Genomic DNA, 270,214 nt, shown 5'->3' with positions numbered 1-270,214 from the left:
ATGTGACTTGCCCATGTGACTCCAAATTCCATTTTGTGGTAATTTTCCACAGTAAAAACAAAGAGGTGTTCTTACACCTGGAAGAGACTATAAAAGGCAGCTACCTCATCTCCATCTTGTCTTCAATCCTGCTTCATACCTCTGGAGGGGCTTTGAAATAAACTGAAGCTCTAAACCAATAACTGAATGACCCATCCCAGCTGTGGATGTACTCCAGAGACTTGATTTGAATCTGCAGTTTATTTCATCACTACAACAAGCCTGAACCAAGAACTTTGCCATTACTATATGTAATAGATTCCCTTTAACCAATTCTAGCTCTCATCTATATGTTTTTCCTTTTGAATAAACCTTTAGATTTTAGATTCCAAAGGATTGGCAACAGCTTGATTTGTGGGTAAGATCTGATTTGTATATTGACCTGGATCGGAGGCTTGGTCCTTTGGGATTGAGAGAACCTCTTTTCTTTTACTGGGGTATTGGTATTCATAACCATTTGTCCCCATAACGAGTGGCACTGGTGGTGATACTGGGAAACTGGAGTGTCTAAGGGAATTGCTTGTATGACTTATGGTTAGCCAGTGGGGTAAAACCAAAGTCTTCTCTGTTTGGCTGGGTTGGTTTGCCTTGGTGTGCACAGAAACCCCAGCCTTGGGCTGTAACTGCCCAGCTTTAAGCAATTGGTCCTGAATTGGCACTCTCAGTTAGGTCCCGCCAGAACCAGCATCATTACAGTGGCGTAGTCGTGCTAGGATCCATAGAACCAGGTCAGTTAAGCTTTGGGTCAGAACCCCACACGATCCAAATTTAAATTTGGTATTGAGAGCTTGGTTGGTTAAAGAGCAGTTGCAATGGGTGAGCAAAGAGCATATGAGGGCCTTGGCGAAAAACCCCTGGAAGATTTGTGTTCAGAAAAGGGGATAAGCTTTAGAAAGAAAGCTACAAATCAAGAACTGAGAGATCTGTTAATGGCCAGTGATCAGAAGGCAGGAGCACAGCCCTTACCTGATACTACAGAAGCTGCAGAAGAAATTAAAATGCAAAAGGCAGCAAATAAATTGCAACTGGAGCATGAACAGAAACTAGCAGACATTCGATTGCTGGAAAAGATGGCCCAGCTAGAGAAAGAAGTGAAGGAAAAGAAGTTATTGGAAAAAGAAGCTGCTGAAAGAGAGGAAAGGGCTTGTAGAAGGCAAATGGAACAACTGGCTGCTGAGGAGAGGGTTGCCAGACTTCAGTTCCAAGTCAAAAAAGCAATGGAAGAACAGCAGAAATTGTATCCTCTGGAAAGTGCAGATTATAACAATGTTGGTATGTTGTTTAACTCTGAGCAGTTGTTTGGATGTAACCAAATGTACCCCAACACTGCCACCTTTTATGTAAATGCTGTTACTGTGAGTTCAGTAGAAAGTGACCCCATAAATTATGCCAATGCTATGTATGGAAGTGCTCATGAAAAATTCATAGAGAGCGTAAAAGTCAATGGTAAAAGCTGTTTAGGGCAAATTATAGCTTCTAACATCACTCTTCTTAAAGCAGATCTTGTCAAAGAGGAAGATTACTTACCAAATCAGCGTGTAAATGTTGTAGTCCTCTATGAGTTTACTGTTAACGTGCCTTTAGCCAGAATCCACCTTGAATGGAATGGTACTAAGCATGAAGTTATAGCTGGTGTAAGGAAGTTATTGCCTAAGGATCTTTTGATTGGGAAAAATATTAAAACTTTGTTCAGTCCAGGTAACCAGCCACAGGAAAGAAATAATCTTAAAGCTGTGTCTATTATGGGCAACGATTTGCTTGGGGAGGGTTTCTCCAAATGTTTCTCTGAGGAAAAAAGCAGTTTGTCTTGAATGAAGTTTCTGAATGTCTGTCTAATGTCCCAGAAGTGAATCTGGAATAAGATAAAGAGCAGAAAGATTTCATTGGTCAGGAAAATGTTTCTCAGGAGCAGATTAAAGTGGATGGTCAGGTTGAAGCCCTAACTGAGGAAGGAAAGGGTATATTTTTGATGGATAATGGATTGTTGGCTAGTACAGCTTTGTCCCTATAATGAGTGGCACTGGTGGTGATACTGGAAAACTGGAGTGTCTAAGGGAATTGCTTGTATGACTTATGGTTAGCCAGTGGGGTAAAACCGAAGTCTTCTCTGTTTGGCTGGTTTGGTTTGCCTTGGTGTGCATGGAAAGCCCAGCCTTGGGCTGTAACTGCCCTGCTTTAAGCAGTTTGACCTGAATTGGCACTCTCGGTTGGGTCCCACCAAAGCCAGCATCGTTACAGGATGGTATACAGATGTTCATAAGGTCTTGATCTTGAGTAGACGGCAGAGCTTTTGAACATTTGGGACATAAAGTTTGGTCCTTGATCTGTCAAGATCTCCCAGGGCACCCTGACTCAGGCGAAGATGTTCATAAGTTCCGTCGCCACCTGCTTGGCATTCATGGAGTGTAACGGCATTGCTTCAGGGTACTGGGTTGCATAGTCCACCACCACAAGGATGAACTGGTGTCCGGCGGCGCTCTTCTCAAGAGGGCCAACTATGTCGACTCCAATCCACTCAAAGGGTACACCTACAAGCGGGAGGGGGATCAATGGGGCTCTCTCGGTTGTCCACGGTGCAGTGAGCTGACACTCTGGGCATGAGGCACAGAAATCGGCCATGTCTTGGTAGATCCCTTGCCAAAAGAACCGGCCTAAAATCCTGGCCAGCGTCTTTTCCCTTCCAAGGTGCCCAGCCATGGTTATGGCATGGGTGAGCCGCATAACTTAATTCCAGTAAAGCTGGGGCACCAAGAGCTGATGTCAAACCTCTTTGGTTGGTTGATCTTTCTCTATTCAGTACAGTCACCTTGAATCTCAAAGCATGGGAATCGTCCTGCTTGGCGGGGTTCGACAGTCTCCCCATTCACCACTGCTACTTGGGCATATGCCCAGCTCAGGGTGGTGTTAGCCCATTGCTCCTCAACAAAGTCAGAGAGGTGAATCAGGATCTCCGACTTGGGTAATGAGGTGAGCTCCCCTCATGGCTGGGAGGAGGCCTGATGTGCCTGAGTTGGCGCTGAGGCCTGTGATGCCCCTTCACCAGGGTCAACAATCTCCCCCATGCCCACAAGGCTTGCCGCTTCAGGCTGGCTGGTGGCAGGAGGTAGGGGTCCTTGACCATTGGACGGGGGCCCCACCAGTTCCGCTAACAAGTCCCCAAAATAGTCCCAGTCCTGACCTAAAATAACCCGGTAGGCCAGTGTTGGGGCCAGACCACCCATCAGGGGCTTTCTGTGTTTCCCTATTGTTAAAGTCACTTCAGTGCAGGGTTAGACCCTCACGTGCACGCACTGCAGCATGATGGTGTCCTAAGATGAGCCAGGATTAGGCACTACTGTGCTTCATACCAGGGTTTGGGCACACCCTGAATCTCTGAGTCCCATAACTTCTTTCCCATTTACCTGCAGCGGGATGGTCAGCTTTGCTGGGTCCCTGGGGCACGCTCGTGCCTGCAGAGTCCAGATCTTCCCAAAGCTACATTCCATGCACAGGCAGTCTCTGGACCAATGCCCAGAACAGCCACACGTAAAACACTCGTCCTGCTCTTGGGTGGCACATGGGGTTGCCTGCCTGGGTACCCGGTTGGTCAGGTCGCGGCGGGCCTCCCTGAGTTCTGGGCCGAGCAAGGGCCCTGGCCGGGCCGCTGATGGGGCTGTGGTCTCCTGAACTGCGGGGCGGATAACCAGCTCTGGGCCTCTGGATTGGAGGGCCCTGGCACCTCTGGATCCTCTAGCCCTCTGGAGTTCTGGTGGCGGGGGGCGTGGAGGGCAACATTCCTCAGGATCCAGGGGTCCCTGGGTGGTTTCATCCTTTAGGGACAAGGGACTCTTGATTCCAGCCAACCCTGAAGGAGTTGTCATTCCGGGGGACTTGGCAGCTAGGTAGTTCTCCATGAGCTGAATGGCCTCTGTCATGGTGTCAGGGTGCAACACCCATTCTCTTCCCCAAAGGGGCAAGACTGGACAAACTGCTCTAGTAGGACCCATTCAGCGACCTGCACCCCTGTCTTTGCTTCTGGTTTGAGGCATCTCCAACACGAGTCACGCAGCTTCTGGGCAAACAGGCAGGGGTGGGGCCCTGGTGGGTACTGCTCCCCCCAGAAGCATTGCCAGAACGTTTCCTCTGAGATATCTAGGGCATCGAGGATCACTGCCTTGACTTGGGCATAGTCCTGGGCAGCGGAGGGGTCTAAAGCATGGTATGTGGTTTCTGCTACTTCAGTTAAGTATGGGGCCAGCACTGCAGCCCATTGGTCTCAGACCATGGCCACCTGCTCAAAAGTTGCTAAGAAAGCCTCAGGATCATCGTCAGGCCCTGTGACATTGCACTCCATATGTTTATGGAAATGTGCTTATGAATGTAAATATAATATAACTGAAATATGCTTTATACAAAAGGTCTCTTGTAAGGTATCATTACAAAGCTTATAATCTACTGAGTATGTTCATCCTATTTGTATGAATGTATCATTCTTGTATCTGAAGCTAGAAATAGGAAGTATTACTCTGAAGTCCTATTGTAACTATGCAAAGGGCAGGCCATTAATGGTGGTTTAGAATCTTGATGGCTCCCATTAACTAGGACAATTGGTTGTAAATGGCTCTGTTTACTTGTAAGCCTTCTTGCGTTTGTGTAAGTCAGGCAGGAAAGAATGGAGGCTTGGGGTCTCACAGGACATGTGACCATGTCACCTGGTACTGGAATCCATCTTAAACCTGGTGCTTTTCCATTTAGATGTAGGGGTGGGGACCCAGAGAGACAAAAGATTCCCGCCTTGTGCCAAAGCCATAAAAGGGGGTGGAACAGAACAAAGGGGGCTGCCAGTCATGAGAAATCCCCTATTTACCACCTGAGCTGGAACTAACAAGAACTGTTCCAGGGGAAAGGATTGGGCCCAGACTAGGAAGGAGTCTAGTCTGTGAAAGAAGCTCCTTGGAACATCTCTGAGGGTGAGATTTACCTGTACTCAGTTTCTTAATGTATTAGGCTTAGACTTGTGGCTTTTGTTTTATTTTGCTTGGTAGCTTACTTTGTTCTGTCTGTTATTACTTGAAACCACTTACATCCTACTCTTTATACTTAATAAAATCACTTTTGTTTATGAATTAACCCAGAGCAGGTGATTAATACCTGGGGAGCAAAGAGCTGTGCATATCTCTCTATCAGTGTTAGAGAGGGCGGACAATTTATGAATTTACCCTGTATAAGCTTTATACAGAGTAAAACAGATTTATTTGGGGTTTGGATCTCCTTGGGAGCCAGGTGTCTGGGTGCTGGAGATAGGTGACAGATTGCTGAGCAGTTTTTAGTTAGTCTGCAGCTTTGGGGGCATGGACCAGACCAGGGTGTGTGTTGCAGCAGGCTTATGTGTCTGGCTCAACAAGGCAGGGTTCTGGAGTCCAAAGCTGGCAGTGGAAAACAGGCTCAGAGGTAATCTCAGCATGTCAGGTGACAGTCCCAAGGGGGTTGCTGTGACCAAACCCATCACAGGCCCCATTTTGGCAAGCCGGATAGGGGTGGGGATAGCAGTTCTGCTGGGGCAGCAGGTTGCACAATGGAGGCCACCTGTTTGACCAGATGTTGCTGCTGCTGCTGGGCTGCCAATTTGCGAATTAGCTGCTGCTGCACGTCCATCTGCTGCAGGAGTTGCTGTTGCTGATGGTGGGTGTTTTGCTCGCCATCCATTTCAGCAGCTGTTCCATCTCCATTCCAGGGCTTGGCCTGGGGCTTCTTCTCCCTCTCTCTCTTTTGTTTTGTCTTTCTTCAGCAGGGAGTGGGGTCGATGCCCATATTCTCCACCATTTGTGATAGGGCCTTTAGTGGCCGGGCAGCCTAGTGGCTAGATCGTTGGTTAGGAGCTGGGGGGTGGGGAACTGCCCTCCTTTCCCTCAGGTCCTGGCTCAGAGTCCTGGGCCACTCACACCCCTAAACAGGGGAGATGGATCTTGGTCCCAGCCATGAGCGGGGGGCTCAGGACCTGTTATCTGAGCTGCTCCTTATGTAAGTCCTTTAGTTTGGGGCGTGGCCCTGCTTGTCCAGTTTCTCCACAGTTGGAGCTTGGTGGTAGATTCCCCTTGGCAGGGGAAGACTTACATGCTTCCAGTGGCTGTGTTGGCATGCAGGTTGCAACTGTGCCTTCAAGTAGACACACAGAGAGCTCCTGCCTCTTCGCCAGTCAGACCCTGACTGAGCCAGGCTCCCTTCTTTTCTCCCCCTTCCAGGGTTGGCATTGGCTGCAGGTATAACAGGGCAGGGCTAGCTGAACCCATAGATTTTCTTTAACCGCTGTTCTGCCTGGCAGCCGTCTCTCTGCTCCTTTACACTTGTCAATAGCTGTGCTTGCACAGCTTCTTCTCCCTGCAGGCTCAGGAGATCCCATATCTCCTGCCTACTCCAGGCAGGAGTGCCTCTACTGGGTGGATCCAGCCTGGTTGATTGGATAGTTGCACACAACAAGGGCAAGCTGCTGGGTGTGCTCACTAAGGTCGGCCCTCAGCAAAAGGCATTTCAAACCCACGTGGGGAGTATTAAAGGGGTAGGTGGCTTCCAATCTCTGTTACCCCTGGACAGTAAAGTTTAAAATTTTGAGCAGAGCAGTCACTGTTGCAGGGACAGGAGCATTGTGGGACAGCTACTGGAGGATTGTTAGGATTGACACAGGTCACAACTTGACAACACTCACCCTGTTTCAACCTCAGTAGGTTGAACATGGCTCCACATTGGCTGAAGACAAATTTGAGTGTAGACGCATCCACAAATAGGTCAACACAAGATGACTTACATTGACCCAATTTTGTAGCATAGACCAGTCCTAACTCTCCCCATGCATTGTGGTGGGAGCCTGGGGGCTGAGACGTCCACTAGATGGAAGGACTCCTGGGGATAGGCATTGCAACACCTAAGTAAGTAAGTAAGTGTGTGTGTGTGGGGGGGGGGTCAGGCTTACTGGTTACTGCTGAGATCTGCCCACCAGGAATGGGGAGGTGTCAGGCTGGAGGAAACGCAAGGCCAGGACCCATAAGCAAGAGCTCGGGTCACAGTGAGGCCAGGGTTGGAGACCGGAGATCAGAGGTGGTGCTAGGGTAGAATCGAGAGGCAGGAATCAGAGTCAGGCTGGAGTCAGAAACAGGGAAGTCTGGTGTTGCAGTGTCTAATCCTGTGCTCCAACGTGCTTGGTGTCATCTGCAAATGTTATAAGCATACACCCCACTCCATTTCCAAATCATTAGTGAAAATACTGAATAAGTACCAGAGCCTGGACGGATCCCTGCCAGACCCACTAGGTACACCCTCTTAGTTGGACAGCCAAACTTGGAGAAGGACTCTTTGAATATGCTTTTCCAAACAAACGGTTGTGCACCCACATTATACTAATTGCATCCAGACCACATTTCCCTAGTTTGCTTGTGAGAATGTCCTATGGGACACTGTCGAAAGCCTTATTAAAACCAAGATATATCACATCTGCTGTTTACCCACCTCCACTAGGGCTGAAGTCTGTGTGGTTGCCCAGCCAACTTCCTTGGTCAATCCCTGGGGTTATGTAGGAGCACTTGGCCAATCAGAGGGCTAGAAGGTACGGGCATACTAGGTCTCTTGGGTGGTAGTTCCTGCAGTGCCTGTGTTCCACAGTGCTCCCTGGCTGTGCCTCTGCATAGCCTCCCAGTGCCACTGTGAGAGTATCAGCCACCCCGAGGCTCTGCAGACCCAGGTTCTAGTCCCTGGGTCCTTATGCTGTGCTTCAGATTCCCATTGGTGAACAGAAAAGAAATAGGTGCATAATTGTACCCTCCTGCCCCACGGGAGGGATTGTAAGGATCTACGATAGACAGGACATGAGCTCCCTGTGCGATGGTGTGGCAAAAAGGGCTGATGCGATCTCTGGACTGTCTGAGCAGGGAGGTGATTTTACTTCTGTATACAGCGTTGGTGAGACTGATACTGGAATACTGCATCCAGTTCTAGTGCCCACATTTTAAAAAGGATGTTGAACAATTAGAGATGGTGCAGAAAAGGGCCACAAAAATGACTTAAAGAGCTGTTGTTGTAATTGGCACTGTGTCAGGGTCATAAGAACATAACGGTCATACTGGGTAAGATTGGCCTGGGGAGACCTCTGCCTGTCCCATGTCTCTCTCCTCCCTCCAGCTACCAGGGGACATGTCTCACTGACCACAACCCTCTCCACCACAGCTGCTTTGCAGCAGTGCGGCTCGTGTATTCTGCCCTCTCTGCTGTGCAGTGAGACACGGGTGGTGGATGGTTTGCAGGAATATGAGTTGCTGGGCCTCATCCTACACCCACCAGGAGTGGGGTTAGGGGAGAGAGAGCCTGTTAGCAGGGACCTCCCTGCCCTACCCACACCAGCTGATGATCCACGACTCCTAATGGGGACCTTTCTCCTCCATGATCTGGAGCTCCCCACCATGGGGTGTTTGTCACACACCAGCCGGGTCTCCTCCACAGACACCCACACCAGCTCCAGGGCTCAGGCCTGAATGGAGGATAGTGGGGACCCACCCATTGTCCAAATCACCCACGACTGCTACTCAAGCAGGGTCAGGAACTGGGACAGTGCCAGTAGCGGGAGGAGACCTGGTTGGTGTGTGACAAAACCCCCATCTTGGGGGGTCCCAGATCATGGAAGAGAATCCACCCATTAGGAGTGGTGGATCTTCAGGGAACCTCTGCAGGGGGTCAGGTGCTGGGAAGGGGCAGGACAACCTTGGTTCCAGCCCAGCTGGGGAACTTTTGTACCTTTTCTCTGCCCTGGAGCTGCTCTTGGATGTCCTTGAGAGAAGCCTCCTCTGTGGCCACGTCCACCCATTCCTCCTCCTCATCCTTTGAGTCCCTGGGGATCCCTGCACCAGGGAGAGAAGGGGACAGGGTGACTCCTGCTGCCACTCGGGGGAAGGACAGGGGCATGGTGGGGAGAACAGGGTTAATGTCCCCCCTTCCTACTTTAGGGACCCAGGGCATATCAGGCCCTACACTCCCCCCTCTCAGGTATGCCCCTTCAGCCCCCAACAGCTTCAGGAGCTCTTAGCAAAGAGCCCCCCCCCCCACTATGCTGGACTCCCTGGGAGGTGCCTTCCCCCCCCAGAGCATCAGGGACCAAAGTGGCAGCAGCTCCTGCTGCTCCCCCCGCCCCCCCCGTTCCCCTTGCTGCAGGGGCAGCTGTGTGACTGCTGCTGGTATCAGTGGGGTTCGTGTGGCTCAGGCCAGACACCTGAGATGGGGACCTGTCCCCCATAGCACTGGTAGAGTACCTGGCAGGGTGATGCCTCCTGCTGGGAATCAGGGCTGGGCTCCTGGGGCCGGTGCTTCCCATACAAGAAGCCCCAGAGCCACCCTGCCCAGCTCCCGTGCTGGACTGGGTTCCGCCTGCCCAACTGCATCCTGGGCCAGCTCCATTTGGGCCTGGCCGGTGCCTTGCCCATCTTGGTGCCTGCGCTGGGAGTGAGTTTCCTCTGCCAGAAGGCTGGGCACTTCCTCCTCCTCGCCTCTCCGAGAGCTTCTTCCCTGCCAGCAGGGACGGAGGGGTTGCTCTGCTCCTGGGGAAGATGGCAGCTGCTTCCCTCAGGCTCTGGGGCCACCTGCAGAGCCTTCTTCCTGAACATCCTCAGGAGCCTGGCCATCCTGGAACCGAGCGGGGAAGAGGCGTGAGTCTGGGGTCAAAGCAGCCTCTCACTAACCAGCCTTTTTGGTCCCTCCCCATCCCTGCCCTAGCCAGAGCAGCTCCTCCTCCCGCCACAGGGGTGCAGGGAGTGTAAGCTACACACACTGGCAGGAGTTCACTGCATGATCTGCTCCCAACGTTCCCCCTTGTCATCTCTGGTTCTGCAATACCCAGGGGGTCTCCTCCTTTTCGAGCACTGGGGTCGTCACAAAGACCATCAGTCACTTTGGACAAGCAGCCCCCTTCTCCCATCCTAGGCCACACTCCCACCCAGGCTAGAGAAGGAACAGAACCCAGGAGTCCAGACTTCTCCCAGGAAACCATTCCCCACTTCAAATTCACAAAGTCCGGAGGCATAGGAAGCCCAGGGCCCCTTCATTTCCCATTGATTTCCATGCTCAGAAGTTCACTGGGTCTGGCCCAGCTCTGAGACTCTCAGGCTGGAGAACAGTCTCCCACAAGGGGAGGGCTGGGTGCCCCATTGCTGGGATGTTTCCAAAGACACTGGAGACGGCTGTGGAGAAGCCCCTGCCCAGTCTGAGAGCAAGGGGATCCTGGGGGCTGTTTGCAAATCCAATCTCCTTTGGGAGAGATTCTCTCCCCCTCTTTCTGCCTCTCCCCAGACAGACAGGGGAAGCCACAGAGGAACCCTAATGCCACTCACTTGCTCTAGGTGATGAAGTGATGGATGGCGGATGTTCAGGGATGCCAGCTGTCCCTTGCCCTCCTCCTCACTCTCCAAGCCCAAGGCAGGCTGGAGAGGATGGTGACCTGAGGAGTTACCCTGCCCAGCCAGCAGGCAGGGTGATGACACTGGGCAATCAACTGGCTGAAAACTGGTGAAAACAAGAGTCTGTCTTATTGCCAAGGGATGGAAAACTCAGCCAGCAGCAGGGGGTCCAGAACACTGCCCTAGTGCAGGGGGTGCCAGCAACTCCTAGCTCCTGACATCCCTGCACTTTACACATCTTCATGGAGCTTCCCAACCCCCCTGGGCTGTATTGATGGGACCCCAACTCTATTGATGGGAAACAGGCCTAGGGAGGAGAAGCTACTGGCTCAGGGTCACACCAAGTGTCAGAGCCATGGATGGGACACAGCAGTCCTTATTTTCCGGCCCCTTCACTAACCATTGCTGCACACTCCCTCCCACATCTGGCAATTACAACCAGGCCCTCATGTCCGGTGTCTCTGCCTTTGAGAGGGAGTGTGCTCTGCTGTAGTGACTGGACCACGGGATTGGGAGGCTGGACTCCTGGGTTCCATTGCTGGTTTTTCTGTTGACCTGTGGGACTTCGGGCAAATTGCTCCCCCTCTCTATGGCTCTGTTCCTAGCAGTCAAATGGGGATTGAATACTTTCCCATTATTGTAAAGTGCTGGGAGAGTCCCCCCAGGAAAAGCTGCTCTGTCAGTGCTTAGCAGCATCTGACCACTAATGGTCAGAGCACACTGCCCAGGAGGAGGCGTGTTTAGTTCTGAGGTTTCAGTTCAGCCCAGTCTATAGAGAGGGGCCCAGCCTGGAGTTTGGCTCAAGGAGACCAATTCTCCAATTTGTTAAGGGCATTTTGAATTCTAATCCTGTGCTCCAACGTGCTTGGTGTCATCTGCAAATGTTATAAGCATACTCCCCACTCCATTTCCAAATCATTAGTGAAAATACTGAATAAGTACCGGAGCCTGGACGGATCCCTGCCAGACCCACTACACCCTCTTAGTTGGACAGCCAAACTTGGAGAAGGACTCTTTGAATATGCTTTTCCAAACAAACGGTTGTGCACCCACATTATACTAATTGCATCCAGACCACATTTCCCTAGTTTGCTTGTGAGAATGTCCTATGGGACACTGTCAAAAGCCTTATTAAAACCAAGATATATCACATCTTCTGTTTACCCACCTCCACTAGGCCAGTAACCCTGTCAAAGAAGGAAATAGAATTGGTTTGGAACAATTTGTTCTTGACAAATCCATGCTCACTAGTCCTGATAACCCAATTATCCTGTAGATGCTGACAAACTGATTGTTTAATAATTTATTCCAGTATCTTTCCAGGTATGGAAGTGAAGCTGGCTAGTCTGTAAGTCCTGGGGTCCATTTCTTCTTTCCACAGACTAGCCATTTTAACAACGTTTAGAATTCCTTGGCACTCAACACCTTGAAACACCCCTTTCTCCTTTGCAGAGGGCTTGACGCCCCATCTCACCCAGGCTCACCCCTGCCTGGAGATAGAGAATTGTCCCTGTTCCCATTGGACAGATGAGAATCCTGAGGTACAGAGAAGGGAAGCGACATACCCAAGGTCCAACACAGCAAGGTGGTGGCAGAGCCAGAAAGAGAAGCCAACAGTCCTGACTCCTGTTCTAACTAACAGACAAGAAACCCCACAGAGGCAGGGATAGAGCCCAGGAATCCAGAGGGTGGGAAAATTTTCACGGAAACCGTTTTCTGTCAGAAAATACCATTCAGACTAAACCAGTTTGTTTCTTGAAATCATAACAAGTGGGATGAAAATTCTTTGCAAAAATATTTGTGTGCAAAACAAAGGCATCTCCTGTTTGTCACAGTGTGTTAAATTGTCTCACAGTACACAAAGAGGAGACACTGTTGATCTAGACAATTAGATGAGATGCTTCAGTCTGAGCTAAGTAGTTGCTGCTCTTAATTTCAAAAGAATAAAATACAAATAAAATAGACTCTTTCAGCTATCATATTATGTCATAATCTGGTACAATTCAACATGATGGGACAGCTCATTCTGCACTGCTACTAGCGACACTCTCCAATGGATCCTCAACCTCCACCCACCATGAGGTAGGTAGAAGAGGATTGTTATCTCTACTTGACAGAGGGAGAAACTAAGGCTGATAAAGGAGAAGTGACTTGTCTTAGGTCACACAGCCGGTCAGTGGCAGAGTTGGGAATAGGAGCCAGGAGTCCTGACTTTCAAACTAACCATCACATCTTGAATTTCATACACTGAATGATCAGAATAAAGTGCTCTCCGATGAGCTATAGATCAACAATTGTTCATAGTAATTATGCAGCAAGTATTTTAGAAGAACTGGAATGTTAGAGAAAATCATGAACTTTTGAAAGACAATTCATGCAAAGAAGCAGCAAAATTAGTCAAACATATAATTGGTTATGACTTATTTGCTTGGTCTTAAAAGAGAACAAGGACCTGAGTCTCCTCCCTATTGATAGCCCCCTGCTCAGCCAATCAGGGTACAGACTGAGGGGCGGGAGACTGAGCGTTCTCACCAAAGAGCTCAAAGGATGGCCCAGGTCACCTCAGGAGGGGTTCACTGTAGATGTAAATATTCCAGCCCCGGATGAGAGCTGCAGTGCACTCACCTGGGTCCCCGGCTCCTGGTGGTGGGACAGAAGCAGGGAAAAGGACAAAAGAAACAAAAGAAGAGAAAGGAGGGAGGGACGGAGGAAAAGGGAAACCAAAAAGGAGAAACCTCAATGTCCCCAGTGATTCTAAGGGCAAAGTTTTAGGTGGGGAATAAAATTCTGCCATCTTAACCTAGTGTTTTCCGTGCCTAGAATTCAGCCAGCACCAGGTGGATCAGACTGAACAGGTTCCAAACCCCTCGGAGGCTCTTACCTTCTAAACAGGGACATCTGTTTTCTACTAAAATCAGTAAAAGGAAAGGAGAAAACTCGAAAGAGGTTCCTCCTCGTGCTCACGTACGTGAACCAGAATTCTCTCTCAGTCCTCAAGGAGAGACCTCAAGAAGGAGACTTGCTGCAGCAAATCCACAGGGGTCTCTGAAGTGGTCCCAGCCCTGTGCCCCTGTCCTGCCTAGATGATGTCAGCATCTCTCTGTGAGGTTACCACTTTCCCCACCACCTTTGATCAATAGGCTGAGGTCCTGCCAAAGGCCCTTGTGATGTCACTGCCACTGCCACACCCACTCTCCCCTGGCCAGCCCCTTTGGATGTTTGAGCTGCTCCCTGTGGATCACTCCACTCAATGACTGATGATTCTAGGGATCCATCAGGCTACACATTAAAACATTAGAGGCTGCTCCCAATGCTACACTCAGTTTTTCATAAATTAGTAGACTTTCAGGCCAGAAGGGACCATTAGAGCATCTAATCTGACCCTTTGCATATCACTGGCATATCATAGAAGCTAGTTTTTGATCAAACACAAACACATTCTAGAAAGGCATTGTAGGGAATACTGGGCATGGCCACTAGGTAACTCGAGGGGATGGAAGACCATGAGTGTCGATGAAGCCCCCTCGCACTAGGCCCAAGTGTCCTTGGCCCCCCCAGCCTGGAGGCACTCGCAGCAGTTATGCTGAGGATCTGCAACAATATGTTGCAGAGTCAGACTGCCTGAAACTAAACAAGGCCAAACAGGGCAGATATGGAAGAACAATGCTGAATAAAGCAGCTTTATGTATGGTTTAACAGATGGTACAGAGAACAAGGGAACTAGCTGGTAACTGGATTGGCTGGCTATTTGGATACTTAGGGCAGCTTGCTATTGGATAAGTATGCTGAAGAAAGGATGTATAAAAGCCTGTGTAACTTCCTGCTCTGTGTGCAGGATTTGAGATTCTAATCTCCCTGTACCTTGTTTGCAGCTGCAAATAAACTTTTCTCCTTCTCCACCCCGTTGTGATTATTGGGTGACGCACACCGGGCAACGAACCCCTTGCTGTTGTTCGCCTCTGGCACTGGGTGCTGGCAACAGCTTTTGGCGTCCGTGGGTGGGCGATGAGGCTGCTATTTAGCCTTGTCCGGACCTCTCCTGGAGGTCGAGGATTGCGGCGAGAACCGATGCCCAGCGTGCACCGGTGAGTTCATCGTGGGCCTCGGAGGAGATGCGATTTGATCGACCCCGGAGGGCACAACGGTGCAACGCACTCACATAGTGGAGAAGCAGCTGTGGGCGACGGTGAGGAACCGGTCCCTTGGACATAGGGGAGGAGCAGCTGCGGGCGACGATGGGGAACCAGTCCCTTGGATAAGGTAGGAACCTTTTGAAATCCGGATTATATGCTCTGTTGGAACCTGGAGACGCCCAGAGTTACCCTGTAGGTATGGAACAGGGACAGAGCTCGGGGGTTAGGGCACAGTGTATGCCCCTAGAATGCATTCTAGCAAACTGGAAAGTGTTTGGATCAGATCCAAAGACAAAAAGCAAATTGAAAAGGTTTTGTACAGTAGACTGGCCTCAATATCGGCTAGAGGACCAGGAGTGGTGGCCACCAGGAGGGTCAATCAATTATAATACGATCCTCCAATTAGTTTTGTTTTGTCAGTGAATGGGTAAATGGAATGAACATCTGTATGCACAGGCGTTTATGGCTTTAAGAGATAGAACAGAGCTGTAATTCTGCAGAGCTGTAATTTGACTCTGACTGGTTCGGTAGCAGCTAATGTTAGTCTCCAGACCCGCACCCCCACTGTAATGGCAGAGCCGGTGTCCCCTTCGGCCCCCACACCTCCACCTTATAAGGGTAGGATGCCTCGGGTTACAGAGATTGCCCCCTCGGTGGGACTCTGTCCTTTGCTTACCGAGACTGTTGTGGCTCGCCCGGGGCAGACGGACGTCAGGCTACCACTATGCAAGTTTACACCCATGTGCCATTCAATCCCATAGACCTAGCAGCTTCTAAAACACAGGCTGGGGAATTCTCAATGAACCCAAGCCGGTTTATTTCAGTCTTTGAGGGGTGCCTCAGTAGTCACAAGCCGGATTGGGACAACTGTAATATCCTCCTGAGAACCCTGTTGTCTGAGGTGAGGCGGAATCAGGTTACAGCTAAGGCAAGGGGAGCGTCAGCTTTCAAGCGAAAGAAAGGAAGCTATCTGTCAAGTCCCTACCCCAAGCACTCGTAAACAGCTCAGAGCTTTTCTGGGTATGGCAGGCTTTTGCAAGATCTGGATCCCAGAGTTTGAACTATGGGCTAAACCGTTATATGACTGTGTCAAGGGAACGGATCACAACCCCTTTCACTGGTCCCCAGAAGCCGACAGGGCATTTAAAATCCTAAAAAGGAAGCTGATGGAAGCTCCAGTCCTGGGTCTGCCGGATCTCTAACAAAAAGGGGTGGCCCTGGAAGTGCTAACCCAGTTGTTGGGGACCTGGAAACGTCCCGTGGCTTATTTTTCTAAGCAACTGGATCAGGTTGCAAAGGGTTGGCCGGCATGTTTACGGGCGGTCGCAGATACTGCCCTAGTGCTTGAGGAAGCTGAGAAGCTATCATTGGGAGGTGATATGCAAATCTATACTCCCCATATGGTCCGAGCCCTGCTAGACACCAAGGGTGGGCTCTGGCTCACCCAGTCTCGGATTGCTCGGTATCAGGCTAAGCTGTTAGAGAACTCTGACGTCACCTTACAGCCTTGCCCCTCCCTTAACCCAGCTACCCTCTTGCCAGAAACAGAGGAACAAAAACGTGACTGTTTAGAGATCACAGATGCCCAGTACTCCAGCCGTCTGGATTTAAAGGATGTACCCCTCCCAAATGCAGAATATGAGTGGTACACTGATGGTAGCAGTACTGTAATAGATGGGCAAAGGAGGGTGGGTTATGCTGTTGTGACCCTCCATGACACTGTGGAAGCTGAAGGTTTGCCTGCTGGGACCTCTGCCCAGTTTGCCGAACTAATAGCCCTGACCAGTGCACTTGAACTGTCAAAAGGAAAGTGGGTCAACATTTTTACTGATTCAAAATATGCTTTTGGTGTGCTACATGCTCATGCTGGCCTATGGAAGCAGAGGGGAATGCTGACAGCCCAAGGCTCCCCAGTCAAGTACGGGCCCCAAATCCTCCAGCTTCTAGAAGCCGTACAACTTCCCTCGGAAGTGGCGGTGGTACACTGTAAAACCCATCAAAGGGAAGATCAAGATGTGGCCAGAGGTAACGCCCGGGCAGATAGAGAGGAGAAGCGTGCTGCCACCCTGACTTCCCCCCAGACTGAGAATGCCCATATGCATGCCCTTATCCCATCAGTAGGGGAGCTTTGAACCCCACAGTACTCTGGGGAGGAGAGACAGTTAACTGAAAAACTCGGTCTCTGGGAAAAGGAGGGATGGCTCCATTCCCCGGAAGGGAAGGTCCTCCTACCAAAGGGCCTGATCCAGCCGGTGCTGCAGAAACTACATCAAACCACTCATGCTGGCAGGGAAGCACTTATCCAACTAATGGGAAAATACTTTATCACATCCAGACTCTGACCCCTGGCTGCCCAGGTACAAGCGGACTGCTTAGTCTGCCAAAAGAATAACCCCCGACCGGGACATCCTGTGCCACCAGCTGCCCTAGAACCCACTCCAGGCCCCGGACAGGTGTGGCAAATAGACTTCACTGAGTTTCCCCGGACCCAAGGGTTCAAATATCTCCTCGTCTTAGTGGATCGGTTCAGCGGATGGTCAGAAGCCTTCCCTGCCATAATTGCACTGCCAGAACAGTGGCCCTCAAGTTTGATAAAGAGATCATTCCTCGCTTTGGACTCCCCAAGTGGGTGGAATCCGACAACGGGACACACTTCACGTCAAAAATCATCCAAAGCATCTCACATGCCTTACAGATCCCCTGGAAACTCCATAAACCCTGGAGACCGCAAGCCATTGGTGTGGTGGAGCATACCAATCAGACCCTTAAACGGCATCTCTCAAAAGTGTGCCAAGAAGCCTCACTGCGATGGCCTGATGCTTTGCCCCTCGTCCTACTCCATATCCACATTCTCCCTAAGGGTAGATTAGGGCTTAGTCCCTTTGAAATTATGTTTGGAAGGGCATGGCCTATGAATGGCACCCCGGTTCTGTCAGGGGAATGGGAGTTGGGTAATGGTTTTTTGTCACAGTATATGTGTTCCCTGTCTGCTGTTCTCTTGTCTCTTCACAGGTATACCAAGGATTCCCAGCCTCTCCCCTTGGACTGTCTCGTCCACGCCTTACAGCCCGGTGACTCCGTGCTTGTTCGTACCTGGAAAGACGAGCCTCTCCAGGAAAAGTGGAAAGGACTCCATACCGTCCTGCTGATCTCCCATACAGCAGCAGAGGTCGAGGGACACAAGAACTGGATCCATCACTCTCGTCTGAAGGCAATGCCCGCCCCCTCGTCAGCAGAACAGTGGACCACCCAACCTGCTGACTCTTCATCTAGTGACAATCTCGGGCTAAACCTACTGTTTAAGAGACACAAATAGCGAGCACCTTAACGCCAAAATGGGCCCACCCAGGTACTGGAGACCCTGGGTTGGGAAGACTCTGGTAATAATTAATTGGGTAACATTGTTATTCTCTGTATTGTTATTTCCAAACTGTGCATATCGGGAGCATAACTCCTTTGTTTTACTTGCTACTTTAACAAACCGGACTGATTGCTGGGTATGTGCTCCAACTCCACTGTCCCCCAAAACGGGAATGCCCCTTGACATGCTGCCCCTGACCCTAGCAGAATTAGCCGCCACCAAAGAGCAGGAAAGAATGGACTCGCTGTTCTGGAACAAGACCTCTTTACAGCAAGCCATCTATCAGGACCAGGAGTATTCAGTTCCGTAGTCACTGAGGGAGTATTTTGTTTCACCCAAAACCAAACTGATCACTATGGGCGTCCTGTGGGAAAGAGCTCCTGTGTTATTACACAGTGGGCTGATGGGTACTGGATAAAGAGCAAGAGGGGAGGCCAGCAGTGTGGGTGTAATAGTTCCTCCCCTTTTAGGAAAACGCTTACGAATAATCTTACCACAAAAGAAGGGTTTGGAAATATAACTTGCCGTCCAGTTAATATCTCCAATGTAGCAAGCCAATGGTGGGTTTGTAGTGGTCCCTATGGCAAGTGTAATTTAAATGGTACAATTAAAAACACCCCCACTTGTACCCAATCAGGAGGATGGGATGCCCCCTTAGGGGCATATGAACTGTTTGGAAACGCAGCCAAAGCAGCCTTAAATATCCCAGGAATCCCCTTAAGAAACAGTCCTTACTGGGCCCTACAGGGTCACTATTTTGTATGTGGCCGAAAGGCTTACAAGGTGCTGCCAGCCAACTGGACAGGTAGCTGTTATATAGCTCATGGAGTTCCTCATCTGTTAATAACTACCACACTGCCCAAAGGAAAGATTAGAAATGCCCGAGATACCTCTGTTGAGTCACAAGAAAAGACCCTGCGGCAACTGACTACGGCACTGGAGAGCAATATAAAGAATTCCCTCACAACCGAGAAGCATGTAAGGGTGCTCTGTACTGGGAATAGCGCCACTGTTTACTGGGCCAGCCATGGCATGCATAGGCTGCTATACTGTGAGGCTGCAAATGGTACTTGAGAAAGTTGCCTTAGAGTTAGAGGACTTGATTGGCGTTTTAGGGTCAGCAGTAAAAACATTGAATAAAGAGGTACAGCAGCTCAGGACGTTTTCCCTCCAAAACAGGCTGGCTTTGAACTATCTCTTGGCATCCCAAGGAGGGGTTTGTGCCCTCGTCGGGCCCCGATGTTGTGTATATGTAAATGATAGCAGTTATGAGATCTATGAAAAGGTGGTACAGGCTGAGGCCCATGCCCGAGCCGGAGCACAGGTTGCCTATACTGCCCCCGAGAGCGATTGGTGGCAAACCTTGTTTTCAGGCTGGGGTTTGTCGTTTTGGCTTGGTGGTTTATTTATCCTGTTATTAAAACTTCTCTTTCCTGTATTGCTTGTATTAATGGTATTATGCTGTGCAGTATCATGTGCCAGGACCCTTTTGCAAAAGTTAATAAGTCATTCTCTTCAGGGCTATCACAAAGTGCTTATGCAAAGTCCTATTGTAAATAAATAAGTAGTCCAAGTCAGAAAACTCAGTGCCAAGGCTGTTGAGTGTTCTCAAAGGAGGGAGTGGTTGGGGACACTGGGCATGGCCACTAGGTAACTCGAGGGGATGGAAGATCACGAGTGTTGATGAAGCCCCCTCGCACTAGGCCCAAGTGTCCTTGGCCCCGCCGCCTGGAGACACTCGCAGCAGTTATGCTGAGGATCTGCAACAATATGTTGCAAAGTCAGACTGCCTGAAACTAAACAAGGCTAAACTGTTCAGCATTGTTCTGCCATATCTTTCCTAAGCAGCTTTATGTATGGTTTAACAGATGGTACAAAGCAAAAGGGAACTAGCTGGTAACTGGATTGGCTGGCTATATGGATCCTTAGGGCAGCTTGCTATTGGATAAGTATGCTGAAAAAAGGATGCATAAAAGCCTGTGTAACTTCCTGCTCTGTGTGCAGGATTTGAGATTCTATTCTCCCTGTACCCTCTTTGAAGCTTCAAATAAACTTTTCTGCTTCTCCACCCCGTTGTGATTATTGGGTGACGCACACTGGGCAATGAACCCCTTGCTGTTGCTTGCCTCTGGCACTGGGTGCCGGCAACAGTTACATGCACAAAATTCTCTGTTACTCACACACTCTAGGGGCACCCAACTTTACCCAGTTCCTATGGCTCAAGGTGTAACCCTCTTAATTTAGGCAGCCCCACCCTTTCCCAGTTTGTAGGTGTGGGGGGGAGGTCTTTCGTAAGTCAGACAGGCTGGACACAGTGTCCTGGTTCCCCAAGAACACAGAGCTGATAGGTAACAAGTGATCCGTTCATCTTTCTACACCACAATGAGGCCCAGAATAGTCACCCCTAGTTGGGTCCAAAACTGTGTGTTAGAAAAGTATCTATACTTTTTTAAAATCTCCAAGGATGATTTACTACTGGCTACATGAGACCTTCCCTGTCTGTCTCCCAATAGGGAGTGCCCCATGAGAACCCAATTGTCTTCCCACAAGTCACAGACAGGTGCTAAAGGAAAAACTGAACCTACTGTCTGGTTTGGAGTCAATGAACTGTACCAGCCCCCAACTGGTTCCCCTGCTGGCTGCGTTAGTTAACAGATTGATCCCTGTCCATTTGAGGTCCTGGAGTTCTCTATAACCAAGAACTTTAAACAGGTAATGATGTTGTGACATTACATTCCATATTCTTTATGGAAATATGCTTATGATATGGAAATAACAGATGCAAGATCGGTCTTGTAAGGTATTGTTTGAAAGGTTATGATTTACTGAATGTGATTATCCAATTTGTATGCCTGTATCATTTCTGTATCTGAAGTTAGGAATATTGACTATGTATCTGTATTTCAAATGGGCTACTATGGGTGTCACCCCCAACTAGCCCTTGAAGTACAACAATGAGAAAGCCAGACAGTGCTAATGGCCCATTAACAAAGACAATGGACTGTGGACACTCGAGACAGCCTACGAGCAATGGCTGCCATAGCCATGCAGAGACATGGGTTTGAGTCACCTGGTACTGGATACCCCTACTCCCCTTTTGGAATGCCAGTGTTTTTCCACTGGAATATAAAGGGTTCCCACCTTACACAAAAGCTATATAAGGCAGGGGAGTGACATCATCGAGGTTCTCCTCTGCCTCCTCACCCAAAGAAACCCTGAAAAACACCTGGAAGCAAGAACTGAACTGGGGGCAGAAGGGTCGAGCCCAAGCTGGAAGGGCGTCTAGCCTGTGAGTAATAATACCTGAGATCTCAAGCTGGAGACCAGTATAGCTGCCTTTCAAGACTTTCTGTAATCTGCCTGCAACAATATCTAGGGTGAGAAATTACTATTTGTAACCAATTTCTTTAGTGAAACAAGCTTAGTTTGAGTGTTTTGTTTTATTTGCTTAGTAATCTGCTTTGTTCCTTTGCTTTCTCTTTAACCACTTAAAATTCACCTTTTGTAGTTAATAAATGTATTTCTTGTTTATAATATAACCCCATTTGTGCAATTCATAATGGGGGGGGGGGGAGATGAGGGGAGAGAGGCTGTGCATACCTTCCTCCACATTGAGGGAGGAGATGGATTTCATAATATACCAAGGGAGGTGGACACCGGAGTGCTGGGGCAAGTCCCTTAAACTGAGTCTTCCCAGAACTGATCTCAGTATCTGTGTTGTTCTGCAGTTGGGTATGGCCCTGTCTGTGTGTGTGCTGGAGGAGGCTTAATAGCCTGGTTCAGCAAGACAGGGTTAAAGGGTGCCCAGGCTGTCAGAACAGGTGGGTTCAGTGGTATCTCAGCACATCAAGTGGCATCTTAAAGGGGGGCAACCCATCATGGTGGCGTAGTTGGCAGGATAGTGCGAACAGCTTATTGATCTTAGACACTGGTGGTGATTTTAAGTGAATTTTAAGTGTGTTGGCTAGAGAACAGACAAAGTGGTTACTGATTTGTTATTTTCTGTTTGCTTATTTTGGGCAAGAGAAGTAGGGACAGGAAAAAAACAGTAAAGTGAGTGAAAGTGAAGTTATCAAAAAGTTGGAGCTGCACAGATTGCAAGCAGAAAAAATGAAAGGATGCATAAGAGACAGATGGAATTTAAACACATGGAAATTGAAGCAGAAGCAGCCAGACAGAAAGCTGACCATGAGAGAGCCATGGAACTGAGGCAGCTAGAGGTTGACAAAGAAATGGCAGCGGAAGCAGCCAGGCAGACGTTATCCCTGGAACTGAAAAACAAAGAAAGGAAGCATGAACTGGCTGCAATGAAGTGGAGGAGATAGAATCCACCACCAGGGGGCTCTACCTTTCCAAAAATTCACAAGTGGGAGCAGTTGTGTCCAGCATATAGTGCATCTGGGGACATTACTGAATACTTCTTCACCTTTGAGAGGCTGTGTATGCACCATGCAATTCCTTATGATCAAAAGCTGACCACTTTGGTTGCAAAATTGACTGGGAGAGCTCTGGACATATTCAATAAGATGCCAGTGGGTGATGCTTCCAACTATAGTAAATTTAAGGAATTGGTTTTAAAACAGTTTCAGATTACACCTGAAACATACAGAGTAAAATTTAGAAGCCTTAAGATAGGGGCTGGATTAAGTAATGTGGCTTATGTGAACCAAATGAGAGATTTACTGGATAAAGGGGTGAGGGGAAAAGGTATTACAAGCTTTGAAGGAATGTGTGATTTGGTTGTTCTGGAACAGTTCCTGAATATGTCTAGTGATGATGTAAAACAATGTTTATGGGATAAAAAGGTAGAAATGGTCAATGAACTTGCAGCTTTTGCAGATAAATTTGAGCAATCCCAAGCACCTAGTAGGAATAAATGACAGGCAGAGGGGTTAAAGTTTGGTGGGAAGTAAGGTCTCCCTTTTACACATGGGAAGAAGGAGGGTGGATAGGAGGCTGGACACTCACCTCCCCAAGTTCACTCCTCCAGTCCTCATCCCAAATCTCCTATAAAAGCAGATGGGCCCAGGAGGTGCTATTATTGTAATTTCACTGAGCACCTGAGGAATAAATGCCCTGTGCTGAATAGGAACAGGCATCAGGCAACTCATGAAAATGCTGCTACCCAGAGCACAGAGGCACCTCAGGCAGGTGCCACTTATCACAAAGGTTTTGTAAAGGTTGCCACTGCACAGCCAGGCAGTAAGCACATGAAGGCTGTCAGAATAAATGACAAGGAGCTCCCTGCATGGAGAGATACTGGTGCAGAAATTTCTGTGGTCAGGAGAGACCTGGTTCAGGAGAAAGACATAATGCCAGGACAGATGGCAGAGCTTTCGTTAGTAGGGGGTTACAAAATCCTTGTGTCTTTGGCTAAACTGCACAGGGAAGCTGGGCATTTGCAAGCTGAGTTGACCGTGTCAGCAGTCCCTCAGAATCCTACATAAATTCTTCTGGGAAATGACTTTTTTTTTTTTTTTTTTAAATGTGGCTAGGGCTGTCCAAGGGTCTTTCAGCAGCAAGGAGGAATCTTGTGCTGAAGTCCCAGTGAGAAGGAGCAAAGCTATATAAACTGCTGAGGAAATGGAAGAGTGCATCTTTAATTCCTCTACAGCAGTGGAGCACTGTTGGTTACCAAAGGTGGGGGTGAATAAAACCAGTTCCTATCTGGTGGCTATCCCCTCAGGGGATGGGAGTGTTTTGCCTGATGGTAGGGAGTCTGTCCAGGTTGCTGGCTGCCAGGAAGTAGCAGTTAAGCAAGAAACAGAACTCACTCTAAAATGCATAGGAAAATGTGTCCTAAAAGAAAGCCTAGAGAAAGGGGGTGGAATCCTGGGACTGCTGCAGTCATCAAGGATTCCATGGGCTGTTACTGGAGGCAAACCAAATTCACAGAGAGAGGAGGGTGTAAAGCTTACCAGTGAAGGGTCTGTTCTGGCTGTTAAATGTGAGCCCACAGCTGAACAGGGGGCAGATTCCACTCTAAAGAACACAGGGGCATGTGCCTTAGAGGGGACCCAGAGAAAGAAGTTAAGAAGGAATGTGGTGGAGTTCAGGAGCGTCTCCCCACTTATTACAGGGAAGGGTTTGCACAGGAGAAATTTGCTGGATCTTCATCTTCACTCCCAGGCAACTCACCTGTGGCTCAGCTTTTAAGAGGGAATTGTGTAACTGGCCTCCTTGAGGGGAGCAGCAATACAGCTGATCTCTGGGAGTACCCCAAGAGTACCCCATTCCATATCCCACTGCTGCAAAATGTTTTTCCTGTTGTACTTGTGAAAACTAACTCTGTCCCTTTAAGGTATGGGAGGGTTTCTTCCAAGCATTCTGGTGTCAGTGAATATGCTAGTGAACCATCTGATGAAGGGGAGGAGACCGACATGTCTCAGGCAGGTAAACCCTTTGTAGCGATGCGAGACTCACCCCTGCAGCACCTCCTGCTGGTGAGTCCGGAAATTAGCTGTTCACCAGCTCCAGAGCACCTCCTGGTGGCTGGTGTCTCACCTCTTGCTGGCCCCCCTGTCCCTCCCAGACTGCAGTGCCCCTTTTCCTGGTGTTCTGCCCCCTGGCAGTTTCCCCACACTCTGGGTCTCCCCTCCCTGGGGAACCCCCAACTCTCTATCCCCTCCTTGTTTCAGCAGCTACTGCCACTCACCATCGAGCCCCCACTCACTGGGGCAGACTGCAGTCTGTAACTCACTCATCATCAGCAAGGAGGGTTTGGACCTGCTGCCTTTGCCTAACTTTGGGCTGCCCCTCTGCAACCCCAGTACCTGCTCTAGGCCTTCAGCAAGGCCTGCAGGCTGGGGGTTTTCCAGCCTGGAGCTCCCCAGCTCCTCTGGCCTTTCCCCAGCCCTGCTCCACTCTGGGTACCCTGCTGAACTCCCAAGCAGCCCAGCCAAGCCCATCTCTCACCACCACTAAAGAGAGACTGCCTGAGCGCCTGGCTCACAGCCTTTTATAGGGCCTGTTGTGGCCTGATTGGGGTGTGGTCCCAGCTGTGGCTGCCTTCCCCATCAGCCTAGCTTTTGGCTCTCAGCCCCATCCCTCTCCCAGGGCTGACTGTAACCCTTTCAGGCCCAGAGCGGGTGACCACCCTGCTACACCCCTCCAAACAGCGAAGTATCAAACACTGAGTGATGGGGGTGAGCAACTGAAAGGAATCCCGTGTGTGTGTGTGTGAATTCCTCTCATGGACTTGACACTGGAGAGGAACTGCAACTCCACAGGGGGTAGGCCATTAACGTACAAGGTCCCCATACACCCTTTCCTTGCCAAAACCCCAAAGACATACCTAAACTAAGAACCTTTACTGAGGGGATGAGAAATAAAATAAATGCTGAACAGACTGATCTGTTTAGACAGAAGGCATGTGTGATGTTATTGACATGAACTGTGACCATTGTGACAAAGCTCTGTCCTTGTCTCCATGGGTCCCGATTTTTCTGGTGGATTTCACTAGCCTCAGAGGCTCACTGTGACCCTCCACGTAGCCCTTCTCTCTCTAGAGGCAAGAGCCACAGCCTACTGAGCCATTTTCATCATAAGCCAGCAAGGGAGGTGAGGAGAAGCTACCCTTCCTTGCACAGTCTTTGTGGTCTCCCAGGGTATGTCTATACTATGAAATTAGGTCAAATTTATAGAAGTCGATTTTTTAGAAAGCGATTTTATACAGTCGATTGTGTGTGTCCCCACTAAGCACATTAAGTCAGCGGAGTGCATCCACAGTACTGAGGCTAGCATCAACTTTCAGAGCGTTGCACTGTGAGCAGCTATCCCACAGTTCCCGCAGTCTCCGCCACCCATTGGAATTCTGGATTGAGCTCCCAATGCCTGATGGGGCAAAAACATTGTCGTGGGTGGTTTTGAGTACATGTCGTCAGTCGCCCCTCCCTCCGTGAAAGCAACAGCAGACAATCATTTCACACCTTTTTTCCATGCGGGCGCCATACTGCTTTTAGCAGACGGTGCAGTAGGTCTGCAAACCTCTGTCATCATCCACCGCTTCCACTGCAACTCTGCTCTCCTGCTCTTTTGATGCTATGAATCCACCTCGCAGGTCCTCTATATGACCATCATCATTCACTGCTTCTGCGGCCACTCTGCTCTCCTGCTCTCCTGGTGGTCTTGAAGGACCGCTTCAACTGCAACTCTGCTCGGCTGCTCTTGTCTCACCATACCACAGCAAGCGTGCAGCCCACTCAGCTGTTGTGTCCTGGCAGCAGACGGTGCAGTAGGTCTGCAAAACTGGTCATCCAACCACCGCTTCCCCTGCAACTCTGCTCTCCTGCTCTCCTGCAGATGCCATACCATGGCAAGCATGGAGCCTGCTCAGATCACTGTGGCAGTTATGAGCATTGCAAACACCTTGCTCATTATCATGCAGTATATGCAGAACCAGAACCTGCAAAAGCAGGCTAGGAGGCGATGGCAGAGCGGTGACAAGAGTGATGAGGACATGGACACAGACTTCTCTTAAAGCATGGGCCCCGGCAATTTGGCCATCCTGGTGGCAATGGGGCAGGCTCATGCTGTGGAATGCCGATTCTGGGCCCGGGAAACAAGCACAGACTTGTGGGACCACATAGTGTTGCGGGTCTGGGATGATTCCCAGTTGCTGAGAAACTTTTGCATGAGTAAGGGCACTTTCATGGAACTTTGTGACTTGCTTTTCTCTGCCCTGAAGCGCAAGAATACCAAGATGAGAGCAGCCCTCACAGTTCACAAGCGAGTGGCGATAGCCCTCTGGAAGCTTGCAACTCCAGACAGCTACCAGTCAGTTGGGAATCAATTTGGAGTGGGCAAATCTACTGTGGGGGTTGCTGTGATCCAAGTAGCCAACGCGATCACTGAGCTGCTGCTATCAAGGGTAGTGACTCTGGGAAATGTGCAGGTCATAGTGGATGGCTTTGCTGCAATGGGACTCCCTAACTGTGGTGGGGCGATAGACAAAACGCATATCCCTATCTTGGGACCGGATCACCAAGGCAGCCAGTACACAAACCAAAAGGGGTACTTTTCAATGGTGCTGCAAGCACTGGCAGATCACAAGCGACATTTCACCAACATCAAAGTGGGATGGCCAGGAAAGGTACATGATGCTCGCATCTTCAGGAACTCTGGTCTGTATGAACAGCTGCAGCAAGGGACTTACTTTCCAGACCAGAAAATAACTGTTGGTGATGTTGAAATGCCTATAGTTATCCTTGGGGACCCAGCCTACCCCTTAATGCCATGGCTCATGAAGCCTTACACAGGCATCCTGGACGGTAGTAAGGAGCTGTTCAACTATAGGCTAAGCAAGCGTAGAATGGTGGTAGAATGTTCATTTGGACATTTAAAAGCACGCTCGCGCAGTTTACTGACTCGGTCAGATCTCAGCGAAACCAATATTCCCATTGTTATTACTGCTTGCTGTGTGCTCCACAATATCTGTGAGAGTAAGGGGGAGACGTTTATGGCGGGATGGGAAGTTGAGGCAAATTGCCTGGCCGCTGATTACGCGCAGCCAGACACCTGGGCGGTTAGAAGAGCACAGCAGGGGATGCTGAGCATCAGAGAAGCTTTGAAAACTAGTTTCATGGCTGACCAGGCTACAGTGTGACCATTCTGTTTGTTCCTCCTTGATGAAAACCTGCCCCCATGGTTCACTCTACTTCCCTGTAAGCAAACCGCCCTCCCCGCCCCCCTTCGATCATCACTTGCAGAGGCAATAAAGTCATTGCTGTTTCAAATTCATGCATTCTTTATTAATTCGTCATGGAAGCTGGCGAATCCAGAGTGATACCGGTCAGTTGCAAATCAATTTGGAGTGGGGAAGTCCACTGTTGGGGCTGTATTACTCCAAGTGCGCAGGGCAATAAATCGCATCCTGCTGCGGAGGACCGTGACTCTGGGAAATGTGCATGAAATAGTGGATGGCTTTGCAGAGAAGGGTTTCCCTTACTGTGGCGGGGCGATTGATGGCACACACATTCCAATTTTAGCACCTGACCACCTTGCCTCAGAATACATCAGTAGGAAGGGATATTTTTCCATGGTGTTGTAGGTGGATCACCGGGGGCATTTTATGGACATCAGTGCAGGCATCTTCAGGATCAGTGGCCTGTACAGAAAGCTGCAGGTGGGGACTTTCTTTCCAGACCACAAGATCACAGTGTGGGATGTAGAAATGCCCATAGTAATCCTGGGAGACCCGGCTTACCCCTTACAGACCTGGCTCATTAAACCTTAAAAAGGGCACCTGGACAGCAGCAAGGAGCATTTTAACAACAGGCTTAGCAGGTGCCGCATGGTAGTTGAATGTGCCTTTGGCCATTTGAGACACCTCCAGCAAGCTTTCAATGGCAGGCTAGACCTTACCGAATATAATATTCCTGTGGTCATAGCCACGTGCTGCACTTTGCATAATCTGTGTGAATCTAAGGGTGAAATGTTTGCTCAGGTGTGAAGCACTGAGACAGAGTGCTTGGCTGCACAGTTTGAACAGCCAGATGCTAGGGCTGTCAGAGGACCCAGAGGGCTGCTATTAACATCAGAGAGGCTTTGAGGAACCACATTGACAATGAGGGGCAGTAACACATGTCTGCTTTGGAGTTGCTTCCCTGGTGCATCCATGTACAATTTTGGGGCCCAAGCTCTATGCAACAAAATGCTTTAAGCCTGTTTCCGAGAGTGAATTGATTGATATACACTTTTGTAGAACACAGAATAAAAATGCTGTACCATTAAATACCGTAGCCTTTATTTATTGTTAAAAAGAGTAAAACCTCACAACTGTGTGTAGCTCCAGCTATCATTGTGCAAGCTGTGAGCGGGGGTGGAGTGATGCGGAAACTCAGGAGGGCTGTGAAGGGAAAAGGAACGTCTGGGCATAGAGGGGGGTGGGGTTGGCAAAGAATTGTACATGTGCTGCAGTGGAGGTCAACCACGGATCTGCTCAGTCTGCAGCTGTATCAAAGACTTGAGCATCTCTGTCTGATCCTCCATCACTTTTATCATCCGCTCTGTCGCTTGCAAATGCTGCATCGGCTTCCCAGCACTCTTCACTTTCCCTGGTCTGTCTCTCATCGCGCTGCAGCACCTCCCGGAACATGTCTTTTTTGCTGTGTCTCAGCTTCTTCCTTATCTGCCGAAGCTGGTTGGCAGGGGTGCGTGGTGTGTTCCTCAAGGTCTTGGCTGCTGTGGATAATGCACAGAAGAGGGATTGTTACATTCCAGCAAACGATTGAAACATTATAGTAACAAGGGCCTTTTGCAAAGTAACAATCACTTTCTCACTGACTCTAGGCAGGCACACAGCTCCGCGAGCACCCCAATCATGGTGAGTGTCGGGAGTGGGGGGAAGGCGGTTGTGCATAAGGACAAAATGGTCACGGCTTGCAGTGCAGCTTTGCAGGGAACTCAGTCTAAAATTATCACACACTTTTTCACAGGCAGCCAACCTGTTGGCTGACATCTCGCTGCTGTGGGTGAGCAGGGAAACTAGGGCACAACTACTGCATGCTTGTGGCTTTCACCCCGGTCTATATGCAGCTCAGCTATGTGTTGCTTTGGTCCCAGCTCCAGTGATTGCTAAATGGCATGGTACAGTTTCCTACAATGGGGGAACTAACAAGGCTGCAATCCCTTGGAATCTGTGGCAGAGGATTAACAAATACCCCTAGGAAACTTTCCAGAGCCTCTCTCTGGAGGATTCTCTGCAGGTCTTGATATCCATCGACACCCTGCTTGGCCATGCAGATTAGCTACACAGGGCAATGTCCAGCTCACATAAAACACTACCTGCCTCCCACTTTTTGATTCCCAACACAAGCCACAGCAATTTACCCAGTGTCTCATCTGCTTCCTGCTCCCCACCGAGCACTTCTGGAGTGGAGAAAAGTTCCTGGCTGCCTGCCCCACAGGGCGACGCCGCTGGGAGCTCTACATCCTCTTCTAGCTCCACTTCTTCATCCAGAATTTCAGCCTCCAGCTTACCCTCTCTTTCTGCTGCCTCCAAAGTATCCAGGGGACTATTGGTGATGGAGATGGAGTCACCACTGAGGATAGCATTCAGCTTCTCATAGAAACGGAAGGTCTTAGGTGCACCACTGGAGCGATGGTTTGCCTCTCGCGCCTTATGGTATGGCTGCCTCAGCTCCTTTATCTTCTCTCTGCACTGCTGCATGTCCTGATCGTAGCCCTTTTCACACAAGCCTCGAGAAATTTGCCCATATGTGTCCCAATTCCTATGGGTTAATCGCAGCTGCGACTGAACAGACTCCTCTCCCTATATACTGATCAGATCCAACAGTTCAGCGGTGGTCCAAATGGGAGCGCGTTTGGTGCAATAGCCAGCCATGCTTATCTGGGAAGCTCACATGGGAAGCCAGCAAGCAGGAAATGAGATTTAAAATTCCCGGGGCTTGCAAGGGGGAGGGGCAGGTTGGCTGCAGGGCAGGGGAGTTCAAATCGCTGACCAGAGCAGCAGCATGGGCATTGTGGGACACTTTCTGGAGGCCAATAAAATAAAATTTAAAAAAAGTGCAGTATTTACACTGACTGTCTGTCGACAATCAAGGGAGGGGAAAAGACAAAAGTCTCTCAGAGGGGTGGAAGTTTTTTGTCACCAAAACTGGGTGTTTTTTTCGACAAAAGTCCCATTGCAGTGTGTATGCTACTGCTGTTTTGATGTTTTTGGCTACAAAACTTGCCAGTGTAGACAAGCCCATAGTTAATAAACTTATTTCTTGTTTATAATATAACCCCTTTTGTGGAATTCATAATTGCGGGGTGGTGGGGAGAGGCTGTGCATACCTTCCTCCTCATTGAGGGAAGAGGTGGATTTCATAATATACCTTTGGGTCTGCACTCCAAGGGCGGTGGACACCTGAGTGCTGGGGCAAGTCCCTTAAACTGAGTCTTCCCAGAAGTGATCTCAGGGCACGTCTACACAGACAAAGTTACAGCACGGGCAATTACAGCGCCACTCAGAGAGCGCTGAAGGGAAAGCGCTGTTGTGTGTTCACACTGTCAGCTGCCTGCGCAATAGCGTGTTCACACTTGCAGCACTTGCAGCACTTGCAGCGCTATTCGAAGCAGTGCACTCTGGGCAGCTATCCCACAGAGCACCTCTTCCTCTTCTGCCGCTAAGACTTGTGGGAAGGCGGATGGGGTCACGGGGCATCCTGGGTCCTGTCCCAATGCCCCGTGATGCATTGCTTTGCATCCCAGCAATCCCTGTGCTTCCGTCTGCATTTGGCGCCATCTTTCAATGGTTTGTGTACTGCATGCCCTGCCCTGCCTCTTCGGGATGCAGGAATGGATCCCGAACTGCTGACCAGTATGCTGCTTGCTCTCACTAACACATCACAAGTGGCAACTACAAACAACTTGCCTTTAAACTACAAAGGCAAGAGGAGTGCGACATTGATCTCGCCACACATAGTAGCTGCGACACGAGATTGCTTCTGTCATTCATGGAGATGCTGACCACAGTGGAACGCCACTTTTGGGCTCGGGAAACAAGCACTGAGTGGTGGGATCACATCGTGATGCACATCTGAGATGACGAGCAGTGGCTGCAGAACTTTTGGATGAGGAAAGTCACATTCATGGGACAGTGTGATAAGCTCGCCCCAGTCCTGCGGTGCAAGGACACGAGAATGAGAGCTGCTCTGCCATTGGAGAAGCATGTGGTGATTGCACTGTGGAAGCTGGCTACTCCAGACTGCTACCAATCGGTCACTAATCAGTTCGGAGTGGGAAGGTCGATGGTTGGACTTGTGTTGATGGAAGTGTTCAGGGCCATTAATTGCATCCAGCTCCGAAAGACCGTGACTCTGGGCAACATGCGTGACATTGTGGATGGCTTTGCACAAATGGGCTTCCCTAATTGCAGAGGGGCGATCGATGGCACGCATATTCCAATTCTGGCACCAGACCACCTAGCCACCAAGTACATTAATCAGAAGGGGTATTTCTCAGTGGTTCTCCAGGTGCTTGTGGATCACCATGGGTGTTTCACAGACATTAACACAGGCTGGTCCAGAAAGATGCATGACCCACACATCTTTTGGAACACTGTACTGTTCAGGAAGCTGCAAGCAGGGACTTTCTTCCTGGACCAGATCACCATATGGAAAGTCAAAATGCCCATTGTGATCCTGGGAGACCCTGCCTACCCCTTAATGCCGTGGCTTATGAAGCCATACACGGGGCAACTTGACAGCAGCAAGGAGCAGTTCAACAACAGCCTGAGCAAGTGCAGAATGACGGTTGAGTGAGCTTTTGGCTATTTAAAAGCCCGCTGGTGCTGCCTTTGTGGGAAGCTGGACCTGGCCAATGGCAATATTCCTATGCTTATAGCCGCGTGCTGTACGCTCCATAATATTTGTGAAGGGAAGGGTGAAAGCTTCACTCAGGGCTGGACCACAAAGGTTCAGCGCCTGGAGGCTGAGTTTGAACAGCCAGAGACCAGAGCTATTAGAGGGGCACAGCCAGGGCCATAAGGATCAGGGATGCCTTGAGGCAGCAATATGAAGCTGAAAGCCACTAATATTTGTTGCTATACTCAGGTTTGGGGTGCTTGTAATGCTAGGAGGTGACTGGTGCACATGATGCAATAAGAAGGTTTGACATAATTGTATGTTGCTTTGCAGGGCTCTTTTTGCTTTCAATTAATAGAATAAAGATTGCTTTCAAACAACAATCAAAGGAGAGAGTCAAATTAAAAAATACATCAGCAGGGAGGGAGATGGGGGAAGGGAAGGTCTCAGGAAGAGAAGGGGTCCTGGGACGGCTACAGTTTTGTGTATGTCCAGGGATCATATCCAATCTTCTCCTTTGGAGTACAATGCAGCAGGTACTGTACTTCAGCAGAGCCAAACTGCAGAGGGATGGGTTTTGAGTGCAGTGAGTAGTGGGAGTCCTCAGTGCTGGACTGTAAGTAGGGAGGAGTGGAATGCTGTGGGTAGAGACTGGAGCCGGGAGGTTGATAAGAGTGTGTTGGCAGTATCTGAGGGGCGCATGGGAGAGTTTTGCAATAGCAGCTGCAGGGGAAGGCGGGCGCAGAGCTGCTCAGTTTGAAGAGCTAGTATTGTCTGGAGCGTGTCTGCTTGGCACTCCATAACTTTTAAGAGCCGATCTATGGCTTCATTCTGGCTTGTCGAGTTCTCTTTTCGGTCCCTCTTCTCGCTGTCCCACCACTCCTTCAATTCCTGTTTCTCAGTGGCAGAGTGCATCATAACCTCAAACAGAAAGTCCTCCTTAGTTCTTCTTGGCAGCTTTCTAATTCTGTGCAGCCGTTCTGCCGCCGATAACAAAGAGGGAGGCTGGTCTCCTAAGATCATCTCTGTGAAGTTTAAACGCAACATTTTACAGAAGCAGTATTGTTTGGAACACAGACTACACTGCTTCAGTGCTTTCAAACAGCCAATATTCACACACCTGTCACTAACTGGCTGACCCCATGCAAGCACACATGGGGCAGAGTAAATCAGCCACAGGGGCAGAATAAATCACTCTTCCTGGACTCTGCTATACACTGGGCACGTGGCTCTTGGGGAGAGCCAGCACTGTAGGGGGGGCCTGATAATCATTCCTGTCCCCACACTTTCCACAGGATATGATCCTTATGGAAGATATCTCGCTGCTGAGGGTGAGCAGGGAGGAATCAAGGGAGGGTCTTCTCCAAGTCTGCGGCTTCCGCCCTGGCCCCTATGCGACTCGCCTGTGTGCAGCAATGGTGTCCCTCCCCCACCCCCGTAATGGCACAGAGGCACAGGAAAGTTACCATTAATGGGGCAAGAAACAAAGCAGCTCTGCCGAAGAACCTGCTGCAGTGGATTGCCCGGTATCTCCACGAGAGTTTTCTGAGATTTCTGGAGATCTCTGAGGGAGATTCCCGTGAAGTGAGGGAGTCAATCAACAGCCTGTTCCGCCGCTCAGACTAGGCACGCGGCGGGGGACAAGCCTGCTTTCTGCAGCCCTCCTGGCCCCAACAACTCGCGTCAGCGATTCCCAAAATCAGATCCACTTACCAGGGGCCTCCTCTCCTGTTTGCAATTCGCCAAGATCCAACAGCTGTGACTGGCTAGGCTCCTCCGGGGAGAAAAGAGCTCCTGGCTGCATGTATCTCTGGCCTCTGAGTCAGCCTCTGCCTCTGGGTCTTGTAGACTGTTCATGCTCAGTAACACTGCTGAAGCCAGCTGCTCTCACCCTGCCCTCCTCTCCCCACTATTGGCAGGCATAGGTCATCTCTGGTTATCTGTAAGTCAGGGAGAGACTCCAACCCACATGTCATGTTCTTCTCTCCATTGGAAGGTGCCATGGGAGAAAGATAATGTGTCCCCATGGCCGCGGCAGCATGCTCTCCAGGAACCCTCAAGCCTTCCATAGCAACTCTGAAGCATCAGAACAGCAGAGCTTGCATTGGAGCAAGGGAAACACCTGTTTTCCACAGAATGCTTCCCTCAGGGCTGGAGTATTTAGAGCAGAAATCCCTGTGGGAGTTAATGTTGCTCTAAACAGAGCTGCCAAGGGGTGTGCAGCTTCTTGACATACCATGTAAAGTGATCGGTTTGTAGAGAGGCATAAAGCCCTACTCTGATTGCTCTGAGAGGATTCCCCTGAGCAGCTGGGGGAGGCAGGACCTTATTCCTTACCTCTCTTGACAGGGCTGTCTGAGAGTTTGTAAAGAGCCAGAGGCAGCTTTCTAGATGGTTAATTCAAAAATTCCTCATGGAACCTAGGGGCTGCAGCCTACGTCAGGAAGGAGCCAGGTGGTTGTTGGAGTGACTCTAGGAGGAATGCTATGGGATGGTTCTCTGATCATCTCTTCACTCTGCTTCTTCCCACACCCACCTTTGGGGTAAGTCCATCACCTCCTCCTTAGCCCTCAGCTGCTGTGTGTGGGCTGGGAATCAGATAGAGCAGTAGAGAGGTTGCCTACTCAGCCTGTGAATAGGACTCAAGATCTCCTGCTTCTCAACGCCCAGAGGAATGCATGACACTCAGACTGGACTCTGTGACTGCATTAGTCTCCCACATGTGAGTGTGGCAGGAGAGCACACTTGTCTGCAAACAGCTTCTTCTGGACTGCGAGGGTGGAGGGAGAGAGGTCAGATGCCATCTGGCTCCTTAGAAGCTCTGAGGTAGCTCGGGGATCTGGAGAGAGGTCTCTGGATCCTCAGGATGCACAGGTTAGGAGACACGTGGCTCCTGCCTAGTCCACACAGGGGTGCCAGTTAGAGGGGGTAGGGGAGGGCTCCTGCCCCCTGCTGTGTTTCGGGTCTGCTCACAGCCCATGCCCTACCGCCAGAGGGAGCCCCTAACTGCAGAGTAGCTTGAGTGTGGAATGTGATAAGTTCTGTGCTGCTCTCAGCTTCCACCTTTGAGCCAGGGAGTATTTATGACCAGAGGCAGGGTGGTTAAGATAACAAAAGTCTTGTCATTAGATCACATTAATGATCGTTAGATTATCCTGAAAGCATTGCCAGGCATTCCAGTGAAAAGATAGGAAACAAAGGGTAGGAATAAATAGTCAGTTTTCAGAAGGGAGAGAGGTAAATAGTGGTGTCCCACAGGGGTCTGTACTGGGAGCAGTGCTGTTCAACATATTCCTCAGTGATCTGGAAAAAGGGATAAAGAGTGACGTGGCAAAATTTGCAGATGATATAAAATTACTCAAGATAGTTAAGTTCAAAGCTGACTGCAAAGGGTTACAAAAAGATCTCACAAATGGGAGTGACTGGGCAACACAATGGCAAATGAAATTCACTGTTGATAGATTAGCTGCTACCCATCAAGAAAGAGATCTTGGAGTCATTGTGGATAGTTCTCTGTACACATCTGCTCAATGTGCAGCAAACAGAATGTTGGAAATCACAAGAAAAGGGATAGATAATAAGACAGAAAATATCATATTGCCTCTATATAAATCCATAGTATGCCCACATCTTGAAAACTGTGCAGATCTGGTCACCCCATCTGAAAAAAGATATACTGTATTGGATTTGGAAAAGGTTCAGAGAAGGGCAACAGAAATTATTAGGGTGATGGAACAGCTTCTGTATGAGGAGAGATGAAAAAAGACAGGGACTTTTCAGCTTAGAAAAGAGATGACTAAAGCGGGATATGATAGAGGTCTATACATTCAGGACTGGTATGGAGGAAGTAAGTAAGGAAGTGTTATTTACACCTTCATATAACACAAGAACTAGGGGTCACCCAATGAAATTAATAGGCAGCAGATTTAAAACAAACAAAAGAAAATATTTCTTCACAATCAACCCACAGAACTCTTTGCCAGGGGATGTTGTGAAGGTCAAAATTATAACAGGGTCCAAAGAGGAACTAGATAAGTTTATGGTGAATAGGTCCATCAATGGCTATTAGTCAGGATGGGCAGGGATGCAACACCATATTCTGCATGTCCCTAGCCTCTGTTTTCCAGAAGCTGGGAATGGGTGACATGGGATGGATCACTTGAGGTTACCTGTTCTGTTCATTTCCTCTGAAGCACCTGGTATTGGCCACTGTTGGAAGACAGGATACTGGGCTAGATCGTCCATTGGTCTGACCATATGGTCATTCTGATGTTCTGATATATAACCCAGATGTATCTGTCCCCAGTTGTAACCCACTAGACCCTACTCCCCCCTCCCCCCCCCCCCGAGTTGGGATAAAACCCAGGAGTCCTGATGGGGGTCTCTCTCTCTGCAGAGTTAGTAACAAAGTAAGAATATACATTAAAATTTTAACCAGTGTCCCTTAAGTGACTTGCCACAAGATGTCAGAACACGTTATTATTAAAGCTCATTGGGTCTAATATTTATTTAATTTTCTTTATTTTATATAGGAATTAGATACAGCACTCCTGTCAGCTAATTGCTAAGTTATCTGCCAAAAAACTAGAGTTTTCAGGTACCTAAATAGCCCTGGAATCATGGATAAATTGCCTCTCCCTCCCCCACCAAAAGTTGAAATGGTGCCCCTGTTTCTGACAGTGGCCTATGCCAGGTGCTTCAGAGGGAATGAACAGAACAGGGCCATTATCAAGCAATTCATCTGGTAGTCAGAGGCTTAGGGACACCCAGTGCAGGGGACTGCATTCCTGACTATCTTGGTTAATAGCCATTGATGGACCTATCCTCCCTGAACTTACCTAATTTTTTTAACCCAGTTATACTTTTAGCCTTCACAACATCCTCAGGCAAGAAGTCCCACAGGTTGACTGTGCGTTGTGTAAAGAAGTACTTCCTTAGGTTTGTTTTAAACCTGCTGCCTATTAATTTCACTGAGTGACCCCTCATTCTAGTGTTATGTGAAGGAGTAAATAACACTTTCTTAGGCACTTTCTCCACACCATTCATGATTTTACAGAACTCTAGCATATCCCCCCGTTAATCATCTCTTTTCCAAGTTGAACAGTCCAAGTCTTTTTAATCTCTCCTCATATGGAAACTGCTCCTTACTCTTAATCATTTTTGTTGCCCTTCTCTGTACCTTTTCCATTTCTCACATATCTTTTTGGAGATGGGGTGACCAGAACTGAATACAGTATTCAAGATGTCGGTGTATATAATAGTAGTATGAGATTTAATGTTTTATTATCTACCCCTTTCCTAATGGTTCCTAACACTCTATTAGGTTTTTTAACTGCTGCTGCATATTGAGTGGATATTTTCAGAGTTCTAGTCACAATGACTCCAAGATCTTTTTTGAGTGGTATCAAGTAATTTAGACCCCATCATTTTGTATGTGTAGTTGGGATTATTTTTTCCAATATGCATTACTCTGCATTTATCAACATTGACTTTCATCTGCCATTTTCTTGCCCAATCACCCAGTTTTGTGAAATCCCTTTGTAATTCTTCACAATCTGTTTTGAATTTAACTATCTTGAGAAATTTTGTATTATCTGCAAACTTTGCCACTTCACTCTTTACCCCTTTTTCCAGATCATTTATGAATATGTTGAACAGCACTAGTCCCAGTACAGCTCCCTGGGGAACCCCATTATTCTGAAATTCTCCATTGTGAAAACTGATGATTTATTCCTACCCTTTGTTTCCTGTCTTTTAACTAGTCACTGATCCATGAGAGAATCTTCCCTCTTATCCCATGATTGCTTACTTTGCTTAAGAGCCTTTGGTGAGGGACTTTGTCAAAGGCTTTCTGGAAGTCCAAGTACACTCTGTCCACTAGTTGACACTTGTCCACATGTAAGTTTGACCCCTTCAAAGAATTCTAAGAGATGGGTGTGGCATGATTTCCCTTTTCAAAATGTTGAATCTTCCCCAACAGATCATGTTCATCTATGTGTCTGATAATTCTGTACTAGCATTTCTCACTATAGTTTCAATCAATTTGCCTGACACTGAAGTTAGGCTTACAGGCCTGTAATTGCCAGGATTGTCTCTGGAGCCCGTTTTAAAAACGGGCATCACATTAGCTATCCTCCAGTCATCTGGTACAGAAGCTGATTTAAGTGATAGGTTGCATACCAAACTTAGTAGTTCTACAATTTCATAGTTGAGTTCTTTCAGAACTCTTGGGTGAATACCACCTGGTCCTGGTGACTTCTTTTACTGTTTAATTTATCAATTTGTTCCAAATCCTCCTATTGACACCTCAATCTGGGACAGTTCCTCAGATTTGTCACCTAAAAAGAAAGGCTCAGGTGTGGGAATCTCCCTCACATCCTCTGTAGTGAACACTGATGCAAAGAATTCATTTAGTTTCTCCACAATGGCCTGGTCTTCCTTGAGTGCTCCTTTAGCACCTCGATGGTCCAGTGGCCCCACTGATGGTTTGGCTGGCTTCCTACTTTTGATGGACTTAAACATTTTTTAGCTATTGGTTTTTGAGTCTTTTGCTAGTTGCTCTTCAAATTCTTTTTTGGCCTGCCTAATTATACTTTTACACTTGACTTGCCAGAGTATATGTTCCTTTTTGTTTTCCTGAGTAGGACTTGACTTCCAATTTTTAAAGGACACCTCTAAAAGCCTCTTTTACTCTATTTAGCCAGGGTGGCATTTTTCTTATCCTCTAACTATTTTTTAAATTTGATGGATACATTTAATTTGATCCTGTATTATAGTGTTTTTTAAAAGTTTCCATACAGTTTGTAGGCATTTCACTCTTGTGCCTGTTCCTTTTAATTTCCAGTTAACTAACTTCCTCATTTTCGTGTAGTTTCTCTTTCTGAAGTTAAATGCTACTATGATAGACATTTTTGGTATTTTCCTCCCCACAAGAATGTTAAATTTAATTATATTATGGTCACTATTACCAAGCGGTGCAGCTATATGCATCTCTTGGACCACAGCTTGTGTCCCACTTAGGACTAAATCAAGAATTGCCTCTCCCCTTGCAGGTTGCAGGACTAACTGTTCTAAGGAGCATTCTGCCTCCACAGCACCTCCTAGTGGCCTACCATGGCACCACTCGCCCTGCCTCAGTTTCACTTGCACCAGACTGAAGAGAGAACACCACTTAAAATGTCTGTGCCATGGCTGCTCCCCCTGCTGCCCAGCCATCCTTCCACCACTTTCTGCATTATCCCTCACCCAGGCAGAATTATCACATAGTGCCCGGCTGAAGGGAACTATACGAAGGAGGGAACTTTCTCTCTAGCTGGGTTTCTGTTCTGAGACTGAGGCAGTTCACCACTAGCTCCTTTGAACAAACGCACATCACAAGGCAGCCTGGGGCCAGAATAATCTTCAGCAAACACTAACTGATTCTCAGTAAACATAAGGAATCATGAGTCAATAGAATGAATTACTTTACAACATATGCCAGTAATTAACATGTCCCCATCTTTGCTGTAGTGAGGGGCCCAAAACTGGATGCAATACTCCAGATGTGACCTCACCAGCGCCGAATAGAGGGAAATAATCACTTCCTTCGATCTGCTGGCAATGCTCCTATTAATGCAGCCCAATATGCTGTTAGCCTTCTTGGCAACAAGGGCACACTGCTGAATCATATCCAGCTTCTCATCCACTATAATCCCCAGGGCTTTTTCTGCAGAACTGCCGCTTAGTCGGTCAGGCAAGTGTTGGGACTCCCTATTGCGAACTCCTCCCTTCCGTAAAGAACATTTAATCATTTTAAATGACTGTTATAAAAAAAAAAAAACCTGTACAACTAGCATTTGGGGCCCAGGTTTCATATTGCCAAGGAAACTGTTACCCAACATAATCACGCTGGTATCTTTGCATTCCAAGGTCTCCTGGCTATCTGCAGAGACAGCTTGGCACTACGGTATGGAAAACAGTCTGGGGGCACATTAGCAGATCAATTTCTTTTTTCCCAGTAAATGTCCCAGGGATTAAAGGTTAGAGCTGTTGCTTCTGATATCAGGCTAATATTGTCACTGCTACACACACACACTGTTTTGGCCCTCATTTGGAGTTACTACTATGAAACTACTGCTATGATACAGACTAACACGGCTGCTACTCTGAAACCTGCTATGAAACTGATTTTCATAGGCCAATCCCCTACATGGCAAGAAAATACCTTCATTACCCACCTCAGAGATTTCATTCCATCTGGAAGGCCAGGCCCACCCAGAGTGTGAGGTGCTTTTATTAAATCAGTGCCATGCCACGTAGGCATGTTTCACAAGCACATTCCCTTGAACTGGTGCATGTGCAGCAGTGCAGGCTCTTGCTATCGGCTTAATTTTGTTGCTATTTGTGAGCCACTATGCAGCCTCCAAGCTGATCCCCTTGTGGTGTAGCATGCCACTGCAGTCCCCTGCCTCAGTTCCCCTTCAGCTTCCTGCAAATAGATGCTAAATGTGAGTGAACCGTGTAACACAGTTGCAAAAAAGGGATGTATAAGCAAGAGTGTTGTAAGCAAGACACGAGAAGTAATTCTTCCACTCTATTCTGCGCTGATTAGGCCTCAACTGGAGTGTTGTGTCCAGTTCTGGGTGCCACATTTCAGGAAAGATGGGGACAAATTAGAGAAAGTCCAGAGAAGAGCAACAAATATGATGAAAGGTCTAGAAAACATGACCTATGAGGGAAGATTGAAAAAAATTGGGTTTGTTTAGTCTGGAGAAGAGACTACTGAGGCGGGACATGATAACAGTTTTCAAGTACATAAAAGGTTGTTACAAGGAGGAGGGAGAAAAAATTGTTTTCCTTAACCCCTGAGGATAGGACAAGAAGCAATGGGCTTAAATTGCAGCAAGGGCGATTGAGGTTGGACATTAAGAAAAACTTCCTAACTGACAGGGTTTTTAAGCACTGAAATAAATTGCCTAGGGAGGTTGTGGAATCTCCATCATTGGAGATTTTTAAGAGCAGGTTGGGCAAACACCTGTCAGGGATAGTCTAGATAATACATAGTCCTGCCATGAGTGCAGGGGACAGGTCTAGATGAGCTCTTGAAGTTCCTTCCAGTCCTACAATTCTATGATAAATCATCCACTCACCACTAAGCTCTTTGAAAAAATATTCCCCCTTTCCTGGGCTCTAATTTACTGAATCTCATGCAGCTCTCAGAAAAGACACCTCCCTTTCCACACCCCCCCTCAGGTTTAGGTTCATACCCCTCATTTCAAAGGCTCATCATAGAACACCAACTCAGATTTAAAGTCTCAGCCTGAATCACCAGTGCCAGCCGTCCACACAAGTTTTGTACTGATTTAACTATTTCAGCTAGGGGTGTGATTTTTTTTTAAATCAAAGTAGTTTAATCAGTGCAAGCCCTGGTGTGGGCACAGTTGTACTTCTATAAAAGTGCCTTAATAATCAGGCATAATTTATACTAATATAAGCCCCTTTATTGCAGCATAACTGCACCCACACTAGGGGCTGTACCAGTATAGCTATATTGTTTTCAAACCAACAAAGTTAATGTGATACAAAAACTCGGTGTAGACCAGCCCCAGCACTCACCAGGCACTGGCCCCAGACATCTAAGGAGACACCTCAACCCTAGTTCTCCCCACTTCTTTCACTAAACACAGCCCTACAGCCGTGACAAAACCCAGCAAGAGAGAAGAGAGATGGTAGCCAAGGAGAAAGAGGTGAAGGTAAGAGGGAGCAGGGAGGGAGGAGTAGGACAGAAAGGCATGGGGAAAACAGGGGAAAGAAGAAAAAAATACTAAATGAAAGTAAAATAGCCTCGCCCAGCTAAGTAAGGGGTAGGGAAGGTGTCATAAATATAAAGGGAAGGGTAAACCCCTTTAAAATCCCTCCTGGCCAGAGGAAAACTCCTCTCACCTGTAAAGGGTTAAGAAGCTAAAGGTAACCTCGCTGGCACCTGACCAAAATGACCAACGAGGAGACAAGATACTTTCAAAAGCTGGGAGGAGGGAGAGAAACAAAGGGTCTGTGTCTGTCTGTATGCTGCTTTTGCTGGGGATAGACCAGGAATGGAGTCTTAGAACTTTAGTAAGTAATCTAGCTAGGTATGTGTTAGATTATGATTTCTTTAAATGGCTGAGAAAAGAACTGTGCTGAATAGAATGACTATTCCTGTCTGTGTGTCTTTTTTGTAACTTAAGGTTTTGCCTAGAGGGATTCTCTATGTTTTGAATCTAATTACCCTGTAAGATATCTACCACCCTGATTTTACAGAGGTGATTTCTTTACTTCTATTAAAAGTCTTCTTGTAAGAAAACTGAATGCTTTTTCATTGTTCTCAGATCCAAGGGTTTGGGTCTGTGGTCACCTAATCAAATTGGTGAGGATTTTTACCAAACCTTCCCCAGGAAGTGGGGTGCAAGGGTTAGGAGGATTCTGGGGGGAAAGACGTGTCCAAACTACATTTCCCAGTAAACCCAGTTAGAGTTTGATGGTGGCAGTGGAGATCCAGGGACAAAGGATAAAATTAATTTGTACCTTGGGGAAGTTTTAACCTAAGCTGGTGAAAGTAAGCTTAGGAGGTTTTCATGCAGGTCCCCACATCTGTACCCTAGAGTTCAGAGTGGGGGAGGAACCTTGACAACTGCATTACATGACCAAGAATGGGGTTCTTTTGCATAGTCTCTTGCACTAAACGAATGAAAAAAATTTCACTAAACTTTCCACCCTGATGAAGACTTTGCACCACTAGCTCTGTTCTACCAGGGACAATTTAATTGTACACTTGAATGCCTGGTGTATTCATTCAATTCTACACTTGCAATGGGAGTTCTCTTTGGCTTGTCTCAGCTGTAGGACAGCACCGGTGATGAAAACACAGGTAACAGTGATTACCACCATCCCCTGCCTGGCCATATTTAATATTCTCTTTGCTTTTCCACACTTTTGTTTTGCCATTAATGAGACATTCGTTATTCCAAATTTTGCTTTAAACAGCAACCCATATGTAAACTTTAATCTCTGCCTGAAGCTCTTACAAAAAAATATTGTTTTGCAAAGCAGTGGCTGGTGAAAGAGTATATGGCACAGAACAGAAAACATATGAAAGAGAAGCATATAAAAAAAGGCAATTTTCAAGGATACGCTTCAAAACAGAAAGAGTCAGGAGTGCTAATAAAGTAGAAACAGTAGGGGGGACATTTTTGTTTTTAAGTGCCTTAAATATTTAAATAGATTTCTTATTTTTGAAAATGTCCAGTTTCAAATTAATTTTGTGTGTAATTATCTAAGGGCTTTTTTTAAAAAGGGCAGTTATAGAGTGCATATCATTTCTCTATAGTGTGCTCCATGAATTTCCAGTTTCTCCTGTATACAAATTTAGAGGAACCTGGTCACCACTGACTGCTGCTTACCTTGGTCTCTCCCTCCAGTGCATCCCTTGTGTCAGGAACAGCGGAATCTCCCTGAAACTGGGGGGGCCACTAGTGCCTGAATCGTGGCCCCGCCTCCCTGCACCACCCTTTCTCCCCAAGACCCAGCCCTTGCACTGCCCCTTCTCCCCAAGCCCCACCCTCGCATCGCCCATCCCCCTGAGGCCTCATCCTCACACTGCTCCTTCTCCCCAAGCCTCTGCCCCTACACACAGCCCATTCCTCCTGAGGTCCCACCCCACCTCTTCCCCTGAGGCCCTGCCCCCCGCTTGCTCCTCTCCACCTCCTCTCCTCCGTCACTTCCCCTTATGGCCATTAAAAAGTGACGGGGCCATGGCCCTCTGGCTCCCCCTGTTCCGGCACCCCTGTCTTGTGTATTCAATTACACATTTGCATGCCTGACATTCCACAAAATAGCTTCCTCCATATGGTGTGTGTGGGGTCATGCTGTTCAGAGGACATCATTTTAAAATGGCATCCTCTATGCTCATTCAGGGGCTGGATGGAATCTGCCCACGGGCCCCCTGTTTTTTTTGCAGCATGGGTTGCATGCACAGATGGCATGCCCCCTCTGAGAATATGTTCCTAAAATATATGTTGGAGGTGGAATTGATTAACAAGTTTGCCCTAGGCAAAGGAATGTGGACTTACCTGTCTGCCTTGGAAACTGTTGTGCATCAAACATCATCAAACCAGCACAAAGGATGCTTCATTTGCATTTTAGGTCAACAGAAGAACAAGGTATCAGGAGGATGAACAAACAACATGGCGTCAGCTTCCTGAAGCACAAACAGCAGGGGAGAAAAACCTTATTTGTGGATGCACTTCAAAATATATTTTTTCATTATATTACTGGACTTATAAGCAGAAGGGGAGAGAATCCCTTAGTGACCCATCACTTAAGGGACAAAGGGGCCAGAGCTCCTGGAATCTGTGAAAGGTGGATCCCTCAGCCATGTGGGTTAGGGACAACTGAGAACTGACAGCAGGTGAGAAATTGCCTGAGACCAGGATTGTCATTTGCTAAGTTTTAGAAACTAGAAAGCAGGTTTTATTTTGTTTCATTTGTGACCACTTCCTGTTTCTATTATCCTTGCTTAGAATCACTTCCAGCTCTGTTCTTGATTAATAAACTTATTTTTGGTTTTGCCATAAAATTATCTTAGTGCTCCGTATTAAAGTAATGTGTGGGTCTTCAGCTGAACGGATAAGCTGGTGTCTGCACTGTCTTTTTGGAGACAGTGGATGTGGTATTTCTGTGGGCATCCAGTGAGGGGGCTGGATGCTGCAGGGAATGCACTTCCAGGGGGGTTGGGAACTGGGATGCACCGACTGTTACCTGCAAGGCAAAGTTAAGACTGGCAGAGTCTCGAGGCGTGTACTGGGGAGGTGGACAGACTGGTGTGGCAGGGAGTTGACAGGCAGTTTAAGCTCCAGCAGAACTGTTTCTGGCTGAGGCAGAGGGGTAAGACTGTGGCTCCTGGTTCTGAGAAAGCATCCCACAGGGATAGATGGGGCTGAATCAGCAGGGTTACGGTGGTGTTGCATGTTTGAATTTAATAATGATTCAAGTCTGGCAAATAGGCTCCAGTGGAATTATTTAATCAAAGATTGTCAATCAGAGATCAGTACAGCACTATACGGAATACAAAAGGAATAGATACATTACCAGCTTTGGTATCAGGTAAAGAGCTGGCCTCTATGTCTCTCACAGTTTTCACTCCCCAACCTAATTTTCACACCTTTTGTCTTTTATAGGGTGTGACACAGAGAAACTCCTTTTTGGAGGGAAAATTGTTTCTCATGATTAATTTCACCATGTGTTCTGTTTTTGAAATTACTGATGGAATTTCTTTTATGGTGCTCAGTTTGCCTGACTGATGAATAAAAAGGAATCTCTAATCTGGTTTCTAACACTGTAGAAACTGGCTGTTTTTAATGACTTAGAAACATTTTTCAATGGGTCATTATTTCATCCATTACAGAAAACATCTGATAATTATCCGTTATCAATCACACAGTTTTGTTTATTACATACTTCTGTAGACTCTTTTAGTAGTTTGAGGATGTCTTTTCCCTGGACACCTAGATTCCCATGGACCTGAAAATGCTGAGGATAATTAGACACAGCTCAGATCCATAAAGATTTTTTGGAGAATTATTACTATGTGAATGAATTTAACATACAAAAAGGAAAAGGGGACTAAGAGAGTTAATATTTACTAACAATGGTGTTTCACAGGGCAAGGTGGAAGGGACAAGGCTACCCACTAAGATTCTTGGGTCTGAGCTTTATCTTCCTGTGTTTACTGATAGCCACAATCATTAGGAGTTTAGCTGGAGGAGTGTGCAGTGAGGCGTAGACATGTATGGTACCCAATAACCTTGGAAGACAGAGTCCAATTCCTTAGACTCTTCTGTTAATTGATAACCTGCTTCCTTGTCAGCCTGTGGCACAAAGAAATGGAAAGGAGATTTCTGTGAGCACAAGAGAGCCAGGGAATTGGTATTCAACCCTCACAAGAAGGACCAGGTGTCTGTGGTGAGTCACTCGCTAATGAGGTCTGCATGGGGCTGGAGCCGATGGTGAATGGGGCCACCAGAGCTGAGGATCATGGGGCAGGGCTCTAGCGCTGCTAGAGGAATGGGGAGGAAAATGGGAGAGAGAAGCGAATGGGAAGGGTGAGGATTAGAGCAGATGGCCAGGCTGAAGGCACAATAGGAAAGGTCAGCACCAGGGCGGGGGACAGAGGATGTGGAGGCTCTGGGTTGGTGGTATTGTGAGGACAGGGCTTGGTTTGAATTTAGTGGACTCTTATGGTTTAGGCTGACAGTACAGAATGTGCCATTCTCTGGGTTTGCCTACATTTCAAAGGAATTTTGGATGAACTTGAGGTTTTTCAGGACAAACAGCACTGATAAACTTCAGGAAGAACCCAAATTTTCTTAATTATCTGGCGTCTCATTCCATATGGACACCACGCCTTTGGAAGCTCATTCACTCAAATTCAGAAGGTGTCATTATGCAGTGGGGTAGGCAAGGCTGCATCTTCTGTGCATGGTGGCATTGGAACAGCCTGCAGGAGAAGGCAAAAAGCTGGGTTCAGAGATTGGGCTCTATTCCTCTTTCCCCCCGTATGACCCTGGGACAGGCCCTTTGTCATGCTGTTCTATGCAGTGGCAGGGCCGCCCGTGGGGGGAGGCGCAAGTGGGGCAATTTGCCCCAGGCCCCGCAGACAGGGCGGGGGCAATTTCGGCGGCAATTCAGCAGCGGGTCTTTCAGTCCCTGTCTTCCTCGGCGGTGGCACTTCGGCGGCAGCTCAATCGCTCCGCTTCAGTCTTCTGCGGCAATTCGGTGGCAGGTTCTCCTGTCCTCTTCTTTCTTCGGTGGCACGACTTGGGGTTTTTCTTTTTTTTTTCTTCATCGCTTGGGGAGGCAAAACTAACTTTTTTTTATGGAAGGGGCCCCCGAAATTGCTTTGCCCCAGGCCCCCTGAATCCTCTGGGCGGCACTGTGCAGTGGGGATAAAGGCACTTAGCAGTGTGTCAGGGGCTGCACACATTGTGTCTGGCAAGGCTCTGGGCAGCCCAGGGGACAGAATCACCAGGCAAAGTGTAATTACCGGGCAAAGTGTAAGGGAGTGCACATGTGCATTAGTCAGCAGGGTTGCTAGCTTTTGCCATTTCATGGATTCCAAGGCCACAAGGGACAATAGTAATCATCTGGTCTAGTGGTGTGCAAACTTTTCCAGTCATGCCCACCCCCTACCAGTAACAGAATTTGTCTGCGCTCCTCCTCCAATACTGCACAGCCAAGGGTTCCTCAGCGGCGGAGCTGGGGGCGGAACTGGGGATGGGGGAGGAGCTGGGGCTAGAGGCAGAGTGGGGCTGAGAGCAGAGAGGGAATGAGGGCAGAGCTGGGCTGGGGGTGGAGCAGGGGGTAGGGTGGAGCTGGAGGCAGATCTGGCCTGAAGGCGGACCAGGACTGGGGGCTGAACAGGGTTGATGGTTGAGGGGTGGAGCTGGTCTGGGCGAGGAGCACGGCTGGAAATGTGGTGCTCCCTCCCCACCCCCCGTGCGGGCTGCTCTGGGCCCCAGTGTGCACCCCCCCAAACATTCCTCCATGACATCCTAGCGGGGCGCACACACAGTTTGGGGACCACTAATCTAGCCTGAGCTCCTGTATAACACAAGCCAGAGAACTTCCTCAAAATAATTCCTAGAGCGGAGCTTTTAGGAAAAGCCCAGTCTTGATTTAAAAATTGCCAGTGATGGAGAATGCACAACGACCCTTGGCAAGTTGATCCAGTGGTTAATTACCCTCACTGTTAAAAATATACATCTTATTTACAGTCTGAATTGGTCTATCTTCAACTTCAAGTCATTGGATGGTTTTAGATCTTTCATTTCTATACTGAAGATCCCATCAGTAACTATTTGTTCCCCATGTAGGTACTTATAGCCTGTAATCTAGTCACCCCTTAACCTTCTCTTTGTTAAATTAAATAGATTGGGCTCTTTTAGTTTATAACTATAGGGTAGGCTTTCTGATCCATTAAGCATTCTTGTGGCTCTTCTCTGAACCCTCTTCATTTAATCAACATCCTTCTTGAACTGTGGGCACCAGAACTGGACACAGGATTCCAACAGTGGTCCCACCAGTGCCAAAGAGAGGCACAATAACCTCTCTCCTCCTACTCGAGATTCCCCTGTTTATGCATCCCAGAAGCACATTAGCTCTTTTGGCCACAGCGTCACACGAGGAGCTCATGTTCAGCTGATTATCTACCACAAGTCCAGATCTTTTTCAGAGTCCCTGCTTTCCAGGATAGAGTCCCCCATCCTGTAAGTGTTGCCTGTATTCTTTGTTCCTAGGTGTATACACTTACATGTAACTGTATTAAAACACGTATTATTTGCCTGTGCCCAATTTACCAAGTGATCCAGATTGCTCTGTATCGTTGACCTGTCCTCTTCATTATTTACCACTCCCCCAGTTTGTGATAATTTTGTTTTCTTCCAAGTCATTGATAAAAATGTTACATAGCATAGGGCCAGGAACTGATCCCTGCAGGACCTCACTGGAAACACATATGCTCAATGAGGATTCCCCATTTAAATTACATGTTGAGGCTATCAGTTAGCCAGTTTTTTATCCATTTTATGTGTGCCATCTTAATTTTATATTGTCCTAGTTTTTTAATCAAAATACCATGCAGTCAAATGCCTGGCAGAAGTCTATTACATCCACACTATCATCCTTAGCTACCAAACTTGTAATCTCATGAAAAAAAGATATCACGTTAGTTTGGCAGGCCCTATCTTCCATAAACCCATGTTGATTTGCATTAACTACATTACCCTCCTTTACGTCATTATTAACTGAGTCCCATAACAGCCACTCCCTAATCTTGCTGGGGATCAACGTCCAGCTGACATGGCACTCTTGATATAGAGTGTGTACTAGTCATTCTGCTCCCTGCTTCCCCTCCCCTCCTGTGAGCCATGGGTCAGTCTGCTTCATGCTGTCTCCCACTCCTCTTCCTGGCTGCAGCACCCAGGATGGGGGAGGAGCTGCCCCTGTGGTCTGCCAGGGAGAGAGAAGAGGATCCTGCTACAAGTTCCCCCTCCCTGGATCTTGTGGTGGGGGATGAAGATCACTGGGAGATTCAGGGGGGCACAATGGGTGGCTGTGTGGGGAGGGGGCAGGTGTGGGGCTGGGCAAGGTGGGTCAGGGATGGGGTGGCAATGGATGGCTGTGGGAAGGGGTTGGGATGGGGTGGCAATGGATGGGTGAGTAGGGAGGGACAGAGCTGGGACTGACAATGGATGGCAGGGGGCGGGGCTGGGTTCCACAAAGTATGAGTTGTTTCCAAGGCTGGGCTTGGGAAGCTGGAGGCTCAGCCAGGGCCCATGCAGCGGGGTCAGATCCCTCTATCTGTATGTTAGGCCTGTTGGTGCACTGCAGCTGCCCCACATGCACTAGGTTGGGAGGGGGCACAGGGGGAGGTCAGTAATCTAAAGCAGACCAAGCCATGTTATAACCTGGTAGAAAAATCTCACTGTTTGGGGGCTAGTTCTAGGACTGTTGGACCTGACTGATGACACCTGAGCTTTTGGGGTTGGCTGCACTGTGTGAGTGCTGCGGGGGTGGGGGGAAGGCACCTGCCCCCAGCCCATTGTGTGGGCCCTGGTCACCATTGAGCCCCTGGCTAACAACGCCAATGTCAGAGCCCTAGGAAGATGACTCATTTTCCAGGGGGCGGAGCTATTCAAATTTAATCTAATCTGGGACCACAAATTCTGTTCTGCACCACTCATAACGGAGTTGTTACAGCATGGAGTCACTACAGGGCAGAATTATGGATGTCTGGGAGCCTTAGCTATGTGTTTCCACACTGTCACATGCTTGGGTTTCTTCTAAGTGCAACCTTGGCTCTGAATTTCTGGGGTTTGCTATGCTTGTTTTGGGGATTAGCCCGGCACTTATTTTTATTCTCAACCAGTTGATTATCGTTTTTATCGGGGGGTAGGGCCCAGGAAATGAGCTCAGGAAAGGGGCTGAACGTACTTTATAAACAGTGACTGTCTGTTTGCCTCCTGGTCCCCTGTGAGGAAGTTCTGGGGCAGGCAGGAATGTGGGGCTTTACCCCACTCCAGTTGGAAACAAGAAGACTGCTCAGGGCTCCCCCCTTGTCAGGGGGAGAGAGGCGAGGAAGAGAGCTCTTAGGCAAAGAAGAGGAAGAGAGCAAATGAGCCAGCCTTGCAACTCTGAGCTCACTGGCAGCTCTTCCATTAACTTTATTGGTGGAGGAACAAACTCAGTGCTTCTCTTGACAGGAGAGAAATTCAGGACGACTCCTCTCTCAGGCCTAGAATAACAAAGCTGCTCCTGGCGTCTCCTGGAGCCTGATACAGAACCAGGAAAGAGATCCCAGCTTCCCCTCTGTAACACACTGGGATTCAATCCAGACCAGTGTGAGCTTGTGTCACCCCCTCCCCTGTAACCCCGAGTGCCGTAAATGCTCTGCCACTGTGGCTCACAGCCCGGACACCAACAGCCAGCAGACAAGCATGTGCTGTGTCCCTGACTGTCCATGTGCTGTGCCTCCCTTGTTCAGTGCTCTGACCCAGCAGCCTGCCTAGAACACAACAGTCCCTCCCTGGTCTCCTTTAACTGGAGTGAACAATCATTTCAATTCAAACACAGCACGGAGTTGGATTACAGTCAAAATAGAGCAAGTTTATTAACAAAAGGACATAGGTTAAATGATACCATGCAGGAGGGACTGAAGGTAGAAAGGGTTACAATCAAAGACAAGTAAAAATACACTTTCTGATGACTAAGACCTAACTTAACAAGCAACAGATTTTGCTCTAGGTAATTTTCTCACCATCGGTCTTTGTCTAGCATGGCGGATCAGACCCTCTGGCCAGGACCCCATACACGGAGCACAAAGTGCCTGGTTCCTTTGTCTCCTCAGGTGGAGGCTAAAGATAGATCTCTGTCCCTTATATCCCCAAAGGAATTGTCTTTGTCCTAAAAGGCAGGAAGGTCTCCTGGGGATTCAGTCTCCTGTGTCTCTGTGGGGTGCAGGAGCCATATTAATTCTCTGTCTCTTGACTTCAGACTCAGAATAGCCCCACTGGTTTAGCTTGATGTCTTTGTTTACTGCTAAAATATACATTAGGGTAAACCCACATTCTTTTGTCTAGGATAAACCTGTTTATTCCCTTTACCTAGGCTAGGCTATCTGGCTTTAGATATGTTCCAGTTACATCACACTGAAAGAATTTATAACTTCACATATAGAACCATAGGGTTAGAAGGGACTACAAGGGTCATGTAGTCTAATCCCCTCCAAGATGCAAGATTTGTTGTGTCTAAATGTTGTTACATATACTTTACAATGATATTATTCACCAGTACATTAATAGTTTTCAAATGATAGCTCAAAAGGCATATTTTATACAGTTATAATTACACTAGTGTGTAGGGTGTGAATAAAGGGGTGCATAGGGTCACACTTTCCCAGCTCAGGAACCAGATGGATAAATATAAATGGACACACCTAGGGACAAAGAATACAGGCCATACGTACAGGATGGGGACTTTATCCTGGGAAGCAGAGACCCTGAAAAAGATTTGGGGTCATAGTGGATAATCAGCTGAACATGAGCTCCTAGTGTGATGATATTGCCAAAAGAGCCAATGGGATCTTAGGGTGCATAAACAGGGGAATGTCAAGTAGTAGATTATTTTGCCTCTGTTTTTGGTACTGGTGCTACTTGTGCTGGGATCCTGTGTCCAGGTCTGGTGCCCACAATTCCAGGAGGAGGTGGATAAAATGGAGAGGGGTTCAGAGATGAGCCACAAGAATGATTAAATGATTGGAAAACCTGCCTTCTAGTGATAGACTCAAAGAGGTCAATCTATTTAGCTTAACAAAGAGAAGGTTAAGGGGTGAGTTGATCAAAGTCCATAAGTACCTACATGGGGAACAAATATTTAATAATCAGCTCTTCAGTTCAGCAGACAAAGGTCAAACATGAGCCAATGGCTGGAAGCTGAAGCTAGACAAATTCAGATGGAAATACAGTGTACATTTTAAGAGTGAGAGTCATTAACCATTGGAACAACTTACCAAGGGTCATGGTGGATTCTCCATCACTGACAATTTTTAACTCAAGATGGGATGTTTTTCAAAAAGATTGATCTAGGAATTATTTCAGGAAGTTCTCCGGCCCGTGCTATACAGGAGGTCAGACTAGATGATCAAAATGGTCCCTTCTGGCCTTAAATCTATGAGCTCTGGGCTTCTCTCCCTTGGGTCCAAAACAAGGAAGCAGCTCAGGGTTTCCCCACTCTTGGGAAGCAAACGGCTATTGCCTCCCAGCTTGGGAACCAGATGGTGCTCATGGCATCATTCCTTCACAAGATGCACTGTTGCGGGGCCATCCAGCTAATTCTTGAGTTTGTGTTGTAGCGGGAGCATATCTAGATATGGAGGATGTCAGAATTTCACTTGGTGACCTGGAGAAGGGCTTGGAGAACACGGCTTTCGACTCCATGGTAAATCTTCCCTTCTCTTCTGCACTGGCCTTTGGACCTGCTCTGAGAACACTGACTAACAGGAAGTTTTACAGGAAGAAGAGGGACTCCCTGAGGGAGCACAGAATCCACCTCCTGAGAACAGAGAGGAGAGAGCTGAACGCCCCACCTTCTGGAGGTATAGTAACCCCGGGAAGCGTCACTGCTCCCCACACAGATCCCATTAACCAAAACACACACACCACAAACACAACAGTAAACCAGAGATTAGCACACAACCACTTTGGGTATGTCTACACTGCAAGGTAAGGCCAGGCTCAGACTCAGGCTCTAACTCTAACCCCTTTTCCATCTACACACAAATCTCTCAGCCTCAGGGCCATGGTCCTATGACCCCATGAAGATGGAAGGTCTGAGCCGGAGTCAAGGTGGGGCCCAGAGTTCAAGGCCTGTCGTTTTGCAGTGTAGATGCAACACTCCTTGGACACGGGTTCTTGGAGTCCACCAAAAGTATCCCACAATGCTATGGGCAGACTTCCTTTGTCCTCTCTCTCCCAAGAATCATTAGTCGACTCCAGGGAAACGGAAGCACCTCCCCTTGTTCTAGTACAGCCGCTTTGTGGTTAACCCTTTTGTTTTATTCTGACGGCCAAGCTGCAAATACACCTTAGGAGAGCACAGAGCAGTCTGTGTTTGCAACGGATACCAACCAGAAAGTGCACTGCATCATGGTTGCAGGAGACAGCCAGAGCCAGATCTTGGTTAGTCTCTGGTGCTAGGAAATGAAAACAACTGATTTTCGTAAGAGTACTGGAATGCCCACGTATACCAACAAATAGCAAAGAAGCTGGTAGTGTTGGAAATTTACCGACCAGCGACCAGTGTGACGAACAGATGAAGGGGCTCAAGAATGAGTACCAGAAAACCAGGACTACAGCTGCACCTCTGGCAACTCACCAGCATCACGCCCTTCCTATGATGAGTTTGAGTATGATGAGGACTGTGTTGAGCAGTGAGCCACCAGTGGTGCTCAATGACCTGGTCAGCTGGGAGGAGGCCCCGATGGCCTCAGAAGCCAGCATGGGAATTGTTGAATGAGGCAAATGAAGTGACTCTGCTGATGAAACTGGTCCTAGAGGAGGCTTTGCCACAGGAACAGCTGCAGCGCATACTGGGGCCATACTCAGAGGAGATTTTTGGTGCCCTCTGGAGGAACAACCCACCGTGGAGCTGGCAGCAGAAACAGATGAGGGATAGCTGCCCCAGAGTCTGGTAAGTTTCTGGGTTCATTTTTCTGTTCATTAATATGAGAATGGGAGAGATTTCCACTCCATGAACCAATGCCAAAAGTTATAAGCCCTGGATAGCAGCATGTAGCTGCTAGTAGCTCACTGTTCCTGCCCCCAACAATGGAATTCCAAATGGAGACCAGGAAATGCCAGCAGTAAAACAGGTAAGTCAAAAGGAATCTCTCCTGGGAAGGTGCCCATTTTTGCTAGTATTTTCTATTTTGTTGAAATAAGAACCGTATATTACCTTTCCCATATGTACACCACTCAGTACCAACCCCATGGTATAATGAGCTGCCTGAAAAGACTGAATTGTATGGCTGGAGAGAGGGGGAAGTGATTCAAATGTCTGTTTTCATACGTAGTCCATTTCTGTTAAATGTAGTCCATGCATTCCATGGGTGACGAAATCATTAATCCCAAATACGACGAGGCGTTTGAAGTCAGTTCAGAAATTTGCCAGGGGGAGAAGGGGGATGGCTGTGGAGTTCCATTCCAGGTGTTTGCACGCCATCCTACCAGGCTGCATCAGAAGCCGTGGGGAGACGCTAAGCCATGTGGATGCTAATGCAGCACCCTCTTGATTCGTTCATGAATTCTGACTCAATCCTGGGGGTTGATAGCTGCAAACTTTTCATGTAGCTGGAACTCTATGTCTGTAGTCACATTTCCGGGAAGGGTGTATTTTTCAGGGCTACCTTGGTAGCTCACCAGCCCACTCCACTCATAGATGTGCTGTTCACTCACCATACATTTGAACACTTTAGAGGCATACACACCTGGTTTCCCACCAACAGCCTGGCCACCAACCTCCTCCCAAATTCCATTTTTTTGAATTTATTTTTTAATGTTGTGATTTTTAACTTACCATTCTCTCAGCATAAGAACACGGGAGGGGGAGGAATAGCTCAGTGGTTTGAGCTTTAGCCTGCTAAACCCAGGGTTGTGAGTTCAATCCTTGAGGGGGCCATTTAGGGATATGGGGCAAAAATTGGGGATTGGTCCTGCTTTGAGCAGGGGGCTGGACTAGATGACCTCCTGAGGTCCCTTCCAACCCTGATTTTCTATGCTTCTATAAGAAAGGCCCTACTGGGTCAGACCAAAGATCCATCTAGCCCAGTATCCTGTCTTCTGACAGTGGCCAGTGCCAGGTGCCCTGGCACTGGCCACTCTCGGGAATGAACAGAACAGTAATCATCAAGTGATCCAACCCCTGTCGCTCATTCCCAACCACTCCTTGCACTGAGAATAACTGGGCTGTGTCTAGGGAGCTTCTGTGGGCTGAAGCAGCCTTCTGTCAATATACTGAAGTTCAGTTTCAAAAAGTAACATGTTCTGTCCTTGAAATTCCAAAATGAGTTTTTGTTCTCCTGCACCAAGCTATCGGAGACAGTAACCCTTTGTGTCTTGTCCTATTCCAGGCCCCTCAACCTTGACAAACTGCAGTATTTCCACAGCTCGCCCATGCTGCAGAAGCTAAAGAGCCATCTCTCTTTGTTCTGGGAGCAGCAGCACTCATAGATCTCTAAATGTGGTCTACCAGCAACAGGTTGATGCCTGTCACAGAAGCAGATGATTTGGCATGTTCCTTCCAAGGGGCTGTATGGCAAAGCTGCTGGGACTTTGTTCTTTTAGGGAGCTCTGCCTGCAGTGGCCTTGTACAGGTGCCCAGTTATCTTATGAGGAACACAGATAGATGATAGCTGTCCCTCACCCACTGTACAAGGGCTTGGCTCACCATAAGGGATGTGAAGGGCTATATTAACCGCAGTCAGGGGAAGAGCTCTGCTGAGCTTGCAGTCAAGGGCACTATAGGCACCGACTTTCATTTTTCTGGGTGGGTGCTCCACCCTGAGGCCCCGCCCCCACTCCGCCCCTTCCCCCAAGGTCCCACCCTCGCTCCGCCTCTTCCTGCCTCCTCTCTACCCCCCCTCCACATGCCACCGAACAGCTGATCGGCACGACCTGCTGAAGTAACAGCTGATCAGCGGGTGGCTGGTGGGTGCTGAACACCCACTATTTGTCTGTGGGTGCTCCAGCCCCAGAGCCCCCATGGAGTCGGTGCCTCTGGAGGGCACTGTTCCCTGGACTGCAGGGCAGTAGTGGGGAGGCATCTTTCCCCAAATCCCAGGAAGGCTGGAGGTGTTTGTGTGACTGTCCACAGCTGGGAGGCCAGTTAGGATACATGGGTGTGAATAGGCTGCACCGGATCCTGCAGTTCCTGCTGGGCACAAGTGGCTCCTGAATCAGGGGAGCTTTGCTCGGCAAGCACCCTGCATGTGTGTTGGTGTCTCTGTTTGCATCTCCCCAGGCGTGCAGCACGGCCCGTGTCGCGGGCCAGAAGTGTGTGTAAGGCTCACAGCAAGGTGCTCTGGAAGGTTTTCCTGGGCCTCTTGTGTGCAGGTGAGACTGTCAGGCCCTCTCACAACATGTGGGAGATCCTTCTTGGGAATCAGAGACACTAGAACCAAGAGGCCCTCCTCAGCCAAGTGGGCTCACCCCCTCAGCATGTTCTCCAGGCCTTGGGCTAGTCTGGATTTCCATGTCCCAAGCAAGGGGGGATCCACCCCTTGTGACGAAGGTTGCATCTGAGCCCAGTTCATCTCATATCTTTCCAGCTACAGTGGGCCTGTGTCATTCTGACCCCGTTGCTCCTGGTCAGACCTTCTCCTCACGGGGGGTTCAGGCATCTCTAGCCCTGGAACAGCATGACCCTGTTCCCCCCTTACCCCACCTGGTGAACATGCAGAGATCTCTACTTCTGCCTTCCTGTCAGTCCCTCCAGCCACCAGGAATGGCTGGTCACTATAAGCTCATGAGCTAGCTCACTTGACTGCTGTGGGATTGCTCTGCAGTGGTAGAGGTTGTGTGGTGAGGGATGGGGGAGGAATAGCTGGAGGCCAAGGAGGGTTTGTGAGAGCTGAGTCTGCCCACAGGCCCCTGAAGCCGCTCACTGCCTCTGCCCTGCTTTTCCTCAGCTTACTTGGCCTATTTCATCACGGCCTGTTGGCTGGACTTCCAGCGAGCCATTGCCTTGGTCGTTATCACTGGTCTGGTCATCTTCTTCGTGGGCTGGGGCTTCATTCAGAAACACTGTGGAGCCAAGCTGATGAAGCTTCTGAGCCCCTGTCGGAAATGCTTTCTAAAGTCCTGGCCATGGCTAAAATGGTGAGTCTGGCAATAAACACATTATCCACCGGAAAGCAACTTTCCTCTGGGCTGCATGTTTCACCAGGTGCATTGGGTCTCCGTCACGTCAGTGCACACACACACGCCTGATGGGCATGGGAGAGCTGGGCTGGTGTGCACACACGGAGCATGTACTAACTGGGCCTGCGCTAGACTCCAGGGCTGGGGCCTGTGCTGAAGCTGGCAGACACATGCTGGCACACATTCCCAGACAGACGTGGCCCTAGAGGCCTCTCCGGGGAGGGATCTGACAGCCACTGCAGGTGTGCTAAATAGGATTGTGATAACATGAACTGTGCCTCTCCATACTGATCGGAAGGGCTGCAGTTTGGTTGTCTCTTCAAACGATCCCCATCTCTTCCTTGATGGAAGCTGATCTCCACTATGGGGTATTCGCTCAAAGAGAAAACATCTCACCTTGGTCCATGTGCTCGGGGCGGTATGGGTAATCCCTGGACTTTCCTGCCTTGCTGTGCAACCCTCGCTCACACAAGTGGCCCTGATGCACCCCAGTGGTCCCACTGGCTTTGGTCAGGCTACTTGTCCCCATGTAGGCACTTACTGACTGTGATCAAGTCAGTGTTTTCTCCAGGAATTGAAATTAGGGGGGGTTCAAATTTATAGCGGGGCAGGGTCAGGGCTGATGAGGGGTGAGACCGTGAAGGGTGAAGGCTGTATGGCACCATAGTAAAAACTGAAAAATGTTTCATGACCATTTGATTTGATTTTAAAATCATCACACAAATTAAAGTTGGCTACTCAAGCCTTCTATGAAGCACTACATCTACATCCTTCTTGGTTTCTTGTTATAATTTTGCACAACTCTGTTAATGAACTTCTTGAATGCAATGCATTCATCTTTGGTGGCTTCTCGTGTGTCCAGTACTTCCATTCCTTCAATTGATATGCTCATTAGTTCATTCACATGATCAGGCAGAAGGCGACTTCTTTCAGAACACAAAATTCTATTCAATGATGAAAAAGAATGCTCAGCTGTAGCTGTTGTGACTGGGAGTAGCAAGAGATTCCTACTTCTTTTAGCCCAGGAAACATAACACAAAGATCAGGTCAAGCCACTAGTGATGGTAAAAAAGATGTTGAAGTCAAATCTTCATTCATTTGTCGTATGATATTCCACTCTGTGTTCAAATTCTCTATTCTGTCCTGAGCACATGGCAGCCCCATTGCTGGTAGTGCCTCACTCCACTCAACTGTCGGTGTTTTATAGGACAGGGATCTGTAAAAGCTACATAGAGGTTGAGTAGAATCTAGAAGTCGCTGTTGTAGGTTTTTAAGACTCAAGTCTGTGTACTTTTTCAGTTGTCTTAACAAACACTTCTTGTCCCCTTCACTTAAGGATTCAATATAAATGCCTTCATTAGTCAACTTCTGGACTGAAGTCTTTGCTTCTTCCGGTACTTTTTCAATGGATAACTCTCTGATTGATCCAAATGTAGCTTCTATTGCTGGACAAAGATCTACTACTGTTGTAGCAGATGCCTGGATGGCATTGTTTAATGACCCAGGTGGTTTCAACAGTAGACTTACAAGAGAGAGAATGGTAATAGTCTTCTCTGAACGTAGTAACAAAAGTAATCCACCAGCCTCACTACTTAGATCCATCCCATCTTGGTAGATACTTTCCAAAGCCAGTAATAATGGCTGGAGTAATTTTAAGACAACAGCCAAGGATTGCTCATGAGAAAGCCAGAGGGTTTCCCAGGTTGGACTAATTTGAACTTCAGTCCCAGTGTATCTTCTATATTTTCCAAGATAGTCAGTCTTTTTGGACTCTTGCTGAAAAAAGAATATAATGAAGACATTAAATTTATAGCTTTTTAAATGTCTTTTGAAGAGTCTGCAGGTTGTACTAGCGCTAGTTGGAGTAGATGGCCTCTGCAGTATGTGTAGGAGAGATTAGGGTTACACTTTTCGTTGAGCAAAGCTTGTGCTCCACCATGTCTTCCAGAGAAGTTTGCAGCTCCATCAAATGCACAAGCAGCCCTCTGTTTGGGATCCCATTGACAAGCGTTTAACTCTTCTAAGATGAGGGTTGTCACAGATGCAGCCAATCTGTCTTCTGTGACTTGAACATCTAGAAATGCATCTCCTGGCCTACCACTGACATCAAGATAACGTACACAATGACCTAATACTTGATGACCATTTGCATTGGTGCATTCATCAGCGATGTATGCAAATTTTTTGAATGGGGTGGGAGAGTTCTTCACTTTTTCAGCTGTTGAGTCTTTCACTGTTGCACCACATGCGTCTACCAGTCAGTTGAGTTTCTTGCAGAAAGATAATGAGCATTTACTGGTCTTGTTCGGAACCAGTGTTTAACTTCAGGATGAACAAGTGACAATGCACTTAACATTGGCCTCCAGTTTGTAGTGTGTGGTATCTCTTGCTTAAATAGAAAGTATGATGCCACGGCCATGCTTGTTCACATGAACTGTGTTGTGTCTCCAGCATTCTTAACAGCCTCATTAACACTCACCGGTGTTGTCCTTGGTCAGTGGAGACTCAGAGTTCAGAGGTGCTTTCGCATGAGTTCATCTCCCAGGTGGGGGGCAAGAAGGCACCTTGCTCGTTCCTCCAGCTGCTCACTGTTTGTTCTGGCCACTGTTGTTCGTTGTGCTGCCGTTCACTCCATTGCTCTGTTGCCAATGGCCCTGTGCTGCCACCTTCTGCTGCCACCTGCCACTGTGATCTCTGCGAGTTGGTCTCTTAAGATTCCACCAGCTCTCAGTGATTTTAGCTGAGCTCTCAGTGGGGGAACCTCGCTGCTACTGCAGACTGGGCCGTCTCTTCCACAGAAACATTGTCCCACAGGAGGTCTAAGCACTTAGACCTGATCATCAGTGATTTCAGCTGTAGTGATCACTTAACAAAACAAAGACTATGGAGCTCTGTCTTTAAACAGTGGAGAGGGGCAGGTCTAATAGTACTTGTGACTCAGGCAGACCATCAAGCAAAACACGTGTCCCCACCCTCTCTCTCAATGCCCTCCACCACCACAGGCTAAGTACAGTTCTACTGCCCTTTACTCGTACAATAAGAACAACAACATTTCATTACACCTCCCCCCCCGCCCCCCCCGCATTCAAGTGATTTGTAACCCAACCCCAGCCAAAATCTATCACTTGGGCAACTCAGCTCTGTTTGCTGGATACCTAGGTAGATTAGGTGTGAATGTAAATACAATCTGGTCCTGAAGCCTTTCCCCCCCAGCCCCCAGGTCATCACTGGCTGTCAGGGAGAGCTCATTTAGACTTTGCTTACAAATCATAATTTGAAATTATTAGGTTGTCCAACATCACCAAAATGAATGCACTGACATTGTCATAAACAGCTGTACAAGGAAGCTAGTCGATGTTCATACTTTTCAAATCTATGATACTTTTTCAGATACACATATTTTATCCTACACTGTATATGCTTTTAAAGTGTGTATTAATGTTTCAATTTTAATTCAAATTTCCAAACAATCACTAAATTGGCAACACTGCATGTAAGTAGTTCACAAAACTTGTGATTTCATCAAAAATGATGACTAGTTTGTTTGACCAGATCTATTATCCATAAAGACATGTTGACTGGTATTAAAATAGAGGGAAGATATGAGAACTTATTTAGCACAGAATCAAGATGTTGAGAACAAAATTAGTCAAGGATCAAAGAATATGAAGAGAAGACATTCTTAGATTACCTAAATACCAGTGCTAGGAGTCTGGGTAACTAACAAGAAGAATTGGAATTGCTCATTTATGAACATAAATTTGATTTTGTTGGTATTGCTCAAACCTAGTGGGATAATTCCCATGATTGGAATGTGAAAAGCAAAATAGGCAAAAGGGGAGGGTGAGTGGCCCTCTATGTCAAAAATGAGATTACCTATTTCCAAGTCACTGATAACTCAGAAGAAAATTATTTTGAATATGTATGGATCAATGTCCTAATAGATAAAGCACAAATGGTGTATTAGTTGGTGTCTGCTACAGACTACTAAATGACTAGGGAACAGAATGACCATCTCTTTACCCACCTATCTTCAATATGTAGGAAGAAAAGCCATGTGATCATGCAGACTTCAGTTTGAGTGAAATATGCTGGAGGTCTCATGCTGTCAGTACTAAAACACCTTTGGAATTTCTAAACATTATACATGCCAGTTTCCTAACTCAAAAAGTGTTGCAGCCAACACGGGGGAATTCTTTATTTGACCTTGTCTTGACAGGTAAAGAGGAACTGATCACAGAACTGAAAATTAATGGTACTTTAGACAAGTGATTATGACTTGATCACATTTATATTGTGCAAGCAGAATAAAGTCCAAACAAGTAATATATATATACCTGGTGCTTTAAAAGGGCCAATTTCACAACACTGATGAAACAATTATGAGCCAAACCAGTTGGGAGAAATTTAAATGTAACCAGAAAAAGGTGAATGCTTATTGGGAATTGTTTAAAACCACCTTACTAGAGACCCAAAAATCCACAATCCCATCACTGAAGAAGGCCATACTGGTTAAAAAACTGACATAGTTTAGAAGGGTAATGAAGGCAGCTAAAAAAATAATATAGATAGATAAATAAATGGAAGAAAGGGGAAGTTGATGGTAATAAATATAAATCAGAAGCTAGGAAATGTAGAAAATTGATAAGGGAAGCCAAGAGACAAAAGGAAAAATCTATGGCCAGAAGAGTTAAGGACAATAAGAAAGTGGTTGTTTTAAAACAATACTCGGAACAAAAAGAATCCTGACAATGATATTGGTCCATTACTAGATGGAAATGGTAGAATTATCAATAATAATGCAGAAAAGGCTGAGGTGTTCAATAAATATTTCTGTTTTGTATCTGGAGGAAAACATGATATAGTCTCATCATGTGGTGGTGAGAACACTCTTTCCACTCCAGTAGAATCAAAGGGACACCAGGTAAAATCTATGGTCAGCAGAATTAAGGATAATGAGGAGTTTTTAAAGTATATCAGGAACAAAAAGAATCCCAACAATGGTATTGGTCCATTACCATGTGGAAATGCAGCAATATTGATAATAATGCAGAAAAGGCCGAAGCGTTCAAGAGATATTTCTGTTCTGTATTTGGGAAAAAACAGATGTGATACGTCTAACATTGATGATGATTATGATGATAACACTCTTTCCAATCCACTGCTATTTGAGGAGGATGTCAAACAGCAGCACTAAAGTTAGACATTTTTAAATCAGCAGGTCCAGATAACTTGTATCTATAGTTTGAAAAGAGCTGGCTGAGGCGCTCGTTGAACCACTAATGTTGATTTTCAATAAGTCTTGGAATACCGGGGAAGTGCAAGAAGACTGGAAGAACGCTCATTCTGTGCCCATATTTTAAAAGGTTAAACAGGACGATTCCCATAATGATAGGCCTGTCAGCCTTTGCATTGATCCTGGGCAAGATAATGGAGTAGCTGAAACGAGACTTGATGAATGAAGAATTAAAGGAGGGTGATGTAATTAATGCCAGTCGACATGGGCTTATGGAAAATAGATCCTGTCAAACTAACTTGATTTCTTTTTTTTTTTTTCTGAGATTACAAGTTTGGTTGACAAAGGTAATAGTGTTGATGCAATATAATTAGACTTTTTTAAGGCATTTGAGTTGGTACCACATGACACTTTGATTAAAAAACCTAGAAAGACAAAATTAATATGGCACTCATTAAATGGATTAAAAGCTGGCTAACTGTTAGGTCTCAATGTAAATGTAAATAGAGAATGACATGGAAGTGAACATAAAATTATCACTGATAAAGTTGGCAGATGATACAAAAATTGGGGGAGTGGTAAATAGCAAAGAGGACAGGTCACTAATACAAGATCGATCTGGATTGCTTGGTAAACTGGACACAAGCAAACAATGTGTGTTTTAATATGGTCAAATGTAAATGAATACATCTAGGAATAAAGAATGTAGGCCACACTTACAGCATGGAAGACTCTATCCTGGGAAACAGGGACTCTGAAAAAGATCAGGGAGGTGTGATGGATAATCCGCTGAACATGAGCTCCCAGTGCGACACTGTGGCCAAAAGGGCTAATGTCATCCCGGGATGCATAAACAGAGGAACCTTGAGTAGGAGAAAAGAGACTATTTTACCTTTGTCTTTGTCACTGGTGTGACTACTGCTACAATACCGGTTCTGGTGTCCACAATTCAAGAACGATTTTGATAAATTGGAGAGAATTCAGAGAAGATTCATGACACTTGTTAAAAGATTAGAAAGCCTGCCCTATATTGAGAGACTCAAGGAGCTCAGTCTATTTAGCTTATCAAAGAGAAGGTTAAGGGATGACTTGATCACAATCTATAAGTACCTACCCGGGAACAAATATTTAATAATGGGCTCATCAATCTAGCACAGAAAGGTCTAACACCATCCAATGGCTGGAAGTTGAAGCTAGACAAATTCAGACTGAAAATAAGCTGTAAATTTTTAACGACAGTAATTAATCTTTGGAACAACTTACCAAGGGTCGTGGTGGATTCTCCATCATTAACATGTTTTAACTCAAGACGGGATGTTTTTCTAAGAGATCTGCTCTAGGGATTATTTTGGGGAAGTTCTCTGGAACTGTGCTGTACCGGAGGTCAGACTAGATGAGCTCTGGTCCCTTCTGCCCTTGGAATCTGTGAATCTATGAATTAATTATGCTGCCACCCTTAACTTTTTTACTGAGTGCATCCCATATCAACCTCTCCGTGATTTTGCCTAAAGTCTGAGTCACGCTAACCAGCTGATAGGTACCTGAACCAGTGTTGGAGTCCTAAAAATACAAGTGCTGGAACACAAGTCAGTGGGAGGCCCCGGTAGGGAGCAGAAGATGGATGGTAGTGGGGGAGCTGGGCAGAGCAGGGGATAAGGACAGTGCAGGGTGCTGGGAGAAGCCCAAGGGAGCAGGGTGACTCCTCACAGAGCCCATCCCATCCTGCATCCCCCCTACCTTTGTGGGGCTCCTGATCCCTGTGAGGGGTTCTGCTGTCCAGGTGTCCCCACTACCCAGCTCCCAATATTGGTCAGCACCACAGTGAACTGCCAGGTCCTGGCTGCAGCATCCTGGCTCCCTCTGTGCTGACCCGCCACCCAGCAGTCTCCACCTGGGCCTGGCACCCGCACCTGACAGCTTGGAGGATGCTCTGCAGCCATGGAGGGAAAGGAGACACTTAGACCAGGTCCAGCAGAAGTATCACAATGCTGTTCGGAATCTTAAGAAAGTGCCAGGACAGCGTTCCGGCACGGCTCAATGCTGACCGGAGCAGGATCTTATATTGCTGAGGCCAAGTCATCACCTGCCAGGTTGGGAAGGAGTCTCATTAACAGCCATGAATGGTAGAAAGTGTCACCCACGGATGCTGCTGTGAGAGCTTAGTGATAGCAAGGCACCCCGGAGCCTTCTGCACTGCAGACTGCCCTGACCAACTGGGGGTCTTTTTCTCCAACCAGAGGAGATGGCAGGCTCCTGTAGGAATATTCCTCAGCCATTCAGCATGACCTCCCTCCTCCTTGGGGCTAACTTCAACCAGCTGCTGCCATTGGGCCAGGTTGGGGACAGGATGTGATCATGTGTGGTGAGGGACAAGAAGAGTGTCAGTGGCATATTGCTGGCACTGAGCCCTTGTCATCTCACTGGAGGGGAAGAAGTGATCCTCATGCTCCCGGGAGTTCCTGCAGCCACATCACTTGGCCAACTTGCTGTCTGGTTCTTCCCCTGCAGGGTGTTCTGGCTGGCCGTTCTGGTTGGTCTGGTCACATGGCTGATTCTGGACACCTCCAAAAGGCCAGAGCAACTGATTTCATTTGCTGGCCTCTGCGCATTTGTTCTGTTCCTCTTTCTCTGCTCCAAACACCATGCTGCAGTAAGTGGATGTGTTTCCTTTGGGTTCTGCACTTCCATGAAGGAAGGACTGGCTTGGGCCAATGCTGCAGATGCTGCTTCTCCATGGGAAGCTCTCCCTGACCAGCTCAGCTCTGGCTTGTCCTAGGGGCTGAAGGCAGAGGTTGTCTCTGGGAGCATGCACCCTCTTGTACTGTTTGCATTTGTTATCTCCTGGTGCCCCATAGAAGAAGCCTCTGGTGCACCAGCGGAAAAGGGGGAGGGCGCCCAGCCAGCGGAGCTCACTGGTAGAGATCAGAGCGGCAGCATGGCCAGAGAACAGAGCATAGGCCACCCACTCCTGAGCCCAGATTCTGGCTCTCCGGGTGACACGCCTCTAAGCTTGGGCAATAAATTCCCCATCGCCCTCCACCTGCAGTGGGGACAGAAATACTGACCTCAGGCCAGAGTTACAAGGGGGTCAGGCACCCTTAGATGCAGATAGGCACCTAGTGGGGTTTACAAAGCACCTAAGTGAGTTCAGCGCCCAACTCCTATTGACTTTTAACCTCACCTGTTTAGGTAATCTTGAAAATCCCACTGCAACATTCCTAGCTGCAACATTAGGTGCCTAAATACCTTTGTAATTCTGCTTCCCCCCCAGCCTGTTTCTTGTTCAGTAGGGTCAGGCTCTGATCTGGGTCACAGTGGTGCAGGGCCATTGACAGGAAAGCTCCTCTGAGAGTGAGCCTGGCATGTGTGCAAAGGGTGATATGTCCTTACATGGAGGAATTGTTCCCCTGGCACTCATTCCCTGATTTGCATCATCTCGTTGCCTGTCTCCCTGGTCCCTTCCTCTGCTCTCTCTCTGTCTGCCCCTTGGTTTCCTCCCATTCCACCTCCTTAGCCCGCTTTTTCAGAGTGCACTAGAGCCCATGGGATATTCAGAAAGCCCTGCCTCTCACTGGGCGGGGCCTGGTCAGCCAAACAGAGGTGGGAGCTCACTCTGGACTGGAGGGACCCCTTCAGAGAAGAGGGGAAAGTGCATCTTGCAAGAGGCTCCCTCAGCCCAGCATGGTGGGGTCAATGCTCACATCCCTCACCTTGTCCTACCTGCTGTCTGTTCAGAGGTTTCTATGGCACCCATCACCATGGCAGCTAAGTGCCTGCTGACTCTTCCCTTGAAATGACAGTGGGGCTTGGAGTCTGATATGACTAACAGATGCTAGAGTGGAAAGATGATGGGACTTAAAACATAGGGCACTGCTTTGGTCTTGGTCCCAGGTGTCCTGGAGAGCTGTCTTCTGGGGCCTTGGCTTGGAGTTTGTTCTTGGCATCTTTATAATCAGAACGGATCCTGGATTCGAAGCATTCCAGTGGCTTGGCAATCAGGTCCAGGTACTGAGTGCTCTGCTGCCAGATGGTGGGGGAGGTTTGAGGTGGAGCGGGGAGAGGGCATGGAGGTGAGGTAGGATGGGCGTGTTTGGAGTCGATGGAGATGCGTGTGGAGGTGGGAATGGGGTGGGTGGGGATGGGGGTGAGGCTGGGGTGAGGTTTCGTATGGAGGTGGGGAGGGAAGGGGAAGGGTGGAAGATCAAGGTAAGGCTGGGGCTGGAGTGGAGGATGGGGGTAGGGTGGAGGTGGGGCCAGGTGAGCAGGCATGGGGCTAGATTCTAACTATTCTTTATTGCTCAGGAGATGGAAGCTTAAGCTGGTGTTGGCCAATAGCCTGAAGGGAGCTGGCGAGGCCGTCACGGGGACCTGGCATGACTAGTTGTTCCCTTAACTGTAGCAGGAAGCCGGGCAAGGAGTGGGCCTGTCTCTGGGCAGGAGTGGTGCAGGGAAGCAGAGGGAGGCTGAACAGTTCTAGGGCTAGGACTAGTAAAGTTCCTTGTTCAGTGTTAGCAGAAAGCGGCTCCCTCTGTCCTGGGGCCCCACGGGCGCTGGCCCTTCTCTCATGTTGGTTCCCATAAGCTTGTCAGTAAGTGGGGGCTCCCCAACTCCCGTGGCCCTCATTGTCCTGGCACCCAGGAGGCAGCCTCCCACCCTGTTCCCTTTATCTGGGCCTGACTCCTTGCCACAGAGACCCCAACTCCGACACTGCCATGAAGTCCCTGGTGGCTGCTGGAGCCCTTGCCTCCAGATCATTTGTCAGGCCACTGACACTTCCCTTACACTCCTGGCTCTCCTCCAGTACCCCCTCCTCCACTCTGTCCAGGGCAGAGGCTCTAGAGGCTTCCCCATGCCATGCAGTGCACACTGGGGCAGGATGGATTGTTGCTGTGATCCCCAGGCAGGGCTAGAGCACTGTGTGGGGGAGGGGGCTTGTGGGGTTTCCCTGTAACGGTCACGGCTGAGGAGGCCTTGTGGCATATTCTCCTGGGCATTGCTCCCCAACATATACCATCTCCCCACACAGACCTTCCTGAGTTACACCACTGCTGGCTCCAGCTTCATCTTTGGAGACACACTGATCAAGGAGGCCTTTGCCTTTCAGGTCAGCACGTGGGTCATGGGGAGGACAGTGGGTGTTAGGAACTAGATTTCCTCTGGCCTGGATCACCCTGCCAGGCCTACGGGGAGAGGCCATTGGCACCGCCCAGGAGAGGGGAGCATTAGGTGCAGAGCAACCCTGGCTCTCATTCTGCCACTCTGTGCCTGTAGTGAGAGCTGGTGCTGTGAGATCCCCCTTCTACCTGGCATGCAGCCCTAGCACTGCCGGACCTCTGGGCTCATGGGCCATCCTGTGGACTATTCTGTGCTCTGCGATTCTGCACCACGCCATGCCCAGCTGCAGGCACTGGGGCGAGATGTGGGGCTTCAGCCTATGCTCTGCCACGGGCTCCCAGCAAGCCCTGCTGGGCCCCTGTGCTGACCCTGTGCGCTGGTGTTCTGCCCACAGGCTTTACCAATTGTCGTGTTCTTCAGCTGTGTGATGTCCATTCTCTACTACGTTGGCCTCATGCAGTGGCTCATCCTGAAGGTAAGACCAAGCCCTGGGTCTCGGGGGATTGCAGCTCTGGTAAAAGGGGGGATTGATGGTAGGGCCTGCTCCTCCCACCTGTTGCATGAGGCTGTACAGGTCTTGGTGCCCCAGTGTTCATGTCACTAACCAGCCTGTCCCCCTGTTCCCCCTTGAAATAACCTAGACTTTGGTGGGTGAAGCCCCTGCCAGGGCTACGTCTGAGAGGGTACCCGGTTTAGCCAGCTTGCTAGGAGCCCCAGCTCGTCGTGCGGCGCCCACCCATGTCCCAGGAGCTCCTGGCACTGGCAGGCTGGGGCAGCAGGACTGCTTATGAAAGGGGAACAAGTGGCTGGAAGCTTTATATTAACATAGGACTCAGCCCCAGAGTGGCTGCCCCCGAGCTCTCGGGAGCTCCTGTGGGGCTGTGCAAAGCCCTGGTACCAGAGCACTCATTCCTGTATCTCTGCCTCAGCCACACGTCTTGGATCTAGGCCCACAGCCGGGCAGGGTCTGGCCACGAGGGGCAAAGCCTTTGTGAAATGTCCTGGATTTGTCCTGAGGCTGAGCCCTGCCTGCTTCCCTGCAGATCTCCTGGCTGCTGCAAATCACCATGGGTACTACGCCCACTGAGACCCTCAGCGTGGCAGGAAACATCTTTGTAGGACAGGTAAGAGCTGCTGGGAAGCAACTCAGCATCCCTCAGGCTGGGCAGCATCAGGACATGACCACCAAACACCTCACACCCCCCCGCGAGGGGCAGAGTGCCCCCTCCCTCCCTGCCTGTGGCCTCTAGGTCCCTCCCAGTCCCTTTGGAGGTACGTGTCTCAGCCCCATGATGGAAGCCAGGCCCCATGTCCCATTTCCCCTGTCAGAGGGCAGGCTCCTGGGAGGCCCTGCTGCAGTGTGTGCTATGGACCACTCTAGCCTGCTCACGGCTCCAGAGGATGCGCTCAGACATCCCCCAGATCCCTGGGGAGACATGAGCCCCTGGGGTAACACTGTGGGGTGAACCCCCTCTGCCCAGGGCACAGCTGGCCAGGGAAGCATCTCTTGTTCTGCAAATCAGCTGGAGCTTCATTGCCTTTTCCTGTGGTGCAGACAGAGGCCCCACTGCTGGTCCTCCCCTACCTGGCGGACATGACGCTCTCAGAAGTTCATGCAGTGATGACCGGGGGCTTCGCCACCATTGCCGGTAGCGTGATGGGAGCCTACATGTCCTTTGGGGTAAGTGCAGCAGTCAGCACCCAGACTCCCCTCCCTCAGTGCAGGCAGCGATATCTGGGCAGGGCTGCCACCCAGACAAGCCGGTTTTTGGCTTCTGTGTCCGGGCACCATTTAGGGTGGCCAGGTGCCTGGTAAATGGCACCTGAACCAAAAGTCTGGTTACCATGGGGTGGAGAGAGGCGCCGGATCATCCTGCACCAGCCCCTGCTCAGCTGCAGCCACCTCCTACCTGCAGGCAGGCTCCTTGAGACAATCCAGCGAACAATGGGGGCGGGGCCTTGGGGGCAAGAGGTGGAGAAGTTGGCGGGGCCTGGGGAAGAAGCAGAGAAGGGGCGAGGCCTTGGGGCAAGAGGTGGGGCCTTCGGAGTCAGGTTACCAGCAATTAGAAAGGTGGCAATGCAGTATCTGGGCCTAGGCTTCTCGCAGCATGTATGCCATAGGGTCTGCGCTGGGGTCTTAGCACGTAGAGGGACTGGCAAAAGAATTGCCATGGGGAGGCAAAGGGGCTGGGGGGCAGGTAGGAGACAGACCTGCCCTCAGCCAGTGTTAGCCGATGGCCAGGGATGTTTGGTGAGGTGCCAGCTATGCCCGTTTTATACCATCCGTGACTTTAACCGCTAGGACGCACTGTCCCTTCGCGGCGGGCAGCCCGGGCTAGGCTGACGGATGCCCCAAGGTCCTAACCACCCGTGACTTTAACTGCTAGAGCTCAGAGCTCCTTCGCAGCGGGCAGTCAACACTGACTGACAGGTGCCCCAATGGCAGCACTAAGAGCCTCTCCACACCCGTGACTTTAACTGCTAGAGCTCAGAGCTCCTTCGCAGCGGGCAGCCAGGATTGACTGACAGGTGCCCCAAGAGTTTGCCCCGTGGAGGCAGCACAACTCAACGCTAGGCTCTTAGTACTCTCACCTAATGGCCAGGCTTTATAGCCAAAACGGCTGAGGTTCTTTAATTGTGTTGGCTGCTTTACAGTAAACCAGAGAAACAAGTCAGGCTTATGCACAATGGTTACCAAAATTTATTAAACTAGATTCTAATCATGTGGTTACAAAATTGCTAGTGCCTACTTATTTAAATGTAGAGATGTTACACACACAAACAAGTTACAAAACTGAAGCCACCATCCCAAAGAAAGAAAACAAAGTATAGAGCTCTATTTCAAAATACGTGTACACTAAAGATAGGAGATCAGGTGTGGGTGCTTCTTACCCTCCTTGCATCTCTCGATTCCAGCGGTGCCAAGCCAGGATCGGTCACTCAATTCCGCGGAAAGACGAATAAGGGACAAGGCTTAGGGACCCTCTTAGCTGCAGAAGCCTTGGGAGGCTGTCACTTATCTGACCAGCAGATAGATAGTGAAAAGCACTCAAAAATCATGGTGCTGTAGGTCCCCTACTTATATCTCTGTACTCCTTTATTCTCTTTCTCCTTTCTATGCTAAATTGGGGCTGGTCTGTCGGGGTGACGCCAGCTCTCGCAAGAGTAGTTCACACTTGCAAGGGAGAAACAATAAGTTTCGACTACTGGACACTTCTTTTATCAGGGTAAATATTTTCCCACCTAGGATGTTGGTGTGTGTGCATCATGCTGTTTTAGTAAGGGCTAAGAGCCATGTCTGTCACAGGGCCTCTGCCTGCTGTGAGCCTAATCGTTGTATATGTTCCCAGAGGCACATTGTCACAGCACACCTGTGCTTCTCACAGCTTCAAAGGCTGTGCTGGAATTTATGTTGAGTGCCCTGTTGTTTTGGCTCCCGTGTGTTTCCAGCAATGCTGGTCTGAGGGGGGGGGGCTGGCTGTCTGGCTACAGCCAGATGTAAAGTTTCCCAGGATGAACCTAAACGGCACCCGAACGGCACCCATCCACAGCCCTGCCTGCGCTGCCATGACAGCCAGCAAGCCCATCCCATGGGGGCACTCCATGGATTTCTTTGGCTTCTCTCAGTGTGGGCTCAGCCCTGAGGATGGGACAGAGGCTGCACTGAGCAAGGCCAAGGTGGCATAGAGTCTGAGGCCAGCCCATCTAGGCTGTCCGTTATCACAGGCCACTTCCTTGTGAAACTCAGCAACCGGAATTAGACCAAAGTATTACAGCCTTCAAGGGTACATTTACTCTGCAATTAGACCCCCGCGGCAAGCCTGTGCCAGCTGACTCAGGCTTGCGGGGCTGGTTAATGGCGGTGTAGACGTCTGGACTCAGGCTGAAGCCTGGGTTCTAGGACCCTGAGGGTGGCAGAGCCTGATGTGTACACTGCAATTACATAGCCCTTTAGCTGAAGCCCTGGAAGCCCAAAGCCAGCCGCGGGTCTCTCATTATAGTGTAGACATACCCCAAAAGACTAAACTATTGTGTGCCACAGTCTGTGTCTGTGCTGGCAGGTATGGTACAGAGCTCCCCTTGCTCTGACCTGTGAGGGCAGAATATCTGATCTCTGTGTTTGGGAACTGCATGTGCCAGGGCTAGGAGACTGTGTCACCTGGATTCCTGTAGTGTAGATGGGCCCTGGAGACGCACAGCTAGGGTCAGAGCTCAGATCTAGGGGGCTCACCCAAGCCTGGCTCTTACCAAGAGCCATGCTAGCCAGGTCCCCGCTTGAAGCTGACTGGAGATCCAGAATGGGGTCTCTTGGATGCCCATCTTGAAGCCTGTAAGCACAGCTGCTGCCATTCTAGTCCTGGGGGCAGCTGAGCTGAGGCTGGGGGTGGGACATGTGCAGTCAGGCCCTAGGAATGGGCTGAGCAATTGGGCACACAGTGTGTGGTGGAATCATCTAGCCGACAGCTCCCTTCCTAGCCATGGTGAGAACTAGGGGTGTCCATGGTTCTCCTGTCACTGTTCGCCTGCCGCTCACACCAGGGTCCCTGCAGTATTAGTGTGCTCCGCGCTCTCTGAGCTGGGGGCACGTGCATCCTGCTGGCAGGCACTCCTGCACACGCTTCGCCAGGGCTGACCACTGGGAACGTCCCCGCCGTGTGTGCTGCAGATTGACCCTTCCTCGCTGATCGCTGCCTCTGTGATGGCTGCGCCCTGTGCTCTCGCCATGGCCAAGCTGGTCTATCCGGAAGTGGAAGAGTCCAAATTCAAGAGCAAGGAAGGCGTGAAGCTCAGTAGAGGGTGAGTGATGCGGTGCTCGGGGCAGGGGGTGCTAACACCCAGCCGGCTCAGGCGAGACTCCCTTGCTCTAGGGGCAGGTGGCAACAAGGTGACTCACAGTTCTGGGAGCCCTGAGAAGTGTCACAGCCCCACAATGCACTGCCTGACCCTGTCCCCACCCCCCAGCCTGACCTTGCCCCCAGCCCTTCCCTGTCCTGTCCCGCCCCACACCGCCCTTCCCTGCTCTGCCTGGCCCTGCCCCACCTAGCCTGGCTCTGCCACACCCTGCCTTTCTCTGCCCTGACCCACCCCACCCTTCCCTGCGCTCCCTGCCCCCCCGGCCCTGCCCCACCCCTCTATTCCCTGCTCAGCCTGGACCTGCCCTTCACTGCACTGCTTTGTCCTGTTCTGCCCAACCCTTCCCTGTGCTGCCTACCCTGCCCCATATTGCCTGCCCCACTCTGCGCTGCTTGCCATATCCTGAACCCGGCCATGCCCTACTTTGCCTTGCCCCGAACCTACCCTACCCTGGCACAACTGTCCTTGACCAACCCGGCCAGCCTGGCTCCGTGCACCTTGCAGACATGCCACTCCCATGCTGTGCTTAGCCCTGCCTCAAGACCTGCAGCATGTCTCCCGAACAATGCTCCCTCCCAACACACCAGATAACCACCTCATCTGCCCATTCCTCCTGCACTGTGCCGTGAACACTGGGTTCCGACTCAAACATTCTCCTCTGGGCTACACCAGCCCTGCCTTCACCCTGCAGGTTGACAATCGATGCACCCCAGCCCCCAAGTCCTTTTAAAGTGTCCCCCTGTGGTGTCCAGCCCCTGATCACTGGATACCCACAGAAATCCCAGACCCTCTGGTCCCAAAGGAGCAGTGTCCCCTAGTCAGCCTACCAGTCCTATACCACACACAGCACTTGAGGAAAATTATAGTAAAAAAAAGGAAATGTATCTAAGAGAGAATAGAGAGTCAAACAGAAACAAGTGTGAGTGATGGAAACTAGTGGTTACAAACAACAAAATCATAATTGCGACCTTGGACCTACATTTGCAATGGGTTCCCATCCCTAGCTTCTCACCCCAAAGTTCGGTCTTCTGCAGCACTTGCTGGCCCCAAGGAGGCAGGGCTCAGTACAGGAAGCATCCCGCTCATCAAGGTACTGCCTCAGTGAATGGATGCAGTCTTTCCCCACCCTGTAATACACTGACTCAGTCCTTTGTCTCTGTTCCCAGACAGGCCCAGCCCCTCGCTGCCCTGTCGTTCCTGGTCACTGCCTTGTGGTTGCGAGGTTTATAGTTTGATGGTTTTCCATTGACTTGCCTGGGTTGTTTCAGCAGTGCATAGCTGAGACATAAACAAGCTGATGTAATCAGCTAGCCAGGGAAAGGCCATCTCAAGAAATATGAGTCCTTCGTGACTCTCTTTCACTGCAAGACCACAGGGATGTAATTTTCAGTATAGTTACATTAGTCCTTCTCTATTACCTGTCCATGCATCTCATAGTGATCTAGAGTGCCAAGAAGTGACCTCACATGCTGCTCTTTATGGATCAGTCCCATGATAACAGTGTATTATTAGGTTTCAGAGTAGCAGCCGTGTTAGTCTGTATTCACAAAAAGAAAAGGAGGACTTGTGGCACCTTAGAGACTAACAAATTTGAGCATAAGCTTTCGTGAGCTACAGCTCACTTCATCGGATGCGTTCAGTGGAAATTCCACTGAATGTATCCGATGAAGCGAGCTGTAGCTCACGAAAGCTTATGCTCAAATAAATTTGTTAGTCTCTAAGGTGCCACAAGTCCTCCTTTTCTTTTAGTGTATTATTAGGTATAGTGAGTTTATCAGGTCTGACATGAGCTGCTTTTAAAGAACAGTGAGCTCTCTGCCAGTTGGCACCACAGGGGTCCCTCGCACTGACCGCTCTCCTTGTACCACCAGGGCTGAGCAGAATATCCTGGAAGCTGCCAGCAATGGTGCCGCCGCCTCCGTGGGGCTGGTCGCTAACATTGCGGCCAACCTGATCGCCTTCCTGGCTGTGCTGAAGTTCATCAATGCTGCCCTGTCCTGGTTCGGGGAGCTGGTGAACATCAAGGAGCTCTCGTTCCAGGTACTGCCACGCCAAGCACCTGGAGGCAGCCCCACACTCGCAGGGACTCGCCCCATTCTGCGATCCTCATTCCGCCCTCTCCCTTGCCCACTGCAGTGCTTCCCCTGCACCACAGCCACCATGCCCCTTTCTCCCATGGCCTTCACCTTCTCCTGAAAGCACTCTGCCCGCACTCTGCATGCCGCCCCGCCCCCAGCTCAAAGCAGAGCAAGAAGCTGCCCCTCCTCCCGCCTAGGGTTGCCAACTTTCTAATTGCACAAAACCGAACACCCTTGCCCTACCCCTTCTCTGAGGCTCCACCCCCGCTCACTCCACCCCCCCCCCATCACTTGCTCTCCCCCACCCTCACTCACTCATTTTTACTGGGCTGGGGCAAAGAGTTGGGGTGCAGGAGGGGTTTGGGCTCCAGGGTGGGGCCAGAAATGAGGGCTTCAGGGTGCAGGAAGAGGCTCCAGACTGGGGCATGGGTGTGGTCTCTGGAGTGGGGCTGGACATGAGGAGTTTGTGGTGCAGGTGGGGGCTCCAGAATGGGGGGTTTGGAGTGTGAGGGGGCTCCCGGCTGAGGCAGGGGTTTGGGGTATGGGAGTGGGTATGGGCTCTGGGCTGGGGGTGCTGGTTTGGGGATAGGGCCACTCAGTCTGCCCTGGCTCCCCTCCACCTCCGTACTAAGGACTCACATTTCCACCTCCTCACCAGCCTGGCTCCCCCAGACCCACATCTGGGCCCGTCTCCCAAGCCCCTCCTGCTGCCTCAATCCTGAGCTCCTGGCTGAGAATGTCTGCCGGGGGGGGACTTTGTACTGTGTCCAATATCTCCCTTCTCCCACCCAGTCCATCTGCCTGAGCCCAGATCAGAGGCTCTGTCCTTTGAAAACCTACATACCCCCCAAGAATGGCCCACTCCCCCCAGACACATGCCCCAACCCAGCCTCCCGGCAATGCCAGATCTCACTGCACTGTGACCTCCACACAGCCAGACAGCTCCCATCCAGTGAGCTGGAGCTTGTCTTATGCCACATGCAGCTGCTGGACATGGGATGGCCCTGCCTTCCCACTCTCCAGGGAGGGTCTGAGTCCTGCTAGTGCCAGGCAGCCTGAGAGCGCCTACCACCTTGTCCACCCTGCCCATTTCAAAACAGGCCTCAGAACGGCTCCAGGCCCAGCAGAAAAGGTGCCAGATTTGTGACAGCTGTGTTCTCCCACTGGGCACTCAGGGGCAAATTGCCCCAGGTCAGCTGTTGGGGGGCTCTGGCCAAAGAGGCAGAGCAGGGTGCAGAGCAAAGATGGGGTTAGGAACCTGAGCCTTCCCCAGTCCTGCCTAGGGTTGCCAACTTTCTAATTGCAGAAGACCAAACACCCTTGCCCCGCCCCTGCCATGCCCCTTCCCTGAGGCCCCACCCTTGCTCCCCCCTTCTCCAAGGCCCCACTTTTGCTTACTTTCATCGGGCTGGGGGAGGGATATGGGTTGTGGAAGGGGATGAAGGCTCCGGCTGGGGGTGCAGGCTCTGGGGTGGGGCTGGGGATGCGGGGTTTGGGGTGCAGGAGGGGACTCCAGGCTGGGGGGGGGGGGGCTGAGGGGTTTGGAGTGTGTGAGGGGGCTCTGGGCTGATGCAGGAGGTTGGGGTGTGGGAGGGGGCACAGGCTCGGGGCTGGGGGTATGGGCTCCAGGGTGGGCACTGAAATTAGGGGTTCAGGGTTTGGAAGGGGGCTCTGGGCTGGGGCAGGGGGTTGGGATACAGAGTGCAGGAGGGGCTCAGGGCTGGGGTAGGGGGTTGGGTCACAGGAGGGGTGTTGGCTCCAGGCGGCGCTTACCTCAGGCGGCTCCTGGGAAGTGGCCACATGTATCTTTGCCTCTTTGGCTCCTAGGTGGAGGCACAGCCAGGAGGCTCTGTGTGCCCACAAATGCTGCCCCCACAGCTCCCATTGAATCATAGAATCATAGGCCACGGAATCTCACCCACCCACTCCTGTAACAAACCCCTAACTTATGTCTGAGCTATTGAAGTCCTCAAATTGTGATTTAAAGACTTCAAAGTGCAGAGAATCCTCCAGCAAGTGACCTGTGCCCCACACTGCAAAGGAAGGCAAAAAACCCCCAGGGCCTCTGCCAATCTGCCCTGGAAGAAAATTCCTTCCCGAACCCAAATATGGCAATCAGCTAAACCCTGAGTATGTGAGCAAGACTCACCAGCCAGAAACCCAGGAAAGAATTCTCTGTAGTAACTCAGATCCCACCCCATTGGCTGCAGTTCCTGGTGGCGCTCGGGGCAGGAGCAGTGTGCGGAGCCCTCCCGGTTGTGCCTCCGTCTAGGAGCCGGAGAGACATGTGGCTGCTTCCCAGGAGCCGGGTACAGAGCTTGCCTATGCCACCAACCATACTTTTAATGGCTTGGTCAGCGGTGCTGACCAGAGCCACCAAAGCCCCTATTCAACCAGGTGTTCCGGTTGTAAACTGGATGGACACCTGGCAAGCCTAGTCCTGCCATGTGAGCACAGAGAGGCTGTTACCCCCTAAGCCATGAGTTGCCTAAGATAGAGCCAAACAGGGGTGATGCTTTCTCCTGCCCCCATTAGGGGTCTGCTGCAGCACAGCACCACCAGGAGCCCAGCGCAGGCTGGTGCTGGGCAGGAGGGTGGTATGCAATGGAGCAGCTGGGGGCAGGTTGTGGGTCAAACACACATCGTTGTTAACCATCTCCGGGGGGCTCTGTCCCAGATAATCTGCTCCTACATCCTGATGCCTGTGGCCTTCCTCATGGGGGCAGACTGGGCAGACTCACCTCTGGTGGCTGAGCTGCTAGGTATCAAAATCTTCCTGAACGAGTTTGTGGCATATGAGCAGCTGGCAACGTACAAGAAGAACCGGCTATCGGGGCTGGAGGAGTGGAGTGGAGGTCGCAAGCAGTGGATTTCGGTGAGAGCCATGAGCTGCCACGCTGGGGAATGGGCTGAGCAACTCGGGGGGACTCTGTGTCTGGGCAGAGGGAAATAACAATCTGCCAAGCATCTCAGACTTCCTTGCCCAGACAGGGCTAGCCTGGCCCTGCATCAGGCTTGAGGCAGAACGAGAGCCATGGCTGCCCGGCAAGGGCTGCAGGCTCCCTGGGAGTGCCAGCTGCCAGCAAGCAGGGACAGGTGTCTCTGATTGCTCCCAACACGAATCCCCATACTCCGTCTCGGCAGGTCCAGGGGCCACACAGACAGCGCAAAGGCTGCCCCCGCACTCGCTGAGCTGCACTTGCCTTGGCAGACAGGTCAGGGCCTGAAAGGCCAGGGAGAGCAAGCCCCTGGCCCAGGGTAGGTGCTGCCATGCACTGTGCTGTTCCTCTGTGCTCAAAGGAGAGGGAAGGGCCATTCAGCACTATGGGATTGCTCAGGGTCAGCTCCGGGGCCTTGGCTTTTCTGTGCTATTGCCCTGTGAGGGGCTGTTGACTGGTGCACACAGGCTGAGGCCAGCAGGATCAGTGGGGGGGGGAATCACTGGGGGTGGCTCCCCTGGGGACACATCTCCACAGTGCCTCTGACCTGCTGTTGTGCTGTTTAGATGCGAGCTGAAACCATCACAACCTTTGCCCTCTGTGGATTCGCCAATCTCAGCTCCATTGGGATCATGCTGGGAGGACTGAGTGAGTTTGGAGCACGACGGGATGGGGAATTGAGAGCAGGGGTGAAGCCTGCAGTGGTATTGCTGGGGGAAGATCCCCTGACCGAGATCAGGGCCCCATTGTGTCAGGTGCTGCACAGACCCCGACTGAGACTGGGGGGCCCTGTCTTTCTGGTGCGGCACAGATACAGTGAGTTCCTACTTCAAAGAGCTCACAATCTGCATGGACAAGACAGACTGGTGGGAGGAGAAAGAGATGCCAAGAGGGGCAGTGGCTGGCCTAAGGTCACCCAGCTGCAGAGCTGGAATTTACCAAAGTCTCCTGATGCCCTGTGCCCAGGCCCCATTCCTCCCCTTTGTGATTATACTGGACAGTGCCTTTCCGTCCTGCTGGGGGAACTCTGCATCCCAGCCCAGTGGGGGTGAGGGTGGAAAGGGCAAGGTTTAGATTGTTGAGCACCAAGTAATTGTATCCTAAAATCACTAAAACCATCTAATTGAGAGAAACAAGAAACGGGAGGCCAGCCCTTTCCCATTGTTCTCACGGCCAGTCCAGGGCTCTGACTCCTACAACCTAATCCCGGGGGCTCTTTTACATACTTAGATGATACCACAGTTAAAACAAAGCACAAACATCCCACTTGTTAACCAGGGTCATTCTATTATTAAAGAAAGGAAAAGAAAACATTAAACAGTGCAAAACAGAACACAAATGATCATGCTAGTGCCTGCTACGCACTCCAGACACGCTCCGGCTTGGAGGAGACAGGAGATACTGGGTCTCCTGGGTCTGTGGGGAGAAGAGGCTGTGCAGGCACTGCTACAGAAATGATCGACACCTACAAGCATCCTTGGCGGATACCCCACCACCACCCACAACAGCACCGTTGATACCTCTGAGGAGCCTGAGTTACAGGTCCCTGCTGTGAACAGTGAGGACAGGAGGTGGTGGATGAAGAAGAGGAGGAGGAGGAGTATGCGGCACAGGCGGCCGGGAGATCCAACTGCACAGCAAGCCAGGACCTGATTTGACTCCACTACAGTCCAGCCAGTCCCACCAGTCGAGCACGGGCAAGTCCAATGCAGGAGAAGGAACCACAGGTAAGCACCCCATGTAGATAAATTTTGAATTACAGGGATGCCTCCCAAAATAGCAGGACACCATCTTTTGTCTTTTCATTAATTTACTTGTACTAGAAGAGGCCATGGTACAGCAGAGAGGTAGAGTAGCTAACTGCTTTTCAGTCCTCTCTAGAGTTAGGCAGGGCGGCCATGTGGAGCTGTTTATTTATGTACACAGGGATGTCCCTTGAATCTTTCTGGGATCTCGATGACATTTCCATGGAGGTCCTCTGCAATCCTCTGCCGAAGGTTTCTAGGGAGGGCTGCCTTATTTCTTCCTCCGTGGTAGGACACTTTCCCATGCCACTCAGCAATAACTTCAGCAAGCACCATTGCAGTATGCAAGTTAGCAGCATACAAACCCGGGTGGCTTCAGGATGCCAGAGCAGCTGTGAGCTTTATGCTTTTGTTATCCTCAGGAGTGAGATATCAACTAAAATCACCCCCGCCTGTGGAAAACGGTGCCAGTATTCAGTGCAGTTGCCCTGCACTACTAGAATCATGCGTCCAAGCAATTCTCTCCTCGTGTCCCAACTCCCAGCATGCCATACTTACTGTGGCTGGTGCTGTGACAGGTGCCATGTGCAAGCCATCCCAAGCTGAAGTAAGAATGTAGTGCTCACAACTTTTAGGGACCAAGGAGAGTGAGGTCTGCATCTTAAGTTTTGCTTTTTGTAGTGAATATGCTGACAATGGTACCTGTGTGTGTTATATCTGCAGCTGCTGCTCTTGCAGCCTTCAGGGTCACGCCCTCCACTCCCACAAAACAACTGAGCCCAGATAAGAAGGAGAAAGAAGATGACTCGGGATGATACATTCCAGAAAATCCTGTAAGCCAGTGCTGCATCAGACCATGAGCACAGGGCCTGGAGGATGAACATTGTGGACAGCCTGGAGAAGGAGAAAGGAGAGAGGAGAAAAGCCCAGGCGTCCCAGCCAGAAAAGGAGAGGGAGATACACCAAGATACAGTGTGGCTTCTCAGGCAAAAAAGACAGATGCTGCGGACTCTGGTGGACCTGCAGTTTCAACCATCCCATAGCTGCCTCCTTCTGCAGCTCATTGAGAACTCTATATTGAAACCTCCCTATACCCCTCTCAACATTCCACGTAGCACAAAGGGTCACTGCACTATCCCTACCATTCCAACCTGGGGACATTAAAGACAATCACAGCTTCTCATATGCTGACCTATGAAAGCCACGGTAGGCGTATGTGTAGCTGAAATGGACATGAATGTTCTTTTCCCTTCATCAGTTCTGGTCTCTTAATTTATTTATTATGCTTTCATTGAGATTTGTTTTAAAATTGAATGTGTGTGACGGGATCAAGACTCACCACCGCTGGCACCTCCAGCTGGATGTTCCAGGAATTAGCTCTGTCTGCTGCGGGGCTTCCTCAGCGTGTGGGGTCTTGCCCATTGTCCGTTCGGCTGCCCTGGGACCCGCATTGCTCCCTGCTCAGAGGTGTCCACTTCAGGACACTGCCCTTCGGCAGTGCCCACTATTCCAGACTCACCCCCTTCCGTGTGGGGGTTAACAGCAGTCTTTGGGACTTGTACCTGCCTCAGTGGCCAACCACAACCCAACCCCACAACCCTTAGTTCAGGGGCAAGTTGCAGTCTGTATTGGCCATCATCTTCTGTGGCCAGGTGCAGTCTAAGGGTGGAAGGGGTGAGGGGAACCCAGGCCCACCTGCTACTCTGGGTCCCAACCCAGGGACTCTTTAGCGGCAGCCTCTTTCTGCCCTCCTTCATTCCCCTCTTGTCTGCCTATTCTTCCTTGGGCCACTTCCCCTTTGGCCCTGTGCACCTTCTTGGCCCTTTGTATCAGGGTCTGCAACTTGGCAGGTAATGGGGCTGGAGCTCTCTCCTGCTCCCCCAAGCCTGCCCAGCACTGCTCTGTCCAAGGTCCTTGCTTCAGGAGCCTGTCCTTCTCCCTCACTAATCAGGGAGGGACTGCCTTCTTTTCTGCTAGGCAGCCTTTATATAGGGCCTCACCTGGCCCTGATTGGCTGCCTCTTCCTTTCCCTGATTGGCCCTCCACAGGCCTTTATTGATTGACTGCTGGTCTGCACAGCCTCAGAAGGCCTGTTCCAGCCCTTTTCTCAGGGGGTGGGATGGTCGCCCCACCACAATGTGGTTTTCTTTTTGCACTGATTTTGTTACAGAGTAAAATTCTATTACTTGGAACATAATTCATCTCTGTTAGTTCACAACATATACTGCTGACTGCTCAGCGGTTCTGAAAGCACCCAATTACTTGTTACTGTGTAGTGTCATACAACTCACTCAGAAACAAAATTAATAGGTGTGTTGACAGTGTTATATTCCTATATGTTCAGCAATCACCACATGATTCTTACCAGGCCAAAAAAGAGCAGGGCCAGGTAGAGCACATTACAACCCCACAGCACTTCTCTGGCTCACTGTTAAAATGGCTTTTCAAAGCCTCCCTGAGCTGTATAGCTCTGCGCTAAGCTCTTGTAATAGCCTTTGTATCTGGCTGTTCAAATTCAGCAGAGAGCTGCTCCACCTCCACCCCCAGCCAAAACTTTTCCCCCTTTGCTTCACAGATATTATGCAGGACACAGCAGGCAGCTATAACAATTGGGGTATTTTTCTCACTAAGGTCCAATCTTGTGAGTAAACAACGCCAGCAACCCTTCAAATGACCAAGAGCACATTCGACTGTCATTCTGCACCTGATGAGCCAGTAGTTGAATCATTCCTTGGTGCTGTCAGGTGGCCAGTGTATGACTTTATGAGCTGGGAAGCAAGGGGTAGGATCGCTATTCACATTTCAACATTCCCAATGGTAATCTGTCAGTCAGGAAAGAAAGTCCTGGCTTGCAGCTTTCCAAACAGTCCTGTGTTCTTACAGATGCGAGTATCATGCACCTTCCCTGACCAGTTCACACTGAAGTTGGTGAAGCATCCCTGGTGATCCACCAGCGTTTGCATAACCATAGAAAAGTAGCCCTTTCTGTTGATGTACTCCGTGGCAAGGTGGTTTGGTGCTAAAGTAGGGATATGCGTGCCATCTATCACACCACCGCAGTTTGGGAACCCCATTGCTGCAAATCAGTCCATGGGCTATGTCCTGCACATAGCCCAGAGTCACAGTCCTGCCCAGCAGGAGGCAATTAATGGCCCTGCACATTTGCATCACAATGACCCCTGCAGTGGTTTTCCCAACTCCAAATTGATTTCTGACTAACCGATAGCAATCTGGTGGTGCAGATTTCCACAGTGCGATTGCCACTCGCTTCTCCACGGTCAGTGCAGCTCTGTTTGGTGTCCCTGCACTGGAGGGCTGGGGCAAGATCCAGGAATGTGGCCTTGTGCATCCAGAAGTTCTGCAGCTGCTGCTCGTCATCCCAAACCTGCATTGTGATGCGATCCCACCAGTTAGTGCTTGTTTCTCGGGCCCAGAACTGGTGCTTCACTATCTGCAGCTGCTCCATGATCACAGCCAACAACCTTGAATTGGTTCTCGCTATGTCACACAGCAATCTGTCCTCCAAGGAATCGTCACGTTCCCCATCCATTCAGTTCTTCTTACAGCTCTTCAAATACTCCAGGATCGCGTGCCCTGTGCTTACAATGTTCACAACAATGCAGATGTATGCAGCCTCCAGGCTTCTGTCACAGGCGGCAGACAGCGAGGAAGGCCACGTGGGTTTGTGGGATTTTGAAAAAAGCGGCGAAAATTATGGAATAGAGATAACAGTACGGGATGGAGACAGTTGCAAACTGGGCAGTTGACCCCATGCTCCCAGTCCCCCCTGCGCAACTCGTTTTGGCTCCATCGTGCACTGCCAGATCTTCCCAAAAGACAGCGTGCTGGATGGTGGTGAGATGGTGGGATGCCTATCCATGGTGCACTGCACTCTGCATCGATGCAAGCACTCCTGGTGAGTACATGCATCGTGGACACAAGGAGCCAAGTATACATGTGCACAAGCGATATACTAACTGCAGCCACTGCATGCCAATGTAACATGAGTCAACATAAGTTTGTGGTGTAGACATGGCCTCTCTCCTTTCCAGGATCATGTGGTCTTACTATTTGGTGATTAACAGGAGAGACTGTGAACTTTGTAAATTACTGCAGCATTTCCATATCCCAGTAAAATCATTTACCGGAAAGTTTAACTCTAACCCCTTGGCAAGACTTTTGGCTACTTCCATCTCATCATGTTGAAGTCTTGGTTGTCATCAGACTGGTGCCTTCTTGAGTCTTCCCTGTTCTTAGCTGTCTTTTTCAGCTGCAGTTTTTTTGCTGTTCTGAGTGTGTGTTCGAAGGTGAGAGCAGAGAGTTTGGTACCCTTTTCCTCTCATAATTTTACAGGAATGTTAAGACACACCTTCTTAGGGCTGGATTGGCTTTTAATATTCTCTGCTGTCCTTGCACTGGTTCAGCGCTTTGTGGGTTGCTTTTGGTGATTCTGTCGGCTCCTGAATATGTGTCTGTTTAATGAATATACAATGCAAGTCTAGCTGCCTTTGTTCTTTTGTGGCAGGAAAGTCTCACGTAACCTTAAGGCCTGGTCTACACTAGAAAATGAGGTCTACACTGGAAAATCCACACCCCTGAGCAGCGTAGTGAAGCCAACCTAAGTCCCTGTGTAGACAGTGCTAGGTCAACAGAAGAATCCTTCCATCAGCCTAGCTACCGCCTCTCAGGGAGGTGGATTACCTACACCCACAGGCACAGGTGCTGACTTTCCAATGTGCTGGGGGGTGCTTGACCCCCCCGGCTCTGCCCCAGGCCCCACTCCCACTCCACCCCTCCCCCTAAGGCTCCACCCCTGCTCTGCCTCTTCCTGCCCCTTCTCTCAAGCCCCCACCCCACCTCTTCCCACCCGTGCTCCGCCGTGCCTCTTCCCACCCCATTCTGCCCCCTCCCCTGAGCGTGCAGCGCCTTCACTCCTCCCCCTTTCTCCCCAAGCGTCCTGCATGCTGCGAAACAGCTGATCACGGCGGGAAGGAGGCGCGGGGAGAGAGGGGGAAGCGCTGATTGGCGGAGCCCTCTGGCCAATGTTCCCTCTAATTTTTGACAGGCCGCGTGGGCAAAAAATTTCTTCTGTGCAAATTTTTGACAGGCCATGTGCGCAAAAAATTTCTTCTGTGCAAATTGTTGTGCTTTTGTGTAAATTTTTGTGCACGGGGTGTTTCGCCATGTGTGCGGTGTTTAGGATCTGTGTGCGCGTGCACACGCGCACAGCTTAGAGGGAACAGTGCTGCTGGCAGGCGGGAGGCACTGGGAGGAAGAGAGGAGCTGATGGGGGGTTGCTGGTGGATGCTCAGCATCCACCACTTTTCCCTGTGGGTGCTTCAGCCCCAGAGCACCCATGGAGTCGGTGCCTATGCCCGCAGGTGAGCCCCTCCTGTTGGCATAGGTATTGTCCAAACTTGAAATGCTACAGTTCTCCTTCACATTTGAAGAATGAAGATTTTAGAGTGTTTATAAAAGAAACTCACCTTACTCCTTGTTTATGGTTCTGACAAGACATGTCTACACATGACATCCCTTTTTGGTCTCAACACCCCTTTGATGTCAGGACCTAAATAGCTGCACGATCTGTTGTTTCAGAATAAACTATATTTTTACAGTTTGCATTCCGAGGTGCCTGTGGAATGCTCCACAGAATGCATCAGTCACCACTAGACCCCCAGCCCCATCCTGCAGATAGCTGGCCAACAGCAAATCACATCGAATATCAAGCTGCATTCCAAGGGTCATAAACATGATGCTCTCTCTCGACACTTGGCTTGTCTCTGTGGGGCAGAAAGCAGGTGCCTCCTGGAATTCCTTTGATTGGGTTGAATATCTCACAACATAATGAACTAACAACATAAGCATGTAGTGTAATAATTAGGGCTGTCAAGCAATTAAAAAAATTAATTGCTTAATCACACTGTTAATAATAGAAGACTGAGTGGACTTGTAGGCTCTAAAGTTTTACATTGTTTTATTTTTGAATGCAGTTTTTTTGTGCATAATTCTACATTTGTACGTTCAACTTTCATGATAAAGAGATTGCACTACAGTACTTGTATGAGGTGAATTGAAAAATACTATTTTTTTTTACAGTGCAAACATTTGTAATAAAAAATAACTATAAAGTAAGCACTGTACACTTTGAATTCTGTGTTGTAATTGAAATCAATATTGAAAATGTAAAAAAAATCCAAAAATATTTAGTAAATTTCAATTGGTATTCTATTGTTATAAGTGCGATTAATCGCGATTAATTTTTTTAAATCGTGATTAATTTTTTTTTAGTTAATCGCATGAGTTAACTGCAATTAATTGACAGCCCTAGTAATAATAATTTAATTCTACCCATTTTTGCATCAATCTTGACGTTTCTCCCCCATGGAGGGCAGAAGCTGGAGGAGCAGCACCCCCGCTCCTTGCCACAGCCATACTGTCCCACTTACATTTCGAGATTTCTCCCTGGCAGGAACTACTTTCCATGGCCCAAGGAAATATTTTTTGCAGGGACTTTCTGCTTCCAACATGTTTTAGTAGATTTTAGAGACACCATAACACTGAGAATTAGTTCCACCAGCTGTGCATCCTGGGTTACATGGGAGATGGGAGGGCATGCCTGGCACCAGGCTGAGGGGCCATCCCGGGCTAGTGCTGGGCAGGGGTTAGAAGTCCCTTGGCAGCTGCCTGCCACCTGCACAACCCCGTCCAGGGCACAACAGGCAGGTGAGCCTTTGCCTCTCTGAGCACAGAGCCTTTCTCACCACCCTCTGTCCTCTGCTCCCTGCAGCGTCCATGGTTCCTCAGCGGAAGAGTGAGTTTGCTAGCATCGTGCTGCGAGCACTGCTCACCGGGGCCTGCGTCTCCATGCTCAACGCTTGTGTCTCAGGTACGGCCCCAGCTACATTTCACTGTCCCGGGTGCCTGCTGGGACGGGCCCCTGACGGGCGGTGGGGACGAGGGGAGTCTGGAGCTCTGAGAGAGCAGGGGGAGACGGCTGCTGAGTAGACTGGGTCTTTGGGAAAGTGAATTGAGAAACTGCCATTGATGGGGACAGATAATCTGTTTGAGACCCCAGCTCAGTCCCTGAATATAATGCGGGAAAGAGATGGCAGTTAGGCGCACAGTACTGTAGGCTCTCCACTGGCTGATGCCCCTCCCTGGGCATCTTCAACAAGGACTAGGCCGAGACCCATCAAACTCATTTTCACTAGTGACCAAAGCCTAGGGTTGCCGGGTGTCTGGTTTTTCGACCGGAAATTCCAGTCGAAAAGGCGACCTGGCAGTGTCCGGTCAGATGTACTGAGCGGATACCAAAAGTCCGGTTACCACAGGTCGGGGTGGGAGGTGCCAGGCCATTAACCCCTGCCAGCCCCTGCTCCGCTGCGCTGCCTCCTACCTGCATCTCAAGGGCAGGCTGCAGCTCCTGTCCCAGCCCCAGAGCAGAGGGAGCCCAGCTGTGGTAGGGGAGGTGGAGAGGATTGAGCGAGGAGGAGGGAGGGGAGAGAACAGCAAGTGATGGGTGGGGGGAAGAGGAGTGACAGGGCCTTGAGGGAAGAGCTGGGGTGTGGGCGCAGCCTGGGGAAGAGACATAGCAAGGGCAGGACCTTTGGGGGAAAAGACGAGGTGGGGGCAGGGCCTCAGGGGGAAGAGGTGGGGCAGGGAGGGTCTGGTTTTTAGAAATTAGAAAGTTGGAGCCAGGATTTGTCCCTCTGTCAACAGAACAGAAAGGCCCACGTGCTAACCCACTGCGATTGGCCTCTGACCTCAGACCAAAGCTTGCCTGTGCTAGGCAGAGTGACAACGGGGTCAGCCCGAGGCGCAGCCGCACCAGTGCCGACCAGCGCCCCAGCTTGACCACGAAGTGCTCCCTGGTGGGCTCTGTGCTGGCTGCCGGCCTGCCCAGGAGTGTGGCTGGCTGGCCGTGGCTCAGCACAGGCAGATTCAGTGTCTGCCCTCTCCTCCCTTTCCAGATCCACGGCTGTGCTCAGAGTCAGGCCCTGCTCTGGGCTGCTTTTTGTCTGGCTCCTGCCCCTGAGGACCCAGGGAATGGTGCTGCCTGGCCTGGGGCTGGAGGATTAAGCCCTTCCGTTAGAGGCTCTGCAGTCTCTCTGCAGCATGCATTCTGCCCAGACCCAAGCAGTGTGGGGCAGGAGGAGAAATGAAGCCTGCTCCTGGACCCCTGCCTCTCACCAGCCTTCCCCACCCCTCCAGTGGGCGATATGACACCCAGCATCCCCTCCTCATACAGCAGCAGGAGAGGCAGCTCAGGGCACAGCCTGGGGTGACATCCTGGCAGAGGCCTATGCAAAGGGTCAGTCAGAGAGTCCTGATTGGGTTGGAACATCTGTGCCCTGCGCAGGAGCAGCAAGGGCAGATGGCCCAGCTGCTTGGCTCGGCCACCCCATAGAGGGATGTGAGGCAGTCCCAGCCCCGCGGCTGCAGCAGGACACTCAGTTCCCTTGTGTAACTGGCCCCTGCTCTCAGAGAAGAGCCCTTATCCATTATGCCACTCACAGGCCTCAGCCCTGCTGGCCACGGAGAGGGGCCAGCAGGCCCATAGGTGGCTGGGCATTGTGAGTGCCCAGTGTAAGGGGATGGGCCCTGTCACTGTGTGAGTGGGGCTGTGCCAATTGCCAAGCATGCTCACGGAACGGGTATGGAGAGGCCTGGGGCAGGGGCAGGCTGAGCTGGATGCTCTGGGCGGTCCTTGCACAGAGAGGGGTTGTGCTGGGGCCAAAATAGCCTGGCCCAGGGCCCACTGGAGCACCCCTCGCTGCAGCCATGGGGAATAGCCCACATCTGCCCCCCATACTCCCTGTGTGCTTCCACCCTGCCCTGTGCACGTGGTGACTCCCAGCCCACTTCCTCACACACTCCCTAAAGCGCCAACCACCCACCCAAAGACTCACTCACCACTAGAGCCCTGTGGTGGTGGGAGGTACAGTCCCTGCTTTCCAGCTCCCTTGGATGGTGCTGGACTCCCAGGAGGGCCTGCGCCATACGCAACTTTATGTCACCTTGGCTCCTCTGCGGCTGGTTCTGGGCAAGTGTCATGCTGGTGCTGGCTCTGCTCTGGCTGAGCAGCACTGCCCCACAGACACAGGCTCTCCCATCCGCCTGCTGTCCAGCAGACTCTCCTGGGCACCTAGCACATTTGGGGTGGGGCCCAGAGCCTGGCTGGCCCATAACACCTGCTTGCAGAGCTGCCGTTGTTGGCTTGTGCAGCCTCCTGGGATGAACCTCGGGGCGTTTCATGTGACCATTTCAAAGACCAGTCCAGGGGTGTCTCTCTGCCTCCCGCACGGGCCACGTCGCTGAGGCACCGTGTGCATCGGCAGAGCACACCCAGGACATCCCAAACGCAAGGAAGTCAAGCGAGTCACGTATGGCTGGCACTGACTCAAAGCCACGGCAGGGGTCCCGGCTGCTGCAGGTCCTGCAGGCTTGGAGAGGCTCCCTTAGAAGGTATTATGCTACTTCCCACTCCAGGCTGCTGGATCGCGGGCGTGAACACAAGGCACTCCTAGCAAATACTGGCTGTTTCTGAGACCAGTAACACCCCGTGTAACAAACTCCTTCTCCTTGCCGCCAGGCATCCTGTACGTGCCCCGAGGGGAAGTGGCCGACTGCTCTGCATTCCTGAGCACGGCAACCTTTAACACCACCAGCTACGACATCTACATGTGCTGCCGGCAGCTGTTTGCTAAGTGAGTTTTTTGTCCTTAACCAAGCACGAGGGGCCTGGCCACACTAGCTGGGTGTGGTTGTTGCCTGGCCTGGGTCTGCGTCTATGTCAGGGGGGGCAGCTGGCCCTTTGGGAGCTAATGGGGCTCAGACCCACCCACACCGGTGCAGCGTGGCATGGTGAGGTACTCCCTTCTGCCACTGGGGGCTCGACCCTCACCTAAAGGGCGCAGGCCAAAAAGCAGGGCCGCCATCAGTGTCCCAAACAAGGGCCAGCGGCTCCGGTTGGCAGGGCTCAGAACGGGCCCAGCTTGAGGGGCTGCAGTGGCGTGTGTTGAACTAGTTCTCCGAAGGCCCTTTGGACTGTAGCCTGGCCTGAGAGCCCAGGTGGGGCAAAGGGGAGATTTTGAAACAATTCCAGGCATTGGCGTCACAGCGATCACTGACCGTTTCGCAGGCCAGCACCAGTGCGGTGACGGTTCCTCCTGAAACTTTTTGGTTTTGGGAAAAAAGGCTGCTGGTTTTGAATGGAAAAAAATGTGTAAAAAATGTCCCCTGGCCGTAGACAAAAAATGCAGCAGCAAGAGGTCTGTTGCAGGGAATGCAGGGGTAGGGGCTAGGCACCCACAACGGCGGGCAGGGCCTGACCCTGGTAGTGGGTGTCTGCAGGGGAGGGGGCTGATCATGAGTGGGAGAGGGCTTTGAGTAGAGGGAAGTGCTGAGCTGTGGAGAGACTGTATAGGCTGCGGAGGGGTTCTCAGCTTGGGGAAGTGGTGGGACAGGTGAGGGTTGGGTGCAAGAGGCTGTGGTGTGTGTTGGGCATGTGGGGAGTGGCGGGGTAGAGCTGGATGGACATGGGAGAGGTTGGGACTAGAAGACAGTGTCACCAATCCCAGTCATTCAAAAATCATGACTCAGGCCCCGAACTACCATGAGTTTGGCTAAAAAATCATGAGATTTTTCAACTAATGCAGCTGGGTCTGAGTTTGCCTTCTCCTGGCAGAGCCATTGGGATCACAACTGGGAGGGCTAGACACTGCCTTTTTCCCAGTGAAATCTGAGAATCTCCTGTAATCACCTGACTCCAGGAGCTGGGGCTGTAAGGAAAACCCCCACTATCACTGGGCAAGTGATTAAACTCTCTTGGCTGGGCAGCACTGAGGTGGGGGAGGGCATTAAAGGGAGATAAGCCATCCCAGACAGACAGGCGGAGGATTCGAGGCTCTGGGCCGTGGGGAGAGGAGACCCTGTGGAAGTGGGTGGGTCGGTGGGACTGGGGAGGGGGTGCTGTGCTGCAGTCAGTGTCAGGCCATGGCGTTGGTGTTGATTCCATGGCAAGGTGTCTGTCTGGTGCAACTGACCCTGACTGCACTCTCCCTTCCAGCACTGTGCTCAGCAACAACGGGACCCTGTCCTTCACCGGCAGCTGGGTGGGACTCGAGCTCAGCATGGCCTCTCTGACACAGTGCTGCGGGCACTATAACAACACAGTCTGCGCTGGGCTGCCCTAGAGGAGATGGGCAGCCACCCAAACCAGCACTCGCCCACGGCGCCGGCTCCCAAAGCCCAGTTACAGACTGTGTGAGAGCAGGGCATTGGCCAAGCACTGCTGGTCCATGGCTAACCGTCTCTGGAGCAGGATGGGTACAGCCCCATCAGCCTTTCCTCCTCTATTCCCTTTGGCTGCACTGCCCAGGAGCTGGGAGATGCTGTATTTTGGGCTCGACTCTCTTCCTCCCTCTAGCCCCATGAACCTCTCAGATGACACAGGACAGAAAGCAGCCAGAAGGCCCCAGATGGGGATTTCCTCTGCCAGTCCCCTGGATCTGTGCCCACCAGTGCAGATTACAGCAACCACCCTGGGGCTGGCCCCAGAACCAAGGAACACCGGAAGGCTCCTGGGTGGCTCCCCAGGCTGGGCCCTATTGACAATCCAGGCCTTATCTGACAGGTCCCTGTGGTTCCGGTATATGCCACGGTGGTTAATGCCCTGCAGACCCTTCCTGCTTGTGGACTGGGTCCCTTCCTGCCCAGCTGCTGGGCTGGGGGCCTTGTCCCTCACACTCAAGGAGGCTTTGTGTATGTTAATACTACCTACTAATAAAACCATGGAGAGCCCCGGGTGCCTCACAGCTCCTTGCGGTGCTCCTGGCCCAGCCCTCCTGGTTGGACTGTGCAGCTGCCACTCATCCAGACAGGGGGACTCCTCCCCAGGTGAGAGGCCACCCAGCCTTGCCCTGAGCATTTAAGCCAAATTTTCAGAAGGGCTCAGTGCTCATCACCCACAATTGGGGCCTGATTTTCAAACGCGCTCATCCCCCCATCCCCCAATCTCCCTGTGTGAACAGGGGAGCTGGGCTCTTTAGACAGTCTGGCTCAAGCTGTGGGGCAGGGGGCACTGAGCTCTTCTGGAAACCCCAGACTTCATTTTGTCCTTTTGCTTGGATCCACTGTCAACTCTTTCCCACCATGCACCGCTCTGGTGCTCCACCTCTCCCTGCCAGCCCCCATCAGTCCAGCCATCACTATTCCTGTCACACTGTGCTTAGGCCTGTACAAACGGGAAGACAGACAAGATCTCTCCCTGCTCTGTCAGGGTGGGTACTTTTGGTTCTTATCCCCAGCTGAGTCCCTCACCATCTTTGTGCTACTGATCCTCACAAGACCCGATGAGGTAGGGCTGCTGCTGTCCCCATTTCACAGGTGGGGAACTAAGGTATGGCAAGACAAAGGCCCAGATTTTCACTGGTACTTGGTGTAACTCTATATAGCTTTGCAAGGCCCAGGTGACTGCTGGCTGAGTCCCATTTCAAAAGGGACTTAGGGATAGCTCCACAAAGGGACTAGATTCAGGGTTGCAGCGCCGAATGCAGGGTGGAGGCGGGTCCTGTCATCAGAAATACTTAACTAGTCATTGAGATGGGGGGGCGTAGCTTCAATCCCTGCTCCAATAAGGAGACATAATGGAACAGCTTCAACAAGCAAGGTGGCCAAAGCCTCACCCTGGAGTACACCCTAACCTGGGGGACAGGGCACTGGCCTGGAACATCAGGGACTCTGCATCACGCAGAGTGGGGATTTGAACTTGGGTCTCTTGTCCTGGGTGAGTGCTCTCTTCATGGGGCTATTTGGTATAAGGGAGGCACCTCCACCTCCTGCTGTGCTCAGTATGGGGCTGGTCTGTTGATGTTCCCCAAGGCAGCCTCTAGCTCCCCCTACCATTGGGCCCTGCAGGAGAGCTAGGCGGGGGGATGACTTGTGTGAAAATCCTGCTGGGGCTTAGGAGCAAGCTAGACACTGGGCATCAAGCCAGAGGCAGCCATAGATATACCCCAGGGTAGAAAATTAAGTGCCTAGGGGACTTTACCAGTGCAAATGTAGGCACCTAGAGAGTTAGGTGGCCACTGAGCAGTAATTTTGAGGCTCTACATTTTGGACTTCGGCACCTTAAGTGCCAGGCCCCCAAATCCTGTTGTGGATCTATCACTTTAGGAGCCTCAGTCCTATTGTATGTCAATGAGATTCTAACCCTAGACCGGGCATTAAGGCTGGGAAAGGTGTGTGGGGAACATGCCTGCCTGCAGAGGGCCCTCAGGGAGAAGAGAAGGGCTGTTCCTAGCCCACTAGCTCACACTGAGCTACTGCCAGTCTGCCTGCCGGAGCTGGGAACACATCCCCAGCTGCAGTGCAGACAGACCCGAAATGCTCCTGCCTATACAGCACTCTGGGAAGCAGCAGGAGTCGTGAACCACTCTGGCCACGGCGCTGCCTTCCTTGGTGTGGGCTGCACCTTTGGGAGCTGCGCAGAGCAGCAGGCGGCCTCCACTGCCACCAACTTGTTCTGGGAGCCAGAAAGAGGCCTCTGGCAGGAGATGGGTTCCTGACCGCAGTTAGCAGCTCTCAGCAGTGTCAGCCATGCTGTGTACCAGGTCACATGGTCGGTGCTAGATTTCATCATGGTTATCATGGCCTTCTACCCTGGGACCATTCCTGGGGGCTGAGAAGGGGAGAAACTGCTTCTGTGTTGTTTGCTGCTGGTATTGCAGTGATGCCTGGGGGTTCCAAGCAGAGATTAGGGCCCCATGGGGCAGGACTCTATAACAATATCAAAAAGACAGTCTCTGCCCCACAGCACTCACAGATTTATGGAGAGCCTCAAAGCACAGGTGGGGTAGGAAGGCCAAGGGAGCAGTGAGAGACGTTGGTTATCTAGCAAAGGCAGAACAAGAACCAGTAGCCGGATGCTGAAGCCATTGGCACAAGCTACTGAGGGGGGGGGGTGGCTTCGCCAGCTCTTGATGTCTCCGAATCCAGCCTGGAAGCCTTTCCAGGAGATGGGCGTTGCCCAAACCCAAGTTATTGGCTCACTCCAGGGGTAAGTGGGGGAAAGGCTCTGGCCTGTGGTATACAGGTGGCCAGATTAGATGATGTAATGCTCCCGTCTGGCCTGGAACTCTAGGTTTTTGCATGTTGAGCATTAGCCTGTTAGGCACCTTCCTCCTGGGTCACCAGTGCCAAAATCAGACTTACCCAGGCTAGTTTGTAATAAAAGGTCCTTCCTCCCTGGCCCCCAGACCCAGCTGCATTGTGAGATTGGGCCCTATATTGCCTCCAGATCCAAGTGTCTGACCATATCTCCCTAGGGAGCGCTTAGACCCTGTGCCCTCACAGTAACACTGAGCAGCTTAGACTACAAGCTCCAATCTGCCTCATGCACCTGATAATCCTCCCAGAGCAGGTGGGGCACAAGAGCAGTAGGGAGAGTCCATGCCTGACCAAGCCAACAGGGCTGCTGCAGACGAATCCAGGCTGTGAGTCTGAAGGAGTGGCAACGAAAAGGTAACAGCTGAACGCCTCCATAGGGTGCCTGGGTGGTCCCAGGGGCAGCCCTGAGAGTTATTCAGAAAGGTTTCCGGCTTCTGACCTGTGGCCCTTCAGGGCAGGGTCTGTCCCAGCGCCCTGCCTGCACCATCCCCATTCAGGCAGATCAGTGGAACTTCCAAAAGCCCCTTATGCACCAGTGTGTCTACAGCAGGGGTTCTGGGAGCTGCAACCAGGCCCACACATAGCTGCCCCGTGCAGCCAGGCCCAGCTGCTACTGCACTGCACGTACACACATGCAGGTTACCCCTGCTTGAAATGAGGATCAGCTGCAGAGGTGCAAATGGCAGCATACAACAGCTTTGCACTAGGGGGTGGCAGCTACACTGGGGTAGCCCCATGGCTGTAATCAGAGCAAACAAGGCCCACATCAGCCTAGGGCAAGAGGTGAAGGCTCTCAGGGCTCAGAAAGATCAAGTTCCAGCATGGCAAAAGGAGAACAGGAAACTCAAGGTTGCGTCTTAGGACTCATGTGGCTCAATATGTTTATTAGTGAGTGTTCAGCAGGCACAACGGTATTTATGCTAGTCAAGTCCAGAGAGGACGGCAAGGCACTTCTGAGGGACCTGATCCAGCAAGGTGAACTTCACTGGTGAATAATACAGTGTAATACACCTTAGAGGGAATATTACTAATATGCATCTCAGGGGTCTAAATTACCTGTGTGGCCCCAAGAAAGGGAGCTGGGCATCCCTGTGGGCAGCTCAATGAAAGCCTCTGCCCAATGTGCAGCAGGACCAGTTACAGGCACCAGCAACACGTTTAGGTGCATAAAAACTGGGATTGAGAACAGTGGTGAAAACACCATTGTGCCTTCTCTAAACCGCTGGTACACTCTCGCCTAGCCTGCCATGTTCAGGTCTGGTTACCCCAGCTCAGAAATCCTGGTGGCCAGAGAGCAGGTGCAAAGATGAGGTGGAATGCAGCTGGGGGAAGGTTTTCCCATGCAGAGACTGAACAGATTAGCCATATAGCATTTAGGAGCGAGGGGACATGGAGAGATATGTAAGATTAGTTTGGGGCTCTTGTTTGCACTCCCAGATGAGCAGCCCAAAGGGAAGCCCAATGAAATTAAAAAGCAGCAACTTTCCAACTGGAAAAAGGGGACTGTTTTTAAACACACTATAGTTTATAAATGGAACCTGTGGAACTCCCTGCCCCAAGTGCTGGGGGCCAGAGCTCAGGAGGCTTGAACACAGAATGCGAATTGGATTTCAGAAAGGAATTAATTCAGGGACGTTCTCCGGCCTGCATTCCACACACGGTCAGCAGGATGGTGAACATGGTCCCTGCTGGCTTTGGAATGTTTGATTTGAATAATGAGAAGGGATGCAGCTCCATGAGAGGGGAGAAATATTTCAAAGGCCTCAAACCTTTCAGACATCAGGGCAAAAGCCAGCCCCTGCTTGATGGCTCAGGAAGCAACGTCACTGCAGCCATGGGAGCAGGGGTTTCAGACCTTCCTTTGGAGCACATCGCTGGCCAGGCTCTGGTGTACCTCATCAGCAGGCGATGGAGTTCCAGCCACGATGACTGGGAGCCGTTGGGTCTCATCACTGCACTCCTCAGAGATTGTACCTGCCTTGGGATGGGGGCTCTAGCTGTGCCAGGGAGGGTGCCGACTGAGGCACTGGTCTCAGGACCCGGGTGGTGTTGTCTACCCTACACCTGGGAGGGGGTGGGTGCAAAAAGACTCTAGAAAAATGAAAATCCTTATCCTTTGTCCCCAGCACCACACACAGTCCACCTCCTCCACCACACAGACAAACACCTGCTATGCTGGGCTTTGGGTAACACACTGCTAGGCACCATATCACCCCCCAGCTAGCTGGAGAGCAGGAAGAAGGGGTATCCTGGCCCCTCCAGCCGGGAGAGACGCACTGGAGAGCAGGCCAGTCCATCGCGCTTTATTACTCGCACACACCTGGTTGCCAATACACAGACGAGTATGTCCATGGTTATCTTACAACGGACTGACTGAGAGCAGGAAACAACCCCGGCAGAAAGGCGAAGTGCAGCCGCAGCCACAGAGCACAAAGCACCAGCCAGGCAGCTCCCTAGCACAGACAGCCGGGCCTGCAGCCTTGGCTGGGCACCCGGCTTTGTAACACCACAGCACTGCTGCTGCCAGCTCCAGTCACCTCCATTGGTACTGAAGTTCTGTGGCATCCCGGTCCAACGCCCCATGGTTGCAGCTATTCTGTGCTCTGAGCCCAACGGGACAAGGGCTCAACAGCTCCCCTCCCCCTGAGCTGGCCCAGTCTGACCATTAACTGCACTAGCCAGTTAACTGCGGTCACTGCTAGAAGAGGTGAGTTTTTACAGCGAGTTAACAGGCCCGAGCTTGCTCCTGTGGGATCCTAGTGGAGACAAGGCAGGGGTAGCTTTTACCACTGTGCAGCTAGGCAAGGGCACCTGCGGGGGGTATAGTACTGACCTCCCCAGCTCCACAGCAGTAAAAATTGCTCCCTGTGCCTTGGCACTGCTAGGCATTCACAGCAAGAGAGCTGCTGTGTATTCGTTCTCGTAAAACACCACCCGAATGTGCACCCTCCCTGTCCTCCCATGAGCAGGGATCAAGAGGGAGAAGGAAATCCAGCTGCACCTGTTACAAGTGGCTCTCTGCACTGGGGCATTATGGCAGCTGCCGGCAGTACCCCAGCAGGAGGGCTCTGGTGTGTTGGCAAATACCAGGCTCAACCCTAGAGCAGCGAAGGCAGGGTGTAGCTTTCACACGAGATAGCAGGTGGAGATAACTCATGAAAACTACCCCCAGCCATGTCTATACTAGGGCTTCCCCTCCTGTTAGCTTGCAGTAAGATCACACCTCCTTTCCTGGTGAAGATGAGGCCTATGGGGATTTGCAAAGACGGGCTTTCGGCAGCTTGGTGGGGACTGTTTTGTTTCCAAGGTTGGCTCTGCTTGCGCCTTCCCTGTAGGAACAGCCAGAGGCTGTGTCTGCGCTGTGGGGCTTACCCTGCCAGGACTGTTGGGAAGGCTCGGGCTGGCTGCCCGTAACCCTGTCACTGCAGGGAAGGCCTTCCCAGCTCCAGGGTTGTTAGTACTGCAGCCGAACAGCCGTTACCAACACACCAACCAAAGGGCACCGAACAGAAGCTCATGCTCACGGAGCAGGCTTGTCTTCACTGAAGTTTCACTTCCAGTGACCTGCTCGCCTAGCCGAGCCCTGGGTTGAGCCACAAACACTGTGGCAGTGACACCCCCAGGCAATAAGCAACCAACCAACTTGTGGTCAAATCGCTAAAGGAAACAAGCCCCTTCTGCTCGGCTGTTGTGATGCCCACACTTCACCGCTTCCCCAGCCCAGACAGGACCTGCATTCTAATGGAACAAGCAGACAGGGCATTTTCAGGCCCCCATTGTCTGCCATGAAGAAGCAAGAAGAGAGCACATGGCCCGTGTCTGCCCCTTTAAACAAGGCCACAGCCTCGCTGCCAGCCGCACTAGGAGGCAGTAGCCAAGGGAACTTGTGCCTGAGCCAAAGTCTGGCAGCATAAAGCCACAGGCACATCTCGCTCCCTGCCTCCGGTGCAGCTACATCACCAGCGCTGAAGCCATGAGACCTAGAGACAAACCAGAAGAATGGAGGCCTGTGGGGGCAGGGCTGACAGGCCTGGGGGGTGAGAGGCAGGCAGGGCTGGGACTGCCTCTGGGAGGCAAAGGAAGGGCTCACCTGTTGATCCCAGGAGCGGGAGGGTGTGTAGAGGCAGGGCAGAGTCGATAGAGCACAGCTGGGAAGGTGGGTTCAGACCTTCTCTGGATCCAAAGGGGTGAGCGAGAAGACCAGATGAATGCTAAATTACTGGGCTAGATGCCCAGGTGCACCACAGCAGCTCTTGGCATACAGGGGAGATAGGGAATGTGCCATCTTTCCACCGCTGAGCCTGGGGGGTGAACTGGCACCCCCTGCATGAGGTAGAACAGCCTTGAGGCTGCACTAACTTGAACCAGCTCCCACTAAGTCTCTCTGCTGGCCAGGATCAGTGGCCCCATCCCTATGCTGGCAGATGGGAAAGGTGGGGAGCACACGACAGGACTTGCATATAATGGGGAATCCTCAGCTTTGCCTTAGGGCAGCTTTAAATCTGGTTTGTGCTATGGCAGTATCACCAGGGCAAAGCCACTATTAAATCTTAACCCCACTCAGGGCTGCCTCACTGGGATGTCCTACTGCCCTGGTTGAGCAGAGCCCTTATCCCTACACTCCACAGAGAGGGGCTGGCTCCAATGCATCCCACCGACTCCATGCCAAAACGCACCCAAGGCTGCGGCCCAGCCCGTGACTTTGGCAGCTCACAAAGAGAGGGTGTTACTGGCCTGAGGACAACAGGGTGCAGCTTGACTTGGTCAGGGCAAGGCTAGGTTATTTCTTCCCAGCCCAATTCTGCAGTGATCCAAGTACCCAGGGCTGCATGTGGATGGGGTGCAGGGGAAGCTGCTTTGGGTTTGCCAGCGAGGGTGCTGCAGAGTGTACTGGCTCTGCTGGCAGGGATAGGCTTTTCCCTCTCCCCTTGGAGAAGGTTTGGAATATTTTTTCAGAGAAGCAGGAGGTTTCAACTCAGCGTTCCCCCCCCTCCCCATCTGCCCCTCTGGGCTGGCAAGACTGGCGACCACCTACCATGGTGATTGGCACATTACAACACAGACACCCCAAGCACTTCCGCTACCATAAGCAGCAGGGAACTAAATGGTGACATTTTAATTGCGCCCAGTAGATTCCAAAGTTAACACTCCCAGCTGAGAGGCCCCAGGGCAACACCACCCCCACCCCCTCGTCTGCATACTCGGGCAGACAGTGCTGCATTAGTAATCTGTGACACACATGTGGAAGATTGGCTTTGCATCGCTTTGCATCAGGGAAAGCAAAAAATCTGCCACATGGTTCTGTAGTGAGGGCTGGACGCTGCCAGACTTTCCGGGCCCTGGGAACCACAGAAAACACAGGGACATCCCCACAGGGCAAAGAGGGACCAAGCAGGCTGTCTAGTCATGCTCCCCTTACAGATTAGTGAGTAGGTACTGGGGATGGGGTGGGACCGGAGAGAGAAGTACTCAACTGGCCGGCTCAGGGAAGCTACAGCAGAGGTTAGTAGGGCCTGTGTATGGCCCGTCAGGGAGCTGGGGTCAGGGATTTTGGGCACGTATAGGGAAAACACCAGGAGGTGCTGAGAGCCAGGGGGGACCAAAGAGCTACCACGCCTTTGTGGCACACATGCCCGAGCGGGGTCAGTGCACTGTAGACAGCTGCAGGCTGGCAGGGGAGCACCAGCCTGCTCGCTCTCCTCCAGGGGTCGCTGGTTCGAGTTACCGCCAGCAGAGAACACCAGGGCCAGGCGTCAGAGCAGAGCCAGAGAAAAGCCAGCACAGTCTAAAGGAGGGACTCGGAAAACGAGCCCCAAGGTCACCATCAGGCAACAGCCAGTGCCCCCTGGTGGTCAGGCTGGCGCACTGCCCCAATACCCTCTGCACTGGGCACTGTGGCTCCTGCATGGCCCTGGCAGCTGGGGCTTCTTGGCAGGCTCGGCAGGCCTGGATGAGCTGTTGCTTTAAAGAGGTAACAGAAATGAGCTGCCATGCACCCTGCTGTGGCTGTGCAGGCCCCGCCGTGCACTGAGCCAGCTCCAGACCACTAGGCTACCCAGGGCACCCCGCACTGGTGCCAGCCTAGTCACTGCTTCACTCACACACCACACAGAGCGCAGTGCGGGGGGCGCACTGGGAGCCACAGGAAGGAGCAGCGGCTGGGTCCTCTTTCCAGGTGTGCGCGGTGGCACGCTGCTTTGTGGCTGCGCCGAGACTCTGGCTACTGCAGCTGGCTGGACCTGTCACTATCCAGCGCTTTGTGCTTCAGGGCCAGCTGGGCCTCCGCAGCTTCAGTGGATTTCCGGGAGGTTTTGGGGCTCACAGTGCCCTTCCGGGTGCCCTGGGGGCTTGCCAGGCCTTTCTTCTGTAACTGGGGGCTGGACTGGGCTGAGGGGGCCTTCCTGCCCAGGGAGGGGCTCTTGGAGCCCTTGGGCTTGGCTGGCTGCTGCAGGCTCTCCAGACTCTTCAGGCCCAGGATCTCACAGTAGCGGTTACACTGGTGGACAGCAGCAAACTGGTCCAGCAGGGCCGGGAAGCAGCTCTCCTTCAGCCCCTGGTACCTGCCAACAGAGCCATACTCAGGGCCAGTGCCCTGCCAAGGGGGCTCTGGGCCAGGGCGCCCTGCTCCCCACACACCCCCTGGCACGGCGAGGAGACAAGACACCTGGGCTGCTTGCAGGTCATAAGGGCTGCTGCCCTCTGGGCACATACACCTTGCCGTGGGTGGGGGCGCTGACTCTCCACCGGGCTCCCATCCCCTCTAGGGCATTGCTGCACGGTGCTCACTGCATGGGCTGTGGCACTGCAGCAGGGCGCAAAGCAGCTCCTGGACCCGCCATTGTGTGTCCCCCAGACCCAGCCTCCCCGCTTGCAGCCTGCACCTGCCATCACATACCCCACCTCCCCACACAGTCCCCATTCACTTCCCCTCCCACCCGCCATCACACACTAAGGAACTGGAACAGGAAGAGGAGAGCAGCCTGGGGCTGTACCGTGCAGGAGGAGGACAGAGCTATGGCTGGCTGAGTGACGGGGAAGGGAGGGTAGGGGGGCAAGGTCACCCCAGTGCACTATGACCACAAGCCCTCCAGAGAGGCTGGGACAGCCCCATTGCGTGACAGACACAGCCCAGGGTAGGGCAGTGCCCCCACAGCCCCACTGAGAATCAGGGGGTCTGCCAGCTCTCTGCCTCGCCCTGCAATCACTTACCCTTTCAGCTTTGTAGCTATCCTCACGTTTGTGATCTTCCACCCAACGCCTGCAAGGGAAGGGAACAGTCACCAGCCTCAGGCCGAGCCTGATGCAGCTCCCACAGCTGTCAGCAGGAGCCTGGCCACTAATTCTGCCAGGAGAGCAGGATTGGGCCCAAAGAGTCTCCTGCATGTGGTGAGCCCCAGCTCTCTGGCTGGGGTCCAAGTCATTGAGCCCACCACAGGGGTGGGGTGGGCACAAGAGGCACCGGGGGGGGGGGTCCCAGTCACGCCTGCACAAGTGGTGCAGGCACGAGGGGCACCAGGGTGGTTTCCTGTCACCTCTGCACATGCAGGGTGGGCACGAGGGTCACCAGCACAGAGTCCCAGTCACCCCTGCACAGGCGTGGTGGGGCTAGGGGCACTGGTGTGGGATCCCAGTCACACTGCATAGGCTGGGTGGGGCAAGGGGCACCAGCACAGGGTTCCAGTCCCCCCTTCACAGGTGGGGTGGGCACAAGGGGTACCGGTGTGGGGTCCCGGTCACCCTTACGCAGACAGGGTGGGTGCGAGGGGCACCGGCATCGGGTTCCAGTCACCCCTGCGGGCTCCTGACAAATCACGTTTAGGCCCCAAGTTGCCCTCTTTTCAGTTGAATGCGCCTTTAGCTCTGTCCCTCTCCAAATTCCCTCCTTCACTCCTGCCCACAGGGCGCAGCTGCTGCCATCCCTGGGGCCGAGGCCAAGGCCGAGGGGAAGGCTGGGAGCATGAAGGAGGGGCTGGGAGAGCGCGGGCTGGCAGGGCCCTTAGTGGAGTCACAGAGAGCCTGGGGAGGGGACAGTCCTACCAGCTAAGGAGCAATAAGCAGCGACCAGCCCGCAGAGCCCCTCCATACAGAGACTGCAGCAGCCCCCGCCCGTGTCACTGCATCATCCCGTGGAGCAGAGATGGAACAGTCCCCGTTTCACACCTGGGGAAGCCCCGGCTCAGAGAGGTCACAGACCTGGGCTTTGAGTGTGCACTGGGTTTGGGTGCCCTGTCAGCACGCTTTCAGCCGCTGGCTCCAGCTGCCACTGGGCATTCTCTGCACCTCTGCAAATCAGACCCCAGGGGTCTGGAGTTGGGGACCATAGAGGAGAGGCTCTTTCTGAAAGCCTGAGGCCAAGGCCCTCCAGCCAGTGGCTGGCAGAGACAGGAACAGAGGCCAGATCTCCCAGGTTCCCACCTCCAGATGCCAATGCAGGCTGCCACTCTAGTACCTCCTAGTGTGCTTGGGGGAGAGAGTACTAGGGAAAGGCCCTGTCTGCCACCATGCCTGGCAGGATGGCGGGGGGGGGGGGGGGGTGGCTGAAGTCCTTGGCTGAAGGAGATTTGCCCATCTCCTTTTTCCAGCAGCCACCACTCCCTTGCTCTCTCTCGGGGGCAGGGCTGCCCAGACACAGTGCTGGGTGGTGTGTTGAAGGGGGCACCGCTGCCTTGGGCCCTGTGGCGCTGGGCCAGAGGAGCCAGGGACTCTCCCTCGCCGAAGACTAGACGGCCGCCTCGGTCCGTACCTTCCATGTCGGTCACAAGGATGTTTCCATTTGTCCATTGGTAGAGCCAGTGCTGGAAGGCACAGCACTTCTGCGCCATCTCCGAGCTGCTCTGCACAGCCAGGCTGCCGTCCCGCTCCTTCACGCAGTACCGCTCAAAGGGCCCCACAAGGTCCTCTTCGATGGTGGCGTAAGGGACAGTGTTGGCAGGTCGGTAAATGAGATACAGAGGGATGATCCTGGACAATGGCAAACGGCCCGGGTCAGCACAGGGTGAGCCAGGACATAAGCTGATGGGCTGGCTGTGCATCTAGCATGCAGAGCGCATGGCGGACCCCAACCCAGAGCCCACTGCCCTGAGCACAGTCCCCTGGCTGCTCCCTGGGCCGGGCTCCAGCCTGTCGGCAAGCTGCCCACACCTCAGCCATGCTAGCTACTGGACCTGCTCACGTTAGCCCAGGCCCCAGGCCCTTCCCACACAACGCTCCCAATTCGGCTTCTGAGCGCACCTGTTAATGAAAACAGGCCGCTGGATCCCTGCAGTGATGGGGCAGACAAGGCCATGCCAGTGCCACCCACCATGAATCCCCCCCCCCCCCCCCCCCCCAAAGTGATGCTCAGGGTGGGAGGAGGCTATGCTGCCCTGTGGCCCCTGCATGCTCAGGATGGAGGGCAGAGGCCCAACTTACTCCGGCACCACCCCGAAGTCTGGGATGGCCCGTGCTTCAGCAGCAAAGATCTTGCAGTACTCCCGGCTCGAGTTCTGGATTTTGCACTCCTGGGGATTCAAGCAAAGTCATTATCCCTTGCCGTGCCAGTGAGCCAGGCTCAGACAGCGTCCTGCTCCTCCCGGAGAGCTCATAGACAGGCACCGGGGCACGTCCTCGCTGGCAATCACAGGACAAAGGGCAGCTCAGAGCACCAGAGCCTCTGCACCACACAGTGTGGGGGACAGCAGACATGACAGGTGTGAGTACTGGACAGCCGTGGAGTAGGCTGCAGGTGCTGGCCCCTGCCCCTCAGGGCTTGTGTGACAGCAGCTAGCTCAGGAGCAGGGAGGACGTAGGCAGGACACAGGTCGGGGCTGGGCGGGCAGCACAAGGGACAGCTCAGGAGGAGCAGGCAGTGGCAGGAGAGCAGAGGTCAGGGGGCAACTGGCCAGAGGGGCCAGCAGGCCAGGAGCCTGTGCCCAGGCTGGGGAAGGCTGTTCCAGGCACTGGGGTGTGCATGAGGAAAGACAGGAGAGGGAAAGCGGGAGGAGAGAAGAGGAGTGGGGCCAGGGTTGGACAGGCTGGCAGGTGCAGGGAGGCGCTGAGGAGTGGCAGTGAGCTGCGTAGCGAGTGAGGAGCAGGCCAGCTGGGCAGGGGTGGGGGAAGCATGCTGGGCAGGAGCAGTGTGCCAGGTGGGGAGAGGGACATGAAGGGTGTGGGGGTGTGTGCAACGCAGGCAACAACAATCAAAGCACTGAGCCAAGTCAGAGTTTTCAGGCTGTCCCCATACTACAGGAACAAGGGGGCATGCCTGGGTGTGCCTGTTGGGGAGTGTGACGGGAGGGATTGTGACCTGGGCACGCCTGCTGGGCAGCATGGGGGGAGAGGTGTGACCTGGGCACGCCTGCTGGACAGCACGGGGGCAGGGGGCGTGACCTGGGAGTGCCTGCCAGGGAGTGTCGGGGGAGGGGTTGTAGCCTGGGCATGCCCGGGGAGTGCGGGGGGAGGGGCATGACCTGGGTGTGCCTGCCAGGGAGCATGCGGGGAGGGGCCATGCCCTGGGGTGCCTGCCGGGGAGCCTGGGCCCACCTGGATGGTGATGTCGTAGTTCTTCTCGATGAGCGTGTTCTCATTCTTGGTCCCGAAGACGATGAGGTTGTGCACTTTGATGATGCAGGTCCGGCCGGACTCGAAGACGGGCTCCAGGCCATAGATTGTCCTTGCGCGGCAGGCTTTGCGCAGGAAGCCGGCGCCCACCTCCACGTCCTCGCTCACGACACGCCCAAAGAACTTGTCCCCCCAGTAGCCTGAGTCAGCCAGGCCTTTGGCGAACACCATGGGGGTCATTTCGATCTCCTCGCCGACTGGCAGAAGGAAAGCAGCGAGTGAGTGGTGGCAGGTGCTGCTGGGAACAGGGGGGCTGAGCAGGCATTAGGCTCACCCTGCCGGGGCCTGCAGCAGGTTGGGCCCCTAGTGCATAGAGAGATAGCGAGGGCAACACACTCAGCCCCAGGAGGAGGAGGGTGGGGAACAGCTCCTGGCGCATGCTAGCGCCCTCTCTGGCAGACTGGTGGCATGGTGCTGGAGGAGCCCCTCGCTGCAGGGCCTTGGGAAGAAGCTCCGGGTCTGCGATCAGTGAGCTTGACGTCTGGCTGGCATTGGCCACTGCCTGGTGCAAGGCCTTGCACATAGACACCGGCTCGTTAGGGAGGAATGGCTGGCTCCGGCCACGCCGCACTGTGCGGTCACCCCTCCCACCGGGCATCCAGCCCCACCCCGCGAGGGGACACTGGGTTTACTCTGAGTCCAGCGGTAATGGCCTGGCCAGCACTCACTGCTCCTCTCGCTGCTCCCACTTTACCTTCAATTTCTTCTCTGGAGACAAATCCCGACAGCACTAGAGGAGAAACAGAGCCCTGGCCATTAGTGCCCTGAGGGGGATGGACCTGTCTATCAGCTGTTCATCCCAGCCCCCTCCCTGCCCAGAGCCTGGGCTCTTCCCTGAGTGCCCCAGGGACACCCAGACCTGAAAGTGCCTTGGCAGCGCCCACGCACGAATGCACCAGTGTGACACAGTGACTACACTGACCGCTGGGCCCTGCTGCGCCCTTGTGCCCTCACTCTCCTGCCCCCATCGCCCGGTATCCAACTCATTCCTCTGTCCCCTCCCCTTATCCAGTCCCAACCTGCCCCCCCATACCCAACCCACCTCACCTTCTGCGCTGAGCAGGAAGTCGGTGGAGTCGGTGCCATACTCATTCTCGATGGTGCACTGGTACACGCCACAGTCCTTCCGGGATGCCTGCACAATGGCCAGGGCTGCCTGCCCCTCATCACCTGAGCTGAAGAAGAATGGAGCCAGCTGGAGATTAGTGCTGGGCAGCCCTGTAGTACCTGTACTGTGGTAGGGCCTATGAGCCCCAGCTGCGGACCACAGCCCCACTCTGTGAGGAGCTGTACGCACCCACCCACCCATCCAATGAAAGAACAGGCCCTGCCCCACAGAGCTTGCAGTCTGACTTCAGCCCTGCAGTGGGTGTATGTGAACTGAAAGCCAGGTGAATGCTATCAGGAGTGAAGTACGTAGCATGTTGGGAAAGGAATCTTCCCGTGTGATCCAGTGATACACAACCCAGGGGGTCTCAGGAAGCCACCTTGCTGCTTCATGACACTCAGGAGCTAAGGGATTATTACGGTTTCCTGTAGATTGTACTTGGGGAGAATTAAAAGGAAGAGAGACATCACCTCCTTCTCCCAGCAGCCCCTTGAACTCCAGCAAGGCAGGCTCGCAGGAGGACAGTTTCTTAGATTTGTTCCCTAAAAAGAAGGAATCAAAAATGGGAATCTCCCTCACATTCTCGGCAGTGAAGACAGATGCAAAGAATTCATTAGCTTCTCTGCAATTGCCTTGTCTTCCTTGAGTGCTTCTTTAGCATCTCAATCGTCCAGTGGCCCCACTGATTGTTTGGCAGGCTTCCTGCTTCTGATGTCCTTAAAAATTGTTTTGCTGTTAGTTTTTAAGTCTTTTGCTAGTTGCTTCTCAAATTTCTTTTTTTGGCCTGCCTAATTATAGTTTTCACTTGACTTGCCAGAGTTTATGTTCCTTTCTATTTTCCTCAGTAGGACTTAACTTCCACTTTTTAAAGGAAACCTTTTTGCCTCTCACTGCTTCTTTTAATTTGTTGTTTAGCTGCGGTGGCAGTTTTTTGGTTCTCTTACTATGTTTTTTAATCTGGGGTATACATTTAATTTGAGCCTCTGGTATGATGTCTTGAAAAAGTTTCCATGCTGCTTGCAAGCATTTCACTTTTGTGCAGGAAGGGTGTAGCCAAGAACAGGGGCCACAGCTCCTTACAGAGAAGCATCTGGTCTGGTGGGGCACCAAGCCCTGGGCCCTCTCAGTGAAGCCAGAACATCCCTTGTACCCCTCACGGCAACCATGTGCTGTAGGTGAACCCAGAGTCCAATTGCCTGGGGGGCAGACTGCTTTCCCCTGCCCTTATCAGTGTTTCCCAACTCTCCCTGTGTCTCCATTATAGGATGCTGGAAATGTGGCTTCTGGAGACAGTGCAGGCCCTGCTTCTGTCTGACCTAGTCCCTTCCATGCACAGTGCAGAAGGACATACCATTGTTACAGGCTGGGCAGATGTTCCCTCAGTGAGGTGCATGGTCTTCTCGCTTGCTCTCTGCCCTAGGAGCTGGGCTCTGAGCATTAGCGTCTGCTGTGGTTAACAATGAACAGATTCTGTGGTTCCTTCTATCCCACGTTGGCTTCTCTCTCTCTCTCTCTCCAGAGCCAGGGGGCCTCTGTGCTAATGGCCGGGTGTACTTCACTCTGATACCAATGGATCCATGTTTGGACTTGTTAGCAGGGAGCACCTTCACCCCAAAATGACCAAGGTGGGTCTACGGTGTAGGCGAGAGGTGTGATTGCCACACATGCAGACAGACCCAAACTAGCTTAAATCTGCCTAGATCAAAGCCAGCTTGAGTAACAATAGCAGTGAAACACAGGCGGTGGCTGATCAACTATGCACGCAGAGTCCTGGGCGGGGTTGTACTCCAGACGCTAGCCTGCACTGCTTGCACTACACACTATTGCTCCTGGAGCTAGCTTTGCTGTTGCTAAATCAAAGCTAGTTTGGGTATGTCCACATAGGCTGCAATCACACCTCCCGGTTGCAGTCTGGATACACCCTCAGAACTTGATAAGTGCAAGGGGCAAGGCTAGATTTAACACATCGGCCACAGGACATGCACAATGAGTAAAATACAGCAAAGCTGGCAGATTACCTCCGTCTGGCTTCTGCTACAGGGAACTCATCCTTGTACCACATCAGCTTTGAGTCACTCAAAATATTGAAGAACTGGCACCAAAGTTTCAGGTTTCCTGATGCATCCGAAAATTGTTCTGCTCTGATCTTACGAATCAGCTGGGGGGCTAAGGACAAAGCATACACCCGTAGTACAGCTTTCACCAGGCAGACTCTCAAAGTGCTACACAAACTGAGCTACCAACTATATAAAAGGAGGAATTCATCCAGCGATGCAGCACAGCAGCTGTTCGCAGCAATGGGAAATTAAGAAAAATACCAGGTCCAGGGAATCCAAAATACCAGGGAACTCAGGGAGGCAGAAGGCATTCACCAGAGTGGGAATTTGTGCTGGACACACCTGCTTTTGCCCTTGGATATCAAGTGGCCCCAAAGGAGACATCTTCAGTTTTACAGCTCATCTGAAGGCTAGTCTCTTCCATCCCACAGTGCCCCCAGATACCCCAGCAGCACTGACCGCAAAGGTGGAGCGCCACCAATGAGCCTGCACCACCACTACCTGCAACACCAGCATAATGAGTACCTCCCATCCTCCTCTGAGCCACCTTGACCTTGCTTTGCTTGTCAGGTGGCAGATCTCAGCACTGGGTGGCCAATGGCACCAAACTGCTCTTGTTTTGGTGGCCTTAACAGAAATTTGAAAACAACATTTGAAAATATGTAAAATATGAGACAGGAAACAGATGGGCCAGTGCTGCAGTGGGACCAAGGACTGTTGAATGGTCTCCAAACTTTACCTACTGCATAATCAGGTTTGCATCTTTAATGCGGGCGGGGGACACTCAGGCAGCCTAAACCAGGGATGGGCAAACTTTTGGGCCTGAGGGCAACATCAGGGTGCGAAACTGTCTGGAGGGCCAGGTAGGGAAGGCTGTGCCTCCCCAAACAGCCTGGCCCCTGCCCCCTATCCGCCCCCTCCCACTTCCCGCCCCCCTCAGAACCTCCCACCCATCCAACCCCGCCCTGCTCCTTGTCCCCTGACCGCCCCCTTCCAGGACCCCCGCCCCTAACTGCCCCCGGGACTCCACCTCCATCTCACCCCCCCGTCCACTGACTGCCCACTCCAGAACCTCTGCCCTATCCAACTGCCCCATTTCCTGTCCCCGACCGCCCCCTCCCGGGACCCCCCGCCCCTAACCATCCCCCTGGGATCCCACCCACTATCCAACCACCCCCTGCTCCCTGACTGCCCCCCAGGACTCCCTGCCCCTTATCCAACCCCCCGACCCTGGCCCCCTTACCATGCTGCTCAGAGCAGCATGTCTCGGAGCCGCACCGGAGCTGGACACGCTGCCGCGCTGCCCCGCATGAGCGCGCAGCCCCGCTGCTCAGAGCGCTGCCTGCACGGCGGAGTAGCTGCGGGGGAGGGGCTGGGGGCTAGCCTCCCAGCCCAGGAGCTCAGGGGCCAGGCAGGATGGTCCCGCGGGCCCGATGTGGCCCGTGGGCCATAGTTTGCCCACCTCTGGCCTAAACCATGCCTCCTCTGTGTGTGCAGCACAGCAGAGACCAGGACAAGCATTCAGATAACTTGGCCTTCACTGATGTAAGCAGAGTCTGGATGAGCTCTCCCCTGACATCTAGTGGTGAGCTGTGGAAAAAGACTTCAGAAGCTGATCTTGTTTGCACGGACACACCCACCCTGCCTAGGTGCTCAGCATGATGGGATTGCTTACCCAAATGATCACTTGTGGCTGGTGTTGGATCCCCAGTCTCCTTGTTATTGGGGCAGGAGTAATAAAGGGTTGTTATCCTTGTTGTGTGAACCAAGGGCAGCAAAACTGTACCTGGTATACCCCAATGGAGGGACTCATCCTCAACTGAACAGCACTCACTAGGCAAGGGACATGGGTTCCACAGCCCAATGAGTTGAGAAAGGGTGGGTCATTTGACCATGGTATAATAAAAGAGCTAACTTAGATGTAATTCAGAGTCTTGTTACATGTTGTAGAGTTGCAATCACTGATATCTACATCTAAGAATTAGATCCACTTTGGGACAGTGTCTCTCTTGCAAGAGACTGCCCAGTGTGCACCAGTAGTGTGGTTCCCCCACTAACAGCTGAAATCACTGAGAGCTGTATGGGCCTGAAAGCATCTTGGTGAATGGCCAGCAGGGTGGCTGGTGGAGAGGCATGGTGAGAAGCCAGCAGAGAAGCTGGTGGAGAGGGCCAGAGCAGAGGCACGGCAATTGATCCTTGGTGCAATGAGTGAGTGCCTGAGCAGTACAGTGTGTAAGGTGCCTCCTTACCCCTCCACCCTGCCACCTTCCACACAGGGTGGGAGGTGAACTCTGCAGACGAACCTCTGAACTCTTGGGCTGCACTGGCCAAGGACAGCAACTGTGAGTGGGTACAGAAAAGGATTGGGCATGTTAAAGGGATTTCTGTGTTTCTGGACTTAAGACCCTCAGGGGAAAAGGACACTTGGGGGTGGGTCTTTTTGTTATGGTTTGTGTTTATGAACCCCAGTTGCGATATTTTCCCAAATTAATGCTGAGTTAATTCCCTCCTTTTATTCAAAGTTTTTGCTACACTCAGACTCTGTGCTTATGAGAGGGGAGGTATTGCCTCTTACAGGCAGCCAGGGGGTGGTGTGTAATTGTCCCAGGTCACTGGGTGGGGGCTCGAGCCTGTTTTGTGTTGTTTTGTTGAAAAGGAACCTCTAGATACTGACCCTGACCCTTGTTGCTGCTGGCTCCACCTGGCAGAAGGGTTACACTTAGATTCCTCATGACACAGAGATTGGGCAAGTCCCATCTCTGGTAACTCAGGTGAGCACAGCATTGTCGCTCTAACTCCAGGAGCCTCACAGTGAGCTACAATGTGGTCTACAGTGGATTCTCTTTTGTGGGCTCTACCGATCCTTGGGACCCAGCCCTTACCCTAATCCTGGCTCTGCTCCTCCTTACCCGAGAGAGCCTCAGCAAAGCTTGTCTCTCTAATACTGCTGGCTCTGGGTGTCTCCTGCTCTCAGTGCTGTCAGTGTTCAGGATGCATACTCTAAATGGGGGCCTCTGGGTAATTACTCAGTAACTGTACAGGTTTGGGGGATGTGACCTGCTCAGGATTCTGCTCTGCTTTCCAAACTCCACAGAAAAGGAGGTGGAGCTTTCCCCACCCGGGATGAGAGAAGGGGCACCGGTATCTGAAATGGCAGGTTCTTTACCTTGGGGTGACTTTTCAATTCACCTGCCTTCAATGGGAGCAGGAGATGCCCCTCGGACTGGCCTGTACCCATGTCAAAGGAAGGACAGGCATGGGTAGGTCTGGAAACATGTGGAGATTTCACATTCTGCGTGTTACCCATTCCCAGATGCCCTCTTGGCTCCCTGCTACTGCAAGGACTTGTCACTGCTGCGTGCTGCCATCCTACATACTCCCACAGCAATCCTCCCAGGCTCTCAAACTCTGGGGTGGGGGTTAGTGTGTGCAATATGCAGGCGGGGAGAGTGTGTCTGCGTCTCTCCTGCCTGGGGGCATCCCGTGCTGCCCTCGTCTCTTATGCTTTTCTTACCTTTAAATGGGTTGTTTGTTTTCCTTGACTCCCCTGCCTGTCCTTCCTGCTTGGTGTCCTCAGGGCCTTCCGGGGTCTGACTGCTTTCCTCTGAGGGCTCCTCATATGCCTTGGGAACTTCGAGTGTTGCCATCTTTCTGGGGAGGGTTGGGGAGTGTCGGTCCATGGGAGGAGACAGAGTTGGGACAGGGGCTTGTAACAGAGCTGGGTTCTTCCTGGACTGTCGGGGAGGCACCGTGGGGCTGTCCCTCTTCAGATGCACTTGGCTCTCTGTGGCTGCAGCCTCTACCTCCTCAACCTGCTTGTTTTTAGGCAAGTATATCTTGCGTCGAGCCCCGGAGGCAAGCTCCTCTGGTGTGGCACAAGGTAATGCTGCAACCAGGTCGCTGGAGTTCTCCTTCATGCTGCTTTCGAGATGCAGATCAGAAAGCCCATCGTCTGCCTGGCCTGTTCTGTCCAGGGGCACATTACCCACCACTATAGAAGGGACAGACAGCAGGGCGGACCCTTCTGGTTCATATGCCTCCCTGGCTGGCAGTGTCCTACATGCTAAAGGACTGATACCCAGAGCTTCTTTGCTGGTAACTAACTCTTGGTTAATCATTCCCGTGAGCCTTCTAGATGTTCTGGGGCTTAAATGCAAGCTCTCTGCACTTTGGAAGAGCTGGTTATTTTGCACCCTTTCTAAGATTTTCCTTGATGTGCTGGGGCTTAGCCCTGCAATGCCCACTTCCGGCAGTGCTTTCTCCTCCCCAGCAGGCTGCCTCCCCTCCTCTTCAGTCTCAGCATCCTTCTTTGTGGGGCCCTTACTTTTATCTGGCTCGGACGAGGACATTTTTAAAAGCAGAAGTAAATAATTCTTCAAGGAGGACACTAGGTTTCTGTGCTGTACTTTGTGCTCCAGGGATACCTCCCCCTCCGGAGTTCTCTCTTCAGCCCGCGGAGTGAGTGGCGCCTCCGTTTTCAGTTCAGACCTACCTGTAGAGGTCATGCTGCTTCTCCCAGCTGCAGCTGCTGGCTCCTTGCCTAGAGTCACAGCTCTCTGCTCACTTTCCTCCCCACTCTTAGGAGCCAGCGACACAGGTGCCAGCTTGGCACTGCCCTCCTCAGCGGAGCTGACTGGAAACCGTTCGCGGTGAGGCATGGCAGCCAGCGTTGGTGCAGATTCATTTGTTTTCCTAGTCTCCATTTCTCTTTTCACGCCACTTGGCAGCTGGGCTGCCGATTGGTTCTCATCAGCAGGGGCTTCTTTGACTGGAAAAGAGGAAGCTGAGCCTGGTGCTTCCATAGACTCAGAGATCTCTGTGATGGAAACAGGACGCAGCACTTCCTTACTCACTTGGGTGGAGACTGGAGCTGCCTGTTTAGGCACCCAAGACATCCCACCCACCACTCCGCCTGCTTGCTGTGAGGTCTCATGGGAGGGCTCCACAGGGCTCTCCTCTACCTCTGTGCAGGACAAGCTGTCCCCTAACCAGCTTCCAGCTGGCTCTGTTTCTGCAGTTAATGGCTGAACAATCTTCTCACCCTCCCCCATTCCACTCCAGCAGGCACCTGGTTTAAGTGGGGCTTTGCCTCCAGGCTTACGACTTGCTTCCTTCAATGCTGACCCAGCTGTAGCTAGCTCCTCATTCTCCTTACTAGGAGTTGGTCTTTGCTGGGTCTCTTTGCCTGGGAAATTCAGGGAATGCCCTGCTCCCTCCTCTTTCCAAGGGGGATGTTCGTCCCGGCTGGGCTGTGTGAGACCAGGAGAACCAGCAGGAGGCCTCTGGGAACTCTCTTGGCTTATTTTCAGCATCCCTGTTCCTCGCGGCCTGGGGCTGGCTGGCTGTTCAGACTGCTCCATCTCTCTCTCCATGCAGATGGGCTTCCCTCTTGTGAGCTCCTTTAATTGTCTGGTTTGAAGATTACGGTCCTCCATTGGCTCCAACACTGGATGTTTCAGGTCGCTGGTGGAGGACAACACCTGCTTCGCTGCCTCCTGAACCTAGGTACAAAAGGGAAACCATGATTATGTTACTGCCTGGATCCACTTGGCATTAACTTAGCACCTTGGGCCCATCTACACGCTACACTGCACAGGGTCTGGACACCATATTGGATCATGGTCTGGTCTTGCCTCTGTGGATAGGACCAAACAGTTAGGGCCTGATTATGAGAGGGGTTGAGGGACACTAGATGGGGAGGCCCTGAGTTACTACAGAGAATTCTTTCCCAGGTGTTTGGCTGGTGGGTCTTGCCCACATTCTCAGGGTCTAACTGACTACCATATTTGGGGTAGGGAAGGAATTTTCTCCTAGGTCAGATAGGCAGAGACCCTAGGGGTTTTTCACCTTCCTCTGCCGCGTGGGGCACAGATCACTTGCAGGTTTCAACTAGTGTAAATGGTGGATTCTCTGTAACTTTAAGTCTTTAAACCATGATTTGAGGATGTCATTAACTCAGCCAGAGGTTGGGGGTCTATTACAGGAGTGGGTGGGTGAGGTTCTGTGGCCTGCAATATGCAGGAGGTCAGACTAGATGGTCCCTTCTGACCTTAAAGTCGGAGTGCCCCATGCTTCCACTGACTGCAGTTGGACCTGTGGGGGTTCAACACCTCTGAAAAATCAGGCCCTCACTTGTAACTATGCTCCTGCCATGCAAAGACCATGGCTACAACACAATTCTCTTCTCTACACGTTCTCATATAGCACTCAACACCATAGCATTGGAGCACCTTCCAGCAGTGCATTAAGCAACGTGACTAGCTTCTGTCATGTGTTGTTTGTTCTCCCAGCATCTCCTCAGGACGAGATGTGCGTGCAGTTGAGTGTCTTGTTGGATTTTTTTAATGTTATTGTTTTAAATGCCCATGCTCCTTTGTGCTTATGTTAGTGAAGGCAAGATCAAAGAAATGTGCCTGGCAGTTGGAGCCGAAGGTGGGGAGGTTTCTGATGGGGAGTTCACTCCACAGTCTCGGACCAGCCATTGAGGAAGTTGTGTCTCCCACACCAATGAGCTTTACTCTTATTGCAGAGTGCTCCGTGGGCTGGAGGAGCGGAGTCACTGACTGGAGTCTTCGTGCCAGAACTTACCCTTCACGTTACACAATTGTAACACGTCAAGAAATGGCACGCACAAAGCACATAAGCCTGGAGAAGTCCATTTCCCGGTAAGAGTGATATGTTATTGCTGACTGCAAATCCCAAAATGTAGATGCCAAGATGAAACAATGGGAGAATCACTCTCTCCCATCTCTCCCTTAGCAATTTGTAACATTCATGTGAAAAGGGCATGGGGATGCCAGAACAGATCAGAGCAGAGGTTCTTCTAACCCAGCGTCACTCTCCAACAATGATCAGCGCCAGATGCTCCTTAGGAAGCTGCAGGACACCTCTCACCTGGCAAATATGGGATAATGTGCCCCCCTGTGAAGGTCTCATCCTAACCCCTAATAGTGAGAGATCAGTTTAAAGACTGAAGCAGGTGGTTTTATCTCCTTCCCAAACCTTTTTTAAACATCAACTATTATAACTAGATATTCCTGATATCCATATAAATACCCAGCCTCCCTCTGAATCTTGCTAAATTCTTGACCACTCTGATGTCCTGTTGCCAATGAGTTACATAGTCTAATTACATGTTGTGTAAACAAGTATTTCCTTTTATCAGTATTAACTTTGCCAGCTTCCAATCTCTTCCGTCTTATTCTTGTGTTATGAGACAGGGAGAACTGAAGAAGTTTCCGATCTACCTTCCCTAGGCCAGTCATTATTTTATATACTTTTATCATGTCCCCTCTTAACTATCTCCTCTCCAAGGTAACAATCCCAGTCTTTTCTCTTTCTTTGTATGAGAGTTTTTCTAGCCCCTAATCATTCCTGTCACCCTTCTCTGAACCCCTCTAGTTCTGCAATATCTTTCTAGAGATGGGTGGCCAGTGCTGCCCACAGAATCCAGATGAGGCTGCTCCATTGATTCACATAAAGGCATTAGTCTAGTCTCTGTATCATTCACCATCCCATTCTTTACGCAGCCTAACATTCAGTTTGCTTTTCTGAAGCTGCGCATGGAGCAGTGGTTTAACTGAGCTGCCTGCAACGACGCCCAGAGCTTTTTCCTGAGTTAACAATTTGTTCAGAACGCTGTAAGGTGTAGAAGTCATTCAAATCATTCCCTCCAATGTACATTACCTGGCATCCTCCCCTCTTCCCCGTGGGGCAGGTGCCAACCCTGGTCCTTCCATTTGGGCAAGATGAAGTTCGGGGTCACGGCAGCATCACTGCCGATGCGCCATGTGGCCATGCGATCCTCAGCGATTACCTCTCCCTCTCAGTGCCGCATTAGCAGTGGGGTTTGGCATCCACAGCCATGTATTCTTGAGGGAAGAAGGTCACGGCTCAGAGTACAAGTTCCCCCTCCCCCACGCAAAGCAAGACTCTCACTGAGCCCTTGCACTGCTCCATATCACCTAATATAGTCAAGTGACAAGCAGCCTCCACTTCAGCCTTGGTGATGCAGAGACCATGTGATTCTGAGTGCTGAAACCTCTTGAAAAACCTGATAAACTGCTCATGTGGAATCTGACTGCAGGCAGAGAGGAGGCCCTTATACTCTCCATTAGCTGAACAGAAGTGCAAAGAGCTGTTTCCCTGAGTCTCCGCTGGCAAATCATCTGCCCTGCAGGGGACTGTTCCGAGTGCCCAAGAACCTCCAATACACTCACTCCTGAGCTTCCCCAAAGAGAGGGGGAGCTGAAATTAGAAAATCCCTAGGAAGCTGTTAATAAAGCATTTCCTGCAAAAAGATCAGAGAGAACTGGCCTCTCCAGCAGTCATATTAACCCACACTTTGTTACCATAGAAGGCCAGTTGCAGGCACTCACCCTACCCCGTGTCCTCCAGCTCTCCCGGAAAAGGAGTGTTGAGTTTCGAAGGTTAGAACCCCAGGGAATGCAGAGCTAAGGTCCCTCACACCCTCACTTTACAAGAGCGTTAGCTAACACCAGCAAGAAAAACACAAATGTTGGAGAACCAGGAAACAAAGAGCTAAGGTGACATTTCCCACACAACCTCAACTCTGCCCCTACATCCATGTCCAGTGGAATGGTACAGCAGGACTCTGATTCACACAGTTCAATGGGCAATCGCTGTAGCCAGTTCACCTCCACTGGCCATGGGGTACTTGCTACTGTTTCCAAGGCATCACCAAAGACACTCTGACCTGCCTCAAAAGAGGCTCATAATACAGAACAGGATTTCCCAATATTGTCTTTTCTGGAATTGCCACAGGAGTGTTCTCAAATTCCAAAGGGAAGAAGCAGCAGGAAAGGTGACAGCATATAGCAGCAAACTTTGTAACAGCATGTCCTGTGTAGTATGGGAGAGAATGAGGGATGGACAGCATATAATCACTCCGCCACTTGTGTATCCACATAGGGAAGAGCGTGTCACATGTAAGTTGGCAATCAAGAAGAGCGATGGGTGTGCGGCTGTGGTTAGCCAAAGCAGTTCTGGATGCCAGGGTCAGGGCTACACCACAGCTCCAACTGCTTTGAAAGTCTCTTCCGCTGGGCTGTGACGGGCACACACTCAGGGAGAGCCGCTCCCACTGCTCGTGCTGCTGCAGCTATGTGCTACTTTTAGTGTGCCAGCCCGATGAGAGCTAGTGCCAGCATGCTTCCTCCAGCTGGGAATCATACCCCCAGCTACAAGTGCAGCCATGGCCATAAACAGTCAAAAAAGAGGAGCACGGAAACTAGAAGAGAAGAAACGTTACAACAAGAATGGCAGACAGGTACCCCCATCGCAAAGTGATAGAGAACGTTCAGATTTCAAAGAGCAAACACCTGGCAATGTGACCAGGTAACATCTACACAATCTCCATCACGGCTGCTCTGTAGGCGCAACACAACACCGCTAAGCAAAACCCAGGAGGACACCGGCTCTGTTTCTTGATATGATGGACAGTGGGGCATTCTACTTCTTTCAGCACACCAGAACTGACAGTGAAGAACTTGAGGAACAGCAAATACAGGATTCACGTGGTGAAATCACCTAAGCATCCCCCTGCAGAAGGAAGCCTTGGAGGCTCGGATGCAGTCACTAGGTTAGCTCGTAGCTATTCATTAGTCTGTGGTTATTTTTAGCTCATGTGTTTTATTCTTCTTTGAACAAAAGAAAAATGGGGTGGGATGGAGAGATGTAACGGTGACCCCTGGAGACAATGGATACAAACCCTATCATGGGACAGGATACTAACCTTGTCATCCCAACCCGATCATGTGACGGGGACAAGGCAATAAAGTACAGTCTCTTTTCAACTCCTCTCAGTCGGACTCTTATTACTGTGGATACAATCTTTGAGGTGAGAGAGATGGCCTCAGCTTGGACTACTGGAAATGGGGCTGGAGAGGAATGAGTCAGTCATGGCCATGTAACAGAGGAAGAACTGGCAGGCTTGGCAAAGGCGTGGATGAGCGAGGAGACAACTCATGTGACCCCAAATTGCAAGCTGGGGTGACCCGGAAGATGGTGAAGTTACAGAGTGATGGAGGGGTTTGGATGAGTGAAGAGGAGCTCAGTTTGACGTGCTGGCAGCAGACACCCCGGAGGAGAGTTCCTTGAGACAGGCAGACATGCAGGACAGCACAGACAGAGACAGTCAGGGTGTAGCGGTAGATGTAATCCATGAGAGAGGAGGAGATCATCCCATGGATTGGTCTAGAGGGAGAAGAGCTGGCAAACCTCATAGAATTTGCAACATCTCACAGAAAAGAGCTGCCGTGGATGAGCTTCAGTGTACACCATCCTCCCAGAGCTCACTCATTTCACCACAGCACGACAATCTCAAGTCAAGGCCTTGTACTGTGGACACCTTATTAGACCCACACTGTGAGGTCAGGTGATGGAGCACAAATTCCATTTAACTTCAGCTGATTAGAAAACTGAAGGTTGTCATAGGATTTTGTAAAGATGCTCCACAGCAAATATAATTCATGTCTGTTATCTGTACCATAGCAAGAGCACTTCCTATTTTACGGCATTTACACCATGGGCAGAATGAAGTAGTAGTTAAATTAGAACCAACTTCTCCTCTGATCTTTGGGTCAGAAGTGGATCAGGCTTTGGCTCCAGTTTTCCCACTACAGCCAAGCTCTGCTCAGAGGGAATCTATTTGAGATGGCCCTGTCCAGACCAAGGGAAAGATTTTTTTGTTTTAAAACTCATGACAGTCAATTAACACATTCTAACCACAACCAAGTACCCAGTGTAGACAATTTTAACACCTTTAGAAATGTCTTCGCTAGGCATAGCTCCAATAGTGTTAACTATGACCAGCTAATGTTTCAGACATGACCATCTTTGTCTACACTAGGTGCGAGACGGCATTTATCCACTTGTTCGTTAGGGAGCTGTAGCGGGGTGGTCACCCGCTCCAGCCTTAAAGGGCTTAAAACAGCCCAGGAGAGGGCTGTGGCTGGGAGCAAGCAGTTCCCAGGCTGATTGGGGGAAGCAGGCTCAGCTGTGGCCATGCCTCAATCAGGGTCAGCTGGCCCTTATGAGAGGGCAGTGGGCCAGGAGCAGAGTCTCTCTGCCTTTAGAGGGAGAAGAGCCTGGCTGCTGGGGAGCGTACCTGGGCACCTAAGGTGGAGCAGGGCTGGGTAAAGGCCAGAGGAGCTGGGGAGCTCTGGCCTGGAAACCCCCCAGGCTGAAGGCCTAGTGTAAGGCCAAAAAGGGTACTGGGGTTGCAGGGGGCAGCCCAGGGGTAGGCAGAGGCAGCAGGTCCAAACCCCCCTTGCCTGTGATGAGTGGCTTATATACTGCAGTCTGCCCCAGTGAACGGGGGCTAGATGATGACTGGGCAGTAGCCATATACTGAGGCGAGGTGGGGATACAGGTTGGGAGCTCCCCTGGGAGGGGGAGACCCAGAGACTGTGGGGGCATGCCAGGGGGCAGCACCCCAGGGACAGGGGCACCGGGGTCCGGGAGGGACACGGGGGCCAGCGGCAGCAAGACACCAGCCTGCAGAAGGTGCTCTGGAGGCTGGAAGAGCTAATTCTCTGAGAGACCAGCAGGAGGCGCCGCAGGGGTGAGTCCTGCCCCATGACAGGAGCATGTTTTCTAAGAGGATGCGTTTTCCAGTGTAGACAAAGCCCTAAGGATGGCAGCATATGACTGGTGCCAGAAACCCTCCTGCTCGGGAGCAAGCAGCACAAAGCCAAGTGGCAGGCGGCAAAGCTCAAGAGCAGTGTTGCTGCGGATTTTTGTGGCACGGCAGGGATTAATGCAGCAGCTTGAAGGTAAGAGAAGTGATATGGCCCATGGGGGCTGTGCAGTCAGCTTTAAGAAGGGTCCAGGGGACTGTGCTGGGATAACTGCAGATGACTCCAGGATACAGAACCTCAATTCTTCTTCGAGTGCTTGTTCATGACAATTCCAATCAGGTATGTGCATGCGCGTACATGCATGGCAGCCTGAAGATTTTTCCCCTATCAGCATCAGTCGGGTTGGTCTGGGCACCCCCTGGAGTGGCATCATCATGGCGCTCAATATAGGCCCCTACCAGGCCGCTACCCCCATCAGTTCCTTCTTACCACCAGTGACGGTTAGCTGGAACTTCCCCTTGCTCTTGTCGCGACAAGCCCATTTGGCAGTCTGTATATAGTTCTCATTAGTTCCATAGCGTTAAGTAGTTAGTAAGTCCTTTATTTAGTTCTTAAGTTTCCTTTGGAGGGGCTTTCCCTCCAGTGCTATTCCGGCACTAGGGCATGCCGCCGTCTCCTGGCTTCAAAGCCTGTGAGGTCTGCAGCAAGTGTATGCCCGGAAGCAATCCTCACACTTCGTGTCTGAAGTGTCTGGGGGGAAAGCCATCAAAAGGATCGCTGTAGGATCTGCAGGAGGTTTCGCACCAGGACACTGAAAGATAGAAATCAGCGCCTGAAGATCCTTCTCATGGAAGCGGCACTCCAGCCCCAATGCGACCCCGGTGCCGAGTACCTCCTCCTCGGTACGCAGTGCCCCAGCACCGTCGGCACGGGGATTGGTGCCAAGTAAAGACAAGGACTCTCGGCATCATCATGGCTCCACTCGCAGCTCACATGCCGCAGGCAGGCACCGGTCTCAATCGCCAGTGCCACAGAAGAAGAGGAGGCCAGAGAGGGGTCGTTCCCCCCACCCCAGCTAGACCCAAGGAGCCAGCCATTGTGAGACCTGAGTAGGGCCACACTACTTCAGCCTTGCTGCCAGAGACGGTCGCGTCGACTCCTGCCCCCGTGGAAGGGCGGTCGAGTCCGGACCCTTCTCGCTCGCTGAGGCCGAGCTGACAACTACACTTCCCGTCGACCCCAGAGGTGTTTGAGGCAGCACGGGACCTGCTCCAGCTTACGGCACCATTCTCCCCGCCTAGACAGGAGAGGTCGTCAGCACCAGTCGCTCCCCTGGCACCGTCAAGGGGAAAGCCTGGCGGTCTTCATCCCTGGTGCACCGCTCCCCGGCACCAGAACCGGGTCAACACCCTCATCGGTCCCCGAGCCCGCAACGCGGCCCCTCCGTGCCTTGAAATACCGCTCCCCCATGGTCCTCCTTTTCGGAGACCTCTGAGTCAGACTCCTATCGATCTCGTAGGAGCAGAAGTAAACGGTCCAGATCACCACGAGACCGGCACCCTTACCCGGCACAGTGGCCCTTTTGGACTCCCTGGGCCCTTCACCAAGGCCAAGGGTCACATTCCAGAGCAGCGGCAGTGGCCTCGGCTACTTTTGTACAGCAACTGGCACCGTCGGCATTAGCAGAATCAGGGGTAGCTCTATTGTTCCCTGACGTCACCATCCCAACTCCAACCCATCGTCTAGGCCAGCCCCAGAGGTTTCAGCGCCGACTCCTCAGCACTGACAGCTTCAACAACTTCAGCACCGGGAGCCTCGGCACTGACATATACAGCTCTGGCACTGAGGGCCACAGCACTGTTCACATCGGCTTCAGCCCAGGATCCCCAAGCACTGCAGGACTCCTTGGGTGCGGAGGGAAGAGAATAGCCACTCCTGCGGGGGTCTCTTCCTCTTCCTCTCCAGATGAAGCGCTGGCAGGCACTTTGGTAGCCCCGGCCCTGGAGGACAACAGGGTCCTACAGCAATTGCTGAGGAGGGTTGCCCAGGGCCTGGGCATTCAGGTGGAGGAGGTAGTGGAGGATGCAGATCCAACGGTGGATATCCTTGCCCCCTCCAGACCTGCTCATATTGCCCTACCCCCATAAAGACCATTGCCAACACCACCAAAACCATGTGGCAGACCCCAGCTTTGTTGCCTCCTATGGCTAAGCACAATGAAAGACGCTATTTTGTGTTGTCCAGGGGCTACGAGCACTTGTATGCCCGTCCTCCACCAAATTCCTTGGTCGTGGATACTGCTAACCAATGTGAGCACCTACCAAGGCCCCTCCCCAAAGAATCGGGAGGTGAAATGACTCAACCTTTTTGGGAGAAAGGTCTACTCCACTGGCGGCTTGCAGCTCCGCATTTCTAATCAGCAGGCCATTGTCAGCAGGTATTTCTACAATACATGCGGGGCAATGGCAAAGTTCATAGAGCTGCTGTCACAGGACTCCCATGCCGAATTCTCGGCCCTGGTGGAGGAGGGCAAGCTCACTTCCTGAGCTTCGTTGCAGGCCGCTCTGGGTGGGGCTGATGCGGACACTCGGGTGATGTCTACTGGGATTGCCATGAGAAGGGTCTCCAGGCTCCAGGTATCAGGTCTGCCATACGAGGTCCAGCAGACCATTCAGGATCTCCCCTTTGAGGGCGTGACTCTATTTTCTGAAAAGATGGATAAAAGACTACATAGCCTAAAAGACTCAAGAGCCACCCTCAAATCACTGGGCTTCCATATCCCCGCCAAGCAGCGGAGGCTTTTAGGCCACAACCTCCTCCGTGGTTCTACCAACAGCAGAACTGGCAGGATGGCTCACGGAGGAGAAACAGGAGCGGCAGGAAGAGGCCACACCTGTCCTCAGGCCAGGGCTCTAGTCCGTCCAAACCTTCATCTGGCCAGAAGCAGGCCTTCTGAAGGTGCAAACGAGGATGACTGGATCCAACTTGCCTTACCTTCTGGTCGTGACTATGCCCTTTCTATCCTGCGTGGGTCCGTATCACATCAGACCGCTGGGTGCTCCGCATGGTAGAGAGGGGATACTCTCTCCAATTCTCTGCCCTCCACCCTTCCATCCGCCTTCCCCGACCCTCTTCAGGGACCCTTCTCACAAGCAAATCCTCATACAGAAGGTTCATTCGCTCCTATCGCTAGGGGCAGTGGAAGAGGTTCCTCTGGAGCAGAAGGGCAATGGTTTCTATTCCTGGTATTTCTGGATACCGAAAGCCAAAGGCAGGCTCAGACCCATCCTAGACCTATGGGAGCTCAACAAGTTCATGAGGAAGCTGAAGTTCCGCATGGTCTCTTTGGCTTCCATCATCCCTTCCTTGGATCTAGGGGACTGGCATGCCGCCCTAGACTTGAAGGATGCATATTTTCATATAACAATTACACTGTCCCACAGAAGGTACCTCAGGTTTGTGGTGAGCAACAAACACTACCAGTTCACAGTCCTCCCGTTTGGCCTGTCAGCAGCGTCTCGTGTGTTTACCAAGTGCATGGCAGTCGTGGCCGCGTTCCTATGCATGCGTCAGGTACAGGTGTTCCCGTACCTTGACGACTGGCTGATCAAGGGCTGCTCCAGGGCTCAAATGGAGGCACAAGTCAACTTCATAAGAACAATGTTCGATGAACTGGGCCTTAACTTGAACATGGGGAAATAAACTCTGTCCCCTGTTCAGCAGATAGAGTTCACAGGGGTGGTGCTGGACTCGACACAGGCCAGGGCATACCTCCCAGAAATGAGGTTTCGGGCCCTGGGCAACATCATTCAAAGTCTCAAAAAGTTTCCCACCACCACAGCAAGGAATTGCCTGAAACTTCTAGGACACATGGCCTCTTGTACCTATGTGGCGCAACATGCCAGGCTCAGATTCCAGCCTCTCCAATCGTGGCTAGCCTCAGTGTATTGGCCAGCTCGGGACGGTTTGGAAAGGGTTGTCACTCTGCCTCGCCTGGTCCTCAACTCCCTCCAGTGGTGGCTTGACCCACAGGTACTGTGTGCAGGGGTCCCCTTCACCGCTCCTCAGCCATCCCTCTCGCTAGTGACAGACGGGTCAGCCTTGGGCTGGGGAGCAGATCTGGGAGACCTCAGGACACAAGGCCTCCGGTCTCAGGCGGAACTTGCTCTCCACATCAATGTCAGAGAGCTGAGAGGGGTGTATCTGGTATGCCAGACTTTCTGAGCCCACTTGACAGGGAGATGTGTATCAGTCATGACAGACAACACCATGGCGATGTTCTATATCAACAAACGGGGATGCATGCTCCTCTCCCCTGTGCCAGGAAGCCCTCATGCTGTGGGACTTTTGTGTAACTCATTCGATACACCTGCAAGCATTGTACCTCCCGGGAGCAAGAACGAATTGGCGGACCATCTCGGCAGGTCTTTTCACGGCCATGAGTGGTCCCTACACCTGGACATCATGAACTCCATCTTCCAACGGTGGGGTTTTCCCCAGATGGACCTGTTCGACACTTGATGCAACAGGAAGTGCCAGCAGTTTTGCTCCTTCCTGAATCACAGCCCAGGCTCCATCGCAGACGCATTCCTCCTCCCGTGGGGAGGCCGTCTCCTCTACGCATTCCTGTCCTTCCCTCTCATTCACAAGGTGCTCCTCAAGATATGCAGGAAAGAAGCTTCAGTGATATTGATAGCTCCAGCCTGGCCCCGCCGACACTGGTACACATCTCTCCTGGAAATATCTGTGGAAGCCCCAGTTACCTTGCCGTTCCTCCTGGACTTAATAACTCAGTATCACGGCTGTCTCCAGCACCCAAACCTCGAGTTGTTGCACCTCACAGTGTGGAAGCTCCGTGGCTGAACCCCACAGAGTTCTCCTGCTCAGACCCGGTTAGACAAGTCTTCCTGGGCAGTAGGAAACCCTCCACCAAGGCTACCTACCTTGACAAGTGGAAAAGATTCTCAATCTGGTCTCAGAGTAGCAGCCGTGTTAGTCTGTATTCGCAAAAAGAAAAGGAGTACTTGTGGCACCTTAGAGACATTGGCGCAGCATCACTCATCCCCGACACTCGCCCCTATACCAACCATACTGGACTGCCTTCTCAATCCCAAGCAGTCCATGTCGTCAATAAGGGTTCACTTGGCCGCCATCTCTGCCTTCCATCCAGGCTCAGAGGGCCGGTCGGTGTTTGCCAACCCTATGGTCAGCCATTTCCTGAAAGGTCTCGACAGGCTATATCCGCACATCTGGCAACCAGCCCTGACCTGGGACCTCGATCTGGTCCTTACCAAATCGACGGGTTCACCCTTTGAACTGCTGGCAACTTGTTCGCTGCTCTACCTGTCATAAAAGGTGGAGTTTCTGGTAGCAATCACCTCCGCCAGGAGGGTGACTGAGATCAAGGCCCTAACATCAGAGCCCCCTTACACTGTGTTCTATAAGGACAAGGTTCAGCTCAGGCCACATCCCGCTTTTCTCCTAAAGGTTGTCTCCCAGTTTCACATCAACCAGGACATCTTCCTCCCAGTGTTCTATCCTAAGCCACACTCGAGCGTCAGAGAGCAGAGGCTTCACTCATTGGACGTCCACAGAGCACTAGCCTTTTACACTGAAAGAATGAAACTGTTTTGGCCATGGCAGACAGGATGAAGGGTCTTCCAGTCTCCTCCCAACAAATTTCCTCCTGGATCACGTCCTGCATCCGTGAATGCTATAACCTGGCAGAGATGCCTGCCCCTCCGCTCATTGCGCACTCCAGCAGGGCACAAGCTTCTTCAGCAGCATTCCTGGTGCAAGTCCCCACCCAGGAAATATGCAGAGTGGCGACGTGGTCCTCCATACATACTTTCACCGCACATTATGTGATTACCCAGCAGGCCAGAGACAATGCAGCCTTCGGTAGAGTGGTGCTCCAGTCAGTGGAGAACTCTGACCCCACCTCCTGAACTTAGGCTTGGGAGTCACCTGATTGGAATTGACATGAACAAACACTTGAAGAAAAAATGGTTACTCACCTCCTCATAACTGTTGTTCTTCGAGATGTGTTGTTCATGTCCATTCCAATACCCACCCTCCTACCCCTCTGTCAGAGTAGCTGGCGAGAAAGAACTGAGGGGGTGGCGGGTTGGTAGGGCCCTATATTGAGCGCCATGATGGCGCCACTCCAGGGGGCGCCCGGACTGACCTGACAGATGCTTTTATGGGAAAAATCTTCCAGCTGCTGTGCACGCACACACACACCTGATTGGAATGGACATGAACAACACATCTGAAAGAACAACAGTTACGAGAAGGTGAGTAACCGTTTTGGGGGGTTTTTTTTGTGAAGCTTGTGTCCAGAAATGGATCTTGACCGGTTCCTTAACATTACAAGGCTGTGCTTCCGGCTACAGCTGCACATCTGCAAGGAAATCTAGAAGAGGAAGGCAGGTGCCAGCCTTGGGAAATGCTGGAACACCTGGCAGTTTCAACTTCCCATTACAGTCAGTGGATGTATTGCATTACCTGCCAAGTATGTGGTGGGAGTGACAGCTATGCTATGCTCTGTACATTTGGCTATGCCCAGGCAGGAGTAACCCCCCCTCAGAAATACGGTACTCCTCTTTGCTGGTGTAGTAACAGTGTATAAGAAATGGTTTCAGAGAGCAGAAGCGGGTCACAACTAGCTGGCCCAGGCCATCACAATGGTATACAGGTGGGAAGTTTGGGCTTTTTCCAACCTTCTGGGGGAACTGGAGCAGGAGACTGAATCCACATGCACCTGCCGCTCTCTATTCTCCTGGCAGTGGGGCCTCAACTTGGTCTCTTTATTCATCTAGATCTGTATTGTAATGACCCCCCGGCACATTGATGTCATTGTTCACATGTAAAATCCCAACTGTGCCCTGAAATCAGGATCACAGGATGTTGGGCCGTAAAACATGTTAATAAGGGAACATGTAACCTCCAGCCCAATACTGCATTTCATGGAAAACACTTCAGATTAAGTGACAAAAATAGACACGGACTGAAAGGAACTGGTGACAGTCAGGAACAGATGCAGTGCTCCGACTCAGCAGCCAGCACAACGACTCTTCAACAGCACTGTTCCAGCAGGGCAGATGGAGCCAACAAATGGCCAGATCTACTGTATGTATGTTTTACCATAAACAAAATTCCACCCGCTGCCCAGTGAAGTTCACAAAGCCTACCTGGCATGTCTGTTTTTCGTTTACATAACGACTTATTAACTGTGCCACTTAGAAGCCAAGGCTCATTGCTAAACTGAACAGATGTTATCATGCTCTCTGTTTGTCATACACATTCAGCATTCCCAGTTGCCATTTATAGCTAAGAGTGATCTGTGCTCACTGCTTAGCTGATTTGGAAACATTTGCCTGAGGTCACTCTCCCAAAAAAAAAAAAATAAAAAAATAAAAAAAAAAAATAGAACTTACATTACCTCACACGGCACTTTGAAGACCACCTGTTCTTCCAAGGAGCCCTGAAACAAGCTTCCTCCTGCCTCCTGTCTCAGCTGGGACAAATCCAGACACGGGGCCACTTGATTCAGAGATGGGGTAGTATGCCGAAGAGGCTGCTCGGTGTTCACTTGTACAGAGTCCAGCAAGTCTGTTTCTTGGATGTTTTTGCCCGAGGAGATGCAAGAAGTCCCTGATGCATTTCCCATTAGGAGGGGGTGCTGCATTGCAGAGCTTGGCTCCAGGGTCCTGCTAGGAGGCTCAACTCTCTTCTTATTCAAATCCCCAGGCGGTTCACTTTCCTTTTTGGTTACCTTTGTATCTATGGCCTCATTCCCCTCCAGTTCCTGTTCCACAGATTGGCCTTTCTGCTCCTCTCCTGCTACAGCCTCTACCAGGAACATCTCAGATGCTGGTGGAGGAGTATATCTTTGCCCGTTAATGCTCACAGCCGGAAACTGCAGCTGAGCCCCATTCTCAGCTTCTTCTGGGGCTTGTGGCATCTTCTCTTCCATTACATGTTTTGCTCCACTCTCAAGATACATCTCTGTCAAGGAGAAGTAAGTGTCACCCCTGAAAGGCGGGGAGCATGGCTGAGGTTTGCCAGTTTCAGCATCCTCCTGACTGCTGGGTGTTCCAAGTTCTTTGACTTCTGGAACATCTCCCACCACCTGGCTCATTGCAGCTACTGATTGCATGCTCCCCAGCAGGGCGACGGAAGGGCCATTTCTTTGACTTTGAGAGAGATTTTGGCTCTCTCTCAGCCCATTTTCTTGACTTGAAACTTCCTGTTTTGCTGCCAACAGGGCAGCAGGCTCTTCCCCTTTCTTTTTCTTCTTTTTAGCAAAGGACTCTCTGGTGGTGGGCTTGGTAGTTATTTCCTCCACCGTCTCATAGATGTATGTGAAAAAGCTATTTCCATTTTCCTCCCCGCTTTCCATAGAGGAGTCTCCATTGGTGGTCACCTCTGCATCCAGAGGCCTTGTTAGGAAGTTGTTTGAATATCCAGTGGTTGCATTTAAGGACGGCTCTTTGGGCTCAGCAACATCTTCCCATAATCTTGACTTAGGATCCCCAACATGCACCTTTGCTACATCTTCCTTCTCCCATAGGGAGGCACCTGAACGCAGATTCAGATCCCCAGTCAGCCGGCGCTTTCGCTGGAATCTCTCAGGGCTTGTCCTCCTCAGCTTCTCCACCTCCATGTTTTCTTTCCCTCGTTTTCGGCTCTGCTCTATTTCATGCAACTTGGCTTCTGCCTTTCGCTTGAGTTTGGCAAACCACCTCTGATGTATTTTATACTCCGTCATGGTTCCCACTTCCAGGACACCGGAACAGGACACGATGCCTTTGGTATTCCTAGCAGAGGCCTGGTAAATGGCCGCATCATCCTCTCTGCATCTGGTGACCAAAAACAACATAGTGAGACACACCTGTCCCCCTCAAGGCACTTTCCAGACACGCGTGAACACACCCACACACACGGCAGTGAGAACCGCTCAGGAGAAGAGTCCTTTTTACAGCTGGTCAAAGAGTAGCCACCAGGTACAACACTCAGGAAACGGGGGATATTTTGGTATCACCATTATTTTCAAGTCTGTTCACCGTATGACGTCACAAATACTAAAGGGCTCACATCAGGTAGAGTCTAACCGAAACCCAAGTGCTTGTGAAACTGCCATGAATTTGTCAAGGTAAAAAGACTAAGCAAAATCCATACTCAGAAGTGGTGACTGTTTGGCTGAGTTATGCTCAAACTTTGAGCTTTCCTGGCCAGATGAGGAATTCCCTATAGCTCTTAGCCACAGTTGGCTGGAGGGTGCTGCCCAAGCAAGGGTACCAAGAGGCACTGAGATTCACCAGCTCCAGTGGTGCAGCCATGCACTCCCCCTTCTTGCGCCACAGACACAGGCGAATGCACAGGGGTGAAGCCATAGTTGCTCAGATGCCCAGCTGGGTCTGGAGCACTACAATCAGTGCCAGCCTGCTTTCCCCACACCCAATGCTCCCAGAGCACTAGCAACAAGAGGATGGATGGCTGCCCCTGGAGCAGGTGCCTTGGCAAGAGACTCCCTAACATATGCAAGGCAGCCACAATATGATCCTCAGTTTCCACATGCAGGAGGCATAAGCTGAAATATTGGCATTGGCCTAAACTGGAGAGGACTGTGGTGAAGAAGGAACGGATGGCATCAAGAACTCCATTGATTCCACCCTGATCAAGTGAATCCCCATGCAGGATTCTTCTCTCAGGCTCTGATGTGCTCCATCTAACTCTGCTTCTTGAATTTCCTCCTCCAGCCTTCCCTTTTGCCACAGGAAACCAGTCTAATGAGATCACTCCCCCAACTCCACCTCACCTCACATGCCTATGCCCAGTAGTTGTTTGAAACCTACCTTGACTGGTTGTAACAAGTGGGGCCTAGCAGGACAAACCCATTTATGAATCTCGCTGCGGGAAAGTGGATAAAAGTTCATAAAAGGTTCCGGTCACCTATAGCAACCGAATGGCTTCCTGATGTATCAAGGACTTTTCCAATCATGTCTGGTAAACCAGAGGAGGGTGGGACTGGAAATCAATGAGCCAAACTTAGTGCATTGGAAATAAGGATTTAACAGAAGGGTAAAATAATGAAGAGATGGGCTATTCTACCCATCACTCTCTTTGTGGGAGGGGTTCTTAAAGTTAATTAGCTGGCCAGCTGAGAGATGGGTGAACAGGAAAGGAGTAAGCTTCACCATCATGGCTGCCACTCTCACCATCTCCTGGGATCCACCATGACACTGCTGGGCTTTTGTCAGCCTGATCATGACCGATGTCTTCAACAGACTGGGCCAGAAGGACCCAGCTGGACCAGCTAAATCAGGGGTGGGCAAACTATGGCCCAGGGGCTACATCCGACCCTCCAGATGTTTTAATCTGGCCCTCGAGCTGCTGGGGAGCAGGGTCTGGGGCTTGGCCCGCTCCGGCGCTCCAGCTGGGGAGCAGGGTTGGGGGCATGTCCCCCCTCCGGCTCCTATGTTTAGGGGCAGCCAAGAGGCTCCGTACGCTGCTCCTACCCCAAGTGCCGCCCTCACAGCTCCCATTGTCCGGGAACTGTGGTGAATGGGAGCTGCAGGGGCAATGCCTGCGGACAGGGCAGCCCTCAGAGATGCCTGGCTGCGCCTCCGCATAGGAACCGGAGGGTGACATGTCGCTGCTTTTGGGAGCTGCTTGAGGTAAGTGCCGCCTGAAGCCTGCACCCCTACCCCCTCCTGCATCCTAATCCCCTTCCCCAGCCCTGATCCCACTCCAGCCCTCCGAATCCCTCGGTCCCAGCCCGGAGCACCCTCCTGCACCCCCAACCCCTCATCGCCAGTTCCACCCCAGAGCCCGCATCCCCAGCCAGAGCCCTCCCCCCCCCCGCACCTCAACCCCCTGCCCCAGCCCCTTCCTGCACCCTGAACTCATTTCTGGCCCCACCCCAGAGCCCGCACCTCCTCCTGCACCCCAACCCCCAATTTCGTGAGCATTCATGGCCTGCCATACAATTTCCATATCCAGATGTGGCCCTCAGGCCAAAAAGTTTGCCCACCCCTGAGCTAAATCCTGAACACTGCCTGGTTCCTGCCAACACCCCTTCCTTTGGGTCTCCTTTTCCTTCCCCACTTTATATCTTATCCCTCTTATCCCTGTCCTTTTGCCTTCTGTCTAACGAGAGTCTAGCTCAGCCAGCCAAGACTGTACAAGTTTTAACACTGCTGTGAGTCTATGGCAGAGAGGCAATGCCCTATACCAGAAGTTCTCACCTTGGGGGTGTGGGTGTCAGACTTTCTAGGTGCGTGCGGTGAGCCAGGCCTGTTTAAGAGACTGGCGTTGCAACCTGGTCCACAGGGTCACAACACCATTCAAAGTTGACCCGTCTGTCCCTCTGTTGTGATGGGGGGGCAGCATAGGTAACGGTGGCTAGGGCTGGAGGTTGCTCAGCTCCCCCAAATCTAAGCCCGTTGCCCACATGCACAGCCCAGCTCGGCAGGCGAAGCCCACCTCCGGCAGTGCCAGGGCCAGCGCAGTGCTAAGCTGCCCAGCAGCAGGATGAGCAGGGGGAGTCCCCAGAGCCCAGTGCTGGGCATCACCGGGAGCCCCATATAGTGCTGTGGGCAGAGTCCATCCAGAGCCCAGCAAACCAGTCCCATTCTTGTTGTGGCAGCGGTGAGTCCATCCCTTGCAAGTGCCTGCAAGCACAGTGGGAGGAGAGAAGAGGAGACGGGGAATGGGCTGTGGAGGAGGGAGCCAGCCAGAGGTAACTGTGGCCACCAGCACAACCACACAGCTTCCTGCACTCCCAGTCCCTCCACCCCCACAACATCACCCACAGCCCCCAAACCTGTCCCTCTCACAACTCCCATCCAATCCCCAAATAAACCTCCAGCCCCCGCTTAAACCCAATTAAAAAATAATGCCAAGGTGGGAGTGGAATTCAAAAAAATGGTTATGAACCCCTGCTCGAAACAGGCAGATGCTGGTACAATTTTGCTGGGTCTCGGAGTGGCTGATCAGACTGTGTGCTGGGCCGGTGTTTCTCCACCAGTGAGATTACAAGTACAAGCCAGCCCTACAGACAAAAGCTGCGTTCTCTCTCTTTGTGTTCTTTTCTCTCCTCTTTCGTGTGTTTGTAGTGATTGGTCTTCTAGGAGGTAAGACCAGACTTCAACCACAACAGCTACGACAGCTCCAGCCATTTCAACAAACAACTTCTCTTCCCCCACCCCACACAAAGGGCAGTTATTACCATCTTTAACACCATCGACAGGGATCGGTGTCCTAAAACCCCTCTACAGCTAAAGGGAATAAGGAATATCATTAAAATGAAAGCCCTACTTGATACTTTACCTTTCAAATTTATCTCACTGTCCCCTGCCCCCCCCTTCCCCCCCATTTCTTTAATAACAGGTTGAAAAGATTTGTAATGGGCTAAGCAGGTGGAGGTCTCTGTATTCCATAACCCTGAGCCTTGTTTAATTGTTTAATGCTGTACAGTGAAAGGAATGTGTGAACATCTCTGACTCTCTGGGCCCATATATTCCATCAAGATTAACACAACAGACGCTACTGCGCCATCTCTCTGCCATCACAGCTCTAGGGCTCCTCTCAGACAGAGATCCATAAGGCTTCCTGCTTCTGTGAGATGAAACGGTTATTTACTGTGATTGTAGTTCTTCAAGATGTGATGCAGACATGTTTCTACTTAGCTCTGTGCACGCCCAGCATGCTGGAGCCAGAGAATTTTGCCTAGCAGTACTTGTAGTAGATGGTGCTCACGCCTCATAGCCATAGACCCTCCCCTGGCTATATGGGGCAGTGCCACTCTGACGCCACTTGGTTCTTTCTCACTGAATGCCCAGAGACGAGACTCCGATGTCTTTGTCTTCGAGCAGATGCAGCCATGTATTCCACGTAGGTGGCTCACAAGCCGTACCCCCTCCTCGCCACACACACACACCCCTGGAGATGGGACCCTATCTGCACAAGAACTGCAGGACCACTCTATGAAAACTTGCATCTGCCCTGGAAGCTGTGATGATGGTGTAATGGTTTGTAAATGTGTGGACCCCCACGTGGCCACCCTGCAACATGTCCAGGACTGGGACGTCACATAGGAACACTATTGCCGTTGCTTGTGCTCACAGAATGAGCTCACGCCTGCTGAGGGAGCGTAGCCAAAGCTATTTCATATGCAGGCTTAATACAGGATGTTACCCATTTACAGATCATCTGCGAAGAGACGTCCTGTCCCTTCATATGATCTGCATATGGCACAAACAGATGAGGCGAAGCACAAAACAGTTTAGTCCTGTCCAGATAAACCGCCAGACATTGCCTGACATCTAACATATGGAGACACTTCTCCTCCAGAGATGAATGTGGCTTAAGGGGAAAAAAAAGGCAGAGGTAAACATACCACCTGGTTCAAATGAAATTGAGAAACCATGTTAGGCAACATTTTGGGTGTGGTCATAAAGTCACTTTGTCCTTGGAGAATTGTGTTTTAGGAGGCTCTGCCATCAGAGCCTGAAACTCTCAACTCCCCTAGCAGATGTTATCACCACCAGGACTGCGCCCTTCTGATCGAAAGGAGAAAGGGACAAGATGCCTGGGACTCGAACAGAGGTCCCATCAAAGCCACTCGGACTGTGTTAAGGTCCCACAAAGAGACCGGCTCTCAGTCTGGAAGACGGAGACCAAGAAAACCTTTTAAGAATTTTGCTACTATGGCATTGGAGAAGACTGATCTTCCCTGAATGGGGGGGATGAAACACTGATATCGCCACCAGGAGAACCCTCAATGAACTAAGCGCAAGTCCAGATGACTGATGGTGCAGCAGATTCTCCAAGATGTCCTGGACAGAAGCCTCCAAATATCGCTCTTCCTCCTCACTCAGCAGCCACACCTGGAGATGCAGAGAGCTGAGTGTGGAAGGCAAAGTGCGACCATGATTCTGAGCGAGTAGGGAGGGAGAGGAAGCGGTATGGGAGGCTGAATGGACCACTCAAGAAGGTAGGAGAATCAGCAGGGCCTCAGCAATGCCTGGGCAACGAGAATGAGCTTGGCCAAATCTGCCTTCAACTTGAGGATGACCTGTGGGATGACTGGGGGAAAAGTGTACAGGAGAGCTGACTGCCAACTGAAAGTGTCAGACAAGAAGCCCGGTCTGAGGCCCCCTCAAGAGCAGAACAGATTGCATTTCCTGTTGTCCCTCATAGCAAATGGGTCGATCATTGGGATTCTCCCAGCTGCGAAGATGACCTGGAGGATGCTTGTCTTCAGAGACCATTTGTGACTCAGGAAAAAATTCCTGCTAAGATGGTCCACGAGACGATTCTAGACCCCTGGCAAATGGTGGCTACCGGAGTAATGTTCTCCTCGATGCAGAAGGGCCATAACCTGATCACCTTTAGGTAGAGCGTCCTGGAGCAAGCTCCCTCTTGGTTGTTCACATAATACATCATCATGGTATTATCGGCAAGTAGTGAACCACTCCCTGATATGGTCCACAAAAGCGTGACACTCATTGTAGATGGTCCAAAGCTCCAGCACGTTGATATGCAGTAAGGACTCCTACTCTGACCACAGATCTTGGACCCAGGTGTGCTCCCCAACCCATCAGGGAGGTGCCAGTGACAACAGACCTGGCTGGAAAGGGCTGGATTGTCTGGATGCATCCATCACTGCTAGGAAACCAGGATGAGTTGAGGAAGATGGACCAATCTGTCCAAGGGGTGAAGAGTCAGACAATAAACCATCCAGAGCAACATTTGAACTTTGAATGAGCAAGAATTTCCTCTCTGGACCTATCCCACAGTAACCAGTTCTTCAAATACGGGAAGATGTGGATTCCTTTCTTTCTAAGATAAACCATCATGACAACCTTGCATTTGGAAAAAACCCAGGGGGCAGAAGAGAGGCCGAATAGAAGCACCATGTACTGAAAATGACGCTCTGCCAGGACAAACCGAAGGAACTTTCTGTGACCCAGCAAAATCGCCACATGACAATAGATATCCTAAAGGTCCAGAGCAGCAAGCCAGTCGTTTGTCGACTATTCTCTCCGCGTTGTCTCAAAAGTGACCATTCAGAACCTCATGTATCTCATAGATTTGTTAAGGCCACAAAGACTGAGAATGGGTCTTACCCCTTCCTTGGATTTGGGCACCAGAAAGTACTAGAAATAGAAACTATGACCCTGATGTTCTGGCAGAACCTCCTCCACCGCTCCTAAAGCTAGCAGAAAATGGACTTGATCAAGGAGCAGTATCTCGTGAGAGGGGTCCTTGAAGAGCAATGGGGAAGGTGACCTCCGATCTGATGAGAGCCTAGGTGCCAAACCAGCACGCATGGCCCGTTCGAGCAGGTGCCGCTTCAGACGAAGATCCCTCGCCACTTGAGTCCCATTTGGAGAATAATCTGCAAATCAAACCTTGCTCCTTGATATGAGCCTTGCCTTAATACAGCAAACACAGCGTGTGGCGATCGTTGCTGGGGATCACTCCCCCACAAGACGGACAATGTTTGAAGCCTAGGGAGGATATCACCAGGGAAACACAAACTACAGTTAACTAACACTAACTAACTACAAAAACTAGAAAAGTCACTAAATAGAGGATTGTGAGGTAAAAACCACACAGAGCTCCAACTCGAGTCCCAGGCGGTAAGAAGGAACTGAAGGGGATCCGAGCAATGCTGCCTCATATAGCCCAGGGAGGAGCTATGGCCATGAGACAACTGCCACCCCTCTGTGGGTACTTAAGCCAAAATTCGCTGGCTCCAGGGTGCTGGGTACGCACACACCCAAGTTTGAATATACGGCTGCATCTACTCAGGGAAGAAGTTCACGTGTTTACTGTTACACTGGTATAAACCCAGAGTCAGTGGGAAGCATAGGCGCCGACTCTGTGGGTGCTTTGGAGCACCCATGGGGAAAAATTAGAGGGTGCTCTGCACCCACCAGCAGCCAAGCTCCCCTCCCTGCCCCACCTCACCTCTGCCGCCACCTCCTCTCCTGAGCATACCGCATCCCCGCTTCTCCACCTACCTCCCAGCGCTTGCTGCCTCCAAACAGCTGTTTGGCGGCGGCATAGCAAGCTCTGGGAGGGAGGGGGGAGGAGCGGGAACATGGCAGGGCCGAGGAAGGGATTTAGGGAAGGAGTTGGAATAGGGGCAGGGAGGGGGTGGAGTTGGGGCAAGAACTTTGGGGAAGGGGTTGGAATGGGGACGGGGCAGGGGTAGGCGGGCAGGGCGGGGATAGGGGCAGTGAGGGGGTCGAGCACCCACTGGCACAAGCAGAAGTCAGCGCCTATGGTGGGAAGTCAGTGTAGCAGAGCTGACTCTCCACCTGTAAACTTCACAACATGAGCTATGAATTTAGGGAGAACACATGCTGGTGTCAGTGGCTATGTGCGACCCTTAAACACTGTCCTATCTCCCTTATTCTCTCTGGTCTCCAAAACCCAGGACTCGAATTGGGCTGGGATATACTGAATCAGAACACTGAAGCTGTTAGCCAGAATCTCAGCTTTCATTTTAAAAGTGAGTTAGTTTCTCACAGTTAGGTTGCGAAGAAAACCTTGAAAATGTGACGTGAGCACAACCAATGCAGCAACAGCTGCCTGAGTATGCAGAGAGCCTGAAACAATGGCTCTAAGAGGTGTGATCTGCCCCATGCATCTCAGTAAGGTATTGACTCTCGTGCCCAATTACAGTAATTTGAATGTCAACATTGAGAGTTCTTTCATTGCTGATCACAGTATGCCAGAAAAGAGAAGGGCAACCGTATTATGAAGAGCTGCACAATCTGTTCAGAGAGTAATTTCATTTTGGTGTCATAAATGGGTGGCACCTGGGAGAATACCAGCACTTTCCTCCTACTAACCTGCTGTGTGGACTAAAAATAGTTTTCAGATCACCATGTGACTGGGAGATGGGGCTTAGCACATGCCAATACCATAATTCAGCCCTGGCCATGGGAACAGCAGAGCCCATGTGACCATGATTTGACCATCTGTAGGGTCTATTGTGAGCAGCATCATATACTGGTAGAGCTTGGTTTGTGGGCAGAGCTTGGGAAAACCCTGCTGTTTATTCTAACTGCCTCAACTTCCTCTGACCCAGCTCTCCTCCTGACCCCTTCCAATCTGGAGTCTGTCCTCACCACTCCATTGACTGTGGCTTCACCAAGGTTGCCAAAAGCTACTCTGGGACTATTAGCTATTCCTAAAAGGAAGTTCCAGCCTCATCCTATCTTATCTGTCTGCTGCGTTCACCACTATTGTTCACCATCAGCTCCTCTGCCTTTTCATCTCGCAGCTCCCATCATTCTGTAGGGTCTCCTCCTCCCATGCGGACTGAGACACATGCTGCTACCAGAGTTAATATACTTAGAAGATATTAATACCCCCGACCTTTCTCCCACTTGCTGCTTTCTGCATTACACCAGAGAATGGTAGCAGTAGTGGGGGCTCTGGCTGAGGCCTTGGGCTGCCAGGGTGGGGGTCAGAATAATAAAGGAGGTGACAACAACCAGAATGGGGTGGCATTAGGGACAAGGTGATGGAAAGTTGGTGAGTGCTGCAAACTGAACAGCTGATGATGGCTACCATATTAGGCATTCAAAGCTCAGGATTATGAATGGATGGTGGGGGTGAGGGGAAGGCAGGACTGAGAAGTGTCTCTCTCAAACTGGCATTCACACATTTAGAAGCAGATAGCTCAGGCTGTGCTGAATAATCTGTATTCTCTCTGTTAAAACAAGTTATATGGAGAGGATTCCTCCAGCAAACTCAAATGCTCTCTGGCTTTCTTTCTTACTTGTATAACTGCAGGGTGTGGCAGTTTCCATGCTGGAAAATCTCATACTTCGGTAAGCCGCAGTATCGGTCCATCTCCTCATCATCCTTATACCAGGTCACTTCTGGCAGGGGGTACCCTGGACAGGAAATTGCATATCAGCATATGGGGCATTACAATGAACATGAAAGGAAGGCTGCAGATCTTGTTCTCAGAGATATAAAGAATCAATAGTAAATTAAACCTCAGCCAGGGTCTCTTCCCCAAGCTCATCCCAATCAGCAGGTTGCACAGCGAGAGAGTACAGCAGTTTGTAATCTTGTAATTTACGCTATTAAGAATCCAGCTATTTGTGAGCAAAAATTAGAGCCCTTCATTCCTAAGCGGGGAGAGTGGACCATTAGACCACATTCAGTCACATTGGCTACAGCCAGGAGGTGAGAACATTGACACTTTTAGACGAAGCAGGCATGTCTGGACTGGATTAAGCCTAAGGTTAAAAAACAGACACTTGGTTCTCCATGGAGCTACCAGCTCTTCACAACGCATCAAATTCTGTAAACTGAGCCCAAAGTTTCCATTGAACAGAAACAACCCTGATTGCATCACAGTTGGTTTGTGTCCTACAAATGCTATTTGACAACAGATGTTTCCTGCCTTTTCAGTAGAATGACATCATGACATGTGTGACTGGCTGGTCTCTGAGCCAGGGAAACAGATACATTCCTACCCGGATCAGCTGTGGCAAAAGAGATCAGCAGTCAGTGGGTCTGCCCCAAGCAAAGCCGAGTTAGCTACCTGCTCTACAATGCAGCTTCCTGTCCAGACAAGGGGTGCAGGGCAAATTCAGGAGAGCTGCTTTACTGCAGAGATCTCTCTACTGGGAGTTCCTGTGCAGAGGGAGGTAGATTTAGGATTATCCGTCTCTGCTGCAGAAACAAGAATAATGATTATGCTTCAGTTAGTTTTGCAGAATGCTAGATAGGTCATTTATCTTAGGGCGTATTGGGAAGCATGTCCCACTCCATGTGTTATTCCTTTAAAACTTCTCCTCTTCTGTGCAGTATGTGGCTGAATTACATGTGGGTGCTTGTTACAATGTGCAGGGTTTCCTTATCAGCTCCCTATGGTGTTTTTGGATATGCTCTTTCCTCCAATCAAAGCAGCTCTAACTCTGGTTGTGATTAGCCTCCTCCCCAAGGGAAAACCGCTCTAGCAAGCGGCCCTTGGTTAATTCAGTCACCTGTTTCTGGAGGCTGTGTTCAGGACTCCATGTGCAGACAGGCAGAGACTCACACTGCGCAAGCTGCAATAACCAAGTCACCTCCCAGCTTTAAGGAGGTTTGCATTGGACAGTGATAATTACAGCTCTAAATCCCAAGCTATTAATCTAAGACTCATTTCCTGCAAACATTCTGATCGGTTTTACAGGCTGCATTTCTGTAGAGGCAAGGTGGCTAGACAACCGTGCACTGTTCACTTGCTCTTCCTCCGTATTATCCCAACCTGCCCCAGCCCCGCTACATGCTGGAGGACAGGGGCTTCCCTCCCCTTCATAGCCCAAGAAGCACTCCCTCCAAAGGCCATGTGGAGACATCCTGCACACCATCCTTCACACAAAGGTGTGGCCTTTTCCAGGCTGCTCAGGGCAACTCAGAGCCAGAAATGACCAGGATTATCATCCAGCATGACCTCCTGCATCATACAGAGCACAGGGAACCTCCCTCTGTGAGCCCCGCCTTGTGTTTGAGCTACAGCAGGGTTATTCTGTTGGGGAGGCTGCAGTACCCTTTAGTTAGAGTCTGGGGGACGGGAGCAATAGGCTAATTCTTGGGAGTGTCGCACTGCAGACTGGGTTTCTCCAGTGAAGTCAAACACTGAACAGAAGGCAACAAAAGACTTTAAAAGATCAACAAAGGCAGTGGTGGCCCCTCCCTGCCTACCACCTCACGGGAGACATGCTGTCACCATCCACTTTGCTCCCCTTTTGGGGGACCCCTCCCACCTCTCCTGCTCTGTTCTCCCTTGCCCCTGCGCCTCTGAGGGATTCTCTCCACCGCCTTCTGGGGATTCTCCATCTCTGCCTCTGCCTCCGCCCCCCTCCCTCCACTGCCTGGGGGACCCTACCTCTGGGTCCCCTTCCCTGGAGGCAGCAGGCACTGGAGTGAGGTGGGGAAGGAGCTGCTTCCCTGAGCTGGGTGCTGAGGGGTCCAGTGGCAGCAGGGACAGGTGAAAAGAAGAGACCCACTACTACAGGGCTCAGCAGAGACAAAAGGGGAAGCTGCAGAAGAGCCCCTGCAAGCCAGACCTTGCCCTGCTGCAGCAGCAGCAGCAAAGGGAGAGGGTGTGGGGCTCAAGTGCCCATGCACAATGAGACACAGGCTCCCAGCTCAGCTCCGCCCACGCCAGACCTTCTGATCAAGCCACATGGGCTGGTAAAAAGAAAAGGAGTACTTGTGGCACCTTAGAGACTAATGAATTTATTTGAGCATAAACTTTCGTGAGCTTATGCTCAAATAAATTTGTCAGTCTCTAAGGTGCCACAAGTACTCCTTTTCTTTTTGCGGATACAGACTAACACGGCTGTTACTCTGAAACCTGTCATTGGCTGGTAAGTTGCAAAGGGAACTGCTGGAGGGGAGGGACATGTCTGGCACCCTCCCATAGAGCAGGTGTCCTAGAGGTGCCCACCTACTGGGATGTGACAAACTTCCCTGCCTTTGCAGGCGTGCAGGGAAGGAGCCGATAAGGGACAGCACTGCTAATATCTGAACTGGGGGTGCGGGGGGCTGAGAGGCAAAAGAGGGGAAAACAGCTCTTCTCTCTTTGCAAGTGTAAAGCAGAGTGGGTGTCTGCTCGAGCGGCAGTGCCAGCCAAGGCATGGCCTAGCTTCATGTGGGAATGGCAATAGCTCATGGCCAGACATATGGGGCCGAACACATGGGGCCGAACACACAGCCAGCTATTGCAAAAGCAGTTCCAAGAAACTAAGTTGTAACTACGTATCTGTGGTGTGTCACCCCAGGACTGCAGTATCTGAGCTCCTCAGCAGCATCAGTGGCTTCTCTGGGTCACCCCCCGAAGACAGGACTAACCCCACTGAGTGGAGGAGGAATTGAGACACCAAGATTCAGCCCACAGTCACACAGCCAGGACTAGAGCCCCAAGCCTTATGCACAATACAATCCCCCTCCATAGTCATTGCAAGAAGCTCATAAAAGCCTTTCAGAGCGTGTTCTATGATCAGCAGAAGAGAGTCTCCTTCATGGGCTCCACAACCCCTGGAGTGGAATTCAAGGTAAGAATCACCTTATGTGGCTGGGTCCGAGCTGTGACATTCATGCCATGTCTCTTCATAGCTTTGTGTGCAAGAGATCCAAGAATAGAGACTGCAGCCAGGAACCCTCAATATTCATTTACAGCACTTGGCTCTTCCCTGGGCCCCACAGACCCCAAGTGCTTCACACAGGAGCATATCATAAGCCCTATTTTACAGGCGAGGAGACTGAGGCACAGCAGTGATTTAGCCAAGGAAGTCCCAGAGCCAGGATGAGAGCCCATTTCTTCTGATGCCTCTCCTGCTTGGGCAGAGACCCACTGCCTTGCTAACTCAATATTTATTGTTACGGGGCTATGAGTTTACATAGTGCTTTGCAAACATGGGCAAGACTGGCTCCCCGGTCAGGAAAGCTCCTTCTAATCAGACAGGCACAGACCAAGAGCAGAGGAAGGGTGCAGGAAGAGATGTGAGGAGGGATTACTTTGAAGGCGGAGAGGGATGGAGGAGGATGGAGAGGCAGCTCTGGGTTATGGGGCAGCGTGGAAGGAGGTGTAAAGCTGCATGTGGGAAGTTGACCCTAAAAGAGTAGCTTTTCGGGAGGGGAGGTGTGAGAGCACAGAGAGCCAGTGAGTGAGCAGTAGGCAGAGAGGGAGAACGGGGTGAGGTTAAGGGCAGAGCTGGAGCAGAGCAGGGATTTAGCACGGGCACAGGGAGGAAGAGTGGATGAAGGAGAGATTACACAGAAGTGGGAGACCCAGCAAGAAGGGTTGGAGCTGGAGGAGGAGGAGGAGAGAGAAAAGCCAAGGAGTGCAGACCTGGAAGCGGAGAAGGGCGGAGCCGACAGGGGCGATGGATGTGAAAAGAGGAGACATTCCATTCTGGAGCAGGCCAGATCCTTGTCACATCTTGATTGGTTCCGCTAGAGCCAGGCCCATTGACTACATCTGACCAGGAAGCATCCAAACAGAGATGTCAGCAAGTCTGTGAGAGATGGGAGGTGGGGCCAGGGCAGAGAGGGGAGGGGTGGGGGTGGCCAATATCATCTCTAGGCAGTGTTAAGTGTCCCTAAGGGATACAGTGCCCAGCACTTCCGAGGGCCATTACTCCACTCGTCCCTCCTGGGCACTGTACCAGCCCCAAGTCTGCCAAGCTGGTACGTACCCTGGTGCAATGCAGGCTTGGGACAGTGATGCCACAGAGAATTTGGCCCAATATGTTTGATGGGAGCCTTTCCTCCTTCACCCTCGGCCTTCCAGACCAGCCAGTGATGACAACCCCAAGGCCCTGAGCTTTGATACTGGGGCTATCTTGGACTCCTCTTCCCTTCCCCCTCACTCACAGGCTCATTAAATCCCAACCCTTGTTTCTCTACATCAGCGCCAGAACCTGTCCGTCTTTCTCCTGCCCTCCTGCCACCGCATCCCCTTCTCAGCCGGCAGAACAACCTCCTTGTCCTCTGCCTGCGTCCCTTGGCCATTCAATGCACCCTCCGCCCTGCTGCCAAGGCCCCATTCATCTGCACATTTCCCCTCATCCTGGGTCTCTGCGCTGGCTCCTCATCTTCTGGGGAAAGTTCAAGGGTGAAACCGCCTACAAAGCCCCCGCCATTCCCTTTGCCTCCCCTCCTTTGCAGCAGCTCTTACAGTAGAAACAGCTTCTGTCCCAACACTCACTACATGCCCTGTCTTTCTTCAAATCACTTCCCTCCCCCCCACCCCCGTTCCATGAATTCCCCCTGTAACATCCCCATTCCAGGGGGCCTGGCCATATGGATGGATCTGGGGTCTCAGTTCCACACATCCACATTTGGAAGGCAAGACATGAAGCTTCATCTCCCCCTACTCCCACAACTCCACTAAGGGGGCAGGGAGGGAACTTGTAACTCACTAAACCTGTCACCACTGCTCAGTCAGAGCTTCCAGCCCAACCAACCACTTTCTCCTTTCCCTCGGCAACCCCGCAGTACCTGGAGCAGCCAAAGGAGAAAAAAAGGGAGTCTCTCACCTGACAGTTGCCGCCCACCCACTAGCCAGGGGAGACAGTGGCCTCCCACAGCAGGGAGAAGAGGGATAACCCACAAATTTCTGGCAGCTGCCCAAGAAGAGTCAGGAGGCTGGAGAACATGTTGAGGGGCCTCCAGCCAGAGGCGGCAACTCTGGGCACTCCTCGTCCAGTGTTCAGTGTGGGCCCATTTGTGCTTCTGGCCTAGGAAATGGCCCAGTCTCCTCCCTGACGCAAGCACAGACCACTTCTTCCAGCAGCCCAGTGCTTTGTCTAGACCCTTTTTAACATTCCCAAGCACCAGCCCTTCACCCCACCCTTCGGAGACACCTCCATTTAGCCATAGAGCTCGCTGGCAGGAAGCTTGTCCAGATATTCATCTCCCGTTCTCTGAATGTCATCCCATCATTTCCAGTGAAGCCCCCCCGTGGCACTTGTTTCAGATATTCATAGCCTTTTTCCTTGTCCCTGCTAGTTAGCACTTAGCTATGAAGAGCCATGTACTTTTATAGCTTCATAGTGCTCCTACTGGGAGACGTTTCCTGGTGCTAAGCCTAAACAATCCTTCACTGAAATTAGTGTGCTGCCACAAAACAAGCAAGCCCTAAACAAGCCCTCTCTGGCCTTGAACTTTCCCACACTGTGGGGAACTGTGTCTTTCCCCCACTCCCTTAGCAAACTAGACACAGATCGTTTGGTACCTGCAGTCCTCACCCTGCAGCTGAGACGGACCAAGTGGGGCTGGGGGACCAACCCCTTCCAGCCCATTGGATGTACCTACCCTCAGTCCCCTTGCAGCCTTATGCCTCCTTCCCTGGGCACTCTCAGGCCTAGTTTGGTGGTTCCTGCTTCCCCCATTTCCCCACCCCCACCAGGCCCAGAGGCTGGGATCAATTCCTCCCAGATACATGAGCAGCATTTATTACAGTAAGTCACTAGGCTGTGCCATGTGTAATACACCTTCAGCTCACAACAGAGCCATTCCTGGCCGTGCATTAGAAGGATCTTACAGTGAACACACCCAATGTATCTCTGGGAAGGAAGCTTGGTGGCCAGTCCACATCTGCTACAAAAGCCTGACCTTCTAGTAGCAGCCCTGCAATCTACCATGTACAAGGATTTGCTCTCTACAGCTCCCATCTTTGGTTTCTCTGGCTCCCTTTGCATTTCTCTCTCCTCCCTTGGGTTTGGAGCAACCCCTCCAATGTGCCCCTTCCTCAATTACCGGCAAACCCTGCCCACCCTGAAGAGCCCCACTGACTTCAGTTCAGCTGTGTGCCATTGGAAGGGTGCATGGCAGCAGACCCTCAATCTGGACCAGCCCCAGTCACTGCCCCTTGCAGGCTCCCTTTCCCCAACTTCTCCATTTCCGCTGCGGCTATGGCCCCTCAGCCAGCTGGCAATCCAGGCACCAAGGGATTAATTCCCATGGGGTTGGATACAACCCACAGCACAAGCCGCTGGCTAATGTTGAAAATAGTCTCAGGGGACCCAAGACCACAAATGCTGCATCCTGGGCAGGCCTGCCCCCTCTCATCAGTACAGATGGAGTCGGAGTTTAAAGAGAGCAGCCATCCCTCAGGCTTGCTTTCCTGCTTAGTTTGTAAGTTAGGAACACCAACCTCCCCCCCTCACCTCCTTCCTGCTGCAGGGCCCTAGCCACTTTGGGAAGCTCTGAGCAGGGAGCAAGCAGCTGTAACAGGAGCTCCCACTGCACCTCCCCCTCCTCCTATTTCACTAGGAGGGTGGTGAAGCACTGGAATGGGTTACCTGAGGAAGTGGTGGAATCTCCAGCCTTAGAGCAGCTTTTTAAGGCCCAGCTTGACAAAGCCCCCTGGCTGGGATGATTTAGTTGGGGTTGGTCCTGCTTTGAGCAGGGGTTGGACTAGATGACTTCCTGAGGTCTCTTCCAACCCTAATCGTCTATGAATCTATGCTCCCAGCAGTGAGGTAGAGGGAAGAAGGGATTATTGAATACAAACTTCAAACAACTAGACTAGCTCCTTCCCCCCTCCCTCAGCGTCCCCTCATCCCCCACACCTAGGGGCAGGCCAAGCCGCAGGGTTGGCAGCTCTAGCTGCAGGCTGCCTCCCTGAAGGCAGGAGGAATAGTTCTGATGAACACCCTGGAGGCTAGGGGTGTAGCACTCATCAGAGAATGGGCTAGATTGACCTGTGCCCTGTCCCTTTAAGGCTTGAAGGACGGCTGAGAGGGCCAAAGGGGCCGCAGCACAGTTGCATGTGCTTTGAAAGGACTGAGCAGCAACAGGGCTTGTGCCAGCTATGGTGGTTTGTTTTTTTAAATACAATTCCAGTTTTAAAAAACCGTCCCTGGTCTGGGAGAGTTACAAGGGCATGTCCTTCACAGTCTACTTGCCCCTGCAGCCCCAACCCCTCTCTTCTGCAGTAGCTTGGTGTCTGGGGCTGATGAGCAGATTTCAAAAGGAACCAACCCAACCAGCTGACTTTGTATGATAATGCCCTAAAGACACAGTCCCTGGGGTTAGCCACGTACCACAGCACAGACAGCCTGCTGGTAATTGTGGCCATAATTTGTACATTTGATCTTTTGTGACTTGCCACCTATGCAGACAGCACAGAAACAGGGTTTGCTGGCAGGTGATCTTGTACATCAGCCAGTCAGTGCCCCCCCTTTTAGTGTGGCACATTACATTCCATGGACAGCGGCTCGTCCTCTACAGCTTCCTATTGTCTCCTCAAGGAGAGCAAAAGCCATGGGGATGGAGCCTCCCCTGGAAGCACTACTAAGCACACAGGATCATCTTCCTCAGCAGGATTTGTCTGCACTCAGTGGGCAACCACAGACAAATGCATGCTTGGGTTGGATACTGCTGCCCTCATTGGTATGGAGTATCCCCATAATGGCCCTGGGGCTACTAGTGGGCCTCTACACATACACAGTACAGCACTTCATCCCACACATCTGGGCTTAATCTTCTGTAACTCAGAGGAGAAATCCTGCTCGCTGGGGCAGAAAGCACAGACATACAGGGCTCACCAGCAAATCCCAGGAGAGAGAAGGGACTGGCTCTCAAGAGATTGTATTGAATAAGAGTACCAGCTGCACATGGAACTAGTGGGAAAAGCTATTGAGTGGGGTCTGCTCCTTTCTGGGCTTCCAAAGCCAGATCCTGCCTCTGGCACTGCACCCCATATTCTTCACAGTGATATTATTAGGATATGATTATGACATAGTTATGATGTACTTTATGCAAGATAAGTCATGTGAGATGTCATTGGAAAGGTTATGATTTGCTGGATATGATTATCCTATTTGTATGCATGTATCATTGTTGTATCAAAAGTTATGAATATTGACTACATCTATTTCACACATAGCGATTCCTGGGCAACACCCACTAGGCAAAAGTCTAGATGTTTGGCTGGGAAGGGCCTATTCAAGTTGATGAGCCACAAGAGAGAACAATAGGCCTTAGGAGAAGCTTATCTCACACCTGGGGAGCCTTCCTGAGAACTCTACAAACAGCCTCTGAGTAATGGCTGCTGAGACACTACAGGGACATGTGACCAGGTCACGTAGTGCTGGACTCCATCTTGGGATGTCAGTATTCTTCCACTGACAAGCCTTGAAACAAACGGTTCCCACCCTATGCAAAAGCTATATAAGGCAGGGGAGTGACATCATCATTGTTCTTCACTGACTCCCCACCCAAAGAAACTCTTGGAAACACCTAAAGAACAGAGAAATTGAACTGGGGCTGGGGGGCGGGGGGGAGAGAAGAGTGCTGGACCCAGCCTAAAGGGATTTTTAGCCTGTGACTGAAACACCTGGGGATTCCAAGCTGTAAATTAGTGTAGCTTGCCCCTTAAGAATCTGCAGACCGTTGGTATAATCACTTTGGATATGAATAGCAGATCCTCACCCTATCTCTTTAGTATATTAAACTTAGTTTTCATGTTTTGTTTATTTGTTATGTAATCTGCTTTGATCTGTTTGCTATCCCTTATAATCACTTAAAATCTATCTTTTGTAGTTAATAAACTTGTTTTTGCTTTATCTACAGCCAGTGTGTGGGAGTCATAACTTGGGGCAGAAATCTGTTGTATATTCCTCTCCACATCGAGGGAGTGGGCAAATTTCATGAGCTTATGCTGTACAGTTCCCTGTGCAGTGCAAGATGGTATAATTTGGGGTTTACACTCCAAAAGGAGTGCATGCCTGAGTAGCTGGGAAGCATCCCAGCTGGAGCATTCCCAGGCAGTAGCTGGTCACAGCATCTGCATGTAACTGCAGTTGGGTGCGTCCCTACCTGTATATGCGCTGGTGAAAGTGCAGGCTGGAGCCTGGAGAGAGCTTGGCAGCTTGTCACAGCAGAATAGTATAAATAGGAGCCCAGACTGGTGGGAGAGGAGGGCTCCGTGGTATCCCAATTTCAGGTGGCTCGCTAGGGGGAACCTATCACATTAGCCCCTGCACATTTCTTCCCATCACCTTAACTGCAGCAGCCCAGCCAGGGAAATCAGCCAACAGTGGCACTAGGAAGGATGAGGACCCATCAAATAAATCCCATTCTGCCTGCTGCGATCATGCAACATAATTGGCACTATCCACTCATCCATCCCACTTACCCCACTGCCTTCGCAAACTTACACACACAAGTCCCCCACCAGCCAACTCTCAGGCAAATCATTCCCCTCTCTGCCCCTTTGATTTGTTCAGCTGACTGGGGAATAATGCAGCAGGGAGGGTGGGGCCCAGCTGACAGGGGAGTTGGGGAGCAGCAGGGAGGAAGTGGCCCATGCATTCCTCCCCAGAAATGGGCAAAATTTGGAGACATGAATGATGGCAAGTGACAGTTCTGAGCCAGGCCTAGCCCTTACTCCTGAAGGCTGGCCTTATCAATCAATTCCAGCATACACCGTCTGGAACCCTGATCGCAGCCCCTAGCACAAAGCCTCCTCAAGAGTGGTCGATGGAGCACTGGCTTGCTACTGGCTCTTCCACTTTCATTAAAAGACTAGCTATTCACCAGACATTTTCCCATGTGCACAATAGGCACCAGCATGTTATACAATCGTCTTGAGGCACCTACAGTATCTGTAAGAACGTGCTGTGTACCATCTGCTGTGCCATCAACAGAACCCCTGCTGTAGCATCACACAGCTTCAAGCAAGGGTCATCTGTGACCCTCAATTAGAGAAGACCTCAAGGGGTAGCGAGCACAGTCCACATCCAAGAGCTCTTATCCCAAGAAAACTGGAGCACTTGAGCCAAGAAACATAACTGCCACTGGGTGCAAACCAGCTGGATTAACTAGACCAATAAAGGGGATACAGGCTCAGCAAAAGACTGGGGGGAGGAATGCCCGTTCCCTCTTCTATTGACTAGATAATGGAGAAATGAAACCAAAGAGATTTTTGTCAAAATGGGCGTGTGGCTGCTTGGAGCTGTACATTTGAAAAATCAGATCCAGTGACGTTCCAGGGGAAACAGGTGCCTGGGGAACTAGTGTGTTGTGAGAACGGAGAGGGAGAGTGCTGGAAAGGCTTTTTTTTGTTAGATATTGCAGCTAACTAGGTGCTAATACAGACTTTGAAGAAAAGATCTCCTTGGTAAAGGGCCAACATCCCCACCCCTTCAATGAAAGAGCTCCCATTCCATACTGAAACCCCCAACACCGGTGTTAGCCCAACCATGCATGACAGGCAGAGAAGCAGGAATACATTGCCAGTTTCTTTCATTAGCAACCAAAAGTAGCAAGAAGAGTCACAAACAAGTTTTTAAAAACTTCTTTCATAGGTCACTTACCCACAATGCCAGGGCCGTCCTTACCCATACACAAAGTATGCAGGTGTGTAGGGCACCAGGAAATTTGGGGTACCAAATTTCCTGGTGCCCTGAGCAGCTGCGTGCTGCTCTAGCCCCTGCTCCAGCTCTTTCACAGGTCCCTGCCCCTGCTCTGCCCCAGCCCCGCCCCCACTCCCCGAAGGACTCCAGAAGCAGCCGGGAAGCCGGCCGGGCCTGCACTCACCGGTAAATAGAGCGACCCGGTCCCAGCCTGCTCCGCTCCCCTGGCTCCCAGCCACGCAGCCAGCAAGTGCTGGGGGGCAGTTCCCCCCTCCCCCCAAGCCTGGGAGCCAGGGGAGCAGAGCAGGCTGGGGCCTGGTCACTCCACTTCCTGTAGGAAGTGGCCAGCCTCCCCCCTGCAACGGAGGCCTGGGGCTGGGCCCCACACAGCCCCCCCCACGGAGGCCTGGGACCCCACACAGCCCCCCCCCCCGCAGGGGGGGTGTGTAGGGCACCAAAATACCTTGGGACAACCCTGCACGATGCAGTGGTTGGGGCAGAGAAGAATATTTTCTTCCCTCCTGCACATCCATGAAACTCAGGGTTTGTCTACACTGCAAAAACAACAACTTGCAGCAGCAAGTCTCAGATCCCAGGTCAACTGACTATGGGCTTGTCTACACTACAAAATTAAGTCAGCTTAAGCTAAGTCGATGTACAGCCCTGCAGTAATTAAAGCTGCAGTTCATAACCACATTCTGCTTCTTCTGGTGGTGGTGCACATCCTCACCAGGAGTGCTTCCACTGCCTGAACTGTGGGAGGCATTGAGAGGCACCAACAGCTGGAGCCCCCAGCCCCGGTATTAACAGCCAGGCACCAGACTCACAACTGCCTCACCCCCCACCCCAGCATGACAGTTCCAGCTAGCAGCCAGGTGTGAGGCTCACAACTGCCCCCACCCCTGGCACTGACAGCCCAACCTGGCAGCTGGGCATAGGACTCATAGCTGGGCACCCCCTGCCCCGGTGCTGACAGTCTTTTGAGTCTGTAAGCCCGGCGCCTGGCTGGCAGGTCAGGCTGTCAGCACGGGGAGGGAAGGGACCTCCAGCTGTCAGTTCCACACAGTGCTTACAAAAATTTTTAAAAGCATGCCTCAGAGGAGGAAGCATCGGTTCATAGGGTGGCTCAGAGTCTCCCAAGAAAGAAGAGGATGATTCTGGATCCACTGGTGGCACTGATGGTCCCGCTGAAGGGAAGTCACGGGAGACAGGCTTCTCCCGCAAGTCACATCTCCCAGTGGAGTCAGGCCCTTCCTTGTGACGGAAGGAGACACTGGATCCAGGACAGCAAAAACATCCTAGGAGGAGCCTAAGACTTGGCTCTTCCCAGAGTGCAAGGGGTCTGCCCGAACCAATGGAGTCAGAGTAGTAACAGTGTTTGCCACACTCGAGCAAGACAGAGTCGGTTCTGTTGGTAGCTGATGACTCCCTTTTATCAGTGCCATCGGACCACAGACTTCATGCTTAGATGGTACAGATCCCAGTTGGTACCGCCGGAGCCTTAGACTTGTAAGGTTTCTTGTCATGCCCCTGAGACTTAGGGCATCCTATGTTCTCTGAAGAGCTGCTTGACTTAGGCAGGGCTGAACCAGACTGCTTCGAAGTGGATTTGGAGGAGGATTTGCTTTCATGTTTATGAGAATGCTCCCAGCTGTCCTGAGAAGACCCTGCCAAAGGATTTCTGGTGGTAGACTCCTTCACTTCAGTCAGACCTCATGGCGGGAGGCACACTGCTTGCTGAGTCAGGATGATACACGGGGTGGGTGGTGCCCGGGTGACTGGCAACCTCATGGCCTTTTCCATTAGGTGCTTCTGAAGGGGAAGCTCTCACCCCACTCTGATATGACTGGGGAATGAGAGGGAGATACTGCACCTTACCACAATGTGGGCTTCCCTGAGGCAGTAAGTACACTGATGGCCATCACTGACTGACAAGGAATGTGGTCAGAAAGCATACATTTTGAAGACTGGACTTCTGGGCATAGTCCTGTCCCCATAATGGGGTAAGGGAGTATGGAGGGCAGAGCACGCCTGGACAGGGAAGCTAAACTATAAAAATGTTTAGAAAAAAAAATACTGAATAAACTCTAAAGTTTCTAAAAACTATTCACAGGTATACGTATGTTTTACAGATAAACAAAGATAGGGTGACCAGACATCCTGTTTTTAAAGGGACAGTCCTGTATTTAAGCCCTCCTTCAGGTGTCCCAACTTTTTCTTAAAAATGGGAAAATTGTCCCATATTTTCTGCCTCTCCCCACCATCAGTACCAGGGGGTCCAGCTCCTGGCCTGTTCCCTGCTCACCAGCCATTCACCCACCCACCATCGGTGGGGGGTGTGTGTGTCAAGGGGGCTGGGTGTGAAAGGCAGGTGGCAGGCCATCAGCACAGCCCCACTGCGTGCCAGCTCTGGAGTGGGGGGGCGGGGAGGGGAAGGAGAGAAGAGTGCTTTCCAGCAGTATTTCTTTTTAACAGGGACTCAGTCAAGTTAATGTTAAATTTGAACATTTGTATTGCATAGTTCTGACTGATTACCATTGAACTTGCTTAAATACGAGTAATTCTACCAGGTGTCCCATATTCAGCATAGGGAAATATGGTCACCCTAAATAAAGGGGACAAAGCTCTGGATATTGGAGGTTCCAATCTGGGCCATGTGGTGGTAAGAAGGAACTGGAGAGGTAGTCAGTTATCTCCACCCTTTATCTCCTTGGTTGGAGGCACGAGGAGAGCAAGGGCACATGCATAAACCAATGGGCACAGCTTTCAAAGTTCTCCAGCTCCAGGAGCATGGTGCACGTGCATACCCACAGTGGAATACGCATAGGGCCCAGCACTCTAAGAAGCACGGGTTTTCCAGTGGCACAACCCCATCTGTGCTCTCCTTGGAGGTATGTCAACACAGTGAAGAAAAACCCACGGTTGGCCCATGCCAGCCAACTCAGGCTCCTGGGGCTCAGGCTGTGGGGCTGTTTCATTGCTGTGTAGATGTCTGGGCTCGGGCTGGAGCCCTAGCCTGGAAGTCTACACAGCAATGAAGCAGCCCCACAGTCCAAGGCCCACAAGCCCAAGTCGGCTGGCAGGCCAGCCACAGGGTTTTCTTTGCTGTGTATACGTACCCTGTGTGAGATCAAAGGTGAGGGACCAAACATGCTCTTTAACAGAGCGAGATTCAGCTGCTAACTGCACATTCCTGAGATAGCAAACCTCTGAGAGGCACTCAAGAAAATAGTTCTATTCTGGCATTCCCAGTTAGTAACCAACGCCGGCTTCACTCTGGTGCAAGCTTTTTATTGTAAGTGATCAGTGAGCAAGCTGCAGTATTTACAACCCCAAGCATTCAACACCCATGAATCACCCCCTACTCCTTCCTCAAATGTGATTTTTTTTAAAATTGATTTTAAAGTTAGTTGCATTTGTGTTTTGGTCTCACTTGGGTCATGTTTTCAAGCTGTTCTCATGTAATCACTTGTCTCCAGCAGCTGGAGGGTTAGAAAAGATACCATGTAGAGAGAGTGTCAGATTTCAAGGCCAGAAGGGACCACTGTTATCTAGCACAGCAGTTCTCAAACTGTGGGTCATAAAACCCCAAAGTGGGTCGTGACCCCATTTTAATGGGGCTGCCAGGATTGGCCAAAACCAAAGCCCAAGGGCTTCAGCCCTTGGTGGCGCTCAGGTTACAGGCCCCCTGCCTAGGGTTGAAGATCTTGGGCTTTGGCTCCCCCCAACCCCGCCGCTTAGGGCAGCGGGACTTGGGGTTTGGCCCCCCTACCCAGGGCAGTGGGTCTCAGGTGGGCTCAGGTTTTGGTCCCCACATCCTGGGGTCATATAATAATTTTTGTTGTCAGAAGGGGGTCATGGTGCAATGAAGTTGAGAACGAGAACCCCTGATACTAGTACAAGCCAGAGAACTTCCAACACTAATTCCTAGAGCAGATCTTTTCAAAAAAATCTAATCTTGGTTTTAAGATTGCCAGTGATGGAGAATCCACCACAATTCTTCGTAAATTGTTCCAATGGTTAATCACTCTCCAAACTGTTAAAAGTTTACACCTTATTTCCAGTCTGAATTGTTTAGCTTCAACTTCCAGCCATTCAATGAAAATGCATCTTCCAATAAAATTGAGTGAGTTGGCAACACTGTATTCCCCTCCCCCTTTTTTATTACTACTAACCAGGAGCAGTAATGGATCGGGCAGGGGTGGGTCACTTCACTGAAGGCATCATTACCTGTTACTATGCATGTGAATTTGGCATCAGAGTCCTCAGACACAGCGCGAGATTTGAGGGTAGTTTCAAACTGCGGCTGGGTCTCCTCAGTCAGCTGAGCAATGATTGTGCAGAAGGTGCTCCTAAAAGAATCAAGAAGTAATTCTTAGAGCTCAGATTAGGTTACTAGAAACAAAGTAAAGGGTTCTCCACCCAGAGATCAAATAATGTGCTTGGCTGACTGGTTCTCATTATATGTTAGGGCAGGCAGGAAAGTAAGTCAAGTGACTTACCGGTACGCTGGGGCCAGCTCTGGCCCCTGGAAGGGGCGGGGCCTAGGGCAGAAGGGGCGGGGATGAGGGGGGTCAGAGCCAGCCCCAGCCCACCCTGTAAGGTAAGTGCCTCCCCCGCTCCCCCACCGGAGTAGCAGCAGCAGCCTGGGGCTCCGGGGCCTATTTAAAGGGCCCGGGGCTCCCCTGCTTCTACTGCCCCAGTCCTTTAATTATCTGCAGGAGCCCTGGGGAAGCAACGGGGCTCGAGCAGCTATTTGAAGGACCGGGGAGGCAGAGGCAGCTGTTCAGGAGTGTTTAAAAAAAAACAAAACAAAACAAAACAAAAAACCCCCAACGACAAACGTTTTACTGATGAAAAGCTCTGGTGTAAACAGTGCTTTGTCGGCAGAAGCAGTCTCCTGCCGACAAAGCCGTGGCCGCTCATGGGGGATGGAAGTTTTTTGCCAGCAGGAGACCTCTCTCCTGCCAACAAACAGCAACTACCCTGCACCGCTTTTAGCGGCTGTAGCAGTACAGCCATGTCGCTAAAAGCTGCGTAGTGCAGCCGCTCCCCTAGTTTCTGGCTGGGGCACAGAACAGTTTAGTTGCCTCTGGGCTATAATGCTTTCTTCTAATTTTGGTGGCTAGGTTTAGTTTGCAGGTGCTAGCAGCCTGTGATTTACAGGCGATCGGATCAGATGATCTGGTGTTCCCTTCTGGCTTTAAACTCTATGACAACCCAACACCTGCCTTCAGATGTCCCTCCTTGCCTCTCACTGGATTCTAATGGTCTCATTTTAAATTCCCTCCCAGGCACTCTTACCCTGGTTGGTACTTGGCTCACAGTCATTGCTGCACAGCTAGAGCTATGAACACTAACAGAGAAAGAATTCTGAAAAGCCAGTTCACTTCTCGCTATTTATGCCTTATGTTTACTTGTTGTGTTTCTTATTGAGACAATGAAATAAAAGAAACCAGGGAAAGCAGCCTCACTTTTAGCCTGCTGGTGCTGCATGGAGTGGGTCTCTCGCACTGCGGGGGTGGGAGGGAAGCCCCTCTATTAGAATTTTATTTTAACTGTGCAAGTTTTTTCATTGGTTTAGGATTTACAGAATAGGCATTTTGGGATCAAGTTTTAATTGACATGGTCCCTTTAACAAGTACATGCCCCTTATTTCAAAGGCTTGAGTCAATAGTAAAAAGACCTTTAAGGGCATCATGCGCCAGTGATAGTTCCTTATTCCTACATACCCACCCTCCTACAGGAGGTTCTGAGCCTGGCTTACACCTTTCAGAGCTAGGGAACTGTCCGTGAAGCCGGCAGGTGAAGCTTCTTTACTTTAGCTCCTGCTACAGCATCTAGGCATTAGGGACCATACACCATGTAAGCTCATGCACTGAAATGTGAAGGCATAGCAAGTTCAGACTGAAGCATTACCCTGAACTGTCCAAGGAGCTACTAGACTCTACGAAGTTCAGAAGATGTATCTTAGAGCTGTTTCAGTGCTATTCACATATGGCACTGAAAGGATACAGTGTGTATGGATTCAGTATTGTCAATCTCACACAGCTGAAAAAGTTTAGTCAGGCCCCCAAAAAACCATGAGATTTGCTTCAGTACTTTTTAAAATTTCCTGGCATTCTAAAAATTGGGGTCTTTGCCTTCTGGTTGGGGGGCCTTTAGGGATCATATTTTCAGTTTTTTCCCCCACAACCAGAAAGGATAGAAAGTTACTCTTTTTTAAATGTGAAATTCTCATATAATCACAGGACTCCAGGAGCTGGGGCTCTAGAAGAAACACCATGTACTACCATACAGTTGGCAACACTGTTCATGCAGTACCACCTTCAATAAGGAAAGGCTTAAGACAAAACAAAGTGTTCAGCTTCCATAAACATGCAGGAGAAGTGTGTGTAGGGGGTGGAGATTCATAGAAACAACTACTGACAGCTCCATGACTGGTGCTAGCTGGCCTCAGTATGGGCAGTATCACCAGGAGGAGCAAGTGGGAGGTCCTAGGAGCCTGTACTCCCCTGACTCTTAGAGGGGTCCTCCTAGGTCACAGGCAGGTACTGCTGCTGACCTGTTCAGTGAGCTAACTTCAGCCCTGAGGTCTGGAAATTCAGTTCCTCTCATCACATACTCTCTCATCATTACATTTTTAAAGAGTAAATGGATACACAGAGCTTGGACCCAGAGCCGAGCCCACTGTCAGGGCTCTGAGCTGTGACAGCTGCCTACGCAGCTCCAACGGCAGCAGGGACCTACATCACCTACAGATTTAGCAGGAGATTCATAGATTCCAAGACCGGACAGGACCATGGTGAACAGCTAATCTGACCTCCTGTATCACTCAGGCCATAGAACTTCCCCAAAGTAATTCCTAGAGCAGATCTCTCAGAAGGACATCTAATCGGATTTAAAAATGGTCAGCAATAGAGAATCCACCATGACCCTCAGTAAATTGTTAAAAATTCATACCTTCTTTCCACACTGAATTTGTCTAACTTCAACTTCCAGCCATTGGATCATGTTATACCTTTCTCTTCTAGACTGAAAGAGCCCATTAGTAAATATCTGTTCCTCATATAGGTACTGTGGCAAAGTACCTTGTTCACCTCAGCAAGCTCAGTTCTTTTTAGCCTTGGAGACACAGGATTTGGGCAAGGCAGTCCTTCTAGGTGGCACAAGGTCAAACTATACCTTTCCTCAGTCAGTCCCTTGTGCCTGTTTTCCTTTCCCTTCTAGGGAGAGGATGCAGCCTCCCTTCCTGGAAAGGTTCAGTGTCTGGCTGCACCCAGCCTACTGGCAGCTTCCCTGCTTTTCTCACCCCCACCCCCCTTTCCTAACAGGGGAGGGTTTAAAAAGGTCTCAAGCAGTTGGAGTCAGCTGAACCGAATTGGTTCTCTAGCTACCCCTTTACAGTTGAACCTTATTAACCTGTGGTTACCTCTCCTCAGTGGATAGAGAGGGGCCTTTTAACCTTCTGGGACTGATTACTCCCCTCCCCATAGCTGTTTGTCCTGGGTTTACTACAGTACTTACAGGCTAATCAAATCACCCCTTAACCTTCTCTCTGTTAAACTAAATAGATTATTCCTTATAGTGATACACTCAAGGAGCTCAGTGTCTAATCCTTTAATTAATTTAACCATACTCCTAGCTCTTCTCTGAACCCTCTCCAGTTTTTCCCAACATCCTTCTTCAGCTGTGGACACAGGATTCCAGCAACAGTTGCACGAGTACCAGATACAGAGATAAAATAAAACGAGTACCTCTACTCCTACTCAAGATTCCCCTGTTTATGCACTGAAAAATTAAATTAGCACTTTTGGCCACAGTGTCACACTAGGAGCTCACGTTCAGCTGATTCTGCAAACAGTTTGGGACTCATGGTGGATAGTCTCTGCTTCCCAGGACAGAATCCTCTACCCTACAAGTATGACCTACATTTTTTGTTCCTAGACGTATACATTTACATTAAACCATATTAAAACATACACTGTTTTCTTGTGCCCAGCTTACCAAGCGATCCATCACAACGCTGCTACGTCCCTTTCCATTCTCTTGCTTCCTGCTAAGGGCAGTTTGCAGGAAATCCAGGACTTTGAATTCCACAAGCACAAGGAAGAGCTCATGGGGCTACTCCCACTGCTACAGGGTAAAGCAGCCAATCCTGCATGAAGACAGTCACTGGTGGGGGTTTAGTGGCCTTATTATGAATTCATGAGAGTGTTGTCTCAGTCCTGGTCCCAGAAAATGCTTTCCAAATTCATGTAGATTAAATTCAAAGAACTTCCCAAGCACCAGTGCAGCATTTCATGTAGCAGCAAAATAAACAGAGTGCCAACCATACAGCATCCTCCACAAACTAGTGATGCATACACTGAAATATACAGCTGAGTTCAACCCTTGTGTAACGCCACTGATGACAGTGGGTGGCGCCAGGGATAAACTAGGCCCATATTGTGCAAACTCCAGAGCCAGAGGTAAAACTCCAAAGACTGCTGAATAAAAGGCAAAGCACCGGAGACTGGGCCTCAGACAAGATGTGTCGCTAGCAGTGTGGCCTTTGGTGACCCATTTAATCTTCTGCAGAGGAAGAAGAACCACAGTAGCCACTGGGTAACTGTTGGAGACTTTTTGTTAGAGGCTTCCAGTTTTAGGTCATTTCCCCAGCAACTCCTTGAATCCCTGAAAGTGCTGCACTATCCCTTATCATTTGGCCACAGCAAAACTTGTCTGATTCAAGCTGCTTCATATATCGATGTACCCATTTTCTGAGTGCTCCTGAAATTTTGCAGAGTGTAAGTAGTATCTGTTTGCTTTTCAACCTTCCTACATCTGCATGTTGTTTGCAGCAGCAGATCAGAAGCACATAAATTGAGCAGATTCTAGAAGGAAGTATGAAAGGATGGCAATTCAATAGCCTTTTTACATTAAAGAGGGACTTCTGTACTAGGGAAACCTCTGGACAAAGCGGACTCGAAAAAAAAAAAACTCTTCCCCTTTCCTGTGGCTCTTGGAGTGGTTTTTCTTTCCTCACCCCTTTTGGCAGCAATCCTGGAGGCTAGCAATCACTCTGGAAGGACCTCTTCCCCACCAGCTCATCCTCTCCTCCTTACTTCTGCAGGGAAGCAATAGTGACACCTTTGACTTTACAACAGTCTACGTTGACAATAGATCTATGGCACAAATATGGCTTCACTGCAGTCTGGCTAAGGAGAATCTGGGTTGCAAGGGCAGCTTGTGGGGAAGAGAGAGCTCTTATTTGAACAAGGTGGCATGTCTATTTTTTAAAGCGTATCCCTGTATGAAAGTCTCTCTTTAATAGTAAGAAATAGCTGAACAGACCTTTCCCCACCCCCATCCTTTCAGTGGTGAAGATGGATAGTCCTTGCATCTACCAGAATTGTGCGCGATAAACACCAGCCTGACTGTTTGCACTTCAAGCAAGTAGTAGAGACTCAAGCATGCAGAATCTCATGCATGCACATTATATAAGTGCCATGCTCTCTTCAGCTAGTACCAAAGCACTAAAGGTTAGTCATGCGATGTCACAGGTCCAGGAAAGGATTTGGTCAGAGAAGTTTAATAGAATAGAGGTTTACCTTCTAAAGCTGGAGGGAGATAATCGGTTGCCTGATAAGCTAAGCAGAAACAGCAAACAAAACCATTAGACCAAAAAGCATGAAAAGAAGCAGAAATTAAACCATTATGTTGACAGATTAATGATAAGTCACCTTGCACAGGTCAGAGTCTCTATTAAAAGGCCACAGCTGCCTTAGCCTGCTTGCCAGATTAAGCGAGCTACATTGTAAACTGTAACCAAAACTGAAATGAAATGGTCATTAACAGCAGAAATGTAAGAACATTTTATGTGGGTCTGAAAGGCTAGATTTCCAAAAAACAGCACCTGAGTGGTCCAAGCACTCTCTACAGCGGTGTATGCGCAAGGCAGGAAACTACACTTAGTCTAGAGGGTATCCTGATAAGATGGCACTTGAGACCATGAACCGAATTACTTGTCCTGAGGAGCAGACCTGGGGCCCGGCCACCTACTGATGGGCAACAAGTGTGTTTGCCACAAACTGCACTTCCAAGCTCAGAGGTGGGATCTGCATGTTGAAGGAATTCCAGGAGGCAGAAAAGCTCCCTGTTCGTAATGCTCTGAACCCAAGTCACTGCGAGAGCTTACTGTAAGCACGTTTCACAAAAACTTCCATGGTCTCCATTCCCTTTGTGGTAACTTGTTACAAGGCTAACCGTTTCATAAAACACACTCCAATGCTAACACCTATATCTGATGGGCGCAGGTGAGTTACTTACCAAGAGCAGAGCCTGTTCTCCAAACACTTTGCCTCCAGGGAGTCACGCACCTGTCCACAGAACCATTTTGGAGCAGTATTTGGCAGCTATGGGGCATGTGCCATTCCCTGGAGCCTAACACTCCACACAGACTAAAGGCATGAATGCGTGACCTGTCCAACCTTCCCTCAGCTCCATATTTGTGACAGAGATGCCTAAGGAGTGGGGGGGGGGGGAGGGGCCGCAGTGGCAGTGCAGCTCTGAGGCCGCAACACATTTGGACAGCAAGAGCTACTGTTGGTAAGTGAGCCTTTCTTCCCCTCCATTGCTTCCACAGAGCTTGGCCAAAGGTGCCTGGCCACTGGGACTTCCCTTAGCAGGCAAGCAGAGGAAACCCGTGTGCGGAACAGTGACTGAAACCCTGCCCCCTCAAAACCAACATCTGCTGTTGCCGAAATATCCAGAGAACAGTGATTTGCAAAGGTGTGAATGGAACTCCAGGTAGCAGTCCTATGGATTGCAGGTTGGGGAATGCTGCAAAAACACGCTACCCCTTCAGCCAAGTGATCCCAGAGACATTCAGATACAGGACGCCTACTAGCTCATAGCATAACTAAGCACAGTCTCTTATCCACAGAAATAGACTTTAAACTGGGATGGCGTGCAGAGTTCTCTCCAAAGACCACATGCAGTCTGTTCCATCACTACCATCCAGAGCATGTAGCCTCCCTTCCCCTGTGCGGCTTTAGAGCAGAGACAGTCTCCATCACAGTCTGGTCGACAAAAAACAGATGCAGTTTTGTCATAAGTCAAGGGGTAAGCGTAGCCACCCTGCTGTGTGTGGAACACAGCATAAATTGGTTTGGCTCTAAGTGTGTGCAACTCAGACCCTCCTGACCGAGTAATGGCTCTAAAAATGAAAACTTCAGTGAGAAATGGCAGAGATTGCAAGATCCGGGAGGCTCAAGAGGGCTGCTTTGGGTTTGTTCAATGGCAAGTTACAGTCCCAGAAGGACAGTTTGAGACACCCTTTAAAAATGAAAAGGAGTACTTATGGCACCTTAGAGACTAACAAATTTATTCACTGAATGCATCCGATGAAGTGAGCTGTAGCTCACGAAAGCTTATGCTCAAATAAATTAGTCTCTTAGGTGCCACAAGTCCTCCTTTTCTTTTTGTGAATACAGACTAACATGGCTGCTACTCTGAAACCTTTAAAAATGGTTTTATTAGGGGGATGGCTGAACACTGTGAACCCTTTTGCAGGTACATGGTAGATAGAACATACTTGGGAACATAAGCATTCAAGTCAAGGTCCCTAGCTTGAGCAAACCCATTTTCAAAACCCTTTTGGGAAAAGCCTGAGGCAATACAAAAAAGAAAAATAATCCAGCGCAGCACCCAAGTCCAACTAAAGTGTAGTATAGACACAACTGTGACACTGCACCCCATATTCTTCAGGGAGATATTAGGATTATGATTATGGCATAACTATGATGTATTTTATACATCGGCCATTGAGATCATTGCAAAGGGTATGATTTACTGAATACGATTATCCTATTTGTATGCATACATCATTTTTGTATCCGAAGTTAGGAATATTGACTGTGTATCTGTATTACAAATATGTTTACACCTGGGAATGCCCACTAGGCAGAATACACTCAGTCTAGACCAGTGCTTCTCAAGCTATCAGATATGAGGGACCAGCAATTTTTTTTTTCCAATGTGCGCACAGACTGGCAGCCGATGGCTCGCAGACCGGCACCAGTCCACGGACCACCACTTTGAGTATCACTGGTCTAGATGGCTGACTGAGAAGGGCCATTAGAGAAAACAACAGGCCTTAGAAGAGGCTAATCTCCCACCAGGAGGCCTTCCTGAGGACGCTGTAAACAGCTTCTGAGTCATGGCTGCCATGACACTACAGGAGCATGTGACCAGATCACCTGGTACTGGACTCCATCTTGGAATACCAGTGTTTTTCCACTGAAAGGCGTTGGAATCTAACTTGGAGACAAACGGTTCCCGCCACATGCAAAAGCTATTTAAGGCAGGGGAGTGACATAATTGTGGTTTTTCACTGACTCCCTGACAAAGGAGACTCTTGGAAACACCTGGAGGAGCAAGGACTGAATGGGTGGAAGTGCTGGACCCAGGCTAGAGGAATTTCAAGTCTGTAAAAGGAATTTATACCTGGGATTTGAAGCTGCAAGCAAGTGCAGCTTGCCCCTTAAGAATCTCTGTAACCGGCTTGAATAATCATTTAGGGGTGAGAATTTGCTACTCATATCCAATCTCTTTAGCATATTAAGCTTAGATTGTGTTTTTGTTTATTTGCTATTGCTATCCCTTATAATCACTTAAAATCCATCTTTTGTAGTTAATAAATTTGTGTTTGGTATATCACGAACCGGTGTGTAGGAGTTATAACTTGGGGCAGAAAGCTGTTGTATATTTCCTCTCCACATTGAGGGAGGGGGCGAATTTCATGAGCTTATGCTGTACACATCTCTGTGCAGGGCAAAACGGTATAATTTTGGGTTTACACTCTGGGGGCGGGGGGTGCACTTGAGTAGCTGGGCAGGTCCTTACCAGAAGCTTTCCCATGCAGAGCTGATCTCAGCATCTGTATGTAGCTGTAGCTGGGTGTATCCCTACCTGTATGTGTGCTGGAGGGCCTGTCACAGTAGTACAGTGTAAAGGTAGCCCAGGCTGGTGGGTCAGGTGGGCTCAGTGGTACTCCAGTTCCAGGTGGCACCCCAGGGGGACCCATCACAACGTTGTCTACCTGTTCATGAACTATATGTAAAACATGGAGTAAGGGAGAGGCTGGCTCTGTGACCACTCTGACAGAGGAACGGAAGAACAGTTATGTGGTGGGAGCAGGGGAGTTTATTCCCTTTATGATATGCTGGGCTCAAGCAAGTTATGCAATGCACCCCTGAACTGCCAACTGCTGCTGACAGAGATTTGGTGGCCATGTGGCTAGGCACACTGCTCCTATGGGGACTCTGGAGGCTGTGTGTCACAAAACAGGTATAACCCACCTTGATTTGGGGTTCTCCCAGCTATAGATTTCCCTCTCATCTTTGACAGGGATGGGAGAAGGCTGCCCATATAGAGCCATTTTATGTAAAGACATCATCATCCATATAGAAACAAACCAAGAGGAGCAGAAGCTTTGTTCTACTTGAAGGGTATCAGAGACAAAGGATTCTTTTGCCAGCTATTATCCAGGAGGAATTTAGGGAATTAGGAGACAAATTAGTTTACATGTTAGGAGCAATGAAAGGCTAACTAAGTTTGCTTTACTTTTCTTGTTTCCAAAGGAGATTCAGCAGAACATAGTACAGGAGTGGTCAGCTGCTGTAGTCATGTTGCAAATGGCTACACAAATGGATGGAGACATGTAAATGAGCAAGAAGGCACTAATCCAGAGATTGGTTTTTTTTTGTTTTTTGTTTTTTAAAGGCAGAAGGACCATCATCATACAGTCTGACCTCCCGCATAAGAGAGCCTCGCCCACTGAGTCTTGCATTGAGCCTAATGACTTCTGGCTGAGCTAGAGCAGTGGTTCTCAAGCAAGAGTACATGTAGCCCTGGGGTATGCTGAGGTCTTCTGGGGCATATATCAGCTCATTTAAATATTTGCCTAGTTTTACAACAGGCTGCATAAAAAGCACCAGCGAAGTCCGTACAAACTAAAATTTCATATGACTTGTTTATATTGCTCTATATACTGAAATGAAAGTACAATATTTACATTGTAATCTATTTTATAATTATATCGTAAAAATGAGAAAGGAAGCAATTTTTCAGTGATGTATTTTAATGTCTAAATGTCACAGCCACACTGATTTTGTAAGCAAGTAGTTTTTAAGTGAGGTGACACTTGGGGTTATGCAAGACAAGCCACACTCCTGAAAGGGGTCCGTAGTCCGAAAAGGTTGAGAGCCACTGAGCTAGAGTACATCTTTCAGACAGATCCCTAATCCTGAGATAGGGACAGAGAATTTGCCAAAGCCCGAAGTAAATTGCTGCAATATCTGCTTTATTTCCAGTCTGAATCCATCTAGCTTCATCTTCCAGCCACTGGATCCTATTCTGCCTTTGTCTGCCAGACTAAGGAGCCTCCTACTATCAGGAATCTTCTCTCAGCGTAGGTACTTGTTAACTGATCGAGTCAACTCAATCTTGCATACTTCGGATCAGGACACAACAGCCAAAAGAAGCTTCCCCTTCGTTTTAGGAAGATGCTATGATGAGGGAACAGTACAATTGGGAACAAAAATAAGGTTCAAAACCGTCAAGCCTCCCACTGAGCTTCTGAAATTACATCCGAGACCTTACACCCCTCATTGCACAGAAAGAGGCACTCAGTCTAGTGCTAGCAAAGTAACACAAGACAGCCTCTGAAAACTGCACCTGGCAAGCCTGCCAGTGTTTCCATTTGCAGAGGTAGAGCCCCTAATCAACATGAGAAAAAATGGGAACAAACCCCTTAAACTTATAGGTCACTTGCTTTTGCAAATGGCTGCACAGAGACTTTTTACAATATGGCAAACCAAGAGGTGACATTCCCTTGCACAGGACACTCTCACTACCTAGGGTTAAAAGGTCACTCAACTTGAAAATAAGTTTGTGACTGGAAATTCATCAGCAATGAAAGCAGGTGGGGGGAAATGTTTTCTGTTGTTCGCTTTGAGCATTTTACAGCACTCTGTGTAGAATCCAGTTCCCTGGTTTTGCTGATGTCATTGGCACTAATCTCATGGATTAGCATGACAGCTTCACACATAGGATTGCCAATTTTGTAATATTTTAAAACTGGACACATTAGCAAGAGTGCTGGAACCTCCCCCTGCCGCCCCTTCCCCTAAGGCCCTGCCCCACCTCTTCCCCCAAGGCCCCACCCCTGTTCACTCCTCTACTCCCTCCTCCGGTTGCTCACTGCGTTTCCTCTACTCTGCCCCCTGCCTCTCCCACCCCGGGTCAGAAGGGACTTGCCTGTGGAGCAGGGACTGGGAGCTGCAGCCACCAGATGCAGATAGGAGGTGGCCCAGCTGAGTAGGGGCTGGCACGGGTGACGACCCAGTGCCTCCCTGCCTCCCCTTTCCGCAGTAACTGGACTTTGGGTGTCCAGTCAGTAGATCTGAACAGACACTGTCAGGTCCCCTTTTCAACCAGACTTTCTGGATGAAAACCAGACACCTGGCCACCCTATCCCCACAGGGCAGAACACGACAGATTTCCAGACCATGCTCCGACGTGCTTCAGTTCACGTACATGCCAGAGAGAGCAACATCCATCAACTCAGACCTTTCTACATATGCTCAGGCCCTTGACCCCTCTAGAGACGGGCACAGGGTAGCTGGTCCATGTGGCCAGATGACGCACAGCTCCCCTGGACCAGAGCAGGTGAGCCCAATGCAGCTACTTAAAGAGGGCTAGTAGCAGGCCTGAGACAGGCTGAGCCCTGGGGAGGGAAGCTAGCTGTGGTGGGTCCCTGTGGCTGCTGCTCCAGGAAGGGAGTGGAGAAGGATGAATTCAAACTGGAACAGGTACAGAGAAGGGCTACTAGGATGATCCGAGGAATGGAAAACCTGTCTTATGAAAGGAGACTCAAAGAGCTTGGCTTGTTTAGCCTAACCAAAAGAAGGCTGAGGGGGAGATACGATTGCTCTCAAATATATCAGAGGATAAATACCAGGGAGGGAGAGGAATTATTTAAGCTCAGTACCAATGTAGACACAAGAACAAATGGATATAAAACTGGCCATCGGGAAGTTTAGACTTAAAATTAGACAAAGGTTTCTAACCATCAAGGGAGCGAAGTTCTGTAACAGCCTTCCAAGGGGAGCAGTGGGGGCAAAAGACATATCTGGCTTCAATGCTAAGCTTGATAAGTTTATGGAGGGGATGGTATGATAGTTGCCAAAGTTAGGCTATCCTAATTGATCTTTGACTATTAGCGGTAAATATGCCCAATGGCCTGTGATGGGATGGGATCTGAGTTACTACAGAGAATTCTTTCCTGGGTGTCTGGCTGGTGAGTCTTGCCCACAGTGTTTTCCTCAGGAATTGAAATGGGGGGGGGGTGTCAGGACCAATGAGGGGGAAACCGTGGAGGGTGAAGGTGGGCTGTATAGCACCATAGTAAAAAACTGAAAAATGTTTCATGACCATTTTATTAGATTTTAAAATCATCACACAAATTAAAGTTGGCTACTCAAGCCTTCTGTGAAGCACTACATCTACATCCTTCTTGGTTTCTTGTTATAATTTTGCACAACTCTGTTAATGAACTTCTTGAATGCAATGCATTCATCTTTGGTGGCTTCTAGTGTGTCCAGTACTTCCATTCCTTCAATTGATATGCTCATTAGTTCATTCACATGATCAGGCAGAAGGCGACTTCTTTCAAAACACAAAATTCTACTCAATGATGAAAGAGAACGCTCAACTGTAGCTGTTGTGACTGGGAGTAGCAAGAGATGAATTCCTACTTCTTTCAGCCCAGGAAACATAGCATAAAGATCAGGTCGAGCCACTAGTGATTATAAAAAAGAAATTGAAGTCAAATCTTCATTCTTTAGTCATATGATATTCCACTCTGTGTTCAAATTCTCTATTCTGTCCTGAGCACATGGCCGCCCCATTGCTGGTAGTCAGTGTTTTATAGGACAGGGATCTGTAAAAGCTACATAGAGGTTGAGTAGAATCTAGAAGTCGCTGTTGTAGGTTTTTTAAGAATCAAGTCTGTGTCCTTTTTCAGTTGTCTTAAACACTTCTTGTCCTCTTCACTTAAGGGTGAGATTCTGTGGCCTGCATTGTGCAGGAGGTCAGACTAGATGATCATAATGGTCCCTTCTGACCTTAATATCTATGAATCGCCTTCATTAGTCAACTTCTGGACTGAAGTCTTTGCTTCTTCCAATACTTTTTCAATAGATAGCTCTCTGATTGATCCAAATATAGCTTTTATTGCTGGACAAAGATCTACTACTGTTGTAGCAGATGCCTGGATGGCATTGTTTAATGACCCAGGTGGTTTCAACAGTAGACTTACAAGAGAGAGAATGGCAATAGTCTTCTCTGAACATAGTAGCAAAAGTAATCCGCCAGCCTCACTACTTAGATCCATCCCATCTTGGTAGATACTTTCCAAAGCCAGTAATAATGGCTGGAGTAATTTTAAGAAAACACCCAAGGATCACTCATGAGAAAGCCAGAGGATTTTCCCAGGTTGGACTAATTTGAACTTCAGTCCCAGTGTATCTTCTATATTTTCCAAGATATTCAGTCTTTTTGGACTCTTGCTGAAAAAAGAATATAATGAAGACATTAAATTTATAGCTTTTTAAAATGTCTTTTGAAGAGTCTGCAGCTCGTACTAGCTCTAGTTGGAGTAGATGGCCTCTGCAGTGTGTATAGGAGAGATTAGGGTTACACTTTTCGCTGAGCAAAGCTTGTGCTCCACCATGTCTTCCAGAGAAGTTTCCAGCTCCATCAATTCACAAGCAGCCATCTTTTTGGGGTCCCATTGACATGCATTTAACTCTCCTAAGATGTGGGTTGTCACAGATGCAGCCATTCTGTCTTCTATAACTTGAACATCTAGAAATGCATCCACTGACCTACCACTGACATCAAGATAACGTACACAATGACCTAATACTTGATGCCCATTTGCATTGGTGTATTCATCAGCCATGTATGCACATTTTTTGAATGGGGTGGGAGAGTTCTTCACTTTTTCAACTGTTGAGTCTTTCACTGTTGCACTACATGCGTCTACCAGTCAGTTGAGTTTCTTGCAGAAAGATAGTGAGCATTTGCTGGTCTTGTTCGGAACCAGTGTTCAACTTCAGGATGAACAAGTGACAATGTACTTAACATTGGCCTCCAGTTTGTAGTGTGTGGTATCTCTTGCTTAAATAGAAAGTATGATGCCACAGCCATGTTTGTTCGCATGAACTGTGTTGTGTCTCCAACATTCTTAATAGCCTCATTAACACTCACCGGTGTTGTCCTTGATCAGTGGAGATTCAGAGTTCAGAGGTGCTTTCACATGAGTTCATCTCCCAGGTGGGGGGCAAGAAGGCACCTTGCTCGTTCCTCCAGCTGTTCACTGTTTGCTCTGGCCACTGTTGTTCGTTGTGCCACCGTTCACTTTATCGCTCTGTTGCCAATGTCCCTGTGCCATCACCTTCTGCTGCCACCTGCCACTGTGACCTCTGCGAGTTGGTCTCTTGAGGTTCCACCAGCTCTCAGTGATTTTAGCTGAGCTCTCAGTGGAGGAACCTCGCTGCTAGGGCCATCTCTTCCACAGAAACACTGATCCACAGCAGGTCTAAGCACTTAGACCTGATCATCAGTGATTTCAGCTGTAGTGATCACTTAACAAAACAAAGACTATCTATGGAGCCTAATCAGCTCTGTCTTTAAACAGTGGAGAGGGGCAGGTTTAATAGTACTTGTGATTCAGGCAGACCACCAAACAAAACATCTGTCCCCACCCTCTCTCTCTCTCTCTCTCTCTCTCTCTCTCTCTCTCTCTCTCTCTCTCTCTCGATGCCCTCAATCAGCACAGGCTAAGTACAGTTCTACTGCCCTTTACTCGTACAATAAGAACAACAACATTTCATTACACACACACACACACAAACACACCCCCCCCCCGCATTCAAGTGATTTGTAACCCAACCCCAGCCAAAATCTATCACTTGGGCAACACAGCTCTGTTTGCTGGATACCTAGGTAGATTAGGTGTGAATGTAAATACAATCTGGTCTTGAAGCCTTTCCCCCCAGCCTATCACTAGCTGTCAGGGAGAGCTCATTTAGACTTTGCTTGCAAATCAGAATTTGAAATTATTAGGTTGGCCAACATCACTGAGATGAATGCACTGACATGGTCATAAACAGCTGTACAAGGAAGCTAGTTGATGTCCATACTTTTCAAATCTATTATACTTTTTCAGATCCACGTATTTTATCCTACACTGTATATGCTTTTAAAGTGTGTATTAATGTTTCAATTCAAATTTCCAAACAATCACTAAATTGGCAACACTGCATGTAACTAGTTCACAAAACTGGGGGTGAGGAAATCCCTGCTTGCCCACATGCTCAGGGTTTAGCTGATTGCCATATTTGGGGTCGGGAAGGAATTTTCCTCCAGGGAAGATTGGCAGAGGTCCTGGGCGGGTTTCGCCTTCCTCTGCAGCGTGAGGCACGGGTCACTTACTAGAGGATTCTCTGCACCTTGAAGTCTTTAAACTATGATTTGAGGACTTCAATAGCTCAGACATAGGTTAGGGGTTTGTTACAGGAGTAGATGGGTGAGATTCTGTGGCCTGTGTTGTGCAGGAGGTCAGACTAGACCATCATAATGGTCCCTTCTGACCTTAAAGTCTATGATTCTAGGATGGAGGCTGCCAGCAGCTGGTATGCCAGAGACCCCTCGGAGGTGTGGTCCTGCGGCGAAGGACACAGGTAAGACTGTTTTCTGTTTGAAAACTTCTGTTAAAGAAACAAACCTCTATGCTGGAGACAGGGTGTGACAGCGTGTACCTCGGAGCCAGGGAGAAGCCCAGTGCTGGTTAACACAACTAATGCACTTTACAGGGGGCTACAGCTTCAGTCTACCTGGAAGCAGAGGCAAATCCAGAAGGCAGCACCTCTCTCATTAAGCGCAGCAGGTAACATTGATGCTCTGGGAATGGCACTGGGTGGAGTCTGAGGTGTTACTGACCATCACTTGGGATTAGGGTACCTGAGGAATGTCTCTCCTTGGGATTAGGGTACCTGAGGAATGATCTAAGGCTTGCTCTCCAGGAAAGGTCCTGCTCAGGAACGTTGTCTCTGTCAGGTCCACCAGAACCCCGAAGTTAGAAGGACACAGTGTGAAAATCATAGTTTTGGAAACCATGTCTCTCAGCTTTGTTACTAGCCCCACTCAGAACCTTCAGTCACATCTGTGTAGGCCTGTCTGTCTCCAGTGCCACAGCTTGCTTTGCTTGCCAATTCCTCTATAGGATGAGCGGGTTTGTTCACATACCTTGGGACTTGCTGCTCAGATGCCTCACAACACATACTCTGCAAGCCACACATTCTCTCCCAGGGCACCATGTGGGGACAGTAACTGGCCAGCCTATGTTAGAGGAGAGCACATTCATCTCCCCACCACACAGACCCTTCCAAATACCCAAACAGGGAACTCACATCCTACTACTTCTCTTCCCTGTCTCCTCCTCCCCCATTGATCATACAGAGGAGATGTGCTTCAGGCTCCGTGTTCTCCATGGCTTTCCCCAGAGCAGTTGTCTAGGGCAGGATTGCAGACAGCAGCAGCTGCACAGATGTGGAGTGTCCTCAAGCAGCACACCCATGCTCTGGGCTGCCCCAGATGGAGCTGTTTCTCTGAAATGCGTGTTGCTAGGCAAAGATGCAGAACTAAGAACAGAGTGCTCCATGACAGGGATTTTAAAGCATTTAGTCACTTTGAACTGGAATTCTGTGGCCCTTTGACCTTCCAGTCTGGCTTTTTTTCCTGGGTAGTTGGGAAAGAGACTGGAAGATATTATTGGAGAAAGTGGGAAGTTCACAACAGTGGCTTTTTATCACATACAAGAAAGCAACATTAAAAATTGTTTTTTTCAGATTGTAAAGTAAATCACTCAGAAATTAGGAAGTGCCACAGTTAAGGCTCCCTTAATTTGTGGTATGTGAACAACCACAGCTCAGTTTCCTTGTGTGTACGCATTATGGTATAGCCTAATTACACATTTTCTACAGAACCCCTGCCTCACTCAGTGCACAGGATGGACAGGGCTAAGGAAACGAAGCTGCTCAGTTATTTGTTTGATCTTTGACATGTAATGTGTGGCTACTGCTTTGTTTACTGAACCCTCTACGAACCCTGCACAGAATATGGGAGTGTCATCCATTGGGTCTTGGGCTTTTCTGTGTTGTTGCTCATAACTGAAGGATCTCAAACAACAGATGTAACTTCTCAAAACCCCTATGAGGAGTGGGGATCTGGGTCTTACGGACAGGACACTGGCACAGGCAGATTCAGGCCAAAATTTGAAAAACTCCCCTAAGGCCTTTTCTCCACACAGATGCACCAATTTAACTAAGTTAAACCAATTTAAGCATTTCCAAACAAGGGGAACATCATCAGTTTCTAAACAGATTTAGTTCAATTGGTATAGCTTAAGTTTAGACAAGGCCTAAATTGGGTGCCAAAATTACAGAGCTTAACCTGAGACGCCCAGGCCCCTATTTTTCCAGAGTACTATATGATTTTACAAAGCCCTCTGAGGACATTAATTAATCCACAACACTGTGGCAGGAGGAGGGTAAGGATGATCTCCAAGTCACTTGCTCAAGGCCACAGAATAGGCCATTGGCAGAGGAAAGATTCAAACTCAGGGTCTCCTGAGTTCCCTGGGGCAGATCCTCAGCTGATCCAAGTTATCACAGATCCACTGATTTACATGAGGGTATGACAACTTACACCAGTTCCTGCTCATTCCTGCAGACCCTGCTGCCTGACTGCCCAGGGTGAGAGCATCTACAGCTCCCATGGATTTCAGTTGCAGTGGAGTGTTCGACCTCTGAAAATCAGGCCCTAGGTTTATTGCGTTGGACACCCAAGAAGTGAGGCAACCACAGTTATACCAATATTTTCACAGTTGGTCACTAACTGGCTTAACCAGCATCACATTCAAATTCCGTAGCAGAGGCTGAAATGGAATTCAGTTTCTCTGTAGCAGTCATCTGTCATAGCTACAAGACTATCCATTCTCTTCCTGCAATCTGTCTTGTGAACTACATACTTTCCAACTTCTGCAACAAATCAAGAAAGGGTCCTACACATAACAGCTTCCTCTATAGATAACAGCCTCCTTCACTAAATACACCGGATTTATCCCCTAAGCACCATCTGCCCTATATAAGGCGGGGATTTCTTGCCTTTAAGGGTCGGGGGGCAGTAAAAGAGGGAAGCCTTCTGTTATGTACAACTGTAATACCTGCCAAATTTCAGTTCTCCTGCAAGCCAAGGAGGCTGAGCAATTGACAGCACTCAATTTTTATAAAAAAAGACAACACTGGACAACATGTGCGTGTGTTGGTGCCACTCCCCAATCACATTTTTTGTGTAAGATTTTTTTAAAGATAGAAGTACCCGGTGCAATTAATTGTAAGTCCTCTGATGGAAAAGAATTCCCCCTCCCTCCCAAAAATATCTGCCTTCACCTAGTCCCTGCCATTTAATTGTTTAGTTAAATGTCAGTGTTCTTCCTGGTCAAGCCTACATACTGGAATGGACAGAAGTTGGTGAGGGGCTATCTGGATAGCATGGCTCCACACATACATATGCAGATGAACTTGTTAGTCTCTAAGGTGACACAAGTACTCCTGTTCTTTTTACACTATAGCTGGTTAGTGAGCTGCATGTGCTGCAGTGGACACAGCAAGTCACTAACAAATTTCAATCCTCTGTTCCCGCACAGCAGCTCATTTAAGCAACCTCAGAGGGGGGAAGAGGGGGTGTGCGCACACACCTGCGTGCCATTGTCCCACAGGTCAACAGATCTGAGTCGGGCCCACACAAAGTGAAGCTAGGATTTCATTCTCTCTGGTGAGAGAAGGTGGGATCTCCTGGATGATTACTTTAGTGCTAGACATAGTCGGATCTGTTTTACTGCACTCTGACACACGATACCGCTTGGCACATGCGAACGGCTTGGTTTAAGATTTCATTTGAACTTTTCTGCCTGCAAGGTTAACTCTACTGGAAACAGAAACATAGGATCAAAGAAATGTAGAGGTGGAAGGGACCTCTAGAGCCATGAGCCAGATTGAACATTTTCCAATCTCTCTACTGTCCAGTAACTACCCTGAATTTTTTTTTTTTAAGAGACACAAGGTGGGTGAGGTAATATCTTTTGCTGGACCAACTTCTGTTGAGAGAGAGAAGCTTTCAAGCCACACAGAGCTCTTCTTCAGCTCTGGGAAAGGTACCACACAGGTCACAGCTAAATACAAGGTGGAACAGATTGTTTAGCATAAGTAGTTAGCACATATTCTAAGGGGCAGTGGTTTTCAAACTGCAGGTCACGACCCAGTACTGGGTTGCAGAATGTAACACACTGGGTCTCGGCAGCTCTGGTCAGCACTGCCAACCAGGCTGTTAAAGGTCCCGTTGGCAGTGCTGCCCGGCTAAGGCAGGTTAGTCCCTACCTGTTGTGACACCGTGCTGTACCCGAAAGCGGCCCACAGCAGGTTCAGCTACAAGGCAGGGGGACCACAGAGCTCTGCACACTGCTCCTGCCCCGAGCACCAGCTCCACACTCCCAGTGGCCGATTTCCGGCCAATGGGAGCTGGGGGAGGGGACAGTGCCTGCATGCCTCTGCCTAGGAGCCGGACTGGCTACTGACCACTTCCAGGGCACAGCGCAGTCTGTGGTGCCAGGACAGGCAGGAAGCCTGCCTTAGCAGCCCCGCTGACCAGAAGCTGCCCAAGGAAAGCCTGCACCCCAACCCCCTGCCCCAGCCCTGAGCCCCCCCAAACCCAGAGCCCCTTCCTGCACCCCAAAACCTGCATCCCTGACCCCACCCCAGAGCCTACACCCCCACCCAGGAACCCTGACCCCAACCCCAGCCCAAAGCCCCCTCCCACACCCTGAACCCTGATTCCCAGCCCCACCCTGCAGCCCTCACCCCTGAACCCCAACCCTCTGCTCCAGCCCTGAGCCCCTCCCACACCCCAAACCCCTCATCCCAAGCTCCATTGTGTCACAGGCATCAACAATTTTCTTCAACTGGGTCGCCAGAAAAAGTCTGAAAACCACTGTTCTAAAGGATCATACAAGGTAGGAGTTGCCCATCGACACCTCTGCAGTCACAGCACAAAAGGAGGGGGTTAGTGGGCTACAGATTGTTGTAATAAGCCATAAATCTAGTGTCTATTAAGTCCATGATTTTTAGTGTCTAGCAGAGTTATGAATTTAAACTCCCAGGCTCATCTTTTGAAGTGTTGTATGGGTTTCCTTTGAGGATGAGGACTGATAGGTCAGATACAGAGTGATTGCTTTGTGAAAAGTGTTCATCGACAAGCAATAGGATATTTGTTTCTTATTTTCCTGTGTGAGTTAATCTGAGAGTGTAATAACTGTCTGGTTTCACCCACATAGTGGTTATTGGAGCATTTAGTGCACTGGATGAGGTGCACTGCCACATGCTGTGATATGCATATGCAGGATCAATGAGACTCTTGAAAGGTGAATTGTGGGGGGTCTTGATCACTGTAGCACTGGAGAGTTGTCTGAAGGTTTTCCATCTGTTGTTCTGGTGCCGCTTTGAGTGGGTGTGTCCTGGTCTGTGGGGAGCTTGCTTCTGATGATGAACTTGCCACTTGGAGAGGCTGTGGGGTGGTTTGAAGGCCAGAAGTGAGGGCTCAGGAAAGATTTCTTTCAGGATGGGGACCCCATTGAGTATGGCAGTGTTGTTTGATGATACCCCACAGGGGTTCCAGTGTGGGGTGGTAGGGGTGTGAGGTCAGAGGGGTTTTATTTCTGTATTGAAGCAGGTTCTCTCAGGCTATTTAGGTGGCCCGTTCCATGAGGCCCGTTCGTTGTTTGGTGAATGTGGTTTTAAGTGTGCTAAAGTGTATATCCCAGACTTTCTCCTCAGAGCACATTCTGCAGTATCTGAGTGTCTGACGGTAGATAACTGATTTCTTGGTGTGTTTGTGGTAGTTACTGGATCTATGAAGGTAGGTGTGGTGATCCAGGCATTTCTTGTATATGGTTGGCTGTAGGATTCCATTGTTGAAGCTGATCATGGTGTCCAGGAAGTTGATGCTAGTGTGGGAGCATTCCAGAGAGTTTAATGGACAGGTCGGTGTTGAAGTTGTGGTGGAACTCTGAGGGAGTTTGAGTTTGAGTTGATTTTGTTTGCATTTTGAGTTTAAGACCAAAAAAACAATGAAGCTATCACATACATGTTGTGATCTTAGTCTGCTTTCAAGTATTTCCTGTAATGAAGTATCCCATTTCCTACCAAATATCATGCATCAGCATTTATGTCACAAATGTGCTTACTGCTTCATGCACAGTGGTAATTAGTATGGGGCACTACTTTATCAGTAGAATACAAAGAGCTTTACAAGATTTTTTTAGTAGTATCACTCACCATTTTATGGATGGGAATATGAAGGCACGATGGGTTAAGTGACTTGGCCAAGGTCACAAAGGGAGTGTTAGAATTAGGGCTCAATGAATAGTAGGAGACATTTTCTGAACTGAAAATAATTTCTGCAAAGAGCTTATAGTGTTTGGTTTGCATCTGACAATTCAAAGTTAAGGTTACTGCAAAGGCTGGAACGAACTCTTGACAGAACACTGTACTGATACAGGAGCTGCATGTTTCAGAGACCATTCTGCATCCCTCCATCAGATGGGAGAAGCCCAAGAGCAGGACATGTTAGTGGGATTCATTCAGAGTCTGTGGCCATCACTTTATTACTGTTCGAAAGGAAGACTAAAATTCACACACACAGGTTGAACAATGCTAGAAGAGAGAGGCACAACCAATTAATAATACCTAGTTCTTATATAAAGCTTTTCATCACTAGATCTCAAAGAGCTTTATAAAGGGGGTCAGTTTCAGTCTCTTCCCACACACTGATTCTGGACCAGCTCACAGGTGCACAGCACTTGACCACTCACGATATAGCTAGTTGATATTGGCAGGTCTCTTCGGAAGAGGCCTGAAAATGTAGCACAGTCATGGACCGGGGCCTCCTTGTGCTGGGTGCTACACAAACCCAGAACAAAAAGAGAGGTCTCTGCCCTAAAAAGCTACTATCTAGAGACTATCTCATGAAGAGTTATTTATGCTTTCGGAGCGACTAATGGTCCCGCTACCTTTCCGAGATTGGGACATTGTCCAGACAACATCAGCACACCGAAATCCCCACATCCCATAATAACAAGGATGTTAAGTCCTTCCTTGAGTTGGTTTCTTAGCAAACATTTACTGACAAAGCAAACTCTTTAAGGAGCTTACAAAAGCCAAACCATCCAAGAAGGAACTTCTATAAAATAAGGAAGCGGAGCATGCTTTTCAGGAACTAAATGTATGCCCGTGTTCTCAGCCTGTTGTATTACAGCCAGATCTTTCACCTTCACTTTATAGTATATGCTGATGCAAGACATGTAGGTCCAGGAGCAATTCCTGGTCAGAAAAGCAGAGAACTTAGAAATTCATTCCATATGCTGGGTGATAGTAGCATCTCTCTGAGCTGGTCTACAATGGAAAAGAAAGGTTTCAGAGTAGCAGCTGTGTTAGTCTGTATTCGCAAAAAGAAAAGGAGTACTTGTGGCACCTTAGAGACTAACAAATTTATTTGAGCATCAGCTTTCGTGAGCTACAGCTCACTTCATCGGATGCAAGAAAGTTATCCAAGACAAGGCTAAGAGAGGTGGCATAAATATAAAGGGAAGGGTAACAACCTTTCTGTATACAGAACTATAAAATCCCTCCTGGCCAGAGGCAAAACCCTTTCACCTGTAAGGGGTTAAGAAGCTAAGATAACCTCGCTGGCACCTGACCAAAATGACCAATGAGGAGACAAGATACTTTCAAAGCTGGGGGGGAGAGGGAGAAGAAAGGGTCTGTCTGTTTGTATGATGCTTTTGCCGGGAACAGATCAGGAATGCAGCTCAGAACTCCTGTAAAAAGTTAGTAAGTAATCTAGCTAGAATTGCGTTAGATTTCTTTTGTTTAATGGCTGGTAAAATAGCTGTGCTGAATGGAATGTATATTCTTGTTCTTTTGTCTTTTCGTAACTTAAGGTTTTGCCTAGAAGGATTTTGAATCTGATTACCCTGTAAGGTATTTACCATCCGGATTTTTACAGAGGTGATTCTTTTACTTTTTCGTTAATTAAAAGTCTTCTTTTAAGAACCTGATTGCTTTTTCATTGTTCTTAAGATCCAAGGGTTTGGGTCTGTGTTCACCTGTACAAATTGGTGAGGATTTTTATCAAGCCTTCCCCAGGAAAGGGAGTGTAGGGCTTGGGGGGAAGATGTCTCCAAGTGGGCTCTTTCCCTGATCTTTGTTTAACACGCTTGGTGGTGGCAGCATAGGGTTCAAGGACAAGGCAAAGTTTGTACCTTGAGGAAGTTTTTAACCTAAGCTGGTAAGAATAAGCTTAGGGGGTCTTTCATGCAGGTCCCCACATCTGTACCCTGAGTTCAGAGTGGGGAAGAAACCTTGACAAGGGGCTAGATCCATAAAGGGACAATGCCAAGTGCCAACTCCTATGCACCCTGCCACATACTGGTATTGTCAGCCCTGAGTTAGGCGCCCAAATTCCTCACACAAAGCACAGGGAGAGTTTGTTTATTTCTACGCTGCCACCAGTGGTGGCAGCATGTAGAGTATGCATAACTACCTGCTGCAGTGAAAAGTGGGCTGCATCCACACTGTGGTGTGTAGCTACAAGCAGCAGTGAAAGGCTCTCACAGGAGGGAAGCAGCAGGGAGCCGCTGGAGCCTTTCCCCACTGCCAGAGTCTTTCCCTATGGTGGGGAAAGGCTCTGGCAGTGGGACACTATACTTATAAAAATAGCAGTGTAGGCAGGGGAAGCACTGCTTGGGCACGTGCAGAGCAGTGTAGGGTATGTACCCTAAGGGTTCAGATGTGTCTTTAATCTCCTCGCCTAAGCAGTGCCTCACCATCTACATTGCTATATATACCCATGGTAGTTGGTGTGCCACCTATGTACTCTACATGCCACTGTAAGGCGTGCTCAGTGTGGATGTATCCTTGGGCACCTTTCAGGAGCCAGCACACTGAGTGGGAATCTGTCTAAGCCAGCCAGGAGTGACATGCAGAGAAAAGCGTTGGGACTTCAATCCCAGGTGCTTAAGTGCCTGCCTGACAGGCTGGAAGGAGACCCCTATCTCTGTCCAGGATTCTTAGCCATGAACCCTCTCCTGCAGTAAGAAATCTCAGCCAGATCAGCCTTTTCTCACAAACGAGAAAGGGGAACCCCACCCCGTTACAACCAATAGCCCAGTGCTAGGGCACTCATCTGGGATGTGGGAAACCCATATTCAAATCCCTGCTCTGGCTGATTTGGAGCAGGATTGGAACTTGACTGTACCGCGTCCCAGGTGAGTGCCCTGACCAGCGGGCTACAGATTCAAACTCTTTCTTGCTCTTGCGCAATGAATATTTATAGAGTCGAACAGCTTCAACCAGAGAAACAGAGCACCACCCCAAAATATCCAATAGCCTGGCAATCAGGGGGCTCACCTGGGAGATAGGAGACCTGGGTCCAAGTCAGCCAGAGCAGGGATTTGAATCTGGGTCCTACTACCCAACTGAGTGCTCTAACCATTGAGCTACTGGATATTCTGGGGACACACCCACCCACCCAAATATTCCCAATCTCTGAGGCCTGGTCCAGGTCTAGCCCTTCTTAATACTGCAAATCACTTGGCTTTGGCAATGAGTAAGTTAACTCCCAAATAAATATATTTTACCAGTTTAAAATGTGCTCCCTTTAAGTTTCCTGTGACACTCCCTTGTTCTTGTATTGTAAGAAAGGTCAGAGACTACCCAGGTTATGTATTTGCTTATTCATTTCCTCTAAAGTAAGCAGTCCTTCCCAGTCCCTACTCATGTAGAAGTCTGCATGCATCTAATCATTTTCACCACCTTACGCCCCTTCTAATTCTCTGGAGCGAGGGTGTGGAGAACTGCATGCAGCGTTCCAGGTGAAGGGACACCCCTGATTTATATATAATGGCATTGTACTGTCAGTGTTATCTATTCCTTTCTTTAAAACATAACATCTAGTTTGCTTTTTTAACTACCACTGTGAAGTTACCCGAAGTTTTCCTTAACATGGCCACAGTGATGCCCAGGGAGTTTGCCTGAGTGCCTACAGTTAATTAAGAACCCAGAAGCGTAGATCAGTAATTCAGATATGCATTACCTAGCATGTGTCAATATTGCATTCTGTCTACTATTTTGCTGTTCACTCACCTAACTTCTTAGGTCCTTCTGAAGTTCCTTAGTCTTATCTAGATTGGACTAACCTAAATAGCGGTCATTTACAAGGGATACAGCATCATGGCTCACTCCCTTTTCAATCTTGTTAGGGCACAGTCTTTAATTACATGATTGCAAACTATTTACTCCCCACAGTACCTTGCTTTATTCAGGCTCTGACCCTGCACTACAGAAGACAAGGGAATTTTGCCATCAACTTCAATGGGAGCCAGGTCAAGCCCTCAGTGCACAGGATGGACAGTGCCTAGGGAATGAATCAGGGCTGTATAATGAGGGAGACTGTTGGCTGTAGGATCCCTGCCTCATTTGTTGCAGAAATAAGGTGTGTTGGGAAGGAGGCAGGTGATTTCAGGGAGAAAGGATGGTTGTGTGGTTAGGGCAGTTGCATGCCATCAGCAGCATTGGATTCTCTCTTTGCCACAGAGTTCCTGTGTGATGCTGGACAATCCATTTAAACCAAAGTTTTCCCAAGTGGTCACTAATTGTGTGTGCCTCATTTTCTTAGGTGCCCAACTTGAGGCCTAACTTGCAGAAATGAGAAGCACTCGCAGCTGCAAAAGTCGACTGACTGGAGCTGTGCTTTGAACATACAAAGTTCTCTGGGAAAAAAAACCAGGCCCGAGGCACCTCATGTTGGCACCCAAAAAAAAACAAACAAACCATCCCCACCAAATCAATGAATGATTTATACATCATTTCTATTTCCAGCTCCCAGCTATAGACGGAGGATAATACCACCCCCTCACCAGAGTGGTGGTAAGAATAAATTCATTAATGTTCACACTGTATTCAGATACTGTGGAGACAGCCACCATAAAAATGAAGAAATTAATTCTGTATTCAGGTCTGGTTTTGGAGGGTGTGCAATATATCCAGCCTGAGATCATACTGAATGATGGGAATAATAAATACTGAACAGCTAGCCACTCTGTGAGCACCATCTGTCCTGTGCACTCGGTGAGGCAGCAGTCTTGTGGAAATAACAGCATGTGATCATGTAATTAGAGACTGCATCATAACACAAACTGTGCAGAGTAGGGCGCCCAGGCAACCCTAATTCTGACACTTCCCAACTTTTGAGCTCCTGACTGTCCAATCTTCATGCTCTTTTGATTTTTCTGTATATAATTGGTAGATATTTACTGCCGCCAACCCCAGAATCCTTGGGGCACCGTTAGCCTTTTGCCATGCTGAAAACTGACCACTGACCGTGTCTCTTCACTAGAAAATAGGTGTGTTCTTAACTCACGTTAAAATCCCAGTGAAAGCAAGCAAGTCTGTAGTCTTCACGTGAATTAAAGTTTACCTTGACGTGCTACTGTGTGAAAACTACCAACAGCCTTGTCTTCACTAAGAGTTACCTCAAGTTAGCTATCTTGAGTTAGCTAGCACAGGTGACACATCTTTTTTCCTAGTGAGGAAAAGGCTTTATTCCTACTGCTTTAGCCCGTTTCTAATCCAGGACAGTAGTTTACATCTCTCTCCTCATGACTACCTAGGCTATGTCAACACCCCTTTTTAGCAGTAAAATTATAGTGAGATGATCACACACACACTCCCTGTGAAATCTTAGTGGAGACAAGGCACAGGTAGTTAACTGAAGTCAATACTGTCTCCCCCTCCACCAACAGTTGACTTTACCTACCTATACTGCAGTAAACCAAGGGCATGTCTTCACTAGCAACGTTAAAGCGCTGAGTAGCGGCATAGCACTAGGAGAGAGTTCTCCCAGCGCTATAAAAAAAACAACCCACCTCCCCGAGGGGAATAGCTACCAGCGCTGGTGCACTGTCTACACTGGCACTTTACAGCACTGAAACTTGCAGCACTCGGGGGGGTGGGATGTTTACCTGAGCGAGAAAGTTGCAGCGCTGTAAAGTACCAGTGTAGATAAGCCCAGACAGAGGACCTTGTCTCCATGAGGGATTTTACAGCAAGATAACCATCTGAAGTCAGCTCAACCTGTAAAACCACAGGTGTTTTGACAATGAAGACCTATCCCTAGTCTTCTTACTAGCGACTGTGAAGAACTGTCAAAGACTTTTTTTCACAGTCCAAATACATTAGAGCAATCAGTTCTCCTTTATCCAGTAAAGATAAAGTTGAAAGAATGCTAGTATATTGCAAAGGCATGACTTTCCTTTATTTTAGTTATCACACCAAGGAAGCCTCACAGATCTGTAATTCTCCGGTCTCCCCTAATTCATTTTCTTCCCACATTATAGAATGAAAATATTATACCTATTTCTCTGGTATAGTAACTGTTTTAAATGAGACTGCAAATATTTGGTAGCTGCTCAGCCACTTCATTCTTAAATTCATTCAGAACTCTGGCATGTATTATCTGGTTTTGATGACTTGTTATTCTGCTATTTATGACTTTGTTCCAATACCTCCTTTTGACACTTCATTCTCTTAGTATCTCTTTATTACCCAAAAAGTATAGGTTTGAGGTAGGTACCTCTAGCATCCTGTGTGGCAAAGACTGATGCAACTTGTCCTCTCTGCACTGTTCTTATCCCACTTAAGTGCTTCTTCACTCCCTGTGATCTGTCTTAAAATTCTCACAAGATTCCTGCTTCGAATGCATGAGTTTGTTTTATGTATAAACAATTGCTCTTCAAATTCCCTCATCACCTAATTTTCAACTTGTATTTTTACTCCTGTAAAATGTAGCAAACAATTACTTTCTTTCCAGTGAATTAAGACAATTGTTTGCCAAATTCTACTCGCCCCTTCATAATATTCATAGGTTGCAAAGATGAGATTTAATGCATAATTTGGCCTGCAGGGTATTGATTAGAGTCTGGACACGTGAGAAGCAGAGAACCGAGTGTCAGTCTCAGAGCCCAGGCTGAGTTTGTAAGGATTGCAGATGTTTTTACCTGTAAGCAGAGCAATTCTGACAGTCATTGAGAGACAAATGACCAGAACATCATGATACTTTTCACTCTTCTGACAAGAGCATTTAAGGAGCAATTGCTGGACACAATCAGATTTCCAACCCACTAACCCAGTGTCTAAGCTGCCATTTTTTGGCAAGACTCAAGACACTATTAAAGAGCCAACTCCAGTAGTAGCTGCTTTCACCCATGTACTGGAGCCCTCTCCCACGGGCTGTAGAGTGGGACACAGCTCTTTGATCACACTGATCTCCTCAGCCATGGGCAGCAGGCACATCTCTGTGCTCATTACTGGACATATGTACAACATTTGATACTGTGAATCACAGGTTACTACTATGCAACTTTAGGGACTTTGTGGCATACATGTATCACTCCACCATATAGTGGGCCCAAGCTACCAAAGGAATCTCCTCCTCTCCATCACAGAAGCCTTGCAAGAAAACTGCACCCCTCAGGTACAATGGAGCTGTCATAACAAGACTAGGGTGACCAGAGAGCAAGTGTGAAAAATCAGGACACGGAGTGGTGGGTAATTGGTGCCTATAGAAGGCAAAGCCCCAAATATCAAGACTGTCCCTATAAAATCAGGACATTCTAAACAAGAATGAGATTCCAGAGAGCAGGAGGGAGAGCTTATTCCAGATACAAATCCAACCTCCTGCTCCTCAGCTTTCCACCAGCAATAAAACCAGAACACCACTCACAGGAGTTACCCCTCCCAACCTGAGACTGAAGCAGAGGGCAGCAACAATGCACTTGCTTCTCTTCTCATAAGGAGCACAGATTCCAGGGTTATGTATAGGAGGCAGATTGGGTACCTCAGTTTGCAAAGTCAGCCCTCAGTTTGTGTAAGCAGTTTGCCCAGTCACCCAGGAAATCTGTGACAGAGCTAGGATTGTCACACCAAATACAAGCTCATTCTTCCTCTCTTGAGGATCACTGCCAGCCCGTGCCCTCGCGTCTCCTAAGTGCAAAGCTATGTGTTGTTCCAAAGGACTATTCTATCATTCAGAAACAAGTGCCTCATTGGAATAATGCCTCTCCACTGTGGGCCCTAAAGTGTCATTCTTTTTATCGATTTATAAGTCATCCATCAAAGTATATTACTAGGTGCTTATACAAGAGTTACAACAAACCTTCCCAAGTTCCACACAAACTCAGCAACTGTTTGGGGGTCAGGGGAATGGGGAAAGGGACCCACTTTAAGTAGAAGAGAAGCACTGGGCTTTTTGGCTTTTCTGCCATTACATTTCCCATTACAGATAGAAGAAGCATGCTACTGCTCTTCTGCTTCCTACAATATTCATTGCTATTGCCCACTGATGCCATTTGTGTTTCTGTGTTAGTTACCTGGGTGTAATGCACAGTGTGAGCTCACCCGCACTTCAGGGCAAGCCTTGATAATAGCATTCCCTACCGATAGTACCTAAACTGGCTGCCAGAATGGCTGGCAGTTACACAAACACACTCAGGGAAATTCACAAGGGGAGAGGCGAAATGACCCAACGCCACACATAGGGCACACACGCATCTGACCATCTGGATTACCCATTCCCAGAAAGGGTCCCAGCACTCAGTCCTACACACCAGCCCGGCTTTCTTCAGCTGGTCTTAGCCCCAATCTTGCACCTGGGCCAGTTACCAAGGGAACTTCCCTAGGGGACAGGCTCCGACTGTACCCTGGCTAGTCCGGGCTGGGCTGGGAGGGCACAGGTGCCCTAGAGGAGACAAAGCACTGGGGTTTGGCCAGCACTGACCCTGGATCCGACACGTGGGTGCTCCTCTAAGGGCGGCCCTCTCCACCGCGGGAGCCTTGGCTGCTGCCCCACGTGCCAGGGACCCGACAGGCGGCAGTCCCTGCGCCCAGCGTCTTTTGAGCTGCGCCAAGCTGCAGCTGCGGGGCGCAAGGAGCTTCAGGGCCAACGCCAGGCCTCCCCCGCAGCCACAGCGCCCGCCCGCGGGGCCCCCGGCGCCTTCCCTAGCCCACCCCCGCTGCCCCCACCGGCCTAGCCTGCAGCCCCGCTCTTAGACACCTCCAGCCCGGCACCCAACCCCTTCCCCGGCCCCCAGCCCGGCTCCGCAGCCCAGTTACCCCCGCCCCGCGCTGCTCGGACCCAGCCCAGCGTCGGGGCCGGGGCTCCCGCCAAGCCTAGCGCCCAGACCCCGGCCGGCCCCCACCTGTTCTCTGGCCGGATGCTGAGCAGGTAGCTGCGGCTGTCGGGCCGGGCGCTCCAGCCGGGGCCCTCGCCCTCCTCGTTCTCCGCCCCGGGGCCGGGGGAGCTGCTGGGGCTGTAGAGCGAGTAGCGCCCGTTGCCCGAGTAGGAGCGGCTCAGGGGTCTCCGGCGGGAGCCCATCTCCACCCGGCGGCGCCCGCCCTCCCGGAGCCCGGACGACAGGGGGACTGCGCGTCCCGGGGCGCACTGGGGGAGCGGGCTGCCCGCGGGGCGGTCCCCGACCTATCCTGCGCCCCCGGCTCCCTGGGTAGCGCCCGCCCTGCTCCATCAGCGGCTATTTTTAGGCACCAGCGCTTCTGTCAGCATTTCCAGGCCCCGGGCGCCGCGCCTCATCGCACATGGGGCTGTCACTCACTCGGAGCCGGACAGCCTGGGGCACCCCGCAGCCGGGTTCCGGCACCGGGACCTCCCAAACCGAGCACCTGCAGCCCCGAACTGGGACATTGGGCACCAGGACCCCACGCTCGGGATCCCCGCACTGGGACACTGGGCACAAGGACCCCTGCACCGTGACCTCCCGCACTGGACACGGGGATCCCCATACTTGGACACTGGGCACAAGGACCGCCGGGAACCCCGGCTCCAGAACCCGCCCCCCACCCACCCCCCCAGACTAGGAACCTTTCAGGCAGGCCATCGGGAGCCACCTTACCATGATCCCCTCACATCCAGGACCAAGTCCCTCTCAAACCTCAGCATGCCACTGGGACCCCCAGCCACTTCATCACAACCTCCTCTTCCCAGCCCCATTCCCCCCAGGCACCATGACTCCCCTCCTTTGCCACAGCACTGGGGTCCCCCCCAGGCACATACTCCAAGCCCTGCTTGGGTGCCAGGCTCCACGCACACTCCTCTAACTGCCTGGACACCAATATCCTCCTCCCATCCCAGCCGTGGGAACTGGGACCCCTCCGTACCCAGGCACTGCTTTCGACCACCTCCTGTCCCTCTCCTTGTCTGCGCCCCAGGATTCCTTTCTCCTTCGCCCATCCCTCCCTTCACCAGGGCCACAGGATCACCCTACTCCCCCTCTCTGCTCCCCAGCACTGGGGATCTCCCATGACTCTCCCGCTGTAATAAGGGTATAAGGCTGAATTGTATTGTCTGGTCCCAGCCACATGACCTGGTTGGAGTGACAAGGTTATTACCCCATCACATGACGGGGTCAGGGTCCATTGTCTTCCACGGTTCCTGTTACATCTATCAAATGAGGCTAAAGCCTCATGCCAGCTAACCCAGCCCCAGTTAGCCGGCCAATGACTGCTCTTTCTGACAGGTTTCAGCGTAGCAGCCATGTTAGTCTGTATCCGCAAAAAGAAAAAGGACTATTAGTCTCTAAGGTGCCACAAGTACTCCTTTTCTTTTTGCTCTCTCTCAGCCTCCCTGGATTTCTGACCTCCAGGCCACTTCTCAAAACAGTGCCTTCTGCAGCAGGTTGTAGGGATTTCCCTACACCCCAGGAATTTCCCCAAATAGCCCCCCCCCCCCAGTGGTCAATTAGTAGTTATGCAGTGTTGCCAATTTAGTCATTGGAAATTTGAAATGAAAATGAAACATTAATACACACTTTAAAATATATATATATACATAGTATATGATAAAGTAGGTGTACCTGAAAAAGTGTAATAGGTTTGAAAGTATGAACAAAGACTAGCTTCTTCACCCAGCTCTTGTTTTTTCTGACAGTGTTGGCACATTTGTTTTGGCAATGTTGGCCAACCTTATAATTTCAAATTATGATTTGTAAGCAAGGTCTGAATGAGCTCTCTCTCCTGACAGCTAGTGATGAGCCAGGGGAGTGGGGGAAGGCTTCAGGACCAGACTGTATTTACATGAACTCACCTACTCGTCCTAGATATCCAGCAGACAGAACTGTGCTGCCCAGGTGATCAATTTTGGCTGGTGTTGGGATACAAATCATTTTAGTATTGAATGTGGGGGGGGGGGGGTGTCATGAAATGTTGTTATCCTTATTGTAGGAGTAAAGGGCAGCAGAACTGTACTTAGCCTGTCCTGATTGAGAGGTGTCACCCTCAATTCTTAATTTTTGCCAGGGCAGAGCCCCGGCACCTCTAGGCTTGTCAGTTCATAGCCCTGAGACCTGTGGGCTTGCCACATCAGTTTTGCAAGTAAAAAACTTGCTTGAGCCCTGTCACCTCTTTCATTACAAATTAAGCACTGGTCACCCTCAGCTGAACTGCACTTGCTAAGCAAGGGGTTTGGATGGCAGATCCCAGTGGAAAGAGATGGGGGGACAGGACAGGGGTTTTGCTTGGTGGCGTGGTCTGTGCCGAAGAGTCACAGGCACTATTTGACTTGCTCCTCTCCCCTATGTAAAGATAGAGCTTATTAGACTCTTTTGAGAGTCTTTTTTATTTTGTTAAGTGGTCACTAGAGCTGAAATCACTAATAATCAGGTCTAAGTGCTTAGACCTCCTGCAGGACAGCATGTCTGTGGAAAAGACAGCCCAGCCTGCACTCGCTGTGAGGTTCCCCCACTGAGAGCTGAAATCACTGAGAGCTGGGTGGAACCTCAAGAGACCGACTCACAGAGGTCACAGTGGCAGCAGAAGGAGATGGCACAAGGCCAGCGGCAATGGAGTGGTGGAGTGAATTGTGGTATGACAAACAGCAGCCAAAGTAAGCGGCCGGAACAAGTGGCAAGCAGCTGGAGGAATGAGCAAGGTGCAACTCATGCGAAGGGAGGTGGGAGGTGGGCGGTGGGAGGTGAACTCATGTGAAAGCACCTCTGAACTGTGGGTCTTCACTGACCAAGGACAACAACTACAAGTGGGGTGTAGTAGAGGGAGAAGGGAGGGACATATTAAAGGAACATTTGTTTGTTGGGCTGTGTTTTACTGACTTTGCTCCAGAATGCTAGATTTGTGTCTAAGAAAGTTATATAAATATACATTTCCTAGTAGGCCAAGATTTTTTTAAAAAATGCATTATTTGCCAAGATCATTATCTCGAGAGGTTGTTATCTTGTGGAGTTTCTGTACTAAACATTATAATTAATTTTTACATAAAAATGGCCATATTGGGTCAGACCAATGGTCCATCTAGCCCAATAATCTGTCTTCCAACAGTGGACAATGCCAGGTGCTTCAAAGGGAATAACAGAACAGGGCAATTTATTGAGTGATCCACCCTCTGTCATCAACTCCCAGCTTCTGACCAGCAGAGGCTCTCAGAGCACAGTGTTGCATCCCTGCCCATCCTGGCTAATAGCCATTGATGGACATATCCTCCATGAACTTATCTAGTTCTTTTTTGAACCCTGTTATAGTTTTGGCCTTCACAACACGCCCTGGCAAAAAGTCACACAGGTTGACTGTGTGTTGTGTGAAGTAGTATTTCCTTTTGTTTGTTTTAAACCTGCTGCCTATTAATTTAATTCATCCCTAGTTCTTGTTTTATGTGAAGGAACTTATTCGCTTTCTCCACACCAGTCAAGATTTTATAGACCTGTATCATAATCCCCTCTTAGTTGTCTCTTTTCCAAGCTAAAAAGTCCCAGTCTTTTTATTCTCTCCTCCTATGGAAGCTGTTCCATACCCCTCATCATTTTAGTTGCCTCTCTCTGTACCTTTTCCAACTCCAATAGACCTTTTTTGAAATGGGGCAAACCAGAACTGCACTCACAATTCAAGGTGTGAGCATACCATGGATTTATATAATAAAAGTGGAGGAGCTTGGTTTGCTACACCGATTAGCAAAGCCAATGCTGACAAACTATGTGAAAAGGCTGCAAAAACACCAATTCTCTGGACTGCATTGACATGCAGAAAACCTTATAAGCCAATCATTGTCAAAGCCAACTTTAGAACTACTTAATGAGGCTGTTAAAAATGCTGGAGACTGTTTATTCAAACAAACATGGCTGTCACATCATACTTTCTCTTTAAGCAAGAGACATCACACACTACAAACTGGAGGCCAATGTTAAGTGCATTGTCATTTGTTCATCCTGAAGTTGGACACTTTTTCCAACCAAGACCAGCAAATGCTCACTATCTTTCTGCAAGAAACTCAACTGACTGGTTAGAAGCATGCAGTGCAACAGTGAAAGACTCAGCAGTTGAAAAAGTGAAGAACTCTCCCATCCCATTCAAAAAATGTGCATATATGGCTGATGAATGAACCGATGCAAATGGGCGTCAAGTATTAAGTCACTGCGTAGGTTATCTTGATGTCTGTGGTAGGCCAGTAGATGAATTTCTAGATGTTCCGGTTATAGAAGACAAATCGGCTGCATTTCTGACAACCCACGTCTTAGAAGAATTAAATGCTTGTAAATTGAACCCCAAACAGATGGCTGCTTGTGCATTTGATGGAGCTGCAAACTTCTCTGGAAGACATAGTGGAGTACAAGCTTTTCTCAGAAAAAAGTGTAACTCTGATCTCTCCTATACACACTGCAGAGGCCATCTACTCCAGCTAGCTCTAGTACGAGCTGCAGAATCTTCAAAGGGCATTTTAAAAGCTATAAATTTAATGTCTTCATTATACTTTTTTTTTCAGCTAGAGTCCAAAAGGACTGAACATCTTGGAAAATATAGAAGATGCACTGGGACTGAAGTTCAAATTAGTCCAACCTGGAAAACCATAAGCAATCCTTGGCTGTTGTCTTAAAATTACTGCAACCATTATTATTGGCTTTGGAAAGTATCTACCGAGATGGGACGGATCTAAGTAGTGAGGCTGGTGGACTACTTTTGCTACCAAGTTCAGAGAAGACAATCACCGTTCTCTCTTGTAAGTCTACTGTTGAAACCACTTGGGTCATTAAACAATGCCATCCAAGCATCTGCTACAACAGTAGTAGATTTCTGTCCAGGAATGGAAGCTATACTTGGATCAATCAGAGAGATATCCATTGAAAATGTACTGGAAGACAGACTTCAGTTCAGAAGTTGACTAATTAGAGCATTTATATTGGCTCCTTATGTAACCCTTCTGCCTGTCAGAGTTGGCAGCAACAAGGGCCGGGTTCAGTATCTAGGGGTTCCATTCCAATAACACAATGCAAAACCGGCTCGAGCCCCCACCCAGTGACCTGGGACAAATATATACCACCCCCACTGGGTGCCTCCAAGAGGCAATACTTCCCCTCTTGGGAGGCAATACTTCCCCTCTTGCAAGCACACAGTCTGAGTGTAGCAAAAAGCCTTTTAATAACAGAGAGAAACAATGAGGCATTATGTTGGGGAAACACCACAACAGGATTCATAACACAACCCATGAGCAAAAATCCCACCCCAAGCAAATTGGGGCATGTCCTTTCCCTTTGGTTCTTGAGTCCAGCAACCCAAATCACCCAAAGTCCCAAAAGTCCAATGACCCAAAAGTCTCTGTCCCTGGTCAGGGCAGCCCCAGAGTTCCAAAGTTTATCTGCGGAGTTTTACCTCCCAACCTGGGTGGAGATTTGAGGCGGGGGGTAGAGTAAGGGGCACCTTACATGGTCTAAAGCTGATGGCCCCACCTCTCCATGGGGCTCCGCTCTGCAAGCCACCCCATGGGCTGCTCTAGACATCCAACAAACTGCTCTGCTCCACCAGCCGCTCTGCTCACCATCTCGCGAACTGCTCCATCATATATCTTCAGGCTCCCCCACTACTTAACACAACACTCAGTGATTTCAGCTCTTAGTAAGTTTAGCTCTTTTGTGATTTCAGCTTGTAGTAGGGGAGCTTCAGTGCTGGTGCACCATTAGCCCAAAGGGAATTCAGCTCAGCAGCCTATAGCTAGACTCCTAATAGAATCAAAATTAGCTCTGATATTCCACAGTGGAGAGAGGAGGAAGTGCAATTAGCATGTAAGGCCCATACCACCAGGTATTAATGCCTGTCCCCACCTCTCTCAATTCACAGAGCTTTGGAACCCATGTCCCTTGCCTAGCGAGTGCTACTTAGGTGATGGCAAGTCCCTCCATCATAACAAAAGGCCAAGTGCAGTTCCAGTGTCCTTGATTCCCATAATCAGGGTAATAACAATTTATTCTTCCTGCCCCAATAACAGAGACACTGGGAATCCCACAGCAGCCAAAGTGACCATTTGGTCACCTCTGGCCTCATTCTAGGCATGGTGGGTGTGCCTATGCAAATGAGATCAGCCCCTGAAGTTCTTTTCCACAACTTGCCACACCTCACCACCAGATGTCAGGGTGGAGCTCATCCTGACTCTGCTTACACTTAAATGAAGGGGACAAAAAGTTTTTGTTAAGCCAGCTGAAAAAGTAAAGTACACAGACTTGATTCTTACATCTGTACAACACCAACTTCTGGATTCTATCAACCTCTACGTAGCTTTTACAGGTGCCTGTCTTATAAAACACTGACAGATGAGTGGAGTGAGGCACTACCAGCAATGGGGCTGCCATGTGATCAGGACAGAATAGAGAATTTGAACACAGAATGGAATATCATATGATGAACAAATGAAGATTTGACTTCAACTTTTTTTATCATCACTAGTGGTTTGACCCAATTTTTGTTCTATGTTTCCTGAGATGAAAGAAGTAGAAATTCATCTCTTTCTAGCCCCAGTTACAACAGCTACAGTGGAGCGTTCTTTTTCCTCATTCAATAGAATTTTGTGTTCTGAAAGAAGTCGCTTTCTGCGTGATCATGAGCATATCATGAAGGAGTGGAAGTACCGGACACATGAGAAGCCATCAAAAATGAATGCACTGCATTTGAGAAGTTAATTAACAGAGTTGTGCAAAATTACAACAAGAAACCAAGAAGAATGTAGATAGTAGGTTAAGTGTTAAGTGTAGCCAACTTAAATTTGTGTGATGATTTAAATCTAATAAAATGGTCGTGAAACATTTTTCAGTTTTTACTATGCTGTCATACAGCCCACCTTCACCCTAACAGTCTCACCCCTCATCGGTCCTCACCTCACCCCTGTATTTTTGAACACCCCCCTAATTTCAATTCCTGGGGAAAACACTGGGCCGGCCTGGTCCTCCATCAACCTGGACCCCTCAGCTGGGGCGGGTGTGTGGGGCACCAGTTTCCGTTGTCAGGGCATTGCCTCTGTCGCAACAGGAGCACGCTGAGGGGCCAGGGCCACATTCACTCGAGTCTTGCCTTAGGCTCGCATGCAGGAGGTATCACAAAGATAAGGGGATGTTGGACACTTCCTGAAATCTAAGGGGTTTTCGGTTGACCCTCTCCCAATACCAGGAGAAAGGGGAAGGGCCAAAGAGGAGCCAGGATCCCAGGGCTGACAGGTCCCCAGGCCAACGGGGGGAGGCCAGCACTCCAAGTCAGCTGATTGACAGGGTGGGCAAGCCAATGAGGAAATCAAGAGTCCAGAGCTCTGCGTGAGCTGCTGCTGGGCCTGTCAGGGCAGAGAGAGAGTGCAGCTGGCCTGGAGCTGAGCAGGGGAGAGGGCAGCAACCCAGAGCCAGAGGTGAGCTGGGGAGAGGGCAGCAGCCCAGACCAATAGCCGGAGCCAGAGAAGCATTGTAGTGATAGTGGTGGGATGAGTCTCCTGCTATCGCAGCAGGATCATGTGCGCTGGTCATGGGAGAGGGGGAGAGACAGGCCCCTTTCTCAAAGTCTGTGGAGAGGGTGTTAAGAGCCAGACCCAGCGTGGGACATTGCCAATTGGGAGGGCATTAAGTGCCAGACCCAGGGAGGGAGGTGGCCTGACAGGAGGGCCACAACTGAAGGTGGAGAACGGGTCCTGTCACCTAGAGCCCAAACCCATCCTGGGAGAGTGCCACCAGCAGCATCACAGCAGCACATCCTGTCCAGGAAAGAGACAGCAGACTCATAAATTTATTGTAACCGTAAGTGTATTGCATTTTAGAGACTGCTGCATTGAACTGCACCCAAGTAATTTCCTCACAGGCCTGACACCGTGAAGGGTTCTTTAATCCCCAAAGAAACAGTTTTGGTGTAAATACATTGTATGTATATTTAAGTGAATTGCAGTGATTGCAGGTTAATAGGGTGACGAGCGAGTTAGGCATATCCTGAAGAGCAACCTCGTCCCTGCCCAGAGTTGCTCACCGAGAGATTGAGGTAAACACACAGGAGCCCCTGGTCTCAGTTTTCCCTGTGTGAGTTCTGCTCACAGGTGGGCTGGGAGGGAAGGTCAAGGTGGGCAGGTACTGGGGTGAAGTGAATCAGGGCAGGGACTCGGATCCTTTTTTCACTCTGTTCAGCTGGGGGTATGGTGTGCATAGAGAAAGTCCCCTATTACAGTGGGAGAAATCCCCTGCTTACCCAAGGGTAAGTGGCCACACTACAGACTAACAGTTGATGCTGTGGGCATTGCTGCAATGTCTCGTGCCCACACTGGCAATGTGTCCATTCAGATGTGGTGCTAAGATTTCTGGGCACACATCCCATGGTTAAGGCTGCGAGTCTGTCACAGAGGTCACGGATTCCATGACTTTCCATGACCTCCGTGACTTCTGCAGGGGCCAGCAGCAACAATTTGGGCGTGTGGAAGGGGGCTGGCTCAGCAGTTGAGGGTGGGAGGGAGAATCGCTTACCTTGGGGTGGGGGCTCCCTTGTTCCCATTGGCATGGCCCTGCAGCTCCTAGGCAGAGTTCCCAGCCAATGGGAGCTGCGCAGAGCCTCCTGGCCCCTCTGCCACCTAGGAGCTGCAGGAACACACAGAGCTGGGTAGGGAGCCTGCCAGATTTGGTGGTGTATAGTAGAACCCCTACTCACCCCTATTTTTTATCCCCTTCATCTTTACGCAGAGACTTGGAGCTGGCCTGCCTCCCCCGCCTTCTGGACCTCAGAACAGGTGTATATGTTTTTAATGAATAATGCAACACCTCCTCCTTGTCCATCCTATACCCCTTGTCATAAATATAAAGGGAAGGGTAAACCCCTTTAAAATCCCTCCTGGCCAGAGGAAAACTCCTCTCACCTGTAAAGGGTTAAGAAGCTAAAGGTAACCTCGCTGGCACCTGACCAAAATGACCAACGAGGAGACAAGATACTTTCAAAAGCTGGGAGGAGGGAGAGAAACAAAGGGTCTCTGTCTGTCTATATGCTGCTTTTGTCAGGGATAGAACAGGAATGGAGTCTTAGAACTTGTAGTAAGTAATCTAGCTAGGTATGCGTTAGATTATGATTTCTTTAAATGGCTGAGAAAAGAATTGTGCTGAATAGAATAACTATTTCTGTCTGTGTATCTTTTTTGTAACTTAAGGTTTTGCCTAGAGGGATTCTCTATGTTTTGAATCTAATTACCCTGTAAGGTATCTACCATCCTGATTTTACAGAGGGGATTTCTTTACTTCTATTTACTCCTATTTCTATTAAAAGTCTTCTTGTAAGAAAACTGAATGCTTTTTCATTGTTCTCAGATCCAAGGGTTTGGGTCTGTGGTCACCTATGCAAATTGGTGAGGCTTTTTATCCAACATTTCCCAGGAAAGGGTGGGGGGGTGCAAGTGTTGGGAGGATTGTTCATTGTTCTTAAGATCCAAGGGTCTGGGTCTGTATTCACCTAGGCAAATTGGTGAGGCTTTGTACCAAACCTTGTCCAGGAAGTGGGGTGCAAGGATTTGGGAAGTATTTTGGGGGGGGGGGGAAAGACGTTTCCAAACAGCTCTTCCCCAGTAACCAGTATTTGTTTGGTGGTGGTAGCGGCCAATCCAAGGACAAAGGGTGGAATATTTTGTACCTTGGGGAAGTTTTTGACCTAAGCTGGTAAAGATAAGCTTAGGAGGATTTCATGCAGGTCCCCACATCTGTACCCTAGCGTTCAGAGTGGGGGAGGAACCTTGACATGGTGGCAGAGTGGTGGGATTAACCTGAAATCATTTTGAGATCCAGTTGAGATTTTTTGATTTTAAAAAGGAATTTTTTTTTCCTTTGGAAAGGAAGTCCAGAAAGCAGCTGAAACTGAAAGCAGCTTGTTTTTTCTCTGCTTTGTGGCCAAGCAGAGACAAAGGGGGATTATCTTTGTGAATTGCAGGTTTTCTTTGCCTGGAGGCAGGGTACTTAACTCCTGCAGGGAAATTCACAGTCTTCCAACCCAGAGTTTTTTTTTTCCCCCTAAAAGTAAACGGGGGGGGGGGGGGGAGTGTTCTACCCATTTGCCTGGAGACAAAAGTGGCAGGGTTTTGTTTGTTTGTTTTTTAGGATTTTGATTTTTTACAAGGAGCACAAGTTTGAAAAGGAATTTTTTTTTCCTTTAGGCTGCTGGTAAGCAGGTTTCCAAGTAGTTGGAGGTTTTTTGCTTTGATTTGGGCCCAGAGCAGAGACAAGGGAATTGTCTTTTTCTGTAGGCTGACAGTCACTATCAGAGAATAGGTATCCTATTCCAGCACAGCAAAATTTTACAGCCAAGTTTTGTTTGTTTATTTCTAAACCTCGGGTGTAAAGTTAGTTAAAAACAGAGAGGTTAGAATGACAAAATCCACGGCTCGACAAAAGCTGGAATTAGCCAGATTTCAGGCTGAGGAAAAACAAAGGGAACATGAAAGACAGATAGAACTCATGCGGCTGAAGGAGGAGGAGAAGGAAAAAGAAAGGGAGGCAGAACACCACCAAGCAGCTGCTCACAGGAGAGCTATGGAGGCAAGGGCCAAAGAACTGGAGGCAAGAGCCAAAGAACTGGAGGAGAAGGAAAAAGAGAGGAAGCATGTGGAGGAGATGGAGAAGATAAAGGCTCAGCAAAATATACCAACAAATCCTACCAATCCTTCTCCAGGTACCACTCCCCATCCCAGAAAGTTCCCCACCTACAAGGCAGGCGATGATACTGAGGCCTTCCTAGAAAAACTTCGAAAGGGCCTGCCTTGAGTACAACATCTCTACTGACCAATACATGGTAGAGCTGAGGCTGCAGCTCAGTGGACCCTTAGCTGAGGTGGCAGCTGAAATCCCCATTCTGACTCTAGCCTTGGATTTAAACAGTTCATACTTGTTCATGTGTTCTTTAGGCATAACACCTGAGCAGTCTCGTCGGAGGTTCAGAGCCCTAAGGTGGAAACCAGATGTGTCATTTACCCAACATGCCTACCACATTGTGAAACATTGGGAAGCCTGGATATCAGGAGCAAGTGTTGAATCTCCAGTAAATTTGCCCTTCCTAATGCAAATGGAACAATTCTTAGAGGGTGTTCCTGAGGAAATAAAAAGATACATCCTAGATGGGAAGCCAAAAACTGTAATCGAGGCAGGAGAGATTGGAGCCAGATGGGTGGAGGTGGCAGAGAAGAAGAAAACTGGTCGCAGTTGGAGCGGAGACCAGAAGGGACAACCCTAGACCACACCCTATTACCGGGGGCCACCCAAAGCCCCACCTACCTCCCAAAGAACCCTCCAGACCCCTTATCGTCCCACCACCCCGTTCTCCAGCAACCCTCCTCGCCCCAGTGACCCGTCAGCTGGACGATGTTTTAAATGTAACGAGCTGGGGCATGTAAAGGCCAACTGCCCCAAGAACCCCAACAGATTACAGTTCATTGCACCGGAATCACACCAGAGGTCCGCAAGCCCAGATACCTCCCAGATACCCTTGGAGCGGAGGGAAACTGTGAGTGTGGGTGGGAAGAAGGTCACCGCATGGAGGGACACCGGAGCACAAGTGTCAGCTATCCATGCTTCCTTAGTGGACCCCAATTTAATCAACCCAGAGATCCAAGTGACGATTCAACCCTTCAAGTCCAACTCATTCAATTTGCCTACAGCCAAGTTGCCTGTCCAGTACCAGGGCTGGTCAGGAACATGGACTTTTGCAGTCTATGATGATTATCCCATCCCCATGCTGTTGGGGGAAGATTTGGCCAATCATGTGAAGCGGGCCAAGAGGGAGGGAATGGTCACCCGTAGCCAGGCTAAACAAGCCGTGAGGCCTAGCTCTATTCTGGAAACTTCTATCAGGACCCAGTCAGAGGTGATGGACCCGGACCCCAGGCCAATGTCTGCAACAGCAGTAGTGGATCCAGTCCCAGAGACCCAGACGGAACCAATCCCAGAACCGGAACCAGCCGAACAACCAACACCAGACCCATTGCCAGCACTGAATCCAGTACTTGCAACCTCAACACCAGAGGGCCCCACTGAACCTGAACCGGCAGCAGCTGATAACCCTACACAAGAGGCTCAGCCGGAGGCTGAATCCCAACATAGTGCACCAGCGGAAAGCGGTTCACAGTCAACGGAAACAGCCCCATCCCCTACATCGCTTCCAGAGGGACCAAGCATAGGTCCACAATCCAATGAGGAACTGATGTCTCCAGCATCAAGGGAACAGTTCCAGACCGAACAGGAAGCAGATGAAAGCCTCCAGAGAGCTGGGACGGCGGCACGGAGCAACCCACCGCCTCTCAGCTCTTCTAATCGATCCAGGTTTGTTGGAGAAAGAGGACTTTTATACAAGGAAACTTTCTGGTGGACACCAGGAAGACTGGCATCCTCAGAGACAGTTGGTAGTTCCAACTAAATACCGGGCCAAACTCTTGAGCTTAGCCCACGATCACCCTAGTGGCCATGCTGGGGTGAACAGGACCAAAGACCGTTTGGGGAGGGGGGGGTCATTCCACTGGGAGAGAATGGGCAAGGATGTTTCTACCTATGTCCGGTCTTGTGAAGTATGCCAAAGAGTGGGAAAACCCCAAGACCAGGTCAAAGCCCCTCTCCAGCCACTCCCCATCATTGAATTTCCATTTCAGCGAGTAGCTGTGGATATTCTGGGTCCTTTTCCAAAAAAGACACCCAGAGGAAAGCAGTACATACTGACTTTCATGGATTTTGCCACCCGATGGCCGGAAGCAGTAGCTCTAAACAACACCAGGGCTAAAAGTGTGTGCCAGGCACTAGCAGACATTTTTGCCAGGGTAGGTTGGCCCTCCGACATCCTCACAGATGCAGGGACTAATTTCCTGGCAGGAATTATGGAAAACCTTTGGGAAGCTCATCGGGTAAATCACTTGGTTGCCACTCCTTACCACCATCAAACAAATGGCATGGTGGAGAAGTTTAATGGAACTTTGGGGGCCATGATACGTAAATTCGTAAATGAGCACTCCAATGATTGGGACCTAGTGTTGCAGCAGTTGCTCTTTGCCTACAGAGCTGTACCACACCCCAGTTTAGGGTTTTCCCCATTTGAACTTGTATATGGCCGTGAGGTTAAGGGGCCATTGCAGTTGGTGAAGCAGCAATGGGAGGGATTTACACCTTCTCCAGGAACTAACATTCTGGACTTTGTAACCAACCTACAAAACACCCTCCGAACCTCTTTAGCCCTTGCTAGAGAAAACTTACAGGATGCTCAAAAAGAGCAAAAAGCCTGGTATGATAAACATGACAGAGAGCGTTCCTTCAAAGTAGGGGACCAGGTCATGGTCTTAAAGGCACTCCAGACCCATAAAATGGAAGCATCGTGGGAAGGGCCATTCACGGTCCAGGAGCGCCTGGGAGCTGTTAATTATCTCATAGCATTCCCCACCTCCAACCGAAAGCCTAAGGTGTACAATATTAATTCTCTAAAGCCCTTTTATTCCAGAGAATTAAAGGTTTGTCAGTTTACAGCCCAGGGAGGAGATGACGCGGAGTGGCCTGAAGGTGTCTACTACGAAGGGAAAAGTGCTGGTAGTGTGGAAGAGGTGAACCTCTCCATCACCCTTGGGCTTATGCAGCGACAGCAGATCAAGGAGCTGTGCACTAGGTACATGCCAACGTTCTCAGCCACCCCAGGACTGACTGAACGGGCATACCACTCCATTGACACAGGTAATGCTCACCCAATTAGAGTCCAACCTTACCGGGTGTCTCCTCAAGATAAAACTGCTATAGAACGGGAGATCCAGGATATGTTACAGATGGGTGTAATCCGCCCCTCTGGAAGTGCATGGGCATCTCCAGTGGTTTTAGTTCCCAAACCAGATGGGGAAATAGGTTTTTGCGTGGACTACCGTAAGCTACAGGCTGCAACTCGCCCAGACAACTATCCAATGCCACGCACAGATGAACTATTAGAGAAACTGGGATGGGCCCAGTTCATCTCTACCTTGGACTTAACCAAGGGGTACTGGCAGGTACCGCTAGATGAATCTGCCAAGGAAAGGTCAGCCTTCACCACACATCTCGGGCTGTATGAATTTAATGTACTCCCTTTCGGGCTGCGAAATGCACCCGCCACCTTCCAAAGACTTGTAGATGGTCTCCTAGCGGGATTAGGAGAATATGCAGTCGCCTACCTTGACGATGTGGCCATATTTTCGGATTCCTGGGCAGACCACCTGGAATATCTACAAAAAGTCCTGGAGCGCATAAGGGAGGCAGGACTAACTGTTAAGGCTAAGAAGTGTCAAATAGGCCTAAACAGAGTGACTTACCTTGGACACCAGGTGGGTCAAGGAACTATCAGCCCCCTACAGGCCAAAGTGGATGCTATTCAAAAGTGGCCTGTCCCAAAGTCAAAGAAACAGGTTCAATCCTTCTTAGGCTTGGCCGGTTATTACAGACGATTTGTACCGCAATACAGCCAAATCGCCGCCCCACTGACAGACCTAACCAAAAAGAAACAGCCAAATGCTGTTCAGTGGACCGAAAAGTGTCAGAAGGCCTTTAACAAGCTTAAAGCGACACTCATGTCTGACCCTGTATTAAGGGCCCCAGACTTTGACAAACCGTTCCTAGTAACCACAGATGCGTCCAAGCGTGGTGTGGGAGCAGTTTTAATGCAGAAAGGACCTGATCAAGAATTCCACCCTGTAGTGTTTCTCAGCAGAAAACTGTCTGAGAGGGAAAGCAACTGGTCAGTCGGTGAAAAAGAATGTTACGCCATTGTCTACACTCTGGAAAAGCTACGCCCCTATGTTTGGGGACAGTGTTTCCACCTGCAAACCGACCATGCTGCACTGAAGTGGCTTCACACCGTCAAAGAAAATAACAAAAAGCTTCTTCGGTGGAGTTTAGCTCTCCAAGATTTTGATTTCGACATCCAACACATCTCAGGAGCATCTAACAAAGTGGCTGATGCACTCTCCCGTGAAAGTTTCCCAGAATCAACTGGTTAAAATCGTCCTTGAGATGTGGAAAATATTGTTAGTCTTTATGTACTTGGTAGTATATTTAGAGATGCATGTGTCTTATTAACTCTGTTTTTCCTAGAGCTCCAGGAAGAAATCCCAGCCAGTGTTTCACCCTAGCTGAGATTTGGGGGGCATGTCATAAATATAAAGGGAAGGGTAAACCCCTTTAAAATCCCTCCTGGCCAGAGGAAAACTCCTCTCACCTGTAAAGGGTTAAGAAGCTAAAGGTAACCTCGCTGGCACCTGACCAAAATGACCAATGAGGAGACAAGATACTTTCAAAAGCTGGGAGGAGGGAGAGAAACAAAGGGTCTCTGTCTGTCTATATGCTGCTTTTGTCAGGGATAGAACAGGAATGGAGTCTTAGAACTTGTAGTAAGTAATCTAGCTAGGTATGCATTAGATTATGATTTCTTTAAATGGCTGAGAAAAGAATTGTGCTGAATAGAATAACTATTTGTCTGTGTATCTTTTTTGTAACTTAAGGTTTTGCCTAGAGGGATTCTCTATGTTTTGAATCTAATTACCCTGTAAGGTATCTACCATCCTGATTTTACAGAGGGGATTTCTTTACTTCTATTTACTCCTATTTCTATTAAAAGTCTTCTTGTAAGAAAACTGAATGCTTTTTCATTGTTCTCAGATCCAAGGGTTTGGGTCTGTGGTCACCTATGCAAATTGGTGAGGCTTTTTATCCAACATTTCCCAGGAAAGTGGGGGGGGGGTGCAAGTGTTGGGAGGATTGTTCATTGTTCTTAAGATCCAAGGGTCTGGGTCTGTAGTCACCTAGGCAAATTGGTGAGGCTTTGTACCAAACCTTGTCCAGGAAGTGGGGTGCAAGGATTTGGGAAGTATTTTGGGGGGGGGGGGAAAGACGTTTCCAAACAGCTCTTCCCCAGTAACCAGTATTTGTTTGGTGGTGGTAGCGGCCAATCCAAGGACAAAGGGTGGAATATTTTGTACCTTGGGGAAGTTTTTGACCTAAGCTGGTAAAGATAAGCTTAGGAGGATTTCATGCAGGTCCCCACATCTGTACCCTAGTGTTCAGAGTGGGGAAGGAACCTTGACACCCCTCTATACCAATATTCCAGTCATGAGACTTTTCCCACCAAGTCTCTGTGATGCCAATTCAGTCACAATTTAGCTTATGTTCTAATACTTCCAGTTCTTCCACTTTATTCCCCAAATATCTTGCATTTGTGTATAGACATCTAAGAAGTTGAATAGATTCCATCTCTCATTTCCCTCTTGTTGCTCCTATGACCCTAAAGGGTTTGGCTCCCTGCCCTAGCATTAGGGTTCCCATGGCTAGGCCTCTTGGAGTTAGGATTAGGGTTCTTATGGTTAGGACTCCCCACTCAAGGGTTAGGGTTCCTATGGGTAGGGCACTTTGCCCTAAGGTTCGGGTTTCTATGGATAAGGCTTCCCAACCTAGGGTTAGGGTTCCCAGGGGTAGGGCTCCCTGCCCTAGGGTTGCAGTTCCTATGGGCACGGATCACTGCCCTAGGTTTAGGATTCCTATAGGTAGTGCTCCCGACTCTAGGGTTAAGCTTTTTAAGGGTATGGTTCCACGCCCTAAGTTTAGGGTTTTCCATGAACCCCCAACATCTATCCCTGTATGAAGGTTGTCTTTTTTAATGCTTACCTATGGGCTTTTGTCACCTGCCACCTTTGAACCTAGTTTAAAACCCTCCTCACTAGATTGGCTAGCCGGTGTGCAAAGATGCTGTTCCCGTTTTTGGTCTGGTGGACCCCAACTCTTCCCAGCAGACCTTCTTCCCAGAACAGCATCCTGTGTCAAGGAAACTGAAGCCCTCCCATTGACACCACGTGCACAGCCATGCATGCATCTCCAGGATGTGTGTGTCTCTGCCTGGGAACTTACCTTCAACTGGAAGGATGGATGAGAACATAGTCTGCATCCCCAATCCTTCACTTTTGCACCCAGAGCCCTGTAGTCACTATTGATCTTCTCAGCGTCATACATGACAATACCATTAGTGCCCATGTCAGTGTGGAGTAGAGGTCAGAGGGATGGATGAGCCTTGGCAACCTTTCCGTAACATCTTGGACGTGGGCACCAGGCAGGCAGCACACCTCCCAGGACATCACGTCAGGGCAGCAGAATATACAGTGTTGCTAGTGCCAGTGTGAGACGTATCACACATATATAGATGCCTGCTGCAGTCCTGCTTGTGCAGGCCACCCTGATTCCTGCATTTGCTGTGGTTGTTTGACTTGTAATAATACATACAATGCGATTTGCATGACTACATCATGGCTTGCCCATGTGAAATAAGAACATCAGAACACCAAACTGGAAGGGACCTCTTGGCTCACTGAATCCCACAGGCAATCCACCATGTAATCCTGTTTAGAACCTTGTCAAGCTCCATTTAAAAACCAGTCAGTTTTCTTGCCCTCACTACTCCTATTGGGAGGCTGTTCCAGAACCTCACTACTCTGATGGTTAGAAACCTTCTAATTTCCAGCCTCAGTTTATCCATGACCAGTTTATATGCATTTATTCTTGTGCCAATGTTGTCCTTTAGCTTCGGTAGCTCATCTCCGTCCCTGGTGTTCCCTCCTGATGTATTCATAGAGATCAATCAGATCTCTTCTCAGCTTTTGTTTTGCTAGGCTAAACCAATTTCAGCTCTTTTAGCCTCCTCTGACAATATAGATTCTTCATTCCCCTGATCATCCTAGCAGCCCTTCTCTGCACCTGTTTCAGTTTAAAATCAACTTTCTTGAACATGGGTGATCAGAATTGCACACAGAATTCCAGATGAGATCTTACCTTGTACAATGGTAATAACACTTTCCTATCTCCACTGGAAATATCTTGCCTGATACATTTTAGGATTACATTTGCTTCTTTCATTGCCCCATGACATTGGTGGCTCATCATTAAGGCTACGATTTAGTCATGGAGGGCACGGCAGTCACAGATTCCATGACTTTACCAGACCTCCGTGATGTGTCAGCAGCTGAAGCCAGGGCTGGAGGCAGGACTGTGCGCACCTGCCCTGCAACTGGGCCTAGAACCAGTACTCTGCAGCCCCTAAAATCAGGGACAGGTCACTGGCTGTGAATTTTTGTTTATTGCCCGTGATCTGTCCATGACTTCAACGAAAAATAATGCTGACAAAATCTGAGCCTCACTCATCATCATCCTGTCATCGACTAATACGCCCAGGTTTTTCTTCTCCTCTGTCGTTTCCAACTGATGAGCTCCCAGCTTCTAGCAAAAATTATTGGTACTAGTCTCTAAGTGCATTACCTTGTACTTTCTTCTATTACAATTCATCTTGTTTCTTTTATTTCAGTCCTCTAGGTCATCCAGTTCTTCTTGTATGATCCTTCTCTGTGTTGATAACACCGCCCCACCATGTGTCATCAGCAAATTTCATTAGCATACTTCTGCTTTTTGTGCCAAGGTCACTAATGAAAATATTAAATAAGATCCGTCCAAAGATTAATGCAGTGAGGGGCTCCACTAGTAACCTCCCTGCAGCTTGATCATTTCCCTTTCAGCACAACCCATTGTCATCACCCTTTTAGCCAGTTCCATACCCACTTTCCAATTCTTGTACTAATCCCCATAGTCTCTATCTTAACTAAAACTGGTTCCCTTCTGGCGCTGTATCAAATGCTTTTCTGATGTCTAGATAGATTGGCCGTACCCTGCTTGGAATTCATCTTGGAGCACGTGGCTGGGCAGTGAGGCAGAGTGAAAGCAGAGGCTGCTGTAAGCTGGGGCTGTCAGGTGCGTGGGGTGTCAGGTGCAGGATCTGGGGGAGCTGAGAAACAGAACAAGGAGTTATTATAGTAATTCAAGTCTCCATGGCAATAATGAGAAAATGTCACATTCCCCTCAGTTTTGGAATACCATTTGCATGGTCTCCTCCAGTCTGCGGGGAGCTTGGATCTGACAAGGCATTTTCCACCTTACTTCCCCTTTGCATGGGAACTTCTGCTGTTGGTGTGGTGGATGGGCGTAGGGAGCAGGGCTTGTGGTTTGGGCTAGGGATTTTGAACTTGGAAGCCAGATGTGGGCAGCAGGGTTTGGGGGCGTTGCATGGGTAGGGGGCTGGAGGTTTGAAGGGTGTAGGTTATTAATTTCATGGGCACCTTTGCAGGCAGTCCTTACATTGCATGATGTCATCATGAGACAGGCAGAGAAGGGACTTGTTCAAAAAAGTGATGGACCAGAATGGTCTCCCCAGAATTGCTGAAAGATTAGGGCATAGTGGGGGCACCCATATCCTTCCACTCATGGCCCCTCGTTGATGTCTCTATGGTCCGAGAGTGCTGTTCAGCTTGCCCAGAAGAGTCCCACTCCAGTTAACCTGACCCAGCCCCTCAGACCAGGACTCTGTCTGATGGGCTACAGAAGCCAGCATGTGGCCACAGCACTGTTGGGAGTGGTGACAGCTTGGGCCAAGTAACCCAACTCTGATATGCTCATGGAGCTGACTCATTTCAATTTATTGAACTGCAGTATGCAAATTAGCTAGACCTGAGCTATTGACAGAGCCCTGGCTCTAGGCTACAATCCGAGCTATGAGATACAACCAGAGTGAATATCTTAGTATAACTCCAATCAAGTTTCTTCAGATACAGCCTACAGGCAGGATTTCAGAGAGTTTCAGTAACTACAAGGGAAGTTTGAGGAGTTGGCTATTCTGCTATTAGGATCATTTGGGACAAAAAATAGACTGACATGGAGAGCTAAATTCCCTTATAGACCCATTTAAGAATGAAATGTAATTCCTAAATGAATTAGCTAATTAACCTGTAAATTCTCAGACGATTCATTCTGTGCCCAAAGAGTGAATGCTGGGATTTTAGGAGGATACTTGGTATTCTTCCTACATACCTAAGAGGTTGAATCCCTGCTTTAATTGAACAACTCAACTCACCCTTAACTATTAGGTTGAGACCAGGGTCAGATTAAGGAAGGGGTAGGCAAACTTTTTGGCCCGAAGGCCACATCTGGGTATGGAAATTGTATGGCGGGCCATGAATGCAAAATTGGGGGTTGGGATGCGGGAGGGCTCCAGCTGGGGTGTGGGCTTTGGGCTGGGGCTAAGGATGAGGGGTTGGGGCTGTAGGAGGGTGATCTGGGCTGGGACCGAGGGGTTCAGAGGGCGGGAGGGGGATCAGGGCTGGGACGCGGGTTTGGGGCACAGGAGGGAGTCAGGGTGGCAGGCTCTGGGTGATGCTTACCTCAAGCAGCTCCCAGACACAGCAACATGTCCCCTCTCCAGCTCCTATATGGAGGCGTGGCCAGGCGGCTTTGCGTGCTTTCCTGTCTCCAGGTGCTGCCCCTGCAGTTCCCATTGGCTGTGGTTCCTGGCCAAAGGGAGCTGCAGGGGATGGCGTTTGGGGTGGGGGCAGCGTGTGGAGCCCCCTGGCTGCCCCTACACATAGGAGCTGGAGCGGGGATGTGCCGCTGCTTCCAGGAGCTGTGCAGAGTGGAGCAAGACCCTGACGGGCAAGCCCCAGACCCCACTTCCCAGAGGGAGCTCAAGGCCCTGATTAAAATATCTGGAGGGCTGGATGTGGCCCCCGAGCCATAGTTTGGCCACCTCTGGATTAAGGCATAACTAGGGCCCTAGCTCATGGAGTGACATGATCATCTCAGTTTCAGTTTTTAATAGTTTCTAGCACCCATGGTTGGGAAAGACTATTAGAAAACATGACTTGAAGGTAACTGCCGAGTCCGCAGAGAGCTTGAAACAATAGCGCTGAGGGGGGTCTGCCCCATTCATCTCAATGGGGTGTTAACTCTGAGGCCTGCTGCTCTGGACAGCCCCACCAGCAGCATCACCCCAACACAAGACTCTGTGTGGCAGGAGAGAAAGAGCGCAGCAGATGGCCCATCCGCCCCAGCAGATATGCCCTGGCGGCTGGAATAAACACTGAGGGCCTCCCCTGCTGCTGCCTCTGTTTCTCTTGGGGGAAGGAGGTCCCCTTCCACCAGCCCTCCAAAGGAGGTGTGTGAGACCACAACAAAGTCTGGGCTGGAGGAGCAGAGCTATGGGGCATCCCATTTTTGGAGGACCCTAAGGCCCCAGATTGCTTTAAACTAGCCCTAGTCACAACCAGTTCCTGAATCATCTCCAGATTCTGGTGATTCACACTTCCCTTTGATGTTCCCATGATTCTTAGGGCAAAGTGTGATGCAGTTGTCTCTGGTTGTTTTTCTGGCTTGGCTCTCCCATCCCTTTTCTGAATCCACACAGTCAAAAAGTTGCAAAATAAAAGTACTTTAAAAAGAGAGATGACAGTTTCTCCCCTGTTTAACCTAATTATCTGGCAGCAATGCTGGCTTAGCTAGAGGGCACGGCAGCTGTTTGTGATGGGCAGGAACAGCAGAGAGGATGAACTTGTAGGAGTTGTGGAGAGAAAGGAGCAGTACTATGACTAATGGCTGCTATTGCTCCTTTAAGAAATACTGAGTTCTGGAAGGAAATCTGAGAGCTGATTCATAGGCAGGCTGTCCTGCTGTCTGGGAAGTCCCCTTCCAGGGAAGCCTTTGGCAGGAAAATTTGTTCACTTTGTCTGTGCTGAGATCTCTGCTTGCATGGGACCAGTGCTGGTAACAAATCTGTTTCCTCGGCTAACGTGTGTCTCACCAGGAGGGAGGAGACTCACTTGCACTCAGAGAAGTTTTTCCCCAGTTTCACTTTCAGGGCTTGGACTTGTTTTGGGATTGGCTAGTGACTCAGCCTGTTGTGCTGGTGTGAGACTCCTCACCAAACCACTGCAGAAATGAGGAAGTGCTGGATCACTGTACACCCAGGAACTGTCTGAGCAGCAGGTTGCAAAAAGTGACTCTCCCGCAGGTTACGAAGCCGAACACCTGGTAAGTTACCTGGCGTTTTCCCCAGGGGAATCACTGTCCTTTCTGACGTCTGTTGCTCTTTTTATTTTCTTTTGTGGTGAAGGTAGAAAGAGGCACAAAGGAGGCTTCTTTGATCCCCCATGCAGCCTGCCAGCCTGGAAATTGCCAGTTAAGCTGGAGTTTGCTTTGGTGACAGTCACAAGACTCTATCTTTCTACCAAAGGGCTGAATGGGGCCTCTGGGCAAAGTTTTGAAGCTGCACATCTAACAGGAGGCTGAAGAATGCTGGTATCTTCTGAGCTTTAAAAAGGATGTGAAAGCATTAATATGTGAGAAATGATACTTTCATTTATCGGGTGGAACCGCAGTCACACATGCTCTGCCGGGGCCTGAGGCAGGGCGAAAGCTACAGGTCTGGTTTTAAATATTATTCTTAGGATTTTCTAACCAGCTAAAGGAATGTTACTTTCAGCTACCTATGCCACCTGGCATTGTCTAGAGCAAATTACAGGGAGTGGTAAAGTAATGTTCCTACAGATTAGAAGGATCCCAAACACCACCTGTCATTGAAACGAAAGATTTTATTTTCTCAACATACACAAAAGAGTTGTAGAGGTTCAAGAAAGCAGCTTGAGTAAAGCTCATCCATAGGCCACAACCCTGCAAACTTGTAGGCACATCAGTAACTTCATGTACGTGTACATCAGTGGTTCCCAAACTGGGGTTTGTGAACTCCTGGGGGTTCGTAGAACATTACAGGGGGTTTGCAAGAAAAAATTCACTAATGGCAGCCAGAGGACTCCGGGCATTGGAGGCAGCAGGTGGGACCCGGTTGCAGGGCAGACAGCCCGAGCCCCAGGGAGAGCGGGGCCAGGCAGTTGGGGCTGGCAGCCCGAGCCCCAGGAAGAGCAGGGCCAGGCAGTTGGGGCTGGCAGCCCGAGCCCTGCCCCCGTCAGCAGGGGAGCTGGCCGCCCGAACCCCAGCGCTCCGCCTGGGGCTGGCAGCCCGAGCCCCAGGGAGAGCGGGCTCCTGTAGTTGGGCTGGCAGCCCGAGCCCCGGTGGTCAGCGGGATCTACAGCCTGAGCTCAGTGGAGGTCATTGACCGGGGCAGTCAATGGGGTCCAGGAGCAGGAGCCCCACGGAGTGCGGAGGAAATTTAAACTTAAATCCATGGAAATATTCATTTTTAGGAGGAGGTTCACGAGATTTCACAATTTAGTGAAAGGGGTGCACAGGCTGTTAAAGTTTGGGAACCCCTGATGTACATCATCCCTTTGAGTTCATTGAGACTATTCCAGTGTGTCAAGTTATTCACATGCCTTAATATTTGCAGAATCAGGGCCATCGTTTGTTTCATGTGCATGTGTGATCTGGCTAGGTACTTGTTGTGGGCCCATCACCATAGCATCTGAGTACCTTAATACAGTGATGCCCGTGGCAAGACTTATCCCACAATGAAGCTTATAGTTCTCCTGGTAAAGTTCATATGTTAAAAGCCACGATGCCAGTGACAGAGGATTTGCTTCCTATGGATGCAGTGCTGAGCACAGCTGGGGGCTGGACTTTAGTAAGATTCAAATGTGAAAGTGAGGCTGCTGCTCAGAGTCTATGCTGGGGTCCTCAACCCCCCACCCCACCCCCCCGGAGTGTTGGTGGAAGGGATCCACCTAGAGAGGTTGGGGCAGCACTCACAATTTATCCCTGCTGCTGGGATGTGTCGGGGTGGGCCAAAGGGGAGCTCTGAGAAATGTACAGAAATCATCAATGAATAAGAGATTTCTGTGTGTTTCTATTCTGGGGACATGCCACGTGGATCTGTGGTGCTACCGGCAGCAACCACTGTTATCGTCACATTGCTGCTCATGTCACACGGAGCCACGCTCTTCCCTGAAGAGCTTCCCCTGCAACCAGGGAGTTCCCCACTCCACTGCATCTTCCTGGAAGCTGTTATCACTGCTACCATAACCGACCAGCCCTCACTTGCCACGCAGACTGTGTCCTCATGGCAGTATGTGTTGTGGGTAAGCCAGGAGATCTGCCAGCAGCAGACACCCCGGCACAGTGAGTGTGTCAGGGATGTGGCCAAAGTGCCGGTGCAGTACAGCTGCTCTGAACTACTCCACAGATCAGACAAAACAGACCTGGGACTGAGGAGCTGCATCTGACTCCTTTGCAGTCCCCCATCCCTCTCAGTTGGATTCTGACCCTATATTGCAGGGTGGAGGAAACAAAGGGGGGAGGGGAACAGGTGGGGCAGCAGGGAGTCCTGGCTCCCAGTCCTCCAGGGCTTGTCCTGTTGAGGTCTGTGAATGGCAGAGGGATGGAGCTGGGCGGGGAGAGGGGAGCAGGGCAGAGATTGTGGGGAGCGAAATGGGGATAGAAGCAAGGCTATGGGGGGGATGAGCAGGGGGAAAGAAGCCCTGACTACCCAGTCCACTTCTTTGGACGGTTCCCTGATGTCCCTCTGTCCAAGCTCCAGAACTACCAACCCTCCTTTAGCATCTGCCCCCATGCTCCCCTTGGCAGATATTAGGCAGCCTCCCCACTCCTACTGGAGAGCACAGGCCCTGCTCCCTCTGCACAGCTGTGGTGCCCCCTCCACCTCCAAGCCTGGCACAGTTCTGGGGAGTCCTGGCTGCTCTCAACCCCTGCATTTCTGGGTTCCCCACTCCCCCACCCTGGCACATTTCAGACTCATCCCTTTGCCCCATCCTCCAAGCACAGCACACTCCTTACCCAGGAAAGCTAAGGCCCCTGACATCCTGCAGTGCCCCTCTCCTGCCCCTCTTCTACCTTCTCCTGCCTGGGTGGTGAGGGTAGAGGGAGCATGTGTCTGCTTTTGTTACCCCAGCATGCTGCTGCAGCAACAGGCCACCAAAGGAACAATCTATGTGCCAGTTAGTAAGGACCCATGGCGCGCAGTTGGCCTGTGGGCCCTTTATGCTGAGTAACATGGCAACAGCCAGCTGCCTCTCTGCTTTGGTATGCTGGCATGTGGGCCAGAAGTTTCCTTTCTCACAAAGACCCTCTGCCTCTTTCCAGGGAGGTGCTGCTTCCTAGAGGGAGAGTGGCCAGGGAGCGAGGCACTCAATTGCTGACGCCTATGCCCGTAGAAGACCAAGCTGCTGATTAAGCAATGCCAAAAGGTGAGCAGCACTCCGCCATGTTGAGGGGATAGGGCTCCCTTCACTATGATCCATAGTAGCTATTTCTCTCTTCTGCCCACCCCCAAAGCGTAACAGATGAGTTTAAATACACATCTGTATTGCCGTGCTGCAGGTGTGGCACACAACTATGGGTCTCACTCTTTGGTGCTTTTCCCAAAGCCCCAGCTGCTGGAATCATGTGATTATGGGAGAATCTCAGCTTCCATTCTAAATAAGAAACCAAGTTTCTACCCCTTTGGTTTGCAGAGAAAACCTGGGCAATGCGTGCCAGGAACCCTCCAACACCAGAAAGCAAAGAAAAATAACACAATGTGTTTTGTTGAAATCTCACAATATTTAAAATCATCTCATGTTTTCCAGGGCTTGACTCACTTTTTTTAATGTTTGGGGTTGACTCTACTGTTATTTTTCTCCCAAAACTTAACTGACCCTTAATGATGGAGCCACCATTGGTGCTTCCAGAAGAGCTGGTGTATGATGCTTTGCTCATTAGCCAGGTGTAATGGAGCATTTCTGCAGGCCGTCTTTACAAATCGTACAGCTCTGGGTGCTGTAGCCCATAAGTTTAAACATTGTAAAAGTAGTGATGGCAGCATGCTAGACCCCAGCCGCTGAGGAGGCATGCCCAGCAGTTCTACAGGTGAGGAGCATCAGCCTGAGCAGATGGACACAGCCCCTCCCAGAGCTTCTCAGCACAGGGCAGGAGCACCCTTCGGATGGTGCAGCATCATGTGCCTGGCCAGCTGAGTGAAGTGGCACAGAGAGGGATGAGCCCAGGGCCCAGTCTGCCCCCATGGAGGTGGCTTCTCACCAGGAGTCTATGGTGTCTCAAGCTTGAGAACTGCTTGGGGCACAAGATGAAGGAGGGCTCCAGTCACCACCCTTCCCTTCCAGCCCTTGCAGGGCCAGGGCTCAATCTAGCTCTACAGATTGGCCTTGCAAAAGAACGCCCTGCATCAGACTGGGCCATCTGGCCATCCAACTCGAGGGGAAACAAGTTGAATATTTAGGGCCCAGAGCACCAGGCCACTTTGCTGCTCCTCTCTCTGTTCCCTTGGTTGCCATTACCACTCTGCATCTGCTTCTCTCTAGCTATTGTGATCACTGAGCAGCCGGCCTCCACCTCCGTCCCTGTCGGTTACTCCCTCACGCTGCGATGTAGGGCCACAGCCTGCACCTCCCCACAGTACCAGTGGTTCTACCAGTGCCAGGTAAGGCCAGGGGAAAGCATATCTGCGACTGCAAGACAGAGGCTCCCCTCCCCACCCCAGCCACTGTGCCACACGCATCAGTTATGGGGATGGGCAGAGAACCCCCCTTAGCCCTGTCAGCGCAAAGCTGCCATGTCTGAAAGGCTGAGTGGCCACGAGTGGGGAGTGGGCTGGATCCGGGGGCCATCTGCGTGGGCTGAAGGAAGATGGTAGGAGCAGCAGTTGCCACTCAGACTGGTGTGTGACAGGGCAGCCTGCTGATCGTTCACGCTAGCACTGTCTGTAAAGAAGCTGGTAGAGAACAGAGAGGGGCAGAGGGTTAGCGGGGGAGCTGAAGGTAGAAGAAACAGTGTGGGTGGCTGGAGGTGCAGGAGCAGTTCAATGAGAAATAGATTTGTTTAGCAAGGAAGGCAGCAGACCTGGAGGAAAAAGAGCAGAGGGGGAAATCCCCAGCTGCTGGCTTTTTTCCAGAGGTGCTCAGCTCAGGGAGAGGCGCTTCCCTGGTGAGAGTAAAAGCCTGGGGGTGGGGTGGAGAACATGGAGTCAACAAGAGCAAGAGAGGCCAGTGTGGTTGAAGGAGGAGTCAAAGCAAGGGAGAGACTGGTGGGTTGTGACAGAGGGAGGGGCTGAAGAGGAATGAGTGGCACTGAGGGATGAGAAGGAATGCAGGCACTGGGAGAACAGAGTGTGGGGGTGGCAGGGTTGCCTGTGTCTTGGGAGGGATAAACGCATTGGCCCAGTAATTGTGGTCAAACAAGGAAGCAGGGAGAGGAAGGGAGGCAGCAGAGCTTGAAGGACTGTCAGCAGGGCCTGTGAAGTCACTTAGGGAGGAGGAGCCAGGGGGACAAGTTATAGCCCTCCAAGGGAGAGGGCAGCGAGAGCTGGACCAAGCCAGCTTAGAGGAGGGAAAGGTGCGTGCAGGGGAAGCAGGAGGGTATGAGACAAGGCACAGTAAGGTTCATTGGTAGGCCAAGTGACTGTGCAGGATGGCAGCCTCTTCTCTTGGGCATGCAATGGGAGACCAGGAGTCTCTGCTCTCAGGGCCTGATTCTCCATTGCTGGGCATCTGAAGTAAGTGCTGCACCCAGGCACCCCGCTGCTCACTGCAACAGGGGTAAGAGCCTGACTCTGAGTCTGCACAGGCAGCAGGTGACAAGGGACCAGATAGCAGAAAATCAGGCCTGCAATGTTGATAAAACAGAGCCCGGCACAGATGTTGAGAACAAGGTGGAATAGCGGCACTGCATCCCCTTGGGCCTGGGCCTGCTCCACCCTCCCCGTGGGCTGCTCTGCCACACTTGCCATTAACATCTGATTTCAGATTAAAACACTGGAAACAGCCACTCTCCTTGCGAACCCCCTCCACCAACATGCAGACGTGCACACGCACACCTTTCCTTTCTTTGGCATTCACATCCATCTCAGGCAGGCTTGTTGTGCAGTCCCCTGCTCACCCCAAATGCTCATCTTGATGCAGGAAAGGAACCCAGTTGAATGGGGCAGTTTGTCTCAGTCATCTTTGCTGGGACGAATCCTGCTGCTAGGACAGGTTTGACAGACACACACAGGAGAGCAGGAATAGGAGCCCCTGTCTTCGCATTCACAGCAGTGCAACCAGCAGGATGCATCCATGCAGCCTGGGAATCTCAGCTCCATTTTCCTACCTGGCGATACCTGATTGCATGCTCTGCCTTCCTGGCTCATTCTAATCCATTCTTGCACCAGGACAGGGCTGCTTCAGCCTGCCCTACTGCTTACACAGCCATGGTGTAACAGAGCTGGGTCCATTCTGGAGCTGGCCAGGTTTGGAACCAGGAGGCTAGGAAACCAAAAACAAAGAGAATGGGGGGAAGTGGGATGTGTTTGCTTATTCAGACCCATGGTGCATCAATGGCAAGTTGCTGCTGGGAGTTGTCAAATGAGCTCCTCTCCCCTGTACCCATCTCTGCATCATCCATCAGTCTGGTTAACAGAGCTTGAGGCAAGAAGGTTCTCCCAGTCTCTGTGGTAGTGTCTCTCTCCAAGAGCCTGCTGGTGTCTTTGGGTTACAAACGTACTGGTGAAGAGAAAGGACTTTGTGCCATGTCCACAGGTTGCATTTTCTTTTCAGTCTGCTTGCTGCCAGATTGTGGGGGCCACGGAGCCAGATTTGCTCATCGCTGCAAGGGAAACCCGACTGTACATCTGCCGAATCAATGACCTGCACAAAAACGTCACCTTCTCTAACTGGGTGAGAGTAGAGGTCCATCAGCATATTCCCAAAGGTACACGATTTTCCTTCCCCCACACAGCCCGCATCCTTCTAGTGAGCGCTCACCTTCCCTTAGAACACAGAGACACTCCAGAGGATATCCTCAGTGGAAGCATGCTAGGCCAACCCATCACTTGATATCAAGGGAAAGCAGGCTCTAGCAATGTGATCCTGTCAATGTGTCCAAGACAGACAGCTGTCTCTGTGCTCCCAAACCATTTAAATCAGTGTCCTTATCCCCTGAGTGTGGGGCTCTGGATCTCTGTGTCTCCTGTTTATAACACTCACGCCAGCACTCCCAGACAGTGTTACCCACTGGGCTTTGTGCCTGTGTTCATCAAAGGGACTTGGATAATAGGAAGTCTCTGAAGCTATGAGAGAGGGAGCAAAATTAACACTCTGAACTCACAGATAAAGCACAAATGGGTTACTAGTTAGTGTCTGCCAGATCACAATAGTGAACAGGATGGTTGGCTCCGTACACACCTATCAACCATGTATAGGGAAAAAAGTCATGTAATCATGGGGGACTTCAATTTGAGGCACATATGCTGCCAGGACTAAAACATCCCTGGAATTTCAAAACATAAGAGATGACAATTTCCTAACTCAAAAAGCATTGCAGCCAGGAGGACGGAATTCTTTATTGGACCTCGTTGTAACAGATAAAGAGGAGATGATCACAGGACTAAAAATTAATGATAGCTTAGGTACAAGTGTTCATGACTTGATCACATTTATAATGTACAAACAGAATAAAGTCCAGACCAGTAATATATATATATATATTTGGTGCTTGGGCCAATTTCCCAAAACTGAAAACAATTATGAGCCAAATGAGCTGGGAGGAAGAATTTAAATCAGAAAAATGTGAATGATAGTTGGGAATCATTGAGAAAACCTTACTAAATCCCCCAAAAGCCATAATCCCATAACTGAGGAAGAAGGCAGTATTGGTTAAAATATCAGCCTGGTTTAGAGGGGAAGTGAAGGCAACTGTAAAAAATAAGTTAATATGTAACAAATGGAAGAAAGAGGAAATTGATAGCAATGAGTATAAATCAGAAGTTGGGAATTGTGGAAAACCAAAAAGGAAGCAAGAGGACACAAGGAGAAATTTATGGCCAGCAGAGTTAAAAAGAGTAAGAAGGAGTTTTTTAAATATATTAGGAACAAAATGAATCCTGAAAGTGCTATTGGTCGAGTACTAGCTGGAACTGATAGAATTATCAATAATAATGCTGAAAAGGCCGAAGTATTCAATAAATACTTCTATTCTGTATTTGGGGAAAAAACAGGTGATGCAGTCTGGTCATGTGGCCATGAGAACACACTTTCCATTCCACAAGTATCTCAGGAGGATGTTAGACAGAAGCTACTAAAGTTAGATATTTTAAAATTAGCATGTCCAGATAACTTGCAACCAAGAGTTTTAAAAGAGCTAGCCAAGGAGCTCGCTGGACCATTAATGTTGATTTTTCATTGTCCTGGAGCACTGGGAAAGTTCCAGAAGACTGGAAGAAAGTGAATGTTGTGTCAATTATTAAAAAATGTACATGGGATGACCTGGGTAATTACAGACCTGTCAGCCTGATGTCGATCCCAGGCAAGATAATGGAGCAGCTGATACAGAACGCTTAATAAGGAATTAAAGGAGGGTAATGTAATTAATGCAAAAGTTTGGTTGTTAAAGATAATAACGTTGACATAAAAGACTTCTGTAAAGCATTTGACTTGGTACCACCTGACATTTTGATTAAAAAACTAAAATATAAAATTAACATGGCACACATTAAATGGATAAAAACTGGCCCACTGGTAGGTCTCAAAATGTAACTGTAAATGGGGAGTTGTCATTGAAGGGGTGTGTTTCGAGGGGGGTCCTGCCAGGATTGGTTCTTGGCCTATGCTATTTAACATTTTTATCACTCTCCGGGCAGAAAAAAACCCACCACCAATAAAGTTTGTAGCTGATACAAAAATTGAGGGAATGGTAAATAATGAAGAGGACAGGTGAGTAATTCAGAGTGATCTGGATTGCTTGGTAAACTGGACACAAGCAAACAATATGCAATTTAATAAGGCTAAATGTAAATGTTTACATCTAGGAGCAAAGACTGCAGACTCTGATTAAAAAACACGCTGCATAGTGATAGACTGTAGCTTGATCTATTTAGTTTAACAAAGAGAAGGTTAAGGGGTGACTTAATACAGTCTAAGTATCTACATAGGGAACAAATATTTACTAGTAGGCTCTTCAGCCTATCAGAGAAAGGTCTAACGCCATCCAATGGCTGGCAGTTGAAGCTAGACAAATTCAGGCTAGAAATAAGGGGTAAATTTTAGGGCTGTCAAGCAATTAAAAAAAATTAATAGTGATTAATCATGAGATTAAAAAAATTGCAATTAAGCCATTTTAATTGCACTGTTAAACAATAATAGAATATCATTTATTTAAATATTTTGGATGTGTTCTATACTTTCAAATACTAATTTCAATCACAACAGACTACAAAGTGTACAGTGTCACTTTATTTTTGATGACTAATATTTACACTGTAAAAAATAGCCTTTCAATTCACCTTACACAAGTACTGTAGTGCAATCTCTTTCATGCAAGTTGAACTTACAAAAGTAGAATTATTATTATTTTTACATAACTCCCTTCAGCTGAGTGAGCCCCTGTTTGCAAGGGAGGGTGGATTTTACCTCAGGGACTTGGCCTGAAGCAGGGGAGGAGAGGTGGGTGCAGGGAGGCTGAGCTCACCAGGCCCCATTCTCTATAGCAGTGTTTCTCAAACTTTTTGTGCTGGTGACCCCATTTGTACTTAAAAAATAATTGTGACCTCCTACTTTTAGCTCCCCTCTGGGCTCCAGGCTCCCAGCAAGCTCCTGCCCCCCTTGGGGCACAGGGCTCCTGGTTGGTGCTTCAGCCCTCCCCCCAGATGCCTCCCTCCTCACCCAGTTCTATGCGATTAACCCATTAATTTTGTTTTCAGTTAATTGCAGGTGTTAACTGTGATTAATTGACAGCCTTAGTGAATTTTTAACAGGGAGGGTAATTAACCATTGGAACAATTTACCAAGGGTTGTGGTGGATTCTCCATCACTGGCAATTTTTCAATCAAGACTGGCTGTTTTTCTAAAAGATCTGCTATAGGGATTATTTAGGAGCAGTTCTTTGGCCTATGCTCAATAGGAGGTCAGACTAGATAACCACAGTAGTCCCTTCTGCCCTTGGAATCTATGAATCCCAGGCATAGTTGCCTTTAAATTTTGTGTGGAAGATGAGCATGAGTCAGAGCCTGGGGTACCACTGAAGGTGGTGGTGTGTTTATCTTGATGGAAGGTGGGTGTTGCAGACTGTGCCATGAGCTGTTTTGGGAAGGTGGGGTGGGGTAGAAGGTGTAATTCCAGAAACTGCATGGTGGACGGAGAGGGCTTGCTATGGGATAGCTAGTGCATTTGAGAGGCCTGGCGTGCCTTAGAAGGGAAGGGAAACACATGGGGAGAGTTCACACTTCTGGGTTTTAACTCAGACTCTTGCTTTGAGGAGCCATTCATCCTCTTTCATCATGCTGTGGCAAAGAAATGTGCTCTAATTCAATTGTAATGTTGCTTGCCAGGTCTGCTCCCTGAGCTGTGGCAAGGAGAACCCGTCATAGTCCTCAATCCCACTGCGCCAGAGGTACAGGTGGGCAAGCCACTCCAGCTGCAGTGTGCCGCTCTGGGGGTGCCAGCCCCACACTACCAGTGGTACCACAATGGGACCCCCATGAAGCATCAGAAGAAGAAGAAACTCTTGGTAATGTTGTCTTTAGGCGGTTCATAAGCTTTGGCTCAGTGTAATGGTGCCGGGATGGGAAGAGGGTGTTTATGACTGGGCTTTGAGCATGAGAGAACTGCCCCCATCCCAGTCAGCCACCAGAAAGCAGATGTGGTTCTTGGCATTTCATCTACTGCTGGCTTGGAATAGGCATGAAAGACCTGTGAGTGATGGATATCCTAGTGTCATCATCACCTTGGTTACTGGAGCCACAGGTGACTCTGCTTTTCTCCAGCCATGTGGGACATCCCTCATAGCTTCCAGGGCTTTAGTTTATGCAGTCAAGCAAAATTACATGCAATGTCACTACTCCCTGCTTCTTTGACCTTAGAGAAACCATCTTGAATTGAGTCAGGTTTCCCTGCAACGCAGGCTGTAAGCTCTTTGCTCTGTTTGGGTCTCTGGGGTTGGGTGGGCACAGCCCAGGTACCCCCTCTATCTCTTGGGTGGCTGTGACTTTGCAGAGGCTGTGTGTGAGTACAGGAGAATCCTAGAAATGAATGAAGGACTTTGCCAGACACCGAGGCGACAATGCACAGCCCTCCCAGGGGAGCAATAGAAACGGTCACTTTAAACGGGACACATTGGCGTGAACTTGCCCCCAGACCACTCCTGTACATGGAGAATCTGAGCATGGGGGTGCTGCACGGGGTCTGCTGCTGCACCTCCTCCTGGTCACTCTGGGGATTAGCTGATTCCCAGTCTGATACCTCCATTCCGCCTCTTGCCGCTCACCCTGCCTTCTCTTCCTGGCTCTCAGAGAGGCAAGATGCTCTGTGTTTGTGGTTTAGCCCTCTGGCCAAGTCACATGTTCTCCCCTTCCAGGGTGTCAAAGTTTCTTCTTATGAGCAGGCTCAGGCAGCCTGCCCATTCACTGCCCAGCCAGTCTCACTTCTCCAGTAGCTGGCAGGGGAACCCAGGCCTGCCTTCTACTCCATCTTAGGGACCTTCTAATCAGCAGCCATGGTCTGTTCTATTCTGGCCCTTACTGCTTCTTTCCTAACCTGCTGGCTCGCTTCCTCCCAAGGAATGAGTGTAGGCTACTTTGGTGCTATAGCTCCCAAACAACAGTCTCCCTTCTTCCGGAGAGTGACTACAGCCTCTGGTTTCCTCTCAGCTGCCAGCTTCCTGTCTTTATAAACCCCACCCAGCTCATTCCTCTCAGCTGGGCCCCCTCATTATTCAGTCGGGATTACTTAAGCCACTTGATTCACCTCAGTTGTGGCCTGTCTGGTTAATTAGCCCCTTCTTAGCCTACATTAACTCCTTCAGGGCAAGTGTGGGGTGAACACCACATCACAGGGCAGGACACTATCCTTTCTTTAACCCTTTTGGAACCAGGCTCTCTCGACAGATAAGCAGAAGTCGCCACTATTTTGGGGTGACTCAGTTACTGGGTGGCCAATTTAAGAGACACTTTGGGCCTGATTTTGGGAGGTCCTGAGCAGCCAGGAGCTGTGGGTGTTCAGCACCTCTGGCAAGTAGGTTGGTCTCCTGGGTATTCTGTCCATTCCATGTAGTACAGGTTTAGGATCAGGCCGTCAATGCACCTCATTGTCCTTCGAGTCTGAGCAGGAAACCTCCTGTCATTAAAGCTTGCAGATATGCACGAATCTCCCTACCAGTGGCCCTGGAACACTTTTTATAGCGGGGATGCTGGAAGTCAGCAAAACTGCAAAGCAGTGGTCCCCAAAGTTTTTACCTCGCGCCCCCCCGCCTTACCCTGTCTGTACCCCTCCCTCCCCCGCCCCGCCTCTAAAGCTCGAGCTGGGAAAAGGGCCAGGGCTGTGGGAGGGGGGAATGCAGACAGGGTAAGGGAGCCAAGGGGGGCAGGGGCGGAGCTGGCAGCTGGGACTCTGGGCACAAGGCTGGGAGCAGAGCCTTGGGCATGGGGCCAGGAACCTGCATGCGGGGCCAGGAGCAGAGCCCTGGGCACAGCACCAGGAGCAGAGCCCTGGGTGTGGGACCGGCAGTGGGGCCCAAGGGGTGGGCCCAGGAGCAAAGCCTTGGGCATGGGGCCAGGAGCTGGGACCCCACATGTGAGGCTGGGAGCGGAGCCCTGGGCGTGGGACCAGCAGCCGGGATCCCAGGTGTGGGGCCCGGAGCAGACCCCCGTGTGAAACCTGCAGCACCCCCCACATCCCTAGTTCCCCCACCTATGCTCCCCCCTGCAGAATGTGGCTGTGATCGTGGGTCTTAGCGAGGCAGGATGGGCTTCATTTGAGGCGTTAGTGCGGGACTCAGGAGATCTGCATTCACTCCCTGGTTCTGCCATAGACTCCCTGTATGGATGTGGCCAAATCTCTATGGCCCTTGTCTATATGGACTGCAAGCTCTTTGGGACTCATACACTATGAGTAAGGCTGCGAGTTTTTCACGAAGGTCATGGGAGTCACAGATTCCGTGACTTTCCATGACCTCCGTGACTTCTGCAACGGCCGGTGCACCTGGCTCAGGGGCAGCTCAGGCAGCCCCTACACCAGGGACACTGGTGCTGATGGGGCAGTCTCAGGCCGCCGTGGCACCCCCCACAGCAGCAGAGTTTGGGTGTGAGAGGGGGCAGGGGGTTGGGCATGGGATGGGGTGAGGCGGGCTCTGGGCGGCACTACCTGGGGGGCTCTCTGGAAGCGGCGACATCCCCCTTGCTCAGCTGCTAGGTGGAGGTGTGGCCAGGCAGCTCTGCATGCTGCCTCCACCCAGAGCACTGGCTTCACAGCTTCCATTGGCCAGGATCCGTGGCCAATGGGAGCTGCGGGGGCGGTGCCTGCAGGTGCCAGCGCCAGCACCCGCGGGGTCTTGAACTGTGCACCACCGGACGGCCTCCCTTCCCGCCAGCAGCCAGGCTGCGCTCCCCTAGCACCCGTGGGGCCCCTGGGAAGACCCCCCCCCCCCAAAAAAAAGTTTTATTCACTGGTATTTTTAGTAAAAGTCATGGACAGGTCACGGGCCGTGAATTTTTGTTTCCTGTCTGTGACTTTACTAAAAATATCCGTGACTAAAATGTAGCCTTAACTGTGAGGCCTGATAAGTATTTGTGAAAGGCTTTGGGGCAATGGGTACTTGGCAGCTGTAATCCAGGTGAAAACGATTTGATGTTACTGTCAATCTCTTCAGATCAACTCTGCGAAGCTGAGTGACTCTGGCACGTACCTTTGCTGTGCAGCCAATGGCCAAGGGGAACACTGGACTGATGCCGTGGAGATTCACATAGGTGAGCAGATCTAATTCACATCCTGCTGTGTTACAAATGGGTGTTCAGTTTGAAAGATATTGGGAGAGGCTGGATTTCAGAGCAGTAACCTCGGGGTTGGGGCGAGTGACATGGTGTTATCTCTGGGCCAGCGTCAGTGTGGCCTATGTGGGTAAGTGTAGGACTGAGCACCATGGGGTTGGGTGATCCAGCACGTGGGCTTTGACACTGACTCCCTCTCTGGCCTTGGGTGAGCCAGGTCGGCTAACATCAGCAAAAGGGGCTGGTAATTCTGTGAGTCCAACTTTAGACCCTTTGTGCACGCCTGAAAACAGGCATCCCAGAAATCAGCGGCCACTGTTGAAACTTTGGCGTTTAACTTCTCTGACTCAGTTCCTGATCTGAGAAATGCGTGCGATGCCTATCTACTCCTGCAGTCCTGGGCGGATGAGACTGGGTTTGGAGTAATATCAGGGGCAACTCTTGCTGAACCGAGAATGCTCTTTGTAGTTGTAGCAACTCGACGTCCCATAGGCCGCAGAGAACTGGGAGGTGTCCTGGCAACGCCTGTCACAAAGACAGCCTGTAGAATGGTTTCTCTTGCCCAGTAAATACCTTGACTTGAAGCAGTGGCCTCAGTGGAGCAGCGCCAGCTCACTCGAGCTGAGAAAGTAGCTGTCTACCAGCCCCGGCTCAGAGCAGCGATAATGGCATTCCTGGAATTCCATGAGAAGGGGAGAGTTTTAAATTTAGCCCAGGAAGTGGAATCTATAATTATAAGGGGGGGGAAATAATGTCTGTGCTGCCACTCAGACAAGGAGTGTGGCTCTTTTCCCATAACAAAAAGATTGAAATGCAAAGGGTTGCCCTCCGTTTTTATCCTGCAAGGCTCAGAGTTACATACAGCAGTCGCATGAAATTCCTTGGTAACCCCAGAGAGGCCGTGACATTGTCGAATCAACCAGAGAACTGAGCTGGGTCTAAGCAATTCATTCACTAGCCCTGCAGATCTACTCTGCCCAGAGAGCTCAGGTCAGGAGCACAGCTGAACGCTAAGAGCTTGGCCATGTGTTTTCTGTCAGTATCAGATTAAAACAATGAATGGTTTCTAAGGAATCCCCAGCAGTGTCATAGAAAAGCTGTTGCATTATAATGTGCTGCAAGATTCTCACTTTGGCATTCTTGGGCTACGGAGATGTAGATTTCACAGCTCTTACCCAGAATAATCTTGGATGAGAAGGATTGTGTTTGCACTGCAGGAACTAATCTTAGGAATCTAGCATACCACACTAGCAAATGCTGAACACACAGAGCTGGTAAAAATGTCAGGGATACATATGCTATAGGGACATGGAAGTCAGTAGGCCTGATTCCTGGGACTGGCCGAGATGTGCTTGTCTTGGAACCCCGGGAGGGTGGGGCAAAGGCAGGGGCGCTGGAACTGGGGGGGACCAGGAGGGCCATGCCCACGCATCCTTTAACATGAGCGTAGTTTGGCAGGCAGGGGGCTGCATTGCCCCTCCAAACTGCAAGCCTCGGGCAGGCACAGAGTGGCACCGGCAGGAGCTGTGCTTCATGGCAGGGGAGCTGATAAAGTGATCAACTCTCCCCGCTGCCAGTGGCCCCAGTCTCTTCCTGGTGGGGGGGGCTGAGGTGGGTCTTAGCTCCTCCTCGCCATGAGGCCTGGTCCCTCTCCATGGCCCCACCTCTGCTCGTCCTCTTCCCCCTGAGGCCCTGCCCCCTGGCCAGGCCGCAAGCTGGAGCCGAGCAGGGTAAGAGCTGCCTAGGGAGCCCAGGCCACTGTGGGGAGCCCTGGACCTTCCACCTGTCCTGGGTGGGGTGCTAGGGTGCCTAGAGCAGCCCCTGGTCTGTGTCACCGCCCCATCGCAGGGCCTCAGGGGGAAGAGGGGGAACAGGGGGTGGGGCCATGGAAATGGGTGGGGCCTCAAGGGAAGACAAGGAGCAGGAGTGGAGCCTTGGGGGGAAGAAAAGGAGCAGGGGTGGGCCACAGAGAGGGGCGGGTCCTCATGGGCCCCCCTCTTCCACCAAGGTTCCATTGCATTTGGGTAGCTCCCCAATTGTGGGGAAGTCCAGGGACTAGTTTGTATCCAGTGTAACTCAGAGCATCTGAACTGGCCATGCCCTAGCCACACACCTGATGCTGGCCATGCCTTTTGTCTGGGGTTTGAGGCAGTGGTGCCATAAGGATGGCTATGCCAGATCTGCAGTGGCTGGGGACTCTCCCATGCTGGGGGAGTCCTTGGCTAGTCTATTCAGCTAGCTTTACAGCCTCTTTGCAATGCAAATGGGCAGACTATGGAAGCTAGCCCAGTATCCCCACCTTCTCAGTAACTGGTGGAGTCGTCACAGGGTGCAGGATGTGGTGAAACAGAGCACTGCATGAATTCAAACAAACTGAAACAAGTAACAGCTGCCCTAACCTACACGACAGAGCCAGTGCCCACAAGATACAGACGGCCAGAGGGAGATGGGGACAAATGGGCTATTTCCGAGGGAAGTGGACGGAGTCAGTCCCCTCTCCCCATATAGAATTAGAAGAGTCACCACCCGACATGTTCAAACTCATGAGTCAGCTCCACTCCCCACCCCCGCCAAATCATGAGATTGGCTTAAAAATCATTTATAAAATAATTTACAAAATAATAAATGTGGTGGTGACCGAACGCACCCCTGTATTCACATCCTACACGCTATGGTGGTAATCTCTGTACAAAATATGCCTCGTGAGGTATCATTTGAAAACTAATAGCTCACTGGTGTGTGCCAGCGAGTGAGGTGTGCTGTCCTGCTGGGTTCAGATAATCATTCCAAACCACATGGCAAGTAAGATGGGTCACCAAATAGGCAGGCCAGTATTTGTCAACCAGTGGGTCACACCCCAGGTGGGTCACTAAAGGCAGTTGCGGCGGGGGGAGGGCACAAATCTAAAGCAAAGAAAATCTCACTCTCCCGCTCTCTGCCTCCCCTTACCCTGCATGGTTGAGTGCGCTCTATCAGCCTCTCAAAACACACACACCACTCAGTTATCTAGGTTTATCCTTGTTAGCACTGGCCCCCCTTTTTCCTGCATTTTGTAATAAATGTGAGGAGGTCAGGCACGTTTTTGACTTTGAATTAGGGGTTGCCAGCCTGAAAAGGCTGAGAACTGCTGGCCTGAGCGATTTGGGCTGGAGGCTGATGTGATTGGAGATTTTGATTTTGTTTTTCTTTTCCTTTGCCATTCGGGGAGCAGATAGTTGCACAGGCAGAGAGTAGCAGCCTAGGGGCAGGGGCAGTTCCTAGCAGGATGCCCTGAATATGGAGAAGCGCTAGACTACATCAGGAACAAGAAGAGACAGGCTGGTGGCATTTGGCTCTTCCCCTTCATCCTGCCACCTGCCCCTCTGCCATTTCCAACCTTCCACCATCAGCCCCCTCCTGCCCCTCCTCTGACCTTCATTCCATCAGACTTCCAGGCTACTGCTATCAACCCCTGGACTCCTCCTTGTCTCCCTCCCTTTTGGAGTCTGACCCTGCTTCTTTGCCTTCCTTGCCAGTCCATCCCTGACCTTTGTCTTGGGGGGAATTCAGCTGCCATGCACCTTCCCACCCTCACTTCCTCACTTTGCCTCACACACCATAGGGGGGACTGGTTTTCGAGGAGTGGGTAGTTGGCCCTTGCTGGGAACCAAGCCCCTTTCAGGGGTATCTGCTGAATACCCAAAATGCCCAGTTCCTTTTGAGAAGCTAGGCCAGTATCTTTAGGGTGAGGCTGGTTTGCTAGAGGGCCTATGCATGGGGCAGCGCAGGGAAGGAATGGTGCTCCTGGGAGGCACAGTTCCGCCTGCCTGCCTTTTGTGCCGGGGGTAGTAATGTTCGGTGATCCCAGCAACTCAGAGCTATGCCGGCTGACGTATTGGGGGGTAAAGCTGGGCCCCGCCCCGCTCGTCCCCTTGGTGCACAGTAGCAGGCATCACTGACTTACTCCTGTGTAACATGAAAGATCAATGCCTCCATCCTGGCCTTGGGCTTCTCACCCCCTCTGCTGTTCTGTGTCAGAGTAGAGCGTGGAGCTGTTAGATTCAGCGTTATATTGGGGGGTGGGGGGAAGGCCTGTTTAATCAGGGACTGTTGGTGTCAGACGACTGACCTGAGTTAGCACTTGGGATCCAGGGTGTGTGCTTGGGGGTTGATTTCCTCCCTGTCATTTTGCAGGTACGTGTCTGGCAGATCCGTTTTTTGGTGAGTGCTGTGTTTGTCTCTTCCTGTCAAAACAAATCTGTGTCCAAAGTGCAATGAAGCTGTAACTTATTTTGATTGACACACTCCTTCCAGAGGACCCAGCACCTGTCCTCTGCTATAACAGCGCCTTGGCACATTTGTCAAATACAGCTGTACAACCAGACCACGCCAGGCACCCCTCCCCAATGACCAGCATGTACCATCTCACACCACGGTCTCACAGATAAAATAGGAAACATCAGTTCTTTGAGTGATTGTACGTGTCCATTCCACTGCTGGTGTGCGTACTCCCTGTGAACCAGGGTCAGAGATTTTTCCCTTAGCTGTACCCATCAAGGTGGCACATGTGTCCTCCGCAATCTTATGCTGTTGCACAGTGGTATAAAGGGTGGAGCTGCCTCTGACCACTCTAAGTTCCTTCTCCCCACTCATGATCAGTAGTCGGAGCCCATGGGCTTGCTACTGCAAGTTTCTCCCTTTATAAGTTAGAGCTATTCATTAGTGTTAGATTAGTGTAGGTTTTCTGAGTTATTTTTTCTTGGAGCATGGGTTCCCCCTTACTCACAGGGTATTGATGCCTTGTACCAGGATATGCCTCAATTGTGGTGCACGTGTGGAGCCTTCTCCCACGTTCCACCTACCTGAAGTGCCTCAGTGAGGGTCATATTCAAGGCCACTGCCAGATTTGCAGGGACTTCAAACCCTGAACAAAAAAGGGCACAGTGGTGAGACTCCCCACAGATCCCAACCTGATCTCTCAGGACCCAGGTCACCTGCTACATCCCAGCCCAGCCACTCTCCAAGTTACAGCCTGGATGCTCTGTGGTTAATGCCACAGGAGGTGGAGTGTTTGTGGAACGTGCAAAACGTTCTCCTGAGCAGCAGGAAGCCATCTACGAGGTACACTCACTTGTTCAAGTGGAAACGAGCCTCTTCTAGCCAACATGGTTTAGACTGTTTGTTCCACTTGAAACAACAAGACCTATTGACTAGTTCCATCTGGAGTTCACCGGGCAGCAGTCTCCGTTTTCTACCTACCAACTGCAGACCACCCAGTGTTTTCTAATCCTGTGTCAGTCAGATTCTTAAAGTGTCTAGACAGGTTATATCCCCATGTCATGGATCCCACCCATCCGTGGGACCTAGATCTGGTGCTAACAAGGTTGGTGGGTCCACCCTTTGAACCAACGGCTATGTCCTCTTTACTGGATCTTTCTAAGAAAGCAGCATTTTTGGTAGCTATTACCTCCGTGAGAAAGCTGCTGGAGTTACAAGCATTGGCAACTGACCCTCCTTACACAGTTTTTTATAGGGACAAGTAATATGTATATCCACACTTGAATTTCCTGACTAAGTAGCATCAGAATTCCACCTCACTCAAGGCATATGCTTACTGACTTTCTTTCCTAAGCCCTGTCCTCATAAGGATGAGGAGAAGCTCCATAGCTTGGGTGTTAGAAGGGTGTTAGCTTTTTACTTGGACAGAACTAGGCCTTTTAGATCATCATCCCACCTGTTTGTGTCGTCATGGCAAGGAAGAAAGGCCTTCCAGGCTCGACACAGAGGATTTTATCCTGCATATGCCTGCACTATAACCTTGCCAAGGTGCCCTCTCCATGCAGTGTGGCAGCGCTCTGCAAAATGTCAAGCAGCTTCCGCAGCTTTTTTGGACCAAGTACCTAGAGCAGACATTTGTAGAGCTGCAACTTGGTCATTGGTACATACCGGAACTACTCACTGTGCTGTATCTCAGCATTCCAGAGACAATGCCAGGATGTGTAGATCTTCAGTCATTGTTCAGGTCGACTCTGAAACCCACCTGCAGGTTGAACTGAAGTGGAATGGACAGGGACAATCACTCAAAGAAGGAAAAAACGGTTATTAACTTGTTCTGTAATTGCTGTTCTTCTGTAACTGCTGTCCACGTCCATTCCATGACCCACTCTCCTCACCCTCTCTGTTGGAGTCTGTCTGGTAAGAAGGAACTGAGGAAGGTCCAGGGTGGCTCCACCCACACCAGGACAAGGAGGTTGAGGGCACATGCACTGCCCTGACAGCTATTGCTAAGGGAAAAATCTCTGACTCTGCTGCACTGGGCGCGCACATACCTGAAGTGGAATGGACACATGCCACACATCTCAAAGAACAACAGTTACAGAACAGGTTAATAATGGTTTTTAATGCCCCTGTGGGGCAAATCCAGAGCACAATGGCCAGCCAAACTAGGTGGGTCAGGCCCTGGGGTAGATGCATGGGGCAGGGTGTAGGAGTCTTTCTCCGGTAGAGCCCAGTCTGTGGCCTTTGTGCCCTCGCCTTTCTGTGGCTTCTGTGGCCTTGTTCCACACTATGTGCTGCCTTGCAGGGAGGAGAGTTCCGGGCCATGTGGAGAGTTCAATGTACCAAATCCTACCCTCCTCATGTAGTGGGACTGCCCCTGTTCAACCCTGACTGGTGCGGGGCAGAACGTGTCCCCAGCAATGAGCAATCAGACCTCTGCCTCCCCCGCCCCCCTTCCTGGGCTGCTTCCTGATCAAACAGCCTTGAGGAGTCCTGCAATTTATGTATAACCTTGAGTAACCAGGAGAACCCATTCCAGGAGCTTTGGATGCTGGTAGATCAATCAAGGACCTTGCTCCTTGCTTAGACACTTACATCTTTGCTTGTCACTTGATATTTCTGCCAGCAACAGACAAGGTCGCTCTTTTGGTGGGCAACAACCATTATTGGAATCATCCGCACCTGATGGCTCCCATCACTGATGTGTTTGAACTCAGCCTTCTCCTAAAGCGACTGGGATTCCGGGTGGTCTCCCTCCTGGACCTGAACAAGACAGAGATGCTGATAGCTGTCAATCAGTTCCTGCAACTCCTGGGGAAAGGAGTCTATGGTAAGTTGCAACCTGAGAAGCTCTCCAAAGCCACCTTCACCAGAATACAGGCCAAGCAGACAGCCACCCCGGGCAGCAAACCAGAGAGCAGTTAGCAGTGGTCATTAGTATTTCAGGGGGTGTGGCAGTGAGCCCTGTGTTAAGGTTGCCTTACATTTTCTTTATCAAATTGTTCTGATTGTTGGGTGCTTTTTGTTTTTTTGGCGGGGGGTTTTGGTTTGGTTTTTAAAGCTCTAGATCCTCTATGGTTTGCAGCAGGACTTTCTCCCATCAAAATACCGTTCAGCCCAGGGGAAGATGCATTGGGCAGGGAAGCAGGAGACCAAGAAATCACAATTCTTCTACAGATTGGTGTTAATCACTGTGCCCTTGTCACGCACTCACAGGCCCCGTGCTCTCTCAACTCTGTACGGTCCCTGGGAGGCATCCCCTTCAGTGTGACAGCCCTTGTCAGGGGTCACTCTCACTCTCAGGGGGGTTAAGCCCTGGGCTCCACCACCTCCTGGAGCTGCACCTCTCTGAGCCTTCAGCACGCCTGTCTCTCTCTGTGAGTCCCATCAGGGAGTCCACTTGCTCTTGACCCCTGGGGCCGCCACACCCAGAGGGAGCAATGCAACCCTGATCTCTAGACTGCAGTGACTCTCAGCCAGCGTAAAACTGAAGAGTTTATTGAACATCTGAACACAGCACAGGAAGTTCTCAGGGCTGTTGAGCCTAGAAAGTTCCAGCATCGTCCAACTGAGTCTATCCCAGTCCAGGTGGGCTCAGGCTGCTCTTTGTCCCCAGTCCAGAAGCAACCTCCTTTCAGTCAGCTATCCTACATCACCTCCCCAACAGCTTCTTCTCCGTCCTTTGTCTTCTTTCCTAGACAAACAGATCACTGGGGCCCTCTCTCCTCTGCCCTTTGTCCTCCCACTGGCCAGAACCAGCTGGCTTCCAAGCTGGGGTGGGTCTCTGGGTCACCAGTTGCTATATACCACTGTGTCCAGGCTGTTGTCTGGGATCCAGGCTGCAAGGCGAGGTACACCTGGTCCTCTGGAACAACAAACACCCTCTCCCGCCACCTCATTAAACATGCAGCACACATGCAAACCATTAAAAAAAATCCCCCACTTCATCACTGCCCTTCACAAACCTATGCCATTGAGAAGTTACATGAGCTGGGAACAGAACCAGTTCTCCTATGGTCACCGCAACTCTTAGCCCCATTTTTGCACTTGGCTATACTGTCAGCAAAACAGGGCTAAGCGTGCATATTTAACCCACTGTTTCAATGTGTTATGCTTCCTCCACCAGTGGCTGGTGCACATAGTAGAACAGCCGTCTGCGGCTTGGTGATGGAGGTAGCCCCTTAGCTCAAGTCATCAGCTCTGTGGTGCAGTGTGGAAAGTTGAGGGAGCAAATGCTGCTGATAATAGAAGGGGTGTGTGTTGTGCTGTACAGGAGGTCAGACAAGATAATCACAGTGGTCCCTTCTGGCCTTGGAATCTATGGACTCAGCCCCGTTGTGTGCATGCATGATGATACAGTTTTTGAATATATTATCACAGACTAGTTTTTTCAACAGGCCTCCTGCCTCATTCAGAGCAGGCTGGAGCTGCTCTGGGAATGAATCAGGGCAGTGTAGTGAAGGAGGCTGTTGACTGTAGGATCCCTGCCTCATTGGTTGCAGAAGTTGGAAGGTGTGTAGTGAATGTAGCTAAGGTGTAACTGCTACCCAGAAGAACTGGGATCTATTGCCAGCTCTGCCACAGAGCTCCTGAGTGGTGCAAGGAACTCATTTAAACCACGGTTTTCACAGCTGGACACTAACTGTCAGTTCCTCCTTTTCTGGGTGCCACCTTGAGACACCTGGCTTTTGGTTTGCAGAAGTGCTGCAATTGAAGTCAACTGGAGCTGCTCTTTCAAGCTGTAAAGTGCTACAGAAATGCTCAGACCTCAGAAATGCAGTCCTTCGGTGTCTCCGTTTGGGAACCCAAAATTAGTGGGCACTTTTGACAATTTTGGCTTTAACCCATCTATGCCTCAGTTCCACATATGTAAATTCATGCTCTGTTATCTCAGGTAAGGGCAGTGAAGATAAATTTATTTATGTTTGTGGGGCTGTCACTGTGGTGATGAGCACCAGAGAAAGGCCCATGAAGCAGCTTATCATTCCATATTCAGTGTAGGATTTGCAGGGTGTGCAGTAAATAAAGTTGGGCCACATACACCTCTATCCCGATATAACGTGGTCCTCGGGAGCCAAAAAATCTTACCGTGTTATCGGTGAAGGAAACATCCAAACCCAACATCCCAGTTTTATGTGTTTTCTTAACTAAACTAAATAACTTAGCAATAGCATAAAATACATACAAACCAATCAAATTACAAGAATGTGAGTTAACTCATATCAAATGAATCTAATTATCAGGTTGCTTAAACCATGTGAAATACACATAGGAGCCTATATAAGAAAAAGACCCCCAAACTGGGACTGTCCCTATAAAATCAGGACATCTGGTCAATTGTGTATTACACAATTACTTATAAACTCTGTGTCATAATTTGGAGAGGCCACAGTCTGGTTTAACTATCAGCTCCAAAGTAACAGGGCATTATCAGTCTCAATGCCAATCAATATACAGGAACTCCTCACTTAAAGTCGTCCCAGTTAACGTTGTTACGTTGCTGATCAATTAGGGAACATGCTCGTTTAAAGTTGCGCAGTGCTCTCTTATAATGTCATTTGGCAGCCACCTGCTTTGTCCACTGCTTGCAGAAAGAGCAGCCTGCTGGAGCTAGTGGTGGGGGCTTGGAACCAGAGTGGACCAGCAGCCCCCCATCAGCTCCCCGCTCCCCTAAGTTCCCTGTGCGGCAGCCACCCAGCAGGCTACCACCTGCCGGCAGTTCAGCTGTCCCTCCCCGCACTGCCATGTGCTGCTCTTGCCCTCTGCCTTAGAGCTGCTCTCGAGAGCCTCCTACTTGCTGTGTGGAGGTGGGGGGAAGAGGGGTGCTAATGTCAGGGTGTCCCCCCTCTCCCCTTCTCCTGCATCCTACTTACCACATCTCCATAGAGTGTGTGTGGGTGGGGGGGAACACAACAGGACTCAGTAGGGAGGGAGCTTGCTGGTAGCAGCAGCTGTCTCAACTTCCTGATCTACTTAAAAAGGCAATATACTTAGAGTGCAGTCAGCGTACTTAAAGGGGCAATGTGCATCTCTCTCCCACACACAGGGCGTGTGTTTCTGTCTGCCATCCTGTCTCCCCTCCTTCCATTTGTGCTGCCTTGTAGAGCGTGAGGCTACATTTACAACAATGTGTTAACCCTTGAGGGCTCAGCTGAGTGCTAGTTCATCATTCAGCAGTAAGGCATTCCCTGGGAAATATCCTACCCTCTTCCACCCTCTGACTCCACCACCTCAACCAAGCTTCACAATCATCATTGCTGTGTACAGTATTTAATTGTTTAAAACTTATACTGTCCATATATATATATATATATAATAGTCTTTTGTCTGGTGAAAAAAATGTCCCTGGAACCTAACCCCCCCTATTTACATTAATTCTTATGGGGAAATTGGATTTGCTTAACATAATTTCTCTTAAAGTCGCATTTTTCCGGAACATAACTACAACATTAAGCGAGGTGTTACTGTATTTAGGTTCCAGCCGAATAGCTAATACAAGGAGGGTAAAATCACTGCAATTCTGATGCCAATTAAGGTTGCCTGCCCAAATTATTGGCTATCCATTCTCCCCACATACAACATAAGGTTAAAATGAAATATTCCAATACAATTCAAGATGACTCAGCTAGTTTCATATAATGTTCAAATGACAAATTTAGGTGAAAATAACATGATTTCTCAGGATTAAATATACAACTCCTAACCCCTGAAATTTATGGATGTGTGATCTTTTAGGCAGCAAGGTTGTTTAACCTAGGGCTGTTAGGTATCTGAGGAACTATTCTATAGGCTCCATTCTCAAATAGATTCTAAGGGTTCTAGCCATACACAACGCTCACTACTAACCATCTGCTGGAGCTTAAAAACAAGTGCAAAAATGCTGAGGTAGAGGCATCCCGCTACAGCAAATGTGAAATAAAACTAAACCCAGAAGATTGATACTTATGCAGAATGGTTTCATGACTTGTGGTTTCAATCAGCTTTAGGAAGCCAGTGCGTGTTTGAAAAGATCAGCCGGTGGTCTTATTGGCTCCAGTGTTTAATGTCAGCAGACTTGTTGGCTGGTTAGAGGTCATTTGCTTGTAGTTGTCAAATCTTAGCTGTTGCATGTTGCTGGACTCATATCCATGGAGGGGTGGAGAAAGCACAGGTTTCTTAGTCATGTGTGGTCCCGTTGCCTAGCCAGAGGCCAGCAGCCAGCATCCAACAGAAGCCAGAAGCAAGCCAGCAGCATCATCAGGGCTTCTTCTTTTCATTCAATTTTTGAAGATGGTGGCCTGGCTGGTTCCTCCCCCTTGAAACTCCTCTCAGAAACTTCTTGGAGAATCAGAATGGGACCTCCTCTTCTGTGGTGACTGGAATCACTCAATGGGGTCTGATTAGGTCCCCTTGCTGCAAATGAGGAATCTCCCCATTCCAAAAAGAAAAGGAGTACTTGTGGCACCTTAGAGACTAACCAATTTATTTGAGCATAAGCTTTCGTGAGCTACAGCTCACTTCATCGGATGCATACTGTGGAAAATACAGAAGATGTTTTTATACACACAAATCATGAAAAAATGGGTGTTTATTACTACAGAAGGTTTTCTCTCCCCCCACCCCACTCTCCTGTTGGTAATAGCTTATGTAAAGTGATCACTCTCCTTACAATGTGTATGATAATCAAGGTGGGCCATTTCCAGCACAAATCCAGAAGACCTCTACACTGACATTCCACACAAAGATGGACTACAAGCAGTCAAGAACACTATCCCCGATAATGTCACGGCTAACCTGGTGGCTGAACTTTGTGACTTTGTCCTTACCCATAACTATTTTACATTTGGGGACAATGTATACCTTCAAATCAGCGGCACTGCTATGGGTACCTGCATGGCCCCACAGTGTGCCAACATTTTTATGGCTGACTTAGAACAACGCTTCCTCAGCTCTCGTCCCCTAACGCCCCTACTCTACTTGCGCTATATTGATGACATCTTCATCGTCTGGACCCATGGAAAAGAAGCTCTTGAGGAATTCCACCATGATTTCAACAATTTCCATCCCACCATCAACCTCAGCCTGGTCCAGTCCACACAAGAGATCCACTTCCTGGATACTACAATGCTAATAAATGATGGTCACATAAACACCACCCTATACCGGAAACCTACTGACTGCTATTCCTACCTACATGCCTCCAGCTTTCACCCTGACCACACCACACGATCCATTGTCTACAGCCAAGCTCTGCGATACAACCGCATTTGCTCCAACCCCTCAGACAGAGACAAACACCTACAAGATCTCTATCAAGCATTCTTACAACTACAATACCCACCTGCGGAAGTGAAGAAACAGATTGATAGAGCCAGAAGAGTTCCCAGAAGTCACCTACTACAGGACAGGCCTAACAAAGAAAATAACAGAACGCCACTAGCCGTCACCTTCAGCCCCCAACTAAAACCCCTCCAACGCATTATCAAGGATCTACAACCTATCCTGAAGGATGACCCAACACTCTCACAAATCTTGGGAGACAGGCCAGTCCTTGCCTACAGACAGCCCCCCAACCTGAAGCGAATACTCACCAGCAACCACATACCACACAACAGAACCACTAACCCAGGAACCTATCCTTGCAACAAAGCCTGTTGCCAACTGTGCCCACATATCTATTCAGTGGACACCATCACAGGGCCTAATAACATCAGCCACACTATCAGAGGCTTGTTCACTTGCACATCTACCAATGTGATATATGCCATCATGTGCCAGCAATGCCCCTCTGCCATGTACATTGGTCAAACTGGACAGTCTCTACGTAAAAGAATAAATGGACACAAATCAGATGTCAAGAATTATAACATTCATAAACCAGTCGGAGAACACTTCAATCTCTCTGGTCATGCGACTACAGACATGAAAGTTGCGATATTACAACAGAAAAACTTCAAATCCAGACTCCAGCGAGAGACTGCTGAATTGGAATTCATTTGCAAGTTGGATACAGTTAACTTAGGTTACCTTGCATAATGACTTAGCCACTCCCAGTCTCTATTCAAGCCTATTTCCCCTTGTTTTCCTAACCCTCCCCCCCTCAGGCGTTCCTGTTTAAACCCTGGATTTGTGCTGGAAATGGCCCACCTTGATTATCATACACATCTGTAAGGAGAGTGATCACTTTAGATAAGCTATTACCAACAGGAGAGTGGGTTTGTGGGGGGGGGGGCGGGGGGGGGGAGAAAACCTGGATTTGTGCTGGAAATGGCCCACCTTGATTATCATACACATTGTAAGGAGAGTGATCACTTTACATAAGCTATTACCAGCAGGAGAGTGGGGTGGGGGGAGAGAAAACCTTTTGTAGTGATAAACACCCATTTTTTCATGATTTGTGTGTATAAAAACATCTTCTGTATTTTCCACAGTATGCATCCGATGAAGTGAGCTGTAGCTCACGAAAGCTTATGCTCAAATAAATTGGTTAGTCTCTAAGGTGCCACAAGGACTCCTTTTCTTTTTGCGAATACAGACTAACACGGCTGTTACTCTGAAACTCCCCATTCCAGTAACTCTGGGCTTGGAAAATCCACAGACCAAAAATCTACCATCAGTCAGTCAATCAGCAGGTTTGTAGGTATTTTGAGATGTTTGAGGTCATTGCCCAGTCCATAGGCGTTGTCTCAGCCCTCGTAAAAAAAAGTCCCAACTCAAAGATAATTTCAGAAATACAAAGATAGCAAAATGTTGTAAGTGATAATACAGGAATGCACCACGCACACATATACTCAGCCGTGGCCAGAGAGGGGCAGTTCCTGTTTTACGAACAGATGCTTGTAGCTTCCCCTTTATATTTTGGTACTCAGCAGCTCATCTTTGAACAGCATTTGTTTGCCACACAAAATCTGGGCGAAAGGTTAATCTTTAACTTGGGTAGAGTAAAAAGGTATTTTCTTTCTAAACTCACAATTTTGGGGTTCAATTTTTATAGGCAGGCATATCTGCCTCACATAATGCATGCACACAAGGGGGCTGAATTACAGCTGCATGGGCAACATAAATCTGGCATAAGGCTGATTTTGCAACTTTAATACCATTATTTTAATGTAGTTTATATTTATGTATTATATTAAAACACATTAATGTTAAGGTTGCAAAAGCAAGCACTCAGAAGTTAGGAAGTGCCAGAGTCCAGGTTGCCTGTGAAAATTTAATTCACCCCTTGTACATATGCATTGTGGTACAGTCTTTAATTACATGATCATGTACTATGTTTTCCACAGCACCCCTGCCTCATTCAGTGCACAGGATGGATGGTGCTTACTGAATGGATAATTCAATATCTCTGTTTAACCTCATATTCAGTTTGTGGGCCCCTTCCTTATTTACTGCACCCAATCCAAAGCTTGCACTGCATACAGATTTCAGAGTAGCAGCCGTGTTAGTCTGTATTCGCAAAAAGAAAAGGAGGACTTGTGGCACCTTAGAGACTAAATAATGCTCAAATAAATTGGTTAGTCTCTAAGGTGCCACAAGTACTGCATACAGAATTATTCGTTTCCTCATGGGCTATCCTGTGGTGCTCTCATGGTCTCTGAATTCCTTACAAACATAATGCATTTATCTTCATGACACTCCTGTGAAGTGAGGGACTGGTATTATCCCCATTTTATACATGAGGAACTGAAGCACAGAAATTAAAGGAAAAAATTGTCAACTAATTTTGGGTGCCGAATTTGAGAAGCCTACAGCCTTATGAAGCATATCACTTCACATAATCATTGCACAACTCACATTGACTTCAGTTACAGTTGTGAGTGTTCGATACCTCTACAAATCAAACCACCAGTGTCTCAAGTTGGGTACCCAGAAAATGAGAAACACACAGAGGCCACCTGTGAAAATTGTGGTTTAAGTGACTTGCCTGGCACCAGGTAGGAATTCTGTGGGGACAGGTGGCAATAGAATCCAATTCTCCAGGGCAGCATTCAACTGCCCTAACTACGAGCTCATCCTTTCTGCAGTCCCCTGCCTCATTCACTACGCACCTTTCAACTTCAGCAACAACTGAGGCAGGGTCCTATAGACAACAGTGGCAGTGGGAATGAGGAAAAATGGTGCAGGGGTCCTAAGGAAAAAATTGTATGTGAGTGTGTAATTATAGACTATACCATCATGCATATGCACAGGGGAGGTGAATTAAAGTTACACAGGCAAGCTTAATTCTGGCATTTCCTAGCTTTTGAGTGTTTGACTTGCCAAACTTTAATAATGTTCTTTTAACACAGTTTTTTATATAATTGTCTACGTTTTTTAAAAACATAAAAATTGAAAACAAAAATTCCAGCCTGTGGAACGATGCTGACCCTCTCACTGGGTCATCAGCAGGGTTAGGATCTTGAGATCCAAAGCACAGTTCTCCTTCACTAGAGCTAATGGAGTAACTGGGAGCAGTAGAAGGCTTTTATCTTTTCTGTGGAGCAGCCACTGGAGAGGGGTGAAGACATGTTTTGCTGGTGGGCTTCACAGCTATATGCTGAGACTCAGGACTAACGGGTTCAGTTCCAGTTAGTGCAGTGTTCTATAGTGGTTAATACGGTTGACAACATTGTACAGTAACTCCTCACTTAAAGTCGTCCTGGTTAACATTGTTACTTGCTGATCAATTAGGGAACATGCTTGTTTAAAGTTGCGCAATGCTCCCTTATAACATTGTTTGGCTGCCACCTGCTTTGTCCACTGCTTGCAGGAAGAGCAGCCCATTGGAGCCAGTGGTGGGCGCTTGGAACCAAGGTGGACCGGCAGCCCCCACATCAGCTCCCCTAAGTTCCCTGTGCAGCAGCCACCCAGCAGGCTATCAGTTGCCGGCAGTTCAGCTGTCCCTCCCCGCACTGCCTTGTGCTGCTCCTGCCCTCTGCCTTGGAGCTGCTCCAGGGAGCCGCCTGCTTGCTGTGCGCGGGGGGGAGAAGAAGGGGCTAATGTCAAGGTGTCCCGCTCCCACTGCTCCTGCCCCCCGCTTACCCCATCTCCATAAAGCGGGGGGACACGACAGGGCTCAGGATGGAGAGAGCTTGCTGGCAGCAGCTGCTGTCTCAACTTGCTGATCTACTTAAAAAGGCAATGTACTTAGAGTGCAGTCAGCGTACTTAAAGGGGCAATGCGTCTCTCTCTCTCTCTCACACACACACAGTGTGTGTCTCTGTCTCTCTCTGCCATGCTGTCTCCCCTCCCTCCATTTGTGCTGCCTTGTAGAGTGTGAGGCTACATTTACAACAATGTGTTAACCCTTGAGGGCTCAGCTGAGTGCTAGTTCATCATTTAGCAGTAAGGCATTCCCTGGGAAATATCCCACCCTCTGACTCCACCACCTCAATCAAGCTTCACAATCATCATTGCTGTGTACAGTATTAAATTGTTTGTTTAAAACTTATACTCTGTGTGTGTGTGTGTGTGTGTGTGTGTGTGTATAAAAACCTAACCCCCTCTATTTACCGTAGTTCTTATGGGGAAATTGGATTCGCTTAACATCATTTCCCTTAAAGTCGCATTTTTCAGGAACATAACTGCAACGTTAAGCTAGGAGTTGCTGTATTTCAGAAATACAGGACAGACCTCAGCTGTTCCCAGTCTTAACTTGAACCTTAGGGGTGAGTTCTTCTCCTCCCTTGTCCGTCCTAGGGGATCTCTCTCTCTAGCTCTGGCGCTGCAGAGAACTCAGGGCCTCAGATACTGGGCTGGGCAGCCATTGTGGGTCCTGTTCACATTCTGTATGGGGCGCAAACTGAGTCAGCAGCTGCAGTTGCTGGTTTCCACCTGCTGCAGTGCCATGCGCTGCCGGGGTAGGGACTGCAAGAATGGGTGTGGACTTGGAAGGTACACCTAGAGGAGGCTTCGCTGCAACCGGTAGGGGCACCAGTTCAGATTTCAATGGGGGTGGGGGGGTGTGCAACTTTCAGCAGGGCCTAGAGCTGGAGGGGGAGCTGGGCCAAATCTGAGTGGCATTGCAATCCCATGTGCCAGGTGAAGTGGCCAACTGGCAGCACTTTGCAAAGAGACGTGCTCGAGCCCCACTCTATCAGGGGTTCAGGTGCCAGAACAATGCTCCAGACCACTCTGGCAGCATTACACCCCTGGTGGAAATGTGGGATAAAAGGCATCCCAAACCAATTTAGTACAGGCCAGGCAATGTTTTTATTTAAATAAGGGCCGACCCTTATAATACAAAATTGTTGGCAACCCTGCATGGTTACAGACCCTTCTGCCCCTGCATCTCCAGCCTCTTCCTCTCCCTTTCTGGCCCTATTCCACCATCCCCACTGCTCCCTCCCCACCCTCCAGCTCCAGCTTCTAACCCTCCTCTTTCCCCAGCTTGTTTCTGCCCTCCCTCCAATGCTGCAACTGTTCCCCCTCCTCACCTCCCCCTGACCTCACTCCTCTTGTGTTTAAGTCAGAGGACTTCCTCCTCCTCCCTGCTGCCTGGGGGCCAGCAGGCAGAGCATTGAGAGGATAGGAAGTGGTCTCTCTGCTCTCAGTTGTAGTGCCTTCTGTCACACCACCCACCCCCTCCCCCCCCTCCCCACAAGCTGGGAGGAGCAATTGTAGGGAAAGTCCAGCTCAGCCCCGGCATGGCACCGTCTCAGTCGCTCTGTGAGGAAGGGGCATTTGCCATCTGGTTGGCATGTAGACGCTGTGACGGGCTGGAGTATGCGCTAGGATTACTTGGGGAAGTTCTCTGGCCTGTGCTATGTGGGAGGGCAGACTAGGTGATCACAACAGTCTCTTCTGGCCTTGGAATCTACGAATCTATCTTCCAGGCAGAAAGATACGAATCTTTGGTACGTGCAAACTGATTTTTCAGACACTTAAACTAAACAAATGTGGGTAGATTCTCATGAGGGCAGCAAACAGCACCTCCCTAACACCAAGGTGACCATGTGCCAAATGTCAAGGCCCTGCTCCAAAGCACAGAGCTGCTAGAACTCCTCAATGAAATGGTTGTAATCATTTTTTTTAATGTGGGGAAAACAATGTATTTTTCTGCAGCCTCATTCTCAGAAACAGCTGAACCATTTTAGCTGAATCTTCCCAGAAATATTCAGCTTGAAGCAAACACTTGGCATGGAATATTTTAGCCCAGTTATTGGCAAAGTTATAAGCAACTGAAAACAGGTTCTTATAATGGGAAGTGTTGGGCAACCATAACTATTGGCAGTGCTGACTATTATCAGATACACAGAGCTGTATTAAAGAAACATTAAGGATGCAAAATTAATTTAGTTCCAATTTGCTGCATGATACAGTGACCCTCGCTTAAAGGCAAAGGTTAGAAGAGCTGATGTGCTAGTTTCTCTCCTCCACCAAGATCCACTCAGCACAAGAGTTGAGGAGGGCGCCATGCATGAACTGGTTACAGCTCCCTGATTCCCAGGTGTGGCTACTCCAGCCCCACCCCTGCAGCTCCAGAAGTTCTACTGAACTGAGGAATGAAGTGATGAGAGGTGACTGCTTTCAGGTGCTCAGGTCCCCAGTAGGGAGCTGAAATCCATGGATGGATTTGTCCAGTCAGGAGGAGCCATGATGAAGGTCTAATTTTGGCAATTAATTGATCTTCGACTACTAGCGGTAGATATGCCCAATGGCCTGTGATGGGATGTTAGATGGGGTGGGATCTGAGTACTACAGAGAATTCTTTCCTGGGTGTCTGGCTGGTGAGTCTTGCCCACATGCTTAGGGTTTAGCTGATCGCCATATTTGGGGTCAGGAAGGAATTTTGCCCCAGGGTAGATTGGCAGAGGCCCTGGGGGTTTTTCGCCTCCTTCTGCAGCGTGTGGCACGGGTCACTTGCTGGAGGATTCTCTGCATCTTGAAGTCTTTAAACCACAATTTGAGGACTTCAATAGCTCAGACATAAGTTAGGGGTTGTTACAGGAGTGGGTGGGTGAGATTCTGTGGCCTGCGTTGTGCAGAAGGTCAGACTAGATGATCATAATGGTCCCTTAATTCTATGATTCTATATGTCAGCAGAGGCTGTGAGGAGGACAGGTTTAGGCTGATACTAGAAAGGGCTTCTCTCAGAGTTGTAGGACTTAGGACCACGGGCCGGGTGATGGTGGGGGAGCAGATTAGGTTAGACCGACAATCAAATGACAGCCAGGTTATTGCCTGCATAGTGAGGTGTCCCCACCATGAATGGGGGGAACATCATACCTGCTTTGAGGCCTCACAGAACCTGTGAGGAGGGGGGTGAGTTGTGTTGCCACATACCCATTCTAAGGTGTCGCAGCGCCTGGGAGGAGGAGGTGGGATGTGGTGCCACACACCTGCTCTCAGGTTTTGTAGCGCCCAGGACCAGGGGGTGGGCTGTGGTGTAACACACCTGCTCTGAGGTGTCATAGTGCCCGGGAGGAGGAGGTGGGCTGGGATGTTACACACCCGCTCTGAGATGATACAGGATCCCATGAGGAGGGGAACGGGCTGTGGTGTAACACATCTGCTATATGGTGGGGGAAGGGAGGCGTGCTGGACATTGGAGCAGTTGCCCTGGTAACAAACAGCACCCTGTGTTTTCCATGCCTCTCGGCGCAAAGCCTGGCCTCTTCCCATAACTCTCCCTCTCTTGTCCATGGTTTGCAGCCATATTCTACTATGCTGGGCATGGATATGAACATTCTGGGAGAAACTACATGGTCCCCATTGACGCCCCACAGCCCTACGCCCCCGAGAACTGCATCAGCGTGCAGAGGATCCTCCAGAAGATGCAGCAGAGGCAGACAGCCCTCAACCTCATCCTGCTGGACACCTGCAGGAAATGGTAGGTTCTGTTCCTTTCCCCCACCTCCCAGGGACAGTGGGGTTAGCAGTAGTTGCTTTCACGACCCAGAGGGGAGACAGGGAAAGAACCCCTGACTTTGGCTCAATTCAGCTGGCTCCTTTGGCACAGGCCTAAAGTTCATGGTGTGAGAGGTGGCCATTGGCTTCTAAGGCTCTGTTCATGTGATTAAAGCTACACACACCCAACTGCCATGCTGAATCAAGGCCTTAATTAAGAGATAATGACAGTGAGCTTAATTCCAGGCCCATTGGGGCCCACAGACACCTCTGGCATGAACGCTCTTCAGCAGGAGAGTAAGCTGGAGAGTGCCTCATTTGAGCAGACCCCTTGCCTGAGCATTCTGTGAGGGCAGGTGCTGGGGGGGGAGCTGTAGTCCTCCCATGGGTGTCCCAAGCCCTACCATCCTCCCCAGGACTGTGGCAGAGGGAAATTGTAACCACAGGGTAACCTCCACTTACTTGCCAGAGAGTTGGAAACTCCCAAGAAATAACACAAGCACACACAATATCTTCAACATAGTAATTATATTAAACAGGAAACAGAACAGGGTAAAACAGGATTACCGGTGCCCACACTGATAATACCTGTGAATTTCCCCAGTCATGAGACCTGATACAGCAAATGTAAAAATTAATGTCCCATTGGTATGCGTACTTGTAGGGGCCCTTGATTACCTGTGAAGAGCTTTAGTGCCTTCATGCTTTGGAGCAGAAACATGAAATTTGGCAAGGGGGTGGTCCTGGGGTTAAAGAAGAGTCTTTTGTTGTCTCTGTGGAAATCTGTCCAGATATGGCCAAGTTGTAAGCTGCAGAAAATCACCACTTGCACATTTGAAGCAGAGCTTGTTAGAGGCTTGTTGCTCAAATCTGTGATCATTCCATCTGCACTGAGCATGCTCCCTAGCAGGGCCAGCATTAGACTCGCTGGAGCCCAGGACAGAAACTAAGGAGTGGGCCCCCACCCTGCCTCCCTTACTTGCTCACACATTGGATTTCTGCAACGTTTTTGAAGCTGAAGCCCTCCTCCTATGTGTAGCAGCGCCATACATAGTGCATTAAAACTAGCCATTTGGTAGATGCTGTTCCCATTTTCTGTTCTATTTAGGTTTTTAGCCTGTACGCATCACTGAGATGTCTGAGCACTTTGGGATCTTGGGACTATGAGGACCAGGACAAAGTGATCTGTGTCTGGGGCTGTCATTATTGGGCTACCTTGTCCCAGATTCCAGTTGTACTTGCACCTGCTTTACACAGGTATCACGTCATTGAATTCAGTGGAATTGCTCCTGGTTTACCCCTGCGTGAGAACACAATCAAGCTTATTGTCTTGTTGGCATTTCTAGGGCATGTCGCCTAAGACAAATGGACATAAATCTCCTCCCACCTACATGGCACGTAAATAATTGAAGCCAGTGAGCTACAGTGATGTAAATGAGATGAGAATCAGGCCCAGTGTCTGGGCGCTAACCCTGCCCATCATTTCCATTGCCAAGGATGTCTCTGCTCCATCATGCTCTGAAAACATGTTCCAGCTGAGCCTTGTCCTCAGTCAAGGCAAACAAACCCGAACCGATTTTTCCACTCCTTGTGCTAGGCTGGCTGTTCTGTCGCTGTGTGTGTGTGTCTGTTTGCACCAAAGCAGCTGAGCGTAGCCCATGGATTAGACGCACATTGCGCGCTGTGTGGGGCCAGTGAGGGCTCTAGCCTATTCTGGGATATGACGTCTTGTTGTTCCTGTGTCTGGAATCCTCTAGCTGCTCATGTGTTTGTCTGGAGCAGCTGAGGGCAGATAAATCTATCCATTCATTGATTTTATTTAGAAACGTACCTCATGCCTGTCATTGTGACTTCTGGGTGTGTTTGAAAGGTAGGTGCAAGCCAGACAAACATTGCCATCCAGTGGCCCCCTGGTTCCTGGTCACAAGTTATAAACAAACAGCCTGCTATCTGCTGCTGACTCTGTGAAACAGGGACATCCTGTACTTCCTCCTCAGCAGGCCAGACCACAACGGAGCAGATAACACTGCTGTGGATGATACTCTGGGCCTGGCTTTGACCTCAGTTCCACATGTGCAAACTGGGAGTGACTCCGCTGCACTGGTGTAAACCTGGTGTAAATGAGAGAGACTCTGGCCCTCCCTATGCACAGGTATCTTCAGTACCCAGAGATATTGTGCAAAGCTAATTCTTCCCCGGTAGGCTGCAGATAGCAACCTCCTATGCAGACCCAGTGACTAAGGCCATGCACAAAGGATCTCTCAGGTACTTTGTGGTGGAAGTCAAGCCTTTCACACCAAATCAGCCGTGACACCCTTTACCTGATCTTGGAAATTATGGGTCAACTCCTTGGCCACAGCAAGGCCACTCTTCACTAAAGCTGCCCTAACAGGGCAGTGGGGGATTCCTCTGACATTGCAGAGGGCTGGCTGGCCTAGCCAGCTCCCTGGGGAAGGGAAGAGGTGTGTGCTCCAGCAATCCTCTCCAGTGTAGTAGTCCCGGGGGGGCAGTATGAACCAGTGTATGAGCTGTTATGAGTCCTGATGCAGCTCTCCACTATGCTGGTGGAAAATCAGCCCCAGGATCAGAGCCCCAGATGGCTCCTTTCCAGCTGCACCCTCAGCTCCACCAAGGAGTCAGCCCTACAGATTTCAGACAGACATTTTCCCCTTTGCTCAGCCCCACCAGCACAAATTGCCCAGAGTCTGGCTGGGCTGGGGGAGCTCTCAGCTGTTGAAAAGACCCCATGGCCATTGCTACACCATCCTCCATGGCTTTGCTTGCAAGTAAGTGTTTAGAAATTGGGTTTGATGTAATTGTCGAGTGCATTGCTGTCACTCAGCAGACGTCATTGCGTTGGACATATGGGTTCTGTTTGTGCCCAGGGATGGGGCCATCCTGTACGTGTGTGAAAGCAAATCCCCCTTCACCCAGTTCACCTGTTACATCCTTTCATCTCTAGGTACAACCCGCAGTGTGCGCTGTCGCAGGTACAGCCGCTGGAGCCCTGGGGGAATACGGTTTATGGCTATGCCACGTAAGTATCTGCTGATTGCTTGTGACTGGAGACCTTTGGCACTTCCCAGTGGCTGTGCTTGAGGCTTGAGGCTCTTGCTTCTGCAGGGCTGGAACTCTGGCCATCAGATCAAGTGTCAGTGACGGGGGAGGTGCTGAGACTGCCAGAAGCTGCAACGGCCCTGTCTCCATTTGCCAGCTAGTACTGCTGCCGCTGGACATCCCTAGTGCAGGCCGGGCCTGTCTCTGATCTCTGGTTCTCACACTTTCTCCCTGGCTTTCCTGATGTGTACCCTCATCTCTCCCTACAGCCCTATGCTGGCAGCTGTGGCTGATCCACAGTTAAGATTGTAGCACCCTTTTGTGGCCTAATATCAGTGAGTATTTGTAATGGAGTCTCTCGCCAACAAGCCAGGACACATCCAGCCTGAGCTGTAGGATCCTAAAGTTAGATACAGAGTTGGCTGTTCTGGATGGCAGCACCTCCTTCAGGGCTACAATTGGATAATTCAATTGACACACCCTGGGGCAGTGCACAGGGCACCCCATGAGTCACAGAACTTTTTCCAAGGCCAGGAGATCATTGTGGGGGAGATTTTCAGATGTGCTGAGCTGTCGTAACTCTGCCCCTGAAACAATACAATGCAGTTTAATTTTCATTAAAACAAGCGTCTGTATTGCACTAAAATGCTGCAGATACGCCCAGTGGCTCACAATGCAAACAGCAACAGAAACTACAGAAAGGCCATCAGTTCAATGCAATCTTATAATTAGAGGACCAAAACTCTGAAGCAAATACAGGTGCTCATGTTCCTTCATCCAAATGAGCAGCATATATTACTCCAATTTTTCAGCCCCTTGAGTTTGCAAGGATTCTGTATTATTCCCCCAGAATTGGCAATTGACTTTCCAGGGTCCCTCTTAATATGGCCAAAGCAATAACTAGGCCAATAGAAAGGAAATCCCGAATCAAAGTGTGTCTCTGGGGTTTACGGGTGCTCCTGCGCCATGTCTGTGTGGCAAGCAGCTGAGGGTTGTGTGCTTGCCTTCTAAGGAGTGAAGATGCAGAAGCCTATGAAGTTCAGGATGGGGAGTTCAGTTCTGGGATCTTCATGAAGTATCTGAAAAAGCACATTCTGCAGGAAAAGAAAGTGACCCACGTGCTGGAGGATGTGTTGGAAGGTAAATATTGCACCGGAAGTTGTTTAGTTAAAGCTGGAAGCTACTTGTTCCAGGTAGTAAAGTTGAGGTACAGTCATTGATCAAGGATTCAAAGGAAGGGGAGATGGAACAAACAGACAAATGAAAGGCCAATGAGTCTCCAGGCCCAGACAGTGTGTCCAAGAGCATCAGAGTAATAAAATCCATCTCTTGTTAAAATCAGTGAATACGCAGGGGGATGGCCATTGTATCTTTCTTTACAAAAGGCTCTAGAGGTGATCCTGGGCATTAGAGGCCAGGAAGCCTCACATCAGAGCAAAGTACACTGGTTTCATTAGAATAACAAACCACCTGGGTGAAACTGGCATGCTGGGTATAAACCAGCACAGCTTCTGTAAACAAAAATCCTGCCTTTGCCATCTACTACAATTCTCTAATCATGGCAACAACAAAGCAAGGGCGACAGGAGAACCAGCTGATAGCATTTACCCAGTCCTTCAAAAATCCTTGGCAAAGGCCCTCGCAAGAGGTTATTAAGGAAATGAATTAGTTGTGTGTAGATGTGACAAGTCAGAAACGGGCTGAGACAGAACAAAGTGTAGAAAGGAATGGTCAGTGTTCCTCAAGGCACAAGGGAAGCAGTGGGGTCCCCATACTAAGTCTGGTGCTGTTTGTCATATTTGTGAATAATCTGGAGAAGTGAGGTGGCAATGTTTGCTGATGACTCGGTGGCAGTTGAAATCCAGTGTGACAAATGCGAGGTGAGGAGTGATCTGAACTCTTCATTCACATTGCTGGGTTCTCAATGGACTGTACTCACTCGGGACAGGGACCTGGGGGTTGCTGCAGGCAGCTACGTGAAACCTCTGCTCAGTGTGTAGGCACGGTTCAGAAACCAAACAAGATGTTAGGATGCGTAAGGAATGGGATGGTGAATATTCCAACACCCTAATATTCCACCCTTCGCTTGGCTCATGGGTGCAATACTGCTCAGTAGCTCATAGAATATACAGTGGGGGGTTCCGAGTTGGGCCAGGAGAGTGAGGGGGAGCAGTAGGAACTGTATGTGGAGAGACCGGAATGGCTGCAGGTACGGTGTGAGCCAGGCCCCCAATTTAGGGGGAAAATTCAAAGGCACAAAAAGGAAGTGGGCGCCCAAACCCCACTGACTCTCAGCGGGAGCTGGCTGCCTCAGCACCCTTTGCACCTTATCCCTTTGAACCATTCCTCAGGCAGCTCTTTCTCCCCCAGACATTGGCCGGGACCCCTTGGTAACTGGAAAGCAGGTGATGGAGATCAAGCACACTCTGAAGGAAGCCCGGGCGCTGACAGACCCCATCTGCACCACTGGGCCAACTGCAGAGCTCTGGGGACACAGCCATGGTAAGAGACCAGTGCAAAGCCCTTAGCCACGCTATCTCAGCCCCGGCCCTGGGGGTCCCAGGCAAGATACATTAGCATCTGGCTCTTAAATATGTCTAACATCAATAGTGCACAATGTTGTATTTGGGATTCACTGCTCCTGCTTCACGCTGCGCCCTGTTCACAGCTATACTGCCCCCCCCATAAGGGGGTGCCTCAGGGTGCTGCTTCTCTGCCACCCCCTCCAGAAAGTGGTCCAGGCCATGGAGAGGGCTAGCAGAGCTGTGGGAACCATTTTGGGAAGGGGTTGGGGTGGGTGAATCCAGAGGGGGATGCTGCTGGGGTCTGGGCATACACCACAGAATGGGGTGGGGGCCTAAGGGTCTCTTGCCATAAGAGTCAGATGGGGGAGAAGCAGCGGCAGCACCCAGACAGTGGGGAGCAGCAAATAGAGGGAGGTCCCGCTGCCACTGTCGAGCAACAGGCTTTTCCTGGCAGGTTCAGGCCCTGCTGGGATTGGAGCAGGAAGCTTGCAAGGCAAGCCAGCAGGCTTGAAGAAGTGGGGCCAGTGAGGAGGTGACTCAGCTGCTGGCTGAACACTGAAGCGATTCCTGTCCAGGGAATTATAGTGGAAATAATGGGATGGGGCAAAGAGAACAGCAGCAGCAGGGAATTTGCAGAATGGCAGTGGCAGGCTCAAAGAGGAGATCAATCCACTGGTACCCAGGGTAGCAGCCTGGGCCAGGGCAGGTCACAAGGAGTATCCCAAGGATCACTGCCCAGCCATGGGCCAGCAATTTACAACAACTATACATACCTTCCCACACTGCAGGGGTAACTCAAGCACTGCAGGCGGAGAAAATAACAGCTGGGACAGGGGGGGCACCCTCTCAAAATGTAACTGTAAACAGAGAATCATCATCAAATGGGTGTGGTTTTAGTGGGGTTCCACAGGGATCAGTTCTTGGCCCTACTCTATGTAATATGTTTATTAATGACCTGGAAGAAAACATTGATAAAGTTTGCAGATGGCACAAAAATTGTGGGAGTGGTAAATAATGAAGAGGACAGGTCTCTGGTACAGAATGATCTGGGTCACTTGGTAAACTGGGCACAAGCAACCAATGTGCATTTTATTACAGCGAAATGTAAATGCATATTGTGACATACCAGGGTACAATCCAGACTAATGAGCTGCTGTGTCACCCCTGCCCTGCAACCTTGGGTGCCTCTGTTTTCCAGAAGCTGGGAATGGGTGACAGGGGTTGGATCACTTGATGATTACTTGTCCTGTTCATTCTCTCTGGTGCACCTGGCATTGGCCACTGTCAGAAGACAGGATACTGGGCTAGATGGACCTTTGGTCTGACCCAGTATAGCCGTTCTTCCATTCTTACAATGCCTTGATAAAGTATCTCCCACCTGGGCTGCTCACAAACAGCAACCAGCATGGAAGTTACACCCAGAGTGTCTGTGTGTGACTGCAGCCTGTCAGCCATACTTGGGTTATACTGTAAGTCTCACCAGCCTGGGTTATACTGCAGGGTGACCCCAACATACCCCCAGACCCATATTTCCCCCCAGAAATGTATGTCGTGTTCTGCCTAGAACTCTCAGGGACAGTACAAAATATTTTAAGTCCGTTATTCCTTAAAGGGAATAATGTGCAGGGTTATTATCTCAAATAGTTATTCAGACACTTCAGTTTAAACACATTGGATTAGATAAAACAGTAAAACAAGTTTGTTAACTACAAAAAGAGAGATTTTAAGTGAGTACAAGTCATGAGGCATAAAAATCAGAAATGGTAACAAGGAAAATAAACATAAAATGTTTACTAATACCTAACTTAAACTATATCAGATTCAAGCAAAATTTCTCACCATGTGCTTTCTTTCAGCAGTCTTACTGACCAGTACCCATCCCCCAGAGTCCAACGACTGCTTCCTTTGTTGCTTCAGTTGCAGTGAATGTGATGGGCAGGCAGAGAGAGAGTGGGTGCCTTGGGGTATTTGTCCCTTCTTTTTAAAGTTTCAGTCCCTCTCTTGAAAAACATTTCCAGCTGTGCACTAGAAGGCAGAAAGTCTATGTGGAAGGATGTTCCCCTTTTCTCATCAGTGAGCATCCTTTGTTTCCCTTCGTCTTGATGACTCTGTTTACTGCTTAAGGTAAATTAAGCAGAGCACACATTCCTTTGTTTAGGACAGACTGTTTGCCAACCTCTGTTTGAGCAGGGCTGTGGGGTTTGCAACATGTGTTAATAACATCATACAGGGAAATGTTATAACTTTACGTACAATGTTGCCACACAAATTTTATCAGGACCATACTGACCAGTAAATTATGAGTTTTCAGATGATACCTTATAAGGCATATCTTTGTACAAAAATTATTGCAATAACATGTAGGGTGTGAACACCTAGGTATATTCTGTCACACATATATCTAGGAACAAAGAATGTAGGCCATACTTACAGGATGGGGGATTCTATCCTGGGAAGTAGGGATTCTGAAAAAGATTTGAGGGTCGTGGTGGGATAATCAGCTGGGGCAACATAGTGACCAAAAGGGCTAATGCAATCCTTGGATGCATAAACAGGGGAATTTCAAGTAGGAGTAAAGACGTTATTTTACCTCTGTATTTGGCGCTGGAGTGACCGCTGCTGGAATACTGCATCCAGTTCTGGTGTTCACAGTTCAAGAAGGCTTAGAAAACATGTCTTATATCGATAGATGGAAGGAGCTCAATCTGTTTAACTTAAAAAAGAGATACTTAAGGGGTGACTTGATAACAGTCTATAAGCACTGTTGTATTAATTTAGATGTAAAGGCATTAACATAACCTAGCCACTGTCCAGTATTAAACAGTGTTAAGGCTTGGGGTTTGGTCTACAGAGACTTCAGTCTACTTAGTCCCATGGCAAACACACCATTAAAAATCCTTTTAACCTTTTATTAAAGATAAAGAAAAGAGGGGAACGCAGTTAAAGCCTTTACAATATAAAGTATTAAATAAGGCTTTCATTTTAACAGCATACCTTGTTCCCTTTCTTGTTAGCTGGAGAGAGTTTTTAGAAGGAAGAATCCCTGTGTCTGACAGTCTCTAAGATGGTATCAAAGCTGGTAATAACTGTCCTTTTGGAGAACAGAGAAGAAGTTAGTTGAGATGGGCTGGAGCTCTCTTTATTATTAAGGTCCAATCCTGTTTCATTCCAGGTGATGGTTGGGAATCAGCTGGAGCTGGTGGATGTGGTGAGGTCATCTGGGTCCTTTTCTCTGGCCCTGTCCAGTCAGGACATCTCTCAGGATCAGAATGATGAAGGCCTGGGGTCCCAGGAGATGGTGGGGGTGGCAGTCATAATTGTGAATCTCATCCCAGTAGCCAATTTTTCTCCCAAAGTCTCTTTTCTTCAAGGACCCCAAAAGGGAGTGATGGGCAGAATAGCTCATCCCCTCATTATTTTGTCCACTAATTAGGCCTTGTTTCCGAAGCACCAACTTTGGTTCACTAATTTCTGGTTTCACACTCAAGGACTGTGTTAAAATCATGCTTGGTAAACCAAAAATGATCTTAACACAATCCTTGAGTTATATCAGAAGGCCTTTTTGTTTGGACTAGCTCAGTCTTTTTGTCTCCCTTTCATGCCTTTTCCCACCAACATTGGCTATTCCAGGTTACTGTGACATCTTATGAACTTACGCTCACTTCTTACAGTTGAACTCACAAGCGGTAATGAAGCTTACGAATTTACCCTAAAACAGTACCTACTTGGGGAACAAATAGTTAATGATGGTCTCTTCAGTCCAGCAGAGAAAGGTCTAACACAAGCCAATGGCTGGAAGTTGAAGCTGGAGAAATTCAAACCGGAAATACTACATACATTTTTAACAGTGAGGGTAATTAACCACTGGAACAATTTACCAAGGGTCATGGTGGATTTTCCATCGCTGACAATTTTTCAGTCAAGGGAAGATGTTAGGTCTGCTCTAGGAATTATTGTGAGGCAGTTCTCTGGTTGGTGTTACGGCGGTCAGCCTAGGTGATCACAGTGGTCCAGTAGAATCTATGAATCATTCCCATCTGCTGACAGGGCACAGCAATGAGACAGAGAGCGCTTGGTGTGCTGTGCATTCTGGCCTCTGCCATGACTCCTCCTCTGATTTCACTTACAGAGTTGCTGAAGGAGACACTGACTTTTCCATGTGGCATCCAAGTGGAACTACGCTTCCAGGTGGTTTTCTCTAACGTAATGCACGTGAGTGCAAAGCTGCAGGCTCCTCCTCCGCACGTCACCGACATCCGACTCCTGCTCTGCAGACCTGCGGTGAGCTCCATCATGCCTTTGGCTGGGGACCTCAGGCTAGTGTCCTGAACTTCCCTTCAGCCCCTTTTTTCAGCAGGATTGAAAAGGCAGCAGAAATAGTAATGCCAGTGGTTGGGCAGGAAGGAGGGACAGTGTGCAGGTGGGGGTTGTGTAGTGTGGGTGGTGTGTGTATAGTGTGAGTGGGGTGTGTGCTGTGTGGGTAAGGTTTGGGAGGGAGTATATGTCCAGGAGAGGCTGAGGGGCTCAGTGTGTAGAGAAGGTGGGATGTACATTTGGGATGGTGGGGAGGGGAGCTGGGAGTGTTTGGGTGGGTGGGTGGAAGCCTGGGGTAGTGCTGTTGGGGTAGGTGTGTTCAGGGGCCAGGCAAGGGGCAGTGAATGTTGAAAGGCGGGTTGGGGATGAGCTGTAGAATGGGCATATCACTCTGTTTCTAGGGTGTTTGTCTGGCAGCTCTCTGGGGAACTGCATTTCTGACCATCATAAAGTGGGGGATCTGGGGGTCTTTGCTCTGCCCAAGGATGCTCACTCAGTGAGGAAGAGTCCTGCCTGGGATCCTGTAGCCAGCAGGAATCAGCCATGCTGGACCCTACATGCTCCAGCATGGGGACAGAGCACCACAGGCTGGCTTGCTGTATCCTGGGGACAGAGACACTGGAGGGATGTCAGATGCTGCTGGAGACAGCTCAGTGCAATGCCCTTCCCAGAGGGAAGAGCTTGTGTGGGCTGAGTGGCAGTGCATGAGCAGGGGCTGAAGTGCTGGGTGGGGAACATTTCCCAGGAGTGTGCTCCTCTTACGGCAGGCGCTAGGCAACAGCAGGCACAACCGGCACCACCATGGGCCCATTTCACACCTACTGGGAGGGATGGCCCTCCGCTCCTGGCAGCAATCAGGACTGGTGATTCAGGGCATCCCCCTGAGGCTGTTCAGGGTTCCATCAGTCCAAGCCACAGAACAAACGTTCTAAATGCAGAGGCGATGTGCTATGCCAAGGCTTTGTTTACCTTTTATGTAAATGTGTTTCCAGTGTCTCTTGATTTACCTCGGAGTCACATTCAAGCAGGGGAAATCACATTCTTCTTCAAGTGATCGCACATGTCCATTCCACAGTAGGGCTTTCTGTGCTCCCGTGCACAGTTGTCAGAGAGTTTTTACCTTTAGCAGGACTTGTTGGGACAGCTTGAGTGCCCTCTGCTGCCTCACACACATCATGTAGGCACAAAGGGCTGAGCAACCCCGGACCCTCCTCAGTTCCTTCCTGTCACCACTGATGGTTGTTGGAGCTTCCTGGCCTTGCTTCTGCAAATCTTTCCTGTTATCTGCTTATAGCACCTGTGTATCGTATGAGTAGTTAGTCAGTCAATTAGTTTCTTAGTAAACAAAAAATTGTTTTTGTTGTTTGTGTGGGTTCCAGCACCCAGTGTTGGGGACTCGCCCCAGTACCAGATGTAAGCCACGCTCTCGGGGTTTCAAGCCCTGACATTCTTGTGGCAAGGCCATGCTGAATAGTGAGCCACACCCCAGCTCCCTTAAATGCAAGGGCATTTTGCAAGGGCTGTAGGCCCAGTTGGAAAAAAAAAAGAGCAGCCAGATTAAAATATCTGCTCTTGGAGTAGGTGCTGCAGCCTCCATTTGAGACCTCTACTCTGGGCTCTGAGCACCTCGGCGTCGGTCAGTAGCACACCTCTGGTGCTACTGGTAGTGAGGGGCAGATCAGCATCTCCAGTACCGAAGAAGAGGCATCGGAAATTGGATTCAATACCAGGGTCATTGAGGGATTCAAAGAGGTTGACTCTGCTAAGGACTTGGGAAGGTGTTCTAAGAGGAAGCACTCCCCACAGCACACCTCTAACTAGGGGAGTTCATTGACTCCAGAGCCCAACGGGGCCTGTTGAGACCGGCTCCCGATGGACTTGCATCTACATCTCTTCATTCCTCGGTACTGCAGAGTGTCCTGGGGCAGTGAGAGGTGCAGACAGGGGCAAGAGAGGGCACAGCTCAGCACCCCCACCTTAAAAATTGTTCCAGAGCCACTGTACTGGGATATTTTTAAGTCCTGATTTACTGCTTACATCACTATCACGTCATGTGGAACAGCTCATTGCATTTGACGTGCATGCTGTCTGTCGCCATTTTTTTTCCCACTGTAAGTTGAGGGGTACATTTGACAAAATGTCAGCTCCTAAGAAAGCAAAGTTAAATGTCCGTTTATTTCAGCTTCCTTGGACAGGCACATTTGGATTTATTCAAAAGGACCATACTGTTTGTGCTTTCTGTTGTGAAAGTGTTGTTTGTCACACATCAGCTATTTGACAACATTTTCAAATGAAGCACGAGAAAACCTTTCCTGACGAAGCAGACAAGACTGAATTGATCAAAAAGGCAGTAGCAGGATATGAGAAGCAAAGCAGTGTGTCTAAATGCTTAAGTGTAAGTAAAAATCAAGCCACAGAAGGAAGTTACAAGATTGCACAGTGCATTTGAAAAAACGGAAAGCCATTTACAGATGGGGAATATATAAAAGAAGTTTTTCTCAGCAGTTTGGAAGTTTTGTTCAATGGTTTGCCAAATAAAGATGCGTATCTAGAATAATAGAACTGGCTGTCTCTGCGAGGGCTCAGAATATGCTGGCAAACCACCTAAGCAAGTTGTTTATCAATCTCCACAGGGGTCCCTTTGCCCAGATATAGTAAGGTCCATTTTCCAGCTCTCGGGAACTCCCCAAGTGGATTTGCTTGTAACAAGGGACAACCAAAATGTCACTAGCTCTGTTCCAGAGCAGGACACAGCTGGGTTTGTTGATGGATCCTTTTCCCCCATTCCTCTTCTTTTCAAAGTTCTGTGCCAGGTCAAGCAGGACAAAGCCAATCTTATACTGATCAACCCAGCTTGGTCCCGTCAGTAGGGTTGCCAACTTTCTAATCGCACAAAATGGAACACCCTAGCCCCACCCCTTCCCCAGGAACCCGCCCCCACTGACTACATTCCCCATCCCTCAGTGGCTTGTTCTCTCCCACCTTCACTCACTTTCACTGGGCTGGGACAGGGGGTTGGGGTGTGGTAGGGGGTAAGGGCTCTAACTGGGGGTCCGGGCTCTGGGGTGGGGCCAGAAATGAGGGGTTCAGGGTGTGGGAGGGGATGAGGGCTCCAGCTGGGGGTGGGGGTGGGGCTGGGGATGAGGGGCTTGGGGTGCAGGAGGGAGCTCCAGGCTGGGGGATGGGGCCGAGGGATTCGGAATGTGGGAGAAGGCTGCAGGTTGAGGCAGGGGAGTGGGCTGTGGGAGGGGGTATGGGCTCTGGGCTGGTGGTGCAGACTCTGGGATGGGGTCAGGCATGAGGCGTTTAGGGTTTGGGAGGGGGCTCTGGACTGGGGCAGGGGGTTGAGGTGCAGGGGGTGTGGGGGCTCCAGCTGTAGGTGCAGGCTGTGGTGTGGGCCCGGGGATGAAGGGTTTGGGGGGCAGGAGGGGGCTCTGGGTTTGGGGGAGCTCAGGGCTGGGGAAGGGGGTTGGGGATCGGGGTTGAGGTGCAGGCTTAGCTCAGGCGGCTCCCAGTCAGCGATGCTGCATGGCTAAGGCACACTCCCTGCCAATCCTGGCACTGAGCTGCACCCCGGAAGTGGCCAGCGGGTCTGGCTCCTAGGCGGGGATGCCAGGAGGCTCAGTGCGCTGCTCTTGCCTGCAGGCACCACCCCCCCAGCTCTCATTTGCCACTGTTCCCAGCCAATAGGAGTGTGGAGCGGGTGCTTGGCGTGGGGACAGCACATGGAGCCCCACCCCTCCTCTCCCCAGGAGCCGGACTTGCTGGCAGCTTCCGGGGCGCAGCGTGGTGCCAGGACAGGAAGGGACTAACCTGCCTTAGACCCGCAGCACCACCAACCGGACTTCTAATGGCCTGGTCGGCTGTGCTGACTGGAGCTGCCAGGGTCCCTTTTTGGCCGGGCATTCCAATCGAAAACCGGATGCCTGGCAACTCTACCCATCAACACTGTTTTTCTCAGCTTTTGGACCTATCAGTCTCCCGCTATTGCTCCCACTTCCCACAGACCTAGTTTTGCAGAATCATAGCTGCCTCCTCTACCCCAGCCGCGAAGCTCTCCACCTGTTGGCCTGGAGGCTTCATGGCTAACATCAGCAGAGGAGTCCTACTCAAGAGAGATGCAGGAGGTAGTGCTGAACTGTAGAAAGCCATCAACAAGGTTGACCCGTCCTGGCTGAATGGAAAAGATTTTCCATCTGATGGAGGCTGAAGGGGGGGGCGGGGTCTTCCCCATCCTTGCTTCTGTTCAGCATGTGAAGGACTATATTTTGTACCTGAAACATCAAGGATTAGCGATTAGCTTAATTAGGACACAGCTAGCAGCTATATTGACATTTCACCTTCCGGTGGATAACCGCTCCCTTTTTTCCAACCTTGGTCATAAGGTTTTTGAGGGGCTTGGACAGGGTGTTTCTGCAGGTACGGAGTCCTATTCCACACTGACGTCTGAATTCAGTTTTATCAAAGCCGATGGATCCCCCATTTTGAGCGTCTAGCAACTTGCTCTCTGTTACACATTTCAACAAAGGTAGCATTTGCAATAGCTATTACATCAGCCAGGAGAGTAGGGCAGTTCAGGGCGTTCTACCCCCAAGGGATTGTAGAGCTCTCATCAGACGTGGGAGACAAACTGTGGGACTTGGTCTGACACAATGCCAGTCAATAGTCCGTGGAGCCAAAAGATGTGTTCAAGAAAGAGGTGGGTGTTTTCCAGGGCAGCGAGAACTGCACAAGAGGGGATCAAACGGGCCACCTTGGGCAAGTAATCAACAGCAACCAACCCAATTGTACATCCCTGGTAGTGGGGTAGTTCTGCTATAAAATCCAGGGACACAGTAGACCAGGGCTGAGAGAGGGTGTATATGGACTGAAGGAGAACACAAGGGTTCTTGGCCCGGGAACACTGATCACAGCAGGAGTCAGTGTATTTCCTGACATATGCGTGTATACCCGGCCACCAGAAATTTCACAAAACCAAGTTCCTGGTTTTAGTTTGGCCAAAATGGCTGGCGAGCTGGGACTCATAACGTACTTCGAGACCCTTGCATCTAGGCTGGCAGTCCGGAACAAAAATGCGTTGTCCGCAGTATAGAATTCCATTCTGCAATTGCAACTCTGAACCAACCTGGGGTCCGCATCACCCAGGCTCTGGCAGGTCTGGGTGGCAAAGGGGTTGTGAGGCAGCAGCGATTGAATGAGTGACACCAGGTCCCTGTCCACTGGTCCCAGGACAAAGGGTGATGGCATAAGGATGGTTGAATGCGGTGTTGTGCATGACCCAGCAAGTTCATCCTTGCGGGACAGGGCATCTGCCCTCCTGCTTCTTGCACCTGTGTAGCAGGATAAATAGGTTTGGTTATAAATAGGGTAACTCACTTTCTGTTGCAATGAGGGAACAATGATATGTCCTGATACTGACAGTTTTTTTGTCTACTTAAGCCAAAGCTTACTTCAGCTAATGCAAGGTGTTATGGGATACTTAGCATAAGTGAACAGGATTATAGTATTGGCCAGTTTAGGCTATCTCACTGTTACAATGTTTGTGCTTAATGTATACTTATATGTATGTGGTGTGGATGATACATGTTATTAATATATTTATATGGTAGCCAGCATACGTTAGTCAGCACAACCATGCCTGCTACCGTTTCCATCACTCCGCACTGACTCAGCCATTTGCGGCTTCAGAGTGACTTGCAGACAAATTCTGGAATCTGGTTATATAGATTCTAGCAGTGCCCACAGTATAATAATACTTAGCCCTTTTCATCAGTCACTCTCAAAGCACATCATAATCTTTAACGCAGTTATCCTTGCAGTGGGTTAAGGCAGTGCTGCTTTCCCCAATGTACAGAGAGACTAAGTGGCTTGCCCACGGGCACACAGGAAGTCTGTAGGAGAACAGGGGATTGAATGATGGTGTCTTTAGTCCTAGACTGGGATCCTACCCACTGGGCCATCTGTTGGGCACTTTACAAAGACAAAATGAGGGACAAGCCTTCCCCACGAGAGGCGACAGACAGGCAGACAGAGGATAGGGAGAAGAGGTGCATCATGTAAGTATGGGGGTCAAGGTTGTGATTGTTTATGTCTTGGGGATAGAGTATCACCACTTTTAACCGCTGGAAGATTTATGATGTACAGCGAGGCTCTCTGCTAAGGGTGTTCGTGAGATTGCAAAGCCAAACATTACAGACTGGGTAATGCATGCCACAAGGGAGGAGAATGAATGCTGCAGGCAGCAAGGGAATGGCAGGGGAGGAGCTGCCTGGAGAGACACTGAAGGAAATGCTGGTGGGGAGGGAGGAGGGCAATGAGCCAGGAGAAGACAGGATTACAAACGGCAAGAGAAGAGAAGATGAAAAATTGTGGAAAAATTGGAAAGAGTCCAGCGGAGGGCAACAAAAGTGATTAGGGGACTGGAACACATGACTGAGGCTGAGGGAACTGGGATTGTTTAGTCTGCGGAAGAGAAGAATGAGGGGGGTTTTGATAGCTGCTTTCGACTACCTGAAAGGGGGTTCCAAAGAGGATGGATCTAGACTGTTCTCAGTGGTAGCTGATGACAGAACAAGGAGTAATGGTCTCAAGTTGCAGTGGGGGAGGTTTAGGTTGTATATTAGGAAAAACTTTTTCACTAGGAGGGTGGTGAAACGCTGGAATGCATTACCTAGGGAGGTGGTGGAATCTCCTTCTTTAGATATTTTTAAGGTCAGGCTTGACAAAGCCCTGGCTGGGATGATTTAGTTGGGGATTCGTCCTGCTTTGAGCAGGGGGTTGGACTAGATGACCTCCTGAGGTCCCTTCCAACCCTGATATTCTATGATTCTATGATAACGTGTCAAAAGCAACAGCGAAGTTGAGGTGAAGGTGGCGCAGAGGCCTTGAGATTTGACCAGAAACTGATCATTAGAGACCTGGGCAAGAGCAGCTTAAGGATGGGGATTCAGTGTGAGGGAGGGAGGTGGAAGTAGTGGCTGTGAAGTTCAAATGGGCTGTGATCCAAGGAGAACACATGGGGTGGAATATTCCTTTTGTTCTGTTCCAGACGAACAGCCTGTCTTCACAGCAGAGTTAGCACCAGTATAACTCTGCTGTTACCCCAACCAAACTCCCATGCACATAGACAAATCTCTAGCTTGAGTTTAATGGCGCTTTACACTCGCGTGAGCTAGCCCATCAGGGGTTGGGGATTGGAGCTTGGGTGCTGCTGATGCTGGAGCTACTAATGCAGTGCAGACGCAGCTACTCTATGCTTGTCATATAAATACTATGTTGCTAATCCAGGCGCTCTGTGCAGCTCCAGTGCTGGGTCACAGTGTGGCTGCTCTCACTTGAGCAAAGCTAACTCAAAGAGTTAACTCGAGCTAATTCAGCAGAGAAGACGTAGCCTAGTCACCTTCCACCTGAGACCAACACAGAACAGTGCAGCCGCGAGGAACAATTTCAGATGGTTTGAAGTAACTGACCAGGGGGTTGGACTGGGTGTGGAACTCCACCCCTTTACAATGCTATGTTCTACCCTCAGCAGCAAGAATGCTGCCCTTTAATGTTTCCTCCTAACTCTTTGCCTCAACCATTGTTGCTCTTTTCCGAGCTCCCTCCCATCTGCATCTCTCTGATGCACCAAGTACTTGGAAACAGACGCATCTTCAGGTCAGGTTGGTTTGTACAAAAATACTCCAGTCTCCAAGGTATTTGCATTTATCCAGTTCCTCCAAAATGAAGCCTGAATCGCGATAACAGGAGCTAGGTCACCGATTGCTTCTGTTCATGCAGCAAACCCTCCTGCTGTCAACTAGCCCTTCATGTACAGACATGCCTGTTAGCAGCAGGGACTGAACTCAGGAGCTTCAGCACCAGTGCACCAAGCTTGTGCCAAGACTCCAAACCTCCCCACGTGCACAGATGGGAGATCAGAGCAGATGTGAAAGTTGGTGTGACATGCCCACTGGTCTGTCTTGCTGCTAGTGTCACTTCTTACAAACCGTGCTCCATTCTGAGGGCTGTACTGCATTACACCTGCCTGCAATGGCCAGATGGCATTGAACAGCTAGCCTGGGGTCAGTGCAGCGTCAGTCCTGTCCTCGTACACTGACTGCAGGGGGCTTTTGTGGGGAACAAGCCCGAACACCAGCTGTATGCCACAGCAGTTCACACTTGGCTCAGAGGAGGCTCCTGAGCCATTTGGCAGCTCTTGCAGCCAGCGAGCACTGGCGGGGCAGGGCAGAACAGCCAGCACACCTAAGGATCTGGCCAAGTCTTTTAGGGTACCTCTACTCTACCCAGCCCATGTCAGTGAGCTTCCCAGCCCAGGTCGACAGACTCGGGTTAGCGGGGCTCACACTAGTTCTCTAAAAATAGCTCTTCAGACAGCGCTTTGAAGTTGCGGCTTGGGCTGGAGGTCAGGCTCTGAAACCTAGGGAGTGGGGTGGGCTTCAGACCAAGCTGCAACATCAAAGCACTGTCTACACAGCTATTTTTAGCACACCAGCGCAAGCCCTGCTAACCTGGGCTGGGAGGCTTGCTGATGGGCTGCGTAGACATTACCCATGAATTTGGAAGGGCTGTTGTAGTTGCTAGAATGCGCCACTAGAGGGCCTCATGATCCCACATAGCAGGCCAGCGTATTACAGACTCCCTGTTAAGCGAGGGCAGGTAACATCAAGTAGGGATGTACATTTGTTTTTACTATCTTTATGCTGGCAAAAGCCCTACAGTTCTCTGGCTGCTTTGTGCCACCAGAACAGCACAAAAGTGAATGCTCAGAAACTGTCCCTATGTTCTTACACTTCCCTTTTGTAGCATTTGTATTAGAAAATGCAGTATTTACCTTAACCAGAGCTCTCTGGCTTCTTTGGCTTGTGCTGAGAATGCTTTTTTGTTTATTCTTGTCTGTCTGCTCCAGGAGGTGCAAGAACTGGCCATGCTGAGTGACTGCCAGTCTGACCGGATGGTGTCGCTCCTTGTCTCGCTGTATGAGCAAGAGGAATTGGACTGTGTGCTCCGGCTCTGTGGCCTACAGAAAATTCAGGTAAAAAAGCTATCCTCTGTGGAAACCTCACTACTGGCTTTACTGCCCCAGAGAGCAGCTGGTGCCTCCCAGACCATCCTTGCAGGAGACATACATCATCCTCAAGCATTCCTGACCCATGTTCCTGGGTGTGAAGGGAAACATTGGCTCAGATATGGCCATGGTGCTGCGGCCTCTCCCTGGGCCTTGAACTCTCCTGTGGCAGATTAATGACGAAGCCAACACTGCTGCTGTCAGGGCAAATCACTGTTGGGGCACAAAAGATCTGTCCTCTTTGCTCAAACTTCCTTTCTAGCCCCTGAGACCAGAGAGCATGTTTTCCCCAGTCCTTTCGGTTTCAGACAGATGGCCGGGCCACAAGCAAAGACCAGGCCCATCTCCAGTGGCTTACAAAAAAATTTAATTCCATCAAGAGACACTTACCTATCCCATAGATGGACAAGGCTGCTCATTCAGAGCGGATGAGTAATAAACTGCAAGGCCAGAAAGAGGGATCATTATGGTTATCTAGTCTGACCTGCTGTCTAGCATAGGCCAGAGACCCTCAGTCAGTCAGCCCTGCGGTGCAGGGACTGGTTCTTCCCTGCTACCTGGTGGCCCAATACTTTGCAGCTTAGCCACAGCGTATCCTCACAAAAGCATCCAGACTTGGGGTGAAAACTCCAGGAAATGGAGAATCCATGAAATCCGTCCATAACCTGGTGCCAATGGATAATCGCCTCATTGTTACAAAATTGCACCTTATTTCTAATTTGAATTTTTAGGACCCAACTTCCAGTCACAGGATCTTCTTATTCCTTTATCAGCTAGATTAAAAAGCCCCCTACATCAGATGTCCCTTCTCTGCATAGGAATGTAAAGGGGCGTGTGTCCCCCATCCTTGATCACCACAAAACCTGCTCAGTCTCAGGTTTTTAGTGTGTATTCCATATAATGTATTCAAGTGCCCCCCCTTAACACCTATAAAATGCAATATAACGATTCTAATTCCCTATTATGCTATGACCATCAGCCCCTGTTTATCCAGGCCCTGGAAGGAAAAGAGATCTCCCTTCTTTGGGCTTGGCTTCAGTCTGAGCACAACTAGCTCTGTCCTCCCCCCTTTTCCCTGCTAACCCTGCCTTTTATCAAGCTAGTCAGCTGATGGGCCAATTAGTTCCTTCATCCAGCTCCCCACATCGACCGTCACTGGGGAAACTCACTAAGGCTGCAGCGAGCAGAGTGCTGACCCATCTATTAGACCTCAGCACTCTGTCACACACATCCCTCCTCTACCTAAGAGTGGGTTTGGGGTTTTTTTGCACCTTCCCCTCCTTGTAGGAGGTTCTTGCCTGTATACATTCCCATTTGCCCCAGGTTGGTCTTGTAGGATCCCTTTTCTGGGTCATTCCATCCTCCACCTGCAGAAATTGCTCCCATAATTCAGTCTTAGCCCACAGAGCTTCACACCTACAGGTCCACTCTCCTTATCTTCTTCCTTCTTGTCTCCGGGTTGTCCCCCTTTCTCTTCCTTCTCTAAGGCCTCTGGTTCTCCCAGTCCCATGAACTGGCCCCTGGGTTCCTCCCCTCACCCTTTCTGCCATGCAGTGACCTGGGACTGTCCAACTCTTGGGCTGTTCTTCTCCCCCGAACTTAGTTCTACCTTTTCCTTTTTCTCCCTCTTTTCTGCTGGAGCAGTTCAATTTTTGCCTTGGCTTGTATCATTCTGCCTAGGGTGTTCTGATTCTGTTAACTCAGGCCGTTCCTCATTTGCTCCTTTTTCTAGCACGTGGGGCCATGGCCACTCGCTTTCTTTCTATAGGGGAAGGGGCTCAGTCCGTACCCTCTGTAGCCAGATGGGGTAGCCTCTCCATTACTCCCACCTGCTTCCATCTGCATTTCCCCTTTACCGCTAGGGATACCTCTGCCATTGGGCATGTTCTTCTCCCCTTGAATGCATGTTAACTCTCCCTTCTCCCTTGGGAGCCTCCAGTGGGGCGTCACTAAATCCCCCCAGATCAATAAGCATCCTGAGGCAGTGTCCACAATCCCCCTTATTCCCATCTTTATAGGGATGGTAGGCATTTTCCTTTTCCTTCCCCCCTGGCAGTCCCAGTCCATCCACAGAACTCTGGGAACCTGCATTGCATCCTGGGGCAGTCCCGCTTAATATGTCCTGACCTTCCACATTGTTAGCATACTAGTCCCCAATTCCCTGAAAGAGTTCCTTTTGCTTCCTCACTTTTCTTCTTGGGGCTTTTCAGTTCCCACCCCCGCCCCCAGCCCCCTTGGCTCCAGACCCATAAGTAGCTGGACCACTCTTCTGGGAAAATTGGTTTCTGCAAACTCTTTGGAGAGTTAAATTGTGACCTCTAGGATGCTGGGCTGGTGCTGCCTCACCCAGATTCTGGTATTCTCTGGGAGGCTCAGGAGAAATTGGTCCAGTACTACCAGATCTGTAATTTCCCCCACAGATCCAATACCTGGCTTCAGCCAGTGGGCCGCCCAGGCTGTCAGCTTTTGTGCATATGCCCTGGGTCGTACCCCTCTAGTGGCCCAAAATTTCTGCTGGTATTTTTCAACAGACAGCTCTACCCAGTCTAAAATGGTGGCCTTCATAACATCTTAGTCCTGGGCCTGTTCCTTATTCAGGGCCGGTAAGCCACAGAGTTTTCCCAGTGAGCTAGAGTGCCACCTGGAGGGCCCACATTTCTTTACCCCATCTGGCGCCTGTGGCTACCCTCTCAAATATTACCAGGAATGAGTCAAGATCATCAGTTGGGCCCGCTTTGCATAGAGTCACTCCCGGTGTATGACTCCCAGTCTCTCCACTAGGACTCACTAACTTCTGTAACAACTGACTAATTCCTGGAGGCTTTTCTGCTGCTTCGCTTGCCACACCAGCAGGGATTGACATTCAAATTGGTGGGATTGCTGGAATGTCTGCATAGTGTTTTGCAGCTCTTTCTGCTCCTCAGCCAACCACGGCAGAGTCTGCTGTGTCTGGATGCTGAGCCTTCACACCAACTCCCCCCGACAAATTTTCAGTCACCCCTGCAGGGGAATCCATATCCCAGACAAACCCACACTTGTAATGGGGCGTAGATCCCCCCAGTCCTTGATCACTGCAGAAACTGCTCACAGTCTCTTCTTTTAGTGTCTACTCCATGTAATTTATTCAAGTCCCGTCCACCAATACCTATACAGGGCAATGCCACAATTCTAATACCTATGACTCTAGAACAATCAACCTCTGTTCATCAGGGCCCTGGGAGGAAAAGAGATCTCTCTTCTTTGGGATTACCTTCAATCTGCGTACAGCTAGCTCTGTCCTCTCCTTTTTCCCTGCTAACCCTGTCTTTTATCAAGCTAGTCAGCTGATGGGCCAGTTAGTCCCTTAACTCACCCTGCTTCCCCGTCTCATTAGTTAATTCCTCCCTATTTCCTCAATCCACCGTCGCTGGAGAAACTAAGTGCAGGTACGGTGATGAGAGTGCTGGCCCATCTATTAGACCTCAGCACTCTGTCACAAGCTCCTTATAAACTGCGATCAAATCACCTCTTATCCCTTGCTTCAAAACCCTTCCAATTGGTCAACATCTGTTTTAAGTGTGGATACCAGAACTGGACACAATATTGCAATAATGGTCTTGCTAATGCCTTATACAGATGTACTACCATTCCCCCACTCCTCTTCAGTGATCTACTTATACATCCAAGGATTCTATATGCTCTCTCAGCCACAGCATTTCACTTTTGTTTATCAATTGTTTATCTGTCATAACCCCTAAGTCCTCTTCAGAGTCGCTGCTTTCCAGGATACAGTCGCCTATTCTGTAAGTGTGCCATACATTCTTTCTTCCTACACAAATGATCTTATATTTGACTGTATTACGTGCATGTTGTTTCATTGTATCCAGTTTACGAAGTGATCCAGATTGCTCTGTGTCAGTGATCTGTTCTTGCTACTTATCACTTCCCCAGTTTGTGTCATCTGCAGACTTACCAGCCATGATTTTATATTTTCTTCCAGATCATTGGTAAAAATATTGAATAGCAATGGGCCAAGAACAGATCCCACTAGAAACACCCCTATTCGTTGACAGTTCCCCATTAACAACTACATTTTGAGGTCAGTCAGCTTTTAATCCCCAGAATGTGCCAAACTGAATTCATTTTGAGCCCTAATGCCAGACCTGCCTTCCCTAGTGCCTTCCCTGGGCCTAAACCTACGGCCAAGATGACTGATTCAAAACAACAACATTGCAACACTTTTATAAGAAATCGCAATCCTCACCATAAGAGGAGCAGCCTCCCACAGAGCCCCTGGCTCCACTTAGCCAAACTCCTGCGATGTCACCAGTGACAAAGGGTACATCCCAAGCACAGCTTATCCTGTCGCCAAGAGAGCTCATTTCAATGGAAGCCAGGAAGTCCAGTAGGTAGACAATGGGCCAGATTCACTGCTGGTGTAAGCAGATGCAATAACACAGTTAGCTAGTCGTGAATGTGTCCCGGTGAAGTTTGTCAGTGACTTGGGTCTCCTGGCCAGAGTTACATGCTGCAGACAGTGTTTGGGGGCAGTGAGCTCCCAAGAGCACCCAGTCCAGCCTTTGGTCCGTTGGTGGTGGTTGAAGTGAAGCCTGCTTTAGGTTTTCATCTCTGATTCATTCTGAGTCTTCTGCTCTTTCCCCAGACTGATGTGCTGCTGCAGCTGGATTTGCATTACACCCAGCTGGGCACCAAGCAGAGGGCTTGCGAGAGTCTGCAGAAAATCCTCCAGAAATCTCTGCTAGCAAAACTGTTCAGCCCGAAAAGCTCTGCAAACCCATCCAGCATGGCGGGCCAAGAGGCTGCTGCCACCATGTGCCCCAAGGATGCCCCTGTTGTGACTGTAGCCCATGAGGGCCCCAGCTCTCTGACAGCAGAGCCCAGACACAGCTGGCAATGTAGCAGCCAGTCAAACATATGCAGCGAGCCGGAGGAAAACGATGAGAGTGACCTGAGCAGCCTCTGCTCAGCACTACAAAGGACTGGCCCAGGGCAGGATTGTCCTTGACGTGGGGGAGTTCATCTCACTATCAGCAGACTGTATTTCAAGTTACAAACCAGACAACTCCCATAATCTGTATTCTAGTCTGAGCTCTTCTCCAGTCTGGCATGGATCACAACCAGATGGTCAAGGCTGCTGTTGAAAGGGTTTCTCCTCTCATCCCATTAGCAGGGAGTCCTAGTGAGCTTTATCTGATTCATAGGCAAAGCTATAAGCTGTTTAAAACAAGGGCCTTCTGCAGATGGGTGATTTTACTGTCCACTAGACAGTGTGACTGACATGAGTCATCACATTCCCGAACAACAAATGTCATTCATTTACAGCCAGTGTTGGCAACTGAGCTGCTTTGAGAGTCACACTTTAATATACAAATGTCTATATCAAGCACTGACAAAACTGTAAGAAATGGTAAGTGAAGAGACCCAAGGACCTTGCAGGCACGTCTGATACAACCACAGATACAATTAAAAAAGTAAACAGTTCTCTCAACTCTGTATAAATATTACAAAGAATTAACAAATGACAAAAGTAAAATTGTATGACTGTGTAGCTGTGTTCAGTATGTGATGCTGAAATGGTGTTAGGCTTTTCTATCTAATAGGAACATGCAAAAAACAATTGTACAATAACGTATATCTGTGTTTCTAAAGGATATATTTGATCTTTGTATTTGGGATTATGTTCATTTTTCTCTAAACCACCTTCTGATATCATTTTGCTAATGCACATAATTTTAATGTATTTTAATGTATTTATTACATTGTTTTTCCCCTGGTTCTAACGTGGGTCAGAGTTAAAGGTTTTGTTATATTCTAAATGACAGAGTTTGTGGGATGCATCTGATGTAGCTGGATGCTTTAACCTAGTGTTCTCTAGTGTCTGAGTGGTTTTGGGCGTCTGTGGGTGAGATTCACAAGGGGGATTTAGGCATCTAATTGCCACTAAAGGTGCGCAGGTCCAACATTTAGGCACCACTGGCATTCACAAAACTCCTTCTCAGCTACCACCTAACCCTGGGGTGTCCATTGCCAAAGTCCCTGAGATGCCTAAATTTTAGTGGGTGGGCAGGCACACAGAGTGTGCTTTCTATTAAATATTCTTTGGAGTAAGGGCCTGGCATGTGGGTCTCCCTCTTCCCAGGTGGGTGCTATAGCTACTGGGCTATGAAATGATTCTCACTCTCTGGCCCACTGAATATCTAACTATTCCCCTTTGTGACTGCCACCCTGTGTATTAAGGTGTGGATTTTCTTTCTAGTACTTAGATAACATGACTGCAGCCTTAACTGTAAATTGTCAGTTTTCCTCGTGTGGGAATTGCTTGGTGTTTTCTTTTTGAAGAAATGAAGGACCCTTCCAGTGTAGATTGCACGGCTGTAGCAAATGATTCACCTAGCGGGAAGCTCCCCTGTGCAATGGCTGTCACAGACTGAAGATACCAGTTAAATTTCATGTAAATCCTATTTTGAGGGCTGAAGAGATCCATAGGCCTTGTGCTGCCTCTCTGCAGAAGAATGAGGGGTGGATGTTCAGCTGCTATATAGCTCCACTGAAGTCTGTGTACTGAGAAGAGAGACAGGAACCAGCCTTTGTGCACTGAGCAGCGGTGGTGAGAGAGGGAGTTCTGCTGGAGCGCACACTCAGAGCATCATGCACAATGCTTGCCACAGTGTATAGTCATGTCTTACCAGGGTGATGGCAGTCACCAAGTCCCCCTCCCCACTCCCCGCCAAGTCTGAACGTGGGCCTTCAAGGGGCTGTCTCCTGCAGCATGTGACAGTGACTTTGTAATGTGTGGATGGCATCCTGGAAAGCAGCTCAGCACATCACAATACCATTGGGTGTGCAGGCATGTCTGTCTATCTGGTGTAGTTCCTTGGGATCTGAAGGCTGATTAGATATGTTGGGCCACAGCAAGCTCTATGCCAACATCTGCTGCTTACATACCAGAGCATGAAAAGCCCAAGGAATTATTGGGCAGGTTGGATAGGGTTGCAGGATGTTGTAAGTCTCATGATATTAATGGTAATTGGGGCTTGGAGTTCTTTTGCCGGTGACTCAGTTTTGCTTGTCAGACATCAAACTAATAGTAACTTTAAAACATTCATTAAACTCCCATAACGAAAATTAATAGAACCTGGCCCTATGACTCTGTGCTAAAGGTGCAATGTTTCCGGGGGTCGAGAGTGTCTGAATTATTGTTAAGGTAGCCTGACACGTCCAATTATAAGACCCTGTTTTCATTTGCTTATCACTTTGCCAAACTTTAACCTTCTGAACTGAAATTTCCTATGCAGGGTTTCTGCATTGGGATAATTTTTTTTACTTTAAGGTAAACCAATGCAGTCATTTCCAAGAAAGAAATTAGGGAAAAATACAATGTTTTGTCTATGTTAAAAAAACAATTCTTACAACTGTTTCATTGAGAAACGCTAGTTACTCCGGAGGGAATTCTGCGCCAAAAAATTAAAAATTCTGCGCACAGTATTTTAAAATTCTGCAGCTGGGGTTGGCCACTGGTGGTTTGGGGCAGCTGGGGCGGGGTGGGCTGGTGCTTGGGCTGACTTGGGCCAGCTGGCAGCCCGGGACACAGGGCAGCTGGGGCGGGCCAGCTAGTGGCCTATGGTGGCTGGGGCAGGTGGACCGGTGCTCGGGGAAGCCCGGTCGGAACTCCTCCAGCCACAGTGAGGGGCTTGGGACTCCAGCGAGTGGCGGGGGTGGAAGAAGGACCGTGGCTGTGGGGCTAGCCTCCCCGAAGGAGGAGTTCACGTGCCACCTATGGGAGTGGAACATCACGCCACCATAGCTACCCTGAGCATGCCGCTTCCTCAGCCTGCCGTGTGTCTCCAAGTCGAGTGCCTGTCCTCTCACCCTCCATCACTGCCAGAGCTCCCTCTGTGCCTGATGTACACCCCTTAGTCCTAAACCTCAGCACCCCCTCCACCGCCTCTGAGCCAGAGGGTGAGGGGGATAGGAACCGATGCAGGAAGGCAGAACCCAAAGGCTGGGGAAGGGGTTGGATAGCAGCAGACAGGCAGGAGTCAGGATGAAGGTGGGGGTTCCACAGGAGCAGAAGGAGCGTGGGCCAGGACCCAAGGGGACATGCGTGGGCTGAAGGTACATGGACTAAAGCGTCTATCCTACTACAGCACTTTGCCCTCCAGAAACTGGTACTGAACCCAGGATTCCTGAGTCTCACCCTTCCTCTGCTATCAGCAAACACCTTTGAAACCCATCAACAAGGTGAGTGGCTCACTGTGACGTTCCCCTGGTGTTATCTGGACCGGTGATCTGCTAGGTCACTCCAATTCTTGACTCTGGGAGCCATCCTTACCCTGTTCTGCTGTGAGAACCCGCACTCCTGGGCTGTTCTGGCATGCCTGGATTGTGCAACTGAATGACACTAGCCAATATCTCCGGTCCCAGACACAACCCTAGGAACTTCCGTCTTGCAGTGTCCAGTTATGCCCGCTGGACGCTGCAAGCTTATATGAGTACGTCAATTTAACAAAGAAATTGATATGCACCAGGCTTGTTATCCCAAGGGGAGTCTCTGACACGCTTCAAAGCAAACGCACTGCTTCAGGTAAAATAAACAAACAAATTTATTAACTACAACAGATGGATTTTAAGTCATTATAAGTCAAAGCACAAGAAGTCAGATTTGGTCAAATGAAATAAAAGGAAAACATATTCTAAGCTGATCTTAACACTTTCAGTGCCCTTACAAACTTAGATGCTTCTCACCACAGGCTCGCTGGTTGCCCTTCAGCCAGGCTCTCTCCTTTGATCAGCGCTTCAGTCGCTTGGTGGTGATGTCTGTAGATGGAGGTGGAAGAGAGAGGAAGAGAATGGCAAACATCTCTCCCTTTTATCATGTTCTTTCTTCCCTCTTAGCTTTGCCCCCCACCTTCAGAGTCAGGTGAGCATTACTTCATCGTAGTCCCTGACTGACCAAGGGAAGTGGGGTGACTCACTGGAGAGTCCAACAGATCCTTTGTTGCTGCCTAGGCCAGTGTCCTTTATTCCTGTGAGGCTGAAGCTTGTCCCATACATGCCCTGATGAGGTGTGAACTGCCCCTCTTTCCTGGAGAGTTTTTCCTGGGTTTGTTTTAAGCCATGAGGACACATTTTCAGCCTCATAACTGTATACATGAAATTACAACCTATAACATTACTATAATCTTACTATAACAACAATGCTCAGTGCATCATGAGCCTTCCGAAGACATCCGACATAACAAACTTTGCATTGGATACCACACAATCATATTATAAGGATGAACATAGGCATGCAGGGTGTTCCCCCGAGATACAGAGTGTTACACTCATAACCTTCTAATGGCTAATCCACACAGAGGATAACAACCCACCACTGCTGCCAATTACAGGCCACTGCCAGTGGGACTAACAGAGTGCTGTATACCTCAAGGTCCACATCCTGCTGCTGACCCAGTCTGGGAGTCAATAGAATTGCATGTGATAGAATTTCTGGGTTTTCAGTGTTTTTTTAACTAGGAAATTACATCACAAACAAACAAACAAACAAAACCACCCTATATTAAAAGAATATGAAAGTTGCAAAGTCAAGCTTCAAAAATTAAGACATGCCAGAATTAACTAGGCCCATGCAGTCTCAGTTCAGCCCCCTTGTGAGTATGCACTGTGATACAGTCGGTAATGACATGATCACAGATTACACTTTCCACGGGACCCTGCCTCATTCAATGCACAGGATGGAAGGTTCTCTGAGGGTGAAACAGTGATGTGCAGTGAAGGCGGCTGTTGTCTGTAGATCCTTGTGTCATTCGTTGCAGAAGTTGGAAGGTGTGTAGCGAATGAGGCTGGGAATTGCAGAAATAGAAAGGATGGTGTCGTAGGCAAGGCAGTTGAATGTCATCCTGGAGAACTGGATTCTATGCCTGCCATAGAATTCTTATGTGAGGCTGAATGAGGATAAACATAAACATTAAATAATTGCTCATTCACTGAATGAGGCAGGGATCTGGCTGAAAAAACTAGCATGTGAGCATGTCATGAAAAACTATCATAATTAAAGCTGGTCAGGAATATTTTGACAAAACAGTTTTTTGTCAAAAAATGCTGATTCATTGAATTCAAAATTGTTTGCAGGAATGTCCTGGGTTTGACAAAACTTCCGCTGAGAAAGGTTGCTCAGGTCCAGCATGGATTTTATGGTCAAAACCGAGAATAGCTGATAGCCTGGTCGTCAGGGCACTCATCTGGGATGTGAGATGTTGGAAATAGTTTTCCTAAGGTTTATTGCAACTTAGTTTCCACACAAGCATTCCTTTATTAGTCTAAAGGCCACCTGGTGTTGGTTACACCCAGAATAAAAATACAAGCATGTATGCACTGCTACACCATATCATAGCAACAATACAGTTATATGTATTGCCCAAAATATGTATAACAGGATCAGATCCAGGTGACACCTTCCCATCATGGCCTGCCTCCAGAGGGGTAAGGAAACCTTTGACAAAGAAACCCCTAAAAACCTTGTATTTTTATACACTATAATAAACAAGTCATCTGGAGCTTAGTTAAAGCCAGATGAAGCAGTTTGGAGTTGAATACTGGTATCTTCAAGGTTTTCTTCTTACCTCACTTTGCTACAGTTCTCCCTAACTATCATGACTCCACAGTTCTCAAACCCAGGTGCACAGGACTTCTGGCTTCCCATCAGCTAGTGCCACCCCATGCTCACCCAGCAGCTTGCAGCTAACTAACTGAGTAAGAGAAACCATGAAATCTGAAGTTACATCAGGGAGGGTTTCCCTGGGTCTGATTGGAGGAGCACCATGAACTCTGATTGGTCAGGGCTTCCTATTTAAACCCAAAGAGAGGCACAGGCATTTGTCCACAAAACTGGGCTCTCTATGGCTGCTACTTTGGACCCTGTTGTCTTGCCTCACTCCTGAGTCCTGCTTTCCTGCCTTGCTCCTGGTTCCTGCTTTCCTGGGCTGTTCCTGATCCTTGCCCCTGGTCTCTGAATCTGTCTCTGATCCTTGGCGGAACTCTCTAACTCTTATTCCAGCTCCCTTGGCTTGATTCCCAACTCTGACTCCTACTCCAACCTCTAGACCCGGCCATCAATGTCTCGGCCCTGACACTAAGTACTAAGCATTTCTTTGTAGTAAATTAAACAAACGTATATAACCTGCACCTGGCACCCTGTTTTCTTTATTTCTATTATGTCAGCCCAAACCTTAAATAAGGTAACACTGGTATTTCAAAGGTCACCACAAGTTTAACACAAACAACTCTTCTTTCTTCTGATCGCATTCTTTGTGGTCACATGTCTTGGCCTATCAATCATGCTAATATCCAAATTTAATTTAAAACCATATTTCACTTAAGTCCGATGTGGGCCTATCTTCCCAGACAGGATATTGTTTTAGTTTTGATGGAATAACAAATGGACCCAGAAACTCAAACATGACCCTGTCACTTTAAAACACTAAAGAGTTAAGGTTCAAGAATACAGAGAGCTCGACCTGCTTAGTCCCCTGGCAAACACACCACTAAAAATCTTCCTAACCTTTTATTAAAGGTACAGAAAAAGATCTCAAAACAGTTAAAACATTTGAAATGTAAAGTAGCAAGACTATCATTTTAACAATATCCTTTATTCCCTTTCCCTTTAGCCACAGATAATTTTTAGAAGGAAAACACCACTGTCTGACCATCTTTTAGATGATATTAAAGACGGTAATAACAGTCCTTTTTGGGAAAAAGAGGAAAAGTAGTTGAGATTATTCACAGATTAATAGAATCCAAGGCCAGAGGGACTATTATGATCATCTAGTCTGACCTCCTGTAGAGGGCAGGAGCTGGAGATGTTGCTGCTGTTGTTAAAGTCAATGGTGTATCCTACAAGATGAACATATACAAAAGGGAAGAGAAAAGAACAGCAAAGAGAGAAAATGCAGCTTCTGTCTCTGGTGTTGACTCTCACTTGTAACGACACTGCTGGAGGAACTCCAGCACAGCACACGGTCTGATTAGCCACTCCCAAGATATACCAAACTTGTACCAATGTCTAGCTGTTTAGGACATTGCTTTTAGCTGCCTTTCTGATGACAGGCTCACAGCAGTGTAGCAAAATATGTAGCCTTGGCCAGTTAATCCAGACTCTCATTAAACAGCAGCTCCCATTGGCCTGGAGCAGCAAACCGCGGCCACTGGGAGCCACGATCGGGTGAACCTACGGACGTGGCAGGTAAACAAACCGGCCCGGCCCACCAGGGGCTTTCCCTCCACAAGCAGCGGAACAAGTTTGGGAACCACTGCAGTAGGCAAAAGGAGAGGAATAGGAAAGAGAAGAAATAAGTTGCCGAAGGACACACATGGGAGTGGCGGAGAGGCGGGTGATGATAACGTGAACCAAAGTCTCACATCTCAGGTGGTGTTTGGGAGTTAGCTGGAGCTGGTGGACTTGGCAATGTCATCTGGGTCCCACTCTCTGTCCTGCGCTGGTCAGAACATTTCTCAGGATAAGGACAATGAAGGCCACCCCAAAACAGAGTAGCAAAGAAGTCCTCCAGGCAGCCTAGAGTGGCTGCAGAGAAGCAACCAATCAGGGGCCAGAAGGGCTATATAAAAGACAAGCAGCAGAGCAGAGAGTTCAGTTCCTGCCTGGAGCTTGAAGAGGGAGGACCAGGTGCCTGGCTGAGTAGCAGGACTGTGGACAGGTCAAGGTGGGTAGGCTGAGCCCAGAACCTGGCCTGACCAGCCAAGGGCACCAGGATGGGCCCAGCTGGTCTGGTTGCAGACTGAGCCCAGGGAGGACTGTTGAAAGGACCACAGCTGCAGGTACTGAGATGGGCCCTGGTTGCGTTGTTTACGAAGGCAGGGCCAATGGAAAGAAGCCTTAGAGCCCCACACCAGGACTGGGAAAAGAACCTGAGACTGTATACCCTGGAAGGGGGGGATGGTGAATGAGGCTTAGCCAGAGGGCTGAGTTGCTGAAGACCTGGTCAAAAGAACTGTGATTGCAGGCACTATCAGCCAGGGAAGGGGGCACTGGCGAGAGGCAGGTGCCGACCCCCTTACATCTTGATATAGCATTTTAACAGGTTTTTTTAATGTAATTTCTTACATATACCAATAGGATAAAATTATTTAGGATGATTATGATTCAAGGCATAAGTCAACCACTAATTTGTAGGGCTGGGAGAAATTTCTTCTCTGAGCAAGTTATAAAATTACTGGGAGTTCTCATGCCTTCCTCAGAGACAAGGTATTGGACAAGATGGACCATTGGGTTGATCTGACATGGCAGTTCTTATGTTCCTAAAATTTTTCTTGACACTTGAGAATGGATTTGAACACACTGAAATACCAGGTAATGGTAAATTATTCTCTGTGGACACACAGGGCCAAAGGTCTATAAAGTATGGAACTATAAAAGGTGGACCTTCA

The 270,214-nt window shown here is 49.8% G+C and overlaps 3 protein-coding genes and 2 long non-coding RNA genes across 9 annotated transcripts; 2 read left to right on the top strand and 3 right to left on the bottom strand.

Annotated features, from left to right (window-relative positions):
- The first annotated feature begins 45,747 nt into the window (after positions 1-45,747).
- LOC102931628 (sodium/nucleoside cotransporter 1) lies at positions 45,748-94,240 on the top strand. Its single transcript, XM_043523945.1, has 18 exons — positions 45,748-46,228; positions 52,674-52,759; positions 52,834-52,916; positions 56,339-56,430; positions 57,006-57,195; positions 64,982-65,123; positions 66,365-66,478; positions 67,500-67,577; positions 67,983-68,063; positions 68,632-68,712; positions 69,144-69,269; positions 72,255-72,385; positions 74,314-74,482; positions 77,198-77,395; positions 78,026-78,107; positions 85,995-86,093; positions 88,800-88,914; positions 90,276-94,240. The coding sequence occupies exons 2-18, from the start codon at positions 52,691-52,693 to the stop codon at positions 90,400-90,402; spliced, it is 1,977 nt and encodes a 658-aa protein (XP_043379880.1). The 5' UTR covers positions 45,748-46,228; positions 52,674-52,690; the 3' UTR covers positions 90,403-94,240.
- Positions 94,241-94,568: 328 nt separating this feature from the next.
- ALPK3 (alpha kinase 3) lies at positions 94,569-182,396 on the bottom strand. 2 transcript variants are annotated; one of them, XM_043523944.1, is made up of 13 exons: positions 182,119-182,396; positions 151,869-151,990; positions 136,550-136,667; positions 126,185-127,604; positions 110,655-112,641; positions 107,102-107,249; positions 105,023-105,150; positions 104,670-104,705; positions 103,898-104,172; positions 102,788-102,876; positions 102,120-102,337; positions 100,586-100,634; positions 94,569-99,936 (listed from the first exon to the last, which is right to left on the bottom strand). In XM_043523944.1, exons 1-13 carry the CDS (start codon positions 182,292-182,294, stop codon positions 99,597-99,599), a joined length of 5,106 nt encoding a protein of 1,701 aa, XP_043379879.1. In that variant the 5' UTR covers positions 182,295-182,396; the 3' UTR covers positions 94,569-99,596. The 2 variants fall into 2 exon arrangements, with proteins under 2 accessions (XP_043379879.1, XP_037767408.1); XM_037911480.2 differs by lacking the exons at positions 136,550-136,667; positions 182,119-182,396.
- A 21,369-nt stretch (positions 182,397-203,765) lies between these two features.
- On the top strand, positions 203,766-263,900 carry LOC102931403 (mucosa-associated lymphoid tissue lymphoma translocation protein 1). Of its 4 annotated transcripts, XM_007065842.4 has the most exons (15): positions 203,766-204,075; positions 207,097-207,200; positions 208,314-208,432; positions 210,543-210,696; positions 214,310-214,488; positions 217,624-217,720; positions 221,915-221,941; positions 224,625-224,828; positions 237,614-237,791; positions 240,771-240,845; positions 241,878-242,005; positions 243,236-243,367; positions 247,520-247,671; positions 256,613-256,738; positions 261,414-263,900. In XM_007065842.4, the coding sequence occupies exons 2-15, from the start codon at positions 207,191-207,193 to the stop codon at positions 261,774-261,776; spliced, it is 1,944 nt and encodes a 647-aa protein (XP_007065904.2). In that variant the 5' UTR covers positions 203,766-204,075; positions 207,097-207,190; the 3' UTR covers positions 261,777-263,900. The 4 variants fall into 4 exon arrangements, with proteins under 4 accessions (XP_007065904.2, XP_043379741.1, XP_043379740.1 ...); XM_043523806.1 differs by lacking the exon at positions 243,236-243,367 and having other exon boundaries at positions 203,780-204,075; XM_043523805.1 differs by lacking the exon at positions 221,915-221,941 and having other exon boundaries at positions 203,783-204,075.
- LOC122461954 lies at positions 214,130-222,061 on the bottom strand. Its single transcript, XR_006284236.1, has 2 exons — positions 221,850-222,061; positions 214,130-218,415 (listed from the first exon to the last, which is right to left on the bottom strand). It is a non-coding gene; the product is annotated as an uncharacterized LOC122461954 (long non-coding RNA).
- Positions 238,323-245,492, bottom strand: LOC119567177. The gene is made up of 3 exons (XR_005227042.2): positions 245,230-245,492; positions 244,164-244,247; positions 238,323-241,452 (listed from the first exon to the last, which is right to left on the bottom strand). It is a non-coding gene; the product is annotated as an uncharacterized LOC119567177 (long non-coding RNA).
- Positions 263,901-270,214: the final 6,314 nt, after the last annotated feature.

Source organism: Chelonia mydas, chromosome 10 (genome assembly GCF_015237465.2).
Source record: "Chelonia mydas isolate rCheMyd1 chromosome 10, rCheMyd1.pri.v2, whole genome shotgun sequence".
Classification (NCBI taxonomy): domain Eukaryota; kingdom Metazoa; phylum Chordata; order Testudines; family Cheloniidae; genus Chelonia; species Chelonia mydas.
Note: the sequence above shows the minus strand (reverse complement) of the source record. Positions and strands in the feature narration are given on the sequence as shown.

Bases quoted from the DNA above. Each gene is read 5' to 3' on its own strand.
- LOC102931628 (XM_043523945.1), top strand. From the start codon at position 52,691: ATGGAGGATGTCAGAATTTCACTTGGTGACCTGGAGAAGGGCTTGGAG. The intron at 52,917-56,338 runs GTATAGTAACCC...GCATCTCCCCAG, and splicing joins GAACGCCCCACCTTCTGGAG to GCGTGCAGCACGGCCCGTGT. The intron at 67,578-67,982 runs GTCAGCACGTGG...TTCTGCCCACAG, and splicing joins AGGAGGCCTTTGCCTTTCAG to GCTTTACCAATTGTCGTGTT.
- ALPK3 (XM_043523944.1), bottom strand. From the start codon at position 182,294: ATGGGCTCCCGCCGGAGACCCCTGAGCCGCTCCTACTCGGGCAACGGG. The intron at 127,605-136,549 runs GTAAGAAAGAAA...TTTGGTCACCAG, and splicing joins CACACCCTGCAGTTATACAA to ATGCAGAGAGGATGATGCGG. The intron at 112,642-126,184 runs GTAATGTAAGTT...TTTTGTACCTAG, and splicing joins TCTTCAAAGTGCCGTGTGAG to GTTCAGGAGGCAGCGAAGCA.
- LOC102931403 (XM_007065842.4), top strand. The intron at 237,792-240,770 runs GTAGGTTCTGTT...TTTCATCTCTAG, and splicing joins CTGGACACCTGCAGGAAATG to GTACAACCCGCAGTGTGCGC. The intron at 243,368-247,519 runs GTAAGAGACCAG...TTTCACTTACAG, and splicing joins GCTCTGGGGACACAGCCATG to AGTTGCTGAAGGAGACACTG.